Source organism: Lontra canadensis, unplaced genomic scaffold (genome assembly GCF_010015895.1).
Source record: "Lontra canadensis isolate GAN:19392208 unplaced genomic scaffold, GSC_riverotter_1.0 scaffold72, whole genome shotgun sequence".
NCBI classification, from domain to species: domain Eukaryota; kingdom Metazoa; phylum Chordata; class Mammalia; order Carnivora; family Mustelidae; genus Lontra; species Lontra canadensis.
Window position 1 is genome coordinate 9223808 of NW_022631066.1, and position 261083 is coordinate 9484890.

Here is a 261083-nt window from a genome sequence, read left to right on the forward strand (position 1 = left end):
TCTATGAAGAGGTGATGGCATCTCTCTGTGGAGATGGGACACCTACCAACAATGGCCAAAATCTTCCACCTGGTGTTTCTCAGGCTCAGTTAGAAACTCCAGCTGAGCTTCTGCTCCTGGCTAGGAAGCAGCAGGGCTGCCTCCCATGGTGCCATTTTATTAACTCGCTCCAGGAAGCAATGCATTGACAAGCAGACATTGTTCTTCGGCTGTCTGCAGATCAGCCTCAGTGGGAAGAGAATGATCCCTTGAACAGATGAGAGAGAGTACAAAGAAGGTCCTGCAATGCATGGTCTTCCCTGATTTCATTTTTTAGAGAATGAGGCAGTGGACAGAGTATCCCTTCACCTCAGCTAGTCGGAGTCACACTATGTGCCATGCTTGCTTCAAAAAACAGTACAGGGATTAACATCGCCCTATGCAAAGATGACATGCAAATTCCTGGAGCACACTTTTAAATGCGATGCTGCGTGAATTTTACCCCAACAAACAAATGTGTAGACAAATAAGTGCCTCCTAGACACTGGAAAATCAGCAAGGAGATATGTATATTAAGTGGCCCTTCAGTTATATCTTAGGAAGCACCATACCTGTCAACTAGACAGTAAATGTCACTAAGGGCAATCTTCACTCTCCATAGCTACTATTCTAGAATAGAAAATAAGGAAAAGAAAAAACAAAACAAGAAAGTAGAACAGGAGAAAAGGAATTCTTTTAGAAGAAAACCTCTCTGAAAGTAATTTAACATGGTAAATAGAAGAAAATTCAAATAATCTTCCCTAATGCAGAGAGAAGTTAAAAAGGAGCAAGAGACGTGATAGAGAAGACAGTGTTTTAACCTAAAAATTGCAGGAATTTCTGAAAAAGAAAACAGAATATTTGAGATAGAAGCAATAACTTAAATTTCCCTGAGTGTGTAGATTAAAAAAAAAAAACCCTCCAAACAAAATCAGTTAATATAAATCCATAATTAGATATCCTTTTGGAAAAAAAAAAAGTGAATTATCAGAATGCCTCAGTCAATGTGTTGACAGAAACAGAAACCTCTGCAAATAGATTAACTGTGCATCCATGGGGAGAGTACAGGAGAATCTCACAGAGGTCCACTGATGGCAGTATGGCTAGACTTCCAGGGAAAAATAACCATAATCAGGAGTTTTTCTTTCTACCTTCATCTCCCACAATTCAACTTCACTCCCTGACTGTTTTATCCAAACTGGTCCATGAACTGACCTCCTTGCTTATTTGCTTATACATAGCTCAGAATGGCGACTCCTCAATGAAACATCTGTACTTGAGTCCACATTATCTTTGAGCTTAAATTCCTACAACTAAAAAGAACTCAGTTTCTGCTCCCCACTTAGAAGTTTCTGGATAAGATTACTGATGGCCCAGCTTTGGCATGGTCCAATTAGTTGTCACCAAAAAGGCAGGGCCATACTGTGATTAGAGCTGCTCCATGTTCACTAGGAAGGGGTTACAGAATTAGAGGAAATTATTGAAACCTCCAATCCAGTGAATTAAGAAATAAATTCTACAAGCACCCAAGCAGGAAAAATATTTACCGACTATGGAACAAAAATGAGTGTGGTCTTAAGTGACCCTGCAATATTAATACCAGAAAGACAAAGAAGCAGAGTCTACTCAGTTTTGAGGGGGGAAAGGTCATGAATTTTGTATTCAACCCATATAAACATATTCTTTAACTGAAAGACGTTCTCAGACCTACATGAGATTTTTTTTTAAAAAATACCTTCCACAAGACACTGTCCAGGCTCACCAAATGGAGAGGCAGTTATGACCAACCTCATGCCACATGGAAATCTTGAATGAAGCAACAGAAGAGCATAGCCATGAAGCTCTACCCAGTTTGACTAGAAGTACTTTTCGGTAGATTGGTCAGGGAGAACAGACACCTACCTCACCATAGCCTCATTAGCAGCTACTCTGCTCCAGCTACAGGTAGCATAGTCAAGGGCAGCTGCCCCTAACACCAAGGTGGGAGTGGTTGGGACAGAACTGTTGACTCTAACACCAGAGTCTGTGGAACACACCAGATTCCTACACATGTGAGGAGCAGTGAATTAGGGCCCTGAACTGGGTCCAGCTGGACTTTCTACTACCTGTACTGAGAGCTTGGAATCCAACTCTGATATTGAGACACAGTATTTTATACACAAAGCTATAAACAAGTGCTCCCTGGCTACAGAGGATACTAACCACAATTAATAACTCTAAGTATTGATAAGTCATTGACTGAATATTCAGTGTTTCACTCTAAAATTTCTGTGCATTTATAGTAATGACCCATATCTGGTTGATGGATAATGAGCACATCAAGGGGACATACATGGTGGCAAAGCTACTTTGTCACTATCATTGACAAGGAAAGGAAACTTCTGTGTTTACTACATGAACAAAATATGTCATTCTGGCTAAATCATTAGCAGATTAGTAAATAAGTAATAAATAAAACATTAAAAATAAATAAATAAAACATTAACAAAGGAAAGCCTGAAACAATAATAATGGTGATCTTACTTAACACTCAACCATATACAAGATAAGTGTGAAGAACTTTCCTTGCTTACAACGTTGTGACCTTTACATAAGCCAAATGATATATGTTACTATTCCCATTTCAGAGATCACTAAATTGCAGCTCACAGAGATTAAAGAACTTATCCACACTTGTGTGACCAGGACCAAGCTGAGGCCCACACTCAAATCTGTCTGATTCTAAAGCTTGTGATTTTAATCACTTCTAGTTTATCCTCTTCTGAAAGTCAGTTACTAGGAAAGGCTGGCTAGGAAGGATCCTCTTATACAAGGTCAGTTAGTCTGAAAATTGCTAACCAATTTCCAACTTCTAAAAAGCTAAAAAAAACAAAAAAAAACAAACTCCAAAACCAGATAGGTAGATACACCAAGCAGATATATTGAAATAGTAGAGAACAAATAAAAGTCCTTTCTACCAAAAAGGAGTATTCTGAAGTTTAAAAAGTCAGTCTCAATTTTTTCTTTGAACATCAGAGAAAGGATATTGTGAAGAATGAACTAGAAGGATTGCTGCAAATTTTGCCTGTCTGATATATATCCCACGTTGAAACAAGTTTCAGAAATTTCCTTTGAAAGACGATATTTAACATAAATGTTCTGAAATTTTCCTTTGTTTTCTCACATAGTTTATGATAAGTGAATCAGAGATGAATGAGTTATATAATCATTTAAATTAAGTTTATAAATCTTTATAGCATGGGAAATGCCAATATTTTATATGATGCCATGTGAAAATACCAGGATACAAATTTTATACAGTATAAAGTCCTGTATATAAAAAAATGCTTAGAAGATCTACATTAAGGACATACCCTAAAAGTTTGAGAACTTGGGGATTTGGTTGGATCAGTTATGAGTTATATTGTTCCTTCTTTTTACTTCCTTTTTTTCCAAATTTTTTTGAATGTGTACAGTTTTATCATCAAAAATATAAACTTTATATTTTAAGAATTGTGACTCGGCCCACAACTTTGTTAGTGCCATTGGCTCAGTGGAAAGAGCACTAGATTCAGGAGACCCGAATGTTCTAAGGGGAAAATCTGCTCCATCAGCCATGGTTATCCAAAAATGAAGTCACTAGCCCTACATGCCCAAGTCTCTTCATATGCAAAATCAAAGGCTTAGAACAATGATCTCCAGTGTCCCTTCCAAGTCCACAGATTATACTACCATCATGCACACTCCATTGGATAACACGTGGCCAGTTTGTCAAGCAAACTTCCCACTAGAGGAAGTGTAATTGACGAAGAAGTCCAGCTAATCCTCTGAAATCCATCTCCACCTTTGCGCCAGGGCCACATTTCCCACAGGCTTCTCCCAGCCCATGGCTGAGCACAGCAGGGCATACCTGGGAGGCACAGGACCCCTCTCAGACACAGAACCTGGCTTTGGCTCAAGGACTCCGTAGCAGCCATGCTGAACCTTCCTTGAACTGCACAGCTATCTTGGAGGTTTCCACCCAAACCCTTCCTTCTCTTCTTCACTCAGGGTTAGACTTGCCTTGTGGTCTGATGGCTCTCCTTTCTTTCCTGGTTCACCCTACATTTTTTTTCTCACACAGGTGTTTCTCCTGTTTCAAAGGTTTCTACCTTTGTGGACTAATCTCATCTTGGTATCTACTCCTCAGAGGACCCAGACTAACCCAGCCAACTGGTAGATCCACAAACTAGACCTGTATTACAGTCCAAAAAGAGTCATATTCTATTGTCTGTAGACAAAAAACAAAAACCTTTTTTCAATAAGTCTTTCCTGGGTTTATTTTAAATTTGCTCTTGTTTCTTCCTCTCTATCAGCCATATGTATCTCTTCAGCAACTTCTGACTCCCCACTTCAGATCAGATAATAAATTTCGTTTTTCATTTCTGTCATCTACAACATTAGAGGAATCTTCCTCTGAGATTTTCAGTATAATTAATCATTTTTATTCCAGTGTGACCCCCCTCTTCATGACTAAGGGACCCTTTCTTGCTCAAGTCCTCTATTTTTAGTAGAGTAGCTTCCACCTTTCATAGTTGGTTGTCAGTCTCTGTCCATCATGGTTATTTGTCGGTCTTTGTCCGTCTTAGTAACTCCATTGAAAATATCAACAATTCAACTTTCCCTGACTCTTCTGTCTACTTCTTCCAGGTTGAGGATATTGAAATCCAAAGGTCTTCCTGCTGTGCTGTTTAGGATCTTGTTTGCAAGCTAAATGAGGCAGTCTCCCAGATTTAAACTCAGAATTCCACATCAAGATTTCAGAAAAAGACACCTTATGCTTTGCTTTGGTAATTAGGAGGAAAAACAAGCAACTCTCCAGGGAAGTAGAGTCCTTTCTTTGATGAGCTCTCAGTAATCTAGGGACTCCATGGGAGACATTTCCTCCTCTGGGTGAGGGGCATCGGGTCCTGGGGAGGGTCACTACCTAGGATGCAGCCAGTGCCCCTTCAGTCCCCCACCAATGGGCTCTGTGTCTGTGGGGCTTGCACAGGGAGCATTTCATCTTCCTGGTGATGTAAGATTTGGCTCAAATTCATGGATTCTTGTGGCGGCTGTTGTGCCTGTGCCAAAACCCTCACAGAGTGATGCTCAAAGAGATTAGGAAGGAGAGAGCCCCCTGCCTGTGCACAGACGAGATCATGCCTTGTGACGAAAGGTGCTTTGATTCTGACCCTTTCTCAGAGCTGTCTCCAAACTCACTCGAAACCAGAAATCCTCAGGTTGCCACAGATAAGACAAACTGGAGGCCTGGTCAAAGCAGAGGGCACTGCCAAGTTCCTCAGAGATAGACCTGGTCCAACCTTGAAGGCGCAGGATGGGTCTTACCCCACCAGAGAGAACCATCTGATTCCTGGGTCCCAGGGCACTAAATCAGCATCCCTACAAATAAGCATTTGAACAAAATGACTAAATAGAAGGCTTTTACTCAGTGAAAAATACCAGATTTTTTTCTACCTCTTGTTCCTGTTTCTACTTTATTGTCCTCAGGGAAGGTAGAAAAAGCAAATATTATCTATAGCGATTTCCTCTTCTCAGAGACCACATGCATGAGGCTTTGTGTCCCCAAAGAATTTGTAACCTTTCTCTAATATCCTCTCTTGGGTTATTTATTGTGACATTTCCAAAACAAACAACTAGACAACTGAAACATGGTCTTAGACAAAGAGGTTTAGGGACACTTTATTGGTTTAGGGCAGCAGGCAGGACGCCTGCCTGGGGAACAGAGGAGCCCCCTTCTTTCAGCCTGTTAAACTCTGTTGGGTTTCTCTAGTCACCCGTGAGTGCCTCAAGAATACATGCCACCCCTCACCCCAACCCCGCTAAGGGGAGGGCACTTTGCGACAGAGAAACTCCAATTTCCTAACATAAATCTCCTGCTAATGCCCACATTCCTCACACACCTCCTAGACAGGATTTGGGATTTTCTTAGTGTACTTAGACTGAAACTTCAAAACTTGCTGTTAATCTTAAATTTAATCCCAGGTTACAAATAGCCTCACTAAAAAGTAAAAAATTCTATCCTCATCGGTATGGGTGCAATTCCCTTCCTTCCAAAAGTATTCTTTCTAAATCTAAATGCTATTGCAAATCTCCTAAAATGGAAGAAATGAAGTGCTGGGTGTCAGGGAGAGAGAACATCCTAGAGTCAGTAGCTAAAAGCTTAATAAAACATACTAAAGCTTTGGGGACTCCGAAAATGTCATGAATTTAGCAAAAGAATGAGAATGAAGACACTCCTAACCATGTTTGGGGATTTGGGATAAATTCTTATTATGGATGGCCCCCCAAAAGAATTCTCTTTAAATACATTTACCTCGGGGCACCTGGGTGGCTCTGTCAGTTAAGTGTCTGCCTTCGGCTCAAGTCCTGATTCCAGGACCCTGGGATTGAGCCCCACATCTGGCTCCTGCTCAGCTGGGAGTCTGCTTCTCCTTTTGCCCCTCCTCCCGCCCATGCTCTCTCTCTCTCCCCCCCCACCCTCTCAAATAAATAAATTAAATATGTAAAATAAATAAATAAATACTTCATTCATGTACAATTCCAGAGAACATTTCAAAAATGATTTGATGCTGCACAGGTGAACTAAAAGCCATACCCATCCCTGAAAAGCTAAACTCTTTAAGCAGACAATACAGCGAAACTGGATGGTCCAGTGGAATAAGCTCATGTGAAGCTCTTGTGTCCATAGTTCAACTGCTTTCTTAAAATCTTAACTGAAGGTGATTGTAAAGTGAGTAAGAAAATATATCATGTGATTTTCTTAAGAAATTGGGCCGGTGATACAGTGGTTCACTGGTGAACAGTGAACTCATTTGAGGACAGTGTTACAACTGAGCAAAGTCATCTTCGTTAATGACTTGGACTGACCAGTAGCTATCTCAGTCAATAAAGCATGTGACTCTGGATCTCTAGGCCATGAGTTCAAGCCCCATGTTGGGCATAGAGATTACTTTAAAAAAGTGGAAAAAGTAAACAGAATTTGAAGGAAACCCAGAGAGAAGTAAAATGGAATTAGAGGTATGAAACTTATCCCAGGGAAAATTCTCCTTCCAGCAGAAAATGACCCAAAATTCAGACTTCTAAAAGTATGGATGAGACTGGAACAGCATAAAGAAAACAAGGAGGGTGTGAGAAACACATGCTGAATTCATGCTGTGTAAGAGAGAAACCGGAGACCAGCATTCAGTGGAGACGAATGACGCTGCTTGTCCTGAGAAAAGATGATATTCCCACTCCCTACAAATTTGTTAATTTTCATCTCCAGTTCTGTAAAACAGAATAACCAGATTCCAATGACCTGAGGGAAATAGAAGTTTGGGCTGTATTTAGTATGATGGAAATTGGGACCAAGGTTCTCATTTCCCTTCAGGACAGTAATCCCGATAACACCAGAAATACTGTAGTTGCATTTTTGAGTTTATGATATTAGTACATTTACATGGTTACTTGAATCCATGCATAATGACCATGATCTAAGGAAAATATTTAAAAACTGTGTGCATGGCTTTTGCCTGAAATGGCAGCAGGGAAGAATGGAGGGGGAGCGCCGCCATAATTCAGGTGGAAATGGTCACATATGAGAGAAAGCAGGATTTTATGTGAGGGGGACATTTCAGGGGCACTTGAAGGAAAGAAAAGAAACCTGTTCCCAAGAGTGACTGTATTAGGAGAAAAAAGATTCCAGGACGAATAGCTTAAACCACTTTATCCTGACCCTTAAATGCCAACACAGACAGCCCCCTGAGGCTGTTAGGAATATCCTAGAGCAACTGTGAAGAAGGCAACAAGAGCTACATTCGTAGAATTGTCTCCAGTCTTCTTCAGTGCTGGAAAATGCAGAATTAGCCAAGCTAAAAATGTTTATTGAGAATTGTTAAGGACTTAGGACTTGTTGGGGATACTTTAAACACACTAAAGAGGTATGTAATGGAATTATCTTTTTTTTTCTAATTTGGAATCCCATGACTTAAAAACAATTAGTGGGTAATAGAAGTTGGTGCAAAGTTATATTGAGTTCTTGGATTTAGTCATGAAGCCCAAGAGAATTTCATAGGAGAGTAAGAGCAGAAGCATCCATGGAGGCTTCCTAGAAAATGTGGTTTTAAATGTTAAGTCAGATGTGAATGGGCAGCAAAGAAGGAAAGAATATTCTATAAAATGATAATAAAATTAAATTAAATTAAATTAAGGAAAGACAAGACAGCAAACACAGCTTGAAGGGAGAGCGCCAGCCCCAGAGGGGCTGTGATGAGGAGCTCTGTGTGACACATCTCAGAGGGTGAGTGTGGGGTCAGATGAGGAAGAAAGGCAGAGCAAGGCAGGGATATGTATACTCCATAAGAAAATAAGGAGCCACTTAGTTTCTGACCAGGGAGTCAAGCCAACCAGCTAGTAAGACTTGTGCCGACATCCAAGCATGGGTAATGAGTGTAGAGTAAAAAGTGGTGATTATAGCAACATAGACAGGGGAAGAGAAGAGAAACATTCCAAACAAAAGATGAGAGAGACATTTCAAAGGCACAATCCTGAGGACTTGGTGGCTAACCTCCTGACCCGGATCTCCAGGGGCCAGCCTCTGACCACCCACCACCAGGAGCTGACTGCCATCATCTGAGCAGGACACCATGTGTAACTCATTCCTCCCAAATAGTCCTTGCTAGGGGTAGATGGCAAGAGGAATCTGTATTCTGTCGACTCACAGGCAATGTCTGATTTTGGGAATGAAGACCACAGTATATGTTGCAAAGAAAAAAACACACATTGAGATGGAATGTGGAGCAACATAAGCCCTCAAATGTCCACCCCGAGGTCCCCCTGTCAGCAACATCACTAATGCCAAATGAGAAAGTGGTAAGATAAGTAGGTGATCAAAAATATAAAAACACTAATTCAAAGGTGTACATGCATCCTTATGTTTATAGCAGCTTTATTTACAATAGCCAACATATGGAAACAGCCCTAGTCTCCATCAACGGATGAATGGATAAAGAAGATGTGGTATGTGTGTGTGTGTATACACACAGGGAATACATATTACTCAGTATATAATATGATATGTATATAGTAATATGAATATATATTCATACACACACAGTGGAATATTACTCAGCCATAAAAAAAGAATAAAATCGTGCCTTTGCAACAATATAGATGGAGCTAGAGAGTATGATGCAAAGACAAGTCAGTCAGTCAGAGGAAGACATATACCTTATGATTTCACTCATGTGGAATTTAAGAAACAAAACAAATAAGCAAAGGAAAGAGAGAGAGACAAACCAAGAAACAGACATGTAACTACAAAGAAGGGATGGTTACCAAATGGGAGCTGGGAGCGGGGGATGGATGAAATAGGTGGTGGGGATTAAGGAGTGCAAGGGTTCTGATGAGCACTGGGTGATGTAGAAAGTATGGACTCACTATATTGTACACCTGAAACTAATATAACACCATATGTTAACTACACTGGGATTAAAACTTAGTCTAGGGGCGCCTGGGTGGCTCAGTCAGTTAAGCAGCTGCCTTGGGTTCAGGTCATGATCCAGGGTCCCAGGATTGAGAACCACGTTGGGCTCCCTGCTCAGCAGGGAGTCTCCTCCCTCTGTCTCTCACCCTCTGCCCCTCCCCCCCACTCACATGATTGTATGCATGTTCTCTCAAATAAATAAATAAAATCTTTAAAAAAAACTTAGTTAAGAAAAAAGAACTATTTGCCCTTATACCAAAAAAAAAAAAAAAATCTAAAACAAAAAAACAAATGCGTGATAGGGTCCCTTCCTTAAAGAAAAGGAAGAAGGATGGCTCATACTATGCTCTTCCCACCCTTCCCCATTCCCAATACCCAAATCAATCAGTGTCTCAGGCTCTGGGATTTGGAGCGGCAGCCCCCACAACAGTCTATCTATCCCACTCCTGAGTTTTTCTATACGGGAGGCCCTTCAGGAGTTCTAACAATTTTATCTCTTCCTTCAGCCACACTAACATATCCAGGACAGCAGGTGGGGGGGGGGGGCGGTGGAGCAGCTCAATGCTGCATCTCCTCTGCCTGTAACCAATTATTGGAAGTCAAGGGGGAAGGCTGGCTAGGACACCTCACTGATTTTAAGATTACCCATTGTCTCTGCTTCATGGCTTCCTGATTGTCTATTCTAAAACATTAAGCAGAAAGTCATCAGTGTTATTTTAACTGCAGTCAGATGACTAATAGGGATGGCAAAGAAGCAATTACTGGAAGGCAGAGGCAATGCAGATTGCCCCTAACCCTCCGTCCCTGCTCGAGGCCAGGCCAGTTTGGCAACGACTCCGAGGTCTCCAGGAGCATAATTCTTCATTGAATCAGCATTCACCAGACTGCTCTGAACACTCTTCTCTACACTCATTTTTACTACTTACTTTAATAGTCAATCCTGTCAGTAAAGTCTCATCTAAAATAGACTAAACATATAACAATTTGTTAGGGCAAACCAAACGAAACAAAAACAATATAAATGACATTCATGTAGGAAATTATAGCGAAATCATCCCTGTAAATGTGTGTTTAATAGAGATTTTGTAGTAAAATATCAATGCAAGCAACTGAATGCAGTTGTCGCTGTGAATTGTTATTTTCTGGTAATATCCAGGGGCATTTTAATACTAGTCAGGCTCACCTCCGCATGGTCTGTCTGGGGTCCTGTTCCCCTCATGTTCAGTCACTATGTACTCACAGCAAACACAATTACAGATTGAACTAAACAAACATAATTGTGAAGACCAATATGGACAAGAAATTATATAGTGGATTGTTTGCTCCTTGCTACTTCTCTGTTCCTTCTGCCTGGAATGTCCTTCCCCTTGCTCTCCACCAAGGGCAACAAACCCCTGCTTATCTACCAGAATTCACATCAGGCTTGGTTTCCTTGGAAATACTGTTCTTGCTGCTAGCCCATTCCCCTTCTACCAGAAAAGCACATCAAGCCTCTCTCTCATGACCCATCATAGAACTTTCTGTTAACTCACATAACAGCACTTTTCCCTGGGTCTCTCCTGTTCCACTCTTGCCTCCCTCATTCACAAAGTAGATAAGGTCCTACTTTTTGCAAGGAATGTTGCATTTAAATACTGCACCTCTTAACCGTACCCTTTTAAGTTCTCTTTTGTGTCCCTAGTTGTTCTAATAATCATTCAATTAGTGTCTTACATCATGTTATCTGTCTTTGCAGCAAACCCCCACTACAACCTAGACTGGTGAGATGTGGATTTGCTTCTATGTCAGAGCTTGGGAGTGAAGAAGGGCAAGATGAGGTAGAAGGAAAGGATAGTCAGCTCAGAGGAAGGGCATTTCCCTACCATCTCAGCAACAAATATTACAACTAAAAATGCTCAAATAGATTAGTGATCTCTTGCAACATCTTATCATCAATCATTAATGCAGTGTGAGTTCTCTGTCCCCAGGGGCAGCTACCACTGCCTCATGCTTGAGAAAAAGTCTCCTGGGATTTGTTAAGACATCTGTGATTCCCCTGAAAGAGCTTCCACTTCAAGACCAGGAACTCGAAGCAAATATTTTAGAGCAAGAAAAAGAAAATGAGTTTCAGGCATGTGGAGAGAAGAGACACATATGTAGAAAACAGAGTTAAACTTCCTTGTCAAGTCATCCATTCAAAAAATGTTTGCTGAGATGATTCTGTGCTGGTTTCTGAGTCTCTTCTCTTGTTTTCTTAGTTAATGTAGTTAAAAGCATTGCCAATTTTGTTTATTTATTTATTTATTTATTTACTTTGGAAAAACTGGTCATTGCTTTCAATGTTCCGTTGTAGTTTATTCTGGTCTCTATTTTATTTCTGATTTTTCTTTGTTATTTCCTGCCTCTCCTAAATTTCAGCTAAGCTTCCTTGTGGCATAATGTTAAGTTGTTTATTTAAACTTTTTTTCCTTAATACAAGCATCTATAGCATAAATTTCACTCTAACATCTGCTTTTGCTGCATCCTGTGGGTTTCAGAATATTGTGTTTTCCTTTTCTTTTATTCTAAGACATATTTTGATTTGCCATTTGATTCCTTATTTGGAGCACCGGTTGTGCAGTAGTGTGTTGTTTAATATTTGCATATTAAATATTTAATATTTACATTGTAGTTTTTCAGCTTTGTTTTATTGTTGATCTTTAGTTTTGTACATTGTGGTTGGAAAATATACTTGGTATGATTTCAGTCTTCTCAAATTTGTAATATTTGTTATGTCTCTTTTTATGTGATTTAAGCAGCAGATTCTTCTGTGTGTACTTGAAGAAAACGTATATTCTGTTTTTCTTGGATGGAATGTAACACGTACATCTTTTAGAACCATGCATTCTCTTTTTTGAAAGAGAGAGAGAGAGAGAGTACATGAGTGCGTGAGTGGTGTCAGGGGCCAGAGGGAAAGGGAGAGAGAGAAAGAATCGCCAGCAGACTCCTGGCTGAGTGCAGAGTCGGACACAGGTCTGGATCCCATGACCCTGAGATCATGACCTGAGCAGAGACCAAGAGTTAGCCGCTTAACTGATTGAGCCACACAGACACCCCTAGAACCATGCATTCTAAAGCACGCTTCAAGTATAAAATGTTCCTGTTGAAAAAACAAACAAACAAATGAAACTTAACTGAGCACACTCAGTTTAAAATAAAGTTTATCAGAGGGGTGGGAGGATGGGTGAAATAGGCGAAGGGGATTAAGAGTATACTTATCATGATGAGCACTGAGTAATGATGTATAGACGTGTTGAATCACACTATATTGTACACCTGAAACTAATATAACACTGTATGTTAGCTATACTGGAATTAAAATTTAAAAATTTTAAAAAAGATTGTAAATATATTGTTCATTATATCTATTAACTTCTTTAAAACACATAGGATTGTATAAAGCAGTAATTATGACACTTTGTTGTGCTTATAAGAAATGTAAATGTATACAGATGATCAGATCATAGTGGCACAAAAGAAGAAGGAATGAAGTTATATTAAAACAATGTTTCTAAATTTTATTAGAATTAAGTATTATTCTGAAATAAACTGTGATACTTCAGATGCATATTATAATCCCTGGGGTAACCACTAAGAAAATAACTAAAAATTCTATGTAAAAAAAAAAATCAACAAGTGATTTGAAATAGTATGTTAAAGATACCTACATAAAAAAGACAATAAAGGAAGAAGTGGAACAAAAAGATATGAAACAAATAGAAAAAAGTGGCACTCTGAAATCCACCCATGTCAATAATTACATTAAATGTAAATGGACAAGATACTCCATTCAAGGGGGAGGAGTCAAGATGGCAGAGAAGTAGCAGGCTGAGACTACTTCAGGTTGCAGGAGATCAGCTAGATAGCTTATCTAAAGATTGCAAACACCTACAAATCCAATGGGAGATCGAAGAGAAGAAGAACAGCAATTCTAGAAATAGAAAATCAACCACTTTCTGAAAGGTAGGACTGGCGGAGAAGTGAATCTAAAGCGATGGGAAGATAGACCGCTGGGGGAGGGGTCGGCTCCCGGCAAGCGGCGGAGCAACGGAGCACAAAATCAGGACTTTTAAAAGTCTGTTCCACTGAGGGACATCGCTCCAGAGGCTAAACCAGGGTGAAGCCCACGCGGGGCCAGTGTGGCCTCAGGTCCCGCAGGGTCACAGAAGGATCGGGGGTGTCTGAGTGTCGCAGAGCTTGCAGGTATTAGAACGGGGAAGCCGGCTACAGACACAGAGCTGAGGAGTGACTCTCAGCTCGGGCTTACCTTGAACCGGTCGCAGGCTCGGTCAGCTCGGAGCGAGGCCGGAGACAGGGTGACAGGAGTAATTGGGCGCTGTTCTCTGAGGGCGCACTGAGGAGTGGGGCCCCGGGCTCTCAGCTCCTCCGGGCCGGAGACTGGGAAGCCGCCATCTTCATTCCCGTCCTCCGGAGCTCTACGGAAAGCACTCAAGGAACAAAAGCTCCCGAAAGCAAACCCGAGCGGATTACTCAGCCCAGCCCCTGGTAAGGGCGGTGCAACTCCGCCTGGGGCAAAGACACTTGAGAATCATTACAACAGGCCCCTCCCCCAGAAGATCAACAAGAAACCCAGCCAGGACCAAGTTCACTTACGAGGAGTGCAGTTTCAATACCAAGGAAAGCAGCGGAATTCCAGAGGAGGAGAAAGCAAAGCAAGGAACTCATGGCTTTCTCCCCATGATTCTTTAGCCATGCAGTTAATTTTTTCTTTTTCAATTTTTTTTCTGCTCTTCTGCTAAATTTTTTAACTTTTACCCTTTTCTTTTTTAACGTTTTTTAACTAGTTTATCTAATATATATATATTTTTTTCCTTTTCATACTTTTTCATTATTGGTTTTCTTTTTTTATTTGTTTCTTTTTGCTTTTTGCTTTTTTTTTTTTTCTTTCTGAACCTATTTTTATCCCCTTACCCCCCCCCCCACGATTTGGGATCTCTTCTGATTTGGCTAAAGCATTAGTTCCTGGGGTTGTTGCCACCCTTTTAGTATTTTACTTGTTCCTCCATATACTCTTATCTGGACAAAATGACAAGGCGGAAAAATTCACCACAAAAAAAAGAACAAGAGGTAGTACAAAAGGCTAGGGACCTAATAAATACAGACATTGGTAATATGTCAGATCTAGAATTCAGAATGACGATTCTCAAGGTTCTAGCTGGGCTCGAAAAAGGCATGGAAGATATTAGAGAAACCCTCTCAGGAGATCTAAAAGCCCTTTCTGGAGAAATAAAAGAACTAAAATCTAATCAAGTTGAAATCAAAAAAGCTATTAATGAGGTGCAATCAAAAATGGAGGCTCTCACTGCTAGGATAAATGAGGCAGAAGAAAGAATTAGCGATATAGAAGACCAAATGACAGAGAATAAAGAAGCTGAGCAAAAGAGGGACAAACAGCTACTGGACCACGAGGGCAGAATTCGAGAGATAAGTGACACCATAAGACGAAACAACATTAGAATAATTGGGATTCCAGAAGAAGAAGAAAGAGAGAGGGGAGCAGAAGGTATATTGGAGAGAATTATTGGAGAGAATTTCCCCAATATGGCAAAGGGAACAAGCATCAAAATCCAGGAGGTTCAGAGAACCCCCCTCAAAATCAATAAGAATAGGTCCACACCCCGTCACCTAATAGTAAAATTTACAAGTCTTAGTGACAAAGAGAAAATCCTGAAAGCAGCCCGGGAGAAGAAGTCTGTAACATACAATGGTAAAAATATTAGATTGGCAGCAGACTTATCCACAGAGACCTGGCAGGCCAGAAAGAGCTGGCATGATATATTCAGAGTACTAAACGAGAAAAACATGCAGCCAAGAATACTATATCCAGCTAGGCTATCATTGAAAATAGAAGGAGAGATTAAAAGCTTCCAGGACAAACAAAAACTGAAAGAATTTGCAAACACCAAACCAGCTCTACAGGAAATATTGAAAGGGTCCTCTAAGCAAAGAGAGACCCTAAAAGTAGTAGATCAGAAAGGAACAGAGACAATATACAATAACAGTCACCTTCCAGGCAATACAATGGCACTAAATTCATATCTCTCAATAGTTACCCTGAATGTTAATGGGCTAAATGCCCCAATCAAAAGACACAGGGTATCAGAATGGATAAAAAAACAAAACCCATCTATATGTTGCCTACAAGAAACTCATTTTAAATCCGAAGACACCTCCAGATTTAAGGTGAGGGGGTGGAAAAGAATTTACCATGCTAATGGACATCAGAAGAAAGCAGGAGTGGCAATCCTTAGATCAATTAGATTTTAAGCCAAGACTATAATAAGCGATGAAGAAGGACACTATATCATACTCAAAAGATCTGTCCAACAAGAAAATCGAACAATTGTAAATATCTATGCCCCTAACATGGGAGCAGCCAACTGTATAAACCAATTAATAACAAAATCAAAGAAACACATCGACAATCATACAATAATAGTAGGGGACTTTAACACTCCCCTCACTGAAATGGACAGATCATCCAAGCAAAAGATCAACAAGGAAATAAAGGCCTTAAATGACACACTGGACCAGATGGACATCACAGATATATTCAGAACATTTCATCCCAAAGCAGTAGAATACACATTCTTCTCTAGTGCACATGGAACATTCTCCAGAATAAATCACATCCTTGGTCCTAAATCAGGTCTCAACCGGTATCAAAAGATTGGGATCATTCCCTGCATATTTTCAGACCACAATGCTCTGAAGCTAGAACTCAATCACAAGAGGAAATTTGGAAAGAACCCAAATACATGGCGACTAAACAGCATCCTTCTAAAGAATGAATGGGTCAATTCATTCATTTAATTCAATTTAATTCAGGAAATTAAAGAAGAATTGAAAAAATTCATGGAAACAAATGATAATGAAAATACAACGGTTCAAAGTCTGTGGGACACAACAAAGGCAGTCCTGAGAGGAAAATATATAGCGGTACAAGCCTTTCTCAAGAAACAAGAAAGGTCTCAAGTACACAACCTAACCCTACACCTAAAGGAGCTGGAGAAAGAACAAGAAAGAAACCCTAAACCCAGCAGGAGAAGAGAAATCATAAAGATCAGAGCAGAAATCCATGAAACAGAAACCAAAAAAACAATAGAACAAATCAACGAAACTAGGAGCTGGTTCTTTGGAAGAATTAATAAGATTGATAAAACCCTGGCCAGACTTATCAAAACGAAAAGAGAAAGGACCCAAATAAATAAAATCATGAATGAAAGAGGAGAGATCACAACTAACACCAAAGAAATACAGACAATTATAAGAACATACTATGAGCAACTCTACGCCAACAAATTTGACAATCTGGAAGAAATGGATACATTCCAGGAGACATATAAACTACCACAACTGAACCAGGAAGAAATAGAAAGCCTGAACAGACCCATAACCAGTAAAGAGATTGAAACAGTCATCAAAAATCTCCAAACAAACAAAAGCCCAGGGCCAGACGGCTTCCCGGGGGAATTCTACCAAACATTTAAAGAAGAATTAATTTCTATTCTCCTGAGACTGTTCCAAAAAATAGAAATGGAAGGAAAACTTCCAAACTCATTGTATGAGGCCAGCATCACCTTGATCCCAAAACCAGACAAGGATCCCATCAAAAAAGAGAACTACAGACCAATATCCTTGATGAACACAGATGCAAAAATTCTCACGAAAATACTAGCCAGTAGGATTCAACAGTACATTAAAAGGATTATCCACCACGACCAAGTGGGATTTATTCCAGGGCTGCAAGGTTGGTTCAACATCCGCAAATCAATCAATGTGATACAACACATTAATAAAAGAAAGAACAGGAACCATATGATACTCTCAATAGATGCTGAAAAAGCATTTGACAAAGGACAGCATCCCTTCCTGATCAAAACTCTTCAAAGTGTAGGGATAGAGGGCACATACCTCAATATTATCAAAGCCATCTATGAAAAACCCACCGCAAATATCATTCTCAATGGAGAAAAACTGAAAGCTTTTCCGCTAAGGTCAGGAACACAGCAGGGATGTCCGTTATCACCACTGCTATTCAACATAGTACTAGAAGTCCTAGCCTCGGCAATCAGACAACAAAAAGAAATTAAAGGCATCCAAATCGGCAAAGAAGAAGTCAAACTATCACTCTTCGCAAATGATATGAGACTATATGTGGAAAACCCAAAAGACTCCACTCCAAAACTGCTAGAACTTGTCCAGGAATTCAGTAAAGTGTCAGGATATAAAATCAATGCACAGAAATCAGTCGCATTTCTCTACACCAACAACAAGACAGAAGAAAGAGAAATTAAGGAGTCAATCCCATTTACAATTGCACCCAAAACTATAAGATACCTAGGAATAAACCTAACCAAAGAGACTAAGAATCTATACACAGAAAACTATAAAGTACTCATGAAAGAAATTGAGGAAGACACAAAGAAATGGAAAAATGTTCCATGCTCCTGGATTGGAAGAATAAATATTGTGAAAATGTCTATGCTACCTAAAGCAATCTACACATTTAATGCAATTCCTATCAAAGTACCATCCATTTTTTTCAAAGAAATGGAACAAATAATCCTAAAATTTATATGGAACCAGAAAAGACCGCAAATAGCCAAAGGAATATTGAAAAAGAAAGCCAAAGTTGGTGGCATCACAATTCCGGACTTCAAGCTCTATTACAAAGCTGTCATCATCAAGACAGCATGGTACTGGCACAAAAACAGACACAGAGATCAATGGAACAGAATAGAGAGCCCAGAAATAGACCCTCAACTCTATGGTCAACTAATCTTTGACAAAGCAGGAAAGAATGTCCAATGGAAAAAAGACAGTCTCTTCAACAAATGGTGCTGGGAAAATAGGAAGGCCACATGCAGAAAAATGAAATTGGATCATTTCCTTACACCACACACGAAAATAGACTCAAAATGGATGAAGGACCTCAATGTGAGAAAGGAATCCATCAAAATCCTTGAGGAGAACACAGGAAGCAACCTCTTTGACCTCAGCCGCAGCAACATCTTCCTAGGAACATCGCCAAAGGCAAGGGAAGCAAGGACAAAAATGAACTATTGGGATTTTATCAAGATCAAAAGCTTTTGCACAGCAAAGGAAACAGTTAACAAAACCAAAAGACAACTGACAGAATGGGAGAAGATATTTGCAAACGACATATCAGATAAAGGGCTAGTGTCCAGAATCTATAAAGAACTTAGCAAACTCAACACCCAAAGAACAAATCATCCAATCAAGAAATGGGCAGAAGACATGAACAGACATTTCTGCAAAGAAGACATCCAGATGGCCAACAGACACATGAAAAAGTGCTCCACATCACTCAGCATCAGGGAAATACAAATCAAAACCACAATGAGATACCACCTCACACCAGTCAGATGGCTAAAATTAACAAGTCAGGAAATGACAGATGCTGGCGAGGATGCAGAGAAAGGGGAACCCTCCTACACTGTTGGTGGGAAGGCAAGCTGGTGCAACCACTCTGGAAAACAGCATGGAGGTTCCTCAAAATGTTGAAAATAGAACTACCCTATGACCCAGCAATTGCACTGCTGGGTATTTACCCTAAAGATACAAATGTAGTGATCCGAAGGGGCACGTGCACCCAAATGTTTATAGCAGCAATGTCTACAATAGCCAAACTATGGAAAGAACCTAGATGTCCATCAACAGACGAATGGATAGAGAAGAGGTGGTATATATACACAATGGAATACTATGCAGCCATCAAAAGAAATGAAATCTTGCCATTTGCGACAACATGGATGGAACTAGAGGGTATCATGCTTAGCGAAATAAGTCAGTCAGAGAAAGACAACTATCATATGATCTCCCTGATATGAGGGAGAGGAGATGCAACATGGGGGGCTAAGGGGATAGGAGAAGAGTAAATGAAGCAAGATGGGATTGGGAGAGAGATAAACCATAAGTGACTCTTAATCTCACAAAACAAACTGAGGGTTGTTGGGGGGAGGGGGGGTTGGAAGGGGGGGGGTGGGGTTATGGACATTGGGGAGGGTATGTGCTATGGTGAGTGCTGTGAAGTGTGTAAACCTGGCGATTCACAGACCTGTACCCCTGGGGAAAAAAAATACATGTTTATACAAGAATAAAAAAAAAAAACCCCAAAAACAAAAAAAAAAAAAAAAAAAAAAAAAAACTGGAAAAAAAAACATTTTGCTGTAGTTTGGCTATTAAAATGAGGGGGGAAAGAACCTATTGTTTATAATATTTCGAGTTCTCAAGTTTAGCAATTTTTCTTTATATAAACTTTTATTTTTTCTTCTGTTTTATTTTTTCTTTTATTTATTTAATGTATTTTATAAACATTTCTTTTTTTATTTTTTTCTTTTATTTCTTTTATAAACATTTATTTATTTTTTCTTCTAACATCTGGAATCTGTGTATTATCTTAAAAGAAGAGGACTTTTTAATAAAAATTTGCTGAATGCAAATGGAAAATTAAAAAAAAAAAAGATACTCCATTCAAAAAAAAAAAAAAAAGACTGACAAATTGGGTAAAAGAGCAGGACTGAACTATGTGCTGGCTGCAGGAGACACACTTATATTCATTGATATAAAGACATTCAGATTAAAAGGATAGAAAAAAAGATATACCATACAAAAAATGACCATAAGAGAATTAGATGGCTCTACTCATAACAGACAAAATATTAATAGACAAAGAAGGAGTTCATGATGATAAAAGTGTCAATTCATCAGGAAGATAAATAATTACTGATCTATATGTACCTAACAATAGTGTAGTCATTTTCATTTAGTTCAGATAAATGAACAGAAGACCAGAGGATGAAAAATACCCAGTTTCCCCATGTCTGGACACACTTACATAGTAAAAAATTAAAAATCACATAGATGACTCCCAAAGAGAAGGCTTTAAAAATAAATGGCTTATTCTGAATTTCCAGGTTCAGTGGTTTCTAAGTAATGAACTTAAGAGTAAACAAGAAAACAATGATTTCTAATCATGTGGCAGCCAGAGTGGTATTCAAAATTTTATTTACATTTTAAATGCATTTTTTCCTCCAAGCATCTTATGTTTGTTTGTCCTAAAGAAATCATCATCATCATCAAAAATCTGGGGGTCTGTCTGTAGTTGGCAGTTGCATGTTTGAATAATACATGCATGCCTGTTGGTTGTGTGGATGTATGTAACCAATGACGGAGTCCATAAACCTGGGGAAACAGAACTGTGGAGGCTAATGACAAGATGCCAACTTTATATTCCTGTGCTGACATTTGGGAAGTCTCAATATTTCTACGTGTATTTGAGCCTCCTGCTTGTTTTAATTATGTTCATCTAATTCTAAGCGATGCATGGTATCAAGCATGACCAGGAATGGAAATATTTCATTGTGGAATTTTTTAAATCTTGATTGCTGCAAGGAAAAGACCTTTAAGAAAACACATAATCTTTCCAAACATAGAAGAGATTCCTGTAACTAAGACCATTCCCAAAACGAAACAGTATTACTGCTGGCCTTTTTCCCCCAACTCCTATTAGTCACAATGATACACCCCCCCCCCAAAAAAAAAAGGACAGAAATCAGAGAGAATGCAAGAAAGGGACACAGAAAACAGGACCTGGAAAGCAGCGAGTGGGACGACAGAAGTATTTTTCATGTCTTGGTTTGTGAGAGGAAAGAGCTGTTTATTCAAAATGCTGCTTCAGGGGACAGGAAAACAGAGAGGAGAACACCGACCTAGTGACCTCCATGAATTACTGGCGGTAGCTCAGCCTCCCAGCCTCGTCTGCAGGAAGCCAGTCATCCAGACTCCAAACTTCCAGTCCTAATCAAAAGGGGTGATGGGGCAGGCCTCGAGTGAGAAAATCATGAGAATACTATTAGCCACATTCAAAGTTCGGGGCAACTGTTTCCTCCTGGAGCATTCTGAGAGCAGCAGGCAGAAGTTCTGAGGCCAAGAGGCCAAAGGGCCACGGCTGCTACTTCAGGGATTGGGAAGCAGAAAAATGCTGCTTTTCTCCCAGGGGATTTTGATGACAGTGGGTGGTCAGCTTTGGCTCCAAGTCCTGGATTAACAGGAAATCCTTTCTTCTGGGTCACTGAGTCAGTGTGTCTTGGAATGACTAGCCAGGAATCTTACAGTCTCTTCAGCCCTCAGGTAAGACCACCTTGTCCAGTCTATGATGTTACCAGGACATGAGAGCCTCCGTGAACTGTGCTGTATTGCCCCCTGCTGACCAGCCTGATGACACACCCGGGAAAATGGCTGTGACACAGTTAAGCTATCCTCTGAGATGTTAAGTCAGGATCAGTAGAACATGGGTTTCATTAGGTTATTCCTGTGGTTGAGACTATTTTGCCCTTATCCATTATCTGTCTTAATACCCATGGTGACCTGCCCATGAGAACCTACCTGGATTATATGACACAAGCTATTTTGGGGGAACTAAGAGCATATCCTCTCCAACAGTGCCTTTAGCTATACTAAGAATCACAGACAAAAGATTAACAAAATCTTAAAGGACACTGAATTCCAATGTGTATCCAGTACTCAAGTCTCCTCTGCACCTTTCCTGGCAAGGGTCCATTCAAATATCTTCAAGGTTACAGTCTTGCTCCTTTTTAAGTCTATTACTTCTGCTTGAAGAGTCTTGAAGTTAAGCTGAAATAGATTTCCCTATGACTTCCACTGGACAGTTAAGTTCTATAGTGAAGAAACCATTTGTCTTTTTTTTTTTTTTACTGTTATGCAAAATTTCTTCTTTTTTAAATTTTTTATTTTTTTAACATATAATGTATTATTAGCCCCAGGGATACAGGTCTGTGAATTATTAGGCTTACACACTTCACACACTCGCCGTAGCACATACCCTCCCCAATGTCCATAATCCCACCACCCTCTCCCTACCCCCATCACCCCAGCAACGCTCAGTTTGTTTTGTGAGATTAAGAGTTTCTTATGGTTTGTCTCCCTCCTGATCCCATCTTGTTTCATTTATTCTTTTCCTACCCCCCCCCAAACCCCTCACATTGCATCTCCACTTCCTTATATCAGGGAGATCATATGATAGTTCTCTTTCTCTGGTTGACTTATTTGACTAAGCATAATACCCTCTAGTTCCATAAACGTCATTGCAAATGGCAAGATTTCATTTCTTTTGATGGCTGCATAGTATTCCATTGTATGATAGATATAGATATCTATCTATATATCTATATCTATATCTATATCTATATCTATATCTATATCTATATCTATATATATATATATAGTAAATACCCAGTAGTGCAGTTACTGGGTCATAGGGTAGCTCTATTTTCTACTTTTTGAGGAACCTCCATGCTGTATTCCAGAGTGGTTGCACCAGCTTACATTCCCACCAAAGTGTAGGAGGGTTCCCCTTTTTCCACATCCTCACCAGAATCTGTCATTTCCTGACTTGTTAATTTTAGCCATTCTTACTGGTGTGAGGTGGTATCTCACTGTGGTTTTGATTTGTATTTCCCTGATGCTGAGTGATGTGGAGAACTTTCTCATGTGTCTGTTGGCCATCTGGATATCCTCTTTGCAGAAATGTCTGTTCATGTCCTCTGCCCATTTCTTGATTGGATTATTTGTTCTTTGGGTGTTGAGTTTGCTAAGCTCTTTATAGATTTTGGATATTAGCCCTTTATCTGATATGTCCTCTGCAAATATCTTCTCCCATTCTGTCAGTTGTCTTTTGGTTTTGTTGACTGTTTCCTTTGCTGTGCAAAAGCTTTTGATCTTGATGAAATCCCAGTAGTTCATTTTTGCCCTTGCTTCCCTTGCCTTTGGCGATGTTCCTAGGAAGAAGCTGCTGCGGCTGAGGTCAAAGAGGTTGCTGCCTGTGTTCTCCTCAAGGATGTTGATGGATTCCTTTCTCACATTGAGGTCCTTCATCCATTTTGAGTCTATTTTCGTGTGTGGTGTAAGGAAATGATCCAATTTCATTTTTCTGCATGTGGTTGTCCAAATTTCCCAACATTTGTTGAAGAGACTGTCTTTTTCCCGTTGGACATTCTTTCCCGCTTTGTCGAAGATTTGTTGAGCATAGAGTTCAGGGTCTATTTCTGGGCTCTCTATTCTGTTTCATTGATCCATGTGTCTGTTTTTGTGCCAGTACCATACTGTCTTGATGATGACAGCTTTGTAATAGAGCTTGAAGTCTGGAATTGTGATGTCACCAACGTTGGCTTTCTTTTTCAATATTCCTCTGGCTATTTGAGGTCTTTTCTGGTTCCATATAAATTTTAGGATTATTTGTTCCATTTCTTTGAAAAAAATGGACGGGATTGATAGGGATTCATTAAATGTGTAGATTGCTTTAGGTAACATAGAGATTTTCACAAATATTGTTCTTCCAGTCCATGAGCATGGAATATTTTTCCATTTCTTTGTGTCTTCCTCAATCCCTTTCATGAGTACTTCATCGTTTTCTGAGTTGAGATTCTTTGCCTCTTTGGTTAGATTTATTCCTAGGTATCTTATGGTTTTGGGTGCAATTATAAATGGGATTGACTCCTTAATTTCTCTTTCTTCTGCTAAAGATGCTCTTTAGTCTCCATGTATTTGGGTTCTTTCCAAATTTCCTCTTGTGATTGAGCTCTAGCTTCAGAGCACTGTGGTCTGAAAGTATGCAGGGAATGATCCCAATCTTTTGATACCAGTTGAGACCTGATTTATGACCCAGGACGTGATCTATCTGGAGAATGCTCAATGTGCACTAGAGAAGAATGTGTAATCTGTTGCTTTGGGATGGAATGTTCTGACTATATCTGTGATGTCCATCTGGTCCAGTGTGTCATTTAAGGTCTTTACTTCCTTGTTGATCTTTTGCTTGGATGATCTGTCCATTTCAGTGAGGGGAGTGTTAAAGTCCCCTACTATTACTCTATTACTCTATTGTTGTCAATGTGTTTCTTTGATTTTGTTATTAATTGGTTTATACAGTTGGCTGCTCCCATGTTAAGGGCATAGATAATTAAAATTGTTAGATCTTCTTGTTGGACAGACCCTTTGAGTATGATATAGTGTCCTTCCTCATTTCTTATTATAGTCTTTGGCTTAAAATCTAATTGATCTGATATAAGGATTGCTACCCCAGCTTTCTTTTGATGTCCATTAGCATGGTAAATTGTTTGCCACCCCCTCACTTTAAATCTGGAGGTGTCTTCGGGTCTAAAATGAGTTTCTTATAGACAGCATATTGAAGGGTTTTGATTTTTTTTATCCATTCTGATACCCTGTGTCTTTTGATTGGGGCATTTAGCCCATTTACATTCAGGGTAACTATTGAGAGATATGAATTTAGTGCCATTGTATTGCCTGTAAGGTGACTGTTACTGTATATTGTCTCTGTTCCTTTCTGATCTATTACTTTTAGGCTCTCTCTTTGTTTAGAGGACCCCTTTCGATATTTCCTGTAGAGCTGGTTTGGTGTTTGCAAATTATTTTAGTTTTTGTTTGTCTTGGAAGCTTTTTATCTCTCCTTCTATTTTCAATGATAGCCTAGCTGGATATAGTATTCTTGGCTGCATGTTTTTCTCGTTTAGTGCTCTGAATATATCATGCCAGCTCTTTCTGGCCTGCCAGGTCTCTGTGGATAAGTCTGCTGCCAATCTAATATTTTTACCATTGTATGTTACAGACTTCTTTTCCTGGGCTGCTTTCAGGATTTTCTCTTTGTCGCTAAGACTTGCAAATTTTACTATTAGATGACAGGGTGTGGACCTATTCTTATTGATTTTGAGGGGGGTTCTCTGTGCCTCCTGGATTTTTATGCTTGTTCCCTTTGCCATATTAGGGAAATTCTCTACAATAATTCTCTCCAATATACCTTCTGTTCCCCTCTCTCTTTCTTCTTCTTCTGGAATCCCAATTATTCTAATGTTGTTTCATGTTATAGTATCACTTATCTCTCAAATTCTCCCCTCGTGGTCCAACAGTTGTTTGTCTCTCTTTTGCTCAGCTTCTTTATTCTCTATCATTTGGTCTTCTATATCACTAATTCTCTCTTCTGCCTCATTTATCCTAGCAGTAAGAGCCTCCATTTTTTATTGGACCTCATCAATAGCTTTTTTTTATTTCAACTTGGTTAGATTTTAGTTCTTTTATTTCTCCAGAAAGAGCTTTTATATCTCCCGAGAGGGTTTCTCTAATATCTTCCATGCCTTTTTCGAGCCCAGCTAGCACCTTGAGAAGTGTCATTCTGAACTCTAGATCTGACATATTACCAATGTCCATATTGATTAGGTCCCTGGCCTTCAGTACTGCCTCTTGTTCTTTTTCTTTTTTTGTGGTGAGTTTTTCCACCTTGTCATTTTATCCAGATAAGAATATATGAAGGAGCAAATAAAATACTTAAAGGGTGGCAAAGACCCCAGGAAAATAGGCTTTAACCAAATCAGAAGAGACCCCAAATTGGGGGGAAGAAAGGGGGTAAAAAGAAGTTCAGAAAAAAAAATTTAAAAAGAAAAAATAAAGAAAGAAAAAATATAAAATAGAAAATATATATATATATTAGACTGGTGAATAGAACAGGGTCACCCACTTAATTCTGGGAGTATTTTGGTCTCTTAGAAGAAACTACCTCCCAAAATTTTAAAGAATGAAATACATATATAAGGGTAAACACAATGAAGAGATGGAATATGACTATAAAGATGGAAAAAAAATTTTTTTAATTTCTAAAAAAGGAGTTGATGAGTTGGTTGGGAGAATAAAGAAAAAGAAAGTAGAGAGAATTTCCTCAGGCTGGAGACTAGAACAAAGCCCTATGCTAGATTTAGGGTATATTCTGATCTATTAGAAGTTGTATCCCAAATTTTTTTAGAAGAAAAAACCCTATGTGTATATAAAAAATAAAGTTAGATACAATGAAGGATAAAATATGACCATAATAATGAAGGTTCAAAAAATATTTTTTTTTAATGAAAGGTATTGTTAAGATAAACTAGTTAAAAAATGTTAAAAGAGGAAAGGGTAAAAGTTTAAAAAAAATAGCCCAAGAAAAAAATAAAATTAATTAAATTAATTAACTTTGCAAGACGAAAGAATCATGGGGAGAAAGCCATGAATTCCATGCTTTGCTTTCTCCTCCTCTGGAATTCCGCTGTTCTCCTTGGTAAGTGAACTTGGTCTTGGCCTGATTTCTTGCTGATCTTCTGGGGTAGGGGCCTGTTGTAGTGATTCTCAAGTGTCTTTGCCCGAGGTGGAATTGCACTACCCTTACCAGAGGCTAGGCTAAGTAATCCACCCGGGTTCGCTTTCGGGAGCTTTTGTTCCCTGAACACTTTCTATAGAGTTCCAGAGGATGGGAATGAAAATGGCAGCCTCCCAATCTCCAGCCCAATGGAGGCGAGAGCTCAGGGCCCTACTCCTCCGTGTGCCCTTGGAGAATAGTGCTCAATCACTCCCACCTCCCTGGCCTCCGGCTGTGCTCCAAGCTCACCCAGCCTGTAACCAAGCATCTCTGTCTCTGGGACACAGCCCCACCTGGAGTCTCTAAACCCTGCAGATCCCTAACTTCTTCCAGGGGGGGTCTCCCCGGATCTTGTGGGGTCCCTGCTCACAGAGAAGTGGCCTGTGCCACAGATCACAATTTAAGGTAACCCTGAGTTGAGAGCTCACTCTCAGCTCCGTCTCTGTAGCCGGCTTCCCTGCTCTAATACCTGTGAACTCTGCAACACTCAGACACCCCCGATCCTTCTGTGATCCCCCAGGACCTGAGACCATGCCGTCCCCATGTGAGCTTCACCCCAGCTAGGCCTCTGGAGCAATGTCCCTTGGTGGAGCAGACTTTTGAAAGTTCTGATTTTGTGCTCCATTGTTCCGCCACTTGCTGGGAGCCGGCCCCTCCCCTGGTGGTCTATCTTCCCGTGGCTTTGGATTCACTTCTCCACCAGTCCTACCTTTCAGAAAGTGGTCGATTTTCTGTTTCTAGAATTGCTGCTCTTTTCTTCAATCTCCTGTTGGATTTGTAGGTGTTCTGAATGGTTTGATAAGCTATCTAGCTGATCTCCTGCTACCTGATGTCGTCTCAGCCTGCTACTTCTCCACCATCTTGACTCCTTCCCGCCATTTCTGTCTTTTAAGGGTTGTATTTTACCACATTCCTCCATTTCATGCATGGGAATTTCATGAGCAATCTCATCAAATATTTTGTTAAAATCTAAACCACTGTATCATTCCCTGAACTAGAAGCCCACAAACCCTGCCACTGAAAGAAGTTCGTTCAATGCACTTTTTGGATTTCATAATACATGATCAACTTGTTCTTATGAAACATTGGTGAGCACCACTTCCTTCTTTGAGAATACACAAGTAATTTTTTAAATAATCCACTCTAAAATCTTACCCAGCTCTCTGACTAGTCTCAGGATTTCTAAGAATTATAAATCATTCCTAACACATGCTTCAACATCATCATTCTACTGAGGAACCAAACATTTCCACCATCAGAGTCATTTCGTTGGCATAATTTGGTGTAAGTTATCTGGAAAGCAATCTGGTAATACACAGCCAAAGTCTGTTGCATTACACTCTTGTTCTCAGGTCAAGACACAAAGACATTCACTTGAGTCTACCTTTTCAGGGCCCCAAATTGTCCTGAGGCAGACTGACTTCTGAATAAAGCCTTGCAGACATTGATAGTGATGTTTATGACTGCATTCCTCATGAGAGGGAAAACTGAAAACAATCTAAATGCTCAACATTGAGTGTATGATTAAATAAGGAAAAACTATCAATCACTAAAAAAGGGGTTTTGAAAATAATTTTTGACAGCATGATCCATATTGTATAAATCTCAAATTATACATGATCACAGATCTGTTCAAAAAGAAACAATGGACAGGCAGCAACCTCTTCGACCTCAGCCACAGCAGCTTCTTCCTAGAAACATCACCAAAGGCAAGGGAAGCAAGGGCAAAAATGAACTATTGGGACTTTGTCAAGATAAAAATCTTTTGCACAGAGGGGCTCCTGGGTGGCTCAGTGGGTTAAGCCTCTGCCTTCAGCTCAGGTCATGATCTCAGGGTCCTGGGATCAAGCCCTGCATGGGGCTCTCTGCTCAGTGAGGAGCCTGTTTCCCCCCTCTTTCTGCCTGCCTCTCTGCCTACTTGTGACCTCTCTATCTGTAAAATATTAAAAAAAAAAAAAAGCTTTTGTACAGCAAAGGAAAGTCAACAAAACTAAAAGACAACCAACAGAATGGGAGAAGATATTTGCAAATAACATACCAAATAAAGGACTATATCCAAAATCTATAAAGAACTTATCAGACTCACATATTTCTGCAAAGAAGACATCCAAATGGCCAAGAGACACATGAAAAAGTGCTCAACGTCACTCAGAATCAGGGTTATACAAATCAAAACCACAGTGAGATACCACCTCACAACAGCCAGAATGGCTAAAATTAACAAGTCAGGAAACAACAGGTGTTGGTGAGGATACAGAGAAAGACAAACCCACCTACACTGTTGGTGGGAATGCCAGCTGGTGCAGCCACTCTGGAAAACAGTATGGAGTTTCCTCAAGACGTTGAAGATAGAGCTACCCTATGACACAGCAATTGCACTACTGGGTATTTACCCTAAAGATACAAATGTAGTGATCCAAAGGGGCATGTACACCCCAGTGGGATTATAGCAGAAATGTCCACAATAGCCAATCTATGGAAAGAGCCCAGATGGATAAAGATGTAGTGTACACACACACACACACACACACACACACACACACACACACAGGAATATTATGCAGCCATCAAAAAATGCAATCTTGCCACTTGCAACAATGTGGATGGAACTAGAGGGTATTATGCTAAGTGAAGTAAGTCAGAGAAAGACAACTACCATATGATCTCACTGGTACGAGGAATTCAAGAAACAAGACAGGGTCATAGGGGAAAGGAGGGAAAAATGAAACAAGAGGAAACAAGACAGGGAGACAAACTATAAGAGACTCTTAATCTCAGGAAACAAACTGAGGTTTGCTGGAGGACACAGTGGCCGGGTGATGGACATTGGGTAGGGTATGTGCTATGGTGAGTGCTGTGAACTGTGTAAGACTGATGATTCACGGACCTGTACCCCTGAAACAAATAATACATTATATGTTAATTTTTAAATAAATAAAAAGATAAAGAAATAATGGAGTACCTGGGTGGCTTAGTCAGTCGGTTGAGTGTCCGATTTATTATTTCAGCTCAGGCTGTGATCTTGGGGTTGTGAGTTTGAGCCCCAAGTAGGGCTCTGTGTTCAGCCCCTATCTCTCCCCTCTGCCCACAACCTCTCCCCACTTGCTCCCTCATGCTCTCTTTCTCTACCTCTCTCTCTCAAATAAATAAAATATTTTTAAAAAAGGAAAAAAAAACATTAATTTTACGCAAAAAAATTATCGCTATGTAACAGAAAAACTGTTTCAACTTTTTAAATATTTTTCAACTTTTCAGACTTTTAAAATATTTTTAATATCGGACTTTTTATCTTCTTAAGTCATTTCTTAAGGGTAAAGCACTTTAGGCTTGTATACATATAGCTACATCAAAGGGGACTGAAGTCCAACAGTATCTCTTATTTTAAAATGTATGAAATTTTGAAGTATTTACTTCTGTGGAATTGTTTGGAGAGGAATAAAAATGGAGATTGAGGCACGGAACCACTGTTTTGTTACAAGCCTTTTAAAACACTATTCTAGCTTTCAAACTATGCATATACCACATCTATTAACAATAAACTAAATGTTAAATTAAAATTATTTTTTTAAATAAAACAATATGCTTTGTGGAAATCATTTTTAAAAAGTCATGAAAGAAAGTAAGAAAAGCTCTCCAAGGTTATTGGCATTTTCATAAAGTATCACAAGAGAAAGGGAGAATTACATTTAAAGAATAGTTTTCTGTTAGGCATTCCACCAGAATCTTCCTAGCATGGAAACAGAAGTCCCTGTTCAGACCCTCAAAGACTTTACATATAGGTCCTCTCAGAGGAAGGTGAAAATAAGCACATAAATAAAGTGCAAGTTAACATATAATAGTATCATAAATGACATATTTTAAGTGTCTTTTTTATTCAAGTTTATTAGCATATAATGTATTATTAGCTTCAGATGTAGAATTCAGTGATTCATCAGTCTTGTATAATACATAGTACCCATTACATCATGTGCCCTCCTTAATGTCCACCACCCAGTTACCCCATCCTCCTACCTCCCTCCCCTCCAGCACCCCTCAGTTTGTTTCCTATGATTAAGAGTCTCTTATGGTTTGCCTCCCTCTCTGATTTCATCTTATTTTATTTTTCCCTCTCTTCCCCAATGATCCTGTTATGTTTCTTAAATTTCATATATGAGTAAGATCAGATGATAACTGTCTCTCTGGTTGACTTATTTCACTTGTTATAATATCCTCTATTATTATCTAGCTCCATCCACGTCGTTGCAAGATTTCATTTTTGATGGCTAAGTAATAACTGTGTGTGTATGTGTGTGTGTATCACATTCTCTTTACCCATTCATCAGTTGATGGACACCTGGGCTCTTTCCCATAGCTAAGCTATTTTGGACATTGCTGCTATAAATATCAGGGTACAGGTGCCCCTTTGAATCACTACATTTGTATCTTTTGGATAAATACCCAGTAGTGTAATTGCTGGGTCATAGGGTAGCTCTATTATCAACTTTTTGAGGAACGTCTATACTGTTTTCCAAAGTGGCTGCACCAGTTTGCATTCCCAACAGTGTAAGAGGGTTCCCCTTACATAAGTGACATATTTTTAACAATATTGTGTGGCTGAAAATAAAAGGAAAGAGTATGTTGGAAGGAGTCAGAAACTGCTTTGGGTAAATCCCATTGGAAGCTGAAAGATACCTATGACTTTAGCAGGAAGAGAAGTGGGACAGAGGAACCCCAATCTGAAGTCAGAGCATGAGCAAAGGCTGGAGACAAGAATGAACAGAGCCCACATGGAATTAACTTGGCTGTTGCGGTGGGAGGGCGGGGATTCCAAAGAGTCACAATGACAAGGCACCACCCAGGATGGGTCCACAAACCTGCGGGACAGCAAAGGTTTTTGAGCCAGAAAGTAATATAATCACACAGCTGTGCTTCAGAAAGATTAGTCTGGCAAATTCCACAGGGAAAACAAAGAGCAGACATCAGAGACCAAGCAAAAACATGTACAAAAAGCCCGAACTACAGAGAGGCAGTGTGTTGGGTCCTCACTGGCAGGAGCATTCAAGTACATGAAAGTATGTTTCAAAACCTCCCCAATCTCTTTCTTTCTAGTTTCTCCTCTCTACATCTTCTTCTTCTCTGATACTCTGCTGTTTCCCTTGTCCCAGGGACAAGGATTCCCCTGACTTCCCTAAGGCCAAGGAGCCATTCAGCCATTCGGTGCATATTTCATTTGCTCCAATGAGGAGCCTAAACTGAGACATGGGCCTCCCCTCAAAGAGCAGAAATGAGCTCCTGGAATCTTTGCAGAGGTCTTTCCTTGACCCAGAGGCAGTTGAGATGGCAGCATCTTGATCAAGCCATGTGTGCAACCTTCAGACATCAGTTCATTATTTCATTGACCTTATTTTGTTTTCTGGTTTTGTTTTTTGGGGTTTTTGTTGTTGTTGTTATTGTTGTTTTGTTTTGGTTTGGTTTGGTTTTGAGAGAGAGAGCGTGAAACAAGAGCTCAAGCACAAGTCAGGGGTGGAGGGGAAGAGCAGAGAAAGTGGGAGATGGGAAAAAGATTCCCCACAGAGAACAGAGCCCATGAGCCAGGGGCTCAATCCCTTGACCCTGAGCCGAAACCAAGAGTTGGATGTTCAACCAACTGAGCCCCCCAGGTGCTCCTCGTGGACCTTATTTTGAATAATACATTTTTCAAAACAATGGGTTCATGTAACTCCAGTGAATGTCTCTTAAGAACTTCAAGTTTAAAGGTTAATGTTAAGTGGCTTTTAGGGATAAAAAATAATAAAATCACAGGAAAGGCACTGGATCTCCATACAACTATTGTTTGATTAAGGAAATTACCATTAGAGAGGTTTCCTTCATAAAACACAGAATTATGAAAACTTCCTTAACTTTAACAAATATAAATTGAGTGGCCTCATAGACTCCAGACTTATCATCTAATCTCCCATGACTCAGTTGATGTTAGGATCCCTCACAAAATGAAGGAATGCTAAATGCTAACATAGAAAGTGACATAAAAGGATGCATGCTAAGAAATGTTAAAGAAAATTCTTCTTAGCCAAATAAATACAGCAGAATGTTTTCCCTCACGAACTCAATCACAAACTTTATAACCCAATTTAGCAGAAGTGAAAAGTAGCTCAGGAAAGATTCACAGTCCTCAAAACATCCTTCTAGCCCTAACAGTAAGTGGTTTTCCAGTAACTCAATGCTGAGCTTGGGATAATAACCCCAAAACATTCCTTAGGTATGAAGTACCAAATGAATCCCTGTTAAATGGAATTCTTCTCCACTCTATATGTTTCCATCTGGAGGGACCCCCATCAGAGGAACTCTCTGGTCTCTTACATAATACCTTTTTAGTCTTTTTTACAGTAAAGGGGTACATATTTATGTGTGACAGACATCGGGCTGCATTTCCCAATTAAGGAGGGTTCGTCTACTATAAGACTTATAAGCACAGAGGAATCCATCCCTTTTTTCCTCACTCATGGCTTCCCTGGTTAAAGTACCTGATCAGTGAATTTGGAAGAATGAACTAAGCATCCCACCCCATGACCTTACCTTCCTGTCCAGAGACTTGTGTTCTATTCTACTTTCTGGTAAGGGGCAATAAACTACCCTGTGTGAAAGGTCTCACTGTGAAGCTGTACCAGAGCTCTGCAAAAAAGTACACCTAATTCCAGGTGAAAGCTTATCAATCCCATTTGACTACAGACCAAGCTACTTTCTGCCAGTGACTTCCCCCAGCAACAAAGGGGTACATATTTTATATATACCCACCTGACTTCTGAGTCTATCTTCCAATCAGGGCAGACAGAAATACTAATTACTGACTCTCTCAAGCCTCAATGCACAGGTAGTAGAAACATTTTTATTGTATCAACATGACTGACAGGTGTTGAGAAGAAAAGCAGCTCTTACAGAGATATGGCCCTAAAAGTCTTCAGAGTAAAAACTCACTAGGGATATCTTTGTTTGTTGGTAATGTCAATTTAGATCAACAACTCAGAAACTATTTACTGCACATGCAGCATCTTCAGTGCAAATAGGAACTGTTTGCAATGAAGAAGAGAGGGTTATACAGAGATAAGCAAGAAGCCCATAAGCTACTAGGAGAACAGAGATACACACAAATAACTGGGATACAAAGCAAACCGCAATAGGTGATATAATAGATGTACTAACATTATAGACAAAACATTACTAGATTTTCCACAAATGGTGGTGGACCAGTTGAATATCCACATGCAAAAGAATGAAGTTGGAAACAAACTGAGGGTTGCTGGAGGGGAGGGGGGTAGAGGGATGGGGTCACTGGGTGCTGAATTAAGGAGGGCACATGATGTAATGAGCACTGGGTATTATGTAAGACTGATAAATCACAGACCTGTACCCCTGAAATAAATAATACATTATGTGTTAATTGAATTTAAATTAAAAAATTAAAAAGAATGAAATTGGACCCCTATGTCACACCATGTATAAAAATTAACTCAAAATGAATCAAAGATCTAAAACTCCAAGAAAACATGGATATAAATCTTTCTGACCTTGGATAAGGCAATGGCTTCCTTCTTCACTGTGGTAAAATAGACACAACATAAGATTTATCATTTTACCTATTTTAAGATAGGGGTACAATTCAGTGGCATTTAGTACATTCATAATGTTATGCAACCATCACAACTATCTAGTTCTGGAACATCTGCATCAAGCAATGGCTTTTTAAATATAACAGCAAACATACAAGTGACCAAAGAAAAAAGTAAATAAACTGGACTTCATCAAAATTTAAACCTTTTGTGCATCAAAGGACACTATCAAAAAAGTGAAAAGACAACCAGCCCACAAAATATGAAATATTTGCAAATATTGATAAAATATCTGTCTGGTAAGGGCCTAGTATTCACAATATGTAAAGAACAATTAAAACTCAAAAAGATAACACAAATTTTTCAATGAGCAAAGGACTTAAATAGACAGTCTTCCAAAGAATATACATAAATAGCCAAGGAGCACATATAAAGATACTCAACATCATCAAGGAAATGCAAATAAAACCACAGTGAGATACTACTTCACACCCACTGGGATAGCTATTCCCAAAAGAGAGACAATAACAAGTGTTGACAAGGATGTGGAGATACTGGAACCCTCCTGCTTTGCTGCTGGGGGTACAAAAATGTGCCACCATAATGGAAACATTTGGGCATGCCTCAAGCAGTTAAACATAGAGTTACCATATGACTCAGTAATTCTACTCTTAAGCATATACTAAGAGAATTGGAAACCTACATCTACACAAAAATTTACACATGAATATTTAACCCAGAATTATTTATAACAGCCAGAAAGTGGAAGCAATCCAAATATCCATCAACTAATGAATGGATACACAAAATATAATATATCCACATTATGGAATATTATTCATCCATAAAAGAAATGAAGTACTGATTCAGGCTACAATATGGATTAATCTTGAAAACCATTATGCTAAATGAAATATGCCAGACACAAAACACTTCATATTTTTTAATTCATTTATATGAAGTATCCAGAAGAGACAAATTAATAGAGACAGAAAGGAAAGTTGTGGTTGCAAAGGGATAGAGGAGAGTGGAATGGGGAGTGACCACTATGGTACCAGGGTTTCTTTTGGGGGATGGTGGAAATGTTTTAAAGACAGATAGTATGATGAGTGCACAACTTTGTGACTATGCTAAAAATTGCTGAATCGTGTACTTTTAATTAATTATTTTTTCTTAATTCAATGTGGGATTAAAAGAAATAAAGAGAAACAAAGTGGAGTAAAATGCAAACAATTTCCAATTCTTATAGACCAAAAGCAAAAAAATCATAAATTAAAACCAAACACATTACAATGACTATACTAATATTATACTGATAGTATACTAATAAATACTGATAGTATACTAATAAACTCTCCATGCTTGGAACTTTATTCTAATATTAGCTGTTTTTCTTCTCAAAAGATGCTCTGCAAATGAGTGAGTCTTTCTATTCCCAAATATCAACATACTTCCATCTACTATATGACCCAGGTACCATTTAAGTAATTAAAAAAAACATACTCTCATAAATATAATTAACAGAATATAAACTGTAAATTACACAGTGGAAGTCTAATTTGTTCATATGTAGTATGTATGCTCTTGTGGCCACCTTAATCCTATCACAGTTTAGATAATAATTTATACCCCAGAATGGTATAGCTTTATGCTTTACAACGTGCCTTCATATACATCTTCTCATTGAGTTCTCACCATGATTCTGTGAGGTGGCCAAGGCTGGAATCAATACTCCCACTTGACAGATGAGAAAAGTCAATCTTGGGAAAATTACAATGTTTTGCCAAATGTCCCACAGCTCGATGGCAGAGCCATGACTACAAGGCAAGTCTTCTAACTCCTAGGCTGGTTCTTCTTCCACCTCCAGGTAGATCACATTTCTTGGGATGAGCTATCTCCATAACCCTTTGGTGTGGCCATTCCCAGACTGGACTGGCCAACAAAGCACCTTAACTGGACTCACACAGCACAAGCTGACCACCCCACAGATGACAGAAATGCTGCTTCAGTCTGCCTGAAACCAAATTCCCTTACTCCATACACAATCCAACCTGGAGTCCAAAGGCCTTGGTGGGGTCCAGCCAGAGGAAGAGAACTCAGTAATGAGTGGAGAGTAGGAGCTGATTTTGACACTGGGAAGTTAGGAAATGACACTCTGGGCATCCCTATCTCGTAACCACAAAAATGCCACCACAACAAAATATATTCCAAAAAAATGTAAAAAAAGAAAAGAGAACAATTCTATCAACACAGTGACAATAAGTTGAGAGAAGGAGTAAAAAATTCTGGGCACCTGGGTGGCTGAGTGGGTTAAGCCTCTTCCTTTGGCTCAGGTCATGATCTCAGGGTCCAGGGATTGAGCCCCACATCAGGCTCTCTGCTCAGCAGGGATCCTGCTTCACCCTCTCTCTCTGTCTGCTTCTCTGCCTCCTTGTGATCTCTCTCTCTCTCTCTCTCTGTCAAATAAATAAATAAAATCTTTAAAAAAAAATTCAACCATTTTATTTCATTAAATTACTCAAATGAACTCCAAAAATATCTTGAAATTTCTGGAAAGCTTCTTTTTAAATCTCCAAATCTGTGGGGCACCTGGTTATCTCAGTTGGTCAAGCATCGCCTTCGACTCAGGTCATAACCCCAGGGTCCTAGTATCCAGCCTCGCACTGGGCTCCCTGCTCAGCAGGGAGTTTGCTTCACCCTCTACCCTTCCCCCCTGCTCATAATCTCTCTCTCTCTCTCAAATATACATATAAATAGATAAAATCTTTAAAAAAATAGTAAGTCTCCAAATCTGTAAATTTTTATTTTTCATTTAGATATTTTAATGTCACATAAGTCAATATAATAAGGCAGTTTTTTCAAATAAATTATGTAAAATATATGTAAAATGAAAAATGTTTACTGTATAGAACAGCTTAGTCAAATGCTTCATTTTCTGCTGTCTTTATAGAGGAAAAAGAGATAAAGATGATTTTTGCCAACTTGAGGACACTCTAGAGAGGTGACAGCTCCTATAACAGACAGAGCTACAAAATATTCCATTGCACTTAAACAGATTTTTTGCAAAAATTTGCAAATTTACTAAGCCCAGAAGCTACATAGCATGCTATTCCTAAGAGTGGAAGAAAGTAAATAACGAATGAATTTTTGAAACACTCCCTGGTTTACCAGAGAGTACCAAAGATTAGAAAACAGTTTACATAAACTCACCGATTCTCAAAGGGTCAAGAAACAGGAAACTGAAAATTAGTAAAAGAAAAAAAAAGAAAAAAGAAAAGAAAAGTAGAGGTGGTGTCAGAAACCTTGATACTATATATGTGTGAATACTTGATGGGAAAACACAGTCTAACATTAAACAATGTAGAATAAAATGGGGGAAATGAATGTTGACCAACCTAGTCAAATATTACACAACTCTACCACATGACTTCATACAACAGACAATTCCCAAAAGCTTTCTTGAAAATTAAATAAAAATGCAAAAGTACTACAAGGTTATAAAAATAAGAGGACACAAAATTATGCATAAAGCATGACTTAAATTTTATAATTAAATACATATGTAAGAAAAAGACTGAAGGGAGTATTCCAAAATTGTGTAGTGCCTATCTCTGGAAGTTGGGACTACTGGTGGTATTTTTTCTTTTCTTGTTATTTTCAGAATTTTTAAAAATATCCTACATTGGTACATGCTATTATAATAAATGCAAAGAATCAATACTATAGAAAGAAAATAGCATTGTAGGTTCTTGCTGTTTAGTTGAACCCCAGGATCAACATATTTATAAGGATAACAATTTTTTTTGTGTAAAACGTAACAAACTGTCTAGTACTTATGTGTAGTTAGTTTAGACTTTGACTTCATATCCAGGCACTTTTACTTAAAGCAGATAAACTGTCTACAGTGAAGAGGCAATGAGTGCTAGGTGTGTAATACTTTTTCTTTATAGTTACCAAAGATTAAGGAAGAGGGACACCTAAATGTATCACCTACATGTTATGCATTTTATCAAAGTAAATACCAGGTGTAAGATGTACTTACAGAGATATACTTTCTATATATTCCTCAAATAAAAATGCAATGTTAGGATAATTTAAATAACAGGCATTATTTAAAACTAACAACATGACAAAATGTCATCAAGAATCCTCCTGAACTCAAAGTAAATTTCCTTTCAAGAATCATTCACTTTACAAATTTACAATTTGCAAATTTACAATTTGCATCTTTTTCGTTCAAGACAGAACCATGGGAGAAAACTCATTTCGCTGTCTTTGCAGTGTCAGACATAGCAGAAGATCACCCAACCAAATTAGATCAGGAAGCTGAGCAGCATATACTTTCAAAGATTTTTGAAAGATCTCTATATTTTAAATCAGAAATGAATGATGTGATACAGAAATCCTGTCCAACACTTTCCTGGGATAACAAGTATTTTCCAAATAAAGACATCATGAACTAGAATCAGGTATTTGTAGTTTGATGGCTGTTACAGGATGAATGAACGAACAGACCTGAACTGGTCTAAAAGCAACGTGTCCAACCCTCTGTGTCCCCCAAAGGGAGGCAATCCCATTCACTAATGAACAAATCACTGAGGGCCAGGAGTGGAGTCCCTTGGAGCACCTGCAGATGACTTCGGTCCTACCTCATGGGCAGCAGGTTACACGGCTACCCTTCACTCCATAAGACAGGCACAGAGACTTTTCTGCTGATTTATATTAGGTTCTGCTGTCAAAACAAGAAAGAAGGCAGCTGTTTGGGAGAAGGCCCTATGTGAGGAGCAACCAGGATGCACAGTGTTGGTGTTGGCACCACAAAGGGTAAAACATGAATCCAGCGCAGTTATCATAACAAGAAGAGAATCGGGGACTGGAAACCATGCCAAGAGAACGGCAAATCCTTTGATTTCTGTCCACCCTTCCCCTTGCTGTCACAAAATCTCATAAAAGTAATTCATCTTGGGTTGTGCGTCCTTCCTGATAATGTTTCTGGTCCCTATGAAAGACAACACTTGGGGATTTTCAAACCTTTCGGGAGTGACTATTTTTCTCACATTTTTCAGATTTCTACTCTACTGTGTTCCATGGTGTACCTGCTCATGTCTGAACATTCTCCCTGGCCCTTTTGGTTCCCCTAAAATAAATATGACTTGTACTCATTCTGTCCTTCTTCTTCCTTCCTGGATATGGCTGGCCGCCATAAAATCAAGGGTTGAGATCAAAAGGAGTTTGCTCCTACACAAAAGAAAACATCGATTGTCAGCTGTACTCTCTCCTGATCTACCAGACATGTGATTCAGAAGAAGGGAGCAGGGAGGATTTAGGGATGTTTCCCACCTCTTAATGGTCTGAGTAAGGGAGGCTGGCTGCCAGCAGAGGGAAGGAAACTATTTTCTATTGAGATTTATGATCTGAGTCCAGCACAGTCTTCTGGAAATTTACTAAAACACTGGGTGTGAATCTCCCCCTCAGAGACATCTGTACTTCCTTTTGATCAACAATAACAACAACAACAAAAATCAGAAACTCAATCCCACAAGATCCCCCTCATTACACTTCTGTAGCAAAATAAGAAGCAATGAAGCACTCCAAAAGTGTCTTTCCCAAAGCCACGGAGATTCCCAATCTTGTATTTAAGTATTTTATCTTTCTGTATTTCTTGTGTTTAAGTATCTACACTTTCTGTAAAAGGACCTCACCCAGAGATCTCTTCTAAATCACACTTGCCTTAATTTTCAGAGCTGGGAGACCATACCCATTTTGGCAACAGAACAGTGTTCTCTGTCCTACATCTAAGACAAAGCATTTATTTCCCTCAGCCTTCTTCAGTTTAAGAATCTTGAAGGAGGGGGCGCCTGGGTGGCTCAGAGGGTTAAGCCTCTGCCTTCGGCTCAGGTCGTGATCCCAGGGTCCTGGGATTGAGCCCCACAACGGGCTCTCTGCTCAGCAGGGAGCCTGCTTCCTCCTCTCTCTCTGCCTGCCTCTCTGCCTACTTGTGATCTCTGTGGAATGGATGAATAAAATCTTAAAAAAAAAAAAAAGAATCTTGAAGGAGGCAGACAGAAAGTAAGGGAGGGAATGAGAGAGGGAAGAAGGGAGAGAGACAGACTGGAGACAAATCAATACACAAAAATACTGAACAATGTTGATTCATGTCTACTCAAAATTGGCCCAAATTTAGGAAGCCACAACCCATGCCATGTGCAGAGAGATACTGTTAAAACGAAGTACATGTTTGAGGGCATGAAATAAAACCAACTCATGCTTCCAGCTCAATTTGGAAGAGCAACTTCTCCAGACTATCTTCCTGTCTCTTACTGACTTATTTTATAGTCAACTCTCAACTGTGTTTCTAACAAAATGTTGTGGGGAAATAAAAGTATCAATCCTCCTTGAAAAATAAGGAAATAACTGCTTCAAATAGGTAATTTGCATCAGCTAAATAACTGTTGATATCTTAGTCCTTTCAATTGTTTAACTGATGGCTCAGTACTCAGGATATCAGAGATACTGGTGATGCTGCTGTTGGTGTTTCACATACATGAAAAGACAGCTTATTCTCAGCTAAGTATCTCTGGCTGTTTCTATACTGAACAAACATATACAATGGAATTGAACATACAGCTTTATGCTAACAGACCAAACAAATATTGGCAACATTGATCCCTATATTCTTTAGAGCTTGAGTGTATCAATCAAAATTTCATATTCACTAATAGAAATGAATATGTTGCCTTGTTGCCCTGTGAGCTGGTAAATTTCCTATTTGCATAGGATTGGGTTTTGTCTAAAAAACAGGCTTATTCTATAAAACCAAATTTTTTATTTTCAGACAAGGTTATTAAGCCACTCGTGGGCTTTTTTTTTTTTTTTTTTTTTTTTACGATTTTATTCATTTGGAGGGTGAGAGAGTGAGCAGGGGAAGGGGGAAGATCTCAGGCAGACTCCATGCTGAGGGCAGAGCCCAACACAGGGCTTGATCCCACAACCCTGAGATCATGACCTGGGCTGAAATCAAGAATCAGATGCTTAACTGCATGAGTCACCCAGGCGCCCCCACTCATAGGCTTCTTATTCTCAAGGCCTACGTCAGTCTTGGTGTATACAGGAAACTAATTTCACAATGATTGGTAGCCATTAGGACATAATAATTAGATTACTGTCAAACCAAGTAGTATATTTGTTGTCTTTTTTAAAATTTTACTTTCAGTAAATTAAAAAAAAATGTTTAAATTAAAAATCATCGGGGGGGGGGCGCCTGAGTGGCTCAGTCAGTTAAGCATCTGCCTTCAGCTCAGGTCATGATCCCAGGGTCCTGGGACTGACTCCGCATGGGGTTCCCTGGTCAGTGGGGAGTCTGCTTCTCCCTCTCCCTCTGCTCCTTCCCTCTGTTCATGGTCTCTCTCTCTCTCTCTCTCTCGCTAATAAAATCTTTTTTAAAAAATGATCTATTAACTGAAAACATATTTTATAAATAGCTACCATTTAATTCATCTAAAAATGTGGGGAGGGAAGAAATTTTAAAGTTAAGAAATTTTTCAAGCTCAGTGATGAATTTATTCCATGGACAGGAATGCTCCTCCTTGTCATCTCATTGCCACACTATGCTCATTTCATGTTTCTTTAAAATTTTGTTGTGTCATGATAAAATACACAAAATATAAAAATTGCCATTTACTCATTATTCTAAGTGTACAATTCAGTTACAGTTAGTACACTCACAGTGTTGGACAATCGTCACCACTATCTAGTTCCAGAATATTTTCATCACCTCAAAAGCAAATCCCATTCTCATTAAACAGTCACCCCCGTCTCTCCTCATCCCTCAGGTCCTGGCAAACACTAATCTGCTTTCTGTCTCTGTGGACTTGTCTGTTCCGGACATTTCATATAAATGGAATCATACACTATATGGCCTTTTGTGTCTGACATAAAATGTGCATATTTCAGTCTTGACAGTGAGCATCACTGTCATTGTTGCCTTCACATTGAAATTCTAGATTTGATTTCCTCTACAAATTAGAGTCCTTCCCTGATACCTGATATTTAATCCAGAACTTAAAAAAGGTTTTTTGACAGTTTTCCAACTCATACCAGAGCTGAGAAAAATTTTGCTCAAGTTTTCAGGGCATGGGACTTCCTGCTTCCACCAGCAATATTACTCCTAGATCTGTGCTTAGAGCTATTAGAATGCTTTTCAGTTACAAGTTGCAGAAAACCACCCAACTTTTGGTATATTAAACAATAAGGGGGTTATTATCCCATATAACAACAAAATCAAAATCCTAAGGCAAGGTGGATTCAGGACAGTTCAGCACTTCAGTGTATGAGTTTCTCTTAACTTTCTACTCTGTCGTCTTCAGCTTGTTGGGACCTCCTACCAACCCTTCTCCTCCCACCAGTGGTAACCAGAGGACCACAGCAACTGCCAAGGTCACCTCTTCACAGAAGTTGTCCAGAAGCAGAAATTATTTCTCTCATCTCAATTTCTATTAGGGTGGAAAAACTTTCTCAAAATCCTCCCAGCAGATTCCCCCTCGTGTTCCATTGACTAGTTATGTCACAAGACCATAACTCTGCCTGGGGTGGGCAAGAGCAGTGGAACTGCCATGCCAATACTCGCTCCTGGGACAGGGGAGGACCCACAAAGCACATGGCCACCAAATACCTCAACAAAATGGGGCTCAATTAGTGAGGAAGGCAAGGAAAATGATAAACTGATAGGGTACCTACATTGTCTGCTTTGGCATTTGTGTTGGTTTTAATCAATTACTTTTCCAACCTTATAATCTGAAAGATTCCCTGAGGTTGTATAGTCTATGATATCAGAGCTGAGTAACTTGGTTGACCAGGCTTTCCTTAAAAGGGGTTGTTAACACAGCAACTTCTTTCAAGACACGTCTCCAAAGTCAAAGGAAACAAGCGAAAATGAACTTTTGGCACTTCCCCAAGATCAAAATCTTCTACACAACAAAGGAAACAGTCAAGAAAACAAAGAGGCAACCCATAAAATGGGAAAGATATTCGCAAATGACACTAGAGACAAAGGGCTGATATCCAAGATCTATAAAGAACTCCTCAAACTCAACTCCCAAAAAACAGGTAATCAAGTCAAAAAATGGGCAGAAGAAATGAACAGACACTTCTCCAAAGAAGACACACTAATGGCTAGCAGACTCATGAAAAAATGATCATTATCATTAGCCATCAGGGAAATTCAAACCAAAACCACATTGAGATACTACCTTATACCAGTTAGAATGGCAAAGATTAACAAGACAGGAAACAACAAATGTTGGAGAGGATGTGGAGAAAGGGGAACCCTCTTAACACGGTTGGTGGGAATGCAACTGGTTCAGCCACTTTGGAAAACAGTGTGGAGATTCCTCAAAAAATTAAAAATGGAGATTCCCTATGACCCTGCAATTGTACTACTGGGTATTTACCCCAAAGATACAGATATAGTGAAAAGAAGGGCTATATGTACCCCAATGTTCATAGCAGCAATGTCCACAATCACCAAACTGTGGGAAGTGCCAAGATGCCCTTCAACAGATTAATGGATAAAGATGTGGTACATATATACAACGGAATATTACTCAGCCATCAGAAAGGATGAATACCCAACCTTTGTAGCAACATAGACAGGACTGGAGGAGATTATGCTGAGTGAAATAAGTCAAGCAGGAAGAGTCAATTATCATATGGTTTCACTTACCTGTGGAAGATAAGGAATAACATGGAGGACATTAAGAGAAGGAAAGGAAAAGTGAAGTGGGGGAAATCGGAGGGGGAGACAAACCATGAGAGACTGTGGACTCTAAGAAACAAACTAAGGGTTTTAGAGGGGAGGAGGATGGGGGGATGGGTGAGCCTGGTGATGGGTATTAAGGAGGGCATATATTGCATGGAGCACTGAGTGTGGTACATAAACAATGAATCTTGGAACTCTGAAAAAATAAAATAAACTTTAAAAAGGGGGGGCTGGGGGCACCTGGGTGGCTCAGTGGGTTAAAGCCTCTGCCTTCAGCTTGGGTCATGGTCCCAGGGTCCTGGGATCAAGCCCCGCATCAGGCTCTCTGCTCAGCGGGGAGCCTGCTTCTCTTCCTCTTTCTGCCTGACTCTCTGCCTACTCCTGGTATGTCTGTCAAACTAATAAATAAAATCTTTAAAATTAAAAAAAGGGGGGCTGTTAAAAATGAACTGTCATCCCTGCTCCCACAGAAGAGTCTGCTCCTCCCTTTCCATCCACCTCTCCCCACTCCCGCTCATGTATGTGCACATGCATGCTCTCTCACGTGCACTTGCTTGCTCTCTCAAATAAATAAATGAAATCTTTAAAAAAAAATAGAATAAACTGTCAAAACTCATATTTTAACTTAGCCTGATCGCTGGTTAACAGAACATTAACATGTAATATTTTGTTACATCAACTTGGCAGAAACAAGACCAAAATTGTTATGTTATAGCACTATGTGGTGAAAAAGGTGATATTTTGAGAAGTTTCCTTTCCATAAGACTGTTGCATAGGTGCCCGGGATTATTTACTCACTGTTCAGAGGTTACTCTAACAGGTTGTATTCAACTGATGAGCAACTGGATCAATACTTTTCACCACCCAGTTCACTCCTTTTGTCAGGAACTAGAGCAAACCCACCAGTTAGTGTCATGTAGATAGAGCCCTAAGTGAACCAATAAATCTAGAATCCCATCAATTAAAGTGATGGCTAGAAGGGAGAAGAGCATAGATCACTCACAATTCAAAGGAAAAAACAAAGCACAACCCAGAATGGGAGTTGTCCTCTTCCTCCTCATCCTGTGGGGAGAGTAAAGCCTTAGGAAATTTGAGGAACTCTTTAGCCAAGAGAATAATGAGGCATAAATCCTGCCCATAGATAGTGAGAAGCCTGGCTCAGGAAGTAACACCATTAATCAAAGGACCTTCCAGTGCTGGGGATAGTGATTAATGGTCTCAACTTGACACGGTGACTTAGAAAGGGCTCACACCATTGGTTTCCACTCTCAGGGAGGAGTGATTTGCAGAAACTAGTAACAATTTTGGTGGCCATTGTCACCATCTTGCCAGTATCCTTTGCATAGCAGCTGCTCAGGGAGCAAGAAGGGAGTTGTTTATAACCTCTTTTCTCCAGACTTGAGAACCTGGGACTGTTATCTGTGCAGTTGGTGTACGCTGGCTTCTCTCTAAAACTGGAGGATGGTTTGTTAATGCTACAGTTTATGGAGTGCTTATCTACATACTTCAGCTTGCAGAAGGCTTGAGGCAAAGAACCTCACTCTTATCAGGGACAATTCTCTTCAGCTGTCATTTGTTGGTCTTGGATATTAACAGGGGTAGAGCACCGTCGTCGTCGCATACTTAGAATGAGAACAACAAAAATCTTGCAGACTTGCCTTTTGGAAGCTGAGTTTCTGTCACTTCTTCAAAAGTCTGTCATGTCTCTTTATCACTAAGCTTTACATCTCACATACTTCCCAGAACACACAGGAGAATTAAACAGGAAGACCAGTCACTCTTTAGGACTCGCAGAGCCTTCAGTGAGGAATGTGAGAGGTTTTTTGCTCAGTCTAAAATAGAGAAGTATAGAAAGGGCAGGAATCCATTGGTTGGTTATTCAGTAACCTATTAGGGCACAGATAGGTCAATTTGTTTGCTGGAATAGGAAGCCAGAGGGAAAGCTGTCAATTGCTGCAGGGACGCTGTCTAGGGACTTATTTTCTGCATTTTTTTTTTTTTTTACTTTTTGGGCTATATTTATTCAATATATAATCAAAGTATTACTGTTCTAGGTGATGACAGTCTTTTTTTTTAAATTTTTTAATTTTTTTATAAACATATAATGTATTTTTAGCCCCAGGGGTACAGGTCTGTGAATCACCAGGTTTACACACTTTACAGCACTCACCACAGCACACACCTCCCCCCAATGTCCATAACCCCACCACCCTCTCCCGACCCCCCTCCTCCCAGCAACCCTCAGTTTGTTCTGCGAGATTAAGAGTCTCTTATGGTTTGTCTCCCTCCCAATCCCAAGTAGAAATGCAACGTGGGGGGTTTGGGCGATAGGAAAAAAATTTTCTGCATTTTTTGACTTTTTATAAATAAGTATCTCAGAGGTCCACTGTGTCCCAATAATTTCTTTAAAGTAGTTATCAAAAAACAACAATCATCCCAATGTTGCTGCCATACTTAAAGCATTTTTGGAACTGTCCCCTCAGAGTCACCTGTACATAGGAAAATTGGGCTCATTGCTTTACACCTATATTTTATTTAAGGAATAAAATAGAATTCTTCACCTGATACACTCACTTGATTCACCAGTCTTGTTTTTGTATAACATTGTTCCACCAATGGAACCTCTGAAAGGCCAATAGTTGACCCATAAAGAACATTCGATTAGCATAGTTGTTCAGTGCTGTTTTTAAATGAGTTCTAAATGTGTTTGCAACAACAGGAGGAGCACAGGAATTATTTAAAAAGAAATAAGAAGCCCCAAATGCAGTCACTTGTGATAAGCCCTAGGCCAGCAAGCCAAGACTTAATACCTAACCCTAACTGTAATTCCCAGAGGTGGAATTTTAAACCAATCTGGAATTTTCTGATCAATATGACAATGGGGTAGTCTGCATGATAGACCTCAGCACTCACCCAAAGGAAGATGACCCCCCCAAAATAATCCTTTCTTTTGTTAATGACTTCCTTGTCCCTTCCCACTTTTGCCTATAAAAGCCTTCTTTTTGTACAGCTTCTGATAGCTCCTTTCTACTTGCTAGATAAGAAACTGTCCCATTCATGAATCTTGAATAAAGCCAATTAGATCTTCAAATTTACTCAGCTGAATTTTGTTTTTTAACAGATTAAAGACAGTGTTATTTTAAAAATATATCTATTTAAAAAAGCATTAATTCACTGCTATATTATGACATCATCGAGTTACATTAAGAGGCTAACTGCTATTAAAATCACTACATCATATACCTGAAACTAATATAACACTGTATATTAACTGGAATTGAAATTAAAACTTTTTTAAAAATCTCTGTATCTCTTTCTCACTGCTACCAACTATCCCTATCCCCCCATCAGAAACAAACCAAAGTCAAATATTTCTACATATTGACAATACCGATGAAATCACTCCACTATTAGAATTTTTCCTAGCTTCTTGCTTGTAAACATCTTTACATTAACAAGAAACGTGCAAATGCTAGGTGAAAACAGTGGAACAATAGATGAACCAGAGAAACTATTAGGAAAACACAAAAAGTCCATTGGTTTTAAGCATTTGTGTAAATATGCAGGATAGTCAGGTTGGACGTAGGGAGTCTACAAGTCAGACATTCAATCCTGACTCTGCCACCACTAGCTGTGTGAACTTTGCCAAGTCACAAATCCTCTCTAAGTATTGATTTCATCCCCTACAAAGTGGAGATAAAAGCAAGTAGTTCTCCCAACCTCATACTGAGAGGACCACATGCAATACTGCCCGTAGAGCCCCTGCATCCCCTAGGCACATGAATGCTCTAGAAATCTTAGTAATTTTTCTTTCAGTCCACAAAAATCTGAAATTCTGAATGGAACACCCTTCTGATAAATTACTGTTTTCCTTACTAGCCTATACTATGGTAAACTGAGTTATAAAATCAAAATTTCAGAAATTTGGAAAGAGATTTTTTAATCTTGCTCAAGACTGTTTCCTCCTAGAAATTCCCTTTCAACCAACTAAACTACTTGCCCGCATAAAACGGCACTTTGTCTGCCATGCACTGGTTGTCACGCCCATTCAACCCAAGAGTCAGTCTAGTTTACATCATGGACTTGTCAAACACCTGATGAATCCACAGGGACATCTAATTCGTCATAAAGAAACAGAAACATCACTTACTATTGGTCACTGGCTGCCTCGATGCTACAGAAATCAAGTAACACTGAGTTCATGTGACATTAAAATCTACTATTTGTGTTGTAATTACCATAAGAATACACATGGAATATGTGTTCCAAAGAAAAGCACAAGAGGATGCTGTACTCTCCCGCCAAAAGAATAACCACAGTACGGATCCATTGTCCAGCTAAGATGCAGATATTTCGGTTGGAAACATAGGTTTGGCTGCTATAAGAAAGAAGTCTGAAACAACTAGGACTTTAAAAACCTAGTAGGTTAGGAGTGCCTGTGTGGCTCAGTCAGTTTAGTGTCCGACTCTTGATTTTGGCTCAGGTCCTGACCTCAGGGTTGTGAGATGAAGCCCCGCATCAAGCTCCACGCTCAGCAAGGGAATCCACTTGGGATCCTCTCCCTCACCCTCTGCCCCTTCCCTGCCCATCCCCAATCACACATGCACTCTGTCTCTCTCACTCTCTCAAACTAATATAATAATAATAATAAGCTAATAGGTAATTTCTCTCTCATAGTCAGGGAAGGCAATACAGGGCCAAAATTGAGGCCACACAATCATCAAGGTCCCAAGTTATTCTTTCTTGTGCTCTGAATCCTCAAAATGGTTTCCATCTCTTGGTTCAAGGTGGTTGTCTGCATTTTAGCTTATAGAAAAGAGGGCAAGAGAAGGACATGCCCTTCCCTTTAAGGGAAAACCCAAGAGGCACGAAGAGGGAGGTTGCACACCTCCCTTCCACTAGTCAAGCACCAGCCTGTATTGGTCACGTGGCAACACCTAGATACAAGGCCTTGAGCTTAGCCAGTAAGATGAGAAAAATCAGTATTAGGAGATAACTAGCAGTCTCTGCCACAGTGGGGTGCATTTATTTAGTTGAGGTGGGTTGGAAGAGAACCATTCTTAAATGATACCATGAGTGTCTTGGCTCCAATGCTTTTCCACATGAAGTCCCAGACTTCATCCTTTCTGTGCATTCCGTATATAGAATGTAGAAAAATAGAATATAGAAAAGTCCCAGACTTCATCATTTCTGTGCATTCCATAGTTTACCAAGCAGACATTAAGCCAGAAGTCATCTCTTCATCTAAAGTAATCTGGCTGCTGCACACCTAGGTTGCCTACACACTTCCAAAGCTCTCTCCGCAAATACTTTAAACAGAACTTAATTTCCTCAGTCTTTTAAGTCAGGTGTCTCTAGGGGCTATTACAGGGAAGTCAGCTTTGGCTGGGACAGCCCTCTGGTGTCCATCTGCATTTTTCATAGCAATCATTAAATCTTCAATAAAGATTTTTATCACGGAATCACCCAAACATACAAACCCTTCAGACTTTAAAATCAATATTGGAAATTAAATCGATTTGAATAATAGGAATAGAATGCTATACCAAATTCACAAGGAATTTAGCACTTATTCCATATATATATATTTCTTATTTTGATTTTTTTAAACCCAGTTAGTTTTTAAAACTTTGACACCAGTACCCCCCAAACTTTGCTACAACTGCAGTCTTGCTGGTGAAGCCCTCATGTGAGGCCAGCACTCCTTTTTATCCATCGCAATACATTAGCTTTCAGCCCATGCCTTGACCTGGTTTCTATTTAATTTACTGCCCCTTGGGGCAACTGGGTGGCTCAGTCATTCTTGATTTCAGCTCAGGTCATGATCTCAGGTCCTGAGTTCAAGCCCCACATTGGGCTCTGTGCTGAGCATGGAGCCTGCTTAAAATTCTCTCTTCCTCTCCCTCTGCACCCGCCACCAACACTTGCTTACACACTCTATCTCTCTTTTAAAAAATGAATTAATTTTTAAAAAGATTCAAATCTAAATAGCAGAGGTAAGAGATTAATGGCTTTGTAGGGGAGTACAGGGATGGGGGGTGATTTGACAGAAGGTAGTAGAGCCTTGGGGAGGGGTGATCTAATATATAAGAATGATTGCCTTTTCTAACAGTTATTTAGATAAGGTTGATTTCAAATACAGAAACATGTTTCCAGGGAGGATTGACCCCAAGTGACCTTCATTTTCCACACTTTGATCACCCAGGGAAATCCAGATCTCCCATAGACTTCGATGGAGGGTTCCTGGCATTCACATCGAAAATTGATAGCCATGGTATTAATAACATACCTTAGTTATACTCCCCGTAAAGCTGGAAGGAGGGAGAAATGTGGCCCCAGCCCAGATGCTCACACTCGATGGGGTACAGGAAAATGCATAAAAATCGTCTTTTAAATCCAATTTAAAGTGCATTTTATTTTATTCCATAGTCCACAAAGGGAGGTAAGAGATCTGAGAATACTTTTTTCATCCTTTCCCACAAGCTTCCCCTCCTCCCACCTTTTCCATTGGCGCTCACTGTAAGAGGACTTCTCATAACTTCCAGGGTACTGACACCAGGGGTACAGCTCCTCTACCCTCTTAAGAGTATCTATACCACTGCTATAGTTATTGCCTCTGTGACTTCTACTGCTATACTACTGACTACTATCTTTATATTCACTCTCACAGTCTGCTGCAGTCCTGGTGCTAAGCACTGCACTTACATTACCTCCTTAAATCCTCACAAATCCCATCACGTAGGTTCTGTTAGTACTTCTATTAGTCATGTGAAGATACTGATGCCAGAGGACTGAATGAACTTGCAAGAGGTCTTGCGGCTGAACAGGGGCAGAGCTGAGCTATGACAACCTGGAGGGGCTCCACCAACCACCTGTAGGAAAGGAGCTGGTGAGGCTCAGACTTAGCAGATCAGATGTGTGTAATTGTTCTGTTGTGGAGAACTTTAAGGAGAGCCCTTTCCCTTGCTTAAAACTCCTCCTTGTCACCTACTGTGCCCAGGTGACACTGAACTCTCTCACGTCCTTTACAAAAGCTTGTGTGATTGAACCCCCGCGGGTCCGTCCAGACAGACTTCTCAATACTCCCTGCCTCTTCCTTGTGCTCTAGCTCCATTTGCCAAAAGTCCACCTGCTAGAGGCACTGGCTGAACTATTGGCTTTGCACTTGTTTTTTGTTTGTTTGGTTTTTGTTTTGTTTTGTTTTGTTTTTTAAGTAAGCTCCATGCCCAGTATGGAATCCAACATGGGGCTTGAACTCACAAGCCCGAGATCAGACGCCAGAGTCAGACGCCAACTGACTGAGTCACCCAGGTACCCCAGCTTTGCATTTCTGTGTGCTGCCCTCCATCAGATAGGTTGCAAACTCTTAGAAAACAGAGAGCATGCCTTCAGTCAATAAACTCATCAGTTACTAGTATGATGGCAGCAGAGGGGACATGGGGATGAAGAACATGTGATGAGGGACTCAGACCCTCTGACCCTCTGGGTAATAATCTGATGCCATTGGTGATGGAGGCAGAGGCAGCTGCAAAGGCAGCACCTAAGAGGGGCCCCTCACGCAGAATTACAAGACCCAGGAGCGCCTCCCTGAAGAAAGAATGAGTGACCAGAGACTTCTCAGCTATATTATGGTCAGTCAGGCTAAGGAGAGCAGGGCCAAAGGCAGGGGGCAATGCTCTGGCTGAGGGAGAAATGATGGCAGGAAGGGAGGTCAGATAGAGAGTGGCTGGTGGCAGAAACTCAGTGCAGTTCAATGAGGCTGGAATTACCAAGGGAGGCTTGTGCAGTGTGGATTAGTGCAGCTGGAAAAGCAAGAAGGGGAAGAACATGAAACTTATCCAGTCAGCATTGGGTCACTGCTAATATTAACATGTCTTAACCAGAGGAGTGACATGACCAAATGGGCATTTTGTAACAATCACCATTTTCTTTATCCCTTTTGCATTATCCCACAAGCTACTCAGTACAACTCTCTGCATATGGGATCACAGAGACAGGTGCTAAACACACTGAGATTCCCCAAGGAAGACTAAATTTTGTTAATTTTTTTTCCTCAGCTCTAGGTAGAAAGAGGCCAGAAAGTTGCACCCATCCCTATGGAAGAAATCCTCTCCTGGAGTCAGGAAAGCCTGCCAGAAGTCATGGCATCTGCCCTTGGGATACCATATTGTCTGTGAGGCAAAAACAATCAGCTCTTTGGTGTTTGGTTCAGTAAGGAAAGTGGCGGGGTGGGTCAGGCTCTGAGGACACTGTCTTCAACAGGGCAGAATAATGACCTTATTGTAGACAGTCCTTAATGAACATTTTAAGTAAGGGTGCCAGAAAAGGGGGGGTGCTTTCTGAGGAGGGAGATATGTAAATAAGAGCCAACACTCACATGTGCCAGGAGTCTACATATACAAGGATTACATATATACTAGCTCAATTAATCCTAACAACCCTGTGACAGAAGAATCTTATTAACCGCATTCTCTAGATAAAGAAACTAACGCACAGAGAGGTTAAATAACTTGCCCAGGTCACCCAGCTGGGACTCAAGGCTATACTTCCAGAGCCAACTGTGCCTCTTATACCCCCAGCCTGGAGGCATTGCTCCCTCTTCACCCCATCTCAGATCCAGCCTTCCCAGCAGAACCACCCCTCTAACATTCATCCCACCACCCTCAATGGGGCCAAAGTAGGGAATCTCTAATTCCCTTGGCTCTCTATGGTTCCAGAAGTGGGGCTGTGGTCCCAGCTCCAGAGACAACTAGCATCCTCAACTGGAGGAGAAGAAGAACACTCCCCAGTTTTACTGATAAATTATTCATCTGACTTGTTCATACCTCATTCCAGGTTTTCTGTTCCTCCTAGCAGTCTTCCCTGGCTGCTTATCTAAAATACACACACATACACACAAATATACACACACAGAAGCATTCTGTGTATTCCCTGACTGCTTTATTTTATTTCACAGCACCTATCACTGGCTGAATTTAAATGATCTATTTATTTGTTTAATTGGTTACTTATTGTCTCTCTTACTATAATATTATATATATAATTTGTATATTATGTGTAAATACTAAAGATTTATGCATATTATTTATTATAGCATATATTTATTATATTATCTACTATATTTACTATATTTATATATATATTTACTATATTTATTAGTATTCATATAATATATTTAAATAAAATAATTTATATAAATAATAATGTGTGTATATAAATATAAATTCCATGATGGTAGGGACTTGGTCTTTCATTACCATAGTCTTAGCTCCTACAACACAGTCTGGCAACAAAGAGGGCCACTCAAAAAAAATTTTTAAGTAATTAAGTAATTGAAAAATGAATAAAATTATTATTGACCAACTTTGTAGCTTCATCTCTGCTGGAACTGATTTCACCATGGAAACACATCTCACCTCATCCCTTCTCACCTCCTTTTCTCTTACTTTCACATCCACAAGCTCTACTGGTGCGAAAAAGAAAAAACAGAACTTTGGGGGTTTTTTATTTTATTTCCTCCTATGTAATGTTCCTCCTTCCCCTTTATTTCTAGGGGTCTGTGCTGGTTTCCCAGGGGCTCTGCTTCCTGTATTAGGGGAGGGGAGCATGTCCATTTTGGCAGGACTGGTTTTGTGATACCCCGCATTATCTCTTTGGAACGGACTCCCAGCCCTTGGCAGACTTCCCTCTGTCCCAGAAGTGAGCTCTGTGATTCCAGCACCATGAGGTGGGGCAATGAACTCTATCATTTGGAGTTCTGTCCAGCTCATTGTTGAGAGTTTGTCTAACACTAAGTCAAGAGATTTGGGAGGACACAAATAAATGAGGCAAACCCCAAGGGAAAACAACTCTTCCGACATCTGTGAGAATGAAAACAAACCTCTGTGGGATCTGGCCGCAGCAGGCTCTGTGTCCTGTGGTGAATGAAAGACAATTTCCCTAGGCAAGAGAGGGTCTCCTCCTTCACCCTGTTGCCCACTTCACCCCCGCCACCAGTCTCTGCCCACTTCCTCTCAGTTCCTTCACCCCAAGCAGGAGGCCAAACAAGGCCAGAAAAGTTGACCAGCTGGACTGTGTCCACAAAAAAGAAATTTAGTGCAAAGTTCTAAAGTAAGGGAGGTATGCTTTTCAAATTGTCATGGTTTTTCTCATTCTAGACTCTCCTATAACAGATTTTGCTCCCTTAAAAGGGAAAAGCAGCAAGGCATTCTGTTTATGTAAATATTGGGACAAAGAAGATATTCCCCAAAAAAAAGAATCCCAATGAAGAATTCAACCCTGGTGCTTCTTCAAGAATATTCAATATGCGAGCATTTGGAAATCATAGTAAATATTCAGTACGAAGTCTGAATAATTACCTAGAACACATACTGGCTGTGAATCATGGAACATTTTATGTAAAGAAAATGTTAATTAAGATAAATGTTTATTTCTACCTTAAATGTTTTAGGCTAGAATTAACCAAATTATTTGCTCTGATCATCACTTCAGATTCTTACTGTATACTTGAGGAAAATATTTAATTCTATTAATAATATGTCAAAAAATGTTCTAAAGTCATTTAAGACATTTGGGCATGTTGTCTCAAAATCATTCTTCATTCACAAAGTTCTTTTTTCTCCATAATAAGTTTTGTCACCAACAAAATCCACTGAGTGCCTCTCTGTGCAGAGATACCTGCTCAACACTTTCATCTCAGGTACAACTGAGGAGGTCAGTGTGTCACGGAAGCCTCAACTTGCCATAAAAATCCCCTTCTGCATTTGGTTCTCTTGGTTTGTGTCTCACAATATTTTTATTTTGATTTATTTTGTATCACACACCCTTGAAACACCAGATTTTCCCCAAAGCTTCAGCATCTCTCCAGTCTGGAATCCTTTCTCCATTTCCAAAGCTTTGTTAAATAACACAAGAGGGACCACACTAAGATACACTAAAATTGTCAACACCCTTTCAAAATGTGTATCTTCAAAATGGAGTGAATTAAGCAATCATCCTCATTCAAATTCAAAATACATAAATATAAAATATAAAAGTTTCCTCATACTGCATTTTTGAAATATCAGCATTTCATGAAAATATTTGTGTCTAGAGATCTTATACAACTGGGACTTATTTAGGTAGTGCAGTAACTTTCACCTTTTCTTCTAAACCCATAGCAGCTTCGGCAGAACTTTGATGTTTAGTTAGAAGATCATTTTGTTCAATCTTAGGTTCTTTTTCCCCTAAAATCATTTGTCAGCAAAATACGAAAAGGAGTCAGTTGCAAGCTCAGACAAACCATTCTAGAGTTTCCATCTATCTTTCATTTTGCAGCCAATTGGCACAAATATTGGACATCTGATTCACCCACCACACTCATTTCTGGTACGCATCCTGCTCCAGCTGCCCACTGCTTTGGGCAAGTGTACTGATGAGCTCTGTATACACCCAGGGTTGAGAAGAGTACACAGATCCACAAATGATTACTTAACTAAGCTTTAGATAGGACCTCTTTAAACTCCAGTGAAGTGTCTAAAACTTTTGAAAATAAAATCCTTTCGAACTCTGGGGCAAAGGGAGTATTTTATTTTTTTAATTTTTTAAAGATTTTATTTATTTGAGAGAGAGAGTGTGTGTGTGTGTGAGAGAGAGAGAGAGAGACCATGAGCAGGGGGGAAGGGCAGAGGGAGAAGCAGACTCCCTGCTGAGCAAGGAGCCCAACAGGGCACTAGATCCCAGGACCCTGGGATCATGACCTGAGCCAAAGGTGCCCCTAGGGGGTATTTTAAATGAGGAAAAAGAAAAACTAAGGAAGCTGAAATAGACATAATAAAATAAGAGTGTGAAAAATATGTTTTTTTAATCCTTTTGTACTGAGTTTCTTTTTATGACATGGGTGCGTTCCCAGGTGAAAAAGGACTAGAACTTTCAAGTCAACAATTTATCTTAATTGTTTTGCTCAAGGGTTAGCAAAACAAAGCACGTGTGTCCAAATGGTCTGTGAGAGGATGCTGTTGGTGCAACCAAAGGCCAGCACTGCCTTGGTTGTGAGGACTAACTGTGTCCCTGGAAAGCCCCCCTTGTGACACCCTATTCATACCCTCCTGTCCTCCCAGGCACCACATCTCCTCACATGCCTCTGTCTCCAGCCAGGATCTCCTTGCTCTCAGTTCTCAACTAATCCCTGTAGAAGTGTTCAGTGTCGGGGCGCTTGGTTGGCTCAGTCATTAAGTGTCTGCCTTCAGCTCAGGTCATAAGCCCAGCTTCTCCCTGTCCCACTCTCCGTGCTTGTATTCCCTCTCTTGCTGTGTCTCTCTCTCTGTCAAATAAGTAAAATCTTTTTTAAAAAGTGTTCAATCTCTTAAATATGTAAATGTACATTTAGAGCGATAGTTAATGCCAGAGGGGTGCCCCAAGCGAGGCAGCAAATCAGGCCACTCACTCCTCAGACTCACGATGTATGTGAATCAGAGGCAGGGCAAACAGAGCCAATGACCACACGTGTGTGTATCAAAACAGAATCAGGATGACAGAGTTTCTCAACTACGATTTGCTATTCATTTAATCAGCCAACAACATGCTATGTGTCAGGCTAGGAGTCAAGGCCACAAAAAAAAAATTTTTTGAGGGAAGTTCTCATCATAGAGAAATTCATATGCTCATGTGAAATGTAGGCACATCAATAAATCAATGCTGTTCCATGTGATAAATATCTAAAATAGAGGGATGTACAAAATGCCACAGAATCCCTGAAGAGACTACGTCCTTGAAGGATTTTAAACAGAAAAACTAAGTAGTCATAAATACCTGTCTGGCAGGACCATGGAAGACCAGAAACCACAAAACCAGACACAGGCCATAGCATGACTGATAAGGGCACTGGGAACAGGCAGAAAGAGGCCAATCCTCCACCAGAGTAAGTTGTCTCAGACATGTCAGATAATGTCCATCCTGTATGGAGAAAATGAGAGTGCATGTCACCCTCTGGTGGCTAACCCCCAAAATGAAAGAATTCATATTGTAATGTATGTGTATACGAGTATATCGTTAACCATTATCCTAAAAGATGATTCTGCTGAAGATGCTATTATTTTTCAAGTGTGTCATTGAAAAGGCACTAAAAAATCATTATTTTAATGCAGCCTTACATCTGAAGTTGACGTTCTGATCTGTGGCCATAAACACACTATCGTATTCATTGACAATCACCATTGTCAGGTTTTACCTACTGTCCTTAATACTTAACAAGTCATCGGAATGTATGGAAAAGGGTCTCAGAATGAGGACCTCCTGGTTCAACTTCCAGCTCCGCCTCTAATAAGGTACAGGATATTAAACTGGTCATTGTTCCTCTTACACCCTCGTTTTCCAAACAGTGAATGGTTCTACGGCCCCTCTGAACATCCAACTGGTCTTTCTTCTCCTTCACCTGAAGGAAATGGGCCCATTCAGTAAGTGTGCCCGTTGTCTCCTAATTTCTCTGCATCTATCAGTTGTGTGTAAAATAGATTGCTTACAAGCTAGTGAGCCTGTTGTGTTCAAGGATGGTTCATAACTAATCTCTGTGTAACTCTTCAACAATTTAGCAATTACAGCTTTAGAAAACCCAACATTTAATCATAAAAAAGTTACCATCTCCATCCTGCAAAGTATTTTCTTTGGGTGTCCACACATACTTTTTTATCAGTCTCAAAGTATAAAACAGTATATCTTAATCAATAAACCATCTAATTATTTACTGATCAATATTTGATTTTGTTTTTAAAGCATATTTCAGTCAACTGAATTTAAACAAGAATAATAAAGACAATCAAAATGATTATTTTTAAAAAATGGCAAAAAAATGACTCAGACAATGCTCCTAGCCCTCCAAAATGTATTTACATATAGGAAAACTTGCCATCATGGCAAAAAGCAAGAACTTTGCTGGGATTAACACACACCTCCCCTGCTCAACCATACCTGGCTTTATGAAGGGAAACGTGCATGTTTACTCCCCAAACACCAACCCAAAGCTAACAAACATAATCTCGGTTTCTGTTTGCAGTGTTCATCTGAAATCCCTTAGATGCTTAGCCTAAGAGTGAAAAATATCAGATTCCCCTCAAGGTTTATGCCTTTGTATCAAACTAAACCAGAAGCTTTCTCTTTTTTCTTTTTGGTTTCATTCAGTTTCTCAGATTCAGTTCCTCCATCCAAAATTTCATTTCATTTCTTTTTAAGTAGGCTCCATGCCCAGTTTGGAGCCCAGTGCAGGGCTTGAACTCAAAACCATGAGATGGAGACCTGAGCTGAGATTAAGAGTCAGGTGCTTAACCCACTGAGCCACCCAGGCACTCTCCTCCATCCAGAATTTCAAGAAAAAGGAGGATAAGTAAGAAAATTTCAAAAATATTATAAATCTTTTTCCTGTAACATATTGTTCACTAAGACTATGAATTTTTAAATTTTTTTTTAATTTTATTTATTTATTTATTTATTTGACAGAGAGAGAGACAGGGAGAGAGGGAACATGAGCAAGAGGAGTGAAAGAAGAAGCAGGCTTCCTGCAGAGCAGAGACCCCGACATGGGGCTTGATCCCAGGACCCTGGGATTATGACCCGAGCCGAAGGCAGACGCCTAATGACTGAACCACCCAGGCGCTCCAAGACTATGAGTTTTAGAGACTAAGAATGATAGGAAAAAATGTCATATCATTTACTTTACTCATTTACTTTCACTTTACTTGTTTTGCCTTCTCCTTTAGCCAATAGCCTGGAAACATGGAAAGATATCTAGCTTACTTTTTAGTAATTAAATAGAACAAGGAAAGAGAATTTTTAAGTTTTCTGAACTCCAACTCTAAAAGCACTGGATTGATGAAAAACAAAATTAGATTACCAATTGGAGAAGGAGCAGGGACCGCAAGATCTGAAGTACAATAAAGTTGTTTGTTTTTTTGTTTGTTTGTTAAGACTTTATTTATTTATTTGAGAGAGGGATAGCAACCAAGAGAGCAGGAAAAGTGGTGGGGATGGTAGGCAGAGGGAGAGGCAGAAGCAGACTCCTCGCTCTTCCAGCTGAGCAAGGAGCCCAACGCAGGGCTGGATCCCAGGATCCCAGGATCATGACCTGAGCCAAAGGCAGACGCTTAACCAACTAAGACACCCAGTCGCCCCAGAAGTTATTATTTTGATGTACTGAATGTCTCAATCGAATGACTCCCCTCCAAGACTGTCATCAAATTCAATTAAGGGAAAAGTGAAAAATCACATAGACCATGCCCTGAAACTGCAGCTTCCCACTGTTTGAACTGTGACCTTAGCCCTTGCAAGGAAGCCTGATTCCTTGACTAGAAAGAGATCCTGAAAGGATGTACAGGAGCACTTTGTACACTATGGGACCAAAACATTTGAACATAAACCTGATCACAATGTGACATCAGTTTTCACAAAATATGAAGACGAAGGAGCAAATAGCACAATCAGCAAAATTCAGACTATGAGAAACTCTATAGGACATGGCAATCCAGTTTCTTTAAAAATAAATATCAAGAGGGGAGATAAAGACATGAGGAAAGGAATCCATTGATTAAAAGGTATTTAAAAGACATATCAACAATTGCAGCTTATTATGCTTCTTACTTTGGACAGCGAATCAAATAAAACATAAAAATGTTATAAGACTATTGTGAAAACTGGAACCCTGACTTATTATTTATATGATTCAAGAATGGCTATTAATTTTTTCTGTAAGATTTTATTTATTTGACAGAGAGACCGAGAGCATAAGCAGGCAGAGCGAGAGGGAGAAGCAGACTCAACCTAGAACAGAGAGCCTGACATGCGGCTTGATCCCAGCATCCTGGGATCATGACCTAAGCCAAAGGTAGATGCTTAACTGACCAAGCCACACAGCTACGCCAGGTGTTGATTTTTTTTTTTTTTTAAGTGTGAACATGGTATCAAGGTTATATTCAAAAGAAAGAATCCTTATCGGGGCACCTGAGTGGCCCAGTGGGTTAAAGCCTCTGCCTTCAGCTCAGGTCATGATCCCAGGTTCCTGGGATCCAGCCCTGCACCGGGCTCTCTGCTTGGCAGGGAGCCTGCTTCCTCCTCTCTCTCTTTCTGCCTGCCTCTCTGCCTACTTGTGATCTCTGTCAAATGAATAAATAAAATCTTAAAAAAAAAAAAAAAGAAAGAAAGAATCCTTATCTTTTAGAGAAATACTCTGGAATGATAAGATTTGCTTCAAATAATCAGGGACGTGTGTGTGGGTATATCAGGGTACAGAATTCAAGATAAACCATGAGTTAATAATTGTTGAAATTAAATGACAGGAACACAAAAGTTCATTATTCCATTTTTGTAGATTTTTGAAATTTTCAATAAGAAAAAAATTTTTTTTTAAATAAACAGCAATGAGATTGACTGTGTTGGAGAGGATGACAAGCAGCTGGTGGTCCTGAACACAGAAGGAGGAAGAATTTTTGCCATGACTTTGAAGAGCTATTGGGCGTTCTGAAGAAAAGTGCAATGTGTGTACACCTACAACTGTACCATCTCACTCCTCTGTACTTAGAAAACAAATTCAGAGAGGCTGAAGTACCCTCTAATTGGCTTTTTAATGTCCTGCCAATTGCTTTCTAGTATTTCTATATCATTGACTTCCATAAGAAACTGCACCAACTACCCTGAATGAAGATATCTGAAGCTCAACTGGCTACAACGACTGTAGGCATTCTTTAGGTTTTGTTGTTGTTATGAAATACTTAAGGTGCATAAAACACTTAAAGGATTATCTCACACATAAACAAGAACATGCATTGTCCGTAATAGTGGAAAACAGGAAGCCATATAAATATGCATCAACAGAGGAATGGTTTAAACAAGTGTGGAGAATTGGCTCGATGTGCAAGTGTAAAAATGAATAAACTAGACATCAGCTTGGATTGTTTTCCAAAACAGAATGCTGAGTGAAAAAAAGCAAGCTGCAAACAAAGTCAGTATGACAGATCACAAAGACATGAATGGAAAAACTGAACTCCAAATACTAGGGAGGACAGTAAATGCACTTGGGAGAATACATAGAATGTTCAAGAGTACCCTTGATGGGTCTCATCTTAAGCTGAGTGTAGTTCATACGTGTTTGTTATTTTATTATCTATCCTATTTTGTATCCCTGATACAATACAATACAATGCAATACAATACAATAAACCGAATAAGATGATGCCTCTCAGCCAGCTCCAGTGATGGGCTTGGGGTTGGCAGGAAAAATGTTGCAGCCAGCCAGCTCCTCACACATTATTCACTCATTACATAGAGTTCATCTTACTTCTTACAGTGTGGGTGATTTTTTTTTTAATCAAAAAGCAGTTTTCTGGGAGTAAAAACCCAATTTGCAGCGTAACACGACTTCTCTGGACTTTGCTGTTTTATGTGTGAAAAGAACAGTAAAGGATTTGTCCTTTACTTCATTCACACATCTGAATTCTAAGACCTGGAGAGAAAATCCCAGCAGACGATCAGATTCTCAGATGATTAGTATTAAAGATAAATACCCAGCGAAGAGATCTTTTTATAACATCCCTATTTACTCTAAGCACAGAATTTTAAAGGATTTGGGGGAAAAAAAAAAAAAGACACCCAGAATCTTAGTTGGTACCTACCCAGAATTAGCTTAAGAGATCTGTCTTTCCCTCAGGATGCCTTCCATGCACATCCTAAATATCAGATGAGCGCCGGGGAAAACAATGCTGAAATCTGACGGAAAAGACAGTGTAGCAGCGCCATCTACTGAACCCTAAACAATTTCACACAGAAACTTGGGAAATGTCCTAAAGCGTAGAAAAACGTGGGCTTTAAAAATCAAACGTATTATGCCTCCATCAGAAAGGATGAATACCCAACTTTTGTAGCAACATGGACGGGACTGGAAGAGATTATGCTGAGTGAAATAAGTCAAGCAGAGAGAGTCAATTATCATATGGTTTCACTTATTTGTGGAGCATAACAAATAGCATGGAGGACAAGGGGAGTTAGAGAGGAGAAGGGAGTTGGGGGAACCAGGTGGTGGGTATTGGAGAGGGCACGGATTGCATGGAGCACTGGGTGTGATGCAAAAACAATGAATACTGTTAACGCTGAAAAGAAATAAAAATTTAAAAAAAAAAGAAAATTTTTTAAAAATCAAACGTGAAATATAAACGCAATGCCTGAGAAAAACTTTGAAAATTAACGTATTTATTTTATTCTCTAACACTAACTGAAGTATTAAAGTGGAACATCTAACAGAGCAATGCTGTGCAGGTTGCATTTTAAAAGATGAGGTTTGGTTTGGTTTTTAAAGACCACTTCTCAACTATTACTCACAAAAGGACAGTCTTAAAAGTAGCTTGCACTTCAGACCTATGCGGCATAAAGTGGGATTTGGGGTGTTGGGTACGGGTGATGGGGGGGGGAAGGCTCAACAACCCACCCTGCCGGGAGGGAAGGAACCCAGGCTTGAAGGGTTGGCCCCTCTCCCTGGCTCAGTTCTCCCACCACAGCCCGTCAACATGGCGCCGCCAAACATGTCGCTCCTCGCTTCTGGAAGCTCCTGCGGAACCTCAGGCCCCAGCACACCACTTGGTCCTGGCATTCATAAAGCGATTCTGAGGCGCCTGCCTAGGAAAGCACACCTTGGGGGTAAAGTTGCCCCAGGCCCTAATCTCCTTTTACACCTTCAGCCTGTTTCAGAATGAAAGCTCTTCAAGTATCTGTCAGCCCATCTGTAGTGCTCTTTCCTGAGGCATTTCTTTTACAGAGCGGGAACCTGCAAGAACCCTGGGACCCCCTCAGGGCGCAACCGCAATAACCCATTTCTCCAACCCAGTCTGCAGGCGCTGCGTGCAGTCAGAAAGCCAGGGGCCGGGAGATCCACACAAGCTCCAGGGTACTCCTTACAACCGGTTTGCTCCCGCCAAAACCAGACTAGACCAGTCGAGCCACCCGGACTCCATCCCTGACCTTCCACTGACCTTCCCCTTCACGATAACACCAGCACTCAACGCCCAGGAGTGGAGAGGTGACCAGCCGAGTAAAGCACAGGACGCCTGAAGCGGCATGTTCTGTCCACTGCGCCTGCGCGCCCTCCCGGGCCGTCCCCGCCCCTGCGTGCTTTGACGTCACCACGCTCCCACCTCAGCTGCTTCAAAACTTCGCGATGCCTTATTGGGGTGCACACTGGTGTCCCACTCACTAGGGCTGTCCCCGTCCTACCCGCGCACCAGCTGGCTATAAACACCATCCGCACCACCTTCGTGCGGCCTCGTGTCGGTTTCTACCCAGAGTCAAAGAACCCCGATGTCCGTAACAGTCCGGACAATGCCCGAGTGGGTCCCCAAATGGCAGGTCACATCACCTGTCCAAACAGTAAATCCTCCATGTCTGAAAAGGATGGTGAGTCCTTACCTCACGATGGTGAGTCCTCATGAAGAAGTTTTTCGGCGTGCATGCGAGAATTCTAAAGAAAACTTGCGCTCAGACTGTGAAGGCTGGGAGAGCAGCAGTACCACGTGGCAAAGCTGTCGGTGAAGACGGAGGTGGTCCGTCCCCTGCAGCCCTATCTTGTCTCTACCCAGGCCAGAAACAGAGCTGCTGCTGACGATGATGATGATTTTGTCCCTAGCAAGTGTGTGGGGGAGGAGTCCTGGCCACAGATGGGAAAGGGAGTAGGAGTCATTTGGTGAGGACAGTTTAAGTCATCCCTTGCAAGACTGTCCTGAGCCTTTGAGTTACTGAGCTCATCAGTGACCCTCCAATAGCAGGTGTCATCAGTAAAGAGACAGAGGAAAGACTCCTTGAAACGTGGTGATCCTACTGTGCGGCCATTGGTGAGACCATAATGTACTTATCCATTCAGTTTTTCGTTATTTGCTTATTTCCAGTTTGGGGTCATTATAATCTACGAGCATCCTTTCCCGTGTCTTCTGTTGCTCATATGGACACACTTCGTATGGGACCATGCCTGGGAGTAGAATTTCTGGGTCACAGATAGAGTGACCATATGTTTTGGTCATCCAAACTGGGACACTTTTGAAAGGAAAGGTGATATTTAAAATATTAATATTTATTTCTTGACCAACAAATTGGTTTAATAAATTAGTAGACCTACAAAAAGATTTTGATTCAAAACTGATTTTAAAAATAAAATCCCTTCTAAAATATCAAAGTAATATAACCATGTACATGAAAGTAAAATCCTAAAAAAATCGATAATCTGCACATATATTTTTAAATAGAATAACTATGCTTGGTACATACTCACATATATAAATTCATTTTAGCCACTTCTAGTACTTTTTGTACAATTTTTCTATTTTTTTGAAGATTTTATTTGTTTATTTGACAGAGACACAGCAAGAGGGGAACACAAGCAGGGGAGTGGGAGAGAGAGAAGCAGGCTTCCGGCTGAGCAGGTAGCCCAATGTAGGGCTCCATCCCAGGACCCTGGGATCATGACCTGAGCGGAAGGCAGACACAATGACTGAGCCACCCAGGTGCCCCTTTAACTTTTTAAGATTTTCTTTTTAAGTAATCTCTACACCCAATACGGAGCTCAAATTTACAACCCCAAGATTAAGAGTCAATGCTCTTCTAACTGAGCCAGCCAGGCACCACAGAACACGTATTTTAATATGGTCTTATTGATACAGTTGGCAAAACTGCCTACCAAATTTTGTCGGAGTTGCATTTAATGCTAAAATAACTAGGATGTTTGATATCTTCCATGAGCTCTTCACCATTGAATGTATCTGTAATGCAAATGATCTGTCTGCACCTTCCAAAGTACCTTGTAAGATCAGAGCAAAGTCTGCTAAATGAGGGATAATCTCAATTCTAGTTCTTGTCATATTGAACTGTGTAAATATTTACGCCCGATATTTTCCACAGATGCTGTCTTTTTGTCTCTATTCTGAATGATTTTATTCAGCAAATATTCTTACAAGCAAAACTTATAAACTGAGTTGTCTGTTTAAAAATTTTTCAGACATTTGCCACACATATTTGCAGCAAAATTAGAGACCTTCTCAATGCCATTCATTTCTGGTTAGAATATAAAAATATCAACTTAAAAGTAAGAACTCTAACAAACATGTCATCATGATCTGAAGTACTATTCTAAAAGTAAATCTGGGGGTGCCTGGGTGGCTCAGCGGGTTAAACCTCTGCCTTTGGCTCAGGTCATGATCTCAGGGTCCTGGGATCGAGCCCTACATGGGGCTCTCTGCTCAGCAGGGAGCCTGCTTCCTCCCCTATCTCTGCCTGCCTCTCTGCCTACTTGTGATCTCTGTCTGTCAAATAAATAAATAAAATCTTAAAAATAAACTGCTTTAAAAGTAAATCTGGTATAATATTTGAGTTCTCATCATTTAATTGGTTCAATCCCCCTCCCCACTCCCAGTTGCTTTAATAGGGATAAATTTCCATACCTTATTGATTACAAGCGTGGTGTTCAGTAATTCAAATTGGTGAAAGTTTCAAAAGATGCATTTTTTGGTATTTAATTTTTTAACATTTTGGTTAAGATTTTCAATAGGTTCTGGAAAAATCCAACCAAAATAGAGAGGATCATTTTCCAATACTCTTGTGGGGCATTAGGCATATTAATGAAGTAATATTCAAATACTTAAATACTTTTTTTAAGATTTTATTTAGCGGTGTCTGGGTGGCTTAGTCAGGTAAGCAACTGCCTTCGGCTCAGGTCATGATCCCGGAGTCCCAGAATCGAGCCCCACTTCGGGCTCCCTGCTCAGAGGGGAGTCTGCTTCTCCCTCTGCTCCTCGCCCCACTCATGCTCTCTCTCTCTCATAAATGAATAAAATCCTTTTTCAAAAATCTTATTTATTTATTTTAGAGAAAGAAAGAACACAAGTGGGGACAGGGACACAGAGAGGGAGAGAGAATCCCAAGCAGACTGAGTAGTCAGTGCAGAGTCCAACTTGGGGCTCCATCCCTGGACTCCGATATCATGACCTGAGCCAATCAAAGGGCCCACACTCAACTAACTGAGCCATGGACATTCCCCAGTTATTAATCAGGTTTTAATCGTTTTTAAGTATTAGGGCACCTGGGTAGCTCAGTCAGTTCAGGGGCTGACTCTTGATTTTAGCTCAGGTCATGATCTCAGGGTCATGAGATCAAGCTCTGCATTGAGCTCACCTGCTTAAGATTTTCTCCCTCTGCCCCTCATCCCGCTTGTGTGAGCAAGTTCTCTCTTTTTCTCTCTCTCTCTCTCAAAAAAAAAAAAAAAAAAAAGTTGCATTAAGTACCTCCATAATGTTGTGCAAACATCAGTACTATTTGCAGAACTTTTTCATCATCTCAAACAGAAATTCTGCACCCAGTAAACGATAACTCTCTAATTCTTCTCCCCCCTGTGCCTGGTAACCACCATTCTTTCTGTCTGTATGACTTTGCCTGCTATAGGTACCTCATATAAGTAGAATCATGCAAGACTTGCCTTTTTGTGTTTGGTTTATGAATTTAATGCTAATGTTTTTTGAAGCTCATCAATGTTGTAGCATGTATCAGAATTTCATTCCCTTTTAAAGCTATGTAATACTCCATTAGATAGATAGATAGATAGATCTATAGAGAGAGAGACATCGATAATAGATACACAGACATCACCATTTGTTCATCCATTCATGATGGATGAACATTTGTGCTGTTTCCACCTTTTGACTACTAGGAGTAATGCTGCTGGTGCACATTGATTTACAAGTATCTGTGTCTTTGCCTTCAGTTCTTTTGGGTACATACCTAGGAGGGGAATTGTTAGATCATATGGTAATTCTGTACTTAATTTTGGGGGGATCATAGCATAGCAACTATACCATTTTACAGGATTCCAATTTCTTCACATCCTCACCAACACTTGTTATCTTCTTCTCCTCCTCCCCTTCCCATCTGATGGGTATGAAATATTTCTTATTGGGGGTTTGATTTTCATTTTTCTAATGATTAGTGGTGTTATCTTTTTGTATGCTTATTGGCCATTCCTATATCTTCTTTAGAGAAACAAATATTATTTGGGTTATTTATGTCTGTTGTTAAATTGTAAGAATTCTTTTTTTAAAGATTTTATTTCTTTATTCAAGAGATAGAGCATGCACAAACAATGGGGACGGGCAGAGAGAGAGGGAGAAGCCAACTCCCACTGAGTAGGGAGCCTTATTCTGGGCTGGATTCCAGGAGTATGGGATCATCATGACCTGAGTGAAAGGCCAATGTTTAAGCAACTGAGCCACCCAAGAGCCCAAATTGTAAGAATTCTTTATATATTCTGGATATTAATCTCTCATCAGGCATATAATTTGCAAATATTTTCTCCCATTCTGTGGGTTGTCTTTTCACTCTTTTGATAGTGTCCTTGGATGCACAAAAGAGTAACACATTTTCTGACATACTAATGAATTGTGTGTGTACCACAACCAATTTCAACTACATTTCTCCTCCACAGGTTTCTGAATTTTAAGAGTATTGTTTTTACCTCAATGCACTGCTCTACCAAAGTTTGTGTTTGTATCATCACCATCAAAATGTTATCTTTGTGTCGAGTGTTTTGAGTGAATTTGTAGTGACGTTCACCATCGTGTCATACATTTTCCCTTTGAAGGAATGAATATTAAAAGCTTTATTTTCATTCCATGAATTACAGACAAAAATTCAGCCATGATTAAAGTGATTTTCTATTTCAAGCATCAATGACACTGCTACAAAACCATAATAACTTAGCTGTTTGAAAAGTTCTTGTTCTGCTAATGGCGTGAACACACTGACAGCCATCACTTCAGGTTTTGTGTTTGCACAAGAGAATTTAAAATTTAGAAATGAGCAAACTTAATTTTCAATGATCATTTGATCTTAATGAAAAGGCATGCTTCATGGAGAGATATGTAAGCCCACCTTTTACAGCTGCTTACAGCCTTCCTAAAGTGCTATACCTTAATGTATTTGTGGACATTTCTTCAGTGCACTTGTGTCTTCTCCTTTGCAGGCAGTTAGTGATAACACTTTGCCCCATGATGAATAATAGTTAGTACCAACAAGTATTATGTAAAAATAATATATTATCACCTTCCTTAAGAAAATTAAACTACTTAATTTTTTATTATATATGCACCTCCACTCATTTCAGCTCATTGCTTCCAAGACAATTTATTATGAAAAAGAAAAACATTGCCAAATAATGACGTAAATAAATGAACTATTGTAGATTTACACCATGTAATGTATGACAAAACTACTATGCTAAGAGCATTTGGATTAGTCTCAATTCACTCTTTAGCAGGACAGCTCAGCCTTAGTTTCTGCACATATTTCAAATACATGTCACCTGTGGTTCCTCAACTTTCTCACGAACCGTGCCAGTTGACCACTTACTGGCTTCATGCCTCTGGCAGGCCAGTGCATAGTGGCCAAGGCGCAGTTGGTTGGTATTATACCAAATGGCCAGCAGGGGCAGCAGTGTCAAGAACTTCTTTTCACCACAATTCCAAAACTGGAAAAAGATAGCTAGCTCTCCATAGACTTTTGTGTTCCAGAATATGTGTTTTTAAATCCATGAACACTCTACATGCTCTCCATCAAAAGGAAATTTTAGTTAGGTGGCAGCAGAAATCATTGGGGAAAATAGAGTGTAATATCTCTGTTAAATCTTACCTTTAAGATTGAACAATATGTTATAATATGAATTTGCTCTATTTACTGCATGAATGTCCCACATTACTGGACATGATCCTGGCAAACGCTGGAAGAATAAAGCAGAAGCCCACCAAACCTTTCTTCCCTTATTTTTCTTTTAAGGTTTTATTAATTTATTTGAGAGACAACACGCACAACCGAGAGAGCACAAGCAGGGGGAGCAGCAGAGGGAAAGGGAGAAGCAGACTCCCCAAGTAGGGAGCATGATGCAGGGCTCCATCCCAGGACCCTGAGATCCAGACCTGAGCCGAACGCAGTCACTTAACTCAGTAAGTCACCCGCACCCCTTTCCTGCCTTATTTTAGTGCAACTGTGTTAATGACAAATTTTTGTTTAAAAGTAGAAAAGTTTAAGACAAATGAATTTTTAGTTAAGTTTAAGACTAAAAGCATTCTGAGAAAATATGCATCAGCCAAAACTATTCAGAGAAAGCAGGACATGGTCACCTACTCATAGACAATGACCATGGTCTACTTTTTTTTTTTTTTTTAAAGATTTATTTATTTATTTGAAAAAGAGAGAGAGTGATCACACAGAGGGAGAGGCAGAAGCAGACTCCCCACTGATCAGGAAGCCCAATGCAGGGCTTAATCCCAGGACCCTGGGATCATGAACGAGCCGAAGGCAGATGCTTAACCAACTGAGCCACCCAGGCGCCCCAGCCATGTTCCACTTTAGAAGACACTGACAGTTTCCCAAAGTGTTGGAATTTACAACCCCACCAGCTGCATAGGAATCATGAGAGAGATAATTATTCCACTTCCTCACTAACATTTCAGACCATTTGTCTTTTAAATTTTGACCACTTTGGTATACATACAGTGGCACTACATTTTGGGTTTACTTTTACTTCACGGGCTTAATGAGAAGAAACACATTTTTTTGACTATTTGAATATACTTTTTTTTGAGGTGCCTGCTCAAGCCCATTTGTCTTTTGGGTTCTGTGTATATGTGTGTATTTCTCTTATTGATTTGTAGTAGTTCTTAATATATTTGGTAAATAAGCCACTCATTCATTACATGTGTTGTATCTTGAGCTACTCTCAGGTTGTCTTTTTGGCCTCCAAATGGTTTCTTCTGGTGAATGAAAGTTCCTGATTTTAGTGTAGTCCAATTTCTTCTTTAAGTATATATTTCTTTATTCAAAGATTATGAAGATATTATCCTGTGTTACTGTCTTAAAGCTTTTTTTTTTTTTAACCTATCATATTTAGGTATACGATCCTAATGAAATTGACTTTGGGTTATAGTAAGAAATAGGGGTAATACTTTATTTTTTGCTATACTAATATCTACTTGATTGAGTATCATTCTTACAAAGGACTGTCCTTTTTTTACTGAGTTTCAGTGAAGATTCATTCACAAATGAGATGACTATACATTGAGGTCTGCTTCTGCCCTCATCTGCTTGGCTCTCCTTATGCCAAGGTAGCCCTCTGTCTCAGTACTATAACCTGGTGAGAGTTTGGTTTCTGGTGGTATGAGTGTTCATATATGTTCTTCTTTTTAAAGACTGGCTTAGTGATTTTAGGATCTTTGCATTTCCATATAAATGTTAGAATTAGCTTGTTAATTTTATCCAAAACCAAACAAACACTGATGAGGGTTTGATTGGGCTGCAATGTATCTACAGAGTAGTTTGGGATGAATTGACAATATTGACTGTTCAGACCAGGAACATGGCATATTCCTCTATTTATTTCAGCCCTCTTTAATTTCTCTCAGCAATACTTTGTAGTTTTCAGTGCAGACATCTTGCACATCTTTTGGAGTTCTGATATAGTTTGCATTCTTCATGTTATTATAAATTCTATTTTAAATATCATCTTCTAATTGTTAATCACTAGCAATAGAAATGCAATTGATTTTTATATTTTGAATTTATATCCAACAACCTTGTTAAAGTCCCATAAGAACAATGTTTTGTTTATAGATACTTTCATTTTTCTATTCACATTATCACATAATATGTGAATAATGGCAGTTTACATCTTCCTTTATAATCTTTATACTTGTATTCCTTCTTTATACTTTATATATACCTTGTCACATTGGCCATGACCTTGAGTACAGTGTCTATAGAAATAGTGTTAATGGACAGGTCACCACAGGGGGAAAGCCTTCACTATTTCACTGTTGAGCACAATGTTAGCTATAGGATTTTGTAAATACCCTTTACCAGATTAAGGAAGTCTACTCTTATTTTACTGAGAGTTTTCTAATCATAAATGTTATCAAATGCTTTTTCTGTACATATTAAGATAATAATGTTGTGGGGGTTTTTGTTTTTTTTTTTATTTCTTATTATGTTATGTTAGTCACCATACAGTACGTCATTAGTTTTTGATGCAGTGTTCCAAGATTCATTGTTTACGTATAATACCAGTGTTCCATGCTCCTTAATACCCATCACCAGACCAACCAATCCCTCCAACCCCCTCCCCTCTAAAACCCTCAGTTTGTTTCTCAGAGTCCACAGTCTCACAGGGTTCATCTCCCCATCCGATTTCCTCCCTTCATTTTTCCCTTCCTTCTTCTAATGTCCTCCATATGCTATTCCTTGTTTTCCACAAGTAGGTGAAACCATATGATAATTGACTTTCTCTGCTTGACTTATTTCATTCAGCATAATCTCCTCCAGTCCCATCCATGTTGATGTACAAGTTGGGTATTCATCATTTCTGATGGCTGAGTAATATTCCATTATATATATATATATGGACCACATCTTCTTTATCCATTCATCTGTTGAAGGGCATCTTGGCTCCTTCCAGAGTTTGGTGATTGCAGACAGTGCTGCTGTGAACATTGGGGTATATATGGCCCTTCTTTTTACTACATCTCTATCTTTAGGGTAAATACCCAGCAGTTCAGTTGCCGGGACATAGGGAAGCTCTATTTTTAATTTTTTAAGGAATCTCCACACTGTTTTCCAAAGTGGCTGTACCAACTTGCATTCCCACCAGCAGTATAAGACGGTTCCCCTTTCTTCACATCCTTTCCAACATTTATGGTTTCTTGATTTGTTAATTTTTGCCATTCCAAGTGGCATAAATTGGTATCTCAATATGGTTTTGGTTTGAATTTCCCTGATGGCTAATGATGATGAAGGCTTTTTCATGTGTCTGTTAGCCATTTGTATGTCTTCTTTGGAGAAGTATCTGCTCATGTCTTCTGCCCATTTTTGACTTGATTATTTGTTTCTTGGGTGTTGAGGTTAAGAAGTTCTTTATAGATCTTGGATATCAGCCCTTTTTCTGTAGTGTCATTTGCAAATATCTTCTCCCATTCCGTGGGTTGACTCTTTGTTTTGTTAACTGTTTCCTTTGCTGTGCAGAAGCTTCTGATCTTGAAGAAGTCCCAAAAGTTCATTTATGCTTCTGTTTCCTTTGCCTTTGGAGATGTATCTTGAAAGAAGTTGCTGTGGTCAATGTCAAAGAGGCTACTGCCTATGTTCTTCTTTAGGATTTTGGTGGATTCTGTCTCACATTGAGGTCTTTCATTCATTTTGAGTTTATCTTTGTGTATGGTGTAAGAGAATGGTCGAGTTTCATTCTTCTGTATATAGCTGTCCAAATTTCCCAGCACCATTTATTGAAGAGACTGTCTTTTTTCCATTGGATATTTTTTCCTGCTTTGTTGAAGTTTATTTGACCGTAGAGTTCAGGGTCCATATCTGAGCTCTCTACCCTGTTCCATTGGTCTGTGTGTCTGTTTTGGTGCAGTACCAGGCTGTCTTGATGATCACAGCTTTGTACTAAAGCTTGAAATCAGGCAACATGATGCTCCCAGCTTTGTTTTTCTTTTTCAACATTTCCTTCGTGATTCAGGGTCTTTTCTGTTCCATACAAATTTTAGGATTGTTTGTTCCAGCACTTTGAAAAATGCCATTGGTATTTTGATCAGAATGGCGTTGAAAGTATAGATTTATCTGGGAGCATAGACGTTTTAACAATGTTTTTTCTTCCGATCCATGAGAATGGAATGATGTAGTTTTTCTATTTAATTCTGTTATTTCAGTGAATTACATAGTTGGATTTTTAAAATTTTATGCCAATTTTGCATCCAAGAATAAATCTCACTTGGTCAGGATTTATTATTCTTCTTTCTATAGTTAGTTTCAATTTGGATATTCTTGCGTCCATGTTTATGAAAGGGATTAGTCTATAATGTCTTCTCTTCTAATGTCCTTATCATATTTTGAGTTAAAAGTTATACTAGCCTCATTTTTTAAAAAGGCAAAAATCATTCCCTCTTTTTCTCTTCTCTAGCAGAGTTTGTGTAACATTAGTATTATCTCTTCCTTAAATGTTTAGAATAAATCACTAGAGAATCATATGGGTTGGATTTTTCTTTGTTGGGAGTTTTTTTAAAGATTTTATTTATTGGAGTGAAAGAGAAATTGCACATATGAGCGAGGGTGGGGAGGGAGGGAGAGGGAGAAGCAGACTCCCCACTGAGCAGGGGGCATGATGTGGGGCTCAATCCCAGGACTCTGAGATCATGACCAGAGCTGAAGGCAGATGCCCAACTTACTGAGCCACCTAGGCACCCCTATTGGGAGATTCCAACCACTTAACATATATAATACTATTTAATTTTTCTATTGCTTATTCTGTCAGTTTGGGTAAGCAGTGTTTTTCAAGGCATTTGTTTTGTTTTATTTGTTGAAATTTATTGGTGTAAAGTTGTTTATAATGTTCTCTTAGCATCTTTTTATTATTTACAGGATGCATAATGATGTTCTCTTAATATTTCTGATATTGATTTTACCTTCTCCTTCTGTCTCTCCCATTTTTGTTTTTCTTGATCGTCTTGCCAAAGATTAGTCTACATTTTATTAGACTTTTTATTTTAGTGAATTTCTGCTGGTAAGTTTCTATGAAAGTATCTTTTTCCTAACAATTTAAGAAGGATATGTTTACTGAATTTCATGTTCCAGGTTTTCAGTTCTTTCACCACTAAGATGTCATTCCATTGCATTATGGCTTCATTGTTTGTGCTTTGAAGTCAGCTGTCAGTCTTTTTTCTTCTTTGAGGGTATTATATTTTATCATCTTCCAGCTGCTTTTTGGAATTTCCTTTTGGCTTTGTTTAATTCAGTAGTTTTACTATGTTATGCCTACATGTGGTTTCCTTTATATTTACCCTGGTTGGGGATCATAATGCCTCTTGAGCCTGACATCTTTTTTCAACAGGAACATAGAAATTTGTTTTGTTTTCTTTTAAATTATTCTGACTTTGAGGGTGATCATTAATTGAACTTTTTTTCCATCTGTGAGTTTATGAAAAAAGTTCAGAATGTGTACAGTAATTAGAGATACAGAGATTAAAATGTTAAATTTATTCCTGGTAAATCTGCAGTTGAAAAAAAAAAAACGAATCTAGATTATAAGCAGATTTCTAATATTCCACCTGAAGTCTACACCTCAGGGCAACTTTCCTAAGGGAAACTTTTCATTTGGAAATAAGGCATCTCTCCTCTGAATTACTGTCTACCACTTATTGGAACATAATAGTAAGGAAAGAGGGAAATGATCTTGTAATCTAGAAAATAGATTACGTGGGACGCCTGGTGGCTCAGTGGGTTAAGCCTCTGCCTTCGGCTCAGGTCATGGTCTCAGGGTCCTGGGATCAAGCCCCACATCGGGCTCTCTGCTCAGCAGGGAGCCTGCTTCCCTTCCTCTCTCTCTGCCTGCCTCTCTGCCTACTTGTGATCTCTGTCTGTCAAATAAATAAATAAAATCTTAAAAAAAAAAAAAGAAAAAAAGAAAGAAAATAGATCACGTGTGCTTACCTCATGGAGAACTAAACCAGAAACCAATAAACTTACTTTATGGGCAAATAAGCAGAGAAAAAGAAGGAGGTAAGTTCCTACTTCCAGTATCATCAATTAGATAAGCCACTTACTCCCTACTCCCTCACATGAAAGGAGAGGTAATAATTCCTCTCATACTTTACCTCCTAAGGGATCAAGTTAAAATTCCCCCCAACTCCAGAGAACAGACTGCCTGAGATAAACATTTTCTTAAAGTAAATTATAGGGACACTAGTGTTTGGGGGTTTTTTGTGTTTGTGGGTTTTTTTCTTCTTGGCCTAATTTCCAATCCAAAAGTTATGTGAATTTCTTAGTAGTATGCCTTAGATTGTGTATAAATTCCAAAAGAGGTAAGCACACATGTTTGTTCTAAGATTTTTTTAAGTTTATTTATTTAAGCAATTTCTACACACAATGTGGGGTTCAAACTCATGACCCCAAGATTGAAAGCTACATGCTCCACTGACTGAACCAGCCATGTACCCCTTCTTCTAAGATATTTTATCCTCACTGAATCTCTGTATATTTTCTTATGTATCTAAAATTAAACTTCTGTAGACTTCTTCCAGTCCTCTACACCTGTCTTTCCATGAACATAATAAAAACCCTTTAGTGAATGCAAGCAATCCTTTAATCTTTTCTCCTCAAATCCAGGAAAGGATAGAGAATGCCTAACAGGTATAAATTAATATCTTTAATGTCTCTTTTGTTATTTATAAATAAATGTTATATCCTTTATAACAAGCCCCCTTTCAGCCACACTGGAGTTTATGTTAATGTAATGATTTTTGGAAAGTCCCTAAGGTTGGGGGCTGGTTGCCAGGGGAACCAACTATGACTAGTGGCTAGGACTTCTCTGTCGCAACCTTTAATTTCCAGGAGGGGAGAGGGGCTGGAGATTGAATCAATCACCAGTGGCCAGTAGTGTAATCAGTCATGCCTATGTAATGAAGCTGCCATACAACCCCCAAAGAAGAGTGTCTATGAATCCTCCAGATTGGTGAACATGTGGAGATTGCAGCAAAGTGGTGTACCTGCAGAGAGCATGGCAGCTCTGCACCCCTTCCCATATACTCGCCCTATCCAGCTTTTCTATTTGGCTGTTCCTGAGTCATATCCTTTTATAATAAACCAGTGATCTAGTAAATAAGATATTTCTCTGACTTCTGTGAGCCACTCTAGCAAATTAATTGAACCCAAGGAGGGGGTTGTTGGAATTTCCAATCTATAGCCAGATGGTCAGAAGCACAGGTAACCACCTGGATTTGGGACTGACATCTGAAGGGGGTGAGGGGCCATCTTCTAGGACCGAGCCCTTAACCTGTGGGGTCTGATGCTATTAAGACACTAGACAGTGTCTTAATTCAGTTGAATTGCAGGACGTCCAGTTGGTGCCTGAAAATTGTTTGAGGCAGGGACCTCTACATCAGAATTGGATACAGAACCCTCTCCACATACCATTTGGGAAAATTCAATCTTGTTTGGAGAGTGAAAATTTCAAGAAACAAGGTTTGGGGGATGGCAGCATAAACTGCCAAAACAACCATCTTGTGTTTTTTTGTTTTGTGTTTTCTAATTTGCTTTTTTTAAAAATTCACAAATTACCACTTGTGTGAGTAAATCAAAATAGTTATTTTGATTTCATATAGAAAGAACTTAATGTAAATATTGAATCATCCAGCAACACAACTAAGTCAATGCCACATTTTCTAGTTAAATTACTCAATGAAAAAAACTTGAGTAGATTATTGTTTTAAGAGAAAAATCTATGCTTTAATGTAGGAAATAACAGGAAATTCCCTGAAATAAAAACACTGTTTTGAGGAACATACTGAATTCCCATGAGTCGATGGAAACATTTAATGTTTTACAGTTTTCCAAAGATAAAGTCAGCAATTCTGTGGCAGGCCCTGTACTCTTTCTTAATACGTCGATGCCAAAAAGGAAGAGGATCAGCAGTTAGTTCCTTTCCAACTGGAATAAGAAATTATTCTAATATTAACAAGTAATTTTGCTTATAATAGACTCTCCAAAGGAAATAAAGATGGTTTACATAGGAGCGTCATCAAAACAAAAGCATCCATTCAAGAGGAATCAGCAAGAATTTGAGCAGCTACTGAAACTATGGGCCAAGTCCAGCAGGAAGTGTAAACAGTACTTTCTACTTCAGAAAAATGCATCTTATCTCCATGATTGTTCACCAAGACAAGAAGCCAGCAACTTCTCAATATTCTGTTTTAGAGAGGATAGCACAGGGGTGCTTCCACTTAGAAACCTGGACAAGAGACCAGTAATCCCAGGCCCTGGCAGTTCAATTAAAAGTTTTAAACCAACATAGAAATAATTTTCAGATAATAGAAAGAGGACGTTTACACACCTGGAAAAGACTAAATAAAACCTGGAGGATTAAATGATCCTGTGTGTACCATCCTAAATTTCTTAAATTTCATTTACATAAGAACCCTATCAATTAACAATGGGGTGGAGGTCTGAGTGGGTATACAGGGAAATGTAAAACGTCACCAGCCTGCTGGACTCATTAAGGACTAGGACCTTGTCTTATTCATCCTCAAGCACTCACACTACTAGGCCTTCAAGATTTCTTTCAATTAAAGTACATTAAACCAAATATTGTTTATAAGCTAAGATATGATTTTTAAAAGGACAGAAATGAATAATGACAATTTTCTTATACTTTTTATTTGATCGAATTGGGAACCTTCTTTTGCATACCCCTTTACTCCTTTTCTTTGCTTGACTCCAAGCACCTTGAGGAAAAGGAAGCTGTCTTACTTGTCTTCGTACTATCAGTCTAGCATAGGGACAGTTCACTAACTCCTTTTAAATGAACAAATGAGTGAATGAGTGATTCTTTGAATTCTCTCTTATTAGAAATTATCAGTATGTACTCTGGCAGAAAATCTGGTTAAGGAAATTGTGACAGAGGAACACTGAAAAATACAACCCAAAACGGGATGGGATAACAATAAGTAAACAAAATAAACTAAGCATGCACATCTTATCTCCACCTGGCACATATTTAAAATCTTTATAAAACAGATATTCTGGGATGAACAAAATGCAAAGGGCCAATATAATAGTATCATTAGTCAACAAAGTATTTGCAAAAACATAGGGTCCAAACTCCATTAGTTCAAGTGTTAGGAGAAAGCACAAACCAGTTCAGAAGAAGCAGTCTTAAATTCTCAGTGCAAAGCAAATGGCAAAGATAAGCAATAATAAAAAAAGGACTTATAATCAAAATAATGATAATCTTACTATAGATGCCACCTTACACTCAATACCTCTCATTTTCGTCATTTACCCCTCCATTTCCATCAACTTGGGAAAGATAATAATAAATCCCTCTTTATTTTTGTTAAAGAATTTATTCATTTATTTGAGAGAGAGAGAGAAGCAGGAGGGGCAGAAGGAGAGGGAGAAGCAGAGAGCCTGATGCAGGGCTCTATCCCAGGATCCTGGGATCATGACCTGAGGCACCCAATTGCCCCAACAAATCCTTTTTAAAAGTTATTAGCAATTTGGCAATGGGTGTGATATCTTCCCAGTTCCCTAAGAAAATGATTTCACTAATCCAGTTTACACAAGTGCAAATTGATGTCCAGGAATTAAGTAACTTGAACCCAGGTCTGCCTGACTCCAAAGCCCATGCTCTGTTTCCTTTTTTAATTGAGATAGACTTACATATACCATTGTGTGAGTCTAAGGTGTACACTGTGTTGATTTTACACATTTACATATTGCAATATGATTACCACTGTCGTGTTCACTGACACTTCTATGACATCACATAATTATCATTTCTTTTTCGTAGTTGAAACAATTAAGATCTAGTCTCCTAGCAACTTTGAAGTTTATGATACAGTATTATTAATTATAATCACTATGCTGTGCATTAGCTTTCCAGGACTTGTCTGCTACTTGCAAGTAAGTACCCTCAAACATCTCTCCATTTCCTCCATCCCAAGCCCCTGGTAACCACCATTCTACTCTGTTCTTGAATTCAGCTTTTTAAATATTCCTCATATAAGTGATATCACACACTATTTATCTTTTTCTGTCTGACTTATTTCATTTAGTTTAATGCCTTCAAAGTCCATCCATGTTGTTGCAAATGGCAGGGTTTCCTTTTTCTCATGGCTTTGTAATATGCCGTTATGTCTATGTGTGTGTGTATACACACACACACACACACATATATATAGTAATATGTATAGTAATACAGTAAATACTATATATAGTAGTACATATATAATCTATATATAGCATTATATATATATGCGTATGTGTGTGTATGTGTATGTGTGTGTGTGTGTGTATACCCACATTTTTTTTTATCCATCCCTTGACAGACATTTAGGTTGTTTCTATATCTTGGCTATTTTGAATAATACTACAATGAATGTACGGGTGTAGAGCTCTCTCTAATATTCTGTTTTCCTTTAGATACATACCCAGAAGTAGAATTGCTGGATCATAAGTAGTTCTATTTTTAATTTTTTGAGGAACCTCCATACTGTTTTCCATAGTTAAAGCCCATGCTCTTAATCACCATCCTTAAGTGCCCTATAGTCCCAGTGGCTTCTTGACATCTCAAGCTTAATGTGGTTAATCCTATAAAAAAAAAATAGTATCTTAAAAGACAAGAGACTGGCCTATCTTCTGATACTGATTTCTTGCTTGGCTTTGTCTCGTTACTAAATCTAAAGAAAGAGGATACTGACAATCACCCTTCATCAAAATGTTGTGAGATAAAAATGAAATAATATATGTAATTCCATCAGTCTGACTTTTTAAAGTTTTATTTATTTTAGGAGGAGAGACTGGGCATGCACAGTGTGGGGGGAGGGGCAGAGGGAGATGGAGAGAATCTCAAGCAGTGTCCCCACTAAGCACAGACCCCAATATGGGGCTCAATCTCAGGACCCTGAGATTGTGACCTGAACCGAAATCAGGAGTCAGGCACTTAACCAACTGAGCCACCCACGTGGCCCCCGCCCCACAATAGCCTGCTTTTATCGATACTGACTTATCACCATGGTGCAGGCAACTCAGGCATCAGGACTATAAACCATGATCCCAAATTTTAAAAATCTTTTATTCTAGCTAAGGAGGCCAGAGAGGCAGGACATCGTTTAGTAATTGCTAAGCAATTCGATATAGCCTGAAAATGTTGTGTTCTTTTGCTAGAAAGCAGGGTCCATGAAGGCTTGTTCACTATATATCCCCAGGATCTAGAATGGAGCAAGTCATGTAATCAAGCCTCCATAAATATTTGTTAAATGAAAAATAATGGATTAGTCTATTCAGACTTGAGTTAAGGCATTTTGGGGACAAAATGCTATTAACATGGGGCACCTGGGTGGCTCAGTGGGTTAAAGCCTCTGCCTTCGGCTCAGGTCATGATCTCAGGGTGTTGGGATCGAGCCCCGCGTCGGGCTCTCTACTCAGCAGGGATCCTGCTTCTCCTCTGTCTCTGCCTGCTGCTCTGCCTACTTGTGATCTCTCTCTCTCTCTCTGTGTCAAATAAATAAATAAAATCTTTAAAAAAAAATGCTATTAACACTTATCCTTAGAATCTTAAAAAAAAAAAAAAAAGACATTTCCCTGTACTTGACCCTTTCTGATCCAACTGCCCTCCTTGTATATAGTCTCAGTTTCTAGGTCAGCATGTTGGGAAGTCCATGGTATCCAGAATGATGCAACTATCAGAATTTTAAAAGAATATATCCAAGGAGTAGAATTTCAGCTTCTGGAAATATGGTGTGGACAGGATGGCCTGAAACCTTCACACTAAAAATGCTAAGTCAAGTATTTTATTTTATTAAGATTTTTTATTTACTTATTTGACAGAGAATGAGAAGGTGAGAGAGACCACAAGCCAGGGGGAATGGCAGGCAAAGGAAGAAGCAGGGTCCCCGCTGAGCAGAGAGTCCAAAGCAGGTCACGATCCCAGAACCCTGGGATCATGACCTAAGCCAAAGGCAGATGCTCAACCGACTGGCCCACCCAGGTGCCCTTAGGTCAAATATTTTAAAATCACTCTTCTACATGCATAAGTGAACTTAAGAGATAGTGAGGTAAGTTCTAAGACCAAGAACAAAGCAGAAACACAAGTCCATTTAGGGTATGTGGTTACTGAAGCCACCTGTTATGTTAAAGCACCTACTGACAAGAGATGACTCAGAGCACAGAAGAGGATTATCGACATCAGAAACTCATGCAGGATAGGAAGTCAGATCACAACCTTCCCCTGTCCTTGCTCAAAGATTATGCGGTGCTGTAGCCTCGAGAAAACATCTATGAGAAAAGGCATTGTCTTGGTGCGGGCAATAGACAGGAAACATGACTGAGTATGAGGAGCGGGGGAGCTGCCCTGATCATTGTGTCCACAGGAAGCCCTGCACAAAGGTCTGGGACATAAATTCACTCTATTTGCAGTCTGGGAAACCACAAGCCAGGAATTTCCTTCTTAAAAAAGGCACCAGCAGAAGCAAGGGGAGGGTTGGACCTTCAACCCATTTTAACACCCAAGAGATCACAATTTGAGACTCTATTTTACAAGCAGTTTAACTCGCCTGGATGGATTAGGTCTTCCAATATGGCCTGAACCATGGCTGACCTCATCTGGCCTCAGCTAACCATGCTAGATCTCCTGAAAAAAAAAAAAAAAAAAAAAAAAAAAAAAAAAAAAAAAAAAAACCTGAAGCAGCTAAATCCCAAGCTGGGATGGATTTTCTTAACTCCTTGATTTCTAGAAGAACTGCTACTGGCAATTGTCATTCTGCAAACAAGTTGCTGTCTCTGGAGGGCTCCATGATTCTCTTCCATCCACGCACAGATCTATTTACACTCAATGTTTTAAAAATCAGGTTATATCATTAATATGTCTTTTGTTTTCAATGTGTAGCCCTCTGAGAGAGAGAGACTGATTGACCTCTGCTAAAGCAAAAGGAGCCAAGGAAAACAGACAGCATTCCTTCTTCCTATGTCCTTTATCTTTTTCCTGCAAATCTGGTTGGGAAAGAAATTGTAGTTCTTACTACATGGTTATGATTTTGTCATCTAATGCTAGTGAGTTTTTATTTTTTTACTTTTCCCTTCACTCCTAAGGAGTAGATGTATCCTCTGTTCAGTATTATAAGCAGATCGAAGATAGTGATTTGAGATTCAGTAGCATCTGTTCTGCCAAAAGCCCTGACAGGAACTTCGGGTCCCACATGAGGCAGTGGCAATGATAAGCTTGGGTATACCTTTATGGATATATGCTGGGGGCTTTAGCTCAGTCAAGAGGAATGAGAGAGCCAGAAGGACCTGGTCCAGTGACCTGTTCTATAAATACATTACAGGTGGGGTCCCAAGGCTCCAGGCTGCAACAAAACTTTTATGAACTGTGAAACAAAAGGCAGAATTTCAAATGCCAAATTTTAGATATGTAGCCAATAAAAATTCCTATATATATCACGGGATTTTTTTGTTTGTTTGTTTAAGTAGTCTCCATGTTAGGCATGGAGCCCAATGCAGGGTTCAAACTCATGACCCCGAGATCAAGACCTGAGCTGAGATAAAGAGTTGGACACTTAACCGACTGAGCCATCCAGGTGCTCCACAGGATTTTTTTTTTTTTTTAAGCAATATCATAGGGTTTTGCCTGGCTACAAAAGAGAATTTAGAAATTTAGAATTCAGAAAATTTAGAAAATTCAGAGATAATGTAAATGAAAAAAATTGTGACTTGAGGTGCACAGAACGGGATTGATTAATCCTTGGTTCCTGATGTAGATGCTCATCATTGGTCTAGCACAGCCTGCTTGTATTTATTTTTTTTCTCCCAAATCGCCTTCAGGATGTGAAAAAAGGTTAGCTGTGGAAACACTTTTTAAGCATACATCAATCAAACCTCTCCAAGATGTAAAATTTTATTTCCCCATTGATGCTGTCACTTCAGGAATTTTACTGAGTGTAAATATAAACAAACACAAAATTTGTTTGTTTTGTTTGTTTGCTTTTTTGGTTTTTTTTTTGTTTTGTTTGTTTGCCTTTATTCTTTTCTAAGTTTTTTTGCATAGTTGAAATAGAACTCGGTGCTCGTAAGGGCATAGGGACCAGTTCTTTCTGGAATTTTAGTCATACAGAAATATTAATATTTATGTAATAAAGTTTATTAAAATTTTCCTTTTTGATTTTGGAGTTTTGCCATATCTAAGGAAAGCCTTTTCCCTCAGCCTATCACTCTTACTCTCCCAAAATTATAAAAACGCAACTATTTTTTCCCCTACTATTTCTCTGGTTTGGTTTGTTTGGGGTTTTTTTTTTACTCTTTTTTTCTCTTTTTTAAATTTTTTTAAGCAGGCTTCATGCCCAGTGTGGAGCACCAACACGGTGCTCCCTCTGTTTTTGTTTTTGTTTTTTTTTTTAACCTTACTTATTTCCTGTAAGATAATGGGAACTTTAGAAGACCAACCTCATGGTAGACAATGGACAGAAACAGTTAATTTTTCAGCCCAGTCAGAAAGAAAATCTTTTAGGTGAGCTTATATTAGCAAAACTGAAAGTCGTTTCTATTTCTCCAGTAGTTTTCCTAGAAAACTGCTTAAACCATCATATCCTCCCTTAGGAACCAAACTCACTCTAAATAAATTAACCTTTTCTTGGTCCTAGGATCATCACTATATGTGCATTGTGTGTGTGTGTGTGTGTGTGTGTGTGCATATACATGTAAATAACTAAATATATAGATAACTAGATGATTTTATAAAGTTTGGAGACAGTGGAAGTCACTTCCAGGCAGAGTCCAGACTGCTGTTTTTAATTAGTAGGAGGTTTTTAACTGGATTTACTTCTTTTTCTCCCACCTATCCCATTAACTTCAACTTCCCCCCCTTATTAGTAGGTCTCCTTCACCTTCATTCTGAATGGATGGATTCCTTCTGGAAGTGAACATTCCCAGGGCACTAAAGTTGCAAAATCAGTCACTCTGTTTCTTATACAAATTAGTGAACTTTTTATTTCTTTGTAACAGGAGAATGTGCCTGTTTTCAGATAGCTGTTTCTGCCAACCTTTTGAAAGACCGCCCCCCCAGGCTTAGGCTTTGGGGTTGCAGAGAATTGGGCGTTAATGGTGGGGTGAGGTGATGTAGCACACTGCCAAATGGTGAATAGGTATGCTATGTTCTCTGTTACCGACGCGTGGACCTCTTGCACTGAGCCCAATGGTTGGCACATAGTAAAACTTTGATAAATGTTGAATGAATGAGTAGATAAAACTACATACCACGGAAGGAGTCATTTTCTCCCTTTTCTAAAATTCCTCCTGGTCCATAAAATAGGCATTTTTTCCAAGCTCCCCTCCCCCTCAACTTCCCAGGGAAGTGGGGAGAAAGTTGCTGCTTGCTGTTCACTTCTCACTGGCTCTTCACTCTCCCTGGTGAAGTGGGGGGAGCCTGAGGTATTGTTCACATTCACTTCCTGAGAATGGACTCTGTGAAAGTGCACCCTCGGGAAAGGCACGTCTCCTTGGCTTTTTCTTGGGCAGCTCTGCTCTACGAGCTACACTTCCCCACCAATTATTCCTGCCTTGTCCAGTCAGAAGGTACTGCTGAGTACACCCACCCCTGTGGGCAGCCACATCATCCCACTCTCTGCCCAGGATCCCATGAGTGTGATCAACTTAGGGAAGTACCAGAAAGAAGCCCATGTGACCAGGGGTCCAAGCACAACAGTAAAGTTCATGTATTGATCCCTGACCTTCTCGTGTGTATAATCTGAATTTCAGAGTCCAGAGGAGAGAGTGACATCATTAATTGGGTTCTTCAACCCTATTAAGAGAACTAGCTAGCAACTGTAAATGGCAGAGACCATATGAACAGTGTTTGTACTATGAATGAGGAAAAGGCAGAGCATGAGGGAGGAGAACAGTGAGTTAGTCCCTCGGGAACACAGTCTTCTGGTAAATTCTTGTGGCTTTCCCAGGCTGGGCCAAAAGAAACTCCTTCGTGATAATTCAGTCCCTTCCCCCATCTTTCCCCATATTTTCCCTCCTCCCCCAGATGCATAGAAAATTTCTCAAAGTTCTGGTTGTGATCATTTCTCCCTGGGAGATGTGGAAAGGAGAACAAATGTCAGTCTTTTAAATGTGTTTATGTATTATGAGTTTTAAAAAAAAATGTAATTCAACCCAACTTTCCTGGTCATTGCTGACTTGTTCCATAAGTGTTTTAGTTCTCAAAATTATTACATTTTGTCTCTTAATCAAAGTAAAGCAGGTGTTATGCTTATTATTACCAATAGTATTATTAAAGGAAGAGGGTGATGAAGGCAAAAATTCAGTATGCCTTTGTTTTTAATATTGGAGACAAACAAAACTGGTGGAAAGCAGGCCCTGAATTCTGAAATCATGGGTGAAATGCTCAGAACTCAAGACTGGTCACAGGCTTGGACCACCACGGAAGACACAGGAGACTGGCTCTTGGTTTTCCCCCGCAGAACAAGAATGGACCAGAGCGATCCTGGCTGCTACTCTCATCTTCCTGCTCATTGAGATCATCATGTTCACCTGGCTCCTGATGGCTGTGTATGTCCACCTGGCCTCTCTAATGTCCATGTCTCATCATCCCCATCATGTCAGAGAGCTCAGATCTTTTAAGGCAGCTTCTCCATTTGGCCTGCACCCAAACCAATCACTGAGCTTCACAGAGATGCTGGGGCTACTCTGGACAATAAATCCCTTTCCACTTCGTTGAATGGAATGTCCTTCAGACTCCCATATACAACTAGTTTCTCTGGTAGAGTTTCCATGGAGAATCACCAGAATAGAGAGGAATAGGCCACTTTTCCAAACTCAGAGCATCCAGAGAAAGATGAGGATTCAAGCACAGATGTTCTCCTCCTATATGTCAGGGTCCTGTTCTTCCACCAGATGACATAGCAATGATTCCACCTAAGTAGAAGTTGAGACTAGCACCAGGTACCTTTGGGTTCCTTATGCCTCTAAATCAACAGATGAAGAAGCAGGTTATTGTCTGGCTGGAGTGACTGATCCTGATTGCCAAGGAGAATTGAGTTAATGCTATGTAATGCAGGCAAGGAAGAATATGTTTAGGAAGAGGAGGTCCCTTAGGGTGTCTCTTTGTACCACCATGTTGAGTGACAAAATTCAACTGAAAATTATAACCATATTTGTTTTCCTATGTCTGATGTCTGACTTTTTGTGAAAAAGAAAGGTAAAAAAAAAAAAATGTGTTAGCTAATGCTAAGGTGGTAACCATATTGCAGTATATTGAGTATTGAGTCAACATGTTGTGCACCTTAAAACATACAATGTTATATGTCAGTTATAGCTTCATAAAGCTGGGGGGGTGCAGATAATATAAAGATGATGAAAAAAGAAAATTACAAAAAGGAGGGAAGATGGAGGAGTAGAGGACCTTAAGCTTATCTCCCCCAGCAGATAAACTGGATGACACTCATTTCAGTGTAAATAACCCAGAAAATGACTCAGTGGCTGGTAGAATGAACTCTAGACCCAAAGGTAGAGAAGAGGCCACACTAGAGAAGATAGGAAAAGCAAAGACACGATTTGAGACCTAAACGGATTGTGGTGGTCTGTGGACAGCAGGGATCCAGGAGTGCAGTGAAAGTGAGAGACAGATGATGACACGAGGGACCCTACATAGGGAAGACAAACTCCTATAATATTTGGCCTTGAAAGTAAGAGGGATTGAATTGAGTGAGTTCTAATAACCAGCAGGACTTAAAGCTAGAATTCCAGAGATCAGTAGGCTCTGCTCTGGGATAGTCCCAAGGGTATTAGGAAGTTGAGTCTCCACCCTTAAAGAGGCAGCATGCCTAATAACTTGAGCAGATACAGCACAGAATGAGCAGTTAGGAGGATGCCTGGGGCATACAGGAGGGAGAGAGATTTGCTCATCACAGAGCACATCCCAGAGAGACAGGAATCTCAGAGACACCCCTGCAAGAACAAAGGAGGTGGCCAGTGCCATTTTCCTCCCCTTGCAGGAGCACACGGACCCCCTGTGGGAACTAGCACTGCCTACCTTGCTTACACCAAACCTCACCCTCCCAGCATGTCAGCGGATCTATCCTCCCCAGTCCTGCTTGCCTTAGTCTCAGCACTGTGGGGCCACTTGCCAAAAAGATCAGCACAAAACTTGTCGACATTGAGTTTTCCAGCCTGCGCCTTTTGCAGGGTCTCCATCCTCTGTCATCCAATCCCAGCTTCAGTGACCCCAGGTCTCATTTAGCAAACAGACCAGCATGTATTTTGTTAAAATTCTCCCCACCCCTACCAGGCATCAAACATTGCCCACAACAGACAGAGACCCACCACAGACAAGTGGACTGAGGGGAAAACAGCAAGAGAACAACAGGGCACACAAAACACACCCAGGAGCTACTCCCTGAAGCAAGGCATTTCAGGACCTCTTCATAAGGCCATGACCTTCAAGAGCAGGAGACGTAGCTGACTTCTCTAACACACAGAAACAGAACAGAAAGTTAGACAAAATGAGGAGACAGAGAAATACATCCTAAATGAAAGAACAGGACCAAGCCACAGCAAGAGACCTAAGTGAAACAGATATATGTAATATGCCTGATGGAGAATTTAATGATCATAAATATACTCCCTGGACTTGAGAGAAGAGTGGAGGACATCAGTGAGACCCATAACAAAGAGATTTTTTTAAAAAAGAAACAGAGATGAAGAATGCAATAAAGCAAATTAAAAATATACTTGATGGAATAAATAGCAGGCTAGATGAAGCAGAGTAACAAATTAATGACCAGCAAGACAGAGGAATGAAAACTAACCAAGCTGACCAAATGAGAGGGAAAAATTATGCAAATTAAGAACAGTCTTGGGGAACTCAGTAAATCCATCAAGCATAATAACATTTGCATTACAGGAATCCCAGAGGAATAAGAGAGAGAAAAGAGAGCAGAAAATCAATTTGAGGAAATAATAACTGAACACTTAACCTAATCTGCAGAACGGAACATATCCAGGAACATATCCAGGACCACAGAGATACCCCCCAAAAATCAACAAAAGGATGTCCTCACCAAGACATATAGTAATTAAAATGGCAAAAAAAATAAAAAATAAAAAAGAAAGAAAGAAAAACTTTAAAACCAGCAAAAGAAAACAATTACATAGAAGGGGAAACCCCATAAGGCTATCAATGGATTTTTCAGCAGAAATTTGCAGACCAGAAGGGAGTGACATGATACATTCAAAGTGCTGAGAGGGAAAAATTTGTGACCAAAAATACTCTATCCAGCAAGGCTATCATTCACAATAGAAGGAGAGACAAAGTTTCTCAGACAAACAAAAACTAAAGGAGTTCGTGACCACTAAACTGGCCCTACAAGAAATATTAAAGGTGACACTTGGAGTGGAAAGGAAAGACCATGAATGAGAACATGAAAAATAAGTATCTGTAAAAATCATTCAGGAGAGTCACAAAATAAAAAGATGTAAAATATGACACCATATACCTCAAATGTGGCAGGAGAAGAGCAAAGAACTTGTTCAAATTTAAGTGACCATCAGATTAATATAGACTGCTATATGCAGGAGATGTAATATGCAAACCCAATGGTAACCACAAGTTAAAAACCAGTAATAAGTAAGCAAAGAACAAAGAGAAAGGAATCCAAGTATGTCACTAAAGAAAACCAGCAAACCGTAAAAGAAAGCAAGAGAATAAAGAACCAGAGAAAAAACTACAGAAACAACCACAAAACAAGTAACAAAATGGCAATAAATACGTATCTGTCAATAATTACTTTGATTGTAAATGGACTAAACGCTCCAATCAAAATACATAGGGTTACAGAGTAGATTAAAAAAAAATGAGACCCATCTAAATGCTGCCTACAAGAGACTCATTTCAGACCTATAGATACCTGCAGATTTAAAGTAAGGAGATAAAGAAACATTTATCATGTAAGTGGATATCAAAAGAAAGCCAGGGTAGCAATACTTATGTCAGACAAAATAGACTTTAAAACAGTTAACAATGTTAAAGAGGACAATCCAATAAGAATATATAGCAATTGTAGATATTTATACAGTCAACATGGGAGCACCCAAATACAAAAGCAGTTAATAACAAACAGAAAGGAACTAATTGATAATAATACAGTAATCATAGGGAACCTTAACACCCCACTCTCGTCAATGGACAGATCATCCAAACAGAAAAGCAACAAGGAAACAGTAACTTTGGTTTGGTTTGGTTTTAAGATTTTATTTATTTGGTTGACACAGAGAGACAGAGAGAGTACAAGCAGGGGAAGTGGCAGGGAGAGGGAGAAGCAGGCCCCCCATGGAACAGAGAGCCTGATGCAGGGCTCCATCTCAGGACCCTGGGATCATGACCTGAACCAAAGGCAGACACTCAACAGACAGCCACCCAAGCACCCTGGAAACATGACTTTGAATGACACACTGGACGAGATGGATTTAAAAGATAGAGAACATGCCATCCTAAAGCAGCAGAATATACATTCTTTTCAAGTACACATGGAACATTCTCTAGACAACATCACATACTGGTCACAAATCAAGTCTTAATAAATTAAAAAGATTCCAAGTCATACCATGCATCTTTCCTGACCACAATGCTATAAAACTAGAAACAAACCACGAGAAAAATCCAGAAAGATCACAGATACATGGTGGTTAAATAACATGCTACTAAACAATGAGGGATCAACCAAGAAACAAAAAAAGAAAGAAAGAAAGAAAGAAAGAAAGAAAGAAAGAAAGAAAGAAAGAAAGAAAGAAAAAGAAAATTACATGGAAACAAGTGAAAATGAAAACACAATGATCCAAAACCTCTAGTATACAACAAAAGCATTTCTAACACGGAAGTTTGTAGCAATACAAGACTATCTCAAGAAGCAAGAAAAATCTCAAATAAACAACTTAAACTTACAACTATATGGGCTAGAAAAAGAACAACAAACAAAACCCAAAACCAGCAGAAGAAAGGAAATAATAAAGATCAGAGCAGAAATAAATTATATACAAACAAAACAAAGACAATAAAAGAGATCAATGAAACCAGGAGCTGGTCCTTTTAAAAAAATCAACAAAATTGATAATCCTCTAGCCAGATTCATGAAGAAAGAAAAAGGACTGAAATAAACACAATCACAAATGAATGAAGAGAAAAACCAACAAACAAATACAATTGTGTGAGACTATTATGAAAAATTATATGCCAACAAGTTGGACACCCTAGAAGAAATGGATAAATCCCTAGAAACATATAAATCACCAAAACAGAAGCAAGAAAAAATAAAAAATTTAAACATACAAAAACCAGCAAAGAAATTGAATCAGTAATCAAAAAACTCCCAACAAACAAAAGTCCAGGACCAGATGGCTGCACAGGAAAATTCTGCCAAACATTTAAAGAAGAGTTAATACCTATTCTTCTCAAACCATTGCAAAATATAGAGGAGGAAAGAAACCTTCCAAATTCATTCTATGAGGCAAGCATTACCCTAGTTCCAAAACCAGGTAGAGACACTCCACAAAAACAAAGCAGAAATCCAATGCCTTTAATGAACATAGATGTCAGAATCCTCAACAAAATACTAGCAAACTAAATCCATTGTTAAAATGTCTATACTACCCAAAGCAATCTACATATTTAATGCAGTTCCTATCAAAATACCATCAGCATTTTTTACAGAATTGGAACAAACAATCCTAAAATGTGTTTGGAAACACAAAAGACCCCACGCAGCCAAAGAAATCTGGAAAAGGGGAAAAAAAAATAGAGTTATACAATTCCGACTTTAAGTTTTACTACAAAGCTGTTGTACCCAAATAGTATGGTGCTGGCACAGAAACAGACATATAGGTCAATGGAACAGAATAGAGAGCCCAGAAATAAACCCATGATTATGTGGTCATTAATCTTCAACAAAGGAGATAAGAATGTGCAATATGAAAAAGACAGTCTCTTCAACAAATGGTGCTGGGAAAACTAGACAGCTACATACAAAAGAATGAAATCTTGACCCCTTTCTTATACCACTAGCACACACACACTAAATTCAAAATAGGTTAAAAAAGTAAATGTGAGACTTGAAACCATAAAAATCCTAGAAGAGAATACAGGTAGTAATTTCTCTGACATTGGCCTTACCAAAATTTTTCCAGATACATCTTGTAAGGCAAGGGAAATAAAAACAAAAATAAACTGTTAGGATTACATCAAAATAAAACCTGCACAGTGACAGAAATAATCAATAAAACTAAAAGGCTATCTACTGAATGAGAGAAGATATTCGAAAATGACATATCCACTCAAGGGTGAGTATTCAAAATATATAAAGAAATGATAAAACTTAACATCCAAAAAACAAAGTAATTCAATTTAAAATGGGCAGAAGACAAGAACAGATATTTCTCCAAGGAAGACATCCAGATCACCAATAGATGCATGAAAAGATGCTCAACATCATCAAGGAAATGCAAATCAAAACAATGAGATATCACCTCACACCTGTCAGAATGACTAAAATAAAAAACACAAGAAACAATAAGTGTTGGCGAGGATGTGGGAAAAAAGGAAACCTTGTGCACTATTGGTGAGAATGCAAATTAGTGCAGCCTTTGTGGAAAACAGTATGAAGTTTCTCAAAAAGTTAAAAAAATAAAACTACACTATAATTCAGTAATTGCTTTACTGGGTATTTACCCCCCAAATGCAAAAACACTAATCCAAAGAGATACGTGTATCCTTGTGTTTATAGCAGTATTATAGTAGCCAGATTATGTAAGCAGCCCAAGTGCCCATCAATAGGTGAATGGATAAAGAAGATATGGTATATATACAACAGAATATTATTCAGCCACAAAAAGAACAAAATCTTGCCATTGATAACAACACGGATGGAGCTAGAAAGTACAATGCTAAGCGAAACGAATCCGGGAAAGACAAATACCACATGATCTCACTCATATGTGGAATTAAAGAAACAAAACAAAAGAGCAAAGGAAAAAAAGAGAAAGACAAATCAAGAAACATGCTCTTAACTATAGAGAACAAACTGTAGTTGACCAGAGAGGAGGTGGGTGGGGGGGATGGATAAACAGGTGATGGGGATTTAATGAGCACTGGCCCGTGTATGGAATTGTTGAATCTCTATATGGCACACCTGAAACTAATATAACACTATGTTAACTATCCTGGAATTAAAAATAAAAATGTAATGAAAAAATAAATTCACCAAAAAAATTAAATTTAAAAAAATTAGAAATGGTACCATACAATCCCTTTATTCTACCTCTGAGTACTTACCTGAAAACAAAAATGTTAATTCAGAAAGATATGCATCTCTATGTTTATTGCAGCATTATTTACAATAGCCAAGATAGGGAAGCAACTTAACAGTCCATCAATAGATGAATGGATAAAAATATGTGGTTTGTGTGTGTGTGTACATGTGTATTTATACATCTATATATATATATACATCTATATATATAGATGTATATATGGTACGCATACACGTACACACACACACACAGGAATATTGCTCAGTCATAAAAAAGAATGAAATATTGCCATTTGTGACAACAGAGATGGACCTAGAGGGTATTATGCTAAGGGAAATATAAGCCAGGCAGAGAAAGGCCAATAACCATATGGTTCCACTTAAATGTGGAATCTAAAAAACACAACAAATGAACAAACAAGAAGAAAGAAACACTCATATACATAGGGAACAAACTGGAGTTTGCCTAAGGGGAAGGGGATAGAAGGATGGGCAAAATGGGTGAAGGGGATTAAGATGTACAAATTTACAGTTAAGAAATAATTCACAGGGATGAAAAGTACAGCACAGTGGTGAGCATTTAATTATGTATATAATTATTGAACCACTCTGTTGCATGTCTGGAAGTAATTTATTTTTTTTTTTAAGATTTTACTTATTTATTTGAGAGAATGTGCACACACAAGGGTGGGGGGAGGGGCAGAAGGAGAAGCAGACTGCCCACTGAGCAGGGAGCCCAACGTGGGGCTCAATCCCAGGACCCCAGGATCACAACCTTAACCAAAGGCAGATGCTTAGCCAACTGAGCCACCCCAGCATCCCGAAAGTAATTTAATATTTTCCATCAACTATACTCCAATAAAAATTTTAAAAATTGTTTTTAAATGCAAAAAAAGACAGAAAATTACAACAACCCAATTTGGGGAGGACTGTTAATGGTCCAGAGCTTTTAGGAATGAACGTTTAGGTCACTCCACCAATCATGACCCGGTAAGGTGCTTGCTGTGACCACATGACTGGACACAGAAACAGTGACAGTAATTATTGCATTTCTTCCCTTTTTTGATATGAATGTGTTTGCATATGTATTACCAAATACTGTTTTCTTCCCCTTCCCTTTATCATCTGACATAAGAGGTATGAGTAACAGTTTACTTTATATATCACAGTATTTAAGTTAGAGGGTATCAAAGCAGAGGTGTGAACACGTATGACCCTATTATTGTCTTTATTTGGAGATTAAGTCAGGATTAAGGAGATGTGCACGGGTGCCAAGGTGACTGATGAAGGATAGGCTGTAATGGTCAGTCTTATGTGTTTGCTTGGCTATGCTATGAGCCCATTTATTCGAACACTAATCTAGATGTCGCTGTGGAGGTATTTTGTGGATTCAAGTCCATAATCAGCTGACTTTAAGTAAGGAAGATTATGTTTGATAATTTAAGTGTATGTGATTTGCTCCACCAAAAGGCTCTAAGAAGAGAGATGAGGCTTCTCTGAGGAAGAAGAAAGTCTCTGTCTGTGGATAGAGCTTCAGCTTCAGCCTGATCTTCCCTAACACCTGTTAAGGACAGGGACTGTTGTCTGAGTGGAATGTACGGGTCCACCAGGCTAGATCGTACCCCTCCGCCTCTCAGAAAAGTCGGTCAGTGAAGAGAATTTGGACAGCAGATTGCTTTGAGTTGCTGGCTGGTGAGTTTATACAAAGGATTAAAATTAGTCTTGCAAAAGAAGTGAAGGAGAAAAGTAAGTTTAGGGTAATTAAGCACATTTCCCCCCATTAACTCCTATTCTCCTTTAGAACATAATTTTCGGGGTACCTGGGTGGTGCAATTGGTTAGACATCTAACTCTTGGTTTCCATGCAGGTCATGATTTCGGGGTTGTGAGATAGAGCCCCGCATCCCACATTGGTCGCATCTGCTCAGCAGGGAGTCGGCCTCTCGTAGCCTTCTCTCTCTGCCCTCCCCCTGCTCAGCCACACACACACTTTCTCTCTCTCTCTCAAATAAATAAATCTTAAAAAAAAAAAAAAAAAGAAAAGAACATAATTTTTTTTTTAAGATTTTATTTATTTATTTGACAGACAGAGATCACAAACAGGCGGAGAAGCAGGCAGAGAGAGAGAGGAGGAAACAGGCTCCCTGCTGAGCAGAGAGCCCGACGCGGGGCTCAATCCCAGGACCTGGGATCATGACCCAAGCTAAAGGCAGAGGCTTCAACCCACTGAGCCACACAGGCACCCCAGAACATAATTTTCAACAGGGGAGTGGGATTTGTTCTTGAGGATCAAAAATCATATACTTTTTATATATAAAGCAGATGTATGTAAAGTACATAAACAGATATACAATATATTGTGGTATTAAAATTTCATGGCAGTGGTGATTGGTAAAAATTGTCTAAAGAGGGTGGTAATGAAAAAAAATGTTGAGAAATAACTGCCTTAGAAAGACTTCTTAAATATTGCCATTGTGTGCTCTTTTTTTTTAATTCGTGGAAATAGCATTGTTGCATTTTCTTTCTGCAAAAAAAAAAAAAACCATTCACATTATAAAAATAAACATAGATAAAAGATTGTTAACTATCCCACCCGGAAATAACTACTATTGCACATTTAGGGCTGCCTGTGGGTGGGTGTGTATATGTGTGTGCGGGCACACAAGCTTTTTTTCTATAGATATTTTTGCTTCTAGTAAGATGAAATTACACAATAATTACTATTTTGGAAATTTTTTTCCACTTAATATTGCAATTAGCTTTCTATGTGGCAAAGATCAATGGAGAGCATAATTTTAATACCTGCATGATATGTCACCGCCTAATGTAGTTAACCAACCTCAATTATTGTTTGTAAACATTGCTGTGCTGGACATCCTGGACTTGTCTTGTTATTGTTTGAAGAAAATAGTCCTGAGAGAGGAAGAGCTACAGTCTAGGAACTTCCTCTGCAGCAATGAGACACGTTGCCAAGCTATCTGTTCAATAAACAGATTTCCACAATCGTATTAATGCCTTCATAGTATTCCATTTAGAAGATATCATAATTTTTTTAAATCAATATGATACTAAGTGGTGGGTAATCCTTTGTCATTATAAGCAATCCTGTAAAAACCTCTTGGACCTGACTATTTTCTCAAGCAGAACCTCTACGCGGAATTAGTGGACCAAGAGTGAATAATTAAAACACAAACACACACCAACTTTTTAATGTCTTTGAAATGCTATTCCCATTTACCCTCTCTTTGAAGTGATTAAGCGCTTACGAATCACGGCATTTCTGGCCTCATGGCTTGTGACTATGTGTCTCGTGGGATCAGCATCTGAATGTATCTGAAGGACTCCATCCCTTTATGTCCTGTTTTCTTGTAGATCATAAGGAAAGGCCAAGGTGTCTTCCCCTACCAGTGCCTGAGGCCCCTGTAGTAGACCTAGCAATGGGCATTACAGAAAAGCCTGTAGCTCCTCCCTAAAAGCCGATTTCAAATGACAAAGTGTAGGAAAGTTTTCCTACTGGCTTCCCAGCCTGCTGTTACCTTTGGTTTATTTTGTTTTCATTTTTAGGTCTGGAACAGCCAGGATGACAGTCTTGCGTTATACATTGCCCCTTGACACAGGAGTTGGGAAATTATTTCTGGACAAGGGCCTTCGTCACGCTCCCAGAGTACTCACTTGCTTATTTTTGTTTCTGTTTAAGAATGAAACCATCAGGGGCAAGATATCCAACAAATGAGCCTCCAGAGTCTTTATAAATTCATAGGAAGTCTCCCTGTCACCCACAGATGGGTGGAAAACCCCTGCAAGTCACATCATTCTATTGTGGAAACTACTGCTAGGCTGTCCTTTATCTAGATTTCTTTTTTTAGATTTCTAAATGTCTTCTCCATTTCCCACCCCTCACCCAGAGCTAACCCAAGGCTACTAGCCCTGGATCAGAGGTTTGAGTGGGTGACCTTGCTATAGAGGATCCGGTCACAGAAGCTGTGTCCTCACTTGGGGACGTGGGGAAGGAGGAAAAATCCAGCACTCGGAAATGTCTCCGCTTCTGGGTCGCCCGCCTGATCCTTTGACTTCAGGACCTCCCCTCCCGTCTTCTCAAAATCTCTCTTCAGGTTATCTCGTCTTCCGAATAAGTGAATGTAGGAATCAAAGGTAATTCTGAGGGGCACCTGGGTGGCTCAGTCAGTTAAGCATCTGCCTTCAGCTCAGGTCATGATCTCAGGGTCCTGGAATCGAGCCCTGAGTGGGACTCCCTGCTCAATAGAGTGCTTCATCCTCTCCTCCCAGCTCATGCTCTCTGTCGCTATCTCTCTCTCTCTCCCTCTCTCAAATAAATAAATAAATAAAATCTTTAAAAATGTGATTCTGGGGGAGGGGGATTCATACTTTTAAAACTGTGGCAGAACACACATCACATAAAATTTACCATCCTCCATGCTTGACATAAAGTACAGACACATTGTTGTGGTACCATTACCACCATCCACCCACAGAACTCTTTTTGTCTTGCACAACTGAAACTCTGTATCCATGAAACAAAACCCTCCCAACCCCTTCCCTGCAGCTCATGGGCGTTTGGCCTGAGCAGCTAGGAGAATGGGGGTGCCCCTCCCCTCTCCTGTGCTCACCATTGCCACTCAGCTTTAGATAATGTCCCTTTGGCTCACCCACATTGGCCTTCAATGTTTGCTTGAACCTCACTTTATACATATTTTTAGTGGTGGTCAGACACAGCAGTCTCCATGTGATAGCCACCTAAAGACAACTCATGTTGATTTGCTTGGTGTCCCAGGGTTTTCCCGGTGTCTACTTCAGGATGCTGGTGTTGCTAATCCCTCAGTGGCCAGTGTTTAGGGTCATCTAAATGACCACCTGTATTCACTCTAAAAGTCATGACCCAGTAGAACCAAGGAAACTCAAAACATGAAGGAGTTGATGGTCAATAACCACATTTGTTTAGCGCTTTCAGGTTACAAATTTGCTTTGTTTTCATACACAATCACATTTCAGCACTTCAACAATCCTATAAAATAGTTGGAGTTAACCATCCCTTTTTTTTTTTTTTTTTTTTTTTTGAAATGAGAAAATGGAGTCTGAAAAAGAAAGTAACTTGGCAAAAGTCATGCAAACAGTCAGGGGCTCTGTCTCCAGTTCTCCCCAGAAGGGAGAAATTCTTGATGTTGTAGAAAATCCTCACCGTTGTAATTACTTCCAAGAAAAAAAAAAAATCCCAATGTACTAATTAGTTGAGCTTTGGCTACTATTTTGATTTGGTGAAGGGAGATTTAAACCTACACTTCTCGTGCTAATTTTATTTACTGGGTTATTTGAATTACTGCAATCTTGAAAACTTGCTTAAACATTCTCCTACATTGTTTTCATTATGTTAACATGACTCAGTATGTATCTTCATCTTTATTCCTGCACCTAAATTTAGCTGCTTGCTGTCCAGCCGCAGCAAACTGGATGTTCTTTTTCCTTTTAAATGGTCCCAGCTCCCGTAGATCTTCTCCAGTTGACCTGCATCTTTCTGCATATTTGGCACAGCAATAAATAAATGTCCCGTGTAGTAAAGTGTATTAAATACCATAATTAAAGATTCAGCGAAAAGCTCATTCTGTCCTTTTTCCTCTGCAGATTTTCCTCTAGCCCCTTTCTCCTCATAACCGTTCCCCTTTCAGCTCTCAGGACCTCAGCACAGATGGTTCCTTTAGGGACAAGTCAAAATTATAGGAATTGTTTTGTTTTTATCCCTCATCCTGACTTAACCCTACTTTTCACATTGACCGACGGGACACAGGGTTGACTCATCCTAAGCTGGGCCCCAGAGTGTGGCGTGGGGCTCTGTGTGCAGCAACTACTCAGCCACGAGGCCTCCCTTGTCTTTCCCCGGGACAGATGGTGTGCTCAGTGGGGGAGGAACCAAGCAGATGTGAGCAGCTATCTTCAGGTTGTGGGGGAGAGGCACAAGGCCTGTGCTCCAGGAAAGCAGAAAAGCATCCATTTTCAAATCCCAGCCTCCTTGCATGGAGCAAAAGGCCACATTTCAAATGTCCTGATGCGTAGAATTCTGGAGAGCCATGGAAAGTGTGGTTCCCTCCTGATTTCATGCTTATCTCATCCATCATTAACTTTGTGAGAGTCTGTACTGGGGAGAAGGGACCTGGGTCTTTGTAAAGTCATGCCGAAAGTGTCTTCCATTTTATACTGAGTCTTTTTAAGTTATTGCAATCTGTTGAAGTCTTTGGACTGGCATCCGTTTTCCTTCAGTTTCTTAATGAGTCGTCTTCGACTCTAATTCAAGAGGAGGAAGAACTTTCTTCCTGATTCTCCCTCCACCTTCTCCTTTTCCCTCTCTGCTCATCCCCTACTCCCTCCCGATGACCTCCTTCTCCACTTCTTTTTTGTCTTCTAAGCTCTCTGGCATATATTACCTGCTGCACCCACCTGCAAATCCCAGTTAGCCATAGACTTCACTATTTTACGTGATTAAACTGTGCATAACTGATCTGCACAGTTTTTAATCCCCTGCCCCTCCCCCCATGCATGGGCTGAAACCCCAATGAGGATTACATTTTTGACTCTGTTTTACTCTGATGCCAAACACTCAGTCCTCGCTACAAGTCTCCCATTCTTCTCATGTTCCTGATTAGCTCTTTCTTCCCCTGTAATAGAAGCTTTGGAGACAGGAAAAATAGCTGCTTCCCATTCCTCCTGAGCTGTTTATTATGTTTAATTAGCTCCTTTATGGTGATTTTTTTTTTATTGGCCAGGATAACATTTATATTTGAAAACTTCGTTTTCAGCCACGGCTGACCTCTATTTACTAAGTTAGGTCTGGCTTCCATGACTTACCCTCCAAAAAGATTGCTACGACCTTTCAGTTACCCAGAAGACACTCATGGGTCGTGGTAGCTGGTGAGCACCTGGGCATCAAAGACATTTCAGTTCCCCCCATGGAAGTGAAAAGGCAGATCTGTCACCAGCCGTGTCTGGGATGCATATGCCAGGTGTGACAAACAAAAAGAGAAACTGAGAGTAAGCAGGTTAAGTTTCAAAACAACAAGAATTTAGGATCTAATAATATGCTCAGGATTAGCATGCAGGGCTTTCTTCACTGGGCATGAAGTAAGATTTAAGGAAGTGGTTGACCAGCACATCCAGAGTTTCTGGTTTTGCTGTTTTATGTTTCTCATATGCTTAGCCACGTAGGAAATGCCCTAAAGTACCTTACTGGAAGAGTCTAGTCTTCCGGGGAGTTTTTCTTCACTGTGGTAATGACCATAGTCAGTGGGCGTTGGGAGGTTAGGTAAATGCTCTTCATTTACCTGGATGTTTGGAACCAGCAAACTGTGGGCACCCTATAGCTCTGATTTCCATCTACAGCGCCCAGATTCTTTTGGTTGCAGGTACAGAAAGTCCAATTCAAGATGACTAAAGGAAAAAGAACACTTTATTCACTTAACAAAGGAAAGTCCCAGGGAAGCTAGCTAGCTTCAGATACAGGTTGGACCCACGACTCATCTCACTGTCTCTATCTCTTAGTTCTGCTTTGCTCTTTTGGCTCCATTCTTAGATTCTTACCTCATGATGGCAAAATGGCTGCCAGAGGTCGGGGGCTTTTATCCTTTCCTCTCATTAATTTCAGTTGGAAAAGCCCACCCACCTCTCTCCCTCGTTTCAAATATGTTTAAAGTTCTGGAATTGGGTCTGACCTAGAATGACAGGACCACACTCCCACCTTTGAATGGTGGCTAAGGATGGGGGGTTCCATGCTGACTGGCCAAGCCTGAATTACATGTCCACCCTGAATCTCCTGGAGTGAAAGGAGAGGAAGGGTAGGTTCTGTAGGGAAGTATTAGTTCTGTTACCAAATGAAGGGAGGCTGGATGCCCCGCACGGGCAAAACAGTGAAAGTACACTATGCCCAGATCATACCCGCCACTGCCTCAGTGGAGTAGAAGTCTAATCGTTTGCTCTAAGCACATGCAGCTTTATTCTAGAACTTCTGAGAAAGATTTGAATTCAACTCACCCAGTTAGACATCTCCCACCCACTCTCCGGGGTGGGTACACCTAATTTCGCATGTCTGTAACTCATGTATGACTTCTTACCTGCAAGTGTTATTTCTGGTACTTGTACACCAAATCATACATGCACCAAAATCCGGCATTCTCCTGACAACTTACATCTCCTTTGAATCATTTCCATCCAATTTAACGCTGAGTGGGAAGTAAATCACCACCTCTCCTAGGCTTTAAAGTCTTTTACATGTATGCAAGCTTTTGAAAAAGCTGGACCATAATTTTATTTGGTGTGTGGGTGTGAGTGTTTGGGGATGAAGATTGATAGAAATGACTCCGAAGTTCCTGGTTAGATATGCTGTAAGAGTCACATTCAAGATTCTGTCCGCCACAAGCACCTATTTGACCTTCATATAGTTTCAAGGACACTGAGAAAATGAAATGCTTTCTTCTCTCCCTTGTAGTCTAGTGTAAATTGGCAAAACACATGGTATAATGAAATTTATGGAAGAACCAATTCCAGATCACATTTCACTCTTTATGGCCTTGTTAAGAGGGAAATAATCCTCACATTTTGACAACTTAGTTATTTTTAAAACTGTGAATTGGTAAGTAAATTACATTAGAGACTCCAGACAGTGGGGCAAATGTCTATCTCCAGTCTGACTTTCTCGGCTGTGGTGCTCAGCCCCCTTGCTACTGCCCAAACCCACTTATCCCTACCTGGCGCTCTCCTGAGTGTAAAATAAGACCACATGAGAGGCCCAGGGACTTCCAATTTCTGCCTTCCTCAAGGAGGCATCAGTCTTGGTGGAAGAGACATCAGCTTCCTTCGTTCTTGGCATCCAGGAGTCTTGCTGAGTCCACAGTCCAGCAGAAGGGAGTGTGACCAAGATGCTGAGGCACATGAGTGACTGTCATGAAAGGAAGAGCGATTAAAACTGTCTCCATTTCATCTGAGAGTCAAAGCCTGTAGCACCCAAAGGAGACCCCAACAACACTTTACAGAGTGGGGGTGAGGTGAAGCCAGCTCCCCACCTCTGGCCAAGAACCCTGTGATCTTCAGAATAAGCCTACATCTGCAGTGGAGTAAAGGGCACAACACAGACAGCTGCTAATGCAAAGCCAGGCTCCGTCCTTTCTCTCATTGGATCCATACCCCAAGAGTGGTGCAGATATTTTCATCCCATTTTACAAAGGAGCAAACTAAGGCAAGTAATGATGAGCTAACTCACCCAGGGCCATACCAAGGGGGTCCAAGCCCAGTCAGCCTGGAGTCAGTGCTCAGGCATTTCACCACTGTGCCACCTGCCTGCACAGAGAGAGGGTTTATTAGTCTGGGAAGACTGAAATGCTTCCAAATAAGGCTCACAGTCAACGAATCATACTTCTGGTGACACATCAATTTCAGAGCGGTTGAAGGGAAAGCCTCTAGGTTGTGAGATTTTTTGCTCTGTTTGATGCTTTGTAAGCTTAGGAATCTTACCTTTTATACTACTATTGGTTGCTTTTCCTCCGGAGTTCCTGAGAGTCAAATGTCAGTGTGTGCAGAGTGAAGATCTGGGCTCTTCTGTGTGGCTTGTTTCCATTCCTTTCCTGCCCCCTGATTAAATTTCTCTAGGTTCCTGTTTTCCATCATCCCTTGCTGTGACACACCATCCTTCTCAGGGGAATATACCCGGGATCACTATTCATAGATCTGCTAACATCCTCACCCAAGGTAAGGGTAGATTCTTGGGGTTGAGCATATGGGATGGGGAGAACACATGCCTAAGTCTTGCAAAGTGGTGGCTCAAAAAATACGTTTTGAAACGAAAATACCGTCATTTAGACAAAATGTCACTGTTATATAACATCTTTCCTTAAAAATAGGTGAAAGAATAATTTTTGAATCATATGTGCACAAAATCTAGTATTTCATGTAACAACTCACATTCCTATGAATTATTTCCCACCAGTCAAATCTACATATACCAGCCAGTAGGTAAGTCAATGGCATTGTTGAAAGTCATTGTTAGGATCTTAAGGGAGCCATTAAGATGTAGACAAGGAGGTTCTCTCCAAGAACTTGTATGTTGGGAAGAAAAGATATCCCTGTGGAAAAGATATTACTGATTTTGAGGTATGCTATTTTGAGTTTATTTCAAATGACTGCGGATGCCTTCTTTTGAGGAGAAGATCCTGGAGAATTATTGCACGCATCAACTTTTACCCTAAATGCTGTTGTCACAACTCAAGAATAGTGTGCTTTCAGAGGTCAGAAGTTTACACAAACATTTGAGATAGCTGTGCCAGATGTTAGAGTTTGACTGTTGCAGACAGACTGCATGAATTTTGGGCCAACTTGCTTTGGAATCTAGCTATGCATCTTTTTTATACATGGTCTAACTTATATGTATAAAACAGTTGTTTCTAACACATGGTTACATGTAGTTATAATAACTCCACCAAGGAGCTAATGGATGGAACAAACCTGACCCGCTAGAGAGCAGGAAGGGCTGTGGAAGGATCACAGCAGAGGTGGGATTAGAACCTCACCACCGCGGTGTGCACTCAGTGGGCAAATATCCCACAAGAGAAAGCTCTAGTTCAGCTCAGGATCTGGGATCTGAAGTGGGATCTCTAAAGAGTAGTCAGAAAGGAAATTCAGAAAAGTGGGAGAGAATAAGATGGGAGAGGGTTTTGAGTTAACCTTCTTAAACTTTGGGCTCATGGCAAGGATTCAATAAATACTTGCTAATTCATGAATCAATCCAATGTGCAGAGTTCTATTTAGACTAATCAAAAGGAATTATCTCTTCAAGGTAAGACATGCTTTTTCACTTTGGTCAGTCATTATTGAGCACCTACTTTGTGCCAAACATTTTTTCCTAGGTGCCAGGAATATGGCGGCGAGCTCAACAAAAGCCTTGTTCTCATGGAGCTTAGATTTTCATCTGAGGAGGTAACCGCCGGTAAGCAGAATAGCTACATTAAGATAAAGATCATGTGAGCTAGTGATGGGCACAAACTTGAGGGAAGAGGGATACTTTGGATAGTGTGTCAGATGATCTTTGAGGAGGTAATATGACAAAGCTGGTGCTTCAAAAGAACATCAAACACAATTATTTCTACACATAAGAGTCCATGGAGTGCCTTTCCTCCTCTGAGAGGTTCTGTTCAACCAAACCTTCAATGCCAGGCCAAGAGATAACTTCTGTCGGACCTTCCTCACTTCTGCAAAAGTAGCCTGGTCTTCCTGCCTCTCTGGATGACCTTAGACTGGCCTCTCACCCTGCTATAAAGTCCCCCTTTCTTATTTGTGACACAGAGATTTCTCTTCCTGTGAAATTACCAGCAAGCCCTTACTGATGAAGCCTGTAACCCATGCTCAGGAAAAGGAAAAGCTCTTTCAGACCATGGTTATTCAAGCTTTAAATATATTACCTCTTTATTTCCAAATCAGCAGAAGACCCATCATTCACAAGTGTATTAGTCAGGGTTCTCCAAGAAATAGGAGCAACAAGAGAAGTGTAGATACAGAGACATGTATTATGAGGGACAGGCTCACACAATTATGGAGGCTGAGAAGTCGGGAATCCCAGAAAGCTGGTGCTGTCGTTCCAGTCTGAACCCAAAGCCCCAGGAACCCAGAGTGCTCTGTCTGAGGACAGAAGGTGGACATCCCAGCTCAGAAAGAGCAAATTCACCCTTCCTTTAATGGTTTGTTCTATGCCAGCCCTCCAAGGATTCAGTGATGTCCACCTGTCCTGGGGAGGGCCGGCTGCTTTACTCAGTTCAGCGGTTCAGTGGGAAACACCTGCACAGACACACCCAGAAATAACATTTATCAGTGTTCCCTGAACAGGAACAACACAGAAAAGACCTCCAGATGAAGGAGCCACAAAACCAAAGAGAAAGACAAGTCCAGCTTGACAAGGAATGGCTTAATTAAGGGGACTTACAGATAGAAGCCTGTCTTGGGTAGCCACAGAGGAGTAGAGCTCAGCAACCCACCTTCCCCCCATTATTTTTTTAAGATTTTATTTATTTATTTGAGAGTGAGAGAGCAAGCAGGAGCAGGAGGGGCAGAGGAAGAGGGAGAAGCAGACTCCCCGCTGAGCAAGGAGGACATGGGGCTCCATCCCAGGACTCTGAGCCTAAGGCAGATGCTTAACATGAGCCACCCAGGTGCCCTAACCCCACATGCCTTTAGGACCTGTGTTTGTAGCCCAAGAGACTGGGAGTACCTAATGAGGGCTCACCTAAGAGGAGAACGTTTAATAAGTGTGTGTCACTGTCATATCTCCAGGACAGTTCAAGGATGTTATGTCCTAAGGGTTTGCTTAAACAAAATGAAAGAATTTGGGGGTGGGGCTTCGGTGCTCGTTTGTCCAAGATGGCATTAGTCTAGCTCACACAATCTGCCTATCCTTTGGCCCCGTCAAGTCAACATGTAAAATTAGACCATCACACTGAGAACTACAGCTCCCCACATAAAGAACCTCTCTCTGTCTATCCCCTAACACTCAGGAATAAATATTCCTTTAGCAAAAAGTATAAATAGGGTTCAGGCATATTTACAGTGGAACTATTTGCCCTGCGTTCATACACATTACTGGGCAGAGGGGTTAACAATCAGAATTTAGAACACCGAGTGAGAAATGCCACTGACTTAAAATAGACATTTGAGACACAGAATCCATTTTGAAACCAAGGACTCATATTTGGACACAAAACCAGACCTTTGAAAGACTATGGAGGAATAACTTAAATTTTTTTCCCCTCCTCTTCCCTTTTTTAAGAAAACCATTGGTTTTCACTCAGGATTTCCCAAACAGAAAAGTTGAGAGTTTAAGCTGATTTTTATGTTCTTTTTTTTTTTTTTTTGGAAGTTTTCTGTTTACTTTCCGTCATTTTTCTACATTTTTCTTTTTCAGATGGATGGCAAACAGCTTCTGAAAAACATGCTGAGAGCTTGCAATTTCTACCTATGGCTACATTTTATCTAACTTTAATAAAAGCATCAGCAAGCAGAAGTAGGAATGTCCATGACACACTTCCTGATCTGTGCAAACCTCATAATCAGTGTTGTTCACAAGCAGCTTCTTACTCGGGGTGGATGTTGGGGGTGGGGTGGGGGGAATGGGTAGGAAGAGAAAGGAGAGAAGGTAGGACAATGCCTCTTGAAGCAAACTCAGACAATTAAAATTCCACTGCGTGGGCACCAACATCAGGAAAGATTTCAATCGAATAAATAATCTTGGGCTAGGAAACCTTGACACAGAGCCTCTGAAATCAAGGTCTCTGGAAAATTCAGACAGGAAAAGTTCTGTATATAGCATCACTGCTTTTTGGCAGAGGACTGGAAAAATTGAAATCAAATGCTGCAGTCAGGCAACTTCTAAGCAATTTCAAATAAGTACAGTCGTAATTCATCTTTAGTCAAACTATGTGAGATTTTAATAAGAGCAACCGGAAAAGTTCTAGAAGGAAAAGATCACTTCTAATTCCCATTGTTCTGCAAACACTCCCTCTCAAGCACTGATTTTTTTTTTTTCCACAGTTACTGAGTTGGAATCTGATTATTAGAAAATGAGGAAAGGCAAACCATATTCTTTTAGTCCAGTAGCAAAAAAGTGTGATTATTAACTCTTACATAATTCTGGGAAGATGATATGTAAGTATGGTTATTTATGTGATTTAGCAGAATTTGTGCTCTTAGCCTCCCACCCAAGTAACTGAAGACGTCCAAGTAATGGGGCTTTGAAACAGGCTTACAGGGTACACTGTGCAAAATAACATCTTTGTGTTTCCCAAAGTAGATCGGTGGTGGTATTTCTGAAACTATTTATTCAAGCCTCCGTTTTGCTCTAAAGATACATAAACATCTCCTAAAGTACTATGTCATCTACAGAAATCTTATACAATAATATCATCCATCATACCTGAGCAGCCACAGTCATTAACACGACCCAACTTGACTTGACTAACCATTTAGTGTTTACTAAGACTTCTCCCACTCTTAAAAATTCTGTTCTACACTAGGGTCACAAACCCCAGTGTTTTGAGGAAATAATAAAGTTTAGAAAAAAAATCGTATAGTACAGGTGTTTTAACTTATAATTTTGGAATAATTATTACTCACAAGAAAATATAAAAATACTACAGACAGGTCCAGTTACACCCTGCACCAAGTGCCCCCCCCCCCCCCCCCGCAAACCAATTGTAACATTTTATGTAACTATAGTACATTACCAAACCAGAAGATCAACACTGGCACCATATTATTTACTGGATATCATTAACTAGATTCAGACATTACTGATATTAGAACAGGTTTTAATTTGGACACAGCAAGAGGTAACTTGAATTATTTGCATGAAATTCATTCTTGGAGGTAACAGTCTTACAGGGAATTTGAGTTCACTGTCATCAGACCTGGATACTTAGAGCGAATTGTCACTGAACTTGTTTGTTCATCTATAATTTGAGAATCCTAATACTACCCAAGGAAGTTGTTGTAAGTGAGAATGGCATATATAAGGAATCCACCCCCCCCCCAAATAATAGTTTCCTTCATTCCTTTATGAGACTTCAGCTCTCACAATTTTTAGGAGTCCCAGGTGATCCAATAATCAGCCTGGTTAATGTGCTTAGCTTGTTTGTTTTTGGCTCAGGCTGGTTCTCTTTCTCAGAGCCAACATCCCCAACATCCCTGACCGAGGCACATCCTCAAGATATCTGAAGTGGGAAGTTTCAACTCTAGAATGGGGCTTAATGCTACATTTTTTAGAAAGCAGCCCACTACCTAGGAAGTGACTTGAAAACTTTAGGACTGCCCTCCTCCATGGAGTCATGCTCTACCCAGCAATCTAGTTACTTGGACTCTGTGCTCCTGCAGGCTGGTGACTCAGCTGGGGTTGAGTGCTGAGCTGCACTGTCATTCCATTCGCTTCCCTGCTCTGGCTCTGAGGTGGACCCTGGAACAGCCCTAAGGCTTTGACTCTGGGAGTCAGAAGGAGGAGGGATCAGGCAGTCCTTAATTGTGGGTTTTCCTTCCGCCTTCTGACTACCTGCCACCCTGTGCAGGTGCACAATTTGCACTAATTGTAGCATTGGTCCTGAGGGTGACAATAAAACCCATATGGTCTCCTCCACCTCCTGGTTTTTATTGTGTCTCACAATGATTTGTCTATCATAAGCCAACTGGGCAAGTGCCATCTTTCATTCTCTTTTTGGTACACTGCCTGCCCTTCCTTAATGCCCAATTAATAAAATTACAGAAATAACCCTCCTCTGGCCTGGTGTTCTAGAGGCAGCACCAGGCAGACAGATTGGTGTGGATCTCCTTAGAGCCTGGGTGCTGCACAGAGGTCCGAAGGTCACTGCAGTGCTGGTTGGGAGATGGGGTGGACAGAGTCAGGGGAACAAGAAGGTTGTATGGAGGAAGACATATAGACAGGAGCCATTTGAAGAAGGGAAACTGAGGCAGGATGGGATGGGGGTACCTAAGCAAGGATTTTGTGAAGAGCTTTAACCTTAGGACCAGACTGATTATTTTCTTTAGCCTTGGCTCTGCCACTGACCAGCTATGTGCTTTGGACAAATTCTTAACCCTCCTTAGCCTCTTTTTTCTCATCTGTAAATGGGGATAATACCACCCATCTCTTGCATCATATATTGTGAAGACAAAAGTTTAAAAAAAGGGGGGGTACCTAGGCCCTCAATATATGTAAAAGTAATTTCTTCCCTACCCTAACCTTCTAGAAATAGCCAAGCACCATTCTATGTAGAGCCCTTCATCTGTCAACACCTAGGCACAGAGGGCCTACTACATTTTATACAGGCATAGGGATTCAGTTTCCGCTGACCTTTAACACTGGGTGTCAGGTCAACCTTGGGGAACATAGGCAGACCTGAGTAGCTGCAGGTTGCTTTATACCGAGGAAACTGAGGCAGGCCACGCCCTGAGACATAAATGGCGTCTTGAGGACCCTGAGTTAACAGGTGCGAAGGCCTCAGCGCAGAAAAGCAGGTGTTTTATTTTCTACAAAATAGCGGGAAATCGCGGAGAGGTGGGGGGGGGGGTAGGTGCTGAGACTGTCTTGGAGCCAAAGGTCGAGCTCGCGGTCCTTGGGGAGGCTCGAGGGCGCGCGGGCGGAGGTGAGGGGGGGTCGCTGCGCGGGCTGGAGCTGGGCTCGTGGGCGCGCGGCCCCCTCCCGGCGCGGCGCCGCGGCCGCCAGGTGGCACCACGGCGGGGCCTGGGCGCCGCCCGCGGGCGGGGCGGGAGGCACGAAGGGGTTAAAGAGTTGGCGGTGCCGCCGCCGCGGCTCTTCGGGGAAACCCACCGGGGTGCGCGGAGGAGGGAGCGGCCGTGGGCTGCGGAGCCCGGCGCCGCGCCGGGTGGGGGCGCGGCCAATCGGGCGGCGGGCCCGGCGCGCGCGGAGCCAGGCGACATGGAGGGAGGCGCGGCGCCCGGCCGCCCCTGACGCGCCGCTCCGTCCCGGTGGTCGGCGAGCCCGAGCCGCCCGGGGCCCTGCGGCGCGGAGATGAGCAGGTCCGCGGCGCTCCTCTTCTGCCTGCTGGGCTGCAACGTCTGGAAGGCGGAGACCAAGACGCTGCGGGAGCCGGGCGCCGGAGCCCAAGGTCGGTGCGCGGTGGCGGGGCCGGGGAGGCGCGAGGGCCGGCGGCCGGTGGGCTTTTGTGTCGGCCACGGGCCTGCCGCAGTGGCGGCGGCGGGCGGGGAGGCTCTCGGGCCGCATTGTGTCGACGAGCTGCCGGAGCCCCAGCCGCAGCCTCAGCCGCCGGGCCTGCAGCCCCCGCGCCTCGCTCCCGAGGGGGCGGCGCCGCCGGGGGACGCCGAGGTGCCCCGGGCAGAGGCTCCGGCGGGGTCCGAGGCCGAGGCCCGAGGGGCGCGCGGGTGGCACCAGCTGTTGCTGCTTCGGGGGGGCTCGTCTACGTGCATCCGAAGGTCCTTTCCTTTATGCCGTGACACGGACACGAGGCTCCATCTTCTCCTTCGCCCCGGCGAGAGGGGCTGCCCCGGGGTCGCCGCCGTCCGATCCACCCTTGGGGCTTGGGTCCTGGACACCCGAGTGCGAAGGCTGAATTCGGCCCTTTTGTTGTGGCGGTGGAGGAGGTGGCCCCCGCCTCTGGAGTGCCCCCCGCGCCCTGGGACCCGAGGTCTGTGGCCGCTGCCAGACACCAGCCTGCCGCAGTTTGGGAAAGTTTCGGGGTCTTCTCCCCCTCCCTGTCCGACGTCTTTTCAAGGCCTTAGGGGATTTGCTCAGCGCCCCAGGAATCATCCCCAAAAGGGTAGACAAAATTAGAACTGGGAGGCCTTAATCACTTAAAAAAAAAATCATTTCTAGGTTTGTATGTCGCCAGCGCATGCCTTTTGTCTAATCTTTGGCCTCTGCAAATCTGCTTTCTAGACCTGGGAGTAATGGCCACAAGCCTGTCTTTTGTTTTTAAAATAAGAATTTATTTGGAGGGGGGGACCCCGAAGCTTCCTTTGCACGCGTGTGTGGGGACAAAATTGAGTGCTTCTGTGTTGCCTGTCTTTTCAAAAGGGTGAGTGAGGCCGGGGCAGATGAGCAGCTGCAGTCACCCCGGACACCGCTGCTGGGCCTTCCTGGGGCCTCTCTGGGCTCCGGAGAGAGTGTCCCTACAGCTCTGTAGACCCCCACCCGCGGACTCCTTGCCCGTGTTATTTCCTGGCAGAAAGGTGTGAGGCCTGTAAGGTCTACTGTGTGGATGGAATGAACCAGGAGCACCTCATCCAAGCGGACACCATCCTCTTGCCCAGACCCTGACTTACCCCCTTTTCTTCATGCTAACCTCCTTCCCTTGTAGCAAATATTCAAATATTGCCCGGGAGCAGAGAACCCTGGGTGGACTTCCACTCATGATGTTGCGACAGGCAAAGAAGGTCCTATCTACCCATGGCTGGGTTTAGTTTGTTACCTACATGTTGAATTAAAGGTTTGCCTATTGGTCCCTTGCTGGATCATTTGCTGGCATCTCTTTCATCATTTTTTTTTTTATAGCTGTGATATAATAGGACTGTTATGAACTGTGTATAAATTTAGTAATGTATATTGTGGAAAGGGGGACATTGGCAAGGTACAAAAAGACCCATATGTCTCTTCAGTAGGAAATGAATGTTTAGAACATTAGATCATCGGTGTAGAATTGTAGTCTCTTTCATTAATACCCTACTGCTCTTGGAATCAGCTATTTTAATGAATATGATATTTGTGTTTCAATGAGGCCATTAATTCCAAAGAACGGGGTGAGTGTTTTGCACTTGAAATCAGAATATATAGAAACATTAAGTTCATGCCCTTATAAAATAGTGGAAGGCATGGCCTCAAATGAAAAAAAAAAAAAAAAAAAGTCATGAACGAAACCTGCTATGTTTAAAACAGTTGAAGACCAAACTTTACAGAAGTCTTACTGCTAAAAATCAGATTGCATAACTAAACTGTCAGAAATGGAATATTCTTTGAAGTGGGTGAGAAATGGTCAACCAGTGGGATATTTATACCATGGTTTGGAGTGCCTTAGTATATGGTACGGTTTGAGTGTAAGACCAAGTGTTTTGGAATATTTTTCCCCCAGGATTACTGCTTTGACTGGGTAGGATTGCTTCTTAAAGTATTGAGCCCAGGACCTTCACCAGAAGTCACAGTCTCACTATCAGTTATCTAGGTTTTGGGCCAGGACCTTTTTTTTTTTAAGATTTATTTATTTTAAAGAGAAAGACTGTGCAGAGCTGGGGGGAGGGGCAGAGGGAGAGGAGACTTAAGCAGATTCCCCACTGAGGCCCAGGCGGGGCTGTCACAGTCCCCACAAGGGGCTCTATCTCGTGACCCAGAGATCACTACCTGAGCTGAAATCAAGAGTCAGTCACTTAATCAACTGTGCCATGCAGCCCTGAGCTAGGACCATTTTTAAGAGAATAGACAGTTGCTCCTTTGAGGTTGGAAGATCACCTTCCCCCAACTGTTTTCCTCAAACCATCTTGACACTCAACTTGTATGTAACATTGTTTTTAATTCACCTCTTTTCTCCTAGATCCCATACAGGGGGAAGGAAAATGCTACATTTTGATTTCACTCTGCAGTTCCCCAGCAAGTTGGAGTCTGTTTTGTATGTAGTTGGTGCTCAGGTAGTGCTGAATGAGTCAAGGATTGAAGATAGCTACTGCACACATTATAGTGCAACATAGTGCACTGTTTAGAGGAAAACTTCGATCTTTACTTATACTCTCCCTAAAACCTGATTAGTAAGTTTTGCTTCTGTTGTAGAAATGGTTCCTTGAATCATGCTTTGAACATGCCTTGTGCTCATACCAAGTTCACACCAACAGAGTTTAGAAATGGCTTAGGAAAAATTACTTAGAAACCTGGAACCCACAGATAGATACTGTGTATCCTGTAGTATTACAGGTAGATCCCTGAAACTAAATGACACCGTCTTTATTAAACAAGTCTTTGTCACTTCATCTAAGGAAATGAACATCTGCAACATTTCTTAGCATTACTTTGCCCTTTATATATTCAAGATAAAATTTAAGGTTTGACTTCAGATTATTCTTCCTGTAGCTGCTTTGACCCAGCAAAGGGATTTCATAGGCAACAGCTGTCCAAGTGAAGTTTTGCTTTGCTGATCATGGATTTGAATTAGCTCTGGAACACGATAATGGGCTTTTATGAAGTGTTTCCCTCTAAGTTTCTCTAAAGCATTTATCATATCTACTTTTTTTCTGAGGAGAAAAGCAACTGTTATTCAGAAGTACCAACTAAATTTTACTCTCTTCACCTCTCGGACAACTGTGCATTAAGCTGGCTTCAGAGAGGGGCTCTCCTGGAAGCGGCAGTAGGCTGTGCAGATGTGCTCCATAGGGACATAGTTTTGAAGCCCAACACTGTTGCTACGTGCCAAAAGAAAGGTCAGAGCTAGGTTAAGGACTTCATGCTCAGACTTAAATTGTATGATCTTTAGTTTGCTGCTCATTATCTAATAGTAAGATATTTTGCAATGATGTGCTAACTTTATGTTCATCTCCAAAAAGCTACAATCTGTCATAACATTTGAGCTGAATGGTTGGTTTTCTTTCTTCTCTTTGAGAGGTCTATTCTTTGCCAAATTCAAATTTCAGTTATTAGAACAACATGATCAGTTGAAAGACCATGTAGCGATGTATGTATCAGGAGGATCACCCGACAAGCATGACTTATGCTGACACTATGTTAAGAACATAACATCTAAATAAAACTCACATCCTGGGAAACTGTAGCTCTTGGACTGGCTGAGGTCACCGGGCTTTATTGTGTACCAGGTGTGGGAACTCTGCAAAAGCCACCGCAGTATCTAGGTAGTTTCTGGCCAAGACTTTGAAATGACTTTATGAATTATTTTTGTATCGTATTTGTACTTTTCCTAAAATGTTTTGTAATTTACAGCTTATTTGCTTAAAATTCTAGCCAAGGAAAGGAAACTGTTGTATAGATTTCTAAACTAATAGCTTGCAAATGAAAGTACTTTTTAAGCTTTACTCAATTCTTCTTTCTAAAGAAATTACTGATTATTTCTGTAGATCTAGCTGTACATTTTTATTGTTGAGAAATACTAATTTAGTAATTCTAGCAACTACTACATGCTAAAAAAAGCACAAGGAATAAGTTGGACATAACAGACATGTATAATAATACTGAAGGAAAACTTGTTTAAAAAATTTTCAGAACTCTAGATGGAAGAATTTGTCATGTGATAACACCTATCTCCTATACTTTTTGTGAAACATGTCTAATGGAAGTTATCACATACTTCCATGATGCTTTTATAGTTTTATCGAATAACAAAGAAATAATTGTAACTAAGTCATTTTTGTTTGATTTAACTGAATGTAATTTAAGGACTTTTAAAGACTTTAGTCCTGGCCAAGCTATTCAGTTCCACTAAACATGGAACTGAATGTATTTAAAAAAAATTTTTTTTAAGTTTCTTTACTTTTCTTAGTGATTTCTACACCAAACTTGGGGCTTGAGCCCACAACTCTGAGCTCAAGAGTCGCATGCTCCCCCAGCTGAGCCAGTCTGGCATTCAGAAATCCATTTTTAAAATTAAGTTTCAGCACTCTAAATAGACCAGTTAATTGTATGAAATAATTATTTTTAAAGAAATTCTACAGTGTGACCCAATAGTATGCCCTATGTTAAGAAAAGAATTGTTTTTATAAAATCAGACTTGTAAATAGGCAAAATTTGAGGCAATTCATGACTCTAGAAAGGCTTCATAAAAAGTTCCCTAAGAGCAAACAGTTGAGTCAACATATTTAAGGTGATTCTACCTTCCTCTGGTCAAGCCTCTATTTTAAATGATTTATTCACCAGCTCCTCTTCCTCTTGGATTCAAATCAGTGTGCAAACATTTGCTCCTTTTTATTTCTTTCACTTACCCTTTACAGAACTTACTAATCCACACAGATTCAAGTAATGAAATCTTTTTATGTGGATGACCCCATTTTTTTCTCTCTTGCCTTGACATGATGTCTTAGCTCTGTTCCTTTTTCTCCAACACAATACTAAACCTTTCCCTTTCAGTGCTCTGCCTCCAGCTCATCTTTCAACCTCCTCCAACCCAGCACACCAGAAGTCCTCTACTAACTAGACTCAAAACCAGGGTATCTCCTTAGATCCTTTCTCCACTTTCTAGTTCACATAGTTGGTAGTGTTACGGGTGTATTTATATGGCACACTTCCGTAGATGTCTTTAGATCAAAATAGATACATTTGTGTAACATAGAAGGAACATTGAGGTCAAGTTTATCCTCCTTGTTCTGGAGACAGGGAAACTCAGGCCTAGAGAATTAAGGTGACCTGAGCTTATGGCACTTTCTTAACACACAGACCCTGTGGAAGGTAGAAGAATGGCCCCTGGAGATGTCCGTGTCCCGAACCCCGGAACCCGTGAATGTATTAGTTAAATGGCAAGAGGGACTTTGCAGAGCTCAGGAAGGATCTTCAGATGGGATGATTATTCTAGATTATCCCAGGTAGACCCAGTGTAATCACAAGGAATCTTACAAGAGCGAGGTGGGAAGATCAGAGTCCAAGATGGAGATGTGACCATGGAAGGAGAGGGCCAGTGTGAGAGAGACAACGAAGATACTTCACTGCTTGCTGTGGGGTTGAGAAAGGGCCATGTTCCAAGGAATGCAGACAGCCTTTGGAAGCTGGGAAAGGCAAGGAAATGGCTTCTCCCCCAGAGCCTCCAGAAGGAATGTTATGTTGCTGACATCTTCACTGTAGCCCAGTCTTAAGCCACTGAGTGGTGATATTTGTTATGGTAGCAATAGGAAACGGATACAGATACTGACCCCTAAGGAGTGTAAAAAGAAATGGGCACCCAAGCAGTCAGGGTAATGGTACAGCAACGGTGGACCATTTTGGGGAACCAAAGCTACCAAAGATAACATTTGGAGAAGTGCATGGAGTTTTTGCATCTTTTGAACAAAATCCTGCCAGATTGGAGCCATGTTGAGGATCCTTAGCAAGTGTGTCAAGGACCTCCCCCCACCACTATCACCAAACAACGTTCTCTCCCAGATGAACTCAGTAGGCTGTGATTTATTCATAAGCAGAGCGCATCAGATCTTCTGTGTTTCTTCTAGAGTTGGAATTAGCCATACCTGCAGGAAGAATACGGAACCTCCCAAACCCCTGCCAAAAGCCACTTTGAAAAATCTTTCTTGCTCTTTTTCTTTCTTTTCTTTTTCTTTTCTTTTGAGAAAAAAAGAGGCAATGCATGTGAGTGAGCAGGGGAGGGGCAGAGGGTGAGGGAGAGAGAGTCTCAAGCAGGCTCCACACTTAGTGCGGCGCCTGACATGGGGCTCAATCTCATGACCCTGAGATCATGACTGACCCAAAATCAATAGTCAGTTGCTTAGGGACACCTGGGTGGCTCAGTCGGTTGAGCATCTGACTCTTGGTTTCAGCTCAGGTCATGAGTCCAAAAAGTGTACTTAGGATTCTTTCCCTCTTCCTCTCCTTCCCCCTCTGCCCCTCCCTCTACTTGTACTTGTGCGAATACACACATGTCTCTCTCTCAAATAAATAAATGTTTAAAAAAATATAAAAAAGAGTCAGACATTTAACCAGTTAAGTCACCCAGGTGCTCCAGAAATCTTGGTTGCTTTTAAACTGTGGTCTAGTTTTTGTCGAAACTTATCACTTAGTGACTAAACAAGGTAAAAGAACCTTGTCCTTGAATGTCACTGTAGGCCGCCCCAGTGCCTTTACATAATAAAAGGATGCTGCCCCCCAACTTGGAATGGCCTCCCAGGTGTTGTCTCAGGGGCTCAGCACACCGTCTCTGATACCTGTGCCTCTGGAGGCTGATGAACCCCACCCACTCTGGGCCCCAGGCCCCAAGGCAGGCAGAGGGAGAACTGGGTGAGACACCTGGACAGAGCACCTGTTGGGCATCATAGCAAGAGCAAAACCACTTGATCTCCTGCAGTTTCTGTCTTGCTGGGAGCAAAGAGTTAAGCTCAGTGTAGCCCAGAGAGGGGAGCTACATGACATGTGAGCCATTTGAACAGGTCCTAGAAGAGCAGCAGATGGGGTCTCTGGTGGTTGAGTGCAGACGTGTGGGATTCAAACCCCAGGGGCTGGGAGAAGGAGAAGGAGAATGAAGTGTCCCTGCTTAAGTCTTCTCCCCAGGAATTGAACTTGAGAACAGAGAGAAGCTTGGTCTTCTCGAGTTCAGGGCTTTGGTCGAAAGGTAAGTACAGAATGGAGAAAAGCAGAGAATCACTCAGTTACTCTAAGGCCAAAGAAGACCTTGTCTTCCCATTAGATCTCCTAAACAGTGATTCACTCATTTCTCCTCATTTTCATGATCACGTATCCCTCGCTCTCGTGAGGTACTTGTTGAAAGCATCCTGTCTTTTTCTCTTCCTGTTTTAATCTGTTCTTTCAGCCTAAGGTCTGTCCACGGGTCCCTCTTCAAATGCCATTTTGTTCTGCAGAACAACATTTAATACTTTCCAGTTGCCCGAAGTATGAAGTCTAAATTAGTCTGGCCTTGACAGCTTTCCTGCCTTTCCTCATGTGCCCGTTCCAACCTTTGCACCCTGCTCCACCAGCTTAAATCATCTTCTCTAGCTGGAACGTTCCATTCGTCACCCGGGGGGGGGAATTCGGTATATCCTCACCTTCCCTTCCCTCCACCTCTGGCTGTGCTCCCGTTGACGCTCTTACAACCCTAAATACAGAGCACATACTGTAGGAAGACCCTCCTAGACAAAAAGGGTTGTGTGGAGGGGAACACCTGATTTTGGGGTAAGCTTGTTCAAATCCTTATCCTCTGATGTTTTACAATCCAGTTAGAAGGAAACTGGAAAAGTAAATTAAGAAGGTATCGCTAAGGGACTTTTTTATGTAATTGGATAAGAGTCTCTTGAGTAAGATGAAACCTAGTAACACTTGTCTGACTAAAAGTCCACCATAAGTTGTGATGTGTATTTCCAGGTACTTGAAGGATTTATCCACAGTGGGACACAGGAAGTTTAATTTTAGAGAGCATAAGCATGAGGACATCACTCAGGGCACCTGTTAGTTATAAATGTGGTTAAGAGATGGCCTCTTGGTGATCAAATAGTTAAACTGTGACAGCGTTGATTGGAAATACTGGTACTGTAGTGATTTCCAATGTCAGGTAAAGCTCCGAATAATACTTGCAAAACAATTAGGTAAAACTCATATTACTTAAATTGAATGGGAAGATAAGGTGATTAAATATAGATCTGAGGGGCACCTGGGTGGCTCAGTGGGTTAAAGCCTCTGCCTTCAGCTCAGGTCATGATCTCACATCCTGGGATCAAGCCCCGCATCAGGCTCTCTGCTCAGCAGGGAGCCTGCTTCCTCATGTCTCTCTGCCTGCCTCTCTGCCTGCTTGTGATCTCTCTCTCTCTCTCTGTCAAATAAATAAATAATCTTTAAAATAAATAAATAAATGAATAAATAAATATAGATCTGATATGTTCCACTATTTTGAGCCCTTAATTTTATGTAAAACATATAAACACATACTCAAATGTGGAAACTGGCAAGATCTTTTGGATTTGTGGGAAGTATCAAGTGGCACAGGAAAACCTGGCTTGGGGAAGGATAACTTTGAAGTGAGTGTTGAGTTTATAAAAGATTAGTGTCATCATTTTATTTGTTTTGTTTTAAGCTGTACCTCATAGAGACAAAGAAATGTGAGTTTAATAAGGGAAGTTAATCATTTCCAAGTCAGGTGAGCATTTCATTTGCTTTGACTTACTTTTTTTGAGCTCAGAATTTGAATGGAAAGATTACTGAATTTGTATTGAGGGAAAGATTTCTAATATAAATTTTTTTCAAGATTTTTACTGTATTTTATTTATAGAGAGAGAGCACACAGAGAGGTGCAGAGGGAGAGGGAGGGAGAGAATCCCAACCAGGCTTCTCAATGACCATGGAGCCGAATGTGGGGCTCGATCTCATGACCCTGCGATCATGACCTGATCAAGAGTTGGACACTCAACTGACTGAGCCACCCAAGCACCCCTTTAATGTAATTTTTAATGTAATTCTGACAAGGCTGAACTAAAGTCACTGAACACTTTGGTTAAGCTGTGCTCAATCCCTAAGGTGAGTCACATTAGTAAGACTTCTGATTTTTGTAAATTATTTTATTCTGTTATTTTTTAAGATTTTATTGATTTATCTGAGAGAGAGAGAGATCACGCTCAAGTGGGGGCAGGGAGAAGCAGAGGGAGAAGCAGCCTCCCCAGTGAGCAGGGAGCCCAGTGGGGCTTCATCCCAGGACCCCGAGTTCATGACCTGAGCTGAAGGTAACGTTTAACATGGTGCCCTGGTGCCCCAAGACCTTTTGACTTTAAAACAATAATCAACAGCACAGCGTCAGTGGGTGAGGTGTTAGCTCCTCCTTCTTACCCTGGTAGTACCTGGGTATGGGGGTGGTGTGTGTCCTTTGCACCCCAGTCCTTTTTGGAGGCTCTGGGAAATAATTTGCTTCCAAACTGATTTAAATTACAGTTTCAGAATCTAGTCCCTTGCAGTTAGATATCAGGCCGAGGTTCCTCTTTCTTTACTGGCTATCAGCCTGGAGCCTTTCTTTGTTCCTTAAGGCCACCTGCATTCTGTCATCTTGGCCCTTCCATGGCTAAGCCAGCAGCAGCACCTGCAGGCCTTTTCACATCTCACCCCTTTTTCACCATTCTCGGACTTCTCCTCCTGCTGCATCTCTCCGGCCCCAGCCAGAGAGACTTCTTTGATTTTAAGATGGCCTGTGTGATTACCTTGAACCTTCAGATAATCCAGGAAAATCTCCCTATCGTAAAGTCTATAACCTTAATCACCCCTGCAGTACTTTTGTCATTTAAAGTGACATATTTGGTGGTTCCAGGGGTGAAGGGGGTAGACCTCTTCCAGGGGTTCCTTCTGCCTGCCACAGCCATAATGTGGACAGGGGGTCCCTGGGCAGAGAGGATAGGGAACCTGCCATAGAGGTCAGTGAGAATGGGAAGGCAGACGGCAGAACGTCTTCCTTTGGCAAGTTCCAAGGAGGACTCTGAACGGTAACTCCTCCATCCTTTGCTGCCCTGAGACCTTGCAAGTCCAACACAGTCTCGTATGCAAGGAGATCCTAGGACAGCTTATGGGATACCAAATGGTCTGTTTCAAGCAGCCCCGAGTTTTTGTAGTTCGACCCTGAGAACTTGAAACTGCAATTCAGTTCGATCACTGTGATTTAGTGAATTCACTGAATGGTAAATATTAATGGTATCTGTAATATGTTTAATGTTAAATCCGTGTGATCGTGGCAGGCACTCTCTGCTTCATTCACAGAGACATGAAAAGTACGAATAACGACGGGCTAACATGCCTGGGGTGCTCATTACCTCTCAGACATGATGCTGTTTTGTACCCTGATGGATTATCGTCCTTAATCTTCACGTCACTCCTGCGAGGTGTAAATATCCGTCTCATTTCATAGAAAAGTGAGATAATGAGAAGCAAAGAAGTTAAACCATTTGCCTTAAAACCCACAGTAAGTGGCAGAGTCCCCTATGTGACACAAGGCAACCCGCCCTGCGTCCTCGGACAGTGCTGCTGTTGTAAGAGTTGGCGGATTACATCATAACGTCCCACAATTTTGATCCTACGGCCTTTTACCAGTGTAAATAAGGGCCTATTAATGGGTTGTTTTTATGAAGAAAGACAAATCTGCGCCCTTGTGTGGTCCCTGCTTTGCTTTTGAATGATGGAAAGCAACCTTGAACAGTTATTTACTGAGCAGCTCCTGAGGGCCAAGCTCTGCGCCTCATGTTGTGTGGGGTCCAGATGCGTAGAAGCGATAAGCAGCTCCCACAAGTAACTCCTGAGCTCTTGGGGGAGGTCCTGTCGAGCAGGGTGGGATTTGGGGTTACACCCAGCTGGGCTTGGGGGAATCTTCTGGCTTGTGTTCAGAGCCCATTAGTATTTGGCAGACAGTTTACATAACAAGAGAAACTTGTTAGGACCCAGCCATTTGGAGAGTTGGCGGAGGGGAAGGATGTGGTTATTTGTAAGACGGTTCTCCAGGTATGTTTGGATCCGTAGAGCGTAATGAGATGGCCTTGTTCTCCTTAGGGCATCAAGCGAGGGCTTTAGTCGTTCTGAAGTAAGCGTGAAATACCAGTATTTATTTGGTATTTGAATTTACTTGCAGAAGTTTAATCTTTTTCACTCTTAAAAAAAAACCCCAAAACTGTCTACATTCTTCTTTGCTTATACAATGATCCAGAAAATAAATTTTTAAATGATGCTATTATGGGACTATAACAGATTTTTTTCCAGTTTATTTCATGAAAATGTTTAGTCATGCAAAATAATGGAAAGAATTTTACAGTGAATACCAATACTCACCACTTAGATTCTATAATCACCATTTTATTATACTTGCTTTATTATCTATCAGTCCATCCATTTATCTGTCTTCTGCTTTGATGCATTATAAAGTACGTTTCAAATATCACTGTCCTTTGCTCCAAATACAGCAGCATGCCTATCATTAATTAGTATTCAATATTTGATTTTTTTAAAGGAAAGTTTACATACAAGGAAATAGACCAGCCTTAAGTGTTGACATATGAATATACCTGTGCAAAGCCAAATCCCATCATGATACAGAATCTTACCATCATTTCAGAAAGTTCCTTCATGTCCCCGCCGATAAATGTCTGCCTCTATCACTTAGGGGCAACCACTGTTCAGATTTTTTCCACCATAGATTGTTTCTTGCCTCTTGTAGACCTTCACAGAAATGGAATCATACAGTGTGTACACTGGCTTCTTTGTTTGCTGTAACTTGTTTTTTAGATCCATTGTGATGCTTGTAGCAATAGATTGCTAAATAGTATTCCACTGGGCGAATATCTTACAGTTTATCCATTCTCCTGTTGACGGACACACAAGTTATTTCTGGGTTTTGGCTGTTGTAAATATAGTTGCTCTGAACAATTTTATACAGTTGCTCTTTGGGCATGTTTTCACTGCTCTTGCGAAAAAAAGAATTGGGTTATAGGTAGGTGAATGTTTCTAGTTTCACAAGAAACTGCTAGACTTTTTTCCAAATTGGTTGTATTTTTCTATACTCCCACAAAAAATTTCTGTTGTTCCACATTCCTACCATCATTCGGTGGTGTTAGTTCCTTAATTTTAGCCATTTTGGTGGGCAGATTTGTACGTAGTAGATAGATAGAGTGATAGACGAACAACCCAGTGCATACATTTCATTTTCCAGCTGTAATGGGCTTTCAGTTTTGAAGACTGTTCAAGCACTTTTAGAAATCAAAATTGAGGGGGGTGCCTGGGTGGCTCAGTGGGTTAAAGCCTCTGCCTTCGGCTCAGATCATGATTCCTCAGGGTCCTGGGATTGAGCCCCGCATCAGGCTCTCTGCCCCACGGGGAGCCTGCTTCCCTTCCTCTCTCTCTGCCTGCCTCTTTGCCTACTTGTGATCTCCGTCTGTCAAATAAAATAAAATAAATCTTAAATCAAAATTGAGGTTTCACCATTATGTTTATGTTCAACAATGTTTTTACACAGACTTTTATTTTTCTTTGATAATTTATTCAGGTCTATCACATGACCGGATCATCCCCTCACCAAACATCCCATCTGATCATGAGAACCACTTGATCCCATCACCTGCCAGATGAGCCATGATCCATGCATGTGGAGTGTGTGTGTGTGTGTGTGTGTGTGTGTGTGTGTGTGTCAGGGTAGAGAAGGAATAAGAAAGAAAAAGAAAAAGTAACCCTTCCAGAGTCTAATATTTGCATACTGCTGAGGTTATGTAGGTTACATGGATACATGGGACTAGAAGTGTCAAGTTTCAAAGCTTGTTCTCTTTATTTTTTATTTAAGAATTGATTAATTGATTGATTGATTGATTGATTGGAGAGGGAAAGAGAGAGAGAGAGTGTGTGTGTGCACCAAGGGAGGAGCAGAGGGAGAGAGACAAGCTGACTCCACACTGAGCACGGAGATCATGACCTGAGCCAAAATCAAGAGTCAGACAGATGCTTCACCAACTGAGCCACGTAGGCGACTGGATGTTTGTTCTCTTTAAAGGAAACCTAAGGGTTACATGCTAGTTGCAAGGTGTAAGAATTGATACACTCAAACAAGTGCCAGGAACTGTTAATGACCAGGCAGCTTCTAGAAATTACTGGGGACTGTTCATTAACCCTTTTGAGTCAATAGTGTATTCCGTCAATCCCTCAAAGTATTCTAGTAGCCTCTTGTTAAAAAAGTTAAGATAGTAAAGTTCTAAACATCGATTCATGGAAGTCAGAAACTTTGAATCAGAGTTGAGCATACCAAGAGATCTACTGGAAAAAAATGGAATTCCTTGACATTTAAAAAACTCTCCTAACAATTGGTATATCTTTTGGAAATTGAGACAAGCTATGGTTGTTTCCTTATTTCCCTTGCTTGTGCCATTAACCTATAAGATACACATTAGACGTTTCAAATGCACATGCCGGCTCACATGCAGATTTTGTGGGATCAGGCTGTGCCCAGAGATCCATGTCTGGGATTAGGGAGGAAGTGGGTGTTTAAGTCAGGTCCTCTAGTTTTCAGTTCAATTTCTTCCCCCATGTGGCCTCTCCTAATTTTTATTCTGTTTCTGAGCTGCCTTTTAGAAACTGTATCCATGCAAAGAACAGTGACACCTGTGCACAGTTTTCCTGCTGTGTGTACTGTTGTCTTGTTAGTGCAGGTACTTTCCCCAAGCCCTTTGTCTTTGGATTTCTACCCAGACAGAATTAGTGGCATTAATAGGCCTTCTGTTTAAATTAAAATAGAGATTTCATAAAAGGAGAAGGTTGGGTCTTTTTCCCCCAAACTTAGAACATTTTCTTGCTTCTGTACTCCTGAGATTTGTTTGTTCCCTCTGATACCTGAATGTGGAACCTCAGAACCCTACGATTATTCCTGTTTAATGTGATAGAAAAGCATTCTCTGGCAACTTCTGACCCTTCTATTATCGTGTCTATGTTTCTGATATTAAGGAAATCTGTGGTTATTCCAAGTTAGGAAAACAGAATAGCATTAGAAAAACGCAAGTCTCTTATGGCAGATATCCTAATACAGAAGGGCAGAGTGTACGTCTTCGGGATGGCATTAAGGAAGTTACTTCTGTTTAATGTCATTTGATTATTAAAATAGCCCCATCTTAATGGGAGGTTGGAGGTAAGTGGCTTTTAGATGTTCCCGTTAGAGCAAGGTTTTTCCATTTTGGCTCGGTTGATTGATCTCTTTCTTTGTTACCTACCATCTGCTGTCCATGTTTTTGAATGTGCGATAAAGCATATGGGAAAGGAATAGAAAAGTTAATGCATTCAACTGGTGAGGGTGGAGGACGCGGTGCCTGCAGTCTGGTCAAGTTTACAGCCCATCTGCTGGAGCGCAGGGAGCCCTTTTAAAATGTAGCTTTGCTCTCCAGGCTCTATGTGCAGAGCCCCCTCAGTCCACAGCTTGTCCAAATGTGACGAGTATGGCTGCCGCAAAATTAAGTCTCTCCTTCCTAAACTATTTCACTTGGCGCACAAGGCATATGCTCAGTGCACGGTTTTGTGGGCACGTTTTTTCCTTTACTATAAACTTAAAGACCGCCTAGTGAAATTAAACTTAGAGAGCGGCCCTTTTATTTAGCTCACTCACCTCTTGGTAGCACAGACTGTTAAAATGGCTTTTCAGGCAGACTTTATATTTTGATTCTTTTGTGCTGTAACTTAGGTTTTTAGTTAGAGATCAAATTGAAAAAAGATTCCTATTGTGCACTTTCTCCGCTACTGTTTGAAATAGTTTTTTTTAAAAACATCTTGAACCTCATTTGCCTTTTCAAATTTAAAAATAAAATCATTGGGGCACCTGGGTGGCTCAGTGGGTTAAAGCCTCTGCCTTCGGCTCAGGTCATGATCCCAGGGTCCTGGGATCGAGAGCCCCGCATCTCTGCTCAGCGGGGAGCCTGCTTCCCCCTCTCTCTCTGCCTGCCTCTCTGCCTACTTGTGATCTCTGTCTGTCAAATAAATAAATATTAAAAAAAAAATCTCTTTAGAAGCTATTGTTTAAAAAAAATAAAATAAAATCATTGCCTATAATGATGTTTCTTTCAGTGTCTTGATGGAAATCTATTAGATGTTGCATTAAATATTAAACTTAGGCATTCTGGATCAATACATGTTAAAGTACTACATAAATGCTAAGTAAACAAGAGAAAGGAGTTACTAGCTTTCAGACCAGGATATTTTTTAGGTTCATTAATTAGGTAACATTTTGTTAATTAGATGGGGCTATTCCCTGCTCATATTTTCCCATTTCTAAATTCAGAATCCTTATGGAGACATTTACATAAGACAATGGCCTGGCAAGATTTCAAGCTGGATACTTCTTAGCCTTCCTTTCCTTTTTGCTGCTTCATGGCTGATGAGCCATTCTTTATTCACCCATCCACCTATCCACCCACCTATCTGCCCTCCAGCCATCCTTTCATTCATCCCTCCACCCATCCATCCATCCATCTACCCATGCATCCATCCACCCATCCACCCTCCATCCATCCATCCATCCATCCATCTACCCTCCGGCCAGCCAGTCATATGCATAACAAAGAGTCTCTACTTTCCTTACCTTTCACCACTGAAATGTTGATAATAATCTCTTAAATTATACATTTTCAAGTACTTTCAGGTCTGCTATCTGTTTTACTCCTTCCTCATAATCCTGAGAGGTATTCAGGAAAGAGAATATTCCTTGTTACACGTGGGGGAGAGGAGAGTGTGGCTTGAAGTCACGTGTTGGTACAGCATGAAGGTGGTAATCCCACATACGAGCCCTCATCTCCCAGAATGTCTTTCTTGGTATTCTCCAGTCTGATGCACCCCCTTCCTGGGCAGCAGTCATGCTAACCCACCAAGCATAGCTCCCGTGTTTATAACGAAAACAGGCATTATCAGTCACTTCTTACAGCTCCATGCTCTAGGGATCCAAAGATAATTAAGACCCAGCCCCTGCTTTTCAGGAACTCAAGCTCCCATGGGAGAAACACAGATAAACAAAAAGCACTATAGGTAGGAGCAAAGCATCTAGGGGTGCAGAGGAGGGAATAACTAACTGGGCAGTCAGGGAGGCTTCCCAGGGAAGTGGCTTGTGAGCTGGTGTTTTAAGGCTAAGAATCAGGTGGAGGAGTAGAAGAAGACACTCCCGAGGGCACACTACCATCCATGTGAATTGTAGCTTTTTTGTCATTTATAAAGCATTTGAAAAAGAGCTCCCCGCCTCCCAATAATCAGTGGAGTGGCTGAGCTTGCTAATAAACTCAGGTCTCCTACTTACTGCAGGGGCATAATGAGTCGCGGGTGTTATTCTAAGTCTGGGAACCAGTTGCCCCGTCTCATCTGTCTTCCTCGCCCCGATTATTACACATCCCTTTTTCCCCTTGATCCCAATTGGTTGGTTAATCTTCAACCAGTTATTCCAGCATCAAAGGGTCTGGTTTTGCCAGCATTACTTGCCTCAACCCTAGCCTCTGCTAATCTCATGGGATTTATTGAGGACACAGCTAGTTCTCTTTTTTACTCATCTTTGTAGCTTTCTTTTTTCACTCTTGGCCTGCTTTCAGTGGAGTTAATGGGAAGTATCCACACCACAGCAGCTGAAAGGGTGCAGAAAGTTCAACCTTTCCAAAGTCAACTTTAGCAGCAGAAGACTTTGAAGGTTATTGAAAATTGCCGCTTCACCCTGATCTTACTTAGTTTCCGTAGGGTTATTGACTGTGCGCTGTTTATCTTTCCATGTGCGAAGAGTGTGCAAAATAAGGAAGCTGCTGCTAATTATTTAGCGATGGGGTGGGAGTGATCTAGTGCCCAACGATGAGCCCTCCAGTGGTCCTCATGGACACCGTGGCAGAGGCAACTCAAGTGTGGGCAGAGGCTGCTTGGCAATCAGGGATGGCCGGGAGGTTCGCTGAATTCTCTTGCTTTTGCAAGAATTGGAAGGGGCAGAGTGTGGTAGGGAGAAGCTACGGTTTGAGTGCTACTCATTTACTCACTCACTCACTTGTGGATCCTTATTAAACCCGTCCTGGTCTTTGTCAGGTAGTATAAAATAGACGAGTGATCCCTACTCTTTCAGTTTACAGGTTAGTGGATGTTGTTAACTCTTCAGTTTGTGGCGCTGCCATTTCAGGTGGAAGTGTGTACTTAGACCTGTTGTAGAGCACCTGTGTTTGGCCTGGACCATGTGCATATGGGCTTGTTCTGTGCTCTATACTGCACCAGCCCTGCCTCCCTAATGACATAGCATTTTTCTAGGTAACACTCTAAGTGACATCCTGGCTTGCTGTGTAATGCTGGTTTGCTTATAAGCCAATTATAATTGTCACAGGAAAAAAAGAGGAGAGAAAAGGAAAAATTACATAATCATATCTAAAATTGAACTTGAGAAATAGTTTCCATTCCTCCTACAATATTACTGTACATAATTTAAAGTTGACATTGCTCTGGATGGTACCATGAAGTTCCAAACAGCTTTTAAAAATTAAGGCTAATGGACAAAGAAAAGGAAAATAGCTCTGTTACTTAGAGCAAAGTTTAAATAAAACTGAACAACATTGTAAAATGAAATATAATATAATGAAAGTCGTACTTGATAACTTTCTGAGGTTTCTTGCTTGATCTCCACATTCCTGGTGGGTCTGGGGTGAAAATACGGAAAGCCAGCCAATCTTCTAACCACTGCTACCCAGATTTCGAAGTGGATATGAGTCACTTGCTGATCTTGTTAAATGCTGATTCTGGGTCAGTGGGTCTGGGAGGACCCCTCAGATGCTTGAACTCTTACCGTGCTGCTGGCCGCTGGACCACACCTGAGCTACTGAGTGTTCAATGCACACCCTTTCCTAATATTTAAAGACAGAGGCAGACCCATTGAATCTGGCTACTTTTTCCTTAGATTTTTTTTTTTAATATATTTTATTTATTAATTTGACAGAGAGAGAGAGAACACAAGTAGGCAGAGAGGCAGGCAGAAAGGGGGTGGAGGGAAGCAGACTCCCCGCCCAGCAGAGAGCCCAACGCGGGGCTCAATCCCAGCACCCTGGGATCATCACCTGAGCCGAAGGCAGAGGTTTAACCCCCTGAGCCACCCAGGTGCCCCTCTTCCTTAGATTTTTAACTTCATGTTTAAGAAAGCTACCTAGAAGATTTATTCTCACCTTATTCAAAACCTAGCTTCAAGAGAGATAGGTAATTTAGTATATTTAAGTGTTGTGGTGGAACCCCAATGACTTGCAAGCGATTGCACATCTTTTTTGGGGTGAGAATTCCCGCTTGGTTGCTTCATTCATATAATTAAAATATTCATTTATTATGTTCTTTCTAAGTACACGATAAAAACCCTATATAGCTCTTAGTGACTTGGTTTGGGGATCTTTAATCTGCCTGTCACCAGTTAGAGGTGGGCTACCTCTAGTCATGCTGCATGCGTTTTTGACCCAATAGAAACTATTTCAGGGAAGCAGCAGAAATACGGATACTGTCCTGGTTCTAGTTTGTAGTTGATATTGTACTTTTCATACTTTCTTTTTAAGTGGAGTGCGGCTGTTACAAACTGTAAATAGAGCCTGTCCATTTTTATCGGTTTTATGTTAGTATAATTTTTAGTTTTGGGCAGATGGCATCTTGAAGACGTCATTTATTGCCTGCTGTTTGGGCTTGTTTAAATAAATAATAGTTGACTCTTGTTACTTGGATATAGAGGCCTTGATTCCCCCCCCCCCTTTTTTTTTTAAGGCATAGCCCATGACTTAGACCTATGAGTCGCTGTCTTCGAAAGACGTGGCTTTTGCCGGGCTCCCTGGTGGCAACAGGCCATGCACCCACCCAGGCTGCCTTGGCTGGCCCGTCCTGCTGTGGAAGGCAGTGCAAGGTCTGCTGAGGCAATGGAATTCCTAAGTGGCCTTTTTGTAATTTATCTCCCTGGAGATTCTTGGCGGCCTGCAGAGTCCCAGAAGGCCTTGGGGGAGGCCGGTAAAATGATGGTCTGTGTGAGCGCTTGTCTTTCCAGATCACGGGGTTTTTATTTCTGTTTTGTGTTTTTGAATGAGTGAGGTAGAGTCGAGTGCCTGAGCCCCCTTCCTCTTGAACTGTTCATTTCCTTGCCTCCGGAAATAGCACCACTTGCCAGGTAAGAGCCAGCGTGCTCAGGAGCAAGCCTGAGATCCAGCCGTGCCCAGTGTGTTTGTACTGTAGGGAATCAGGTTCAGGGAAGGGGGTAGGAGGGAGAGGTAGAGAAGAGTCACCCGTAGCCCAGGCACATGGCATTCCAGCTTTCATTCTGGAGCGGGTGGTCAGCATGCCCCAGCCGTGGCCCCCTCTGTGTATCTTCTGCAGATCTGGAGGCCTCTCCCATTCTAAGGGCAGACCTGGGAAGGCCCCCGCTGCCCCCACTGCAGGCTCCAGAGCCCCCTCGGCTCTTGATTCTTTCACTGCACTGCCAGGAAGGGGCCGTCTGCACTCAGTCTCTCCACTTGCTCACCCCAGACTTACCCCGTAACCCTCTGTTGTCCATCCCCGTCCCCACCACTCAATAGTAATGACTTTTGCCGAAGCCCAAGCTCAGTCCGCTCTCCTCAGACACGGGTACTAACATCTCTGTGATGTGCCGTCCCCACTCCCATGGCAGGATCTCCTCCCGGCTTCTCTCCTGCTAGGGCTGCTCTTTCTTAGTCCTCTTCGGGTCCCTCCTTTCCTCCGCTTCCCCTTAAGAAAAAGCTGCAACTAGGGTTTCATCCCTGAACCCCTCAGAGCATCTGCTTTACAGTGGGGCCTCAGTTTCCAGCTGTCATCAGATGTACCCCCGGGCCCTCCCCCCACCCACACACCACCTGGGTTCTAGTTGTGGGGTGTCTCCATTCAGGGGAGTCGGGCATGCTCGGCGGAGTGCTTTGGCCTGACTGACGCATCTTCCCTCTTTTGGAGCATCAAGCGTCCTCCCCTTCAGGAGCCGTCTCTGGTTTCCCCTTCCTCCCCAGGTCTGTGTGCAAACCGTTGCTATTTATTCAACAAATATTTATGGAATGCTTCAGTATTCTGGGCACTGTTCTAGGTGCTGAGGGCACATCAGAAGACTCTTGCCACCCCGCGTGGAGCCGCTGTGCGTACACGCCAGTCATCCGCCTGTCTCTCCTTGAGACCACAACTGCCTCTCCTCATTTGGTCCTTGGTCTGTGTTTGCTGAAAGAGCAAATCCGGTTACGCTCATTTTCTTCTCCCCTCTTTCCGCTGTGTCTTTCCTCCATCTTGCTCAGGAGCAAAACCAGGAAATAGAACTTCATAATTACAAGATTAGCCAGATAAAATTTCATCACTGTTTCTGGTTTCTATATGCAGTTTGTTGAACTTTGGTGTGTGAGTGTGGTGCGGAGGGTGAGCTGAATGCTGCCTTTGTTTGATAAATTTGCTCAGCTGCAGCCGACAACAAAAGTTTCTCTTCTGCTGTGTCCTTTGTTAAGAGCTGAAGAACTCTGTTCTTTGAAAAGTCACTAAGAGAGGGGACATTCAGCTTATCTCTTACTCTAGATAGCCCCTATGCCTGTGACTACCAAAGCATTTTGGTGGGGAGCAAACACAGGGTTTTCAAATGTTTGTATCTTATAATACCATCATCCCTTTCTCCCAAAACAAAGTGACACAAAGCAAGAAAGCCAGACCATTTGTTTTGGGGCCATTACCAATGGAGCTGCCAGATAAAATATAGAACACTCAGTTAAGAGGCATTTCAGACAAACAATAACTTTTTAGTATAAATAATGCCCAAATATTGCATGGGACATAATTACCCTAAAAATTATTTGTTGCTCATCTGAAATTCAAGTGTAACTGGACAATCCTGCATTTTTTTCACTAAATCTGGCAACCCTTATCGTGGGCAGAAGGCAGTTGTTAGGATTAACCATTTTTTAGCTCTCGTTTCAGTCATGGTGATTTTCAGAGGAGTGTCTCAGTATTTGGTGAGGCTGTAGACTTTGCCAACTTAAATCTCAGTGTCACTTCTGGAACACTCCTCAACCCTAATTAAGCAGGAGGAACAGTGGGAAGAAGGCTTCCTCCTTCATGACACCTCCTTCAACCTGGAGGCATGGCACCAGGCCTTAAAATGTTGTTTGGGTGGAAAGGTGAGATCACAAATGTCAACCCAGTCTTCCATCCTTGAGGTGGCTTGCCTGTTCCAGGAGCGGAAGTTGTCTGAAATATAAATATATTCAGTTAAGCGATTATTAAATATTCATTTGAAAGGCAGAGTGGGAGAACCTGTGTCCACCTTCAAGATGCTCACAATCTTGGAAGCAACAAAAGCACTCGGGGTGGGGGTGGGGGGCTCCACCCTGGGTGGAAGCTGTAATTAACCAGGAACATTACCAGGACTCACCCCAGAGATTGGAGTCCGAGGTCTGGTGCGGCCTGACTATGGGGAATTTTTCTGAAAGCTCTCTCTTTGATTCTGTTATCAGCCAGAGTTGAGCCTTGCTGAGTTTCAGCATTGTGTGTTGTCTGGAAATATTCTGAGGACCAGCGTGGAGATAAGTGACAGAACCTTCACTTACAGGGTAAACACAAGGCAGGTTTCAATTCTGGGCATGACTCTAAGGCGAGACTTCCACGTGGCCCAAATGATCAGAAACCCATGCGTGTACCAACTACATTTTAAAAATCATGTGTAAATGGGACTGCAGAGGGTCAGCTTGGCACACTGGAGTGTCTCAGATTGGAGTTAAAATTTTATGGGAGCTGTATTCACATTTATTTTCCACTTGTCATCAACTTCCATGCAGTTTGCTGCTGTAATTGGAGGGGCATTAACCTGGGGTGGTTAAGGTGATGAATGTGAAGCCGAGTAAATTGCATTCCAGCGCTGACTGATACAGGCTTGTGGCAGGGGTCCTCGCTGAAGGTCACACGACAAATGGAGGAGACAGGCTGTCGATTACACCCTTCTCCAATCAGGGTGCCTCCTAATTATACTAACAAACTTAGCCTATTTGCCACAAGTCTTGAGAGGCAGCTCCCAGGAAGAAGTGGGCTGGTTTGGTCAGCGGATCGCTTGTGGCTTATACCCAACGTCAGTGTGTCCTCGAGGACGTGTCCTCCATGTGAATCCTGGGGTGCTCATTAAATTGGGATTGGGATCTCTGGGGGTGGGCCTAGAAACCCAGAAAATAACCCCTGTGGTTCTGATGCTGACATCAGGGGTTTGGTCCGGGCAGCGTTTTGACCACAGCAGACTCTAAAGTCCGATGGGGATAGAAGCTGGCCGTTGTTTTTATTACTGTTGTTGTTGTCATCGTTGTTGTTATTGTTAACATGGGCCTCCCTCTGTTTGGAGTAGTGGGGTCTGGCTCTTTGCCTTTGCAAAAGGCTCCCTTGGCCTCTGTGCTGGGCCTGAGGATCTCAGGGGCATCCCCGGAAGTACAGGTGGCCCCAGGCCGTCTCCGGCTCCATGGAGTAGCTGACAGTTTGCACTCATTTTGTCTTTCTCCCATGTGGCTGTGGGATCACTTTTTCCCCTTTGATTCTTTCTTCCTATTGCTTTGAAGGCAGATTGTTTTTTTTTTTTTTACTATAAGCAGAGTCTTCCACATCTAGCTCACAGGTAATTCCATGTATTTAACACAGATCTTATTAATGCACGGTAGAGTTACAAATAGGATGGTGGCTATTAACTGCAACTTAAAATTTTTAAAATGTATCTTTTGAAGCCTCTTTACTTTTTGTTAACTTGGGTTTTTTTTTTTTAAGATTTTATTTATTTATTTGACAGAGATCACAAGCAGGTAGAGAAGCACGTGGTGGGTGGGGAAGCAGGCTCCCCACTGAGCAGAGCCCCCCAATGCAGACCTCGATCCCAGGACCCTGAGATCATGACCTGAGCCAAAGGCAGAGGTTTTAACCCACTGAGCCACCCAGGCACCCCTGCTAACTTGGGTTTTGTAGTACGTTGGAGAATGGCTTCAGTCAGCTGAAAAAATAACGTCTTACACAAATCAGGTGTGCAAACCAGCAGTTCTTGAGAGGGACTTTTTGTGAACTAAGCAGAGGTGTTTTGATACCAAAAATGGAATATGTGGGACTTTTTCCAGGTTGTACTAGAAAATATTATAGTTAAAATTTTTCTAGTCCATGCTGCTTATCTCAATTAGAACTTCTTGTAAGATGAATTCTGTCTTAGCCCATATTGTAAACTTCGGGTTTGGGGCACCTAGAAATCTGATTCCACTACCGCATCCAGGTGTCCCGCCACCAAGGAGTTTGTCCCCTCCAGGCATACGCAAGACTGCAAATGTAAAAGCACTGGCCTCCCCTTTCCAGTGACTTCACTTACACTGAAAATGCTGGTAAGTGGTTCCAAGTTAGACAAATCCCCACCCTTCCCCATCTCATGCTCTGGCCCCATCTTATCAGCTGTCATCTCCTCGAATGACTTCTCTGTAGGGTCACTTAGCACTTTGTACAGCCACCTTCATGTCCCCTGCTGTGTTTCGCATACAGGTGCCCCTCCCTGCTCCATTCCCACTACCCGGTTATGCTCACCGTCAAGGCCTGCAAAAGGTTTATCCTCAGATGACTGTCCTAGTCACTGCATGCACCACCACACACACAAGTCTGTGCCAGAGGCAGTAGAGCGAGCTCTAGGTCCTCGCTGTTCTCTGGACACTGACTCAGAGTGTTCATGAGCATTGCATGTGGGATTTGCCGCTTGCCTGAATGTGGGGTTCGAGGACAAAGGCGCGGGTGTGCACTGACACGGGCAGCAGGGTGTTTGGCATGATGATCTCGGGCATTTGCAGACTGAGCCCAACTTTCTGCAACATGTAGGAGTTTGTGATGTTCTTGTGGCAGGAAGTTCGCTACTGTGGGCCCTGAGGCTGGTGTGTGAGGGGTGTCCTGTCGCTCTGAGGGAGGCCAGCAGCTTGCCTATGTGCCCGTCAGCCGTCTCTGTCCTCCCTGGCCTTTGCACTTGCACAAATAACAGGACCCCTTCCTGCTTCGTCCTAAAAATGAACTCCGAGTCGTGGAGTCCATACCGATTTGAACAAACTAGTGAGGGAGTGAGCGAGTGAGTGGAGAAGAGACAAATCCGCTCTGCGGAAGAATCTCAGGTAACTGACGGCCATACTCTGCCGTCAAGGGCAGGCAGCAAAACCTCCAGCCTCTCGAGTGTGCGTTGTGCATAGTGAACTTACTTTCAAGGACAGTAGTGTGGGAAAAGGGGCGAAATTCTACAGTGGAGAAACTTGACGAACAGGCAGCTGATAAAGGTCATTGTCGGTAGCAATAAGCCATGTTAACCGGAAGTCCCCTTGCCCTGAAGTGGTGAGAATGGCATTCTACTTCCGGGGTCTTCCTCCCCAACCCTAACCCCAGTCTAACGAGGAGAAAAACATCTGATAAACCCAGATTGAGGGACATTTTGCAGAATACCTACCGGTAGCCTCAAAACTGTCCAGGTCATCAGGAATTAGGGAAGTCATGGCCAAAAGGAGCCTGAGGAGACCGAGCACTAAATGTCATGGGCTGTCTGGGTGCAAGCCTGGATCAGGAGAAGGACACTAGGGGAAACTGAGGGATCTGGATAAAGTACGGGCTCTGGTTCATTTATTGTAACAAAAGTACCATTCTAATTCAAGATGTTAATAATCGGGGAAATGGGGTAAGAGGTACGTGCGAACTAGCTGAACCATCTTTGCAATATTTCTGTATTGCAAATTGTATTGCAATATTCTGTAATGAGAGTCTAAAACTCTCCAAAAATCAGAAGTGTCTTAAAAAATAAAATAATCCCCATGGAAGAAGGTAACTGTTGGTGCTGGAGATGGAAGTGAAGCAGTCGTAGAGGGTGATGATTATTAGCTAAAAATGCACATTTTATGGGAGAAAGTATATGCCATGATTGAATTTAGGGACCCTTAATGTTCGCGGAATGTGGTCCTCACAGATGCCATCAGTCTCTTCCACTTTGATGTCAGGTAACTGTATATACCGTTTTAGGTCTCTGTCGTGGATTTATTTACTTACGGGCATTAACAGCTATAATAAAGGCCGAAGACATCAAAACAGACTGTGCGCCCTGAAAACAGAGCAGAAGCATCATTAATGGGTTTCCTAATCGTTCTTTCCTTTATTAGTTGGCATTCATTCTGTAGTCCGACGGTACAGGGCAAGTATTAGTTCTTCTTACACCTGTCGGGAAAGATCTTGCCAAGTAGCGACTTTCCTCCTCAGCTCTTCCAGGCCTGAATCGGAACAAGATGAAATTCGGCTGGTGTGGGGAGAGATACCGGGTTTCAGACCCCGGAACTGTTTGCATTTCCCCTGCACAGAATCTCTTGTTTGCACACCCGAGATCCGGGCGAGCTCTTAGTTTCCGTGGCTTCGAAGCTTTCACACTCATGCATCAGACCTCAGCATCAATTCCAGAGTGAGAGTTTCAGGGAAGATGTTTAATTGGGCTCTTGATATAGTAGTCCTGCTGCGAAGAGTGTGTTGTCTTTTAAGTCGATGTTTATGTAAAACCATGATAAGTGAGCCCTAACAGTCTTGAAAGAGGGTTTTTCCTCCCCCTTTTCCAAAGGCCTTCAGTGCATCAACGCTAAAGATACTCTATTCAGTTGAAGCCGCCAAAAGGATCCGGTGATATGAACCATAGTTTGTACCGGGAAAGTTTCAGGTTCTAGTATGAAGCTACAGGTAAAAGCTCATTTGCTGCCATTTCTTCCTTAAGAATTCATCCTCCACTGATTCTGTTGTGACTTCGTGACCCGCGGACCTAAATTTTTTTTTGTAAAGAGACTTCATCGTGTAATCTCACTGAGATGGGATACAGTCTATCAGGTAACTTTGGGTTCTAATAAAAGATGAAAATGTAATTAGCTTATAAATTGATTTTTTATTGATCATTGATTAGTAGTTAACATGTACCATGCTAAGCATGTTGCGTGTAACTTTTCTCTTTAAATACTAATGGAAGTCTGCACTGTTCCCCTTTTTACTAACAGAACGCCAGTTTGCTCAGGTGTCAGTAGGTGGGCTCATCCTCAGTTCTAGGGTGTGACAGCATGTCCCAGTCCACTTCTACTTCCTGATAAGTAATAGGTATGTGGGGAAAGGAAGCCCTGTCACACCTTCCCTTTCTTTCTGCTGGACACTTGTGATGACCCGTGCTCCAGGGATGGCACTTTGGACTGGGAATTGACAAAACGCCAGCCTGCTGAGGGTTGTTCACTGGATCCCCTGGAAAGAACCTGAGTTTTTGGCAACACCACCGGGCAGCTAAGCTGGGCCAGCAGCTGCTGCCTTCAGATTTCCTGTTCTTTGAGAAACGTAAACCCCTATTCATTTAAGCCACTGCTAGCTGGGATTTCCACTGCTTGCTGCGTAAAGCACCCTTAACGGAAGCTGATGTCTTATCCCAGCTCTACATGTGCAAAAAGGAAGAGTTCCCCAGATGAACCCCTTTCCTGGGATTGCGTGACTCCAAGTGGCAGAGCTAGGACTCGAACACAGCTCCAGCCCCCAAACTCTCATATGTAACCATGAATGGGTGCCTTTTCTCCAAGGTATTTCTTCGAGCCTTTCTCGAAGATAGCAAACCTGATCATAAATGGAGCTGTTTCTAAAGCATTTGTGGTAGCTGCCTGCCTTCCTTTTCTCATAAAACCACCAATCCTGTTGGACTAGGATCCCACCCTTAAGACCTCATTTAACCTTAATCACCTTTTTAAAATCCCCATCACAAAGTACAGTCACATTGGAGGTTAGGGCTTTAATGTAAGACTTGGAGGGCGACACAAATGTGTCCATAGCACACCCACATAGTGTGACGCTGGAGAAGCAAAAGCTGCAAGGAGTCTTGCCAAGCCCCGTGCTGGTCGGTTGTCTCTGAACTTCAACACCTTGAAATCCAGCTGTGGTCCTGGCACCAGACTCAGATCTGTGCAGGGCAACTTGGCCACCCATCTGGAGAGCCAGTCCTCAGACTGCTCAGCGCCGACTTGAGAACCCCAGGATTTCAGCTCTTAGGGTACCTAGATGTTATTTTCATGGGGCACCTGGGTGGCTCAGTCCATTAAGTGTTTGCCTTTGGCTCGGTTCATGATCCCAGGGTCCTGGGATCGAGTCCCGCATCGGGTTCCACACTCAGCATGAAGTTGGTTTCTCTCTCTCCCTTTTCCCCTCCCCCCATGTCATGCTCTCTTTCTCTCAAATAAGTAAAATCTTTTTAAAAATGTTATCTTCTTCAAGAAAAGTCAGGGGGAGGTTTTATTTTCAGCATTAATTTCCCACCTTGCCTGTGGGTGTTGGGCACAGACCCTTAGAGCAGTCAGTTTGAACTTGTTCTTGGGGAATACATCACGATCTCTTCAGACAGGGAAAGTAGATGTGGTTCAGTCAATCTCCACCATCTTTAGAACATTTAGCACTGAACAGTGATCCCTAAATCCTTGAATTAAGAGCCTGTTGTTTCCTGTCAAAGTGGTTTGTAGTCCCCCCTCCCCATAACCATTGCATACACAGTATCATTGTGCAGGGAAAACATGATGGTTGTTTGAGTGTTCTCACAGTGTACGTTCAATCTCATTTCAGTACGTAAAACCTTATTTCTACTGAGCTGAAAATAATGGCAGGACTGTACAGGATTTCCCCAATTCTGCCTAGACACCACCACATCATAGACCCACGTTGATTACAAAACACAAGTTTTTTCAGTCCTCAGAAAATGTTTCTGCAAGTGGCTTTGCACTCTTGCAAACTTCACAACCCCCCCCCCCCCCCCCCCCCCCCCCAGTGCTGGTGACTGATGATCTTCAAGTCCTGGGTCAGAAGCTCTGCCCTTGGGGTGCCTGGGTGGCTCAGTCAGTCAAGCACTGGACTCTTGGTTTCGACTCAGGTCGTGATGTCAAGGTCATGAGATCGATCCCTACATCAGGCTCTGTGCTCAGTGGGGAGACTGAGATTGTCTCTCTCTCTTTCTCTTTCTCTCTCCCTCTGCCCTTTTCCCTGCTTGCATGCTCTCTCTCTCTCTCTCATATAAATAAATAAATCTTAAAAAAAAAAAAGAAGCTTTGCCCTCTTGCATTTGGAAGGCAAATACATTTTACTGATAAAACTGCCCTATTTGGTTCTCCTTTTACTTCTTTATTTTCACGTGGGCATGTATATGTCTGTCTCTCTGACTAGGTCTTCCTCACCCCAGCCTTGCCTCAGGAGAAACATTGGGAAAATAGCAATGACCCCCATAAACCTGGGGTGACAGATGCCCTCCAGATGGTATCCTTGAATCCTGGCTTGTGGCCGTAGGCTTCCCTCTCTCCCAGCTCTGTTTTTGAAAGTACCATGCTCTGAATAACATCCTTTTCATTATTGCTCCCTCCTCTCAGAATTCTGCATTGTTGACTCAGGTATAAATTAAGGATTTCACAGTGGTCACACAGAAGGACCTCTGACACTGGATGCTATATTAAGTTCCCAATTCTTGAGTAAGAAACTAAGAGCAATTGCAAAGATTAAAAGAATTTCTATTATGAGTCAAAGTAAATAACAAAAGCTTAAACAAGTCAGAAACTTGAGTCTAGTAGAAGATAAAAATGAACCGAACCTTTATTATCAATTTTAGGAATTTATTCCTACTTTTTCCTTGACTTTTTAATCTATATTAGAGGGGGAAAAAAGCAATATATCTCTATATACATACTTTTACTCCAACCTGATGGAAACAAAGATAGAGTTGTTCACATTCAGACTATGAATCAAACAAGTTTAGCATTTTATTTTTCAAATCTCAACATTATTGCCATATAGAAGTATGCATCTTATAAATGTTTAATTGCTGTTAAAATTTAATAATCTGCTTTGGCCCATGTTTTGTTTATCTTGTTTGAACATCCTGATGACTACTTTAGGACGGTGAATTTTTATTTACTTTTTAGCAACAAAAAACCTCTCCATTAAGCAAATAGATTTCTTACAGCAGCATTTTTTCATATAAGTTTAGTCTTATATTCTTTAAATTTTTTTTTCTTTTCACCTTTTGAACCCCTTCACCCATTTCTCTATCTCACCTCTGCTGCCTCTAGCCACTACCAATCTCAGTATATATGAGCTTGTTTTTGTTTGGGTTTTGTTTGTTTGTTTGTTTGTTTAGATTCCATACAAGAGATCATATGGTATTTGTCTTTCTCTGTCTGACTTACTTCATTTAGCATAATGCCCTCGAAATCCATCCATGTATGGCAAGATTTCATTCTTTTTCATGGCTGAATAATTTTCGCGTGTGTGTGTGTGTGTGTGAAACAGTCTATAAAGGTATTGTTGCATTTTGTTAATCTTAGCGAACTGTTCCAGCAGATTATAAACAAAAGGTTAATAGCTGTATTAGCTCACCACCAAATGTTTCGTTCACTGAAGTTTTTGTAAATCAGTTATTTAAGGTCTAAGAGATGCCATCCCTGATCTCCGGATTCTTAGAGCAGTGTTGATGCTGGGAGCATTTGCCAGCCAGTAAGTGGCATACAGGGAGATGATCCTGACTCCTCTTTGATTGCAGAACCAAATTCTAAAATCAGAGGATATTTTCCATTTTTCTAGAGCTCTTGTCTCATTAAAAGGGGGGGAGGGGCAGGGTGCCTGGGTGGCTCAGTGGGTTAAAGCCTCTGCCTTCAGCTCAGATCATGATCTCAGGGTCCTGGGATCGAGCCCTGCATCGGGCTCTCTGCTCGGTGGGTAGCCTGCTTCCTCCTCTCTCTCTCTGCCTGCCTCTCTGCCTACTTGTGATCTCTGTCAAATAAATAAATAAAATCTTTTAAAAAAGGGGTGGGGAGGGACTGTAGAAAAACCTTCTTACCATTAAACCACTCCTCAAAAGGGTCTATAAAGAGAAATCTAAGTCTTATTGAAGCCAGAATAACAGAACTGTAACATCTGGGTGAGTGCATTTGTATTGCTGTGTTTAGGATCAGGAACACAGAAAAATCAGGAGCTGTAGGTCTGGGAGGAGGAATTCCCTGGGAGAAGGGGCCATGGATATTCAGGAGGCAGATAGGCAAACCAGGCTAGTGATTCTGGTAGGAAGGCTGATGATGAGACCTTGAGTGTTGAGAAGGACGGGCAGGAAGACAGTGACCAGGAGGCTGAGAAGCTCTATGGGGCAGATGGGGTGGGCAAGGGAGAGAGTTTTATTTTTTATTTTTATTTTTCTTTGGGGTGGGGGGAGAGAGTTTTAAACACAAGAGTGGCCCCCAACCCTAGACCCCAGGAGTGGGGAGCTGCAGAAGGAATGTGATATGAAGAATGGACAGACATCCCCCAGGAGCCAGGGTTAGGAGCTGTAAGGAGAGCAGCTGGGGCTGTGGGAAGCAGTGTTGGTTGGTGACAGGCAGTTCATCTCATGGTGTAGGTGACAGTGTAGTGAAAGCTGTTCTGTGTGCTTGAGCTCTGTGCGCCGCTCTGCACTGGGGATGTGGAGCAGGGGTGGGGTGTGAGGGGCATTGATCATCTTGCTTGGAGCATCCCTTAATAGATTCCGGTCCCTTTTTCTTACCATAAACACTGTAAGTTTGCAAAGTAATTCCAACCTGTTCTCCCCACCTAGACCCAGACCCAGACCCAGACACAGACAAATTAGCTGAATTGCATTGCTTCCAACTCACCTGTTCCTCAGAAGAACTTTGAAGAGACTTGTTAAGAGGACCAGGAGAAGGGGACAGATGAGTCAAATCACAGAGGATAAGGGAGCAGAGGAGCAACTGGAATGCTCAGGACCTTCCGCAAGCCTGGGCTGTGAGTCCCTGGGACTTGATTTGTGTTAAAAAGGCTACATTTATGAGTTTGTTAATGGCGCTAGTTATTTCAGGTTGGTGAGTTGCGTGTGAAGACTTTATGTTTGAATCATCACTTTCCTGCAGTAAGATTGGGAAACCTTTTACGTATGCATCATACCCAAACTGTGCTGTGCAAGCAGCCCCCATATCAGAATCTGTCCTTCTGTGGGAGAATGTAGCCCCAATTCTCTTGGAATCCAGCCAGCCTTGAGAAGGATAAAAACTCTCTGGCTTAAAAAGAATAAAAGGGAACCACTGGGCATCACTGAAACTGAGGAAATCCCGAGTAAACTAAATATTGTTTCTCACATCCTAGAAAGGAAGACACCAGATCAATGCTTGGTTGTGTCTCTAAAAACTTGAGCTTAAAATACAAATGCCTTCAAATGCTAGTACAAGTTTTTAGCTTTTCTAGATAATTATACTTGAGTTCTTAAACCTTCATTGTGTTTTTTAAAAAAATATCAAATCAGTGCTGTTATCAGCATATAGGAGCATGTATTTGAGCTTTGCGTGTGGGGTGGTCCAAGCAATTTCCAACCCAAGCCTTGCCTGAGGTGGCTAAGAGGTAGCTGAAGGAACGCATTTCTAGAGCTAATTTTAATATGTAGATGTTGGCCGTTCCATTTGTAGATTGTTTGTTTCTTAATCTTTTTCTCAAACACAATGTATGAAGAAGTTTCCTTTGGTGTCTGTCCAATCTCTTCGATCAGCAGAAGATACTTCTAAAACTGGGAGAGACAGGGCTATGAATACGGTAGGAGAGTCCTTTGGATCTGAGTTAGAAAACTTACATCTTCCATCTCCCGGCTCCTCCGACTTTTTATGCCTATGAACTTGAGGCAAGCGCTCAGCTTCCACAGACCTCAGTTCCTTCATTTGCAGAGCAGAGCTGATCACGCCCCTGGGGCCCCGAGGACCATCGTGACGTTCCTGTGAGGTCATGCATGAGGAAGCATGCTACGGAGACTTCTTCCTGTTGAGCGCTTCCTGATGGGTGATGGTGGAGAAGTTAATAAAAGACTGCCTGTGGGTGGCATTTACATTTGTGCCAGAAGGAATTAATTGAAAAACTTTTGACTGGTGTACTGCTTTTGTCTTATTATTAGGGTGATCTTATTAATAATGACAGAAAGAAGTTTCTGTGCTCATCTGTGGAATCTGATTATCTGTCAGCTCTCTCCCCTGCACTATTACACAGAAGCTCTTCTACCTTTTGTCTTTCATTTCCATTTGCCCATTCCATGGCTCCCAAAGAAACGGCCTTGGGTCACTGTAAAAATACCAGAGACTCTAGAGGAAAATAACTCCGTCTAGAATAGGCTGCAGCGTATTGTTTGTATCAATCGTCTATGCGGTGGAAATATTTACCAAGCAAATTATGCCTGTAGACAGTGTTCATCCATTTGCAGTGCTGTTCCATGCAATAAAGAAAATGGTTTTCTTAAATGCCTCCTGCACCCAGGGCTCTCTAGGTTGCAAATAGAAAGAAACAATGCAACTCAGAAGGCTGGGCGTTTCATAAAATTTGGTTTATGAACCTGAAAAGTGAAGAGGCACAGTGCTTGGGCCGACAAATACTGATCTGGTTTAGCAGGGCCACTGAATGGCCTCGTTTCTTTTCTCCATCTGCTTAGCTTTCCATGGTGTTAGCCTTATTCTGAGAGTCTCCCCTTGTGATCCTAAAAGTGGCTTCTGTCATAGTACCACAGATACCACGGTTCTCAGCATCTGCAGATGAAGATCTGTCAAGCGTTCCTGCCGGGTCTGCTCCGGCCCTGTGCCCAGGACAGAGAGCAGGCGGGTCAAGGGGAATGGGCTGCGCCAGCTGCCGTAACCCGGATCATGGATATCACCGCTGGAGCCGGATGGAATCTCCACCGGATAATGGGGACTCCCAGTCAACCGAGGCCTCCCTGCAGCCCTTTCCTGCTCATTCTGGGTGGTTGGTCAGGATTCCTGTTGGTGAACTCTTAGTTCCGTTAGTAACCCATCTTAAACTCACAAATGAGTTAAAAACAGTACATGGCACTTGGTTTTCACATTGCTCTGTCCTCCGCATCCAGATTCTCAGTCTTCCTTCCCAAGTCTCGGCGCTTACAGGCCTCCTGTCTCCTGTGCCTCTGGCAGAGCCTCCCGGTCACGGGCACTCCCTGCCGCAGGGGTTTCGCCAGGGCTCCTCACTTGTGTTGTGACAGAGGGTGAGTGACTGAACCTCAGGGCACAGACTCTCTGTGGTATGTGCCCTCCTTACACGGTTGTTAAGATTTTCTGGGATGATGCATCTGTCCCAGGGAGCCGCTCAGTGACCGACCTGTAGTTTCTGATCTCTGCCCTGATAGTCTGAAGCCAAGTCTGCTGGTGCCCTGGGGATACCTGCTTTGCTAGCTGCTGGAACCTGGGGTGGAGATGCTTGCCAGGGTCTGAGCCGTTTGAACGCTCCTTGCCAAATCCCCGGGGCTAGGTAGGGATTGGAGCAGAAATCAGTGAGGAAGTCAAGGAAACCGATGAAGGAGGGATATGACCTCAACCAGGCAGAAGCAGCCAGACTCCTGTCCTGCCGCTGCACTAGCAGCCCCCAGCTTAGACGAAGCCTGTTCCAGGAGAGGGCTGGGGTGTGGAAAGAGTCAAGTCCGCTCCAGCAGTTCTTAGGTGTATCCTGTGTTTAGAGGGTTTAACTTCAGGGTACCTGCCTCCTCCCGTTCAGAAGAGCCCAGTTTCCGATGAAAAACCAATAATTTAAAATTAATTTTTAATAATTTTTTTTTCTTAAAGGATACCAAAGTACTGGTGGATTGAAACAATGGGTACATAGTCCTGTCCCTGTCCAGATTCCTCTGAGGCTAGTTTCCTTCCTGCGACAGAGAGGATGGCCAATTCGGTCATCTTTGCTGTCCTCATTGAAATAACAACTGGAGCTAAGAGCCGGTGAGCACTAAGCACCTGGCAGGCACTGTTCTGAGCCTTGTGTGTGCCGTGACTGGCTCTTCCCCTAACACCCTGTGACTTCTGTGGTCCCCAGGAAACTCAGCTAGCAAAGGGCACAGCTGGAGTTTGAACTCAAGTATTCTGGTTCCAGAGTTTTGGGCCACCATACTATACCACTTCCTAGTGATCTTGATCTTAGTTAATTTTTAGTTTTGAGGGACTGTCTTATCTGAAATTGAGAGCTTATATTGATTTTTGATGGGTACTTGAGGGAAGAGAGAGGTGGTTAATCATTTCAAATACACTGTTGCCACATGTTAATGGTGAAAAACCACCGCGTGTGGCCGTGTCCTCCTGACCAAAAAACCCTAGAATAGTAGGAAGCTGTCACTCCCACCAGAGGCAGCCGTTTGGGACTTATTTTTAATTACTCACTGAGCCTGCTTCAACAAACCCAACTGTGCATGAAATTAGCGGGTTATGGGGGAGGCAGGGAGAGGATATGTTGAGTCCAGTTGACTTGTCCGAGTTATTAATAGAACATAAAATAGAAGAATCCAAGCTTCCCAAACAGATAAAGCAGAGGATAATTAGCGAGAGTGGAAAATGATTCTTTTACTGAGCAGTTCGTCATACATTTCCTAATCCCGGGCGTCCTCAGAGTATTTACAAGGGGGATTTGATGTAGATAAGCTTCATCTGGATGAGGTTGAAGACAGAAATGGAGTTTACAAGCAGGAGTCTGCAGTCATAATTATTTGAAACTGAATACGAGAAGATAGAGGCATGGGGTTGTCAGGGAGATGTCTCTGCGCTGGTGATGACTCATCTTCCCCTGGGTCAGAGTGAAAACAGCCTTCACCTCCAGTGTTCATACTCTACATCCACCCCCGTGTTCCCACCGGAGGTGGGAGCCCAGCCCTGCCAGGAGGGAAGATGAGCATGTAATTTGGAGACGAGAAGAAGTGGGGTAAGCCAGTCTTAAAGCTCAGTTCTGCTACCACAGAACACAGCAAGCTTTTGGAAACCCCGAGTTCCAGCAGAACATGGAGGAAAGACTGGAGCAAAGTTAGAGGCACAGCACGTAACACATCTGTCTAATTATCCACAACTAACGGGAGGAGACTGGGTAGAAACTTGACAGCACACGCTGTCAGGGGCAGAAGGGTCTGGAAAGGGAGCAGAGAAGATGCAAGTGGGCCAGACCTGAACAGGTGGTGGGGTTTGGGTGGACAGAGCTGAGAAGAAAGGCCAGGAGGAGGGCTAGAGCGAAGACACAGCCATACCAGGGATAGTCAGGGAATCCGAAGAGGAGATGGAGGGATGGGGATGAGGCTGGCCAGGTCTGTGGGTCAAAGGAAGCAGTATAGATGCACAAGACCACTTAACTGCCGTCCCTGTGGAAGTGTCTGGAGCAGCAAGGTGATCTGGTAAGATCCCTTTTTTTTTTTTTTTAAAGACTTTATTTATTTATTTGACAGGGAGAGATCACAAGTAGGCAGAGAGGCAGGCAGAGTGAGGGGTGGGGGGAAGCAGGCTCACTGCTGGACAGAGAGCCCGATGTGGGGCTCGATCCCAGGACCCTGGGATCATGACCTGAGCTGAAGGCAGAGGCTTTTAACCCACTGAGCCACCTAGGATCTGGTAAGGGATCTGGTAAGATCCCTTGAAAGGGGTATTTTATCTTACGAAGCAGTCTGTCCACTTACCTCATGGTAGAGTGAGGGGTGATGAGTAGTACAAGCTTGCAGGTTCACCGGTGCCCACGTATAGAGCTTGGGGTTGGTGGCCGTGGCTAGCTGGTGCTCAGCCCTCAGGTGCCCAAGACTGCCGCACGGCGCTGCCCTGGGTGCCGAGGGCTCCTGTGGAGGCTTTGTTCACAAGCTGACATCGCCACGTCTTGTCATAAGCCGATCTGAATTCAGTATTCCATAAATCCTGTAAGTACAGAGAGAGAGTCATCCCTTTGTGATGCTAAATTAAAGTTTTGGGAAGATTCAGTGAAGGCCGGCCACTGAAGAAAGGGCTGGATGTCCTAACAACTTTAGGACTGGAAGGGGGCAGTCATTCAATGCTGGAAGGATTCTGCATCCAATTGCTTTTCAAGGGTCAACTTTTAAAGTTCTCTCTCCAATTAAAATGAAACTGGAAGGGGCGCCTGGGGGGCTTGGTCAGTTAGTTAAGCGTCTGCCTTCAGCTTGGGTCATGATCCGGGGATCCTGGGATAGAGCCCTGCATGGGACTCCCTGCTCAGCAAAGGACCTGCTTGTTCTTTTCCCTCTGTCCCTCCCCAGCTTGTGTTCTGGAGCGTGTCCCCATCTCTCTCCCCACTGCCCTGTCTCTCTGTCTCTCACAATAAATAAATTAAATCTTTAAAAAGAAAAAAATGAAACTGGACATTGCAGACAGTGCTTTCTGCATATAGATTTTGCAAGGAAGGCGACATGGGACTGTTACCAGCCATTAGGGAAGGAGGAGAGGAGAGCACGTTACTTCAGTTCCTCCCGTTGTTACTGGTCATTAGACCGATGTGTGTGCTGTGAGTGAATGTTTCTCCATTCTTAGCCCTTTCATCGCTCTTCCATTTTGTTCCGAGTCCTTGGACTGAGAGAGCTAGTGCTGGGTGGGAGGCCTTGGCACAGATGCTCTCCCTCAGAGAGGGCCTACAAGTGTAAAGGCCTCTAGTTAGTCTCCGTTGCTCAGCCTGCGATGTGTTATTAAGTCCATGACTAAATCGAGCTTCCTATCCTGACAGCAAGGAGATTGATGGGCTGGTTTGGCTTTTTTGTGGTCTCTTTTCCCTCAGCCTTGCATCTAAGGCTTGAACAGACAGTCACTGGTGGTGAAGTAGATTTTAAGATTGTGGTTAGGAGACCTCTCCACCATTCCTTGGGTAGATGTGTGTAATGTGAGTAAAACCGCCCCTGACAGTGAACCGTGCATCTCAGCAGGGCGTGTGCGATAGATGGGGCGTGCATGAGGCCCCAGCTTGGTTCCTGCCACCAGAAGTGCTTCCATGCCGAGAGAGACGGGGACTGCCGGGAGATAGGATTAAATGCGGAATATCAGCAATGTGTTACGCTCTCGGAAGAAAATATATATGATTACAATATAGAGAGAATGTTCCCTCCAACGAGGGAAGAGCTCTTAAAGAATGTGTCCTTGGAGGACTTGGGGAGGATCTGGGTTGCTCTGTAATGGTCTACCGTATCTGCTTGCATTGACTCCTTCTCTACGTAAATAAGGTCATCTTCCCAGAGGAAAGATGGAAAAGAGTAGGGAGTGTGGTGTCTCACTTGGGCGGGTGACAAGTTCTTGCCTAGGCGTTCCATCGCCTGTTCATAGAATGAGACTGGTGTGATGCCTACCAGTTTCTGTCTCAAAGCTTGCACATTTGGGGTGGAGATTAGGATTTGGACTTATCTTGCAGTCATTCATTTCGCTTGCCACCTAGTTCAGAGTGTCAAGAATCCTCACTAAAAGTCACATGGTAGCAGTTTTGGGGCAAAAAAAAAAAGCCCTCCCATTTTTGATGCCCCACTTTGAAATGATTTACGCTTTATGTGAATTTTTTTCACCAAGATACATTTTTATATATCTACTGTAGGTAGAAGCTTTTCCTGGCAAGTAGAGGGCTATTGGTTTTAAAGTATTTGCAGTGTGTTTAAGGATTTTTTTTTTTTAACTAGACGGGGTGCTGTATCACACTGGATTCCTAATACCATGTTCTTTTCTCCCATCTATATCACTCCCCACTTATTTTAAGTAAAATCTCAACACATAGGGTGGAGGATACTGTCCCTCTCACAAGACTGCTTTGGCTGTGGAGGTGTATGCATTGGGTTATTTTAGCCTGATGCTGTTACACCTTTGAATCCCACAGTTCAGTCTCATTTTTGCAATTCTCTGTGGCCCACCAAATAAAATTTTTTTACTATAAATTGGTTTCTTGGATTGGCCTAGTCATCAGGGGAGGGAAGGTATCAGTTATCCAATGAGGGTATTGCCATCTTATAGAGAAGTGTATTTTTCATTGCAAATTAAGACTTTGGGGGTTTGTTTTCATACATCAGTCTCTGTCACCCTGGTTTCTCCACCAGGGCTAAAAACCAGACCCAGACAATTGAGACAAATTTCCCAGAACAAGCCCCCACTCCGGGAGTCTGCTTAGTGGACAGCTGACTTGCGACTCCTGAAAGAGCTAGGCATCCTCATGCTTTTCTTTGAAACATTAATAATTACTATTAAACAGTTTGGGTATTTGCGACTAGTTGTGTCAGCCAAGGATCAGTGCATTTGAAGGAGTGCTGTATCCTCTTGAATGTGACTTAAAGATAATCAGCCACATCTCTACCTGTGCCCAGCAAAAGTTCAGATGCATGGAATAGCCTTAAGGTTGACACCATCTCGTTTAAACCCACAGTTCATGTTCTCTAACGTGGGTGGAACGTGATGGAAGAAATTAAAATAAGAATGATCTGTTTTAAGTGCACTGAAGAGAAATAAAACTGGTCTGAGTGTTGGAAAGCATTCTGGAAAAGAAAACCTGGTAGCAAACCAAATAGAAATCTCTTAGCAGCTGACTCTCTCTCCAGATGTATTCAGTTATTGAACAGCTGTCAAAGAAAGCAAAGCATTATTTGTCCATTTAGAACAATTTCAGAAAGCTCTTTTTAACCCCCAGTGGTATTTTTCTGCAGCCTTCTAATCTCTGCGAAGGTTTTTAAAAGATCTAACAACCCATGCTTGTATCGCGCCTGAGGTTACCACTGGAGCATAAAGAGAAATAGCATTCGTGTGAAAGGAGTTACAACCACTGGAGTTTTATATCCTGTAGAATTTTGCACTGTGGCTCATAATCTTAGATAGCTGTCTTGGCTTATGGTCAACAACAATATCTATTATTTGTTTCCCAATGATATGATAAATACTGTAAGATAAAAATCAGGGCTGTATATATTCCTTGCACAACTATGGAGCTGGAAACAACTACCTAGTCATTTTCTATTCTAAACATTTCATACTATAGTGTGGCTGACTTGTAGTTTTATGAGCTTGTAATGATACAAAATACAGTCAACATGGTGTTTCTTTTTGACTTGAGGTGGAAACAGTTACAATTTTGAAGCACCGGGGGTTTTTTTTTGTTTTTTGTTTGTTTGTTTGTTTGTTTTGTTTTTTTCTCTCTCAGTTTTCATTAAAGAGTTTCGGTTTCTGACCGGGAGTGCCAGTATTTAAATATATCAAAATTTTCAACTTAGAAAAAAATGCGGCATGTTTGTGTTTGGGTTTTCCTTTGTGGTTTAATTTTTTCCGAAAGAAAGACTTAAAATGAAAGTTGTACAGAATTATACAACTATTGACTGTGCAACTGGGTTACAGTTTCAGTGGGGAAAAAAAGCAAAACAAACCTAGTAGTATGGCTTCTAAAGACTAGTATGGCTTCTAAAGTATGTCCCAGTAGTATGGCTTCTAAAGACTGGAGGCTGAAACTGCGGCTTCCTCAAGGTTCAGTGTTGGCAAGAAGTGGTTCTGAGAAGGGTCCTTTTAGGACCGTGAGTAAGAGGACAGACAGCCCACCTGAAAAGAAGAGCTCGTTTCTTAAGATGCGTGGACACAGGTATGTGTTCATTTTCATTAAATCACAGCTGGGGTTCTCCCGGAGTTCCAGATCACCCTCATTTTCCTAAGCAGAAACTGTCTTACGGGAAAATTGTATGAGCTCCCTTATCATTTATTGAAAACATTTAGTATAGTATTTTGAATATTTGGAAGAGTATGTGTTATCTGCATTACCTTTCCCATATAGCAAACTCGAGAATGTAAGGAAATCCTTTCGTATGTGGCCACAAAAGGATTAAATATAAAATCAGTGTGATTCCGACAGTGATGTGACTTTGAATGCCACGATCAACACAAAAATCTGCTCCCATAGCACCACCATTAAACTCTCTTTTCACATCCTTTATCTAGAAACCATTGGATTTTGACAAATTAGAAGTTGGCTGAGTTGCCTGAACTCGTCAGACCTTCCCCTGACCGTTTTCAGTACGTCCCCTGTACCATATTATTCTAACCACTTAGGTGGGACTAGCAAATGATGATTTCTTATGGGCATAACTGCTATATGGTCTAAAATGGTTTAGTGTTAAAAGCGAGGTATTTCCACCGGCTGTCTTCATTTATTTAACGAAAAGTCTACAGATGGCGAAGAATGTTATTAAAAATTGTTGTCCTGTGCCTTCCTTGAGTTCTTGGTTTAAGGGATTGTTTTCGTGTTTGTTGGTTTCCCTACTCCCACTCTACTTTTTAAGAAAGAGTCTTCCTCATACGTGTCCAAAGTCCCTGACCATGTCTTAGTTTTTTATGGGGGGAATGTGTATTGTTCTTTTATGGTGAACATTCTGGGACTCAGCTCCATGTACGTGCCATCCACAGGCTTAACTCTAGAAATGGGCACGTGTGCTCCACTTCCAGAAGTCTCTTCACACTGTCCTCCTGAGTCTTGCTATATCCCTCCAGACATGTTACCACATATCAGCCTCCCTGGGTGTTCTCTGAACACCTTGATGGTCTCCTTGATGCCAGAGTGGGGGTAGAGTGGATGTCCCACTGATGACTCTGTGGTTCTTTCTGTGCTGCTTTCCCTTTTGTCTCCTCTGAAGCCTTTTACCCCTCTTAAACCCCTGAGAGCCTTCTGGAAAGTCATAAGGGGATGGGAAGAGGTTTAAAATATTAAGCCCCCTTTAAGGATCTGAAGGAAATAAAACTAAGCACACTGTTCCACAGGAAAAATAAAATTGCACATGCCTCAAAACTCCTAAACAGAACTGACCAGTTGATATCCTGAAGCCCCTGAAAGGAACCAGTTTTAGCACTCACTAGGGGATTTGGCCAGAGATCCCCACCCTCTAGGGTCTAAAGGGGAGCATCTTGGTGCCACGGACTATACTGGAAGCAGGTGAACAGATGTCTCTTCAAGACACTGGAGTTAATTGCCTTATTTCTGTTTTGTCCTACTACCCATATAGATAGGCAGCAGTTTCATGACCCATCTCCGTGTGGCTGTGGGATCTGGTCTCTGATTTTAGAGTAGCTGCTCTCCTCCCAGGAGGACTGAGCTGGACCTCAGCTCCTTCTGATCCCTTTCCCCTTCCAGATTCATTTGCTCTGGGCATTCAGGAGGCGGAGCTCCTGGCACCCTGCCTACCAACCAATGTGGTCATGTCACTTCCTGCCGAGAAGGTTCCAGTGTCCGTTACTGACACATCTGTCTCTATACTTCTTTGATTGTACACCTCTAGCAATAAAATGGAGCCTGTGCCCTGAATATATGTAATATCTGTAAATATTTATAAATTATGTCCTATGTATCTGTATTAACTATTAATACAATCAAGGTTTGCTTTTTTTGGTTGTTTTTTTTTCTTTAGATTGAAACATATGTAAATGGTTTTCATGTTTCACTTTAGTGACCAGGGGCTTGCAGGGTAAATCTAGACCTCATCAAAGGCATTGGGATCCCTATTGCGGACCACTACCCCACCTTTCTGGCTGTGCGGTTTCCCTTTGCTCTCTGTCTCCAGACAGTCCCCACGGCCTCTGTTCAGGCCTTCCTGACACTGCCTGTCAGGCCTCCCACTTCACACATGCCTTTCTTTCTCCACACACTTCACTTTGTCTGGCATCACTGTCCTCTCTCCCTCTTCCTTGAACCTTCAGGAACTGCTTTTCAGCCTTACATAACTGTCGACACCTTCTAATTCTTCGTCGGCTCTGCCAGAAAGTATCTGTGTAGACAACACTCCAGCTAGACCCCAAGGATTTCAGATGTTGGTTGGACGTTTCCTCCTTGTGTCACCCAGACCTGTTTTAGGACCCAGATGGGCAGCACGTCTTTTCTTTTCCATTGTGTCAGAGAATACGAGTCTGTCTATGGAATAAATCCTTAAAAGTGGAATCGCTTGTCAAAACATAGATGCACTTGTGAATTGATGGGTATTACCAAACTGCCCTTGGAGGGGTTATGCTAATTCATGTTTCCACCAGGAATGAATGTTGAGTGCCCATTTTGACACAGTTATGCCAACACAACATAGCATCAAAATCTGCCATTGTTGCTAGTCAGGTAAAAAGTGGTATCAGACAGATGTAGCTATTTCTGAGATTCTGCTTAAACCTTCGTCCTTGTTGAGGATTGCAAAAGAAAGTCATGGTGTCTGAAGAGGTAAAAAGGCCCCCTTTGGGTGGAGTTGTCCCTCCTGCCTTAGTCACTAAGTCAGCATCTAGAAGAGTGGTCCTAAAAGCTGGGATGGCCTCTTAGAATTAAAAGAGCCAAAGGCAGTGGGTCACTGAGAAAGATGCTCTCATTGTAAGAACAGGGCCACAAGAAGCCCTTGGCTTAACACGAAGGAACTTTACAGTTTGGAAGGACCAAACTGTCCTTCTGGCACATGGACAGTGAGGAAGGAAGCCACCCTCTGGGATGATACCTGTGTTCCAGATGCAGCCCAGATTGTCTAAACAGAACATACAGCTTCTTGATAAGCCAAGGAATATTGTTATTCAGAACAGGTGCGTTATGCACAAGAGTTCTCAGAGCATTATTTATAGTCGTGAAAAACTGGAAGCAACCTACAACTCCAGAATGCGGGAAAATTATACGACATACTCATTTAATGGAATGATATGTAATCTTTAACATAAGTTTTTAGGGACAAGGGAAAATATATGCTAAATTTAAGTCAAAAATGTAAAAATATTCACTTACTATAACTTTCTTGCTATGGAAGGAAATACGGCAAAAAATCCAAACCAAAATAAAAACCTGAGAGGAAGTATGCCAAAATGTCAGATTTAGTAGCCTCTGGGAGATGGAGTTACATGTGTGCATTTTTTTCTTTATGCTTCTTTATATCTTTTCTATATTAATTTGCTGCCTTACAAACCTCAGCCCCCTCCAGCCCCTAACTGTCCCCAATAAAAAGGACGTCAGACCTCCATAAGGCCTGAGCTTGGGACTGAGAAGGACACCAAGTTAGTCTCAGGGAAATAGGAATGGGTTGCCTGTGTGATCAAGGTCTCAGGAATCCTGATTAGTTAAAACATAAGTAAATGGTTTCCGTTGAGTGGAGTGTTTCCTGAGACCTTTGTGAGTAAATCTGTATTTACAGATGTACTGAGTCTTATTAGAATAACGGGATAATGTGGCACCAAAGTGTGATTTTTCCAGGGCTCTGTCCCAGGCACCCTCTGTGGCAGAGAAATTCGGTTCCAGAGAAGGAAGCTCAGCTATTCGTTAGGATGATGATGGCAGAAAACCAGCCACATGTATGGAAGACTAGCCGCATGCCAGGCAAGGATCTCCGTGCTCTGCTCTTACCACACTGTATAATTCACAAACAGAGTACAGTGTTTTAAATACTCTTACTGTCCCCATTTTGCAGATGGAGAAAGCAAGACAAAGAGAGATTAGATAACTTGCACACAGTTTGTAGCTAAAGTAGCAACCATTCTGGCCGCCTGCCTGCCTGCCTGCCTTCCTTCCTTCCTTCCTTTTATTTATTTATTCATTTTTTAAGATTTTATTTATTTATTTGACATAGAGACATAGCAAGAGAGGGAACACAAGCAGGGGGAGTGGGAGAGGAAGAAGCAGGCTTCCCGCTGAGCAGGGAGCCCGATGCGGGGCTCAATCCCAGGACCCTGGGATCATGACCTGGGCTGAAACTAGGAGTTGGAGGCTTAACTGATGGAGGCACCCAGGCATTGCCTGCTTTCCTTTATTAGATGGATCCAGTGATCAGAACAGGCTGTAGGACAAGGGAACTTCGGCAGGTAGTAGAAATGTTCTCGATCCATATGCACAGTGGTGGTGGTGGTTACGCGGGGCTGCACTTGTGTCAACACTTACTCACCTGCCCTCTTACGATGGGTGAACTTTTTACATCTAAAGGACACCTCAAAGAAGTTGATTTTTAAAAGCGAAAGACCTGAGGGTGGTCTCTTTCTCTCATGCTGAACTAAAGTCTGAGAAGTTACCGTTATGAGGTGAGGAAAGGCAGGGGCAGCCAACCCATATGAACAACCCCCATCTCTGGAAGAAGAGAAGAGGGACGTGGGCCGCGATGGAGCTGGCTCAGCCTGTCTCCCACTGCTGCAGCCATGCGGGCTTGGATGGCCAAGCAACGTGGCAGTCTGCTTCTGTCCCGTCTTCCCTGGGACCCCAGCCAGGTACTCCCTCACCTTCCCCCAGGCACATGGGAAAGCAGGCTCCTGGGGGCCGTGCTCCCTGTCCGTAGCGGTGGGATGAAATGCCTTGATCTTCCCCAGGGATGAGGAGTGCCAGGGTTCCTTGAACTCCTTCCCCAGAAATCACAGAGAACTCCCTGCCACGTTTAGCCTGTGGTGTTGGGTCGTTGGCCAGACAGGCCCAATAACCGTCTTCTTTATACAGTGAGCATGATTCACAGCCTGGATGAATTATGGTTTTCCCCACATTGCCAGCCTTAAAAAGGCTGCAAATAGACAAAACTACAAAAGTTAACATCTGCAAGTGACCAGGTCTACTGTGTTTTTAAAAATGAATATTTGGGTAATCAGCTAAATTAAAGAATTCTGAAACATGCCGAATGGATTTCTCTTCTCGCGTGTGTGTGTTTCAATAATGTCAAGATCTGAGTGGAAACGATGGCAGGCATTCAGGCCTATGTTTTTATACCATTGTATGTGGCCTCCTGTTTTGAAATCCTTTCCAATCATAGGGTGGCGGTTTGCCCTACCATATACTGTATGATCAGACTCTTGGCGTACCACCCCTCCAGATCATAGGTTTTGGCACGGAAAGTTGGCTTCTCTGGGCCTGATCAGGGAAGCACATTGTCAACAGGAAATATCTGCCAGTAAGACAGAAGACTTCAGGCAAGATAATGGGAAGAGGGGCCGGATCCCTGCATGTGGGTTGCATTCAGTTCTGTGGACCAAGGCTATGGGACCGAAACGATTCCTGCTTGCTCAGAGTGTGGACTAAATGAAGTTCCGCTCTGTTCTGGCAGGAAATGAACCGCCCTCTTTGAGGAACGTGGAGGCTTGCCTTTCTCTAATCACACGCTCCTACAAATCTTGAAGTGGTTTCCATAAAAAGTAACAATTTTATTTCCTTCCAAATTAAGGATGACAGTGTGAATAGTGAATGGAGTCCTTCATCGGGAGGGCTATGTTTTCTTTACTTTCGGAATGGTTATTTATGCATCTTAATTTATCTTTTAGTTTGCACTTGTTTTATACTTTAACAGACTTGGGAATATACAGAAACACAAAAGTTACATCCACAAGTGCCCAGGTCTCCTGTGTTTTAACAACTGTCAGTGCCTTTCTTTATAATCAAGATCCACGAGAGTGTATCTAAATGATTTGGGGGCAGTCTGTGGTTTGGATGCCGTCATCTCCAAATTCTTGCCAGGCGGGGTCTTCGGGAGGGAGGCTAAGTGTTAATCTTTGATTGCCTGCGGAGCTCGTTAGGATAGTGAGGAGAGAGAAGTTATGGAAAGGAAAATGTGAGGTCAGGACAAGGAAGAGTGTTCTCATGTCCAGGGCTGTGCAGTCATGGAATGGGCAGGGATACTCTAGAGGCAATTCCGTCACTGATGCTGGAGTTCACCCTCCTGATGCTCCTGGGGTCTCCAGATGGCCTTTTTCTGAATGTGAGGATCCGGGATGGAGAGAAGGTTCTGCCGCACAGCAAGTGGGGAGATGCTTCTGCTCTTCAAAGTAGGAACCCCAAACTCGTGTTCACGGAAGAAGAGACACATTCTCATCCTGTGCTGTGAGACCCCAGGACTCTCTGGGGCCAGTTGCCCAGACCGAGCTCAGCCGCTGGCATGCGGGAGTGTCAGGGCTGGGGCCAGGATGTACCCCGTGCCCTGCTGCTTCATCAGGCATCTCTCCCTCGGGAATAAAGGTGCGCTGAACTCAGATGGTAATTGAGTCACGCTCGGTGCCAGGTGTTTTAAAAAAGTAACTCTGCAGTTAACAGAGGGCCCTTCCGTGGACCTCTCTGCCTGAGCGCCCTGCACGCAGGTGCATAGGGCCAGTGGGGCCTCGGGGCAGGGGGAGCTCCGGACCTGGGGCTCTCCCAGCTTCCCCCTGTGGGCTCCAGCCAGACCAGAATCCATGCATGCTTCGCCTCCACAGAGCATTGTCATTCAGAAGAGTCTTAAGAACAAAAAACATTACAAACCTCCCCACATGCGAGGGGACCAATTTCGTAGCTCAGTGGCAAGGTGGCAGGGGTCTGCCCCTGGGGAACTTGGAGCAGGCTCTCTGCACTTTGATAAGCAGGGCGCTCTCTCCCTCTCTCTTCTTTTTTTTTTTTTTTTTTTTGGGTGGTGTGGTTTTTTTTGTTGTTGTTTGTTTTTTTTTTTTTGTTTTTTTTTTGGTGACCTGGTTTGGTCAGATCTGAAAGGCAGTGTCTGGGGTTTGAATCGCAGGCAGCTTTGTTTGGTGTGACAGAAAGTGCACCAGACTTAGCAGATGCAAGCCTGGATTTCAGTCTGCACACCCACCCTACCCTTCACAAAAGTGTTTTAGAAGTTACTTAAGGGGAGTCCCAGGATGAATGGAGATTAAGCCATATTTACTACTCATTCTCAGTGGCCGGAAGGAAATCACATCTGTTTAACGGAGGAAGCAAGCATTTGCATACTGAAGGCAAAGGTCGCTTAATGCAGACTGGAGCCTTTATATGCATTTATTTGCTTATGCAGCACAGGGGTCAAAAATAATGAGAAGGGGATATGGCTTCAGCTTTCTTTCTACCTTCTGCCTCCATTCCAGGCCATCAGCATGTTCAATGGAAATGGACAATTTTGAAATGATACATTGAGGTTATACCTGTGCTGGAGAAAGTTTGCGCATATCTCATATTGTGCTTATAAAAATGCAAAAGCTTGCTTAGACTTTTCAAACAAATGCTTAGACAAAGTAGCCCATCTTTGGAAAGGAAGGGAATCGTTGTAAACGTGTATTTTGCGGGGAGGGGGACTAGCAAATGGGGTGTCACTGCATGAAATGTAGAGATGAGGTTTCCAACAGGTGTATGTCATGCAGCCCTCCCTCCAGTCCTCCCTCCCTGCAACCCTTGGCTCTCCTGGGCTCAGTGCTGCCCACCTCTGCTGCTCCTTTGGGACTCATCTCCCCACCCTTGTCCCAGTGGTAAAGGTCCGTCCTGCTTTCCAGGCACAGGGATGGGGAGGGAGTAATCTCCCAAGCTATGATGTTTAAACTCTACACATCTAACACAAGAAGAAAGCTTTGTTTTGGAAACAGGCCAGTTGGGGAGAGTTTTTAGCAGAGGGCTGGGGCTGGGGTGGGGAGGGACTACTGGTTCTCTGCAGAGCTCCCTGGAGTGGGTCACAGCACTGCTGCCTGAAGACGGGGCCTTGTGTGCCTCTCAGCTGCCATTGTGAGGGTATTTCTGAACATTATAGGTCATACTTCCCTTTACTGTAAATCATGAACATGACCTGTTCTATATGATGGTATTACTACTAAGATCAGATAATGGAATCTATGTGATAGTTATTTGGAGACTAATATCCTATACCTATGCAAGGGTTTTTTTAAAATTAATTAATTAATTGATTATTTGAGAGAGAAAGCAGGGGGAGGGGCAGAGGGGGAGAGAGAATCTCAAGCAGACTCCCTGCTGAGTGGGGAGCCCATCGTGGAACTCAGTCTCAGCACCCTGAGATCATGACCTGAGCCGAAACCAAAAGCCGGGTGCTTAACTGACTGAGCCACCCAGGTGCCCCTACAAGGCTTTTACTTTTTTTAACTCAATTTTGTATTACTCTTTCCCATCAAATTTTGCCCTCACCAAACTCTTTCCTTCAACCCAGACCTGCTCCCATTCCATGGCAACCAAAATTTGGAACTGATCATTCTCTTTTATACGTTTGGTGGTTCCAGGTCCAAAGGAAACTTAACATCAAGTACAATTGGCTAGTGAAGCTCACCTATCTTTCTTTGTTAGACCCAAAAGACAACTTCTGTCTTAAGACAATTACAAATTGTAATTTGTTTTTTGCTTAAGAACAAATCCCAGACACCTACCAAAATTAAAGATCAGAGTTTAGAAATTAAGCATACCTTCAATGTTCTTTCTTCCCAACTGGAGATTTACTGTGTCATTAAGCAAAAATAATTTACTGATCATGGATAATTTTTTTTACATTAAAACATTAGCAATGTTTTCCTGTGTTTTTAACTAATAAAGGCGTAGAAAATGTAGATTTCGTTCAAGTCCTACAGCAAGTCTTTAGAAGCTAGATTCTTCACCTCCAAGTATTTTGTTTTCTTTGTGGATTTAAATTACATGCTCTCGAGTATCTCATTTTAAATTTGGGCCGTTGGTAGACAAGACTGAACACAGTGGCTTGCTCCAGGTGGCTTTTAAATTGTGGGTTGTGAGCACAGGTTCAGCTTACTTGAGTATGAGTTATTTCAGTCAATAGGTGCCTTCGAGAAATGAGATGAACTTGGTTTTCTCATTTTTGCCCCTAATTTGTATTACATTCATGTTTAAGTTATCTACATTCATTAATTTATTATTTGCAAATTACATCATAATAAGAGGTGAGCAAGAAGATGGAATATCTCAAGTTTAAAGCAAGTAGGACCAGGTTTGCAACAAGGAATAGTTGTTCGTATTAAGATTGCATTTTTCTTTTTTAAGTTGCTGGAGGAGTTCTTTATGGAAATAATGATCAATAGCAACTATGTCAAGATAATATGTCTGAGCTGTTCCATATCTTTAAAAACTCACTTTGTCCTTTTAGAAACTAAATGTTAGCAGATGTTTGCCTGTTTACAAGACTGTCTCTTTAGGAACCTGGCGCTCGCATTTATGAACTCTCACAATGAGGTAACAGTTTCCCTTTCTGTCTGATTACAGTACACACCCTTCCTGAGTAAATCCTGTGTACCCTGACTGTATACTGGGACATGGGGGATGATGTTTGCCGTTTGAGTTGTTTGCATAACAACCGGCGGCTCTGAAAGATTAATGCCTAAATATGCGCAGCATGAGAAAGAGACAAACGTTCAATCATTTCTAATAATTAAAAGTTTTATTTTCCTCACATTGCCCCCCAACCCCCACCCCATGCTCCTAAGTAAGCCCTAGGGACAACTGGGTCACTCAGTCGGTTAAGCATCTGACTCTTGAGTTCAGCTCAGGTCATGATCTCAGAGTCCTGAGATCGAGCCCTGCCTCGGGCTCTGTGCTGAGCTTGGACCCTGGCTTGAGATTCTCTCTCCCTCCCTCTGCCACCCCTGCTCCTGCTTTCTCTCTCTCACTTTTCTCTCTCTCTCACTCTTTCTCTCTCTCTAAATAAGCTCTAAATACTGGTTGGTTTTGGAAAGGAGGCATCACAGTATTGGAAGAATAAATTCATGTTTTTGTGGTGGTGGATGTTTTTGTGGGGATGGAGTTCTTCCTCCGATCACCGTCAACTTTAAGACAAACTCCTAACTCTGTAAACCTGTGTATGCCGTCTTGGCTCGGGCTTTTTAGAACCTGGTATGTGCTCTGCCAAGGTGGTGGGTTCAGCCCTCATGGCCCATGCACATGGCATCCAAGTGCAGCAAGCCAGTTAGTGGGAGGTGTTTGGATTTATGTTGATTCACAACTTCCTGAAAAATAAGTCAAAGTATTTGCCCTGTTGAGGATATGTGGGTGGTGTCCTCCTTAGGCTGCTGAGTCAGCACATGGAAGCAGGAAGGAAGAACACTCAATAGGGACCATCTCCCCGGCGCCCTAGATTCAAGTACAAGTCTGTACCCAGAACATGTCACAGCCCAAAGTCCTGAAAAGATCCCGAAGTTCACTCCAACAAAACGACTGTGGCGTGATGAAAAGCCTTGTTCTGGGAAGCTTGACTTGGCAGAAGTGTTGGCCATGATGGATGTTTGCTGAATTTAGATCCGATGAGAAAGTGGCTATGACCCAATTGAAAAGAATGGAATCCAGAAGCAATTGCCGGTTCAGTGTGTACACACAGCAGTGTTTGGGATGCAGCTTCTGCCACTGCCCTCATTTCCATCGTGGGGTCACCCTTGAGAGCCTTCACGCAAAGTTGGATGGTCTTGGCCGCCAACTTCAAAAGAACACTTAGTAATAAAAGAGCTAAATAAATTACTCTGAATTTACTGATCTCAATGACAGGGTGATTTAAACATTTTCTTCCTCTGCATGTTTTCAGTATTTTCGTGTGACTTTCTCAAAGGAGAACCAAAAACACTCGGCCTATTGTAGCCTCCCTGAAACACCTGAACTGAAATCCGTAACTTAAAATCGTTTTGAATCCAATGATTTGCACAGATGTGTGAAGATGGGAACCAGCCCCGGCAAGAACTGTGCAGTCACCTTGAGCTCTAAAGCGATACCCATGATGCCCCTGTCTCCTTTCCCGGGGCCTTGCTCTGCCTGTAGGTTCTTTTGCGGGTTTGTGTCCACACTGTCAGATCTTAGTGATACTTCCGTACTTTTTCCACTATCCTTAATGATACTTTGGTACCTTTTCCTCTGGGAGCCTCTGCCCAGGCCTCTCCTCTCCTGTGTTGACAGGGGTTCAGTTCACACTCAAGTTCACCCTCCTTCCTGTTTCTGTCCCCACCATCCTGCACTCTCCCATGTGCACCAGCAAGCCCCTCTCTGTGATCTCGGGGACTGGCCTTCCACGGAGTCTCCTCATTCTCCGTTCCACCTCCAGTCCCCCTTTGTGGCAGGCCATTTTGCATCTTGTTTTAAGACCCCCTCTTCAACTAAACTCTTCCACGAACCTCTGCTGTTATAAGTCTGTAGTTTCTCCCTCTTCACTCTGAGTGAGCTCACAGCTGTCAGTGGGAACCTGGAGCTTCATGGGGCCCAATATGGAGTCCTCTCCCTTGCCTCCCTGACAAGTCAGCGCCTCCCTTCACTGCTGAAGTGGGCACTGTCATTGACAACGTGCTGCTTACTGGTGCAGCCGAGACTTTTACCAAGTTCCTGCTCAAGGCAAGTGTAACTAGAACTCTGCTCATGACTTATATTCAGCCAGAAAATCCTTGTGTCATCTACTACTGTAAAACATAGATTGTAGGAGTGCTAGGATGGCTCAGTCGGTTGAGCATCTGACTCTTGGTTTCAGCTCAGGTCATGATCTCATGGGTCATGAGATCAAGCCTCGGAGTTGGGCTTCACGCTCAGTGGGGAGTCGACTTGAAGATTCTTTCATTCTGTCCCTTCTCCTGTTCTCTCTCTCTCTCAAAAAAAAAAATAAATCTTTTAAACAAACAAGCATAGATTATATATTATTCTTCAGGTATGGTGAGGTCAGGAGATGATTGCCATTGCAAAGATAATCTGTTATCCTCCAAGTTCCCAAGAGGAAGGGACTTAGCATGACATTGTCAGTGTTCCTGTGGGGAGGCAGCAGGTTGGTCAGGAGTGAGGGTAAATGTGGGCAAGAGCCTTCTCATGGTTTTCTAGGGAGGGAATGAGTGAGGCAGGGCCAGAAGAGGCTAGTTTGAATACTTTCAGCAGCACGTGGGGTAGAGGGACTGTCCCTGGTTGCCTGATATCTGGCCCTGGGGTCAGTAGGGCAGGTGGATAATGGCCTACAGTGTGAGAGCCCCATAACGGAGGAGGTTGAGGGTGTGGACTCTGGATGGGTTAGTCTGCATATGAAGGCGAGCTCTCTAGCTAGCCCTGGGACAGGTCATCCCTGCAGGACCAGCCAGACCTTAGTTAAGATGTCAAAGCCTGAAACACCCACTCATCCTTGCACTCCCATCTCAGTTACAAGGTAGACGTGTGACCTTGAATGAGAACCTCAGTCCTCGTCTGTAAAGTGAAGGATTAAAAGTTAGAGCGCAGTCAAGAGCTTTCTGTTTGATCTTCGTGGGGATGAAGCCTCTGACACCTCCTAGTACTCCCCCAATTCCCAGGTTCTTTTGGTTCAGATTCCCGGGGGGGAGGTGCACTAACTAGAATTCTCTCCCTGGCTAATGGGCAGGGAAGGCCGGTCAGCTGCTGGCCACCCTGAAGCTTCATTATAACCTCTTTCATACGGGGACTTTCTGCCTACAGTCTTATTCCTAACTCCTCGGGCCAACAGGCTGGCTTTGGGCTGTAATCATTGGCCCTGCCACTCCAGTAACTTTGAATTCTTGATCTGAGCCGAGTGATTTTTCAGTGAGTATATGTGTGTGACCCATGTGACAGGTGACATTTAATACTGCCTTTGTGAAGAAGAGCTAATAATAGCATTGGCTTCCTAGTATAAGACAGAATATGGCAGACTTTCTGTTCTGAAGCTTGGAAAAATAAATCTCCATTTTATGTTGCAGAATTATTAATCGAGTTGGCAGTGAGGAGGAGTGTGGAGTTCCTACTCTTCAAATCCCAAACAGAGGGTTTTTCTAAATCCTTCTATTGACGTTGATGCCAATATATGAGCTATAAAGTGAAATGTTAATCTATTTGGCACAAATTAAGAACCATTCTATTAACTTAAACTGTGTGGAAAATATTGTATGTTGGTGCTCACTATGGAAAAAAATCCCAAGGACCAGTACTTTGCTGTTCAGAAGAGTCAGGTTTTTTTTTTTTTTTTTCCACCCCCTCAGATAGAGCTGGAAATTTAGGTTGGTCGTGTGAAGTTTTAAATATCCTAGACAACCCATGTAAATTGGATTTTGTAAATACTGGTATTAATCAGAATGTTTTAAGGTCTGAACATGTGGAAGTCAGCACAGTTTACAGTGCTATGTCATTAATACAGAATTAATTCAAATGTGTGAAAAGCCAGACAGAGTATTTCACTAAACAAATGTACACTTTCAAATGTTAAATGGATAGCCGCTAATTTGCATAGAATTTTAATTCTATTTGTCATTATTGCTCATGATGACCTAAGTGTGACTTTTCAACTCTTACACTTTAAAAGGGAACAAAAATGATCAGTGCTTTAAAACAAACAGAACACACACGAACACTTGGAGTGGAAAACCCACAGACTCTGCAGCTTCTCCCTGTTTTCCTGTGGGAGAGGCTGGGGCCATGTGGAACCTACTGGAGTGGAATGATTGTGTTAAACCAGTGGAGCAGAGTGGCTGGTAGGGGGACAGGTGCGATAGGGGGAGTAGGAGAGGTTAGAATCTGCCAAGAGAAAAGGTCAGCCTGGATCATCCCTGATAGAGGGTTATTTTAGAATTTGAGGGGCTCCTGGTTGGCTCAGTCAGTTAAGTGTCCATCCAACTCTTGGTTTCAGCTCAGGTCATGATCTCGGCATCCTGGGCTCCTTGCTTAACAGGGGAGTCTGCTTGAGATTCTCTCTCTCCCTCTCCTCCTCCCCTTGCTCATGCATGTGCATGCATGTGTGCTCTCTCTCTCTCTCTAAAAAAATAAATCTTCAAAAAAAAAAAAAAAGGATTCGGAGTTCCACTGGTAAAAAAAAAATAAATAAATAAATAAAAATAAAAACCTTCAGGGTGCCTGGGTGGCTCAGTGGGTTAAGCCTCTGCCTTCAGCTCAGGTCATGATCTCAGGGTCCTGGGATCGAGCCCTGCATCAGGCTCTCTGCTTGGCAGGGACCCTGCTTCCTCCTCTCTCTCTCTCTGCCTGCCTCTCTGCCTACTTGTGATCTCGCTCTGTCAAATAAATAAATAAAATCTTAAAAAAAAAAAAAAAAAGAACCTTCATAGGCCAAAAAGCATTCCCCCCAACTCAGGGCTGTCTTATCTCTTGTTTTTTCCTCTGACTCTCCTGGCCCTTCTCCCAGGACCCTCACCCACTCCTTTCCTGCCTTAGAGCCTCCATAAATCAGGGACTTCCCTGGGTTCTTTACAGGCTGTCCAGACTGTGAAGGGTCCACATTCTGCCCTGCCTGTAAGCTAAGAAGGCCGCCTCCCATGGCTTGACAGATGCAGGTCGAAGACACGACACTTGTGGGTCAGAGACGAAGGACTGTTTATCCTTCACAGCAGTTGCAACAGCCAGAGTATCAGTGTTCTTGCCCCAGTTTCCTGAACCCCGTTTCCCATAGGGCTGGATGATACCCGCACACACAGTGGGATACATTACAGAAGCTTAGGGAACCCAAAGGGCATGCCTGTCCCTCGCTTAGAGGAAGACACCTCTATCTTGCATGGCCACTCACTACACATCCGTGAGGCAATAGTCCAGAACAAAGAGTAGTCTGTGCCTTACAAGATGTGCAGAAATACAAGAGACCCGTGTAGAGCTCTCTCCTAGCAGTGGCAGTCCCTTGTGCCCTCGGGACTTGTCGGGGGCTGGATGTGAAAGAGGAGGAAGAATCTTCCATGAACCTTTTCAGGAAGGCTTTTGTGAACTGTCTAAAAGTCCTTGGTGATCCTCATATATGAGTCAGATGTTGGGAAACAATTACAGAAATGGCCGTTATTAAACCCTCGTTGTGTGCTGTATTATATACTAAGCACTTTACTGTATCAGTTCAGCTCTATGAGGTGATTGTGGGGCACGCAGTGTTACCTCCTTTTTTACAGAGGAGAAAACTAATTAAGAGCATTAAGGAGTCAGTGGGGAGATGAGACTCAAATCCAGGTTGTCAGAGTTCTCAGCCCTGTGCTCTGAAAAGCACAGTGTCTTCCTTTTTTAATTTCTCTTTCATTGAGAGACTTTTGGAGGTGAGGGAGGGGAAGCCTAGAGGTTTTTTTTCACCAAATGAAGTTAGGGAAATGCAAGCCAGGAGGCAAGGAACGAGCTCGTGCTAGCAGACACCTTCGGAACACCATTGCTAGTTCTCCCGCAAATCCTCCAAGGTAATCGGTATCCCTGTTTTATGGATGAAGACGTGGAGGCTCAAGGAGGCTGTGGGCTTGACTGGGACCACTCAGCTGCTGAGGAAGGAGCCTGAAGCCAGCCGTGCACGCTGTGGCTGTGAGACATGCCTTCGGTAACGTTCGGCATCAGTCCTGGGCGTTCCCATCAAGGACCTTAAATTGCCCTGAGATATTTAAGCTTCTTTCTGAAACAGAAAAGAACGTTTTAATAATAAGTTCACTGAGCTTGTTAACTGTCTCCAATCCCTTGGAAAGATAAGTACATATGGGTAATTTAATCATTGCATTGACTAAAGCAGCTGCTTCTGGGACCTTTATCTTTCTTTCATAGAAGTTCAAGTGCCGGGAGCCTCACACACGTGGGCTATTCACAGCCTTCCAGCAGGGCTCTTCAGCTTGCATTTCTTGCCCTTTTTTTCAATTCTAAAAGTAATTAATGAGTCCGTTTCTTCACCACTAGCTCCCACTTAGCACTTCTGAACTGTTCTCTTCCTAGAGAAATGACTTGCGAAAAAAAACAAAAAACAAAACCCTTCTTAATCGTAAACATCTGTAGACTTCTTTATTCAAAATAAATGTCATGTCATTTTGCTCTCAACCTAGTCCTAGACAAAAACTATGAAAAATGTATATCCATAGATATAAGGAGATCTGGAGATCTGGAAATACACATATGCATACACACACACAGAGGTTTTCCTCCACCAGGTTTCCTTGGCAACCAGCCACTAGCATCTTCCAGCAGATCTTTAAAGCTTGGCTAAGGTGTGTATGTTAATTTTATAGACATGCTTAATGTCGCTCATTAACTCGCAGTTCCCAGATTCTTCCAGACTCTCCTGAGCGGATTTTGTGCCTTTGTGAAAATTCTAAAAACACCAACAGAAAAGAAGCGTTTTAAGGTGGTTGGTTCCAGTGATTTCCTTACAAACATTTGCGAGTCCTCTTGTCCCCAGAAGGTTACATTGTCATAATTCTCTTGTTCACTTTGGAAGGATGCTCTGTGAGCTCATACAGGCATTGGCCATATTTACATCGGATGTAAATGTCAGAATCATCGCGTACTTTCCTGTATCTGACTAAAAGGAGAATATTGTTAGGTTTTTACATATGCATTGATTTCTGTGGAAGGTCAGTAGAGTTGGAGCCACAGCTTTGTTAAAAGCTATTTTTAGCACTATCTCGGTGTTCAGGACCTGTTTCAGTTCTTCTGTCTTCTGAACGGTTGGAGCATCTTTCATTCTATGCTGGTTTGAATTTTTTTGGAGACGTTTTCCCCAAGATCACTAATCGTACCTTCGCGTCGTACTTTAAAGCTACGTCTGAGCAATTCCGTTACCATGTAAGAGGTTTGGGATCGTGTCTGTTTATTGTCAGATAACTCTTTTAGGTGGGTTCATAGGAACAGTCTGAAATGATTGTGCTTGAGAATACTTGGTTAGGTATGAAAGGTGTTTGGTTGAATCCGGTCAATCCAGCATTAGTTTCCAAATTATCCTGGGATGTTTACCCAAATAACCCGTTGACCAGTCACGAGAATGTGGTCCCTTTTTAGTTGCTTTTGTAATGTAACACACCCATGAAACCAGCCCCAGAAACTTCACTTTGTACTGTGTGCAATAACAGAATGACTTTTGCCATTTAACTTCGTGGCAAATGGAGAGACCTAACAGGATGCTTATCCCGTCCACTTCAGTAAGTTGCCGGTATTCAAGTGTTATTACATTTTCTACTTCCACTATAGACTGTTTCAGGTTGGGGGAAGGAGCCATCCTGTTGTTTAAAAAAGAAAGAAAGAAAATCGGGGCTGCCTGGGTGGCTCAGTTGATTAAGCTACTGTCTCGGCTCAGGTCATGATCCCGGAGTCCCAGGATCAAGTTCCACATCGGGCTCCCATCTTCATGGGGAGTCTGCTTCTCCTTCTGACCTTTTCGCCTCTCATTCTCTCTCTCTTTCAAATAAATAAAATCTTTAAAAACAAAAAACAAAAAAAAAAAGAAAATCAGTGCATTCACAGATACATCATGTATTCTTTCTATATATCATGGCTTCAGTAACTACTGTTTACATGAATGTTTATTGTGTATTTCAACATTCTTCGCAACTTGGTGATGTTGGGTAGAAAATTGTTGATGGAATGAATATCGGTTTGACCCTCATGCATATTTCTTATGAGGGGGAAATCCATTGATTTATGGCCCAGAGAGATCTTGGCAGCCCTGCCAGGACAGAAGTAAGATACGTAACATCTGTAACATAAGTAACGTCTGTTCCATAGAGGGACAGGCAGATGTAGGGGTCAGGGGCAGGGAGTGGTAAGAGCATATGTTGTGTGCAGACAGAGCACGTCCCCTGCAGAGGTGGGCAGCCAGCAGAAGACGCTCATGGAAACAGCCCAGATCTCTCCTTATTATACCAGACGGAAGCTGTAACTGTCAAGTTGACCTTGTAGCGGACTTTTCATGATGTTCAGAGCACAAGTCAGTTGCCAGAGATTATAAATCACAAAAAGGCACAAAATGGGATCCTAACTTTCCTGGCTGGGCTGCAGCAGCAAACCTACCTCTTCCATGCTTTTTCAAGTAAATAGAAATTCAAGTGAAAATACAGAGATCACAATCCTCCACTGATAATTAAGGGACACACTTGCAAGGAAAACCTCCTAAAATGGGGGAGGAATTCTGTATCAGATATTGTGACCACAGATTAACAGATTAATAGAGAGGACTCAGAGCGGCTCCTGATTAAATCAGTGTCTTCAGTACAGCATGGCTCCTGACAGGACAGTCAGGTGGACCAGGAGGGAGGGACCAGTGCCCAGCAGATCTGTCCCTCTGAAGTATGCCCGCATTGTCCTTTCTCCTCTGGGGACAGAACAGAAGTGCTAGTCTTTGCAGAAGAATAAGGAATATTACTTTTATAATTAAGTACACATAAGGCTTGCCAAATGCTTAAAATGCAGCTGAAATTGGACATCCGGGAGTCCTGGGATATACAATTGTAGCAGATTTTTATTGTCCTACATATTTTATATATATGTATTAGATGTTATATATACTATGGCATATAACATATAACATCTATTACATATATATGTGTACTATATATGTATAACATATATATTAATATAGCATAATATATAAGATGATATAAATAAAATATATATTAACATATAATTATATATAATTAATGTAGTATAAGTTAATATAGGTTATGTATCTCATTTTATACAATATGTGATATATATAAATCTCTAAAATATATATATAATTTTGTTGAAAGACATTAAATTTTGAGAGGAAATAAAATCAAATGATAAGGTGCATATGTACTAGGTGAAACTGGAGAAAATACAAGAAAACTCTAGTAGAAAGTACATTGTAATTTTGCCAGATTACAAAGTAAAACAAACCTTTCATTTTTATAAAAGACATACAGCAGATGGCAAGTTTCCTCTTCACACTCGGATGTGCCTGTAATTGCTGCATAAAGACAGGGAAATTCCGTGAGTCCCCCAATACTGTAAAAATGTCACCACCAAGTAACATGGGGCAAAGTATCCTAGAGCAAAGGTCTGGTAGCGTTTTAAAAATAAGTTCCCATTTGGAAAATGTTTTTCAATGATGGGGTCCTTTTTTATTGTTTTATGTAAGACATGAAAAGCCATCGTAACTCCTTTGATTTTCCACGAAGTCTAACTAATCATAGTGCTGGCGGCTCAAGAGACCGTTCTTCTCCACTGCTTGGCCCGGGGTGAGGCAGCCGCAGGAGCTCCAGGCAACTTGGGATAGACGCCTCTGCTTGGTCTGCTGCCGGAAAAGGACCTCCCCTTAGCAGGGCCCCTCTGGCCAGCCTGGCAAATGCTGCATTTCCAACCGGGTGGGTTGCTGTGGAAACCAACAGCTCTAAAAACCAAAAGGAAAGGAAAAATTAAAAATCCCAGAATAAAGACTAATTTGAGGGGATATAAAAGGGAATGAAACACAGCCACAGGGAGCCAAAAACTTCATAGAAACAAAACCAAAATGGAACAAAAAAAGATGGCGCCCCGAACTTCACTTTCCCTTCCCAGATGGAGCCAGAGTTGGTGAGAGCCCGGGCAGGTGGAAGGTGAGAGGCGCAGGCTATTCAGGGAGCAGGTGAGCCTCATCTCCCAGCTCTGTCCCCAGCAAAAACCACAGAGGACTTCCCATCTAGAGTAGGACAGAGGACATGGGAGCATGTGACAGAGACTTGAGATGTTGGGCCTGGAGTTTGGATGAGAGATTATGAACTAACGTGTTCTGTCACTTGCAGGAAAGTAACTCAAGGCATAAAGTCTTTGAAGAAGACACGGGAAAGAGAGAAACAAGGCCCCCCCAGGGTTGGCGGGCAGTGTGTGACCCTGACCAGGCTTCCTCGTGAGCCGGCACAGTGTACGCCATCTGCCCGGCCTCTTGCCCCTACCACTATGTTTGCTCTCAACTTGCTGCCTAACTGGTGGCTTCTCCGAAGCCAACAATCGGAAACAGCCTTGTTGCCTTTCGTTCTAAATCTGTGGCAGAAGAAAGGAAATGACTAAAAGATAATGTTTCGTTTTCTACCCACAAAGCAGATGTTCTTTGTACTACTTCAAATGGACTAGCTTGTGCCCACAGAGCCAAACTCTGTGTTTGCCAAGAGCAAAGGAGCCCTGAATCATGGTGGAGGGAGAATTCCTGAGGAGCTGTTGCTTCCTTCTCGCTGCTTTCACTGGCTGGTGAAAATTTGAGGGGAATGCTCTAGAGGCGGTGGCTGAATTTGTGATCCCGAAATAATTCGCTGAGTAAGAATGTGTAACGAAAAGAGACCTAAGCCCACATTCCGGGGAGGGGGGTCCACCCACTTCAAGGAAACAGAATGAGAACACAGGATGGGCATTATGTTAGGGCTCTCCAGAGAGACAGAATCAATAGGATGTATGTTTATGTAGAACGAGAGCTATTATACAGAAATGATTCATGTGATTGTGGAGGCAGACAAACTCCAAGATCTATAGCGTGATTCAGCAGGCTGGAGAACCAGAAGAGCCGATGGTATAGTCTTGGTCCAAAGCCTGAGACCTGAGGCCTAGGCAGAGCTGGTATTTCACCTTCAGAAAGCAGGAAAAGCAAATGTCCCAGTTCACAGGCTGTCAGGCAGGAAGAACTTGGGGGGAAGGTCAGCCTTTTTGTTCTATTCAACCCTTCAACTGATTGGGTAAGGCCCACCACGCCAAGGAACGCAATCTGTTTTACTCAGTCTAATGTAAATGTTAATCTCATCCCAGAAACACCCATATAGAAGCACCCAGAATAATGATGACCAAATATCTGGGTACCCCATGGCCCAGTGAAGTAGATGCGTAAAATTAATGATCACACATACTGAGAAGTTAAGCCAGAGTGTGGAGGAGACCCTGGAGGGTGCAGCTCCAAGAAAACAGTCCTCAGCCACATGGTGTCATGCTTGGACAGTCCAGAAGTGAGGAGTACAGACACCATGACCCGCCCTGGCTAGTTTAACCAGACAAGACATAGGTCTGGCTTTCAGGGAGCTCACAGAAGTTCTTGGAGGGTAAGGCTCGTAATCAGAACAGTGCCCAAGCCATAGGGCCAGACTGAGCCAGGGACCTCCTGTCTTCCTCCTGCACTGAGACAGGGCGGCTTGCACTGCTCGCCCCAAACCAGTTGCATTCTCCTTCGGTCAGAAAAAGCACCTGCTTTTTTATGCTGCTGTATTCTAACGCAGAACCCAGAGAGAGGATAGCAGATTCGCAGAGTCCAAGTCCATTCCTCCTCCTCGGCTACCAGGGAGGATGAGAAACCGAAGTTTCTGGCATGTCCCTAAGGCCAAATGTATGATGTGGGAGCACAGTCGAGAGGGGAAGGCTGTTCAGGAGATGCTGGTCATCTTCCCACACTATCCTTCCAGCCTCCCTTCAATTCTCAGCTCTTCTGGAAGCATCCCACACTGAACTCCATAAACCATAAGCATCGGGACCAGTATTCATGCAGGACTTGCCTGTTCCAGTTAACAGGACGCTCACAGGCACCCCCCCCCGTTTGTAAGTCTTCTCCTGTCACCCCCACATCATCTCTTCTTCTACAGACCTTTGAGATCTTTTTTCTTTGTTTTTGTTTATAAACTCCAGACCTCATTAATCTCTTCTTTGCTATATTTGTTTCTTTGCTATATTTTTTACTCTGTGTTACCCAGTTCCATCCTTTTTGCTCTCTGTCATGTGAGTTGGTCAGTTGGTTTTACCTCCCCCACTGCCCTGAAACACCCTAAACTTTGTAAAAACAGGACTCCTATCTTTTTTCTTCTTTTTTGCTCCCCCATAGTACCTAATGTCATGCTAAGTGTACTGTAAATGTTTTCTCATTATTATAGTCCATTAGCTATCTGAATTAATGTTTTTCAAATGAATTTCAGTAGTGTCTATTGAAAACAACCATGAATAGGAAATAAATGGAACAACAAAAAACCACCCAGGGCTATTTAGGCCATGTACCTGATGATATCTAGAAATGCCCATTGGTTTTAGGGATTCATTCAGCAGACTAATTGAGTGCCTCCTCTATACCAAACGTTATTCTCTGTGCTTGGAATACATGAATGAAGAAGAAAAAAGAAACAGACAAAATAGCTGTCTCAAAGCTCACATTCTAGAGGAGTCAGACAGTTAATAAACATGTAAGTTATAAATATTTTAGAACTGAGGAGGGTTGTATATAGAAGAAGAAGTAGAAGCAGAGCAGGATAGTATCAGAAGCACACGGTGGCATTGGGATTGGCATTTTGGGTAGGACGGTCAGAACCGTGAAGAGAAAAAATTGCTTTAGACAAGCAGAGAAAAACTGAATTTTTGCTGAATATGAAATAATGTAAAGAGTTTGTTCCATAAATTGGGTATGATAATGACATTTTGGTTATTTTTTAAGTCTTTATTGTTTTGGGGTTTTTTTAGAGGGGGTGGAGGGAGAGAGAGAATTTTAAGCAGGCTCCACGTCCAGTGTGGAGCCCAACGTGGGACTCAATCCCATGACCCTGAGGTCATCACAGAGCCAAAATCAAGAGTTAGGTGCTTTACCAACTGAGCCACCAAGGCACCCCAAGTCTTTATCTGTTGTAAACTGAAGTATTTATGGGGAAATAATGCGAACTAATATAATTGGGATCTGCCTCAGAATATTCCAGCAAAAAAGCAAGGAGGGAAGGAGGGAGGGAAGAAAAGTTGAGTCAGGGGAGAATAGGTGAAAGGAGAATGGTAGAAAGTTGGTATTTGAAACTCGATTGGTGCAGAGGGTTTCCTCACACTATTCTTCCTGTTTGTATAGATGTTCTAAAATTTCCATAAAAAAGTTACATAAGACAGATGAATCATTGAACTCTACCTCTGAAACTAATGATACAATCTATGTTAATTAATTGATATAAAATGTTAAAAATGATAATTTTTTATTTTTAAAAAGTTAGGAAAAAGAACTGGTGGTCAGTAAAGTCACTCAAGAGGTGACTGGTTTTTTTTTATTTAGAGGGAGAGGAATTGAGTGGCGGGAGGGGCAGAGGGAGAGAGAGAATCTTAAGCAGATTCCCCGCTGAGCATGGAACCTGTCCTGGGGCTGGATCCCATGACCCTGAGATTGTGACCCGAGCCGAAACCAAGAATCGGATGCTCAATTGACTAAGCCACCCAGGTGCCCCAGAAGGTGACATTTAAGCAGACAGGGAGGAGAGAGATACACAGAAGGGTATTGAGGAAAAGTGTGGCATGCAAACGTTTGGTACAAAGCACGTTCCCAGAACCCTGGCCTCTGCCTTATTCCTTGAATGCGGGAAGGTGTAGGAAATGGGGGCTGGCAGATACTTGGGGGAGGGGCTGGAACAGAGAACACAGAACCTTTCAAGTCACTGTAAGGACTTCAAGTGCAGGTCAGACCCATTAGGGCTGCTAAGCAGCTACTTCAGAGGCATGCTCAGATATATTTTCTTCATTGAACCGTTCAGGTACCTGCATTTCTTTGCTCGGATCCTGAGATGAGAGTTTGTAGTACATGATCAGTGCTATCCAATAGAATTTTCTGTGTTGCTGGAAATGCTCTATCTCTGCTGGTCTCTGCAGGGGGCCGTGGAGTACTTGAAATGTGCATAGTGTGATTGATCCAGGAGCTCCATTTCTGATTTAATCTTATTTTGATTAATTTAAACTGAAATTTAGATGCCCACCTGGTGGTGGCCCCCATCTTGGACAGTGCAATGTTAGGGTAGTTGGTTGCCTTCCAGCATTTCCCTCCACACTGGTTATTACTCAGTTCCAACAACTAAGTCATTCTCACCTCAGGACATTTGCCCCTGTGCCTGGTTGGTTCCTGTGTGTCCTTCAGGCCTATGCTTATACGACACCTCCTCCAGAGGCCTTCCCTGACCTCCCTGTTGGGGGTAGGTTCCCTTTCCTGATGGTGTCCTCAGTTCATAATTATACGTGGTATTTACTTACTATCTAAAGCCAAAATTTCCTCAGCGTCGGGGGTTTGATCCTCTTGTCTCCCCACGTAGTGGGCCTGTAGCAAACACTGAAGTGGAAACAGAGAAGCAGCAGCAGTGTGTACAGTTTTGGGGGATGGAGACGAGGGGCCTCTAGCCCAGTTTGGGTGGGGGGTTGCTGAGTTAGGAGCAGTTTCTCAAACCTGAAGATGGCCTTTCAGAAGATGAATAGAAATAAGGAATATGAAAGTCATGTTGTAGAAGGGCCTTTCCTGCAAAGATCAGAAGCCACAGCAGAAAGGAGGAGTAAGGAATGCATGTGGTGGCGTCTGCGGGCCTGTGGGCAGTAACGTGCGGATGGAAGGGATCCTGATTGTGGAGGACCTCAGGTGCCTTGAAGTGTATCCTGTAGGTTAGGGGCTAGCAGATTTTATTTTAAGAGCCAAAAGTAAATAGTTCAGGCTTTACAAGCCCTGAGATCAAAGCTTCAGAACTCCACCACTGAAATGCAAAAACAGCCTTAGACAATATGCAAACGACTGAGGCTGTGTTCTAATAAAACTTTATTTATGGCCACACATTGAAACTCCAGATAATTCTCATAGGACATGAACTATACTTTTGATTTTTTTTTTCAACCATTTAAAGAGTAGAAACCATTCTTAGCTCACAGACCGTTCAAAAATGAGCCGCTGCCCTCATTTGTCATCTGGCTGTTTGGTGGGAGGCATTAAAGGGTTGGGAGGGGGACAGGAAGTGGTCACATCAGGATGCCAGCTAGCTCCCTCTGGCTTCGATGGGATCTCAGGGGCAGGTGTGAAGACGGTGGTTTCTCTGAAGAGGCTGGGCTGCCGTCATGGTAGGCGATGGTGGGCTCTGAAATAGGGCAACATTAACAAGGGTGGGAAGGAAAGGCCTGCCTTGTGACATACATTCTGCAGTTAAAGTCAGTAAGAGCTTGGTGATGGATGTTCAGGGTAAGAAGTAAAAGAATGGTGCCCTAGCTCAGCAGAGTCCATCGGCTGTCACTGATGGGCAGCCATACAGAATGCGTCTTCATGCATAATTAGGTTGGAACCCTGTATAGGGTCTTCCTTTACTCTGCAAAATGAGAGTAGTTTCAGTAAATAGTGCCTCCCCTAGGCCTAAGATTAGACACTTGGTGGGAACAGTTTTGTTTGCTGTTGAATGGATAACCTAATTCTAGATGTTACTCTAGAAAAATGATACCCCAGTAGTCTGTAATAATCATCTAACGTACTGACATTTTCTCCCATCCTGTCATACCAAACAAAGTAGCTAAATGATCTCTTTCAAAGTATGTAATTGCAGAACGTAAAGTAGGCTTCTGGTGTTAGAAGAAATTCCAGTACTAAGAATCTAGGACATGAATTTTAGTAAAACGCCTTTCACCGTTGATTCAAAAATGCTTTGGCTTTTTCCAGATCTTTGCCGCTCTTGTGAAGCCGCAAACAGTGGAGAGAGAGCAGGAACCTTATAATCCCAATTGTTGGTAAATGTTTCATTACCATAAAATTACATAAATTATCTCTGCAGTCCTACAAAGCTACCTTTCCACTTGCCCTGTTCTAGGGGATTTCTGCTGTGTGCGTATTAACAAATGCAGAGTTAATTTATGTTATAATTTCGGGTGCCACCTGGGGACACCAAGACTTGGGTTAAATAAGAAAACACGTAGGCAGCGTATGTCCTGCAAATCTGCATTGAGGTAACCGATAAGATTGGAGCGGATTAACTCAGTGCATTTTTGTAAGGCCACATCCTCGCTTTTCATGATGTTGATTTTGTCCCTCTGTGGACATTCGTTTTCTCCCTGAATCAAGTAGCCAAGTTCAGCTTCCTTAGCATTATTTTTCTCTATGAGGTTTTGAGAGATTTGTTTGGTGCAAATCTCTAATACGTAGGTCTGGGGTTCTTTAGCTGTTCTTCATGGTTTGTCTGGTGAAGAAATAGATCAGGTCGCTCAGTGCGGGGGGAAAAATGGGTGGTTGGCTGGCTGAGATGTGCAGGATTCAGGTTACTTTAGGCAGTTGGCTGGTTAACCAAGGCGACAGTCCTTGAACCAAAAGGCCTTCTTCTCATTGTGGTTGCCCCAGCTGAGGAAGGGCCTTGGATGTAAAGTTGTTATTCCCTAAAGATGGATGCCTCGTCCCCGCACTTTGTTTTATGCCTTTCTCCCCTCCAGCGCGCCCTTCTCTGTGCCCCGTCCAGCACCCCCGGACGCCAGGACTGAGTGCTTTCAAGCACAGTGATCAGAATAGCATAACGGTGACCGCTGTGTTTATGCTTGCTCTGTGAGGCACTGCACTCAGTGTTTCCACCTGTGTGTGGAACTATGTGTTGTTGTCACCTCCACTTTATAGAGGAGCAAACAGACCTGGTGAGGAGAAGTACCTTGCCCTGGGCTCCTTGGCTAGAACTGGGTGGAGCTCAGATTCAGACCTAGTGGGAACTGCAGTAGGAGGGCTCTGGGGTTCATGCCCATGGGATCAGTTCTGCGGCACCTGCCTCCTTCCCCCTCCGTGTGATGTCCGGCCCTCCCCCGAGCCAGAGCCCCGTGGTTCTGTAGACAGGAGCCTTCCTGGTCACCTGCAGGGTCTTTGCTTGTCCTTGCCCCCACCTCTCTATCCCAAGGCATTAGTAGGGCTTCCGATCTGAAGCAGCTCAAAGTGTATGGCAAGGAGTGTCCAGGAGTGTCCTAGTGGACTTATGTATGTCACTGGGCACCAGCCGCTCCCTTCAAACACTTCCCTTCTGGAGCGCCAGGCTGGCATCTTTTAGCTGACATCTGCCGTGATGCTGGAGTCTGGTCCACTTCATCCCTTCCTGGGTTACTGGGAGGCCTCTTAGTGGACACTCGGTGTCCAGTCTTGCCTCTTCCCCAGTCCGCCCTTCCCCCACGGCCAGAGGTTTCTATAACAAATTTAATTGCCACCCCCTTGTTTAAATTCTTTGTGACTTCCCATTGCTCTTGGGATCCAGAAGGATCCTTTTAGGTTCCTTCTAAAGCCCTGAGTGGTCTGGCCCCTGCTCGCCTCTGCAGCCTTTCCCACATGGGTCCTCATGCTCCTTAGGCTGTCTATCATCCGTCAGAACCTGTCTGTATTTCTCCAAGAAGCATGGCTGTTCCCTTGCCTCTGAGCCTTTGCACATGCCGTTCCTTCAGTGCCGCCTTCATGCCTGCACCAGACCTCTCCCAGCACAGCGCATGCCTGTCTCCTCACTTGTCTTCACTTCTGTGGTTCACATGATTACAGTTCTAGGCACAGAGGAGCAGCTCAGTAAACATCTCTCGCATGAACAAACGAAAATTACCCATTCCATTTTAGATTTTTAACATGAATTTGGACCTATATCCTGCATTGCCGGTTTGCCAGTATTACTGCCTCAACTTCATTTATCCTTTCAAATCTTTTCTTTTTTTTTTTCCCTTCCTGTAAGCTTCTCTCTTCCCACTCTTCAGGTCCTCCTTTAAAGACATTTTGGACCACTTTTCAGTCTAGTCCTCCCGATTACCAGCACAGCGATCCCGGGTAGCTCTCGTCCATACTCGGCAGGACTGTTGAAGACTCTGGGTGCAACTCTGACAGCCTGCAGGGGGTCCGTTGGTAGCCCCCCCTCCCCGTTTGGACCCTGTGTGCCAGCAGCGAATGAAAGGATAAAAGAACATTTTGTTTGCTCACAGTGTCTTAAAGGGATAGAATTCTCTCCGTTATCTGTTGGAGTGAGCACAGAGGAGCAAAGAGGAAGGCCGTTTGTGATGGGCAGGGTTGGGGGGTGCGTGGGGATCATGTAAAGTAAAAAGGAATCCCTAACAAGAAAATGTTCCCTGTTTCCAGCGATTCCCATTTTGGATGTGGCTCTAGGTTTGCTTCACACACACCCCCTACCCAGTCCCGCCAGCTACAGCAAAATTGTTGTCGAGGTGGGCTGGGTAATAGTGGTTCTTCTTTGTTGCTTTCTCCTCCCTCCAGAGGTGACCCTGAAGGTCCACATCAGTGACGCCAGCACCCACCAGCCCATCCCAGATGCGCTCATCGAGATTTTCACCAACCAGGTGTCCATCGCCTCCGGCACATCGGGGACAGATGGCGCGGCCTTCGTTAAGTTCCAGTATAAGCTTGGCAGTCAGCTGATCGTCACCGCCACGAAGCACGCCTATGTGCCAAACTCTGCGCCCTGGAAGCCCATCCGGTTACCCGGTAAGGCTGTTGGAGTCTCTCCCTAAAGCAGAGCTCATGGTCCCGCCTAGTGCTGGAATCAGACACAGAAGCGATTTTTAAGGTGGAAGGCAGATGATCAGGAAAATAGGGGTTTAGCCTCTGCTTTACTTTGGGGGGCTTTTTTTTTAAGATTGTATTTATTTGTCAGAGAGGGAGAGAGAGTGCATGCATGTGCACAAGTTGGGGGGCAGAAGGAGAGGGAGAAGCAGGCTCCCCGCTGAGCAGGGAACCCCGTGCAGGGCTTGATCCCAGGACCCCAGGATCATGACCTGAGCGGAAGGCAGACGCTTAACCGACTGAGTCCCCCAGGTGCCCCTACCTTTGGGGGCTTCTTATGAGAAGGAAAGGGGGGGTTCCTGTATGAAGCAGGCAGGGGCTCTCCCTCAGTTTACACATACAACAGAATCAAAATCAGAGTTTCTGCCCATTTCCCCAGCGTCCTCTTTTGTACCTTGTTGATTCTAACTGGCAGGATGGCATTAGGGCAGGGCTCTGGAGCAGACCTCCGTCGTTCTGCTTCACGGGGCCTGAGAGAACACTGGCCAGAGAGGCAGGGGGTGATGGGGACATAGTTTTTCTCTTCCCCCTTCTCACCTGCTAAGGGAAAACCCACTCCTATGTGTTTCCGCCATACTCTTCCTCACTTCCGGTGCTTCTGATCACCCAACATGTGCGGTATTTTCCATAGAGCAAGCAGTTCTCAAGTGCTCCGTCACCTGCTGTGGGTCCTCCAGTTTATCTCTGTTCTGATACTATCTGTCTGGAGACAGCATTGAATCCCACAGGTGAAGGGCTCATTCTATGACACCTCTCCCCCCTGCCCCCACGTCAGACGCCTGTCACAACTCCACGTTGTCCCCTGGGCTTCTGACCACCGGCTGTAAATCAGAGGTTCCCCAAACCCCTCCTCGGGTTCAACTCATTGGCCAGAGTGGCTCACAGAACTCAGGGAAACAGCTGGTAAAACACCAAAGTCAGCCAGGTAAATTTGAAAGTCTGTTTGGCTTTATTTAAGTGATTCGTGAATCAGGCAGCACCCATCTCTCCAGTAGAGGGGAGCTTTAAGGAGTTGCACAAAAGGGAAGGTTTTTGTTTTTGTTTTTGTTTTTAAAGATTTCATTTATTTATTTGAGACAGAGACAGTGAGAGAGAGCATGAGAGGCGAGAAGGTCAGAGGGAGAAGCAGACTCCCCATGGAGCCAGGACCCCGGTGCGGGACTCGATCCCGGGACTCCGGGACCGTGACCTGAGCTGAAGGCAGTCACTCAACCAACTGAGCCACCCAGGCGCCCAAAGGGAAGGTTTTTATAGGAAGAAGGTGAGGAGTTATTAGCAAAAGAAAAAAAAGGATGCTTTCAGTCAAGGTCATATTTCCTTAGGGGGAAAGGGCAGGGGATCTTACTAGGTGGGTCACCTCATCTTCTTTTGAGGGGGAACGGAGAGGGAGGGCCCATGTGACTAATTACCTCCCTGGTGCCAATAAAAAAAAATTCCTGACTGACCCAGTTGACTGAATTTTTGGGGGAGGTTGAAAACGCAGTTAGGCTAGGTGACGTATTAAGTTCCAGTTTCGTAATTTGGCCTAAGGGACACCATTCTGGGCCTGTGGGGTTTTTCTATTTTTTGTTTTGAACACAGTTTACTGACTAGTCACTGGTTTATTACAAAGGCTATTAAAGGGACAGCCAGGGGTGCCTGGGCGACTCAGTGGGTTAAGCCTCTGCCTTCGGTTCAGGTCATGAACTCGGTCCTGGGATCAAGCCCTGCATCAGGCTCTCTGCTTCCTCCATTCTCTCTGCCTGCCTCTCTGCCTAGATGCAATCTCTGTCTGTCAAATAAATAAATAAAATCTTGAAAAATAAAAAACTAAAGGGACAGCCAGATGGAGGAGATCACGCAGGCAAGAGCTGTAGGAAGGGGCACAGCGTCTCCATGCCTTTCCTGGGCAAACCACCCTCCCAGCATCTCCGTGTGTACACCTACCTAAAAGCTCTCTAACCTCATCCTGTTGGGTTTCTACGGAGGCTTCATGATAATCAGGACTGATGAACTCATTGGCCATTGGTGACTGATGGCATCTCCAGCCCTTCTTCCCTCCCCACGGTCCAGGGAGTGGGGCTGGAATTTCCAACTTGGTTGGTTCTCTGGCCAACCAGCCCCCACCCTTAGGTTATCTAGAGGCTTTCCAGAAGCCTCCTCATTAGCTAAAGCTGCCTTGAAAGGGACAGGTTATAAATAACACAAGCCACCTTTATGGCTCTTATCACTTAGGAAATTCCATGGGTTTAGGAGGTATGGTCCAGAAACAGGACCAAGACCAGATACATATTTCTTATTATGAATCACAGTGTGAAGTTACCACTCACCACCTCACAACGCTCATCTCCCACAGGGACAAGATGGTGCCTGACACAGATTCAGCCTGGGATGGGGTCGGTGGGGAGTTGACATGGCCCCCCCCTTCTGTCCCCTCATCTCAGGCTGCCACTAGCACCTGGACCACATTGTCTGTTGGCACCAGGATTAGGGACAAGGAGGGGCTGAGGGCTGGAGGGAGATGCTGCCAGGGTAGAGTTTGGAAACCGGCTGACCTGGTTCTGGCACCCAGTCTCTGCTTGAGCGCCTCGAGCTTCCTTGCAGATCCCTGCAGGATGGAGCTAATATCACCTGACGGAGTTGTTCTGACTAAAAAGCAGGGAACGTACATAAACAACCTTACAGCGCCTAAAACACAGTAGGGGCTCAATAAGTAGCACAGTGGCTGGCAAAATACCAACGTCGGTGGTCATCTCTGTGCCACCACGCCGCTGAACACAGCCTGTCAGAGCCCCCGCCGCCTCTGGGGACACATGGAAGCCAAGTGTGGCTGTCTCTGCCTGTAAAGACCGACATCTACCCTCATTCACAAAATTCTCTTTAGTTCAGTTTACATTTATTAAGTACCTGTTATGGGCTAGGCACTGCCCTGGCCGCTGAGAATAGAGATCAAGAGACACAGAGCTTGTCTCCTGGGAGTTGTGTGGTTAGCTCCAAAGCCATTCCTGCCTAATGGGTCTGTTCACGCATGCATATGTGTAGGGGATGCTAGAGGAGGAAAGTTCAGCCTAGGTGAGGGAATAGAGGCTTCCTGGAGTGGGTGGGAGGGGAGCTGAGTCTGGAGGATGAATAGACATTAGCATTAGAAGGTGCTTGTAAGGGGCACCTGGGTAGCGCAGTCGGTTCAGCATCTGACTCTTGGTTTCAGCTCAGGTCCTGATCTCAGGGTCCTAGGATCAAGCCCCACATCAGGCTTTGTGCTAACTGTGGAAGTCTGCTGAAGTTTCTTGCTCTTTTCCTACGCCCTGTACCCCCCACCCCTCGTGGTTGCATTCTCTCTCTCTCTCTCTCTCTCAAATAAATAAATCTTACCCCACCCCCAAAAAAAAGGTGCTTATAAAAAAAAAATACAGATTCCAGGACTCATCCATTCAGTCCAGGGACAATGAACCTGAAGTCTGCCATTTAACAAGTAACCCCTCCCCCCCCACCCCCCCCACACTCCACTCACGAATGAAAGCATTTACTGATGTTGGGGACCCTGCTTTGTGAGCTACAGAAAGTGGATTTGATATAGGTACTACTGAGGAGATCTTCTAGAAAAATCTTAGAGAAAAGGGGACAAACCTGACAAATATTTAGCAGACAAAATGCAGAATGCCTCCGGGAACAAGTGAGAGAGAGTAAAGGGCAAAGACAAAACAGAAGAAATGTAAGTTGAATCTTGGGTTTCTAGCTGGTGATAGAGCAGCTGGAACAGATGGACAATGGGATTAGGAGACCCACCACTCCATGGTTCCCTCAAGTTGACTCAGTTGATGCAGTGGGTTAAAAGAAGCCCCTTTCTTCTTCCCCACTCCTCTGTGCATCCTCTCCCCAGGCTTGAAGCTTAGACAGAGGTGCATGCAGGTGCTAGTGGAGGTGGGGGAGATGGTGGGCAGGAATGAGCGTTGGGGGTCATCACTGACGAGTTTAGTGGAGAGGACGCCTGTTTTGAGCTGCCTCTGGGACACAGATGTGTTTAGCCTGTAGTTTGAAATGATTTGAGGGCTCAAGGGGTTTGGTGGTAGAAACGTGGTTTGGGGGTCATTAGCTTTGTTGAGATAAGAACCATGAACTCATTGGCATTGTTGAGTTCAAAACCATGAACCCACCAAAGCATGGGGGGGCAGACCTGGGACAGAACTCTGAGAAGGCCCACAAAACAGGAAGATGATCTTTATTAGGTTATATATGAAGAAAATATTTGACCGCCTCCATTTTTCACACTGAAAAATCACTGGAAACAACCCAGGGAATTTCAAATGGTAGCCAGACACCTCGACTCCACCTTTGCTGGGGGAGCTGCTGCACACAGTATCAGTGTGTTCTATAAAGTCACCATGGACCCCCGGGGTAGTCAATACTGAGCCATGGATTTTAGGGGAGATGCAGGTTAGGGTCCTACGGGCTTCCTGTCGTAACATTTTCATCAGCCAAACAATGCATCACCTTGGTTTATGTGTGTTTGGGGGTGTTTAAAGACACATGATTTAGGGGCACCTGGTGGCTCAGTTGTTTTAATGTCTGCCTTCAGCTCAGGTCATGATCTCGGTTGGGGTCCTGGAAGATCTGGGATTGAAACTGAATTGGGCTCCCTGCTTGGTGGGTTTTCTGCTTCTCCCTCTCCCTCTGCTCCTCCCCCTGTTTGTGCTCTCGCTCTCTCTCTCAAATAAATAAATTTTAAAAGCTTTAAAAAGAAAAAAAGACACATGATTTACTACATACTGCTGGTTCATGAATATGGGACTCATGGCCAACAGCTTCATAACTCCTTGAACAAAGCTTATCTGACATATATTTTTCCCATAAGCACCTCCCAGCCATCCTGCAGTTAGGGATAGCGGCCCTGGGCCTTGGGGCCATTTTAAACAGTGAAATCACCAAAGGAAGCACAGGAATGTGAAAAACTTGGCACGAAATAGATCGCCAGAGGATGCTTACAGTATGTGAGCCGAAAGGGAAAGGCAGAGCTTCCCCTTGTTTGACCGCCACTGGACCTCCACTGGAAGCGCGTGCCCCCGAGCCTCAAATTGTTGACCGCTCTGCACTTTGCACATATCATGAGGATTGACTGTGGGGTCACAGATGCAGGTTAGCAGGGAGCCGCATTCGCAAACACTGAATCCACGAATAATGGGGGTTCAGTGTACTGGGATTACATTTGTTTCAACTTCGTTAACATGATCATTTGAAGAAAAGCAACCATTTCCATAATACCTGTTTTCTTAAATGAGTCAAAAAAATGGAAATGATGTGGTTTCGTGGGAAGGGCTTGGGGCTAGGCATGAAGACCCCTGGGTTCTCACCCTGCCTGCCTCCTGCCATCCCCTACGCAGGGGCCCCTCCCTGCTCTCCAAGACCACATTTCTCATTTCTAAAACTAAATTAATTAGACTGAGTAATTTTCAAGGATCCGCCGAGGTCTTTGGTTATGTTTCTATGCTTGCCTCGTTAACATAATAAAGATACTCTTAACTAGAATCTGACAGAAAAGGTGACCAAACTTCCTACTTACCTATTGTGAAAGGCAGAGTAAGCTTGTTCCCATGCTTGCTTTTGGAGGTCAAGGTAATAGTGTTGGTACTGCAGACACCTGGACAAGGAATAAAGAAAAGTTGGGAACCTCTCCCAAAACGTGGTGAAAATTTGAAACTACAAAATGCTTTCTTCGCTACACTTGCACACACGGTTTCTTTGGCCTGTGCATTCTTCAGAGATTTTGGAATGGATTTCTGTTTTCATTCTTGACAGTCCTTCCTGGAGAGCGTGTTGGTTTTGCCCTTGCAAGGAGGGAGGTCTAGATTGGAGGGGGGGAAGCCCAGCATAAGGAGAGTAGCCCTTACCTTGGCGAGCAGCTAAAACAGATTTAGTTCTAGAAAATGCAGTCCGTCAACACAAGACTGTAAGTCCACCTATTAATTATTCCCTTCTCCATAGTTATGACTCTACCAAGCCTGTTGCAGCAACCTCCAACCTGGTCCATCTGCCCCTTCTAACCACCTTCTCTATTCAGTGAGCATTCATGTCTTTAAAAAAAAAAAAATATATATGTGTGTGTGTGTGTGTGTGTGTGTGTGTGTGTGTGTGTATATATGTGTGTATATATATATGTGTGTGTATATATATATGTGTATATATATATGTATATATATATACACACACACACACACACATACACACACACACAACACACACATTATATATACGTATTATATGTCTATAATATATACATATTATATTACATGTCTGCCTAAAAGGCCTTCGGTGTCCCCAGGATAAAGTTTAGACCCTCCTCCCCTAGCTGCTACTTCCTTACGTACCTCGTAGTCTATACAGCTGGGCAATTTGTTATTATCTTGACGAATCTGACCCACCCTGTGTTTGTCCTCACTGATAACCTTTGCCTGATGCTCTCTTGGAGAGTTCCTCTTAGGTCTTCCGTGCCCAGCCTGGCTGTTTGCTGCTCTGTGAAGTCTTCCTGACTCTCGCAAGGAGGGTTAGACCCTCCTTTCTCTCTACTTACCAAAAAAACAAACATCTACCGGGTAGGACAAGAACCTCCAGAGGTCAGTCAGCATCTCCCCTGTCGTGGGGTCCTAGGGTCTCTCTGCCCACCCCCAACCCTTGGAGGCATTCGGTCCCTTCCCTCCCAGCCCTGGTGGTGCCTCTGCTGCCTCAGCCCACTCATCACGAGAGGTCATTTTTCTCTCCAGGAAATAAGGCTTGAGAACGTTTGTTAGAGTGGATGCCTTATGTATGGAAGTACCAAGGGTTTCAGTTAGAAGTGTTAGTAGAACCCCATGCTGTGGTCACACACATCTCGAGAAACTGATCACAGGTGATGTCACAGCTCAGAGCCCACCCCCCTCTGTCATCACAGAGCTTTTCAGGGCCCAGGAAGTGCCTAGGATGTGTGTGAGCTCTCCCTTGGGACAGGGCAATTCTGAAGACAGCATTCTGACAACGACCCTTTCTTCCAGGGCGTTAGGGACGCAGTGCCTTTGGGAGAAGGGGTCATTGTGAAAAGAGGTTAAGTGTCCCTCTGAAGTAGTTATGAAGGATTTATCCAAGGTCTGGTCTCCCTGCTTTAGTCCTAGCTCACAGGCATTCCCTGATCCACCCTCCCCCCAACCCGAAGTGGACTTTTCTCCCAACTTTTAACTCCTAAGGTGAATTCTTTTCTTTTTTTATTCTTTTTTTGTTGTTTTTGTATTTAAAATTATAATTCATATACCATTAAATTCACCATTTTGAAGTGTGCAGTTCACAAGATGATACAGCCATCACCACTGACCAATCCCAGAATATTTACTGTACCCGCCATGGCCCCTAGGCCCTGGCAACCACCAGTCTCCTCTCTGTCTCTGTGGTTGACCTAGTCTGAACACTGCAGGTGAATGGAGTTCTACAATACGGAGCCTTCTGTGTCTGGCATCTTTCACTTCAAGTAGCATTTTCATGGTGTATCTGTGGTGTAGAATCAGTATGTTTTTTCCTTTTTATGGATGAACGATGTTCCCTTGTATGGATCGACCTCATTTTGTTTCTCTGCTCATTGGTTGGTAGCTGTTGGGTTGTTTCACTTTTTGGCGATTACGAATCGTGCTGCCATGAACATTGACTTATAAGTTACCGTGTGAACATACATTCTCAGTTCTCTTGGGTGTCTACCTAGAAGTGGAATTGCTGGCTCAGGTGGTAACTCTGTGTGTGATATATTTTGAGAAACCACCAGATTATTTTCACAGCACCGAGATGCATTCTTGGGTTGTTCCTGCAATGACCACCTTCCACTTGCTGTATGCCCCAGACCCCTTTTGTAGTAGAACCTCGCAGGCCCAGATTGCCTCCAGCATTGATCTGTTCCATGCATCGAGCACTGGGCGGTGTATATAAGCAGCTCAATAAGACTGTAGAGTGGATATGAAAAGAGAGGTCATGTCCAAGGTCAGCTCACTGGTCTCCTCCTGGCACTATTAAGAGCCAGTAGTGCTAATTAACAGATAGATACTCTCACCAGTTGATGTTTCTGGTCCCTCATATTTTCCCAGGAAGTCACTTTACCTCTCTAGACCTTGCTTTCCTCATCTTTAAACTTGGACTGGAAAAAGCCCAGTGAGTTTTTTAAATTGAGTCAGTGTAGCATAGCATTTGAGAACAGACTTCAGAGTTAAGTCCTAGCTCCAGTATTTACCAGCTGTGGGATCCTGGACAAGTTAATTCCTTACTTATAAGCCTGTTTCCTCACCTGTCAAATGGACAAGTTAATAATACGGATTTCACAGAGTTGGGGATTTTTAGAAAGTTGTTTATTTGAGAGAGCGTGAGGGGGGGCGGGAGGGGGCAGAAAGAGGGGGAGAGGAAGAATCTCAAGCAGACTCCCTGCTTAGCACCGAGCCCAATAGGGAGCTTGATCCCACAATCCTGAGATCATGACCTGAGCCCAAACCAAGCCTGGAGGCTTAGCCAACTGAGCCACCCAGGGGCCACCCTAGAGCTGTTTCGAGATTTAAATAAATTACCAAATTTAAAGCACTTAGAATCATGTCTGATATGTTACTAAGGGTTCAGTGACCTTAATGAGTATTATTTTTCCATAATACATTTATTTGTTTTCTCCTGGCTTCACGTTCTACCCAGAAAACACGTAGGCTTTGTGAATTTTTTAGCTAAAAGTGTAGGTACTTAAGCCAGAATTTTAAAAAGAGCACAAGTGCTATCATCTTATTAGTTTCCAGAATAAGGGGGCATGTTCTTCTATCCCATGTCATTTGTTAACCTGAGCACATATTTTTTTAAAGTCTTTTTTTAACATTAATATCTTACTTTATATATTTTACATTCATATAATGTGTAGCATATTCCTAATGTAAAGAGACTCAGATACTTTGCTAAAAACTTGTAGCAAATAAAAACTAGTCAACTGTTGTAGCGAAAGCAGTTGTTCTTTGAGAGACTGTGGCATTCTCGTAGCTTCTTGAAAGTCATCCTAATCAGACTTAAACGAAAAATGTTTCTTTTCCCTCCATTCACAACACTCCTAACACCAAATGAATGGGACTTTTTCTCAATCCAACCAATTCTCCGACTCTCTGGACACCAACTGGGTGTCCTGCAGTTCAGTTCAATTCTTACAGTACCCAGAGTTAGTGCAGAACCCGAGGTGAAAGGCTCAGTACCACGAAACTGCCCCCCACTCAAACACAACTCCCAGCATGTCCACCTGTTCTCCTGGCAACTGGTTCCAAATCAGGGCTGCCTATGACCCCTTCTCAGGTTCAGTAATTTGCTATGCTGGCTCACAGAACTCAGGGACACATTTATTTACATTTGCCAACTTATTCTAAGGGATATCAGAAAGGATACAGATGAACAGTCAGAGGAGGAGATGCACAGATGAGTTCTGGAAGGGTCTTGAACGCGGCAGCTTCTGTCCCTGTGGAGTTGAGGTGTCCCACCCTTCTGGCACATTCACCAACCTGGAAACTCCCCAAACCCTGTACTTCTGGAATTTTCTGGAGGTTTCGTCATGTAGGCATGATTGATTCTGAATTTAATCTCTAACCCCTCTCCCATCCCTGGAAGTAGAAGGGGTGGGGCTGAAAGTTACAAGCTTCCAATTACAGCTTTCCGGTGACCAGCCTCCATCCAGAAGCCCCCCCACCCAGGGTTGCCTTGTTAGAACAAAAGATCCTCCTACCACCCGGAAAATTATAAGGGAATTAGGAACTCTGTGTCAGGAGCCAGGGACAGATGCCAAATAATATATATCTTATTACATCACAATACTAAAAATCAGTATTGTTGATTTGAAATCAGACAATACAAAGAATGCGATGTACTCCCAATATTAGAGTGGACGTTTTGATTTAAATTTCAGAATTCCCTCATGTCCGTTTTTGTTTCTGCAGTATTTTCTTCACTGAGCCTGGGCCTGCTTCCAGAACGATCCGCCACTCTAATGGTGTATGAAGATGTTGTCCAGATAGTGTCAGGATTCCAAGGTATGTTGAATATTGAAAGAAAGAGAAGTGACAGTAACTTTTGGGCCAACTTGTAAGAGCTTACGAAAGACAGCTTCTGGTCAGATGGTGATGGCAATGAATTTACCCAGAGCTGGACACAACATGTGTTGTCCATGTGAGTACACAAACATACTTGAATTTTTGGTTAAACTATCTGCTGGCTGTGATCTTGTTTCTTTAGTGCCAGCCTTTAAGTGTGTGGGAGAAAAGAAGGGACACCACTACTCTGTCCATATTGTATCTCTGTCTTCTCCAAAGTCGAGGATTTTCACCTCGTGGGTTCAGAGCTCAGGACCCCATCTGAGCCTCATGAGCAAAGGTTCGTAAGTATTCGAGGGGGTCGAGTTTTTCAGTCTTGTACAACCAGAAGGATCTAGAGATGTGTTGCACAAAAATGTACTTAAAGCTACTATACTGTGCATTTAAAAATGGTTAAGATGGTGAATTTAATGGTATGTGCTTTTTAACACAATAAAACAAAATCCAACCCCCGCCTTAAAAAAAAAAAAAAAAAAGAGAGAGAAGATTCATAGGCTTTCAAGTATGGTCTTTTTCTCTCTCTTGTCTCTCATTTTCTTAACTCATCTGACATCCAGTGATTGTGTAAATGTGACACCTTCTAACTTCTCTTGCAGAGACACTAGTATAGAAGCTTAAGGGATCTCCCTTAATATGTGGTTCAGAATTGGTGGGTTAGAATTGGTAATAACACTTACGTCAAACGTGGGTTAGAAATGGTGGGTTAGAATTGGGAATAACACTTTCGTCAAACGTATTTGTGCCGAGATCAGTTTTTTTCATCTAAATCACAGGCCAGAGAGCGATCTTTCCAGGCTTTTAATAATGTTCCATCAGATTAATTTTTTTATTTCCTTCACTTTAATACAAATTTGATAAGAGTCATTCTCTACCTAACCACATTCATGTGCCATTTGCAAATGAAGAGAACTTGTTCATTCCTTTTTTTGCTTAGTGGCTGTGGGGAACTGAACAGGCAGCCACTATAACTACCCTATAACATTGTATCCCTTTTAGGCCTACAACATAATGATTGGATATATGTGTATATTGCAAAATGATCACAGTAAGGCTAGTTAATATCCATCAGCCCACACAGCTACAAATTTTTCTTCTTGTAACGAGAACTTTCAAGACCTACTCTCTTAGTAACTTTCAAATATACAATACAAAATCGACTGTAGTCGCCATGCTATACATTACATCCCCAGGACTTATTTATCTTGTAGCTGGAAATTTGTGCTTTTGGAGCTTCTTCACCCATTTCCTCCACCCCCCAACTCTGGCAACCACCAGTCTGTTCTGTTTCTATGAGTTCGGGTTGTTTTAGATTCTACATATAAGTGAGATCCTGCAGTATCTGTCTTTCTCTGTCTGGCTTATTTCACTTAATGTAATGTCCTCCAGGTTCAACCGTGTTGTCACAAATGGCAGGATTTCCTTATTTTTTGTGGCTTAATAATATTCCATTGTAGATCACATTTTCTGTATCCATTTATCCATTGATGGACACTTAGGTGTTTCCACGTCTTGGCTCTTCTAAATAAATGCTCGGTGAACATGGGGGTGTGGCGATGGTTTTCTTGAAATGAGGGAACAATCATACTTCTTTCTCATGTTCCTCACTAAGAGAAGAATCTTCAGGGGCGCCTGGGTGGCTCAGTGAGTTGGGCCTCTGCCTTCAGCTCAGGTCATGATCTCGGGGTCCTGGGATCGAGCTCCGCATCGGGCTCTCTGCTCAGCAGGGAGCCTGCTTTCCCTCCCCACCCCCGACCACCGGCCTGCCTCTCTGCCTACTTGTGATCCCTCTCTCTGTGTCAAATAATAATAATAATAATAAATTTTTTAATTAAAAAATTAAAAAAATTAAAAAGAGAAGACTCTAAAGTGTCTTGCTCTCATTTTTGACTGGACTAAATTCTGATAAGGACCAAAATGATTTTTTTTGGAATTTTGGTCTCTATCAGAATTTAACCCAGTGGAAAAGGATAGAGTCAGATCGTTGTAATGAATGGCCTATCTGATACAGGCAGGCTGCGCCCACCCATGTATGTCATGGCGTAAGTTAGGCTATTCAGAGAATAATTTAGAGCTGACTGCAGCTCTTCAAATAGCAAATGAAAACTACAAATCCCCTGGACCAGACTCCTTGGTGGCATTGGAATTTGAGACCTACTTTGCATTTCCTGAGGAGAGGAGTCCATGCAGCCTGAGAGCAAGTCCGACCCAGCCTGGCTGGAACCCTACTGATTCTGATTGGGGCTGTGCCGTGGGTCCACGTGGCAGCAGACTGGCACAGAGCAATAAAACAGGAAGTGCGACCTACAGGTCACAGCAGCTGTAGATTTTCATTTTAGGTATGCCTTAAGACCCGTTATTTTCTTTCACAGCCTTGAACGTTTTGATTTTTTAATTTAAAAAACTGACCTTGGGGCACCTGGGTGGCTCAGTCGGTTGGGTGTCTGCCTTTGGCTCAAGGGTCCTGGGATTGAGCCCCATTCCAAGCTCCTTGCTCAACAGGGAGTCATCAGGGAGTTTGCTTCTCCCTCTCTCTCTGCCCTTTCTCCCCCTAGTGCACATGTGTGCGCTCTCTCTCTCTCTCTCTCTCAAATAAATAACCTGAATAAATCTCTTAAAAATAAATAAATAAAAAGTAAAAAATTGACCACCTCCCCCATGTCACGTAGCGTGCTAAGTTTTCCTCTTCATTGGCCGTTCCTCACCTTTTCCTCAGAGTTAGTCCTCATCTCCTCTCTTAACCAGCTGTTGTCATTCTTTGTTCCAGTTTTCTTCTGCTTTCTCTGAATGGCCCATTCTTTCCCTAAGATGTTGGTCCACCAGCATACCCCGTGGTAGGAAAATCTCAAGTAGCTGGGCAGCTGGGCTTCTGCAGTGTGGACGTGCCCATAGGCCTCCATAAATGGAGAGGAGCCAGGCTGCAGGATACAGAGCAGAAAGGGACATTGGCTAGTAAAGCCCTAGTAGAGCCTCCCCCCCACACCCCACCCCTGCCTGCCCCAGCCCTCACCCGGTATCCTCTGGGCACCAGTATGGCTGTAGCAGCAACTTTCCGCCTCTTCTCTGAGCACCGCCCCCCTTCCTGGTCTGAAATGTCCCTGAATTCACACAGCATTCCCTGCAGCCTTCTCAGGTGGGGGCTGAGCTCACATGACTTGTCTCTTTCCTCCTTCCCTCCCTGCGGCTCCTCGGAGGCTGGCTGGACCACTCATCACCAGGGCCTTGGTCTGCTTTCCTCCTGGGCTCGTGCTGTTAGCTCCCAGTTCGCAGGTTCACGAAGTTCCTGTAATTGCGTCTTGGGAATGTTGGCGTTCATGTGGGTGACGCCCACCCGATACCCCAGCTGCTGTTCCGCTCCCGGGTGCTTCTCTACCCTCCTCCGTCACCCTCTTCTGCGACATGCCTTAGGCCTCATCATTCCAGCAAATGCACCACCTCCAAGCTCAGCCGCCACGTTCCCTCCTCTCACCCTGTGACAACAGCTCACACACCACTGAGGGCTCCAGAGCTATGAGCCACCGAGGCAACAGGGTTTCCTCCCTCCCCAGCCTACATGCAGGGCCCTTCGTTGGAATTGTCCCCTTGCAGATGTACCGCCCCCGCCCCCCGCCAGCAGTGTTGGTCCCCTCTCCTTCTGCCATAGTTGTCTGACTCAGTAGCTTGTGACCCTCGGTGACCTGAGGCACATCTGGCCACCCCAGCCCAGCCACACGTGGCTGGATGGAACCTCAGAGTGGCAGCGACTGGTTGTACAGCTGGTCATGACCACAGACTCTGGATGGACATCCGCCCTGCAAGACGGGGGCCACTTCCTAGTCATTTGTTTTCTGAGTCTCCAAGATGACTTCGACACCCTCTTCTCGAGCTCCTGACTTCCTGTGTGTACAGCCACACTCACATCCTTGCTCTCAACTCGGAATGTCTCTAGTACTTCACGGAGAAGCTGAGAACCTTACCGGCCCACTGGCAAATCCACGGACCTGCCCACTGCTCCTTGTTGCGTTGAAGGGAGTGTCCCTGTCCCAGCACACGCCCGTCCCCGTTTGTGCTCTGCCTCCCATTCTTCTCTTCCACACGGGTTTAAGTGTTTCCCCTTCGCTCCACCCCACCATTTTCCCCCATGCTGGAATGGACAAATATGATGGTTGTGCATGTCTGCAAATTGCTTCCACGACCATCCTGGCTCTAGCCACTGCCCTGTGTTTCTGCTGTCCTTTGGGAAGGACGTCTGCACACCTTTGTTTCCTGCCTCCTTGCCTGTCTTTCCCTGTGCCCGCCCTGCAAGCCGCTCTCCTTTCTTAGCACTCCATACAGACTGCTTTCTCCGAGTCTCTTACAAGCCCCTGCGGCCAAACCCAAGGACGTCTCTCTCCACATCTCCCTGGACATCTCCACAGCATCCCACAGAGATGACTGGTAACTCTTTCCTGAGACTTTCCTCTCTTCACTTACATAACATCATGCCTTGATTTTCTTTCTCCTCTTGGTCACTTCTCTGGACACTTGAGTGACTGTCCTGGGCCAATATTTCTTCTTTCTAGGTCTCTCCCCAGAAAATCTCATGGGCCCATATTTTAAGCTCCCTGGACACAGAATTCGCAGTCTCTCACCTCCCTCCCGGACTCCCCCTGAGGAAGGCCCCCTGCTGGCTGCTTCTTGCCATCTCCACTCGGGTGTCTAATAGGCATCTCTGGCATCACAGAAGTCTGGCTATGTTCTCTCCATCTCAGTAGAGGGTACTTCAGGGGTCGAGCCAAAGCCTGGAACTATCCCTGACCCTTCTGTCCTCACAGCTGGCTCCCTGGGAGAGCTGCTTCTCCATCTGGGTTGCCACCATACCGATCCAAGGCCCCATCCCCCCAGGAGAGCCGCAGTAGGTTTTGAATTGGCTGTCTCATTCCCACCCTCACCAGCCCATACTCTAATCCTCACACAGTCAAACAGCAATCAAGTCCCACTTACTTCCGCTCTTCAGCGGTTTTCCCATTATACTTGGAATAAAATCCCAAATGCTTACACTCAGGGCTGGACAGCCCCCTGGCCCTGAGCTTCAGTTGGTGTGCAGTTACCTGGAAGGTGAGGATCGGTAAGAAGGGGCAGAGAGTGCGGTATTGGTATGTGTGGTTTCCCGAGGGCAGGCTTTCTGCAGCCCGGCCCCCTCCACGCATACTTCCTGGTCCCAGTTCCCATCGCAGACTCTCCTCTCCTCCTTCCCAGGCGCCTTTGACTTCCACTCCCACATGTGTGACCCCTTCTCAGTCCCCCTGTCCCTGGGGGTGGCACTAACCTTAGCAAGGTGTTTGTGACAAGGGCTCACACTGCAGCCCACAAGGCCCATTGCTGTGGCCCCACTTTATCCCACTGTGGCTGCCAGACCTCCTTGTCACTGCCTGCTCCGCCCCTCCCTGTAACCCACCAGCCCCGAGACCTCATTGTCTCCTCTAGTGACTCTGAGGGGCTTCTTGAATGATCTCAAAATTACGTCGTGTGCCCTGGGTAAGCAGGCACCTTCTCCCCATGTACCAGTTGCGTTTGACCTTCATCTCCCCTTCTCGTGCTCCATGACTCAGCGTTCCAGTGCCCCGGGCCTGATACCTTGAGTGATTTCTGTGATGTTCCTGTGATTGCACACACTTGCCTTGTTTCTGCTGCCCACGTGTTGCCCACTTGCATTGCCACGGGCTATGCAGTGATTCAGGCCCTGGTCAGTCTCCTTGCGGACCATGCAGTAGCCCACAATGGCTGTACTTGGCCTCTAGTCTTTGAGTTAGGATTGGAGCTGGGCGTGAGATTAACCAGACTTCCCAGCTCTTGTATCTCCTTTCCAGTACACCTTGCACTAAACGGCCAGAGGAATCTTCTGGGAGCAGAGCTCCTGTTCTTTCACTCCCCCAGTGACCTCCCGCCTTTGCCCTAGAATAAAATCCAATCTCCTTACACAGCACACACCCCCCTGATGATCTGGCCTCAGCCTCCCTTCTCCGGGTTCTTCTCCTTCAGGTATTGAAAGAGAAAGTATTCTAGCCTAACTGAAGTTCCTTTTCTGTTTTCCATCTGGGGTATCCCACCCCACCTTCCAATCTGTCTCCAAACCCTCCTTGGACATCAAGACCAGCAAAGGCCACATCCTTCGGGAAGTCTTATCTCCCATCTTCCCTGGAGTTGTGACTCATGCAGGTGCCTTGCCTTTCAACCTCAGTGGCCAAGGGGCTTATATCCTGTGCCCAGTGGCTCAGGGGTGACCAGTCCACGGTACAGCCAGGGGCTGGGAGAGAAAATCTGGAGCCATCAGTTCTTTCTCTTCCTTTTACTGGGATTGAGCTAAGAACCCAGAAGAGGCGAGAATCTCAGTAGAGTGGTTGTTAGGTGTAGAGTGTTTGTGATCCTGCCAGAACACCTAGAAGCCCCGGTTAGAAGAGAAAAGTATGAGTAAGAAAAGGAAGCAGGACAGAGAGAAGCCGACTGGGGATTAGCGGAGTCCTGTTGATGACACTGTGTTGGAGTGAAATCTACAGACTCCTGCTGTGTTGCCCTGAGCTGCCAGGATCCCAGAACATGGTGCTCCTGCAGCTTCCGTGCCCTCTGGCTCCCATCCTTGTGTTCTGACCCATCCCTATCTCCCTGCCTGCCCCAGCATGTCCTTATCAGTAACAGAAGAGTGGATTAAAACAACCCTCCAGCTCGGGTTCCGGGTTCGTATCTTTTTCTGATAACTCCCTTTCCCATATTTGGTAGTATACCTTATCTCTCCAACTAACGTTTTCAAAATCTGAAGGTAAAAAGTACATCCTGTTCACCTTAAAACCTTCCCAGGGCCTGGCCGTATACCTGCCTTATGATAGGTAATCAGTGAGCAATTCATTGAACGATTGAATAAATTTTTAAAAAGTTTTTTAGGGGCGCCTTGGTGGCTCAGTTGGTTAAGCGTCTGCCTTAGGCTCAGGTTACAATCCCGGGGTGCTGGGACTGAGTCCGGCATCAGGCTTCTTGCTCAGCAGGGAGCCTGCTTCTCCCTCTGCCTGCTGCTCCCCCTGCTTGTGTGCGCTCTCTCTCTCTGACAGATAGATAAAAACTTCCCAAAAAAATTTTTTTGAAGATTTTATTTACTCATTTGAGAGAGAGCGTGAGAGAACAAGCACAGAGGGAGGAGAAGCAGACTCCCTGCCGAGCAGAGAGCCCAATGTGGGGCTCGATCCCAGGACCCCAATCATGACCCGAGCCGAGGGCAGACACAACCGACTGAGCTGCCCAGATGCCCCTAAGTAAAAACTGTTTAAAGTATAAATAACAAGTGCTTTTTGCACTTCCTATAGAGATTGCCCATGCCCTGGTCAATTATTTCCTTGTGGTTTCTAAGAAAAATGCAGCTCACACCCAGGCACATGCATCATGGTAAGAGTACTTGAAGAGCTTTTTCTCAGTGGAGCAGGAGGCACAGTCCTATTATAGGAGCATAAATCATTCAGTTAGGTTTTGTTAGAGTTAATGTGTTCAATCTCACTCCCTCCTGTTTGGACATAACAAAAACATAACCCTCACTCCCTTCCTAAGATCTCATTTGCATTCCAGCTTTTTAAAATTACAGAAATTTTTGCTAATTTTTTTATTTTTTTAAAGTAGGTTCCACATCCCCTGTGGAGCCCAGTGCCAGGCTTGAACTCACAACCTTGAGATCAAGACCTGAGCTGAGAATAAGAGTCAAGTACTTAATCGACTAAGCCACCCAGGTGCCCCAGAAATTTTGTTAATTTTTTCACTGATCCTTGCTCATGAGTGTAATAATTGCTACGTGTGTTTTTCCTTGTCTCAGTAGAGTTGAGACATGACAATAATAATGCTGCGTGTTTCATGTCTTCTTACCCGTTGAAAGGAAAGCCATAAGTAGATAATTTTTGGTCTTTGCCGTTCTGTTCTATAAAATTAATATAAAACTGAATTTATAAAAGCTATATTAAATTTTGGTTCTCAGATTGGTCATGTATAGGTGATTTTTTTTTTTTTGTGGATTCAGAGGAGAAAAATCAGTTTGTATTTGATCAGAAATGTAAGTACCGTAAGTCTTTGAATTTTAGCATGTTGCTCAGATGTTACAATGTGTCACACACTCCTGAGAAAAGGTGGGTGGTGTGATGATAGTTCAGTAATGAAGCTTCTCACGTTATGTGTATGGTCTTAGGTGATGTCGCCCCATTGCTCAGTTTTGTGTGACACTGAAGTCAAAGCTTTCAGAGAAGGAAGGCTGCTGGGTGGAGATGAAAACAGAAGAGGGGAAGGAGCCCATTGTTCTCATTAGTTAGATGCTTCATGCTTCAGTAGATGTTTTTGTTTTGAAATGTTTATACCCAGGTAAAGTAGACTTAATAAACACATGGAAAATGACAGTGTTCCTAGAAAAATAAAAAGACTGCTCACTTGTTTTCTCCTCTGTAGGTTTGGTATTTGTGTAAATTCTGAGCAGTTGGCCTGCAGCTCTGGCTCCTAGAGCATCCAGCAGACCTTCATGGGTCTCAGAAGTGGGGCATCTTGTTGACTCCGAATTTGAGAACATATATGAGGGTATCATATCGTGTACACACACACACACACACACACCATGGAATAGTACTCAACCATCAAAAAGAATGAAATCTTCCCATTAGCAATGATGTGGATGGAACTAGAGGGTATTATGTTAAGCTAAATAAAGTCAGTCCAAGAAAGATAAATATCATATGATCTCACTCATATGTGGAATTTAAGAAAGAAAACAGGTGAACATAGGAGAAGGGAAGGGAAAATAAAATAAGATAAAAACAGAGGGGGAGGCAAACCATAAGAGACTCTAGGAAATAAACTGAGGGTTGCTGGGGGGGAGGTAGTTGGGGGTTAGCATAACAGAGTGACGGCGGGCCTTAAGGAGGGCACGTGATGTGACGAGCACTGGGTGTTTGCACAACTTATGAGTCACTGAATTCTACTCCTGAAACTAATAATACACTCTAAGTTAACTAAATAAAATTTAGATAAATAATAATAAGATACCACAAAGATGCCTTTGAGCCTGACTTCTCCGGAGATGGGGGGCACCAGTAGCACCCACTGACTTCTGGTCCCCAGGGCTCCGCTATAAGCCCTACCCACCTCATCCACGCCACACCCTGCACTTCTCCGCTCAGTGACCTTACTCTTAGCAATGACCTCACCACGTTTCACAGAGAGGAGAGGCCACCGGGGAGAAAGATGGCTTGGATGGCTTCTCTCTGGCCTTGTGATGTGCCTGCTGTGTCCTTCCTCCACCACCAGCCCCTTCTCTCTAAGGTTGTTCTGCCCTTTATCTCCTCCTCAGGCCCTATGGTTTTCCTCCTGCTCTCCCTCAGCTTCCTGAATGGCAGCCTGCCATTCCAGGAAAAGGCCTTCATAACCCCCCTTCCTCCTTCAGGTTCCACCGCATTTCTGTCCTCTCCCAAACCGAAGAAGAGTGGCCGCTGGGGGCCTCCTTCTGGGTCCTGGTCGCCCCGTGGGGGGCTTGGCTGGGCTGAGCTGTGAAGACCCAGGTGTCCTCCTGGAGGATCACTTCCCACTCGTCAGCTCCTTGCCCCTCTGGCCTCTTCCCACTCTTTCTTCTCTGCCCTCCTGTCCGCCTCCAGCTACCTCTTCAGTTTCTATCCCAAGGCCACTGTCTTTACCCGGCATTCTGTTGCTTCTCACATGAACCCCTTTGTGACAGCCGCTTGGCCCACCTCCAGCCCCTCCGCCAGCCATCAGAACTGGGTGAGCACAAATGCGATCTTCTCCTCCCATCCCGGGAGCCCTGCCGACACCCCTGTAGGCCGCCTCCCCTGCGGGGCCCACACAGCCTGCACCTGGCTCCTGGAGTTCCCCCCACCAGCCTCCCCCATCTCAACACGCTGGCCCTGCTTCCAGGTGTGTGCTCCTTTCCACCCACCCCCACTCTGCCTCCAGACATGGTTAGGGATGCCACCCACAAAGCTCTCTCGAAGTTTCCTCTACTTTTTTGCATAGAGCTCCTCTTTGGGTGCTTAAAACACTGTGGTAATTAAGCCATGCCCATGAAGCCTTCTGTACTCCTGAGCCCCGGGACAGCGGAGCCTTTGTCCTCTCCCTCTTCACGTATCCAGTGCCCCTTGCAGAGGAGACTCTGGGTGCATGTCTGGATCACTGTCAGGATGCTCAGAGCATCTGGTGCAGTCGTTCCCAGTCTGGGGCAGTTTTGTCCCCCAGGGACGTTGGGCGGTGGTGTCTGGTGACTTTTTTGGTTGTCACAACTTTGGAGCTGCTGCTGGCATCTGGCAGCTGGAAGCCAAGGGTACTGTCAGCTGTGTTTCAGTGTGCAGGCACCCCTCCCCCTCTCCCAGCAGCTCCCGGGCCTGAAACGTCAATAGGGCCAAGACTGAGGTGTCCTGACCTCGTCAGAACATAGATCCATGGCATTTGGACTTCGTGAGCTGCTGGATATGGTTGATCCTTCCATGTAGTTCTGTAAATCTTGTTGAGCACCAGCGACGTCTAGAACACCGTGCAAGATGTTGTACAGCCCACCTGCTTTCAAGGAGCTTCCGACCAGAAGGGGAGAGGAGATGGGAAGTTTGTGTTTATCCTGTACCTGTTCTGTACGCGGAGGCACTGCCAGGCATCGTACTTGCACGCTCTGACCTAGCATCACAGCAGCCATATTACGAGACAGGCATGATCCACACCTGTTTTAAAGATAAAGAACCTGAAGCCCAAAGTCACTCAAATAGAAGATGGCAGAAGAAAGATTTAAACGTAGAGCTGAGTGATTCCCCTGATCCATGATCTCATCTCATGGTCCCTCTGATTTAGGGAGATGTATACATTTCTAAATAAACCTAATACAGGGCACAGTAAAATCTGTGCTGGAGGGGCGCCCGGGGGGCCCAGTCGGGTAAGCATCTGCCTTCAGTTCAGGTCCTGATCCCAGAGTTCTGGGATCAAGCCCCTCCAGTCCAGCCCACTGCTCACTGGGGAATCTACTTCTCCCTATCCCTCTGCCCCTCCCCACCATTCGTGCTCTCTCTCACACAAATCTTTTTTTTTTTTTTTTAAATCCATGCTGGGGAAAGATATAAATAGCATTTAGAGGTTGGGGTGGGATCAAGGACATCTCCATAGAAGAGCTGGGCTCATAGAGAGGAGAGGGTTCTTTCGTCACAAGATTGTTGTAAATATTAAGTGAAATAGTATGTGTATGAGAAGTTTGTGGGGGCACTTGGGTGGCTCAGTTGGTCACGTGTCTGACTCTTGGTTTCAGCTTGGGTCATGATGTCAGATTGAACCCCACTGAGCACAGAGTCTGCTTGTCCCTCTCCCTCTGCTCCTCTCCCTGTTCTCTCTCTCCAATAAATAAAATCTTTTAAAAAAGAATCTGTAAATTCTTATGTCTGAACTACACCTCTCACTTACAGGACAGGAACTGTAGTAGTCTGGGTCTGTGCTGGTCTGTAATTGTCCCCGCCCTCATTGTTTGCTGAGTGGTGACCATCCATTGAAGGTCTCTGAGCAGAGAAGGAATGTGACCAGAGTGACCTTGGGAAAGTCCGTGTGTCCGTAGATAGAGCAGCAGAGGGGAAAGGCTGGAGCACAGTTAAGGCAAGGGGTAAGGTAGGGTGGAGGCAGAAAAGGAGATGATGCTGGAAATGATGAGAGGAAATTAGCCAGTCTGGGCAGTGAGTGGATGCTCAGAAAAATCAAAGGGGAAAATGATGGTGGCCTGGAAGCAAAGCTGGTGTTGAGCAGAATGGGGGTGTGGTGAAGTGGGAGAGGAAGTAGGGATGGTGTTGGGAGTGCCTGCAGGGCATCCAGGTAGGGGTGTCCGGAAGGCAGAGGAAATGCAGACATGGGGCTTGGAAGAGCATGGGGCAGACAGGAAGGCCACCGTGGAGGGCAGTCAATAAGGTAAGAACCCAGAAACAGAGGAGGCAGCTGAAAGCAGCCCCGTAGGAACTGCTTCATCCGGAGGTGGGAGGAGAAAAAACATACTTGCAGAGGAAAAAGCTGGCTGACTTGAGCAAGTAGCATGCGGGACTGTGAACGCCAAGCAGGAGGGGTTTCTGGGCGGGGGTGGTGAACAGTGTGGACCATTGTGAAGAGGTCAATGAGGAGGATGGCCGAGAAATAGTCATGGGCTTGCAGATTGTACAGTCATCCATTGACATTTCCGAGGGCGGTGTGTGGTGTGGGTAAAAGCCAGATGGTTGGGGGTTGGGCGGAAGGAGAGGAGGCATTCCCTTAAGGGGACAGCAGCATTGAAGTCCTGTTTTGGTGTTAATTTCCTAGATGAGGAAGGAATGGGTATGTTTGTTGGCTGTGGAGGAAAAGCCAGTGGAGAAAGATGATTGACAAAGGCAAGAAGTCTTACAGCATCAGAAGCAGAAGTTGGGGTAGAGGCTTGGGTTGACCCTGGAGGAAAGCAGGGACAGAAGGCACAAGAAAAGAGGAAAGAAAGAGATTTTGGAGTACCCAGTGGTTTTGGTAGCAGAGGGGCTGAGCATCTGGGGATGGGGATAGAACCCCAAGTCTGAGAAAAACAGAAAATTTGAGAACCTGCTGTTGTGGGGAATGCGGGAGAGGCATCCAGAAAAGACCTAGCCAGGCTTGTCCCCTAGGTTGTCCCAACCCCAGCCAATCACACCTCGTCCTGGAACTGCGGAAATCCAGCTGTGCTGATAGAGGAAGATAGGCGTGATGACATGACTGCCCCCGCCCCAGCCACACACAGACACTTTCATTCCATTTACACTGAGGCCTAGAGTAGCTTCGACCCTTCCCTAACTTCTCGGATGCTTCTTTGGTCATTTCAGCAGGCAGAGAGAGGTCTTGCCTTTGCTCTGTGTCTGGGGGTGCGTTTGGTCCCTCAGCAGACAGGGATCCATGTCATTTTGGTCACAGCTTGTGTCCAATCAGCTGGACAGGCCACGTCCCTGGCTAGTTAACCTGCCCCAGGCATCACCTCTGTTTGCCCCCCACCCGCCAGCCACAGCAGATAGACCCCAGATGTCTGGCTCGTGACCAAGTCCTCCTGCACAGAAAAAGAAGGGGAGGCAAGAGCAGGGGTGGGGAGGAGAGAGAGTTGCATCTCCCACCAAAATGCATGATATACCAGAGAACAAGGGAAGGCTGCAAGTCTGTTAGAGAGAGGAGGGAGGGAGAGAAGGAGGGGCAGCCAGTGGCCCCTGAGAGCCGAAGAGCGGCTGGGTCTGGGGTCTTCACATTCCAGGCCAGTCCCCATGAGGGGGTCAGTATGATTCCCCCTTCACCTGTCAGCAGCCGCCCTTTTCCTGAGGCCTGGAATGGGGCAAGTGTCCCACCCTGTTGGGCCTCAGCCCTCATGAGGACAAATCCCTCTGCCCTGTCACACGGTAGACTTTTCTTCTTATTTAGCAAGTTCGTTTCCCCCACGTGTGTAACCCAGGCGAGCACCAGCAGCATTGTTTAGATTAAAGAACAGTAGAGAAAGAGAAATAAGTTCTCAGAAAGTCATTATAACTGACAGCCATAATAGGAGCAGGGAAAAATGTTACGTAGTTGGTGGTGAGGGTGTGAAAAAGAAAAGGTTGGCTTTTACTTTCTATCTCCAAGCGCAGCAGAGAGAAGAGCAGAGAAGCAGACTACTCCTCTTCGGGCACGGGGACTCCTGGGGGGTGCGAGGTATCCAAACTCTATGCAGACCGAGGAGGGGACAGGAGGAAGACATCAGTCTTCTGTGACATCAAAGGAAAAGACCAGACTGAGCAGAGCTGGAAGTGAACAGAGACAGACACTTGGAGGCTAATGCACGACCGTGGGTTGTTTTGGGGGTAGAGATGCCATGGGGCTTTGAGACCAGGGTACGTATCTGTCCAGTTAGTTTCAGTGGAGGTGACAGAAAGTAGATAGGAGTCATGACTTTTAGGCATCTGGCTCCCAGGGGCCTGAAAGTGGGGCCTGTGCTTCACGGAGTGGAGAACCAGTCATCTGAGAACTCGGGTGATTTTTAGGTGGTTTGGGGCGCATCTCATTCTCTGCTACCTCAGTGGTACTCACTCCAGGTACCCCAGATGTCACATCTGTCAGGCTCCTGCAGCCTTGCTTGTAGGAAGAGAAATGTGGCCTCTTTGGGGCGCCTGGGTGGCTCAGTTGTTAAGTGTCTGCCTTCAGCTCAGGTCATGTTCCCAGGGTCCTGGGATTGAGCCCCGCATCCGACTCCCTGCTCTGTGGGGATCCTGCTTCTCCCTTTCCCATTCCCCCTGCTTGTATCCCCTCTCTTGCAGTCTCTGTCAAATAAATAAAATCTTTAAAAAAAGAGAAAAAAAAAAAAGAAATGTGGACTCTTTGGTATCTTTGAGCTCTGAAACACCCTTCTGCTAAAACCCTTTTGGATAAGCTTATTCCCCATTTGAGACTTTCTGATCAGGGTTAAAAGGAAGCCTCCGGTAGGTAGGCATAAAGACCATGGGCTCAGACAGCCCCAGACCTGGGCCAGGGAGCCCCCAACTGACCGCAGGGGAAACCGCAGGCCCCCCCGGCAGGATGTGACCAGCACACTGGGGCGGATCATTGCTTTTGAGGAACGGCTCTTCTAATCCACAAAAGTGTGTAAGTGCCACCACAACTTCCACTTCTATTAATTTGTGTCTTCAGGATGTTTTTGCTGGTTTTGCGCAAAACGACTTAGCACCTTGACGTCTTGTGACTGTCGCCATAGCATTAAGGGAAAAACAGGTTCGGGTTCTGCAGTCAAAACAACATCTGGAGCACACGCCGCAGACGATGTCTCCGCGGGGAACTGTCTGCAGGGGCCCCGCCCGTCCTTCTGCGCACAGGAGCTGCGGGCAGCGATGGGAGCATTTCCACCTCCTTTCAAGAGCCTCCTCCTCAAAGAGGCAACATAATGGGCGATGAATAGGGTGCCCCCCACCCCCAGAGACCAGATGCCACATGGCAGCGTCTGCGGAAGCAAAAGCATTGGTTACTGTTGGGCTCTTGTTTGCAATTCTTGTCCGGGCTGCCCGTGGAATTCCCTTGCTCTGCCTCCACTTGGTCTGTGGAGGTAAAGCAGATTTTACCAGAAGACTGAGGAGGTGTTTGTAACAGTCTCAGAGGGTATCGCTTGCTTTGTTTACGTAAAGAGATGAACCCGTGTGGACTTCCTTTCCTAAAATGTTGCCCCCCTCCACGGGCAAATGCTGGGCAGTGAAAAGCTCACTCACAAATAATACTTGGAAAGCTTTTTTGTTAAAAACCTAAATAACATCCTGTGTCAAAACAAACGTGACAATGGGCTATTATTTCTAGCCCCATAATAGCATGTTGTCACATCTCTGTGCCCTGCGCCAGTGGGGGAGGGGCGGAGATGCGGGGACCAGGGGGAGGGGCGGGGGAGGCGGCGCGCTGCTGCACCGAGAGGCGCTTCCTGGTTGCTGGAGATTTATTGCTCCTCTGGGAGGTAACTCAGAAGTTCATTTCTGCAGGTGCCCGGCCACAGCCCCGAGTTCACTTCCAGAGGAGAGCTCTGCGGCTGCCTGAGAACACCAGCTACAGCGACCTCACGGCCTTCCTCACGGCCGCCAGCTCCCCGTCCGAGGTGGACAGTTTTCCTTATTTGCGAGGACTGGATGGAAATGGAACAGGTAATTGGAGTCTGTTCTCTTCTCAGCGGGGGTTTCTGTGTCTGAATTTTTGCATGTGGCTCGAGGCGTTAGGACTAACTGGAAGAACCAGAGTTGTGAAGTTGGAGCGCGTTGGAAACGGTGTTAAGGGTTCCTGTGTACACCACGGCGGAAATACATGTGAATACGTTGCTCTCCTTCAGCCATCCTGCCTCACGTCCCTTCGGAGCTCCCCTTTGGTAGACTAAATGTAATTCAGAGAAGTGCTTTTAATTGAAGTTGGGGTTTTCCCCCCCAAAATATAAGGCTCTCTGCCCCTTGTCCCACTTGTCCCTGGAGTGGGTGCCCCTACAGGGATACCCAGCCCCTCCCACCCAGGGGTCACAGCGGGGAGGAGAAGAGGGGCAGTGGCTCTGATACAGAGAGGCAGGACAATGGGCCTTGTCATATCTAGGAATCAGGAGCATTTAGGAGCAGGAGCCTCAGCTCTCTACCGTGTGCTCATCGAGCATTTTCCCACATCTTCCCATTCTCTGCACTGTTCTCTCCACCTTGATTTGGCAAACAGCGGTCAGGCTTTGATGTTGATTTGAATCCAGGCCTCTAAGTCAGCTCGGTCTGTGTCACCCTAGAATGGCCTGACACAGAGCTAAAAAATCAGAGAAACTAAAAACCAGCAGCCAGAAAGTATGTAATAATTCCTTACCGGCAAAAAAGACTGGCTCTCAGCCAACGGTGCCCTTGGCACTCGCTGGGTCCCTACTCATCGGGATTGGAAAGTGGAGGATGCGGAGGTCCTGAGTCATTTCTTGTCTCCCTTCTTCTTTTCTTGACACTTTGGACTACTCACAACATAAACGTGAAAACTGGAGTCTGTTCTGGGCGAAATCCCACTAGGTGAGGAGGTGACTGCATTTTCCCAGAAACGCTTTTATTGAATTTCCCTGATTTGTCCGGTGCTTTCCATAAATGGATCTTGGGTCCTTCTGAAAAAGCTTGTACACCTGCAGCATCTGATCCATTTTGTAGAATGCTCGTGAATTTCTGGTGACTGATCAAAGTGACCTGGTAATTGGTAACTCCCTTTTCGCCTGTTGCTGGCACCTGCTTTCAGAAATGGTTCTTCCCAGTTTTATGCATGATGAAAATGCAATTAAGATCAGTAATTGGCCATCAGATAAAACTGCATGGCAGTCACTTTAAGTAAACATTATTGGAGGAAATGTTGGCTTTTACTTTAAGTGTATGGCTCGAGAAGAAAAGTCGTATTTCAGGGAACACGAAAAAGTACAATTTGAGACCATCATACAACCTCCTGCCAGTGTCCCCAACAAATGGTGCACAATCACAAAACCCTAACTTGGAGGGATGGCCTCATTCCTCAGAGCTCATTAATTTTTCTGTGCCCCACTTCCAAGAGCTCTTGAATAAATTATGAAACCCGAGATGATGAGGAAGGGAGAAGAACACAAAGACATAGAACTATTGATTTTAGTGGGGTTTGCTTTATTTTAAAATCACTCTGTTATTTCAGAGGAAAGAAGGAAGGTCTTCAGAAGGTTGCATGCAACTTCTTCTGATGTGGAAAGAGGAATCAGAAACTCCTTGAGCGCTGCCAGAAAGGCAGCCACCCCTGGGCATGTTGGTTCACACCTGTGAGGGCAATAGGAGCGGGGGCTTTGCTTAGCACCCCGACAGCTCGTCAGCTAGGTGCCTGTCTCTGGTTTTGTGATGCAGAGCCTCTCTTCCCCGCAAACCCCACACTTGCTCGTGGCTGGGCCAGAAGCGCGGCCTGGCCGGGCCCACACATACCTATGAAATGGTGGGTCGTAACTGGAGTCTGGGAATGGTAAATGGAGGCCGCGAATGGGACTGGAAAGGGCTCTGAAGGCTGGTTTCCTCAGAGTATTCTTGGTTGTGTCCAGTCAGTGGGAGTTTCCAGAGTTGTAAATAGAACAACTCAGCCAGATGGAGGTTTGGCCCACTTTCTCATTCGTTCCCCTGCGTCCACCTGCTCCACAGTATCCTGGTGTCACACGGGGCAACCTCATCCCCCACACGGGTCAGAGATGCTACACTTTCCCGGCATCACACTCCCCACTTTGGTTGCTAAGAAGGCACACCACTGCCCTCTGACATTCCCAAGGGTTTTCAAGGAATGACTCCTGCTAGTAACTCCAGGAAGACAGAGAGGAGTCGGTAAAACGACTAACAACCGGCAAAGCTGGTAACAGAAGTCAAAGCCAGAGAGAACCCTAGATACTCTCTGAACCGAACCCCTCATATTACAAGGGATGGGTCGGAGGCCTCCTAAGCTTGGTCCAGTGGTGCTGCCCCTCACCCTGCTGGCTTTGCCTGACTACTATCTTTATTCGGTCATGACAGGAGCCTGGTAACATCAGGAGGGAACAAAAAGGAAAGACCTTATTATATACAGACCTCAGTGCTTTGTCGCAGTCTTAGAATAAGGCCTGGAAGGGAAACAATTGAGCCCTTCCAGAATAAAGAGAGTGGGAGGGTAAAGAGAGAGTGTTTGGTAAGGCATAGAGTAGGAGTGGACATTTAGCAGGGCACTGAGAAAGAGAAAAGAAGCCTCAAGAAATCGGGTATCACTGCCTACGGTGTCTTCTAATGGAGAGCTTTTAAAAGAGCCTTAAATCACATGAACCTAATGTATATTGCTTTAACTAAGATGCCCTTTTCTGCAATGCTGTACTTACTTCTGAATGTTTATAGCTGAGTCTGTTTTCTTTCCATAGGCTCATAGGAAAGCATCTAGTCCAGATGATGCAGATAAGAAAAACAAATCCCTAAGGAGCAAAGTAACTTGCCTGAGGCCACGTGTGCAGCTAGAGGGGGGCATCGGGTACTGGAAACCCGGCTTCCTGGATGAGGAGTGTGCAAAAGAAAAAAGGAAGGGAGAATTCCTGAGTGGGCATGAGGAGGCGGAACTAAGTGGGAGGCAAGGATGGGTGATGAGTCTGGAAGGTTTTTCTAACCTACCTGCTGCTTCCCTCTGCGGACCTCCTGCCTCGGGTTTGCTGGCGGCAGCAGCACTCCCCAGTTGAGAATGTATGTCCAAATTGTTTATACCAAGTCTAGTGAGTTCCTGAATTTCCCTTGGTTTTCAGTTCTGTCTCATCCAGAGAGTCTAACAGAACCTAGAGAGGTACATGGTAGACCTGGCTTTTTACTCCTGTGTCTTCTTGGGGCAGTTGGTACGTTTAGGTCTCCATCCAGAAGATGCTTTGACCAGAAATCTGGTAAATCCTGGGTTTGGATTTTCTTTACCCTAAAGTGAAATGGCCAGACTGCAAGATTTTAGAACTTGAACCTGATTCCAGGATAGACCTTTTAATAAAATTCCCATCATCATGCCTTTTCCTTCAAGGACAGAGATGGGCATAAATTGTGAAATGTAGCACTGTCATGACCCGTATATACACTGCTCTATGAAAGGTTTAGCTATAACTGGTGTTGAACCCTAAAATTCACTTAGATTCACTTTAAGTGTTTATATCTAGTCCTAAGTTAAGGTTTGCATTAGCTCAGGGAGTTGATGGGTTGGTAAGTATCTAAGTACCTTAATAAGAAATCCTATAGATTATGTTCTGATGGAGCTTACATTTTTTTTATCACCATGCTTTTGTCATTGTGCTCAAGATTTAAAATTATAACAGAAAACATTTTGTGTGATATTATATTTCACTGGAGAAAAATTATCCTGAAATGGATTACTTAAGTATATAAATATAATATCACTGTCATAAGCATTCCCTGATTTATCTATAAAGTAGGCAGTCATTAAAGCATCGGCTCGGGTAAAAGGCCTCTAATGTAGAATAATTGGGGTATTAAATTCCTTTTAAACAGATCAAAATAACAATGGCAACTAAAATAACTCATAAATATTTCAAGTCCAAGTTTTCAGTAGTTTACTTTTAGTAGAAGCATTCCTTGGGGAAAAAAAAAAGAACCCCCCCCCCTTTTTTTAAGCAGTATCTAATGTAAAACATTTGGTTTCACAATGGGGCTCTGCCAAATAGTTAACACGTGCATGGAGCTGACTTTGTCTAGGAATTGATGTCAGGGATTTCTGCACATCCCGTCCTCTCACTTTATAGATGAGTCTTTTCCTTTTGAGGCCCCTTTTTGAAAGCAAAGCACTGCAGTGTATTTGGAGTGGGCAAACCTGAGCTTGGATCCCAGACAGACCCCCACGCCCCTGGGGCCAGCTCCTATGACGACTGCCCTCCCGTCAGCCTGTTGCTTTTACATATAAAATGTGGATTTTGCCTGCCTTACAAAGGCGCGGTGAGGATTTTAGAAATGCCAAGTGTTTACTACAGTCCCTGGCGTGTAGGAGGCACCGTACTTTGTGAATGGTGGGTGCAGACGGTGGCCTGAGCCCTACGTAGGTCCCTTCTGCACGTGTGATGGAGAATCCCTCTTGCTTGCAGGAAATGGCACCAGGTACGACCTGACCCCAGTCACAGCCGTCAGCGTCCACTTGCTCAGCGGCGATGGAACGCCAGTGCTGGTGGATGGCCCCATTTATGTCACCGTGCCCCTGGCCACGCATAGCAGTCTGAGGCACAATGCCTACGTGGCGGCGTGGCGGTTTGACCAGAAGCTGGGTAAGCGAGACTCCGTGATTGGCTAGCAGGTGACTTCATGACTGATGGATTTTCTTTTAAGAAGCCTGTTCAAGTCTCCTTTCCTTGCAGGTACTGAATGCACTGTGCGGTTTCTGGCCGGTGAAACTCACGCCACTGGGCCATGCAGGTGCACTCTCTGGAGGGTTCTCTTGCTTTTGTTTTTGTGCTACATGTAAGCTAACTTACTTGAGTCTTTAAAGGTTATTAGAGCTAAAATCAGCTCCGTTAATCTTTAACCTTTTATCCTGTGAAAGTTCTATCATCTCTCTCGGTCATGTGGTTTTTAAGTTAATGAAAAAGGAAAAACATTGCCAACAATGTCCCAAAAGAGAAACTAAAGTGAGCCATAATCCCCCTACCTAGAGGAAAACCACTCATCGAATTTTGCATTACATCCTCCCGGTTGTTCCACCGTGCACGTACGTGACAGGTTTCTGTTGCTGGATGACAGATTGCCTCAAGACTCAGCAGCTTCGAACAACACTGAGCATCTCTTAGCTCACGTTTCTGGAGGGTCAGGGGTCCAGTCACAGCCTAGCTGGGAGGGTGGTTTCTGGGTCAGGGCTGCTAGCAAGCTTGCAGCTGGGCCGCCAGCCAGGGCTAGGTTCATCTCGGGGTCCGGCTGGGGCTGGTGACGCGCTTGCAGTCCCGCAGGGCTGTTGCAGACCTTGGCTCCTCACCAGCCTTGGTTTGTCGGTTGGAAGCTTCCGTTCCTTGCCCTGGGGGTCCCTCCATGGGGCTGCTCACACCGTGGCAGCTTGCATTCACCGGAGCAAATGACCCAAGGGAAAAAAAGTAAAATAAAACACAGAAGGACAAGTGGACAAAATGGAAGTCACCCCAGTCTTTTACAGCCTAATGTCAAAGGGGCACACCGTCACTTCTTTCCCAATGCTGTTGGTCACATGTTGGTCAGCATTTCCCAATGCTGTTGGCCCAACGTGGGTACAGGGTGGGCTGGACCGTACATGTGTGTGAACGCCAGCAGGTGGGGATCCCTGGGACCCTATTAGACTGCCTTCCACAGAATATATTTTTAACAGGAATGGGATTACATGCTGTACACTGTTCTGTAACTTGCCTTTAAAAATCACTAGCATATCATAAACATCTTTACATAGTATCCGCTGTGAGTCCGCAACCTCAGAATTAATGATTGCGTAGTATTTCATTATGTCAGTGTGTCGTAACTTGGTGGCCCTGTGCCCTAGAACTAGAGAAAACATTACTGTTCTTACAGGGCTGGGATAAATATCTTTGTAACTAAATCTTTAGGCGTGGCCATGATTATTTCCTTAGGATAAAATTTTAGAGGAAGTGATGCTGTTGGATTAAAAATGTATGAAATTCTAAAGCTTTTAATACATCTTTCCAGACTGTTCTGTAGGAAGTTTTATAGTTGATGCTCATCACAGCAATATGGGCTCACATGTCTGTGTGCTTGGATTTCCATACCGTCTTCATTCTTACACCCCTTGGGTATTCCATCCCTTGAAAGTCAAGCTTGAAAATACCAGTTTTCAGATGCCCTCGTCCAGGATCTTAAAGCATTAGACTTTGCATAAAGATTATTGGGAGATGTTTGATGTCCAGTGTATTTTCAAAGATACCTAATTCCATGAGTAGTCAAATCATAGTTCTGGGAATTTATATTTGAAAAGAAAATGCCTGTTGGGTGTCTGGGGTTTGGTGGGGTTTGGTTTTGTTTTGTTTGTTTTATTTTGTTTTGCATCCAAATAATTACTAACAAGAGCCATAAGTGTGTGGTATTCACTGATTTTACTAAAGACATACTAAACTTGACGTTGATGGATGGACGGTGCCATTGTATTAACATACACTGCACTGAGATAGGCTACCACCGACATGTGTACTCCATGACTTAGTCGGGACATAAGGAGCCCAGCACCTCCCAGAAGCCAACAAATTGAGAGGGGCCTGACTAGGAGAATCTCACAAGCACACAGGAGAAAGTAGGAAGGAGAAGGGAGACATCTGGCATTTTGTATCCTGAAAACCTAGGTCTGCTCTTGTAAAGCTGTAAGTCCCACCTTGGGCAAATCCCCATGCCTGTTTTCTCATTCATATAAGACGTGTGTTCATCGAGGCTCTTATTTCTTTGTATATTCTGCTTTTCTCCCTTCGACCTCCCAGTTGGCCGCAAACGTGCCCAGGCCAGTGCTCTGGAGCAGCAGCATAGCATGTGGTTAAGAGCAAGTGGTCTGGGGGCACACTGGATTAGAACTCCGACTCTGTTACCCACTGGCTGTGTGGCCCTGAGCAAGTTACTTAACCTCTCTGTGCCGGTTTCCTCAACTGTGAAATGATGATGATAATAACAATACCTAATGTTGTTAAAGTGAGTGTACTACACAAAGTTCTCCAAAGAAATAACCAATAGTGTGTGTGTGTGTGTGTGTGTGTGTGTATGGTGGGTAGGTGGGGAAGTAAAGGAGGAAACAGATTTATTTTAAGGAATTGGCTTATACATTTGTGGAAGCTGGCAAATCCATAATCTGTGGGGTCAACGGGCAGACTGGAGACCCAGAGAGGAGCCAGTGCTGCAGTTTGAGCCCAAAGGTAGTCTGCTGGCAGAATTCTCTCTTTCTTGGGGGAGGTCAGTCTTTTTCTTAATGCCTTCAACTGACTAGATGAGGCCCACCCACATTATGACGAGTAATCTGCTTTACTTAGCCTACTGATTTAATATTGTTAATCTCATTTTAAAAATCCCTTCACAGCAACATTGATATGTGCTTGACCAAATATCTAGGGACCATGGCCTCGCCAAGTTGACACAAAAAATTAACCACTCCAAGGAGAAAATGAATTAATGGCTGTAAGAGGCTTAGTAGAGCACCTAGCACAGAGCAAGGACATTGTAAGAGTTTATAAAGTAAACAGAAGTCTCCCTATCCTGTAGAAAGCTCTCACAGACTGTGCCCTCTAAACCTCTTAACCCAGATCTCTTGAAGGATTGTTCTCCATGTGCTGCTTCCATTTCTCAGCCCATCTTGATCCTGTTCCTGCTACCAACTCTTGGGAAACAGGGTCACCAAGCAGCTGCACGACTCTGAAGGCAGGTGACCTCCTCATCCACTTTGATGTCTCTGCAGCGTTTGAAGGGCTTCCTTCCTTATGAAGGGCCCTCCTCTGTTGACTCTCTGACTCAGTTTCCCCCTGGGTCCTCCTCGTCTGCTGGCTGCTAGCCTCTGCCCTCTGCCCAACTACTACTTTACCTTATATCACTTTCTGGGTCATCTCACCTCTTCCCTCATTCCCATGGCTCCCCATGCACCCAGGTCCTGGTTTCTGTTCTGTGTTTCTGACCTTCCAGTAGACATCCATTTATGAATGTGCCACGGGAAAGTCAAGTCCAAGATGCCCAAAATTAAGGCTTATTAGTGAACTCTCACTCCAGCATCTAAACCTCTTCATGTTCCCTCTCTTGGTTAAGGATATCGCCTACCAGACCATCAGAGTAGAAACCAGAGAGTTGTCCCCACTTTATTCCTGCAGCCACATCTGGTCCTGTGTTGCTGTCAGATCAGCATTTCTCAAGCTTTCCCTCTCTCCATCCTCTCCATGTTACTTCTGCCTCGGTTCAGACTCTTACCCCGTTTTCTGCCCAATTCCTGTAGCTGTTGGAGCGCCTTCCATCTCTCTTCCCTCCACTAGGTCTTCTGTATCGCTATGTAGGTTATTTTTCCAAAGCACAGACCACTTTCCCACGTGAGATTGTCCCCAAGCTACTCAAAGTGAACCAGTCCATGCTTCTCGGGCACACAGATGCCTTCAGAGCCAGCCCCTGCCTATCACTCTGCCTCATTTCAAGCCACTGTCTTCTGCACACCTGCATTGCTACAGCACCAAACTGTGTGCTCTTCCCCTCACCCAGCTGCGTTACGGGGTCCCCATAGCTTGCCACATTATGTGGGCGGGATCTCTCTTTTCAAATCCCTTTCTCCAACCCCTCAACAGCCATGTAGCCCTTCTCACTTAAATTGTATGTATTACAGTGATACTAGAAATACATATGGGCAGGGCCTTGCATTTTCTTAGTTATCAGGGCAGTTGAATGTATTATGAAATAACATTTGTACTTAAGAGGACTGTCTACAGAGAAGACAATCATATACATATGAACAGAGAGATGCATGTACTGTGCTCATGGCAGTCCTTGTGAAGCCGACAGGAGGAGTCAGAACCGGAGGAGATGGCGACAGGGTGTTGGAAGCAGAAACTCGAGTGATGTCCTTTGACTATGGAGGAAGAGGTCACAGGCCAAGGAACACAGGCAGCAATGAGAATATTGAAAAAGGCAATGCAACAGATTTTCCCCTGGGAGCCTCCTTCCTCCAGAAGGATCCAAGCTTATGGACACCTTGACTTGGGCTCAGGGGAACTGACTTCAGACCTTTCAGTTCCAGAACTACAAGAGAATACAGTTGGGTTATGGTTTTTTTAAAGATTTTATTTATTTATTTGACAGGCAGATCACAAGCAGGCAGAGAGGCGGCAGAGAGAGAGAGGAGGAAGCAGGCTCCCTGCTGAGCAGAGAGCCCGATGCGGGGCTCGATCCCAGGACTCTGAGATCATGACCTGAGCTGAAGACAGGCTTTAACCCACTTTAACCCCCAGGCGCCCCTAGTTGGGTTGTTTTAAGCCCTTAAGCGCATGGTCATTTATTACAGAAGCCATGGGAAAGTAACACAATACAGAAGTGCATGAAAACAAATGTACATTTTTAGGAAGTCTCTGAAATATAAGTTACCTGATTCTCTGCCTTTTCTCTGGAAATAATCCCCACTGCATCAAGCCTTTTGCTGTCGGGAAAGTTCATTGTATACGTGGTTTATTTTCACTTAAATGGTCTTTTTAAGCTAGCATCTACTGCGAGAAATTTAACTGCGAACTCCCGGCTATAACAGCTTGTATGGTGCCCCAGAGAAGTCAACATTTGCATAGGCATTAAGAAATAATCAAATGAATTAAAATATGCTTTCAGAAAACTTTAAGAGTGATGGACATTTCGATGAAACCGTATGTTCTTTAACCTCCTAAACTCAGTAGAAGTCTACATATTTCATAAGTTGGGGTTTTTGTTTTGTTTTCTGGTTTTTTTTTTATTATTAAGGTTCTTATTTTGTTATACTTAATCAGTAATACCATTATTCAAGTAAAAATTGAGTTATCTTAGTTAAAGAAAAAGTTCCAAGACAGTATTATCAGATCAGGAAAAAAGTAGGAACCCATCTTAGGCATAAAATACTACTTACTAATTAGTAGCTGTTTATGGTTAATTCACACACAATAATCACTTCAAACCATTTTAATACTTTAAATTATGTGCTTTTAAGGTAAATCAAAATATTGTAGTTCCAAACTGTTTAACAGCCAGATACAGTAATCTGTGACTCCATTAAGAATTATTCACCTTGGGGCGCCTGGGTGGCTCAGTGGGTTAGGCCGCTGCCTTCGGCTCAGGTCGTGATCTCAGGGTCCTGGGATCGAGTCCCACGTCGGGCTCTCTGCTCAGCGGGGAGCCTGCTTCCCTCTCCATCTCTCTCTGCCTGCCTCTCCATCTACTTGTGATCTCTCTCTGTCGAATGGATGGATAAAATCTTTAAAAAAAAAAAAAAAAAAGAATTGTTCACCTAAATCAAGGTCGGCAAACTACAGCAAAGCTAAGAATGGTGTTTGCATTTTTAAATGACTGAAGAAACAATCAAAAGAGGAGGAGTATCTCATGGCATGTGAAAGTTATATGAAATTCAAAAGTGAGCATCCCTAAGTAAAATTGTATTGGACATTTTGGACTGACTGACTGTATCCTCCTTCCCCAAAGTTCCTCAGTTGAAACTGTAACCCCCATGCGTTTGGAGGTGTGGCATTTGGGAGTAATAAAGGTGGGGCCCTCAGGAATGAGATTAGTGCCCTTGTGAAAGAGACCCCAGGGAGCTCTGTCACCCCACCTACCATGTAGGACGCAGCAAGATGCCATCTGTGAACTAGGAAGTGGGATTTCATGAGACACTGATTCTGATGGCGCCTTGATCTTGGGCTTCCCAGCCTCCAGAACCATGAGCAATTAATATGTGTAATTCGTCAGCCACCAAATACATTATTTTTTTTAAAGATTTCATTTATTTATTTGACGGACAGAGATCACAAATAGGCAGAGAGGCAGGCGGGGGGCGGGGGGGGAGCAGGTTCCCCACTGAGCAGAGAGCACGATGCAGGGCTCGATCCCAGGACCCTAGGATCCTGACCTGAGCCGAAGGCAGAGGCTTTAACCCACTGAGCCACCCGGGTGCCCCACATTATTTTTTTTTTTATAGCAACCTAAAGGGACTAAGATGCTGGAACACAACCATACCCATTTGTGGATGGTCTGCATGAGTGCTGTCTCATTACGCCCATGGAGCTGAGTGGATGAGACAGAGACTGGATGTCCCCACAAACTGAAAATACGTACTGACTTCATACAGAAAAATGTGATCCTTGATCTAAAAGGCCTGCAACAGGGAAGCTCTTACCGTTCTAGTATTAGAATGTAGATTCTAGGGGCGCCTGGGTGGCTCAGTTGGTTCAGCATCTGTCTTCGGCTCAGGTCATGATCTCAAGGTCCTGGGATCGAGACCTACATCAGGCTCCCTGCTGCCTCTGCCTGCTGTTCCCCCTGCTTGTGCGCGCTCTCTCTGACAAATAAATAAAATCTTTAAAAAAAAAAAAAATTGTAGATTCTAGCTCATGGTCTGCAGGCCCGAAGTGGAGGTGCCTGGTACGGCCACAGTCCATACTTCCTGCCATCCGGTAGCCCTCCAGCATTGTGCCAGGAGTGAGGATTGATGCTCAGAGTGATAATAGCTTTGTTATAGGGTAAGACTTCAAACTCTCTAAAGAAAGATGAAATCGCTTTTACTCCCATGGGACTTTTATTTGAAAAATAAATCCACATGTTAACACTAACTTGAATACCACAGTCCGTGACTGCCAGATAACCAAAGTGTACTCATAAGAGAGGGACCTAGAAGGACTCCCTTTCAGACACCGTTAGAGTGGACTCCGTATTTGATGCCGCCATTTATCGCTCTTGTCTTCTGCTTTCTTTTAGTGGCTACAGTTGTCTTTTTTCTTTCTTTTGGAACAAGCGAGAAATTTTCCATTATACAAATTAGCATCTCCACCCTTCAACCCACATGTTCGTCGGAGGATGACCTAATAGATCAGCACTCTGAGAACACAAGTAACGTTGGATTTTGTTTAGTATGTTACAGCAGTTTGAATTGGCTCATTGTTACGTGCCCTTTCCAAAAAAAAAAAGCTTTTTTTTAAGAAGTGCAGCTTGCATATACTAGAGTTCAGACCTTTGCTGTATTTACATGCAGCACTGAAGCCTTGATGCTGCAAGGGGGGGACTTGGTGTAGTGAGCACAAGTCTTTCTTTTGAGTAGTTAGCAGATTTCTTGAGCTTACGATCTTCTAATGGTGCTCTTTTGCAAAGTAGAACAATGCCAATGTCTGTGTCATGGGTGGGAAAGGGGGAGGGTGTCGTGGACATGCACACGTCCTCATCAGTCACGTGTGGGGGTGCAGTGTGTCCTTTGGAGGAAGTGGTTTTCCTGTCCGGGTCTGGCACATGAAGTTTCACTGGTCCTGCTGAGTGCATCATAGCTGAGGCTTTCTGGGCGGTCCAGGAGCATTCTGTCCGCTTGCTTTTACAGGCATTTGCTCTCTCGTCTAGAACTGGGACAGCAGATGGCTGTCCGATGTTCCCGGTTGTCAGACTGTGATCTGACTTGATGCCCTGAGGAAGGGTCACTTCTGAGCATGCAAACCAGGTCAGTGGTTCGGATTGAAAGTGACTGAGTGACATTGGCCAAGAAATCAACCTTTCGGTTTCTGGATGTGATGAGTTTCTGCCATTTAATGATCAGTTGGGTTACTGCATTTGAATACTCTCATACTAACAAGATGACAGAAATAAAAGCATCTTCTAAGTGGAGCTACATTGTAGAATCCAGTTTTAACTGCCTTCCCAAAACACAGCCTGCAGAGTGTGTGTGGGTTGCTATAGAAATGGCAGTTAGTGAACCACCTCTTAGCATGCCTGTATGGTGCATATGTAGCAGGCAGTCAGGATCCCCTCTCAGAGCTGGCCTGGAGGGGCTTGGTCTCCGCTTCAGACGGTGAACGTGACTGCCGATCCCAGGCTCTCTGAATTAGTCCATTTAGGTAAGTTAGACAGCCTGCCCTCCGAGGTGGAGCTTGATTTAAAACATAGATCTGGATGTTTTTTCCATTTCATTGTATTTTTTGGTGGGGGGAGGTAGGGATGGGAGTTCTTATAGCACCAAATTATGTTTGGAACTGGCAAAAAAATGAACCTAATATCACTGCCTTATCTTCTTCTCTATCCTGAGCCCCACGTCAGGAGGAAAGGTGACCTACCGAATACTGAGATGTAGAGCCTGAATTACAAGGATAAACTATATTATACGGGCTGGGCAAAAGTTAGAACAAAAGGAGTTCATGTTTCTAGCAATTAAGTGCATATTTACTCGCGTGATATTAATTTTAGAACCATACATGCCATCGTTTATTTTTTCAAAAAGAACAGACTCTGGGGACACCTGGGTGGCTCAGTCAGTTAAGTTTCTGCCTTCGTCTCAGGTCATGATCCCAGGGTCCTGGGATCGAGTCCCACATCAGGCTCCTTGTTCAGCAGGGAGCCTGCTTCTCCCTCTGCCTGCCGCGCCCCCACTTGTGTGCTATTTCTCTGACAAATAAATAAATAAAATTAAATTAAAAAGGACAGACTCCGTAGGAAAGAGTACCACAAAGAAGGAAGCAGACTTACCTAATCTTAAGTGTGATGTCAGTAGATCCTTAAGAAAGATGGTAAGAACTGGGCGCCTGGGTGGCTCAGTGGGTTGGGCTACTGCCTTCGGCTCGGGTCGTGATCTCAGGGTCCTGGGATCGAGTCCCACATCGGGCTCTCTGCTCAGCGGGGAGCCTGCTTCCCTTTCTCTCTCTCTCTCTGTCTGCCTGCCTCTCCATCTACTTGTGATCTCTCTCTGTCAAATAAATAAATAAAATCTTTAAAAAAAAAAAAAAAGAAAGAAAGATGGTAAGAAGTAAGTCTTCTCCCAGAGAAGGCTGTTTCTTAGAAACAAATAAATAACTCTCAGGAAAGGAGTCTCCACTTCCCCAGATGTTAACTGCCATTGCTTGTTCACTTTTGCCTGCAAAAGTGAATTCCGGCTTCTGTTGGATATGTCAGAGAAACCAAGGTAATTTACCTGCAAAGAAAGCCAAATGAAATGATGGAAAGGACAGAAAGGAACACTGGAGGGAGAGACAGGATGTCATTTAGGTACATGGTGGCAATTCGGCGGAACTCTCGCTGACCGGAAATCTCACCTGCCACGTGGCCAACAAACTGGTGTGGTTTCGAGACACAGATGGGCATCTTTTCACCACAACAGACCGTGAGCATCACCACTGTGAGGTGCGGCCCCCGTTGTCCGAGGGGGAGAACACTCAGGCTGAGGAGCCCGTGTGCTGCGACTGGGGAGAACGGAGGCACAGCGATCTCAGAACACGGACCTTTGTTTTTCAGTTGTTGCCTAGCAACTAAAAAAACCATGCTTGTGATATCAGTCCATTCCTAGGAATTGTTAAGCCTTTTGTGTTTATAGCCACCACTGCCCCCCCCCAGCCCTGAAATGAGACTTTTCAGAGAATAATGAATGCCATCACATGGGCTACATTGTCGTTGTGGTTCAGGGCCATTTTTGTTCTGAGACCTTATTCTTACAGACTTCATCTTCCCAGTTGTCACTTTACACAGAACTAGAACTTCCGGGCTTGAGTTCCGCTGAAACTGTTTTTGGCAAGCTTTACAAGTGACTGTTGCCCGCTTCGTGGCCTTGGAGTGTGTACACATTGGTGTGTTCCTCCTGGAAGGAAATGTGTCTTACGATCCACTCTTACTTGCCACTTACAGAATATTCACGTTGTGGATTTTCTGTGGCAACTTTGTATCCTCCTGCTGGCCTCCTGGTCACCTGGAAGCCTCCAAGCCCCCTTGCGCTGCCACTGCCCCTCGGCCTGCGTTTGAAGCACTGTGTCCGCCATTGCTTGTTCTGACGTCAGCCTGGGTGAAAAATAGGAAGGTGGAAGCTGCCATAATTTTAAAATAAATTTAAAATGTCTTCTATTTTCAGTTCTCTCCGTTGAAATGGATAATTACAGGGAAAGGTATTTGGGATAGAATTTGCACCGTGTTTAGCAGGAGTCTGTAGAGTATGGGCAGCGTGAAGCCAAGCAGTTGAGGCAGCTTGGGCCAGGACACTGGCTCCTCCTAGTAGCCAATGGGTTAGTAGTTGTGTGATGTTGAGCAAGCGCCTTAACACCCCTGGGCCATAAGTTGGGAACAGTGCCTCGTACTCGGTAGAGAGCTCTGAGCATGTTAGCCATCGTTATTACAGTCATCACTGCTATTATGGAGCTCATGTTCAGCTTCTACAATAGGGGTGAAGCATGATATAAGAAAGAACAGGTACAGGAAAGTCCTAGTGCCTTTAAATTGAATATCCACTCTCAGCCAGGGCTGCCGTGTGGCTGGGAGGCCCCAGGTATCCAGTCTGACTGGCTGGTACGTATCTTTGTTTCATATTTGTATGAGCTGGTCCATGTTTTGAATGTCAGTGCTGTTTCCCTATTTCCAGATTAACTCTTAGAGTTCAGAATAGGTTTTGATTTGAGCAAAGCAGGCACGTAAGTCTCCTGCTGTGCCAAACAAGTGTTAGCCTGGCCGGCTGCCCGGTGTCCCAACTTCAGCTCCGGCCTGCTTTTCCTTCTTACAACTCCGTACCCTTGATCTTTACAGCAACCCGTGTTACTGTCCTGACCTCCCAGGTGAGGACCCCAGAGAGGAGGACTCAGGTGGGACAAAGATCCCAAGGTCTTCGATTTCCTGAGTAAGATGCCAGGTTTTTCAAACTGGAACCTTTTGGCCCAGAGAGATTCTTTGGTGTATGGGAATTATTCGCCAAGGGTTTTAAAATCTGAGGTTTGGGTTCTGATATTAATCTTGTAAAACTTAATATGAGGAACATTCTGCATTATCAGGATGTGATACTGAATTTAAAGCCATCGGATACTGTCATTGCCTGGATATACACTTAGGAGCCGACTAGTGGATAGTATAGAATCGCAGAGAGAGAACTGAACTCGGTAGCTGCCATTCATCAGGGACCCCACCCTATTAAGGAAATGTAAGATCAAAGTCTGTGGAAAGAGGAGAATTTCTTGGCAAATTCAGCTAGAAAAAGGTGCCAGGAGAATGGAGTCATAACACACTGAGTTCAAAAGCTTCACCCAGGGGCACCTGTGGGTGAAGTGGGTTCAGTGGGTTAAAGCCTCTGCCTTCAGCTCAGATCATGATCCCGGGGTCCTGGGATCGAGCCCCGCATCGGGCTCTCTGCTCAGCGGGGAGCCTGCTTTCCTCTCTCTCTCTCTCTGCCTCCCTTTCCACCTACTTGTGATCTCTGTCAAATAAATAAATTAAATCTTTAAAAAAAAGAACAAAAGAAGCTTTGCCCTATGTCTCGGTCATGTTTACACAAGTGACAAGTGCCCTAGAGTCATCTGGTACTACGTTACATTGCTGTTTTTTATTTTAATTTAATTTGAAATTTTATAGCCTGTTTCTGTTTCAGACTTTCATATGAGCTACACTCTTTTATATCGGGGTATTTTTAACACATAATGACTTTTTAAATAATTTGAACACATTGCATAAGAATTTTGTTTCCCTTCTAAATTAATTTTGTACGTTAATCAGGTCTGGAAGTCATCGGAAGGAAGGATAGTCCTGGCCTCATGTCTGTTTTAGGCAAAGCTTCATCAACACTCCAGATTTAATCTGGTTTAATCTTGAAAATATATGTACTACTGAGAAAACCTTTACATAGGTCATTTTATCTTTTGAACTTTTATTTATAAGATTTATTTACTTATTAGAGAGAGAGCACAAGTGGGAGGGACACACACAGAGAGAGAGAGAGAGAGAGAGAGAAACCCAGACACTGCACTGAGTGCAGAGCCCAACTCTGAGCTCAGTCCCTATGACCCCAAGATCACGACCTGAGCCAACACCAAAAATCAGTTACTTAAACAACTGTGCTACCCAAGCACCCCATTTTATCTTTTGGAATAAAATTCTGCCTCTTAGTGCTTCTGCCCCTTGGGCAGTACCAGCCTTAGCCTGAGCAAGAGGGGTAGCTGCTCTAACCCTCCACATTAGAGGACCTCACTCTGACCCTCATCCAACTGTGTCCTCTCCCCATGGCATAAGCCATCCACTGACCTAGAAGGATATGGTCCCCTAGAATCTAGAATACCCTTCTGGTACCCTAGACTCCAGGGTTCCCTGCCCACCCAGTCCTAAGCTGGTTCCCAGGTGCCGTACCCCAGGTCCTTCTCCCGAAGGGCAGACCTCTCCTCCCATATACACATAAACATGTCCCAGAAGGGTGGCCAAGGAGTGCCCGCTGGCTGGGTCATGAGCCTGGACATAGAGTAAGGATCCACATATGCAAGAGGCAGAGGGTGAGTTGAGAAGGGATAGAGGTCTCAGACCAACTCTCCTCATGCCATTTGTTCCAGCACATAACTAAAAGCACTGAAGAATTCTACATCCAGTCCTAGACTGCGGATTCTATAAAGTTATGTTCAAGAGGGTAGGGCACTTTTATTTAACAACATAATCACCTGCTTTGTAACTTTTAAATACTTAGATATGTTGTAATGGACATCCATTTCTCCTCTTGTTTTGAGTTCTGCAAACTTTAGGGGTGAGCCTGTCCTTGGGCAAATCACTCCCTTCTCTGAGGCTAGTGTTGGTAGCCTCGGAAATGAGAGAGAGAATACCAACCTTTCAAGGTTGTAGAAGGACTGGAGAGAGACAAGGTCCATGAAGCACCTGGCATATAAGCAAACGGAGATGATGTTCTATGTTGATTTTTTTTTTGCCCCTTACCCGGAGTCACTCCTTTGAAATTATGTGTGTTGATACGTGTACGTGTGCATAAACCAGACACACACAGAGCAAACCCAGTCTACAGAGGATGCACTCCATTTGAGGGGTCTGCAGAAGATCTGCAGAAGGACCCTTGCTTGCTCCAAACTCATAGACGCAGCTGTACCTGGCTGCCCAGGGATTTCAAATGGGCAGTTCGAAATGTGCCTACATTGACGGGGAAGGAAAATAGGACCATTTGGAGAAAGGTTGGGTTTTTTTCTTCCCCTACTCATTCTTGGCTGAGCTTATCCATTAGCAAAGCAGTTTATATTACTATAAACCAACATTTCTCCTCACTATTCTCAGAGCAGCCCTGGGGGTGGGAAGCTACCATCTTGCTTAATCAGAAAGAAGCCAGAATTCAGCACAAGCACAGCATCCCAGGGAGTGCAGGAGAGACGCAAAACGTGATTTCCTCCAGACTCCAGATCCTTCCTTTCCTAGTATATGGGATTCTTGTGCATTCTGCTTCCATGCCAAGACTTGATGCGGCTTAATAGAACGACGCGCCGCATCTGGGAATGCAGAACAGCCCATTCCCGGGGGTGGTCGATTTGGCCCCTGTGGGTGGTTTGGGGGCAGTCGTTTGTTTGTGGTGTTTTAATTTACTGCCAACATTTAAAAATGAAAGATATCCCATGGAATTCTTCTCTGAGCTTCTCTTTTCTGAAAATTGAACAGTACAGCAAATATTTGTTGAAGAGCTTCTTTGTGCGCTGCTTATTCTGGGGTCAAGGCAATGACAAAACAAAGCTGGGAAGGTCCCTGTGATTGTGACGCTTTCTCTAAATGAAGGCGACAGACAGCAAGCCAGCTTGCTTCATAGAACTTAAGTACCGTAAGACTGTGAGGTAGAGTGATGTCAGAGAGAATGATTGGCTGGTCAGAGCTTTTGGAGAAGTGACATTAAGGCTGAGGTCCCATAGATACCTAGGAGCCTAATGGGAATATCTTGGGGGCAGAACATTCTGGGCAGAAAACAGTCAATGCAAAGGGCTTAAGGTTGGGATCGATGTGGCCCCATCCGGAGGCAACAGCTGGGTCCGCGGGCATCACTGCCCCTTCACAAACCGCATCTGTAGGCATTTAAATTTGCTAGCTCCTGGCTGGTCTTCTGACGAGTGACTGGGTTATTTTTTTAAATATTGTAGAAAATATTTCTGAAGTCGCATAGAGCACTGGCTGTCCAGTTGGTGCACCATGGCAGCACTGTGGGAAATGGCATCACGGTTTTCCGGAAGAATCGCCACGCCCACAAGAGTGCCAATAATTTAGAGCTTTGCTGCTTCCAAGTATGGTCCACAGCTAGAGAGCCTGTTAGAACCTCAGATCCACCGAGTCAGAACCTGCCTTTTAACAAGTTCTGTTGTAACAGGCTCTTCAGCAAGCATTGGTTTGAGGCATCTTACTGCATCTGTACAGATATTTGTACACTTCTCTGTTACGCTCTCCTTCATTGGGAGTGAGTTTTCTAACGCTGGGGAGTAGTGGCTGTGCCTGCCACAGGCCTGGTCCGCTCCCTCCACCCAGTCTCTTCTGACATAAAATTGCAAGATGGATATCGGATTTAGTGGGTAATGAACAAAATTTCCCTCCATATGGGTGTAATTAGCCTGTAGTCTGATACAGAATATCAAGAAAGAAATTGCTACTTTCTAGAAATTTATATATACCTATTATAAATCCAAAATTCGCTCATTAAATTTTATTAATGCTATTATGTATCCTAATGCTTTCGGCTACCTATTTAAGGCATACGCTTTCTATAACTTTGCCAGAATCTTAATGGTTTACCATTACTCTTTTCTAAACCTTGGTTCAGTAAGTCTTCTGATAGCTCAGCTAAAGCTTCAAGGAAGAAAGAAGAGTCACTTGCTTAGATTAAAGTTATTTTTAAGAAGGTACTTCTCAAAAATTACCTTAAAAATACCCAGGGAACATGGTGTAGCTGAATACAGGTTCATTTCTTGTTTTAATTTCTAATAATTCAGCGTATCTCTGATTTTATGCTTAAACAGAAAGTCGTTGGTTATAGTAAGTTGCCCTTAACTTTACTCTTATTTAAATCACTTCTGAAATGTGGTTGCCTGAAGCCCTAAGACTCCAACCATCTGTACAAAACTTTTTACTCTTCAGTTTGATTGCTTTCAACAAGAATGGTTGGAGAATTGACACAATGTAAATACTTTGCTATGTAATTAACAAGAAATGCCTCCCTCAAAGATCTCATGGAAGAAAAATTCTAAAGAAGGAAGCATAGCTACTCAAAGGCATGAACTTGAATTTGGGGAGAAACAAGAAGGCTGTGCCACAATATCATCAAAATAGAAATTGTCGCCACTTCTGCTATACTGATACGTGTGACTTAGGGCTGATGGAGTCGTATATTCTGATTTTAGGAAGGGATCCTGGCACAGAACATGCAGTAAACTAGACGTTGACCTTGATACTTCTGTAGTCACGGCTGGTAGAAAAGTAGAGAAGAGGTTATAGCCCTCGAGAATGCAAATGAAAGCCCTGAAAAGTAAGTCCTATCTAGATTCTGGAGAAATCCAGCATATTCCGGGGTCGGGAGAGACTCTGTATTTAAGACTAGTGTGAAAAGCAGCTGCAGCAGCACTTGCTAGGATCGGAGAGGGGCATACTTCTTAAGAAATTGTTCTCCACAAATAGGGCACCTGGGTGGCTCAGTGGGTTAAAAGAAATTGTTCTCCACAAATAAATAAAGAGGAAAAAGAAGATAGTTCTCAGAAGAGCCAATGCCCACACCGTGCTAGTTACTGAGCAAGGGTCACAGAGCTGGAAAGAGGAGATGGTTACTGGCTGTGGCCAGCAGCTGAGAGGTGAGACCGTCATGGGTTCCTACCATCGGTTCACGCCTGCCCTACACATGCATGTGTCCCACCTCTCACTATAAATGTCCCCAAATATCTTGCAGTGAAAAGTGCAGGTGTAGGAGTTGAAACAGCCGTGTTTCACAGCATGGCTGTTCAGTACTCACCCTTTGACCAATAGAACTTCTTGGAGGTGGGTTTTCTATGTGGCTGTGGAATGTCCTCATGAGTCCCAGCTCCTAGACCTAGAGGCATTCACCCCAGTCTCTTTCAAGAGAAATAGATCAATTTGAATATGTCAGCTGCAGGAGGGAGAACACCCAACTACCAGTACCTACCGGAGGATGCGTGTGTTGTTACCTGACAAGAGCATTTTGAAACGGCTCCAGGATTGTTCCCGGGGCCCTTCAGGCCCTCTGCTGCGCCCTCTGCCGCATGCGCACAGTTCACATAGCTAAAAAGTGGCAGAGCTAGAAACTCACCTGCAGGATTGTCTTACGCTGGGGAAGCCGTCCATGCAGTCAGCTGGCCCTTCGGACAGCTGGACTTGTGTCGGCCCCGTGTCAGTGACATGTCTCACTGCAGGAGCAGTGGCTTGTGTCCCTGTGCATTGCCTAATGCACAAGGGGTCAGCTTCGGCTTGCAATTAGTTCAAGTGTCAGTTGTCACTTAATTTCCTTTTCAAAATCAGTAGTGCTCCCAATATCAGGATTTCCTCTGCCTGTTACCAAATGCAGAGATGAGTTAGCATGGTTCCTATAAAAGGGACTTCCAGGAGAAGGAAATATGGCAGGCAAGAGAAGCAAGGTAAATATGAACCCTACAGGGCATGTTTGAGTTCAACATGTGTTTTGAGCCCTTTTTCATATTTTAGAATTTTGATAGCCATTGGTTATATTTTTTAACTCACTTTGCTTTATATTTTGCAAATGAAGGCTGATTTCATGACTGCTTGGTCACATAGCAAGAAGGTAGCACTCTTGGTGATTGCTAAGAGAGCCCATCAGATCTTATAGGTGAGCAGAAATCTTGCCTTTCTCTTGCCTGTCACTTATTGGGTGTAATAATCTTTGTGGTTAAGCATAGCTTCCAAATTAAGAACTCATGGTGATTTATGCACAACGAACCTTGCCAGCAGAATATATAACGAATTCATTTTCAAAAGACTAGGATGACTTTCCAGCAAAGTATGTGTTCTTGAAAATATTTCTCTGTCTTTCTACTGGGTAAGGTTTAATTCTAGAAAATGATAATCCAGACAAAAACTGATCTGAGGGTATAGTGTGGAAGGAAAGAAATACTGAACTTAGATTCGGAACACCACTGCTGGATAATTGCTGTTGTTCCCCAGTCTCTCACACTGCCTCTGGACATTACTCAGACACAGTTTTAAGAAGGTGGGTCATCTAGTTCTGATGGCGACTGCAGTGGGGGGTGGTGGGTGGGGGTGAGGGACCAGAGCTGGTAACAGGAATACTGGTAGCAGCATAGAGGAAGGAAGGGGAGAAGGCAGCAGGGGAGAGAGGGAAGGAGCAAGCGTATGGGAGGGTATAGCAAATGTAGGAACAAACACTTCCATTCTTCAGTAGGGGCGTAAAGGCATCAATAGCTAGCATTGTGGTTGATCCTGATCATGGCCCTGAGTTATCCTGAAAAATCAAAACTATATTCAATTTTACAAGGCAGAAATAAATGACACCTTTTAGAATTTTTGTTAAAACTTCTATTTCACATTTTGGCAAATAAAACCCATGCTGTAGAGAAAAGAGTTTCCAAACCATGTTGAGGAGATGCTGTGGCGTCGCTGTGGTGGGCAGCCTCAGGGGAGGAGGGGTGTGCTTGTCACCTTCCTGTGGAGAAACTCATCGTACATCTTTTTTACGTATGAATTTCTGTTTAAGATTTCATTAGAGGAAGAGAGTTCCAATGCTTTAGGAAACTATTTGAAAGTTACTGATCTAGACATTTCGGTAATGCAGAATTCCTTTCCTCGGTGTCACTCATACACCCTGCGTACACATTCAGTCCCCAGTAACAGACCTGCCAAGAACCTGGGTCAGAGCCACACGGAGCCACCAGCCCACTCCCGACAGACCCCCATAACAGCTGGCCAGCTCCTCAGGGCAGTAGCTGTGCCTGAGGAAGGTGGCAGCCTGGCCCGGCCAATGGGATGGGGCATGAGGAAGCGCAGGGGCCCGCCTGCACACCTTCCCGAGATGCCCCGCCCTTGACACTCTCCATGTCCCAGCTGCTGCCTCGACTACCCACCTGTGAAGAGGACCCTGAGAGAGTCTAGCAGGCCCTCCTCGGGAAGTGATAGAAAGAGGCCAGAAGGACGAGTTCAGAGCAAGGAGAAGGAGAACCCTGTGTGAGAGGGACCCCCACTCCTGGCACCCTGGTCCCAGGGGCTGTGCTCATGTAGCCCTTATTCAGCAGAAGAGCCTTTCCAGAGCCTTGTTTGTTCTGCTGGCCAGGATCACCAGCGAAGCTTCCCGGCACCCATTCCCTCACAGGGAGCCCAGGAATCTCTTAACGTGTGCTGGCTCCTCAGGTGGGGAGGTCGCCCTCATCCCGCGGCATCAGGATCTCACTAATGAGAAGCATATGTTCTAGGGCACAATTCATTCATTCTCGTATTCCCCGTGGCTCATTTCCTCCCACAAAACACGTCAGGCTTGGAAATGGCGTTTGCCAGTAACAGCATGACTGCTGAATCCTGAGATAGTGTCTCCCTTCATTCCCTGAAAACCCAGGCCAAATAAATGCTTCTTTCCCAGCTGCTTGGTTCCCTTCAGTTTGAATGTGAGCCACACTGCTGTAAGGATGTCTGTCCTGACAGCCACACCCAGCTTTTCACAGAAGGTCCTCTGATAGTTTTGGGGTTGCATGTCGAGCCTTCTCATGCTCAGGTACTACTGAGCTCCTATGCCGAGGATATTTCTTAGTGCTGGGAAGAAGACAAAAGGAATATAGGACCGGGGCCCCAACTCAACGGAGCCTCCGGTCAGAGAGAGGAGGCAAGACACGGGCCAGGGGTTAGCAACGGAAGCAACATATATTTTGGAAAAGTGATGCATCGACACACACCCCAGGACTGCTGAGACTTGGGACAGTCCTTGAGTCCTAGAGACACTCAAGATAAGCCCATGACGTGACTTGAGTCTTGAAAGATGGGGAAGTTTCTGGAAGAGAGAAAAACCATGGGCAATTAGAGCAGCCGTGGCCGGCAAAGCCATAGACTTAGGTCAGGTGTACGCCGTGTGAGCTGACGTTTGAGGAGCAGAGGGTCAGGGGGTGGGGCGCTAAAGGGGCAGGTGGGGAAAAGAGCTCTGAGCTCGCCCAACCTCCACCTGCAGGGCCCAGGGCCTCCCTTCTTCTTTTTTTTTTTTTTTCTTTTTTTTTTTTAATTAAGTTTTTGATGTTAATTCCAGTTAACATAGTGTTGTCTTAGTTTCAGGTGCACAATATCAGGATTCAGCGCTTCCACACAACACTTGGTGGTCATGGTGATAAGTCCGCCTTCGTCCCCTTCACCTGTCTCACCCCTCCCCCCGCCCACCTCCCTTCTGGTGACTGGCAGTGTCTTCTCTATAATTAAGAGTCTGTTTCTTGGTTTGTGTCTTTTTTTTTTCCTTTGCACATTTGTTTTTCTTAAATTCCATGTATGAGTGAAATCCTGTAGTATTGAAATCATGTAGTATTTGTCTCTGACTTCTCTCACTTAGCGTCATACCCTCTAGCTCCGCCCATGTTGTAAATGGCACGATTCCATTCCTTTCATGGCTGAGTAATATTCTGTTGTATGTATACCACATCTGCCTTATCCACTAACGTATCGCTGAACCCTGGGTCTGTTTCCGTGGTTGAGCTATTGTAAATAATGCTGCAGTAGACAGAGAGCATGGATCCCTTAGAATTAGTGTTTTCCTATTTGGGGGGCAAATACCCAGTAGTGTAGTTACTGAACCATAGAGTGGTTCTATTTCTAACTTTTGGAGGACCCTCCATACCATTTTTAGTGGCAGTGGAAGCCCTTTCCAGCCCGTCCCTCCCGCCGCACCCTGCCTGCATCCCATCCCCAGGGATCTTCCCAGCACTTACCGTGCCTTCCTGCACACTACCTCCTCCTCTTCTTCCTCTTGGTGTCCTCCCCACCCCCCACCCCCAGCTGACAGTGCTGCCTGTTTTTCAAAACTTACATCCTCCAGAAGCCCCCTCCGCCTTCCCTGTGCTCCCAGAGCAGGTGCACAGAGCAGTGGCGTGGTCTCCAGTCACTGGCCTCTCTGGCTCCTGCCGGCACCACTGCCACCACTGCCGAGCCAGGGCTGTCCAGGCTGGACTGGGAAACTTATCAGCTGGGGAATTGGGGGCTCCATTCACCAGGCTTGCCTCCAGTTTAGCTGGGAGCAATTTTAGAAGTGTTTTTCTAGTTGATGTGCTCGTGTTGTCGAAGGCAGAGGCAACTTAGCTGTCAGGTTATGTTTGAATAAGCAGCATTTAGGATCCATGAGCTTCAGGTGTCTCTGTCTGGGTCCCTTCAGTCTCACCGGATATCCACTCCCTTTACAGAGCATTGACTCAAGAATCCAGCCTGGGAAAAACAAACCAAAGAGTGCGCGCTGCCTCCTGGCCGCCTCCTGGCCGAGGTGGAGATCCTGGCAGGGTTGTGTTGTGTGGGAGCCCCAGGCGGAGTGGGGTCTGGCGTGGAAGTCGGGCACCAAACAGCATGGGATCCCTAAGCGGAAAACTGGAAACGGCCAATAGTCTGCTCCCTACCTTCGGGGAAGCTTTCTTCCCAAGCCTAGAAGGCCCTAAGCTGCAGGTGTCAAAGGTCCTGCGTTTCCATTTCCTCAGGAGCACTTGTTAAAAAACATTCAGTGGAGTAATTTTAAGGATCTAATTGGCTTTATTAAAGGATTCATGAATTGGGCAGCATCCCATCTAGCAAGTAGAGGGGGGAACTCTACTGAGCTAAACAAGAGAAAGGTTTTTAAAGGCTGAGTGAGGGCGCAAACAAAAGACGGAAGGACTTCATTGGCAAGGTTGCCATCCTAAGAGGAGCGGAAGGGGTCTATCAGGAAACTCCCTAATATTCACCGGGAAATTCTGTGTTGACTGCTTAAAGGTTACATACCTGCGGAGTTGAAACTGCAGTAGGTGAGGTACCAAGTCTTGGTTTATGGTGCCTAAGTGGCACCATTGTGGGCCTGTGGTCTTGTTTTTTAACACTCTGGAGAACTAAGCGATGCTCTAAGGAGCTCAGTCCTCTCTCGGCTGGTGTTCTTCAGCAGGTGAGTCTGAACTGGGCATACTTGTTCACCGACTCAGCTGAGAAACCTCCCAGTTTGTATTCTTGTCTGATGTGAATGAAAATCCTCTCCAGCGGCGACTTAACCTGTTGCATGGGAAGGTCCGACAATGCTGGATGCGTGCTAAGGAGCCTCTCCGGCCTTCCGCCTTTGTTTAAGCTCTGTCTGAGCAGAGGAGGCAGCAAGACTGGAGGCTTTGCCAGGGGCACCTTCCACCCACTGCATTTGAATGTTGCTATGGCAACTGACAGGCCCTAGAGCCAGCGCCAAGTATTGTTTCTTTCTTCCGGGAGAACAATCCACTATTGCCACCTCCTGATGTGTGTGTGTGGTGTGGGGGTGGGGGGAGGTGGGGAGGAAGGCAAGGATTTGGAGACCAGAGGGGAGAATGGTTGGTGCACATTGGCGTTCAGGCCTCGAGGGGACCGGGTTGCGCCCTTGGCCGTTACAGGGCGGTTACAGGTAGTGGGACTTTACCGGAACAGGCTCAACCATGGAACACCCCGGGCACTGAGGCAGGGCAGGAGACCCGCTGAGTGAGGCCGTCACCCCAGTGGGCTGGGGTGAGTGTGCGGGGATGGCTGGAGGGCTGGCCAGCGCTCTCCCTTGCCTTCTGCTGCCAGCCGCAGCCATGGGCCTCAAAGCAAGGTTCTCTGCCTGTGAGACAGGTGACCTTGGGCACTGGGTCTGTGTCTGGAAAAATGAAAAAGGGCAAAAGTCACCAGTGTTGGGAAGGTTTATAGGAGATGCAGCAGGGTAGATGAGAAATAGCACTGGCCCTGAGGACGGATAGATGGAAAGACAGATGTGAGTCTGCTCCTGCTCTGTACCCCTCAGGATACCTCCCCAATCTCCAGTGTCCTTGTCCAAAAGAGAAAATAAGTCCTATTCTATAGTGTTGCTGTGAGATTATAGACAGTGCCTATAAAATACATCTGCTGCAACCAGCCTGTACATAGTAGGTGCTCATTAGTGTTAAATACTAATTAATAACTGAAAGCACTGACGTGGCCATATCCAGTGTTCTCCAGCACCAAAATCAACTGGAAGCTTTCAAAAATACTCACCTAAGGGGTGCCTAGGTGACTCAGTTGGTTAAATGTCCATCTCTTGGTTTTGGCTGAGGTCATGGTGTCAGGGTGGTGAGATCAAGCCCTGCATCAGGCTCCACACTTGGTGGGGAGTCTGTTTGGGACTTTCTCCCTCTTCCTCCCCACCCCCACACACATACTCACTCTTTCTCTCTCTCTCAAAATAAATAAATAAGTCTTAAAAAAAGAAAATTAAAGTACACACCTCTAAACTAGATTTACTGGGTTAGAATTTACAAAAATGAGACCAAGAATTCTCTGTATCTTTTTTTAAACTTTCGTAAGTAATTCCAATGTAATCAGTGTGTAATTTTGGACAGGAAATTTGCTTATTTTCTTGAGAATGAAGAGTATAAACAATGCTGCATTACCCGCCCCCCCACCTTTTCTTTCCGCTTTCACCAGCCCTTGTCTTGCGACCTTTATTCTACTATACTCCAAAGTTTTCGGGTAGAATTATCTGTGTTTGCAAGCAAGGATGTTTGAGAAAGTGGTTGAAAGTAATATTTAATCAGAAAGGCAAGGAAAAAACTAAAGTTTCCATTTTCCCTGAAAGAAGCTGAAAAGAATCCACGAAAAGCTTATGCCCTCCCTAGATGACTTTTGGACCGTATTGGCTACCAACATGACACTATAACATGACTGGTGTGATATGTGTATGCCTGAAATAGGTGTTTAGCGTGCGTACAGCTGACGTTTTTTCTGCATCCCACAGGAACGTGGCTGAAGAGTGGTCTAGGCCTCGTGCACCAGGAAGGTAGCCAGAGGACGTGGACGTACATTGCCCCTCAGCTGGGGTACTGGGTGGCTGCCATGTCTCCTCCCAACCCAGGTAACACGAAGCCAACACCCCCGATGGTGGGCAGTGATTTCTTTGAGGGTCCAGGCTAAGTATGCTTTTGGGAAATTACTTCAGCAGGGAGATCACATCCTACTCAGAAACGGTTGAGAAGGGCGCCTGGCTGGTTCAGTCGATAGAGCCTGTAACTCTTGATCTCAAGATCATGAGTTCGAGCCCCAGGATGGGTGGAGAGATGACTTTTTAAAAATGGTTGAAAATCTGAAAATCAAATGACCAAATGAAGGTATTTTGTGGGAGTGGAGGAGTTCTGATTATGACTCTCCCATCTAGGATAGGATAAGAATAATGCACAGAACATACTCCTCTGTCTCTTATCTCTGTTTTACTCAGACAGCTGCCATAGGGAATTCCTAATCTAAAGCCCACAGGGGCGGTTCAGACCTCCTCCCTAATTCCAGAGACAGCTGTGGCCTGTAGTAAGAGAAATGTGGGGCAGGGCACTCCTCAGAGCTGCTAGCAAACAGTCCCCATCAGAGCCTTCTTGGGGCAAAAGGCTTGATTTGACATTTCCTAAAGGCTTAAAAACAAACTAGTTGCTTTGTGTCTAGAACAATATTCATCTCCATTAAGCATATGTGAATTAATTCATATTTTTTAAAGCGTAACTAAAAAAAATTTTTTTTGACCTATATGCCCTAAGTTATCCCAGTGAATATTCTAGAATTGTTTCTTAAAATAGTCCCATTTGGAGAATTCTGTCCAGTGATGGCTTCTGATACTCAAAATGCCTTTAGAATCTGTATCACTTAGACCCCTTCCTTAGTGAGACGTTTCGTTGGTGGCAGATCTTGAGGCTCAGAGGGTCCCTTTGATTTTTCTTAGACATATCTAAGAGTTCTGCACGGCCAAGTCTAGTGAATAAAGTAGGCAATTGAGCTAGGTCAAAATGTGCTATGGTTGAGCGCTGTCTCTTGTCATGAAGGACTCCAAAATATGTCAGCAGTGGAATGATCACCGGAATGAACACTCAAGACTCCCAAAGTAACTGATTTGATGGGGGTGTTGAGACATCGGTCCCATGCACTTTCTGTTCCCATTCTAAGAACATGTACATTTCACATCCATTTTCAGAGTCTGTATTTCCCTTGCGACAGTGTTCTTGGAGCAGTAGAGGTTGTGAGCCAGGTACAAAAATGCCCCGCTCTCCAAATTTAAAATATCTAGAATATGACTAAGAGGAAGGAAGGAAAGAAAAGAAACTCCTTAAGTACCCAAATAGAGGCCACAAAGCCCATGCGTTCCAGTTAACTCTGGTTCGAGATAGATTTCCGACAACTGTGGCTCTCAGTTTTTCCATCACGCCACAGACTAATAGATCCTTTGTAAAGAGGGCAGAAAGAACCTCTTGCCGTAGGTCCACCAACCCTTCCTAGCCCCAAAGGAAGAGACAAGAATCTATAAAAAGCATACAGAGCATAGCCCCTGGGGGCATTGAATGTAGAAATACATACATTAGTAACCTGTCCCTCTTATAAAAACAAATTACAGAGATGCTGTGCCTTCATGAGCCCAAAACCAACAAGAAAATAATTAGGGCTTTTTTTCTTTCATTGTCTAGTTAAGAAGGAAATGAAGTATGGCTATAAATTTTCTAGAGATTTCCATTGGCAGAAGTTAAGATAATAACATTTTAAGTACTTAAAGGATTGAGCTTGAGTTATTTGGAAATGATTTTTATGTGTACCCCAGATTTCTTGGTGGCTCCCACCAAGGCATTGCCCATGTCTCTGGGGGTCGTGTCGGGGTAAAAAATTATTTCTCTGAACGGCGAAGGCAGTGTATAGTTGTCAGTTATTTTTCCAACTTTTGTATATATGAACACTACTCACCCCATTGAAGTGAATTATGTTTTGGAGAGAATGGTGGTACCTTTTGAACTTAAGTAATGTCACTATTTCCAAAAACTAGTACACCTCCTTGGGCTTATCTAACTCTGAAGTGGTCTCCTTGCAAAGATTTTTGAAGAAATCTAACCCTTAAAATATCAAGAATCAGTAAGTAAATGGGTGTTTATGGTGCATAGTGATCATAACAGTGCCATTCGGACATAATGAAAAACTACATTCCTTCCTTCCCATCTATTAGCTCACTGCAGGGATGCCTGGACACCAGTGTGTCCCCAATATTATAATTTGGGGAGGTTTTCATTGTTGCTTTCAATCTGTCATCAGTGCCATTAAGATGGATTCTTACTACTACTGAACTTAAAGAGTAAGTTAAACTCCCTCTTGGGATTCTTTACAACATACATTAAGAAGAAAATAGTTTAATCTCTGCTACCTTGTCTGTAAGTTCCAAAGAGCTCTGTGGCCAAGGTCAGCTTAGCCATTTAGAAAAGGCAGTGTAGAGGAAGACTTTATTTTTTAAAACGGAAGACATTTTAGAAATACTTGACAACCCATAATCTGCGGATTTTTTTTTTTTAAGTCATAGCCGATTTATGTCATACATTTCAACTGATTCATTTAGGCCAAGGGCCCTCCACACAGTAATAATTGTCCAGGGAAAGTGCAAATAAAATCTTTATGATTTTTTTTTTCTCCTGCAGTACAAAATCCCTGGATATTCAGGGATTTCTGAATCTCTCTGAGTTTAAGAGTCCCATTCATTATGTTATCATGCATCCTTTTTCTTTTATTGAAAGATCTTGTCTTTAGAATGCTGAGCGTGCTACCGACTGCGGCTGTCTTCTGGGCTATGGAGGGACCCTTGACACTGCATTTAGTATTTACGTATTCAGACTGCTCCCCGGACACAGCTGCTGCAGGGACAGTCGAGGTAGTCCCTTTCCATTGGGTGAAATTCTGGTGATCTGTAAGGTCATCACCTAAAGGGTGTTTCCATCTGGGCCCTGCTCCACGCCCCACCTGGGAAGAGGAAGCAAAAGAGACGCTCTCAGTTTAGTGTGTCCCTCTTCTCCTTTCAAGGTGTTCTCCAATCTAAAATGCCCTTTTCTGACCTTCTAGGTCCCGTTGTCACACAGGACATTACCACGTATCACACGGTGTTTCTTTTGGCCATTTTAGGAGGAATGGCTTTCATACTTTTGGTTTTGCTGTGTCTCCTTTTATATTATTGCAGGTAAAGTTTTACCTTTTTGGCAATCTCTTTTTTTAATATGGAATTTCTTGGGTGAGCATTAATATTGAGGTCTTTTTTTTTTTTTTTTCTGAATCAAGGTCCTTTTTTTCTCATGAAAAAATATCTAAGACCTGAACATTTGTCCTTAAGGTTGTGAACAAATGAACATGATGTGGGGGGCATGCTGTTTTTAAGTTTGCTCAGAAAGGGAGTTTTGGGTTTTGGTTTTTTTTTTTTAAGTTTGAGAGTTGTCATGACTCGTGCAGAATATTCCTGAACACTGATTAAGAGATGGTATTCTCAAGGACAAAGCAGAACTAAAATTCTTATTTTGATGTCTCGGCTATTCCATTTGTGAGAATGTTTGTTGTCGACTCTTGGGGGACCATTTTTGAATGAATAACTTGGTTGAACATCTCAAAGCCCGCAGGTGAAATCTGCAGCGTGTGCTGTTCTGAATCAAAAATAAGGCCGAGGGTGTGGGGTGAGAAGGCTTCTGGCGGCTGATTAGTTGTTATGTTTCTGCCTGTGGAAATGGAGACTTGGGATTTTGAGTGGAACTTTACTGCCCCAAGAATGTTTAACCTTTTGGTTTGGATTTTATCTTTGATCGCAGGCGGAAATGCTTGAAACCTCGTCAGCACCATAGAAAACTGCAACTTCCGGCAGCCCTGGAGAGTTCCAAAAGGGATCAGTCAACTTCCATGTCTCACATCAACTTGCTCTTCGCTCGTCGGGAGTCAGAATTCCCCGGTCCCCTCTCTGTCACCAGCCACGGCCGCCCAGATGCCCCAGGGCCCAAGGAGCTGATGAGCGGGGTCCATTTGGAAATGATGTCTTCCAACGGAGAAGTGGACATGCACACGCCCATGCTGAAGCTCTCCTACAGTACCTCACAGGAATTCAGCTCTCGGGAAGAGCTTCTCTCTCACAAGGAAGAGGATAAAAGCCAAATCTCTTTTGATAACCTGACACCAAGTGGGACATTGGGAAAAGAGTACCACAAGTCTGTGGAGATTTTCCCCTTAAAGTCCAGGAAATCTCTGGAAAGAGAAGGCTGTGAGTCCCCTGGCAACAGCGAATACAGGAGGAGCTACAACGCCATGCTCTCCCAGCCTTTGTTTGAAAAGCAAGACAGAGATGGTCAGGCCTCTGGTAACCATATTCCCACAGGAAGCAAGCTCACCATTCAGGAACACATGTACCCCGCGCCTTCATCTCCCGAAAAGGAGCAGCTGCTGGACCGCAGGCCTACTGAGTGTATGATGTCACGATCAGTAGACCACCTGGAGAGACCCACGTCCTTTCCAAGGCCAGGCCAGCTGATCTGCTGCAGTTCCGTGGACCAGGTCAATGACAGCGTTTACAGAAAGGTCTTACCTGCCTTGGTCATCCCCGCTCATTATATGAAACTCCCGGGGGACCATTCCTATGTGGGCCAGCCCCTGGTCGTTCCAGCTGACCAGCAGCTGGAGATCGAAAGACTGCAGGCTGAGCTCTCCAGTCCCCATGCAGGGATCTTCCCGCACCCCTCCTCCCAGATCCCGGCGCAGCCCCTGTCATGCCAGGCCATCTCCCAGCAGCACTTGCAGGACGCAGGCACCCGGGAGTGGACCCCCCAAGGTGCGTCCATGTCAGAGTCGCTCTCCATCCCGGCATCCCTGAATGATGCAGCCTTGGCTCAAATGAACAGTGAGGTCCAGCTCCTGACGGAAAAGGCGCTGATGGAACTCGGGGGTGGGAAGCCGCTCCCACACCCCCGGGCGTGGTTCGTCTCCCTGGATGGCAGGTCCAACGCGCACGTTAGGCATTCCTACATTGATCTCCAAAGAGCTGGAAGGAACGGAAGTAATGACGCCAGCTTGGATTCTGGCGTGGATATGAATGAACCAAAATCTGCCCGGAAGGGAAGAGGAGACCCCTTGTCTCTGGCGCAGAACCACCCGGCTGGCCAGGAGCATCCGCCGAAAGAGCCAAGAGCTGCGGACAGCGCCTCCTACACTCAGCTCGTGTACCTGGACGACATGGACCAAAGCGGCAGCGAGTGCGGCACGACCGTCTGCACCCCCGAGGACAGTGCCCTGCGGTGCTTGCTGGACGGCTCCGGTCGGAGAAGCGGCAGCCAGCTGCCCAGCCTGCAGGAGGAGACGACAAAACGAACTTCGGACGTGCCCCCGGAGCCGCTTGCCAGCCCCGAACAGAGAAGATCTGCTCAGGAGGACGACGAAGAGGAAGATGAGGAGGACCAAGGAGAAGACAAGAAGAGCCCCTGGCAGAAACGAGAGGAGAGACCTCTGATGGCGTTTAACATTAAATGAGCGATTGCAGAGCCACCCGACTGTGGAGTATATAATACAGTTGCCAAAAATTCTTTCTTATGGAAGCGTTTACCTGTCAGTGGAAGACGTAGGACGGCGGTCCCATGGGAGTGGACTTCCGCTGCATCAGGGTTCACTGTGTCATTGTCAGAAGAGAATCAAAGGTATGACTCAGAATAAAGGATGGTGTTAACGGATGCCTCGCCTCCAGGGAGACGGCTGAACGTAGCGCCCGGGTGTCCCTCGGCGTCCAGGACACGGAGAAACCACAAGTGATGTTGCTAAGGTTCTGCTGATAACCTCAGTTCTCCCTCAGATTCTGGGAACGGATGAAACTCCTTTCACATTGCTTGAATCCATTTTATCACGATAATGCTCCTGTGAAGTTATTATTGAGAAATTAGCTTAGCACGTAGTGTCTCGAGGTATGCATTATCTCAAAAGGAAAGCTATGCATCGCTGCTTCGTGCTCTTACTTTGCTTGGGTTTTTTGCGTTGGTTCGGTTTTGTTTCAGGTTTGCTTTAAAAACAAAAACAAAAGCAACGCAATTTGGTTGTAAAGATTTCCTTCGTTCGTTTTCATCTGTTCTGCTTCTCGGTGGTTTATCTCGGTGTCTCCTTCCGGGAACTCCCGAGTGTCACCTCTTAACATCCAAGCCTTTTAAATGAAATCGTACTGAAGTTTTTATCAGCTGAGAGCCCTTCAATTCTGGTCCCATTAACTCCAAGTGCCTTTTTTACAGTGACAACAACAGTCCCTCACCTTTCTTCTTCTTCTTCTTCTTTTTTTTTTTCTTTCTTAGCTCCTTTAATTGAACTGCCTGGATTTTATAAAGTTATTAAATGATAGCCCTTTTCTTTAAGCTGCATGCTGCCAGGTGCCCGTTTGTGCTCCAAATTCTCATTTCAACGCAGTGTTCTCTCTAGTTCCCATGTGTGACGTGGATTCTGTTGAGCTAAGGTAGACTAGAGGACACTTTAGAGATCCCCTTCCCTCCTCTATCCCTTCGGCCACTAGCCACCATTATGGTTTCATTGGCTGTCTGTATATACGGTTATGTATCAACTCGGGAATCCTATGGGCTGATCTTGCTCACCCAGACATGGAGTATGGACTGAGCAAGTGAATGTGACTTTTACAGAAATCGTATGTACTATCCGAAAGTGCCAGAATGACTCTTCTGTGCATTCTTCTTACAGAGCTGCTTGGTTATCCAAAAATGAAAATTCAAAATAAATGCTGAAAAAAAAAAAAAAAAAAACTATCCTGTCATCCTTTTCATTCATTCTGAGCCATTATTTGTTGTTTTGGAGTTGCTCTTAAGAATTGGCTCTTGGGGGTGCCTGGGTGGCTCAGTGGGTTAAAGCCTCTGCCTTCGGCTCAGGTCATGGTCTCAGGGTCCTGGGATCGAGCCCCACATCGGGCTCTCTGCTCAGTGGGGAGCCTGCTTCCTCCTCTCTCTGCCTCTCTGCCTACTTGTGATCTCTGTCAAAAAAAAAAAAAAGAATTGGCTCTTGGGCACCTGGGTGAAGGAAGCATCTGCCTTCGGCTCAGGTCATGATCCCAGTGTCTCGGCATCCAGCCCAACAAGGAGCTCCCTGCTCAGCGGGGAGCCTACTTCTCCCTCTGCCCCTGCTTGTTCTTTCTTTCTCTCTCTCTCTCTCTCAAATAAATAAATAAAATCCTTTTTTTTTTTAAAGAATTTCCTCTTCATTCCCCAGCAGCCTGAAATGCTGGTTGTTGAACTTCTATTCAGATATTCAGAGACTCCAGAGTGGACACGGCAATTAAAATCCACCTTTTTTGTTTAGTTTCATTCAAGAACACAAGGCAACATTTTGTTGTGTTTCAGATAGGGAGAAATGTCTACACTTTACCAGAACACCGATGTGTTCTATTGTGTTCAACAATATTGATCCACTTGGAATAGCTTCAGAAGGTTTCATTACAATGACCAGAACCATCCCAGATGGGTGAACTATTAGTCAGAATCATTCATGGAGACGTCAGAGCATAGAACACATTAAACTAAGCTCTGTTTACAGTAACAGCTTCATTACAAAATCTTTATGCGTGAATTCTGTGTGGACAGAAAACTAATCCAAGTTGATTTTTATCACTTTGATTCTCAAAGGTTGATGTATTTTACTTTTTAGGGGGAAAACATTTGAGATTCCCCGATGGTGCTGGGTCATCTGAATGGATGGGAGTCTGTGGTTTAACAAGTGGGGAACTGTTTGGGGTTGAACATTCTCACCAATATTTGCAGACTTCACTCATAAAAACTACTTGTCAGTTGCCTTCCAAAGAAAAAGTAAGTGGCTTCTCCAAGTATACCAAGGGCCAGACATAGATGATTGGGAAAATGCTGGGAGACTCTGAGGTCTCTCCAGCCCTGGCAAAGGTTGCTGCCAGTGCTTATCAAAGCATCAGTTTCCAGAAAAGGAATCATTTACAACGCAGTTACCTGTGAAAAGTAGGTAACATGTTACCTGTGAGAACTGATTATGGGAGATTTGGTGGGATGTTTGGAGGGAGAGGGGTTTTTCTGACCCCTCCTCATTCGGCAGGACATAGCTGGTTTGGCCACAGTTATGAAAAGTATGGAGCAGCCAACTGTGGTCACGAGACATCGTGTGCCCAGGAAGGCGAGGCAGTGGGTTTGCCGGAAGAAAATCAGTTCTGCCAAAGGTAAAGCTTAACTTGTCTTTTGTTCAAAAAGAGGATCAGAGGATTAGACTAGAGCTGTCTAGACAGAGCACTGTGACTGCGGACTTTAAACATTTCGTTTATTTTCTTTCTAGCCTGTTAAAGGTAAAATACGTCTCATTATTACAAATTAATTATGTTGTTGGAAGAACGAAAGCCATCAAAGGTATCTTGCTCTGCCACCTAGTGGTGAGGTTTCACCGGCCTGTTACAGAGACGAGACAGACTCCAGCTGGCTGTCCAGGCCAGCTCCAGAAACACGGTGCGGGTATGCGCACGGGGATGGCTCCGACACTGGTTCTGTCCTCCAGACAAGGTGAGCAAGGAGATGGGGCAGACGGTTGTTGAGTCATTACCCTAAAAACCATATATCGGAAGCCATCATGCATTTAATTCTCAAAAGCTTGTGAGGGAGTTATGTTCATTCTTTGCTTTAGCTCCAAATAAATGGGGCCTTGGGGATTAAGTATTTGAGGCCACTTGGCTAGAATCAGTGGGACGTTGCATAAACCACCAGCTCTCTGGAAATGAATGCATTTAAAGTCATAAATATTCCTGATAAACGATGTATAGGACATGACTTGTAGATCATAAAACACATAATTGTCAATTCCATTTGACTCTTGATTTCCATAGAATGCTTTCATTGATTTTTGTCGTAGCCGGCCTGTTGCAACTGACAAAAGGATGTAGTTCTGACATGCACATCTCTTGATTTTTTTTTTTTACATTAATGATTAACACGGAACTGAACCGAGGAAGACACATGTTGGAACTTCAGTTACTGAGTGACTTCTGTGTTGAAGCAGATAAAAGTGTTCAACTACTGGAAGAGTATTTCCTCAATTTTTGTGCTATTCTCAATATAATGGTTCCAGACATGGTACCATTACAAGTTTAATCTGCATTATTTTTTTAAAAGATTTTATTTATTTATTTGACAGACAGAGATCACAAGTAGGCAGAGAGGCATGCAGAGAGAGAGGAAGGGAAGCAGGCTCCCCGCAGAGCAGAGAGCCCGATGCGGGGCTCGATCCCAGGACCCTGAGATCATGACCGGCAGAGGCTTTAACCCACTGAGCCACCCAGGCGCCCCTTTAATCTGCATTATTAACATTTTCTCCATCTCGTTCTTAAATTCAGATAATCAGCAGGTCAAGCCTCTTTTTGGAGCATTTGCCAGTTTCCATGGTGTAAATGCTCCCACGTGGCCAATTTCAGACAATAGAGTGATGTCACTGAACACAGGAGTTGGGAAGAAATGCACAGTAGCATGGGATTATATTTCCAGCAAAAGGATACAATAAAGGAAAATAACCCCAAGAGCATAATCACATGTGCAGTTGATCTTCATCATTTGGGGAGTCCATATTTGCAAACCTGCCCACTTAACTAAAACTTATTTGTAACCCCGAAATCAAGCCTTGAAGTGCTCTTGAGGTCACTCACAGACATGCAGAGCGATAAGTTTGAGAATACATGTATTAGATGAGTGTTGTTCATGTGTGAGTCATAGGGCTGTTGGCTGTGAGTTCAACATTAATGTATCAACAGTATGTATTAAGTAAGATGTATCCGGAGAGAAACATACATCAAACAAGATGATGTTTTGATCGCGGATGAAATGTGACCAGGGACTCTCGGAATCCCAACCCTAAATTTCCCCTGATTACAGCGGTTCTAACATTGTACTCACAAATTCAGGGTTCGGGGTAACTTCACAGAACATGACTACCACTAATTAGGGAGTGGACTGTAGTAAATAATAAGGACATGATGCGCTTTAAGTAATTAGTAACCTTGTTTTTTATATCATTTTAATTGTTTTATGTTTTTTAATTAAATTATTTGTAAATTGAGTATAGTTTTTAAGAATGGCTTTGTCTGAGGATGCCTAGGTGGGTCAGTGGGTTAGGCGTCTGTGTTCAGCTCAGGTCATGATCCCGGTGTTCTAGGATCGAGTCCCATGTCAGGATCTTTGCTTGGCAGGGAGGGTGCTTCTCCCTTTGCCTGCTGCTCCCCCATTTGTGCTCACTCTCTCTCTGACAAATAAATAAAATCTTAAAAAAAAAAAAAAAGAATGGCTTTGTCTAACTGGCTTGCAAAATTCCTGACATTTCAAGTCCTCTCTGTACCCCAGCATGCCACTAGCTAGAAGGTGGCAGCATATGAACAAAGTCTTTCTGACTCCGTCACCTGGTCTCTTGCTTTTTCAAAGCTCACATGGAAATCCCTACTTAGAACAAAAACAAAACAAAACAAAACAAAAACTAGGTGCAATTGCTTTCCAGGCTTTAGTCTAACTTAATGTAAGATGAGTGGCCTTCGCTGGGAAAAGGACCACATTCTTTGTCCAGGGTCAGTCCCTGCAGGACTTGGGAGGAATTTATGAAAGAGGGTGCCCTAAACCATCCCAGGAGATACACAACACCATTTAAATAACAGAGACCCTGTGCCTTTGAAACCTTATTTAGTATAAACTAGCCTAGATAGATGCTAAAACCGTGAGGCAAAGCACCCAAAATATACACCAGAACCAGAAAGGAAATAGACCACAAAACTGATAAACTTTAGGGGCGCCTGGGTGGCTCAGTGGGTTAAAGCCTCTGCCTTCCGCTCAGGTCATGATCTCTCTCTCTCTCTGTCAAATAAATAAATAAAGTATTTAAAATAAACTGATAAACTTTATATGATTTCTTGTGTTTATCCCTTTTATTCTTTTTAAAGATTTATTTATTTGAGAGAGAGAGAGAGAGCAGAGGGAGGGGCAAAGGGGAAAGGGAGAGAGCATCCCAGGCAGACTCCATGAGGAGCATGGAGCCTGATGCAACACAGGGCTCCATCTCAGGACCCTGAGATCATGACCTCAGCTGAAATCAAGAGTTGGACACTTAACTAACTGAGCCACCCAGGACCAGGGGATTAAAAATGAGTATAGCTGTAAATAGAAATGTGTGGTAAGTTTTCAACTAATTCAAAATTGTGTGATTTCTTTTGTCTTTATTATTTTTTTGAGGTATAACTGACCTAGAACATTATATTAGGTGCATAGCGTGACTCAGTATTTGTATCTATTGTGAAGTGATCATGACATTAATCTAGTTAATAGCTATCACCACACATAGTTACAGAATATCTTTTCTTGTGATGAGAACTTTACAGATCTACTGTCTTAGCAGCTCTCAGATACACGGTACAGTATTAGCTGTCCTCTCCATGCTGTCCATGACATCGCCAGGATGTACTTAATTGTTCACTGGAAGTTTGTGTCTTTTCCATGATTTCTTGTTAGCTGTTTTGAATAGTTAAAGCAATTGCAATTATGTTTTGGGGCCCTTATGACAACCCTCGACATCATGGAGAACCTGTTGAAGTAGGCATGATGGTTTTCAGGATTCATGAAATCAGAGGAGAGGTGAGCAGTGAAGAAGACAGAGCCGTGGACATAACAGACGTGGGCGAGATCCAGCTAAGTTTTTCAGGTGAAGCAGAAATCGCAAGCCTTCCCCCACCCCACCCCTGAAAATTGTTTTTCCAAAGCTGTGGATATAAATATCAAAATCCGTCGTTAATGTTTTTGCCATTCTTTACAGTGATGGAGACTTGTTTGACGTTAGTGTTTTGGTACCTGCTAGCTGGCTAATAATTCCTCTAAGACCTTTTCCACTTCAGCAGGATGATCAGGAATGAGAGCACCGGGGCTTGTGGAACATGAAAAATCCTTGATAATCTCACATGGGAGGAAATGGAACCCAGAGGGGTGAGATGACCGCTCCACGCGGTGAGTGACCACGTGGCGTGCCTCCGTTCATCCGCGTTGCTATCACAAAACTCCGTAGACTGGGGGTCTTATAAACAGCAATTACTTATTTCTCAGTTTGGAGGCTGGAAGTCTGCGATCAGGGCACCAGCAGAGTCAGATGAGGGCCCTTTTCCTGGTGCACAGCTCACACCTTCTCATGTGCTCACGTTGTGAAAGGGGGCAGGGAGCTCTGTGGGGCCCTTGTTACAAAGTCACTAACCCAATTCACGAGGGCTCTACTCTCATTACCTAAGCACCTTGCAAGGCTCCACTGTGATGCCATCACCTGGGACACAAGGGTTCCAACATAGGAATCTGTGCAGGGACACAAACGCTTGGGCCAGAGCACAGGACGGGCACCCATCTCCAGGTCCCTGGCCCCATGTGCCTCTACCTCCTCCACCAATTCTCGGTCCCCTGCTCTTTCTGGCCAGCTCTTCCACACTCCCCATCCACTGTTCACATTCTGTGCACAATATATATTTAATTCTCAGGGTAGAAGGCATTGCAAGCCATGCCAGTTATTAAAATTTTAGGGCTGTGGGAAAAACCCTGACTTGGACTCAAAGCACCAGGGCATCAGATCTGACTCTGACTCTGAGACCAGATAGGAGACTGACTTCTATGGCTGTAGAAGTGGGGCAGTGTCATCTGCTCTGCTTACCTCTGTGGGTAAGTTGTATCCAAGTGAGATAATAGGGACACCTGGGTGGCACAGTTGGTTAAGCATCTGCCTTTGGCTCAAGTCATGATCCCACAGTCCTGGGATCAAGTCCCACATTGAGCCCCTTGCTCAGCAGGGAGACTGCTTCTCCCTCTGCCTGCTGCTACCCCTGCTTGTGTGTGCTCTCTCTCTCTGGAAAATAAATAAAGTCATTTTAAAAAGCAACAATAAATATTAAATTTCATTGTAAATTGTAAATTGTGGCAAAACAGAAGGTGTTACTCCTTTTTTTTTTTTTTAAGTGGAATGCGGGGCTTGAACTCATGACCCTGAGATCAAGACCTGAGCTACGATCAAGAGTTGGCTGCTTTACCGACTGAGCCACCCAACCACCCCAAAAGTTATTACTCCTCTTAATCATTTTCTGATTCCCTAATCCTCTTGCTACCATGTAACAATGATCATTTTTTTGTTATACCAGCCACTTCTCAGCTGCTTAGGAAGATGGTAGGCAAAACAGTAAGGTCTCTTCTGTCCCATGCTGACCACATTCTGCAAGGTTTGGCTGAGTGACCTCTCCTTTCGTGCAAGTAGAATGATTTACCAGTTGTCTGATATTAACCAGGGGCCTCAATGAAGATGCCACTTCCTTATATATTGCTCTAGAAATATATATGAGCACTGCTTACAAGGCAGTAGGGTTGAGATAGATGCCCAATGACAATAATTTATTTGCTACCAGCCACAAAGATAAATTCCCTTGAAATACATGACAACAGCCTTTCTGTTCCTTAGTGAAGTGGCTGTTGTAGGACAATCATATGCTTGTAACTTCAGAACATTGGTACTTGAATCCAGAGGCAAATTATTGTCACCTACAAGCAGGAGAAACTGACATAGCCAGGCCCCACCCCAGACCCATCAGACTCAGAACTTCCGCAGGTAAAACCTGGTACTAGTGTTGCTTTAAACACACTTCCCCCAGCTGATGCTGGCAACCTAGGCTTGTAAATCACTGCTTTGGCAATTCTGAAGATACTTCCCAGTTTGACACAGCTTCTGTTAGTTACCGGGGAATGATGGATTTCCCCTTCATTTCAAGGGTAGATTAGCCGTCAGTCCCTAGATTTGCAGCTGGGGTGGGCAGACATGTCCAATAACAGCCCCCACGCTGAGCGGCAGGTGCTCAACATATGTGGCCAGGGCCCTGCTCTGCAGTGTGCACATTGACTGCTTGTTGAACCCCAGATGTTGACTGACCCTGGGTTTGTCCTCTATCCTGTTCCCATACTATACGTTGTCCTTGTGATCAGACCCACGGCCATCTCACAGCACTGCCTGTGAAGGATCCCCCTACCGTATCTGCAGCCCAGGCCTGCTGTTCAGATTTAGTCCAACTACTGGCTGGGCATCTCCATCCAGATGACCCTCAAGCATGTCAGACTCAGCTTGTCCCGTGATGGAGTCATCATATATACCCCGTGAACCTCCCTGCCGATGTGCCTCAAAACAGCCCTGTTCTAGTTTCCTCCGTCTCTGCTACCCCAGTAGAGAGCTTCCCTGGATAGCTCCCCTAGCCAGAAACCTCAGGGTCAACCCCACCACCCAAATTCAGGCACCAAGTCCTATCAATCCCACCTGCTACCAGAAACAATGTGACTATTTCGTGTTGCCTGCTGGCCAGGGCTTTCTGAGCAAAATTTAGGGGCATCCTAGGTATAAGGATGAGTGGAATCATTCCTTGGAAGACAGATAGTGAATTACAACAGAGAGATTTACAGGTTGATCTCCCCTCAAGCCATTTGTTGGCTATTCATTTATCTTCATTTACGTGTGTTGTAATACTTAGTGACCTTCTTCCCCTTCTCCACCCAGAGAGGGTTTGTTTCTGTTAAGAAGTTAGTTTCAGGCAGGAGATCCTATAAAGCACCAAAATGTATAATTTGGGCATTCCTCTCCAATAGTATGGATCCCCCTTTAAAGATTTATTTATTTATTTTTAGAGAGAGTAGGGGAGGGCCAGAGGGAGAGAGAGAATCCCAAGCAGACGCCCCACTGAGTGCGGAGTCAGAAGCCGGGCTCGATCCCATAATCCAAAGATCATGACCCGAGCCAAAATCAAGAGCCGAATGCCCAACTCACTGAGCCACCGACATGCCCCTCCATCCCCTTTATATGTGCAATGTGACACGTGCCCTACTGCGTTGCGGTGAAATGGGGCAGAGGGTAAAGATATTTTTTAAGTAAGCAGTCCGTCTGCCTCTGATCCGGTAACCTTGTTTCTACTGTCAGGATAAAATAAATGTATCTATAAAGACTTATCAAATGCTAAGTATCTCCCAGACCTGATATTGTGGTTGCAAATGACAGAACCCAAACTCAAACTAGCACAAATTAAATGAGGCACTTCATCATTAAAGGACATTTGGGAGACAGATGACAAGGGGATAATACTGTGATTTAAAGCAAGAAATAAATATTTGGTCTTTGTCCTTCTTCCTGGTGGCACCCCTTGGTATTTCTTTAGTGATAAGAGCGATAAAGGTGTCTTGTTATTCATAACCGATCCTCCCAGCCACACCTGAATGTGTCCTGAGGTGACCTTTAAGCAGTGCCTAAGGATGCGCCTGGTTTCCAGGAAAACCAGCCATGTGACTCGAGGATAGGAAATCTCAGTCCTACCCCCTTGACCTCAGACGAAGGGAGAGGGGCTGGAAATTGGATCGTTCTCAGGTAGTCAATGATTTAATCAATCCTGCCGGTGTAATGAAGCCTCCATAAAAACCCAAAGGGATGGGGTTCAGAGAGCTTCTGGATAAGGGAACACATGGAGATTTGAGGAGATCCATGCGCTTGGAGAGCATGAAAGTTCTGCACCCTTCCCCTCCTCCATTCCTGGCACTCCACATCTCTTCCATCTGGCTTTTCTGAGTTATATCCTTTTATATGAACCAGTGATCTAGTTAAGTAAAATGTTCCTCTGAGATCTATAAACCACTCTAGCAAATTCATGGAACATGAGGTGGCGTCACAGAAACCTCTAATTTACAGCCCTCGGATCGGCAGCCTAGGGTACAATCTGGACCTGTGATAGGCGTCTGATGTGGAGGCCTGGGGAGGGTGGGGGCGCTCATGTAGGACTGAGCCCTTCCCCTGTGGGATCTGACGCTGTCTCCAGATAGGTAGTGTCAAAACTGAGTTCACCTGTAGGACCCCAAGCTGGTGTTGGAGAATTTCTTGGTGGTAATGGAAAACCCACACATATCAGAATCAGTGTCAGATTTGTATAAGGGAACCAAATCACAGAGGACAAGGAGTAATAATAAGGGCTTCGTGTTTATATACTATTTTCACAATGCATTATCTTTTTTGACTCTCACAACTAACTCCCCTGTCGTATAGCTAGAGCAGATGATATTAATCCTCTTTTGTATCCAAAGATACTGAAATTGTGTTGCCCAAACAGGGGTAAAGAAAGACCCAGGATTTGAACAGAAACCCAGAGGCTTTGCCCGGAAGCCCGGTATTCTCCCCATGGCACCCAGCTGCCTCACAGAGATTAACTCCAGGGATAATAACAGCACTAACACTGAGTCCTTCCTGTGTTTTCAGCAGGTTCCAAGGCCCCTTCTGTGGATCAGCTCACTTAATCCTAACCACCATAGCCTGTGAGATCCGTTTCACAGGCAAGGAAACTAGAGAAGCAGAGTCACTTGCTTTACGGACCTATGCTCTCTGACATTCTGCCATGCTTATGGAAAAGGGTTACTTTCTTATGGAAAGCTAAGCATTACATTTCCCACATGCTAACAGTTTGATACAGAGTTAAAACAACTGTAATTTCTTTCAAGGAGCGGTGGTGGTTGTTGATCTCCTAAGTGATCCTGTGTACTCCTTAGAAAGATAACTTGATCCCTACTCCCCAAACTGGGAAATTCTGGAGTCCTGTGATAACAGTCACTCCTTCAAGGCGAGGCAAGGTAGGAAAGTCGGTGATGCAAGATCAAGTGCCCTGTGGTGGAAAATTTCATGTCTGATATCAGAAGACACACAAAAGGGACAGAGGATGACGAATATATATTAAAAAAAAAAAAAACCCACACAAAAACTTGGAATTAGAGAATAGCTCAAATTGCATTGGAAATCAGTTACCTTTTTCCTTATAAGAGGCCATAAAAGTAGATTTTCCTTTTCTTGGGTGAGAGAGGCTGAGTATACACTGTTTCTAGGGGAGGGGGTTGGCCTTTTTCTGGGGTGGAGGATGAAAGAAAGCCGGAGAGGGCCATCTTCAGAGGAGCATCACAGAGAGGAGAGGATTCTTGGCCAGAGACACTCGCAGAGTCTCATGTGAAAGATGGTTGTTTTTTAAGAGTCTGTAATTCTGTAATACTGAAGCTAGTTCCTTTTGAATTGGTATTGGAATGAGAGAGTATCAACCAATAAGTAGGTGAGGGTGTCATCATGAGCGGCAATAAAACACTTTTTGTTTGTTTTTGAGAGAGAGAGAATGTGCCCACGAGCAAGTGGGAGAGGTAGAGGCAGAGGGAGAGACAGAGTCTTAATCAGGCTCCATGCCCAGTGCAGAGCCCAACCCAGGGCCGATCCCAAGACCCTCAGATCATGACTAGAGCAGAAAGCAGACACTTAGCCGGCTGAGCCAACCAGACACCTCTGCAGTGGGATGCTTTATGTAAGCATCTGCTACTCCTTTAATGTGATGAGAGCTATCGAGTATTCTTTTTTTTTTTTTTTAAGATTTTATTTATTCATTTGACAGAGAGAGACACAGCGAGAGAGGGAACACAAGCAGGGGGAGTGGGAGAGGGAGAAATTGGCTCCCCAATGAGCAGGGAGCCCGATGCAGGGCTCAATCCCAGGACCCTGGAATCATGACCTGAGCTGAGTCTTAACAACTGAGTCACCCAGGTGCCCCTATTCTGTATTCTTAAGAGAGTAGAAGGAATGACAATAGCTCTCACCACATTAAAGGATTCTAAGAATACAACACACTGTTTAAACTTAACTTTTCCACTGGGCCAGTAGAATAACACTTGGACCGTCAGGAAAACCTTATGGTAGAAAAAGGCACGTGTACTTGCTGAGACACACACACGGCATCAACTATGGGCTATCCAGCTAGAATCTTCACACACCGAAGGTGAGCATCAGGAGGGAAAGAAGAAACGTAATGGCTTCTCAGAACAGAAACCCCATCTTTCATTTTGCATCCTGAGATCTGTGTGCTGTGTATGAGTGTGGGTGAGAATGTAAAGGAGAAGAGAAGCAGTGTATATAAGATCTGAAAAGAAACACTAGCTGACAGGAGAGTTTATTTAAAAATTAGAAAAACGATGTTACTAGGGTTGCCTAGGTGGCTCAGTCAGCCAAGCATTTGCTTTCGGCTCAGGCCATGATCCCGGAGACCCAGGCTCCACATCGTGCTCGCTGCTCTGCAGGGTATCTGCTTCTCCCTCTCCCTCTGTCCCCGCTTGCTCTCGCTCTCTCTCTCTCAAATAAATAAATAAAGTCTTTTCAAAAGAACAATGTTACTAAACCATGTGGTGACTTTTGGTGTTTCCTCTCTTTATAAAACAAGTTACTGGCAGATGGAAAGATGTTTGCTAAGTTTTCTCAATATCCTTTTTCCTTTACATTCTTACACATAATACCCAAGGACATTTCTTCTCGTGTGTGTTTTCTCTGCCTCTCAGGTATTTTCTGTGCCTAATAACTCTTCTCTGGAGGGGTGCCTGGGTGGCTCAGTGGGTTAAAGCCTCTGCCTTCGGCTCAGGTCATGATCCCAGGGTCCTGGGATGGAGCCCTACATCGGGCTCTCTGCTCTGCAGGGAGCCTGCTTCCTCCCTCTCTCTCTCTGCCTGCCTCTCTGCCTACTTGTGATCTCTGTTTGTCAAATAAATAAATAAATAAAATCTTGAAAAAAAAATAACTCTTCTCTGGAAATGATGCCCAAAAGACGGGCTGGAACCCAACGCCCTCCCTCTAGGATGGGAGTATAGTGATTGGTCCTCATTCAGAGTGACTGATCCAGATAGAGGCCAATCAGAATTCCTTGCACCTTTTTTTAACCAAGAACTCCAAAAGGTGCGGCTAGTGGTAGAGCTACACATATGAATCCTGGAAATTGTTAATGGCCCTATTCCTCTAACTATCTGAGTCACCCCTCTAACTTCACAAGGAAGTACCCCATGTTGCCTAAAGCAGCCAGGCCACAATCAGATCACAGGAACTTGACCCAGAGGGATAGACTGAGAGAAGAACCTTGGCAACGTCGGGGACTCCCGTCCTAGTTGCTTTCAAGGTTCAACTGGAATCACTTCCATTCCTTTGAACTTATTATCCGTCCCTTTCCTTCCATTATTTAAAATATCCCACTGCTCTTCCAATAAATTCCCCTTTGTTTTCAGCTAGCTTAAATTTGTCTGTCGCAAGTGTCTAACAGAGCCTGGAAATAAAACATCCTACTCGCCAGACGTAATGAAACGCAAGTTGCTGCCGCCCCTCGGAACAATTTGTTACTTAAACTGTAACCCATGGAGGATTTTACTAGTTACCAAGCACATTTAGATATGGCCTTAAGAAATACATATACTGGCAACAGGTCTTTGGGGAGAAGGACGATATACGACCGTGAAGCTGGGCAGCTGGGGATGCCCGGCTCGCTCAGGGCTGGAGGCCGCCCCTTCAGAGAGGCCGGGCAGCGGGGAACGCCAGGTCAGCTCAGGGTGGAACGAAAACCGCCTGCTTCCCTTTTCCGTTATCGCTCCTTTCTCATCCCAGAAACGTCCGTTGTTAGTTAGGTGTGTCCTTTGAATATGCTTGGTTAACTATAAACTTTATCCTCCTCCTTGCTTTTGTCTGCAAGACATGTGACTGATGTTTGACCTTCATCGGTCCTTGTGTTGGCTGTTGTTTCTATCCAATAAAAGTGAGACTGTGGAGTTGCTCGGGGCAGCAGTCCTTTTCGACTGTTGTCCCCTGCTCCCAATCTCTTGCAGCTGAGTTGTTTGTGCCTAATTCTTCTGCCTCGCCGACTGGAAGTGGCAGCGAGTCTTGCTGTTTAAAAACCTATGTGTGATTTTTTTTTTCTTTTTTTCAGGTCCAACCAAAGGCATTTACAAAGTTTTGCCTCATGGGTCCCTCAGGGAAAGCTGCCTTCCCACAAAAGACTTGCTGCCAGCTCAGTGCCCCAGCAATCTCTTGCAGCCAGGGACTCGGCGCCCCGCCCCTGGTCCCAGCAGCATGGCAGGCTCCTGTGGTTCAGGCCCCCTCTGCAGTAGGATGACCCCTCTCTTGACCCTCAGCTGGCACTCTCCCACAGGGGGAGGAGCACTGGGGGAGTGGGCGCCATCTCTTATGTAAGCTCTTGCTTATATTATCATAGTAAATGTAAAGACTTGACTGCTACCATCACTTTGGCAAATACACTACAACTTAGATATTAGAAAACATGCTTGTGCTTGAAGAGCTCAATAAGCTGGAATATATACTTCTGGAATTTTTTAACCTGGCTTCTATGAAAGTATAGTTGACCCTAACAGCATAGGTTAGGGATGCTGACCTCCAGACACTGGAAAATCTGCATTTAGTTTTTGACTCCCGCACAACTGAACTACTAATAACCTACCGTTGACCTAAAGCCTTACCAGTAAGATAAACAGTTGGCTAACACATATGTTATATGTGTTATATGATATATTCTTACAATAAAGTAAGCTAGAGAAAAAATAATAATGAAGAGAAAATACATTTACAGTCCTGGGTTTATTAAAAAAAAAAAAGTCCTGGGTCCATATAAGTGGACCCACACAGTTCAAACCCATGTTGCCCAAGGGTCAACCATATATGAAAATTCTCATTATAAAATCCTAGATAACTCACACTACCCAATCATTAGACTCATAAGTCACCATGATGGGAACTATAAGTCACCATGACAAAACAACAAATTCTCATTTTGTTGCATTTTAGATGTTCTTCATTCTTTTAATGAGAACTACAGTGTTCTGAATTCTCCCTGCCTCTGTGTTCTAGAATCTTCCCATGAGAGATACGAAGGTATGTAAGAATCATGACTTTTGTGAATGGTAATCAAAATCATTCTGTTGGCACAATCTCTAATCTTGAGGGAGTAAGAGCAAAGATTGTCGTCAAAGCTGAGATTCAGAAGTTGTCTGGCAAAGAATGGATTTTTAAATAGACTTATCTTTTAAATCCCACTTTTGCGTTGATATAATTGTTTTTAATTCATTTAAAAAATCTTCTCTACCCCCCCTTTTTTTTCCTTTACTAACTTGTGTCTTTCTTTTAAGTGCTCCATCAAACCTTCCACCACCTAGGCAGGCACAAGGACAAGTCCACTTGTCATTGACTTCATGATTGCGTGTTGTCTTAACACACACCCATTCTATAAGCTCAGAGCACATAAACATACACCCCAACTTACCTGACTGAGGCTCCTATGTCACATGTCAACTTGGGAATAAATGCCCCTTCTGCTGCGACAAGCCCAGAATGACAACCAAAATTCAAAGGTAAAATAGGTAAAGGTTAAGATGATACAGAGAGCCTGGAGGGCTAGCCTGGTAAGGTCCAAGGAGAAGGCGAGGTTCACACTCAATTTAGAGAGTCAAGTGAGAGAGTCTTCCAAGAAAGGAGGAGAGGAGGCAGCAGGAACCAAGCGTAGGGGGAGGTCGGCTTACAATCTTACTTACCAGAACTTGGCTCTCCAGCTCCCAAGCTACATTTCTCTGCATGTTTATTCTTTGTGCCAAAATGGTTGTAACCAGAAGATGTAGAGCTGAACTGACTACCCCAACATCTTGATTTTTTCAAGGATAGCTCAATTATTTATTTGAACTGAAAAAAAAAATTTTTTTTTAATCCTGCTATTTGCAGCCATACAGATGGACCTTGAGGGCAATAGGCTAAGTGAAGGACCCAGGCAGAGAAAAATGCCACCTGGCATCACTGATATGTGGAATCTAATTTTTAAGAAAGTCAAATGAATAAAAACAGAGAGTAAAAATGGGATTGGAACCCCAGGGGCTAGGGAGGGGGCATGGGGGGACATGGGAGAGGGTGGTAAAGGGATATAGGCTGTCAGCTAAAAGATGAATAAGGTCTGAGGCTCTTCTGTAACACAGGGTGACTGTAGTTGACAGCACTGTGTTATAGAATTGAAATTTGCTAACAGAGTGGAACCCAAATGTTCTCATACACAAAGAGATAAACATGGGAGGTGATGGATGTGTTAATTAAGCAAATGGTAGGAATCCTTTCATGAAAATATTTCTTTAACTTTATCTTTGGGGACATTAGCTGTCAGATGATGGCATCTACTGTGAGTCAGAATCTCTTGGTTTTCTGGAATACCATAGTAACAGTGTTCTTTTTTTTTTTTTTTCTTTTTTTCATTTGAGAATAACCTTTGGGATAATTAGAAAAATGCCTTTGTGTGACTCAATATTTTTTCTCCCTGTGTCCTCTGAGGCCTGTAACACTGACCTGCCCTAGGAAATCTGGATTTCAGAAACCCTTGGTAAATGATGTCAGCACGTGGTCTAGGAGATGACTCACCAGTGTGATTATCTGTTATCTCTTCCCTTTGAGAAAGTCATTACCATTTGTTCCAACGTGTGGATCTGCTGATAAAGCCACTGCACTTCTGTCATCCACATTCCTAGCCAAGCATGCCGATCACCCGGATAGTAACGGGGAGGCACCTCTACCTGACTCACTCCTTCCAAGTGTAAGCAGCTGCAGTGTAAATGCTTTGAGTGTTTAAAACGGGTATGAAAAGGAAATTCGCATTTTTGCTTCAGGTTGTGGAACTCCTGAGCCTTCTGAGGACCCCAAGCCCCATAGCTCAAGGCTTGCTTCGAGGGAAGGGGCTCCAACCACTTCATCTGTCCCACTGCTGTGATCTGGAGGGAGCAGGCTCCTTTCTACTTCCCTGCGGAGTATGGGAGTATGTCACCCTTGCTCCTCCTTACACACTTAAAATTTTGCCAAGGAAACAAATACACATAACTTGAGAAATTAACAGTCCAAGTAGACGGGATTTAAGACTTCGACATCTATGTGGGAAACTCTCCCACCTGAAGAATGGCTGAGTTAGGCTAATTCACCCAGGAAAAGGAAAGGAAAGAGTCATATGGGTTCCACGCAGGACCCAGGAAACCTGGAGCTATGACCTGAGCCAAAGGCAGACGCTTGCTTAACCAACAGAGGCACACAGATACTCTGTCAGCATCTTTGAAAGATGAATTCTGACAGAGAAAACGAGGCCTGTGGAATTCTTTGAAGTGAAACATTAGCTGCTCCCATGTGGAGGTGACCACACAGCAGAGAGTAGGGACCCCTTTTGCTAAATGGTGTCGTAGCCACAGGTGGCAGAGTGCAGACTTCAGAGAGGTCAGGCACACTTACGCCACCAAGTTCAGGCTTCCCTTTGAAGAATGAGTTCCTCTTGCAAAGAATGCCTTGAATGGTCAGTAAGAGAAAGGACATCGCCAGAAGTTAGTGCTGGGGTAGCTGAGCATCACGGGCAGAACTTACAAAGGAAATGTTTGGGAACTGGTTCCACAACACTTACCCACTTACAAAAGGGTCAGAGAGACAGAGTGAGAGCAATTGGGAAGACTCCTTTAGACAAAACAGGGCTGTGAACTCCAGGCACAGGGCCAGACCCCAGGGAGGGGGCAGAGACTTCCGTGGGCAAAGAGACTGGAGTCACAGAAGGAGGGGTACTGCCCACAAGACTCCTCTCTCCCCCTGGCCACGTGTCTGCCTTACAGCCAGCCCCATCGGGGAAGACAAGACAAGACTGAATGCCAGAGCTAACAGATACTTGCTTATTTACAGGACCGAGCACTCTGATGAAAAAATTGAGGCACATTTTGTCACTCAGTGGTAAGACTGTTGTTCCTCGAGAGTGACCAGAAATATCACCAATTTGATAGGGTTTTTTGGTTTTTTTTTTTTTAAGATTTTCTTTATTTGAGAGAGAGAGAGAGAGAGACAGCTTGAGCAAGGGGAATGGCAGAGGGAGAAGCAGGCTCCCCATTGAGCAGGGAGCCTGACCCTGAGCTCTATCCCAGGACCCTGGGATCATGGCCTGAGCTCAAGGCAGACGCTTAACTGACTGGGCCATCCAGGCACCCCTCAACTTGACAGTTTTAAATGGACAGAGGAAACATCCCCCTGCTCCCATCAAAGGGAAGTGGGAGAGAAAACCAGGTTAAGTTGTGTTTGATTATATAATAAGTTTAACTTAAACCTGGTTTTCTCCCGTGTTTTCTCCTCCACTCTCCTCTAAGCATGTAGCAGAATCTGTTCCTGGCTTTACATCTCATGTAAAAGCATCAGCTCATTTAAAAAGATTGTGTGAAGGGGCACCTGCGTGGCCCAGGCGGTTGGTTTTGGCTCAGGTCCTGATCTCAGAGTTGTGGGATCGACCCCCACATTGGGCTCCGCCCTCAGCCCTGAGTCTGCTTGAGGATTCCCTTTCTCTCCCTCTCCTCCCACCCCTTCCCCTGCCAAAATAAATAAATAAATATTTAAGGAGATTGTGTTTAGAGTGCTTTTGGAAATTATAAGGAGGAAGAATTATATTTTCAGGAACTCAAAGATCGACAGTAGAGAGAATGGCTGAAGGAGGCCGAAAATGCGTAGTGAGACAGGGACGGCTGGTGGGATGTGGAAGGATGCTGGGCCCTGGGCCTCAAATAGCCAGTCTTGCCCAAGATGCCGCTACCCTGACAAGACTCAGGGGCAGTAAAGCCACCGGACCGAGGAGAGCCATACAGACCTGGATCACAGTTGTCCGGCAGAAGCCACAAGGAAAGACATGTGCAAGTGCACTGGTACCAGTAAGACCTGTGGACATCTTTGTACAATCTTGAGGGAGGCGAGACGGTCCAGTAATGCCCAAGACTGAACTTCCCACTGATCCAGGTGCCTGGTGTCTCAGACTCAGGTCTCAAAAATAAAGAAATGGATGTTCCTTCTACAGGTTTGTAGCCTGAGATCCACACCCATCGCAATAGAAAGGAAATAGTTGTCATTGAGATGTGTGAGCAACCAAAGAAATAATCAGCTGTCAGGAAACAGACTGACATTTTCACCAATTTAGGATTTCCAAAATTCCAGGATTTAGTTTTTTGCACTACTTAACAGATGTTTTCTTCCCAGAAAATATTTTTCTGCAGTAATAATAAGTACTTAAGTGAGTTGGCAGCCAAGGCATTTTAAGGTGTGTTTTAGGAAAAATTATTATTAGGAAAATTATGGTTATTTTTTTGGTGTGGTGGATACCCCTGGCTTTGCCTGCCAGTACCCCACTCTAGAAACTGCCCTCCCATTCCACCCAATTGATAGGCTACGGGAGTGAGCTACTGGCAGACATGTTTCCAGAACACAACTATTCCTGCAGTTGATTAATTCACAGGTTCTCCACAAAGAGTGTGGTGCCCATGGTTAGTGGCCTTTGAACTCCCACTCCTCCCCGACACTATCACGTAGCCATCACACAGAAGCTGTGCAACTTCAGTAGCATTTACTATGGACATGAGCCCTGATTTGGCCAAGATGGTGAGCATAAACACATCCTCCTTGCCCCGTGATTGGTTGAGGAATGAGCACATGGTCTAAGTTGGTCTTATTAATGTGAAATTGAAGATGCTTTTGTTCACCCATTGGAGGAAAAAGAAACACTCTCTTTCTGTACAGTGAAAGCTGAAACTGCTAGAGTCATTCTGCTCTGAGGAACTCAGCGGATGCAACTGATAGAAATCAGGAAAGCAAGCCAAAAGAATCACAGAGAAATTGAATGGAAGCCCTGATCAAACCAAACCTGAAGTCTGCAATGCCTTTGGGCATTTGAAACGATTTAATAAATTCACTTCATTATTTAAGTCCATTTAAATTGTGTTTTCAGCTGAATCCTGATGCGTAAAATTTGGTTCCATTGAGAGGGGAATTACAAGTAACAGACCCTAAAATGTGAAATTGACTAAGTGAAGGATGTGGAAAATAGTGAAACAACTCTATTTTATGTAGTGGGAATGATAAGTTGGGATTCAGAAGATGTGCCTACCACGATCTTAACATGAGATTTGGTAGAAACATTCAAGATGTTGGAGTGTATTGATTGCTTATTGCAGCTTTCCAGAAGATTCCACAAGAAAGAGCTTAGGCTTTAGAGAAAGAACACATTATTTTACTAAAATATGATATTAGCACATATCTTAGCAGAGCCTGCGATTCAAGACATCTGAGGGTATAAAAATCTGGAGTCTGATATGGTTGAAAAAGCCAAACTCTTCAAGTCGTCAGAAGAAAATCTTGCAGGGGAAATGAGCAGGGTTCGAGGGAGGCATGACTCTCTCCACCAAACACAGAGATAGTGACTGTAGTTGCACAGATGGGTTGCACCAGAGCAGCAGAAACAGAGAAATGGTCCCTCCCCATCCTAAGTCATTATTCTGAATGTTCCTGGGGGTGAGAGAAGTCTAGACAGAGCGGGGTCATTAACCAAAGTCTAAGAATGGGTAAAGTAGAGAGAGCAAAGACAGCTCCAGATCTAAAGGCTATCTGGCTTTGGTCACAAGCCCATGACATTGGCTATATTCTTATTATACTTAAATAGAGTTTCTCTAACTACAACCTTGTGCTATGATGTGGAACATTTCCTGTTTATCTTTCTTTTAATTGGCTCTAGTTCTGGTAAAGAGACAGTTCTGTGTGATTCACAGCCTTTGGCTTCCCGATCCCAATATATTTTTTTCTTTATTTGGTTGACCCAGGTCATAATGTCTCTTAATATAAATGGGAAAATGGAAGATCCCCCCAAAAAACTCTCTTAAAAGTTGGTCTTATTTCTTTTTGCTGTATAGTTGTAAGAGCTAAGGAAGCAGGTGGACTGTTTTTACTGATGATTATTTTTTTCCATAATTATGGTTTCTTTGGTATTCTAAACAATCGCATTTTTTACTTCAGTAGAATTAACTTATTGTTTCATATAGTGATGCTAAGAGAATTTCTATTTTTCTTATTTAAAATATTTTTATTTACATTCAATTAATTAAGATATAGTGTACTATTAATTTCAGAAGTAGAGTTCAGTGATTCATCAATTGCATATAACACCCAGTGCCCAATATATCAAGTGCCCTCCTTGATGCCCAGCACCCAGTTACCCCATCCCCACACCCACCTCCCCTCCAGCGACCCTCAGTTTGTTCCCTAGAGTTAAGAGTCTTTTATGGTTTGTCTCCCTGTCTAATTTTGTCTTCTTTTATTTTTCACTCTCTTCCCCATGATCCTCCATTTTGATTCTTAAATTCCACACATGAGTGTAATCATATGATAATTGTCTTTCTCTGATTGACTTATTTCACTCAGCATAATACCCTCTAGTTCCATCCATGTCATTGCAAATGAGAAGATTTCATTTTTTTGATGGCTGAGTAATATGCCTCTGTGTGTGTGTATCACACATCTTCTTTATCCATTCATCTGTTGATGGACATCTAGGCTCTTTCCATAGTTTGGCTATTGTGGACATTGCTGCTGTAAACATTGGGGTGCACGTGCCCCTTCAGATCACTATATTTGTATCCTTTGGGTAAATACCCAGTAGTGCAATTGCTGTGTCATAGGGTAGCTCTTAATCCAGAACATTCTAAGGACAAAAGACCTTCTTCCCTCATCTCTCTACCCACCGCCCAAAGGATTTATTCTCAGAGGCAGATGTGAGGATGACTCTGTAGCTCGTAAAAGAGAGAGGAATTGAAAATAAGATGTAGGAATACAGAGCTCATGGACTCTAGGGAGGAGACTGACAGCCTTTGCCTGGTAATGGCAGAAGGAAAGGCATTACCGCCCCATGTGGCCAGAGGCAGAACCTGCCACTTATCTGCCCTGCTTATCTGCAGTGAGTCAAGGTAGAGACCTGGCTAGAGGTTTGTCTGTTTTTAAGATTTTATTTATTTCTTTGAGACAGAAAGAGAGAGAGCATGTGCAAGCAGGGACAGTGGGAGAAGGAGAAGCAGACTCCCTGCTGAGCAGGGAGCCTGGCGTGGGACTCTATCCCAGGACCCTGGGATCATGACCTGAGGGGAAGGCATATGCTTAACCAACTGAGTGATCCAGGCATCCCCAGCTAGATGTTTTTTTAATTCCTAGAAGAATCATTTAAATTGCATCAGTGTAAGGCAAGCAGCATCCACTGACTTGGGAGAAAGGTCTAGTAGGACCTGCATCTTTGTCTTGGCAACATTGTCTCCCCGGGGAATGCTTCCGTCTATTTAAGGTGCTAAGGCTATTTGGGAGGGAAGACTCGCATCTCAATCCCTTCTCTGCAGTATTTCAAGTTAGGGAAACCGGCAGAGGGCTCTGTTAGCTATGGAGAAAAAAAAAACCAAAACACACCACATAGCACTAAAGGTCTAGGAGATCCCTGAAATAAAATGACTGTGCAGATTGAAAGAGACAAGACCAGTGAGTAGGTCACTGCTCTGAGTCCAGGGTGTGGGGGGACATCGAGGCAGGAATGGTTGTGTCCATAAGCAGGCAGAACCTCTTCTAGGCTGACCTCCCAGGGGAGGGGTTGACTGAGAGAATCCCGGGTGTAGACCTTCCTGTCCGCAGCAGCAGTGGGAGCAGGGAGGCGTGTTCTAAAGTAACCAACTTCCAGGAGGGGTTGAAACGTTCTCCAGCTCCATCTTTGAACACTCCTTAGGCATGATGGGGGGCAGGCCAGTCGGGCCCTGACATTCCCAGCTACACAGAAAGACTTAGCGTGCTGGACAGGTTAGACTTTGTCCTGCTTATCATGTCACATGGGGGTGGAGATGGACTGAGGGGACCCCGGGCAGAGGAAGGGCAATATTTGTGAATCTGAGCTGAAATAAACAGCTTCTGGGGCTCTTGAGATTGGCGGGGGGCGGGGGGGGAGGGGAGGAGGCATCCTGTCTATACTGTCTTTGATGGAACCCAGAGATGGGAATCTAGGATGCCAAGGGTGGGAAGGAGACAAGGCAGGCTCAGGGTGGGGGTTGGGGGGGTGGGCTGTCCCTTCCTCACATAAATGTAAGAGCAAGGGCACAAGTAAGAAGAGCTATTGTTTACAACACTTGATGCCAACCTAGAAGCAGAAAGACGGCCTTCACAGCTGATGCCACCGGGCAAGCTGTGGTCATCCTACCACCTCCTTGACCCTCGCCCTCTGCGCAGGCTTCTGCAGATAATGCTGGGCCTTTAAATCCCCACCAAGGTGGGGTGCCTGGCTGGCTTAGTCAGGGAAGCATGCGTCTCTTCATGTCAAGGTTGCAAGTTGGAACCCCACACTGTGTGTGGAGATTACTTAAAATCATTAAAATGTAAAAAATAAATAAATAAATAAAACAAAATAAAAATTAAGTAAGTCCCCACCAAGGGCTCCTTTGAGACCTCATAGGTATAGCCCATGACCCAGCGCAGCCATTCATGGGGTGACTCACATGGAGGACCCAAGGAGAAGGGCAGGCAGCTAAGAGCAGACCTGTGTTTGCTGAGACCTGCCCCAGAGCTGGTTGCTCAGCAAGCTGAGGGACGCAGCCCCGTTGCCCAGCCCCACCCTGTCCGAAACCCGCGTGGAGAAGTCAAACCAGGGTGAGGGATACATTTAGGCCAGAAGAGCAGGCGCGAGGATGCAGGGGCTGGTGTTAAAATCCAGGATCAAAGCCAGATACAAGACCCCCGACAAGGATAAACCAAGAAGCCAGGCGTTCAGAGCCAGGAATTAAATGCACCTGACTTAGCAGTCCAGATGGAAGGTGTCCAGTCAAAGGCAGGTCCAGGTGAGGAAGCATGACGGCTCAGGCAGGACGTGGGGGGCAGGGGCCCCACGGGAGCTCGTGCTTCCATCTCCCGTCACCTGTTTAGGATCCTTATGCTTACTCATCCCAGAATGAAGCACGGCGTAACCAGAAGTTTGAAAGGGAACTAGAAATTCCACTGTCCTGAAACCCACGCATGCCCTGCTTCATCCCTTCCATCGGGCTTGGACGTCCGATCCTGTTCCTCCTCTGCTAGAAGCTGGAGCCACTAAGGCCACAGCTGGAGAACCACGGGAGAGCCAAACAAAAGGCTGAGCTTCACCACAGTCAACTTGACCTTTCCTTTCTCTTATCTCTTCTTTGCCCTCTGGAGAGGTTTGGTTCCTGAAAAATCTCCAAAGTAGAATGACACCTGTCATCTTTTCTTCTTACATTACCCATGGAGGAAGTTAAGGGCAGAGGCCAGCAAGGCAGCTAGAAGCTGATTTGCAGAAGAGCGAAAGCCAGAAAGGGCTTTATGTAAATAAAATAGTGAGATGTAGAACATTCGATCCAAAATTGACTGTTAGACTTAACATTGAGGGGGAGGTAACTTGACTCTCATGATCTCATTAGTTATTCTCCTAAGCCCCAAATAGGCTCACACAAAATTGGGGGGGGGGGAATGGTGTGCATTCAAATATTGAAAGAATAAATAGAAGAATGAAAGTGTCAACCAATTCGTGAAATATGGAAAGTGGTGTGACATCATCCAAAGGGATGATCTTAAAGCAACGTAAAATTAAAAAGCGGACTTCTCTTAATGTTATACCACTGAAAAGGGTCACAGACATACACATACCTATATAGGAAGGAGCTTTCTCAAATGGCCACAATTTCCAAAGCTTCCAGCTTCCTTAAATTTGTATCGAAGACTCTAAATATTTCCACGATAATTTTCAAACATCACTGTCTGCGTAGACTGACCCAAGAAGGGGTCTCTGAGGACAGATATAGTGACACATTGTAGATAGTGGAGGATGGGAGTGTTGCGGCCTTCAAGCTTTGAATAACTTAACATTTAGAGAGCAGTTCATTTTATCACACTATCTGAGTATTTTCCCAAGAGTCGGTGTGGTTTTCAATTGCTATGGAGTTACGTGTAGTTGAACATGCAACCTGGTGTGCTATTCTGTTTTGGAAGATAGAGACTATTTAATAGAGTTTTCTTCCAAAAACTCTGAAAAATAAATATACGAAAATTCTGGAGTTGGGCTTGATCTCCAAAAGATTTCCATGAGTTTGCTTATACCAGACAATAAATAATTTTAGAAAAACAAAGTACAAGTTAAAGCATGAAGCATGCCTTGCAGGTGTTATACAATCTGATATATTAGTTGAAAAAAAATATGAAAAGATACACTGAGTTGTATAAAAAATCACTTAAAAAATTTTTTTGAAGATTTTATTCATTTTATTTGTCAGAGAGAGAGAGAGCACAAATGGGGGATTAGCAGGCAGAAGGAGAAGCAGGCTCCCCACCGAGCAGGGAGCTTGATGTGGTACTCGATCCCAGGACCCTGGGATCATGACCTGAGCTGAAGGCAGACGCTTAACGGACTGAGGCACCCAGGCGCCCCAGAATTCACTTAAAATTTTATCATGAATATTGGATCTGCTTCTAACTTTAAAGTGGTACCTCCTGCACACCACATCAATAATCCATATGGAAAAAAATATATTTCCTGAACTATTCACCATTAGTTATAGTCATAAAATAATTTCTTTTGCTGAGGAAAGGGTTACATTTTCCAGTAACCTTTATTTTTTTAAAGATTCCATTTTCAGGTAATCTCCATACCTAATGTGGGGCTCAAACTCACAACCCTGAGATCAAGAGTCACATGCTTTATAGACCAAGCCAGCTGGGTGCCCCTTTCTAGTAACTTTCAAATGATTGGTTAAAATGTCTGAACTGATGTTCTAAGTGGAGAGGTTACTTTAGACTTTGAGATGTCATCCTGTCCTTCAGACCTTCCAGAGCTCTCCAGATTTCATCCTGCCATCTGGTCTTTCCTGCACTTTTATTCAAACCTAACT

General features: G+C 43.3%; 1 protein-coding gene and 1 long non-coding RNA gene across 3 annotated transcripts; one reads left to right on the forward strand and one right to left on the reverse strand.

Annotated features, from left to right (window-relative positions):
* Window positions 1–108385: 108385 nt before the first annotated feature.
* On the forward strand, window positions 108386–236246 carry FAM171A1 (family with sequence similarity 171 member A1). Its single transcript, XM_032880918.1, has 8 exons — window positions 108386–108632; window positions 175746–175973; window positions 185984–186076; window positions 201604–201762; window positions 206202–206378; window positions 229442–229558; window positions 232555–232669; window positions 233286–236246. The coding sequence occupies exons 1-8, from the start codon at window positions 108536–108538 to the stop codon at window positions 234985–234987; spliced, it is 2688 nt and encodes an 895-aa protein (XP_032736809.1). The 5' UTR covers window positions 108386–108535; the 3' UTR covers window positions 234988–236246.
* On the reverse strand, window positions 204369–210810 carry LOC116881239. 2 transcript variants are annotated; one of them, XR_004385375.1, is made up of 3 exons: window positions 210563–210810; window positions 204924–205033; window positions 204369–204551 (listed from the first exon to the last, which is right to left on the reverse strand). It is a non-coding gene; the product is annotated as an uncharacterized LOC116881239 (long non-coding RNA). The 2 variants fall into 2 exon arrangements; XR_004385376.1 differs by having other exon boundaries at window positions 204369–204626.
* Window positions 236247–261083: the final 24837 nt, after the last annotated feature.

What these genes read in the sequence shown, in the direction of transcription:
- FAM171A1 (XM_032880918.1), top strand. Translation starts at nt 108,536, where the DNA reads ATGAGCAGGTCCGCGGCGCTCCTCTTCTGCCTGCTGGGCTGCAACGTC. An exon ending in CATGTCTCCTCCCAACCCAG is followed by an intron (nt 229,559 to 232,554) that starts GTAACACGAAGC and finishes CTGACCTTCTAG; the next exon opens with GTCCCGTTGTCACACAGGAC. An exon ending in CTCCTTTTATATTATTGCAG is followed by an intron (nt 232,670 to 233,285) that starts GTAAAGTTTTAC and finishes CTTTGATCGCAG; the next exon opens with GCGGAAATGCTTGAAACCTC.